This window comes from Sminthopsis crassicaudata, chromosome 5 (genome assembly GCF_048593235.1).
Source record: "Sminthopsis crassicaudata isolate SCR6 chromosome 5, ASM4859323v1, whole genome shotgun sequence".
NCBI classification, from domain to species: domain Eukaryota; kingdom Metazoa; phylum Chordata; class Mammalia; order Dasyuromorphia; family Dasyuridae; genus Sminthopsis; species Sminthopsis crassicaudata.
The window spans coordinates 271,192,358-271,460,869 of NC_133621.1; the positions used below are offsets into that span (position 1 = coordinate 271,192,358).

General features: G+C 35.2%; 1 protein-coding gene and 3 long non-coding RNA genes across 4 annotated transcripts; 1 reads left to right on the forward strand and 3 right to left on the reverse strand.

Moving 5' to 3' along the window:
• Positions 1 to 2,351: 2,351 nt before the first annotated feature.
• On the reverse strand, positions 2,352 to 6,834 carry LOC141543057 (uncharacterized). Its single transcript, XR_012482312.1, has 3 exons — positions 6,197 to 6,834; positions 4,979 to 5,078; positions 2,352 to 2,559 (listed from the first exon to the last, which is right to left on the reverse strand). It is a non-coding gene; the product is annotated as an uncharacterized LOC141543057 (long non-coding RNA).
• A 4,503-nt stretch (positions 6,835 to 11,337) lies between these two features.
• LOC141543990 (uncharacterized) lies at positions 11,338 to 86,046 on the reverse strand. The gene is made up of 15 exons (XM_074269639.1): positions 85,197 to 86,046; positions 79,803 to 79,917; positions 79,470 to 79,640; positions 77,860 to 77,966; positions 52,609 to 52,746; positions 51,566 to 51,681; positions 51,232 to 51,271; positions 45,298 to 45,367; positions 40,962 to 41,022; positions 40,670 to 40,869; positions 39,730 to 39,877; positions 28,727 to 28,882; positions 27,138 to 27,214; positions 11,780 to 11,991; positions 11,338 to 11,371 (listed from the first exon to the last, which is right to left on the reverse strand). The coding sequence occupies exons 1-15, from the start codon at positions 85,421 to 85,423 to the stop codon at positions 11,338 to 11,340; spliced, it is 1,872 nt and encodes a 623-aa protein (XP_074125740.1). The 5' UTR covers positions 85,424 to 86,046.
• LOC141544650 (uncharacterized) lies at positions 14,836 to 22,186 on the forward strand. The gene is made up of 2 exons (XR_012482733.1): positions 14,836 to 15,423; positions 20,367 to 22,186. It is a non-coding gene; the product is annotated as an uncharacterized LOC141544650 (long non-coding RNA).
• Positions 86,047 to 88,176: 2,130 nt separating the features above from the next.
• On the reverse strand, positions 88,177 to 164,955 carry LOC141544654 (uncharacterized). Its single transcript, XR_012482736.1, has 3 exons — positions 164,512 to 164,955; positions 148,064 to 148,117; positions 88,177 to 88,326 (listed from the first exon to the last, which is right to left on the reverse strand). It is a non-coding gene; the product is annotated as an uncharacterized LOC141544654 (long non-coding RNA).
• Positions 164,956 to 268,512: the final 103,557 nt, after the last annotated feature.

Sequence of the window (268,512 nt, forward strand, 5' to 3'; positions counted from 1 at the left end):
CCAATTTGTTACTTCCCTTCTAATCTTGTTTGCATTAGTTCCTAAATCATGGATCCATTTTGATCTTATATTAGTATGTGGTGTTATGTGTGGGTCCATGGCTAGTTTCTGTCATACTAATTTCCAGTTTTCCCAGCAGTTTTTGTCAAGTAATGAATTCTTATCCAAAGTTGGGATCTTTGGGTTTGTCAAACACTAGATAGCTCTTTTTATTCACTATCTTGTCCTGTGAGCCTAGCCTATTCCACTGATCAACTAGTCTATTTCTTAGCCAATAACAAATGGTTTTGGTGACTGCTGCTTTATAATATAGTTCTAGATCAGGTACAGCTAGGCCACCTTCATTTTTTTTTCATTAATTCCCTTGAAATTCCCGGCCTTTTGTTCTTCCATATGAATTATGTCGGTACTTTTTCTAGGTCATTAAAATAATTTCTTGGGAGTCTAATTGGTATTGCACTATTAGTTTAGGGAGTATTGTCAACTTAATTATATTTGCTCAGCCTATCCAAAAACACTTAATGTCTTTCCAATTATTTAAATCTGACTTTATTTTTGTGGCAAGAGTATTGTAATTTTGCTCATACAATTCCTGACTTTCCTTTGGTAGATATATTGCCAAATATTTTATACTATGGACCGTTATTTGGAATGTAATTTCTCTTTGTATCTCTTGCTGTTGGATTGTGTTGGTAATGTATAAAACTGCTGAGGATTTATGTGGATTTATTTTGTATCCTGCAACTTTGCTAAAGTTATGAATTATTTCTAATAGCTTTTTAGCAGTCTTTGGGGTTTTCTAAGTATACCATCATATCATCTGCAAAAAGTGATAGTTTGATTTCCCCATTAAAAAGGTATAATTTTTTAAAAATCTGGAAAAGCAGGAAAGGGCTAGTTATAATGGCCTTTCAGAGGCAAGAAAAGGGATTTTTATTTGATCTTGGAGATGATAGGGTGCCAATACTCCTAGAAGAGGATGAGTAATGACATGGTAACATTTATGCTTGAGGAAAATCACTTTGGCTTCTTTGAAGAATGGATTAGTGTGTGGAAGGTCTTTATTCAGAGAAAGAAAGAGAAAGGCAAGTGCAATAATATAAGCAAGATGCAAAGAATGCCTGCATTGTACTGATGATTGTTATTAGACAGAAATGCACGTTATGAGAGATGCTCAAAAAGCAGAAAATTTGTCATTACCAAAAAGAGAAGATAAGGCTGTTATTAAGGTTGCAGTCCTAGGTGAATCGGAGGGAGGTGCTGTCACTGATTATAGAGACATTCAGAAGAGAAGAGGGCTTAGGGAGAAAAGATAATTCTGTTAAGGCCAAGATGCATATGGCACATCCCATTTGAGATGTCCAAAAAACCTTACTGACGTATGGAAGGGGCTCAAGAGAAAGACTACCACTGAGTATATATCACTGTGGAAACCATTCCTCCACAAGGGTATTAAAGGAACTCATGAGGAGCTGATGAGATAACCAAGAGAAACAGTACCATTTCCAAGGGTGTAAGCTCCTTGACAGCTCAGGCCAGGTCATATTTTTCTCTTATCTGCCCTAAAGTTTCACAAAGTATTCTGCATATAACAGGGCACTAGGACATTTGCAGAGGAATTTGAATATGCAGATATTTATAGCATATCAGAAACAGAAACTACCTTCCTAACTTTATTATACATTACTCCCCTTCTTGCAGTCTACAATCCAGTCAAAGTGTCCTTCTTTTACTTCTACACAGGACAACACAAAACTCTTCTTTCCCAAAGCCACATCTTTGTGAAGCGTGTCTTCTCAGCCTGGAGTGCACTGTTGCTTTTCTAACCTCCCCCTCCATTAGAATTTCTTGTTTCTTTTGAAATTCTTTTGAAATTCTGTTTCCCTACCTTCTTCTACATGAAGTTGCTGCTACTCCTTTCCTTTGAAAACCAGGCCCTGCTTCCTGCTCCAGATTTCTGTGACTTTATTGTGTTTACATTTGTATTTACATCCTATATTCTTGTATGGATTGTAAAATTCCCCGTGGCACTTTATTTTTGTCTTTGAGCCTCAGTGCCCACAACAGTGCTTGGTGCACACAAGATACTTGTTAAATATATGTTGATTAGGGGCAATCTGTGCTTCAAAAATAACATGATGAAATAAGGGTGGAAACCTATTGGAAAGTATTCCAAACAGGAAGATGGATTATACCACATTAAGTTAAAGGGATTCATTGTAGGGCTCATTACATTATTTTAAAGAATTTTCATTTTTCATTTCTTAACCTCAAATTTTCTGTCACAATGTTTCATTGTAAGTGTAATGCTTTCAAACCTTGATTTAAACTTATGCCATCCATACCTGCTTCTATAGAGTTTTCTATCACATTCTGCTTTTCGATTCTTTAACTGGTATTTAGTTTCCATTCTCTCTGACAATTCTTCCCGTAGTCCAATAATCATCTTTTCTAAAAGCTTAACTTTTCTTCTGACTTGGGTCCATTTTGAATTTTTAAATTCTACTGCTGGTTCATATATAGGAAGTACTTTCTTTTTTTCCCAAATGTAATCTGAATCTGTATAGAGAAAAACACAAGTAAAGAAACATATTAGGATTTTAAAATCTGTGGGGCAGTAGGAGAATATTTAGAATGCAGATTCTTTGGCACTGATAAAACAGTCTCCACATATGTATCCTAAGATTATATCAAAATATCATTTTGTCAATAAATTTAAACTGAATTTAAAGTAACCTCCTTTGGGTTATTGTAGACAGCTAAACAGAATCTCTTAGGTTACACATTATTTTATTTAAAAAAAAACACTATTTGAAACCTCAGGATTCCTCTTTATATAAGAAAATATGTGGGAAAATTAAACTTCCTGATGTATACTGTGAATGGCAACAATAAGATGAATAAAATACATTATATAATTAAATTGTAATTTATGATTATGAATTAAAATATGCTAAATTACTTTTAAAATATCATAAATGTGTTTTACCTCAAATAGTTACATGTAAACACTGCTTGTCCTTTAGAAGTTTATAATATAAATCATTCATATACAGTAAAATCCTTCCCTCATTTATTCCTTAGCCAGAGTTCTGGTAACTTTAACCAACATTTAACTGAAACACCAGAAGAAAATTTTTTAAAAATTTAGACCAAATCCAGAATTAGAAAAATGGGTCATATCAAGTTCCAGATTTAACAGACTTGTTTATTGGGTTTTCCATGGCAACATTCAATTCTTCATATGATTCACTGTTCAACAGAACTAAAACAGCAAGGATGTAGGGGAGAACAATGTTGTTCTGGGCTCTGCTTGTAATGTGTACCGAAGTTGACATTGACAGTAGGGGAAATCTAATATGCAATATTTTTTGTCATTTTAAAAATTAATTTTATAATTATAACTTTTTTACAGTACATATGCATAGGTAATTTTTTACAACATTATCCCTTGTACTCCCTTCTGTTCCAAATTTTTCCCCTCCTTCCCTCCACCCCCTCCCCTAGATGGCAGGCATTCCAATACATATTAAATATGTTATAGTATATCCTAGGTACAACATATATATATATATATATATATATATATATATATATATATATATATGTTCAGAACTGAATTTTGTTGTTATTGTTGCAAAGGAAGAATTGGATTCGGAAGGTAAAATAATCTGGGGAGAAAAAGAAAAAAAAATGCTAATAGTTTACAATCATTTCCCAGTGTTCCTTTTCTGTGTGTAGCTGATTCTGTCCATCACTGATCAATTGGAATTGGATTAGCTATTTTCGCTGTTGAAGATATCCACTTCCATGAGATGCAAGATTTAAAGCAAAAGAAGAAACCATCACAGACAAGCTAGAGAACTTGGTGCGATTCACAGTTAATAGGTAGATAAGGCAGAATTTGTACTTAAATATTCATGATAACATGTCTAGTGCAATATCCTGTATGACATGCTGATAGAAGAATTATAAAAACTAGGCAGAAAATCTGTAACATTCTTACGACTTTTGGTCACGTAGAGAAAGATTCTACTATTTTACCCATTGTTTCCATGAACGAGATCACTTTAATCACCTAATGTCAATTTCTTCAATGCTTTTCTATTATCAACAAGGTAAAATTCATATACTGTATGCTGGCATTCAGTATGTATAATAAACATTAAATAATATAGCACATATAGGTTTCAAAATAATTTCTCTGAAATTATCCTGTGAAGTTAGTCTTTTACAGATTAAGAAAATGAAGCTCCAATATTAAGTGATTTGTTTATACACACAAAACTAATCGTCCTACATTCCTAATACCTATCTTTTCATATTTACTTCTTTTTGCTATATACTGTCTTGTAAAACTGGATTTTCAGTGTTATTTTCGTTTCTCCTTGCTCACAGTTTCCATGTTTGAGATTTTCATTCCAGTTCTCCTGGACTCCCACGACCTAATGAATTCATATTCATTTTTAAAACCTTCAGAAAGTTGTTTTTATTCTTGCTAGCTGACATTCTTTCCCACTTTATACCTCACATATAATTATGACTATACTTTTTATTTACTTGTTAGTATATATTATTTGTTTATTTTTCCCATTAGAGTTATTTATGTAAGCTCTTTCTGCCTAGTACATTGCACACTCTCTGAGGACAAGGATTTTGTTTTTCTAAAATTTGTGTATTTGGCACACAGTAGGTACATAATTCTTTTGGCACTGAAACACATAATAACTCCTCTATGAGAACTTCTGTAGCTGAAAAATCATCACCCTGAAGCCAAAATGATCCTTTTTAGCTTGGCAAACTCTGCCAGACATTACACATTAGACGCCAATGCCAGAGCCTCCCAGAGAACACAAAGTTACCTCTACTCTACTATGGGTCAGTGGAATAGAACTCGTGTTATCTTCTTGGATATAAGTGCAGACTTAGTTTCTGTTTAACACCGGTATTCCATTAGAAAATTTAAAACAATTCTTACCCTTGGTATAAATTGAGGGAGGTAAATTAGAATTCACTGTATCTGTTTCAAGTGATTCAGTGATGTCATCAAGAGTATCTGCAGACATCTCTCCTTTATCCTATAGAAGACATAAAGTTAAGGTAATAAGTTTATGTAAAATTATTGTAAAACAAACTTGAAAACGATAGCAATGGCTAACATTTCTATAGTTTTTCTATATGTCTATAGCTTTTCACAGCAGCTATCCTCACAAAAATTTCTTGAGAAAAGCACTACACATAATTATTTTACAAATGAGTAAACAGGCTATAATAGAGGTTAGGTGATTTGTCCATAATTATATAGTTACTGAAGAGCCCAGGAACAGATTCAAATTCAGGTGATCTTGATTATTCACTAAGCCACATCTCTACCTAGAAGCTGATTTAGCAATCTCATGAGGAGTTACACAAATTAGTCACGATATCTGCAACATGCTATAATTGCATTTGCTATTGCTAGTCTCTCCTAATTCCCAGGCTGTCAGAGAAATCTCTGGTAAACATTAATATCAAGCTTAGCTCTTCCTGAAGCCTTCAGAAATCCTCTGTCTGCTATCTCACATGGATGCAGTGGAGGTACAACAGAGCACCCGGGAGTTTATTCAGGCAAGCTTAAGAACTTTACTCACATGGTTTACATCCTACTCTAAGACTTCCTGCACTCTCTTAGCTCCTTCTGCTTGGCAGAGCTCCAGTTGAAAAGGGTTGGGTTCCTCCCCCATTGAGCCTATATCAGATCCCTGAGGTCATAGGCACAGCCAGTCAGAGATGGAGAAACTTCCCATTCCTGATGCAATTTTAGAGTGTTCAGGGTTCCCGCAGAGGCGGGACATGCCACCCAGGAAGGTAGTCCCTATGTAGCCATAGCCATTCATGTCAGGGCATCTCCAGGCCATAGGCCTGGGTTATATCCTAACTGTGCTTGCCTGGCCTCTCTTATGGACCCTTCCAGATATCTCTTACAGATAGCAAATAATCTTCATTTTATCTATGGGGGAAATGAAAGAAAAGCCAGAAATATAATTAGTTTTCTGGCATTCACAATGGACACGTTCACTTAAAGATTGTTTCCAAACATATCCTTTTTATGATTAAATATTCCTGTGCTTCAAAATGCAGAAGAGGGATCCTATTTGTTCATTGAAAATAGTATCATTTTCTAAATTAAGATCTATTTTAGCAGTTTTTACAATACCTTATTATTTTCATTGAATGTTCTCTTGGCATGCCTAAAAGACAAATAATTTACTTTACTATAAATATAAATAAAAGTGTGTCATTGTAATTATTTGATTTTCAATACATTTTTATTTCAAAATCATATGATTTTTCATGTTTCTATTTAATCTTATAGCCATAATTTTTAATAAATGCCTATTTTTGCCTCTTGAAAAGTATTTTTGATGTGCTTTGTAAATTTTTTTTAAAAAATGTTTATATTTTAATTGCTCAAAATCTACTTTTTCACCCTTCTATCGGAACCCTTTACAACTGGGAATAACAAATAATCCATTACAAATATTCATAGTAAAACGACAAATTTTTGCATTGTCTGTGTCCCCCCAAAAAGAAATCTGTCTCCTTCTATACTTTGAATCCCTTAGCTATCTAGGTGAGTAGCACGTTTCATCATTTGTCATCTGAAATTATGGTGGCTCATTATGGTGGCAAGAGTGATGAGTTCCTAATTATTTCAAAATTGTCTTTACCATATTGTTGTCATTATAATATTATTCCATCATATTTCTATACCTCTATTGTTCCTTCTGTCAAAAAGTTTTTAAAAGAAATAAAAAAATTCTGAATTAACATCTGAATGTTTTATTAAAATTTATTATTAAATTTATTAAATTAATTTATTTAAATTGATTTAAAAATTAATAACTAGTTGAGAATACTCTCAAAATAAAGGTGAGTCAGAAAATCTTAACTTGCAATAGAATACTAATGAATTATTTAGTCAATTGTTTGTCCCAAACTGCTTGTCATCAAGATTCTAAAAGGACAAGAATATGAGCAGAAAACTATGACTGTCAGTATAAAATGATTCTTCCAAAAATACTATGCCTAGTACCTTGTACTCTATTCTAAGTTTTATAAAATATTAAGCATGGTAATCAATATAATCATATGTTGGTCATTCAAATTATATGTACCTTGGCTTCTTTTTATTATATTGAAATATAGAGGTCAGATATTAATCTCATTCACCGTTTTGTTTTTCCCAGAGCCTAGCATAAGGCTCTTCACATTTTATGTAACTAATGCTTTTTAAACAAGTTATACCAGGATATTAGTGGACACCTTGTGGAATAAAGCATGTGGAAACTACTCAGAAAACCATGATATTCCCCTCTAGAGAAAGTACTCCTGCTGATAACACTATCCACAAATTCTCTTTAATACTCGAGTATGAAGCTTAAATGTGATTATATAAAATTATAAACTTTAAAGACACAAATGCTGTGAAAAAATGACTGGCTCTTTCTAGATGTTTAAAAAATAACAAGATATGTCCTACAAATTAGAGGGAGAAAACTAAGTTCGAAAGAAGTAAATTATGGTTAAAGTGTAGATGAAGAAAATGGCTTCTCTCTCTTTCCAGTGATTTTAATCAACTGTTGCATTAACAATAATGTAAGTTGAATAGAGTATATACCCAGCCATATCCCCCATCATTGTCCCTATATCTACTGTTAAGTCCAGATAGGGAAGGCTATTGTAATAAAAGCAATAAAAGCAGAATACTCATGCACAAGAAACATAATATATTCATTGGATGAATAATGACAGTTCATGTTTCTATAGCACAAGAAATTTCCTTACAACAATCCCTATTTTACAAATGTGTGTGTGATATGTCCTAGAGTCTACCGCTAACATTGGCCTTGTGGTGCAGTGGAAAGTGAATTGAATCTGGAGTTCAAACCCCAACTCTTCCTCTTTTTCACTGGTATGACTGAGACTAAACCGCTTAGGAGCCTGGACTACATGACCCCTGCACTGCCTTCCAGTTCTCAATCCATGCTAGAACATTAGGAGACTGAAGACTTGAGCCTTAATCTTCTCACTACAAGACTGGGATTATTACTAATGCTTGGGTATGTATGGTGAAGATATACTTTTCATAGACCCATGTCAATTCTGCTGTGCCCTGTCACCACAATGAGTCAATTAAAGTGTATTATCACTGGGGCAGGTTCATAATAACTGAGAAAAGGAGAATTTCAACCACCAAACAGTGGCAAGTAATGTAGCATGAGCATATTTAAGGGAAGTCTGGGCCCTCTAGCTTTGCCAGGAATAATTAGCTTTCCTGTCATTCCTTCAGTGCATGTCCCATACCAAAAGAATACTTAGAAAGAACATTCAACTGGCAGAACAAAGGACATCAGGACAACAGTCTTCTACAATGAGAAAAAGCACACATTGCTAATATTTTTCTATGAGTTTGTCCAGTACTAGTTTACCTTAATGCATAAGGATTTATTTGTCTTATTTAAGGTGCTCTCATCACGACTATGGAGTAGGATACCAGATGAAGAATTGCAGGGAAAAAACAAAAAAAAAAAAAAAAACAAAAACAAGAAGCAAAAACCAACCATAAGTTGATCTTTAAATAATTCTTTATTGAAAACTTCTAAGAAAACAGTGGGAGACATATTTTTTTCTATTTTAAAATATGTGACATTTTACTTCCAGACTAAGTTTCCTTAACTAAGATGCTGATCTTATCATTCCCTAGAACAGAAACTTTTAATGGTCCCCTTCTTTAGTAGTGCATTAAATTGCACTGTGTACCTGTGAAGCTTCTTCATCTTCAGGCGTACAGTCTTAATCCAACAAAGTTTCTCACACTCCTCAAAATACAAGGCCCATTCTAGTCAGATATGTGCTTCTCTAGTCTAGGAATATGTGCTTCTTAACCAACCTTTTCTTCACCTACAATGGTTCCCATTTCCTGCCTATATTTGGGCTAAGAAAACTTCAGCCGCATAAAAGCAGATCCTTGCGATTACACAATTTGTGTGCAAAATATCAGGGAGTTATCAAAGCAGGCTTGATATGTGCCAACAATACCAAAAGAAAGTCTTAATGTGATTGTAGGTGGAATTCTAAGTATTCATAGAATCCAGGAGGAGGGAAGTGATTCTTTCCATATACTATGCCCTGATCAGAACCTGTTTGATGAAGATATTCATTCCTGGGTGATATACTTTAGAAAAGACAATTAGCACTGAGAATATTTCCAGAGGAGAAATCAGGATGGTGAAAAAAATGGCAACTGATGATGTTTGCTGCAGATGTTTACCATAAGTAAGAGAAGAGGAAGAACTGGCATGATGAGAAGTAGTATTTGTGATCAAATGTACAATAAAACATAATGTTTAATTGACCCTCTAAAAGCTAGGACTAGGCACAGATAAACAAATTTGGGATCAACACATGAAAAACAAAGAACACAAAAAGCAACCAACTTCCAAACAACTAAGACTTATTTAAAAAAGGAATGGGCTGCCTAAAGAATTAATGCATTCCTCTGTGTGTGTATGTATGTGTGTGTGTGTGTGTGTGTGTGTGTGTTTGTGTGTGAAAGAGAGACACAGAGACAGAGAGATAGAGAGATTGTGCATTCTAGTTAAAACAGTGAGCAACTAACAATCACAATGGTAGGAAGATTATTCTTTGATTCAACTCGAATGACTTCACAAACTTACCTATTCCTCTGTACATGTAACTTTTAGTAACTTCATTTTCCCACTCTGATAAGGTATCAAAGAAGGAATTTAGTGTGGAAAAGCACATTTTGTAATCATTTTTGACATCAATTTATTCCAGCATCTTATTCACAAATTTCACAGAACTTAAATAGAATGTTCACTTGAAACTTACCCTCTTTTGCTTCCCTTTCCAGCAAACTTCTCCAAAGAATACTAATTTCTCTGGTACTTTACCATTATTTCTCTCTCCAACTGCTAAACATATACCCCAATGAGTTAGTTTTACTCACTGTCAAGAAAAGTTTTAAAAACCAAAATATTCACAGCAACAACTTTTTGTAGTAGCAGATAACTGCAAATAAAGTAGCTGAGGCATCCTTGACTGAAGAATGGCAAAAAAAAAAAATTAGGCTTTCTTGATGTAATAGAACATCATTTCTATGGTGAGAAATAACAATTACATAAGAGGAAGAGAATATTTAGATGAATTAATGCAAAATGAAGTAAGGACAACCAGGACAACAATATAAATTATAACTGCGATAATATAATTATTAAGGACAATAAAATAACCACAACTGAATACTGTGAAATTATAATGTCCAGGTTTGAGATGAGAGGGTGCCACTTCCTATTTATATGTCAAGTGGAGCATTATCAATGTGGAACACTGCATGCAATACTGAGGTAGGGATGAAGAATGTTTCAGTAGATGGCTGAGGAGTGAGATCTTGGGAAAAGAGGCTTATATAAAAGTAAAAGATGACAATTTTTAGAAAAGGAAACTTTCTCTCAATTGTCCATGGCTTTACTGTTTCTCACTAATATGTCTAATATGGTTATGTCCCACTAATCAAAGAACAGTAAATATGTTTCTGTCTGCATGCAACTGAAGTCACAATATGTAAGTACTGCCATTGAGGTAGGGAATGATGCCTTTTTCAGTGACTCTTAAAGAGAATTATAAATTGTTGTCTTCCTGAATTTATGTTTATTTAATTAATTAATTAATTTATTTATTTATTTTTAGTCTTGAAATTAATTGAGCTAGTTAAAGTTATTTTTAAATCTATTAAATTAGTTTTCAAGTTAATACAAGTAAATCTGGGCTTTTAAAAAAACATTCTCTACTTTCTAACTGTCAATCCAGAGCACTTCCACATTCCAACTCTCATCAGTTGGAATTTTAGAGGTGGTCTAGTAAATACAGTCCCAACATGAATTGTGAACCCTCTTTACCATATTCCTGTGTCTCATCTATCACCTTATGGTCCCCTAAGACTTTTCTAGATGGGGCAGCAGGTAGAAGTTATCTACCTTTTGCTCTTCCTCAGCCTGTCCAGAAGGCATATGAGCACTAGAAGGACTTATACAACAAGGACTATGTGAGTACTTCTCTTTACATTTCTGTCAATTCCCTTTTTTTATTCTGCCATCCTGAAAGGACAATACCTTTTCTCTCCTCAGGCTTATCTTACATGGTAGTGGGTGGGTGACTGGATCTTTTTAATGATTTGCATGTCTGCAATTAAAAGTGTGAACCCTTTCTTAAGAATCTAGGTTCTCTGCCTTGGTATCCCCAATGCTTGGCCCATGATAACATTTAAAAATTAATTCATTCTTGAATATTTCTTCTGATGGGAAACTTCCTAATGAGTAAGAGAACACATTTAATTTTTGGAGTAGCTGTAAGATTATTTTCATGTCTCATTGGTACTTATTATTTATACCTCTTCAAAGTTTCCAAACTGAATTGCTTTGCTCCTTGCCACCTGCATATTACATTCTATGCTATTTTTTGGATCTCATCAAAGCCTACCTACCTTCTTTCAATAAACACTAATGTAACAAAAACAATAATAATAATAATAACAATATAGTATAAATATACTTACAGCCATAGAATAATATGCATTCATGTGACCTTAATTTCTTTCTTGGCAAAAAACAAGTGGATGCAGAGTGAATCTGAATCTAGATTTGTAGAGCAAACTGAATATACCATAAATGATAATATTTAATAATAATTCTCCAGTTAAATATGTTGACAAACTTACCTCTTTAAAACATGGTGCACAGGTGTTACATTTTCCTTAGAAGAGATGCTCATTTTTGGTCTTTCTTCCCCAGGAATTTTATTTTCCTCATCTTTACCATTTTGATAGCTCTCCATAGAAAACTGTTTATTAATTTTGCCAGTTGTTGTTCTTTCACTTAACTTATCACCATCTGTTCTCTCCAATATTTCCATTTTCTTTTCCCCTTCCATCTAAAAGGAAAGCTTAGTATCATTCTTACTTTATTGTTGTGTGTCTTTGTGTGTAAATGCATATATGTGTGTGTGCACGCGTGTGTGCATGTGTAAATATGCACACTTTTATACATATATACTTATATGCTTACTTACGTACAAGTACTAGTACAAGGAGCTACCTGAAGAGAAAATTTCCCCTACCAATGTTATCAAAATCTAGAAGACAAGTATTGTCTACATATGTCAGAGATGGGACTTGAACTAGTTCCCTATCAAATATGCCACATTACCTTTAATTTTTCAATTTTATTTTGAAATACATATAATCCTCTATATTATCTTCACTTTTTATTTTGGATATATAATGGTCATGGTTTTATAAATTTTGTTGGAAAGTAGAAACATGGACTCCTATTTCAAAATGACAGCTCAATTACAATCTCATTTTGTTTTCTCATTCTACTTTCAAGATCTCTCAGCTCTCTCCTTTCAAAAGGAGACAGGATTGAAATACAATATCTGATTTATGCTTGCCCTTTTCCACCATGTTCTCATGTTCTCACAATGAAAATATAGATCAAGTTTATTTCCAAACCCATGATGGCTGTTTCCCACTCAATTTCTCATTTCTTATTTCTTACTATCAAGTTCAAAAAGTAAACCAATAAAACAAAGCAAAAAAAAAAAACAAAAAAAAACTTGATTAACAGCATAGGAAATCGATTAAAGTGAGATTTAGATATTGTGACTGCTATATTAAGGAAAATTGATGCTATTCCCTGTGTATTTCCAGAAGCACCATCTTTCAGAAAAGAAAAAAAAATAGGAAAAAATAATATTAGTGTAATGCTATCATTTTGTAGATTTGTACATTAAGTAATCCAATTGACCATTTTGCAAAGTCATTTATATTTCCTGAGCTTCTATTGCCTTGTCCACAATTATTTGTCCACACCCTTTTATAGGAATAGTAATGAAGATCACATGAGATTGCTTTGTAATTTGAGAGTCATTCAAATACTATTCTCATTATTTTTGGACAGGACCTATGAATTCATCAGTATGAGTAACTACAAGTGAGGAAATTCCCTCCATAAATTCAGATCACCCTCTGCTCCAAGTCTCAGTTGCCTGGTAAGGTCGATGGATTTGCCCAGGCTAACATAACTACAAGAAGCACTTAAATCTAACTCTAACTGAATGTGTTTGGGTTTGTATACACTGTGTTATATGTTCAGCTATTATTGTGAAAATATAATGAAAAGACGGACATGTGAAGGTATAGATAAGCCAAGAGACCTTGGCCAGGCAATCTAACATCCCTGAGCCTAACCTTTCCTCATTGATAAGACAATGGTGTTTGATTCAATGACTGCCAATGCTCCTTCTCAAAAATAAAATTCAATGAATTAACAGTGCTAGTACAATAGCATCTAAAGCCAGCCAATTATGCAAATATCTATAGTGAATAAAAATATATTTTGAAAAACTAAATACAAAAAGAGGAGCATTGAACTTGAAAGTAGAAGATCAAAGTTTAAAACTCAATCCTATAATTTATAACTAGTGGGATAAATAGAGAAATAGTATATTAATGCCCTATGAAAACTGATTTTAGATGATTAGCATAATTGTGTTTCATTTTCTTTTGAAATGCAAAAATGTAATGACTTTAGTAAAATCAATAAAGATGAAGTATCAGATTACCATAAAAGTATTATTTGTATCAGGTACCTTTGTTAGAAATTTCCCAAATTTAGCTTATGTTTTCAGTATTTTAAGAAAATAAAAAATGCCCATAGAAAGGAAAAGTCTTTAAAATATCCAATATTACAAGGATTTGCAAAAAAGAGAATCTGAGTTCATTATGTTCCTTTTAGGTCTGTATCCTAATTGTCTTTAGGCTTGTCCTTGTTCTTTTGGTTACCTAGTCTAATATTCCAATTTGTATGTCTGATTTAGACAGTTTCTTGTTTACATGGCAAATACTTTGAAAATTGATGGAGCAATTTAGATAATCAAAATAAAAAGTATAAAAAAGACTTTCTGGATATTTTCCTTAATGCAGTTTTCAATACATGTTGTACAAATACCAAGCATTTGAAGTGAAAAATCAGTTTCACAGGATGAATGTAGAGTGACAGAAGGTGAATCTACCTGTTTTTGTGGTGATATTTTTTCTTTCTCCAAAGTCAGGGATTTTGTTTGCATTATTTCCAACTCAATTGTCAATCTTTGTGTATGTTGGTTTAATTCTGCATCCAGGTAGTTTTTAGACATTTTGTCCCTATATGGAAGGAAGTGTTTCAAACATCTTGGCTCATCTATAGAGTTACTGTCATTGTGATGACTATTCTTGAATAAGGTTTCTTTATGTTTGGTTTTTCTCCTTACATTTTCTTGCAGTCATTTCAGGCTTTTTTCCTGGATGATTAATTTTATATCACCAGAGTGAGTAAAATGCCTTCCTGGAGCACTTGATTGCAGGAAACCTCCTGAATGTGGTCCCAAATTCCCGATACTTCTTGGCAGACTTACAACCATTTCTGTATCAAATGATGTATCTTCCTTCATTTTATTTATAGATATTTTGGAACCGGCTCTTTTTCTATTTTTCGCAACATAAGCAATATCCTCTTCATTTACTTTGCAAGTATGTTCCATTTCTGGCTCATTGTCATTCTTACATTGTAGGGTGCTATTTTGTGAGCACTGAAGAATATTTTCTTGGAAATTCATCTCTAAATTGCATGAAAGAGCATATGGCCGATCTTGTTCCGTTTGCCCTGAAAATGTCTGAAGAACTTTTACCCTTAGAGGGCCTTTACGTTTTACCTTTTCCACAAAATCAATTTGTCAGGAACCTTCCCCAACCTTTCCCCTTGCTCTTCCCCCCTCTTGAACAAACCCAGGTCACCACGGCCCTGAGGCTGATGATTTCTGAGGAATGTCAAGACCACAGTTCCCAGAACTGATATGGAATAGACAAAACTACGTTATTCCACCCCGTCCTTGGGCCCCTAACCGTCTCATAATCTGCACCTGGTAAATGTTACAAAAATATTTGACTCATCTATCATGCTACCCAATCCTTATGCATACATGGCATTGCGGTTTTCTGCCTATAAATTCTGTAACTGTAAGCTAATAAACGAGACATGCTTGACCATTGTTTTGAGTAGCCTCCCCTCTCTCTCTCTCTAGATCCTGTTCCCGGGCTGTCTTAGCCCCCGCAGGCTTTTGCCTTAATCTCGGTCTATGTCCTTTCTTTTTTGACCCACGTTGAAGACCTGCTGGACAGGTCAAACTGGCGCCCAACGTGAAGGCTCAAAAATAGGGACTTTGACCCGACAGAACGCTCCCCCCACCCGTCCGGACCCCCAGAGACGATTTCGCTCCCCCAGGCTGCTGGCGTTACGGAGCTCCGTGAAACGAAAGTAAAAAGAGGTAAGTGTTCGCGTCTGTCGATATCATGGGATCTAAGTTGAGTAAGGAAGAAAATTTTGTTAGAGAGCTTAAAGAAAATTTTAAAGAGAGAGGTATTAAAGTTAAAAAGAAGGAACTTATAAATTTTTTTATCTATATTGATAAAGTTTGCCCCTGGTTTATAATAAACGGTCCTGACATTCATCCAGGAAAATGGCAAAAGGTAGGACAAGACCTAAACGAACTCATTAAAAAAGAAATCCAGGGAGGAGAAAGCGTCCCCCAGAAGGTTTTAACCCTTTGGAAATTAATTAATGACATTGTAGAAGATTCAAACAATAGTGGCAAAATTAGACAATTACTTATAGAAGCAGAGTCTTGCCTGCGTCCTTTGTCTCATGCCGTGTCACATAGCTCTATTCCACCAGAATCTGTCCCTAAAAAGGCTCCCTCTGTGATTATTGAAATGCCCCCCTACCAACCTAAATCCATATATCCGCCCATCTCATCATCCCCCCTGCCCCCTTTGGAGGGTTCCCTCCTGGCCTTTCCTGTTTTTCCCTATAAACAAAACCAGCCAAGAAATAGAAAAGACAGTGAGAGTCTCACTGAAGAGGAAGTCGCTGCTTATGATCCCTGTGGGGTGCATGTCTCACAACATCCTTCGGCCCCTCCTATCCTTAAGAATTCCCTTTCTCACCCCTTTGTTACTCCAGATCTTAGTCTAGTCCAGGAGGATATTACCAAACGCATGTCTGCCTTGCGGAAAACCTTAGATTTACAGAAACAATATCTTGAAATGACAAAGGAATTTTCGGCTTTACAAGCCTCCCTTCAAACCTCCCCCTTGCTCAATCTTGAAAATCTGGCCCCGCCTTCCCAGACTTTAGCCAAACACAACTCTAGCCCTAAAAAGGATCCTAGGAATAACCCTACAAAAGTTAAACAACGTAGCTCCTTTAATTTTCCCGTCATTACTAGAAAGAAAAAAGCCACTCATGGCGCCGATGCGGCGCAAGAGGGGAGTGAGGAGGAAGAAGCAGACAATACTGATGAAGGGACAGATGAAGACGAAAATGAGGAAAAAATAGAAGAAAATGAGGGAGGGACGGATTCTGAGGAAGAAACAGACTTTGTCAAACCCCGATTTAAAAATTTGAAAGATCTTCTTTCAGCTGTTAAAAATTATGGCCCTAATGCTCCCTTTACCTTGTCGGCCTTAGAAGCTGCTAAAAGAGGTGGTCTACTGACCCCTACCGAATGGGTGAAAGTTGCTCAATCGGTATTGACTAAAGGACAGTTCATAAACTGGCAATCTGAATTTGACCACCAGTGTAGGATCATAGAGAAAAGAAACCTTAAAACCAAAAATAAAGATTGGACTTATGAGAAATTAACAGGCAGAGGACCATACGCCCTAGAGAAAAAACAGAAAAAATTTCCTACAGGACTCTTAGAACAAATTGATCACGCTGCCCATAAGGCATGGCGGGCCCTCCCTGTTACTGGCTCTCCTTTTATGCCCTTAAACAGAATCAGCCAGAAAAAGGATGAGGAATATTCTGAATTCATAAGCAGACTTCTAGAGACTGCCGAACGTACTTTAGGGAATGCTGCGGCTGATGACCCTATTATAAAAAGATTAGCTTATGAAAATGCCAATAGTTCATGCCGCGCTGTCCTTAATGGCCAGTGGCAGGATAAATCCCTTAATGAGATGATCAAACTCTGCAGAGATGTTCAGGACACTACTATGAGCAAACTAGAAAAAATGTCTCAAGCAGTATTGGCCCTGCAAGATCCCATGAAAAACATGTCAGAGGCAGTACTCACTATAGGGGCAGCAGTTAATACAGGACAGACTGTTGGGCACCAGAAAACTTGCTTTAAATGTGGCTTGGAAGGACATTTTGCCCGACAATGCCCCTCTAACTTTCAGGGATTTCCTGGCAATACGGCTCAAAATAGACGAGCGCTGCCAGCCTCTGTGTGCCCTAGATGTAAAAAAGGCTATCACTGGGGCAACACTTGCAAATCCACACATGATATTGAAGGAAGACCTCTGCCTCCTCTGCCTCCCCTTCCGGGAAACGGCAGACGGGGCCCCCCCCGGGCCCCTCAAGGACCTGTTCACACAGCCACGGGGCCCCAATTCCTCCCCAGCTCCACAGGGCAACCCCAGGGAGCGCAGGGGTGGACTTGTGTACCTCCACCACCACAGTATTAAAACCTGAGGACGGCCCAAAAGCCTTGCCTACTGGCTCTTTTGGACCTCCGCCACCTGGGTCTTTTTTCCTCATTATAGGCCGTGCCTCATGTACCCTTCAAGGGATAATTATTCACCCCACCTTGGTTGACAATGACTATGAGGGAGAAATTAAGGTCATCGCTTCTTCCCCCCACCGCACTATTACAATTCCCCCGAAACAACGTTTGGCTCAAGCACTGCCACTCCCTTTAGACACTAGCTTCCCAGCTTTCAAAAATAAGAGAGGAATATCTAACCCTGGGTCATCTGACATATATTGGGTACAGTCCTTATCACAAGAGAGGCCCACCTTAAAACTAAAACTACAAGGCAAATCCTTTACGGGACTAATTGACTCAGGGGCTGATGCCACAATCATTTCTGCCTCCCAATGGCCCAACTCTTGGCCCCTGCAACCATCTCTCACACATCTCCAAGGCATAGGACAGACTCAGGAGACTATGGAATCTACACAAATGCTGATATGGGAGGATGCAGAAGGAAACAAGGGCATAGTACGCCCCTTTATAGTTCCTAACCTCCCCATCAACCTTTGGGGTAGAGATATTTTATCTCAAATGGGCATTATCATGTGTAGCCCCAATTCTATTGTCACGGAGCAAATGTTGAGACAAGGATTCCTTCCCAAGCAAGGACTAGGAAAGAATAATCATGGAATTCGGGAACCTATACAGCTGCAACCCCAATCAGATAGTCTAGTTTCAGCCCTCCAAAAGAGAGGCCTGCAAGTTTCACCAGAAAAAGTCCAAACTACCCTCCCCCAACTTTTCCTTGGGTTTGAGCTACATTTTTCTCAAGTAATAACCCAGAAAGCCCAGATACGTACCGCCCATCTTAAGACATTAAATGATTTCCAAAAACTTCTAGGGGATATTAATTGGCTACGTCCCTATCTGAAATTAACTACAGGGGATCTTAAACCCCTCTTTGACATTCTAAAAGGAGACTCGGACCCTTCCTCACCACGCTCCATAACAAAGGAAGGTGAGACTGCCTTACAGAAAGTCAATCAGGCAATATCCACTCAAAAGATTGGATACTATGACCCTGCAAAAAAACTCTGGCTTCTCATTTTTTCCACAACCTTTTCTCCCACCGGTTTGCTATGGCAAGGAATGCCCCTGTTCTGGATCCATAGCTCAGCAACTCCTAATAAAATACTTGCCACTTATCCCATACTTGTATCAGAGATTCTACAAGAAGGAAGGACCCTCTCCATAAAAATTTTTGGGAAAGATCCCGACCATATTGTCTGCCCATACACCAGCACAGAACTGACACAACTCCAACAAAGGAGTGACGCTTGGGCTATTGCCACTATTTCTTATCAAGGGACATTGAACAACCAATACCCTCCAGATAAACTTATTAAGTTCCTTACAGAAAATTCAGTTACCTTTCCACGTATAACCAAGACTAGCCCTATAAAAAAGGCTCATCTAATATTTACTGACGGCTCTTCATCAGGGACAGCTGCAGTCACAATAGACTCAAAACTCACTTCCTTTCACACGCCTTATGCATCTGCTCAACTTGTAGAACTAGCCGCTATACTCTGGGTATTCAGGAATATCCCCGGTCCCATGAACATTTATACTGATAGTGCATACATTGCCAATTCTGTTCCACTGCTTGAAACTGTTCCTTATATCAAGCCCTCTACTAATGCTTCCCCTATGTTTGCTCAATTACAAAATCTGATTCAGGAAAGAAGTCACCCCTTCTTTATTTGCCACATCCGTGCACACACTGACCTTCCTGGTCCCCTGACAGAAGGAAATACGAAAGTAGATCTAGCCACCAAACAAGCTCTCTTAGCTACAAGTGAATTAGCCTCTCCTGTTGACCTAGCCACTGAGGCACACAAGATGCACCACTTAAATGCTCACACCCTACGACTCCTATATAAGATCACAAAAGATCAAGCAAGACAGATAGTTAAACAATGCCCTGGCTGTTTAGTACACTTACCTGAACCACATTTAGGAATCAATCCACGGGGACTGATACCTGGAGAGCTTTGGCAAATGGATGTCACCCATCTTCCATCGCTTGGTAAATTAAAATACATCCATGTGTCCATTGACACTTTCAGTGGGTTCCTTTGCGCCTCCCTTCAAACTGGAGAAGCCACTAAGCATGTTATCAGCCATGTTGTGGCCACCCTGGCTATGGCACCAAAGCCTAAAATTTTTAAAACAGATAACGGCCCTGGATACACCAGCTCCTCATTCAAACAGTTCTGTGCACACATGGGTATTAAACATATCACTGGCATCCCTTATAACCCCCAAGGACAGGGTATAGTGGAAAGAGCACATCAGACTCTAAAGAGAATGATTAATAAACTACAATCAGGCCCTGAATTACTGTACTCACGAGCTGGCAACCAGAAGACCGTCCTTAATCATGCGCTTTTTGTGCTCAACTTCCTAACGTTGGATGATAATGGGAAGTCAGCAGCAGACCGTCTCTGGCACCCCTCTACATCTGATACTTATGCTCAGGTCAAATGGAGAGATCCACTCACCAACAAGTGGTATGGTCCTGACCCTGTTCTAATTTGGGGAAAAGGACACGCATGTGTTTATGACTCCCAGGCCCAGAATGCCAGATGGCTCCCTGAGCGCCTGGTCAAACCCTTTCAACCACCCAGGGGAAAACCCTGAGAAAAGCCCCTTCTGCTTTCTTACAGGTACAGATAGGCCAAGGAGCCTGAGAAGCTTTATTCCCTGACCCCGGACCACCATCCCAACACTCGGCAGCTCCAGAGGCCCAACGCAGGGGTAATGTATTTTTCTCTCCTTCTTATTGCAGCTGTTGTCATCATAATAGCGCTTATTCTCCTTATTAGCTTCTGCTGCTGTTGTCCAAACACATCAATTCCCTGCCCTGCTTAGTATATTAGTTTACCGCTATGCAACTCATTTTTTTTATCCTCCTTCTAGTGACCCCCTCAGCACTACCCTCTCCCTACCAACTACTCAACTATACTTGGGTAGTGCAAAATTCCTGGGGAGACGTGGTATGGAGTACCTCAAAAATCTCCACCTCTGATTGGTGGCCCACTCTATACCCGGACCTTTGTAAATTGCTGCTTTTACTCCGATAAATTAGGCCTTGTAGAAAATAGCTTACAGAAGGTTAGAGATAGCCTAGAAAAAAGAAAGAAAGAGAGGGAACAACAAGAATCCTGGTACCAAAATTGGTTTTCTACCTCTCCTTGGCTTTCCACCCTTCTCCCTAGCCTTCTCGGGCCTATTATAGGTCTCCTTCTACTCATCTCTTTTGGCCCCTGGGCCTTTAATAAACTAACATCTTTTGTAAAAACCCAAGTAGATACAGCAATTAGCAGGAAGAATCACATATACTACCATCGCATACAAGACCAAGAAGAAGGCAAAGCTGAAAACATCGAACCCCTGCATTTTAATGACCACCTCTTGAAGAAATCCAGACTTCGGCGGGCAGCAGAAAGAATTCGAAAACTTTGTCTCTGTTTTCAAAAAACCTGACAATTGTTCACCCTACTATAACTATAATTGTTCACCCTACTATAACTCCCTTATACATGCACAGTTTGCTTTGTAACACCATTTCATATCCCTTCTCCAGAGACATATTGTATCTCTCTGATATTAGGACCTTGTGTTATGCTATCAATTGTATTCCTAAGAATTGTAATTCATGAATTGATACTGCGGGTGCATTGGCACTCGAAACTACTTTTTAATATTCTAAGAGTACTTCATGTATTGCTTTGAGATGATTCTTTGTTTTTGGTTAAGCCTGATGCTTTTAAGAAATCACCCTCCCCTTACCCCTCTTTCCCTGTACCCCTCATGGATCCTGACAATCTGTTCCTTGCCATTTTTATGAAAAACTTTGACCTCTGCAATATGTAACCCGGGTATCTTTGGGAAAGGTTTAAAAATGAGCCACGGCTATAAGACCATTGTGATGCCATGACGGGCAACCTTGAGTGATCGATCTATCCATCTGAGACAGGGGTTGGCGTGGCAATCCCACGGATGGTATGGACAATCCCAATGACCTAAGACAGCGTCCAATGGCCAGCTACCTCCAGGCTGTACTGCGTGAGTGTTAAGACACCTGCACCAGCCATTACACTCCCGGTATTGCTGGAAATGGGTCACGAGGCCTGAGTGCCTCATTATTAAAGAAAAATGGGGGACATGTCAGGAACCTTCCCCAACCTTTCCCCTTGCTCTTCCCCCCTCTTGAACAAACCCAGGTCACCACGGCCCTGAGGCTGATGATTTCTGAGGAATGTCAAGACCACAGTTCCCAGAACTGATATGGAATAGACAAAACTACGTTATTCCACCCCGTCCTTGGGCCCCTAACCGTCTCATAATCTGCACCTGGTAAATGTTACAAAAATATTTGACTCATCTATCATGCTACCCAATCCTTATGCATACATGGCATTGCGGTTTTCTGCCTATAAATTCTGTAACTGTAAGCTAATAAACGAGACATGCTTGACCATTGTTTTGAGTAGCCTCCCCTCTCTCTCTCTCTAGATCCTGTTCCCGGGCTGTCTTAGCCCCCGCAGGCTTTTGCCTTAATCTCGGTCTATGTCCTTTCTTTTTTGACCCACGTTGAAGACCTGCTGGACAGGTCATCAATTAAGTTATTGTTTTTGAATTCCTTTTCCTCCTCAATCCATGTTTTTTGACAACTTTCTTTTGAAGTCGTTTCACTATCAGATTTCCTATTGGATTCTGGTCCTTCAGACCTTATTTCCTTCTTCAAAAATGGAGCACAAAGAGACTGAACTTGTTTTTTAGGTACTGTTTCTTCTGGTATGCAGGTTGTTTCTAAAGTAACTTTATCCTTGGATAATGAAATAAGACAAAGATCAATTTAAAAATAGACAAACCATAGTTAAACTTAATCGTTAGTCCCAAATCGTTGTGTTTCAAATTTCAAAAATATTTAAATTTACCCTAAAAATGAAATTGGAAAGTAAATTTTATCCAAGATATTATCCAAGATATTATATCCAAGGTATTAGGTAAATTATTATGTTTGTGCCATACTATAATTCCTATCAAAATAAAGGAAAATTTCCTATTTCATATCAATCTTTTTTCCTGCTCTAAAAGGACAATTTTTTTTTCCAAAAAAGGTATTTTATTTTTCATTGGTAATTTTACATGATCAAAATTATAATACAGATATGTTTCAAATCTAAAAAACAAGTAAAATATAAAGTTGGGATGGGACAAAAAATTAAACTCATTACTCTTTTAATTCATAAGATTCTTTACTACTTTTATATGTTTCTCTAGTGCTCACTTTTACATTTCTTTAAATCAAAGATCAAAATAAGTGTAAAAATAGCAACTCTAAATTACGACTTAAGTTGGAGAGAAAAATAAATGTGATTTAAAACAACTGTATTTTCTTTTTTTTTAAATTTTTTATTATATATATTTTATAATATTATCCCTTGTATTTATTTTTCCAAATTATCCCCCCTTCCCTCTACTCCCTCCCCCTGATGACAGGCAATCCCATACATTTTTACATATGTTACAATATAACCTAGATACAATAAATTCCATTTTCTTGTTGCACAATAAGCATTAGATTCCGAAGGTACATGTAACCTGGGCAGACAGACATTAGTGCTAACAATTTACATTCACTTCCCAGTATTCCTTCTCTGGGTGTAGTTATTTCTGTCCATCATTGATAACTGGAAGTAAGTTGGATCTTCTTTATGTTGAAGATTTCCACTTCCTTCAGAATACATCCTCATACAATATTGTTGTTGAAGTGTATAGTGATCTTCTGGTTCTGCTCATTTCACTCAGCATTAGTTCATGTAAGTCTCTCGAAGCCTCTCTGTATTCCTGCTGCTGGTCATTTCTTACAGAGCAATAATATTCCATAATCTTCATATACCACAATTTACCCAACCATTCTCCAACTGATGGACCTCCATTCATCTTCCAGTTTCTAGCTACAACAAAAAGAGCTGCCACAAACATTTTGGCACATACATGTCCCTTTCAGCTCTTTAGTATTTCTTTGGGATATAAGCCCAGTAGTAGTACTGCTGGGTCAAAGGGTATGCACAGTAAAATAACTGTATTTTCAAAAAATAGACCTGCATAGATTGTCCCTTTCTGAGTTTGGTTCCAGTCCAAAGTCTCTATACAAATCAGAGAATAGGAATGGGCAAGAGAAGGCCGATGATTTTTGTATATAATTCAGAAAAAGAAATAAGAAATTATTCCGATATATATCTTAAGCACATCAACAGAATTATTGGGTACCAATAGAGTAGGAAGTGATGACTTTAAAATAGTTAAGGAAGACCTGATTCCCTGATCCAGTACAATTTTTCAAATGTTCAGATGAGTTGGGATTATAGTTCCATAATTACATGGAACAAACCACAATTATGATGCATACCTATAGGTATTTTGGAATAAATTATATTTTAAAAATTGTTTACATGACAGAGTCATATTCTATCATTTAATTTTTTTATGGTTGTTCAGTTATCTCTGACTTTTTATGACTCTATTTGAGGTTTTCCTTGCAAAGAGACGTGAATATTTTGCATTTTGTCTTCCAGCTCACTTTACTCATAAGGAAACTAGGGCAAAAAAAGGTTTAAGTAACTTCTTCGCGGTTATATAATTAACAATTATTTGAAATCATATTTGAACCCATGAAGATGAATCTTCATGACTCCAGGCCTGCAACTCTATCCACTATGCCTCTTAGCTGTTTATACCAAAATAACCTACTTTAAATTACCTTGAATATCATTTCCCCAAAATTGGACATTTTAAGCCATGATTTAAATGAGATGGCAACACTTTATTTGCCTGATTTTCACTATATTCTAAATATACAGATCTATCAAGAAAATGAATGCATTACATGTGGACAGGAATCTCATCCACAATAACCCTAACAAGTTGACAGTGAACTTCTAACTACAGACATTCATTATTAGGGTCCATAAAGCCTTCTAAAGCAGTTGTGTTCTTTATTGCTCTTTTCATGATAGAATTCTCTTTATTCTCTTTAATGAAGACAGAGGAAAGAATAGAATCTTTTCATGTCAAAGTAAGGGCTCAATTCAATTCACTGACTTGTTGATGAGTAGGGTACTATTTGGGAAATATTCAGATTGAAGTTCTATAATCAGTTAATGAGGATAAGTTATATGGTATATAATTTTTGATTGTTAAGATATCACATTGGAATGGTCATTTCCATTCTTGTTTCTTGGGCAGAGATATTCACCCAAATGATCAAAATGTGTCGGCCAGAAAGAAATAGGACTGAAGGCCCAGGTTGTGAACTGGAAACTAGTTGTGGAAAGATGCTGTGGGAAGGTAAGGCTGTATGACCTGATTTGTGTTTCCAGCCTCTCTTGTCCCTTGATTGTGCAGGTTGTGCCAACTAAGTGAACATGATCAAAAGACTCGCGATCAGATTCTATCTTACAGAAAGCATCTGAAACATGGGCTTTAGGACTCTTTTAATTTCTGTTAAGGAAGACATTACAGGGAGACTAGAGCATGAGGTATCATGAGACCATCTCGATTGAGATCAAGCTATGCAGTTAGAATTAGCACCATAAGCCCCTCCAGCTAATTAGCACATTGAACTGAAGAATCTCACCTGAAATCTTTGAGTAATTACAGTTTACCAGGGAGTTGCTGTGGGCTTAGGAAAGCTGAATGGTATTGACTCCTGGGAAATACTGGCCCCAGTTATATTTCCCATATTTCCCATAAAAGGATGTAAGGGGGGATAATGAAGAATTGATGTGTTCATTGAAAGAAGTTATACTAGACCCTCCTAAGTTTCCTCTTCAATAAAATTGTCATCACTGCAGAGAATAGAAGACTAGGTTCCAGGAATGTTAAAACCCAGCGTGCCTGGATTTCAACAAGTATTTGAAAACATTTCTCACAAGATCTTTGTTGACTAGGACAAAAATGTGAATTGTAATAAAGAAACATTTAGCCTTTTTCATTGGGCAGATCTAAAGAATACTCATCCCCCTGGAAAGCAACAGATAGCTTCATCCTCAATATTTACTCTGTTCAACATTTTACATTGATAATCAGGATGAAGTGATAGATCAAATACTTATTAGTTGATTGTAAATGGCATGGGATTAGTAAAGGCTACAGATGAAATAAATCACAGAACTGATATTACAATGGATCTTTACAGATTAAAACAAAATCTTTACAATTACAAGAAGAAACATTTCAAAGGGGATAAATTTAAGATACTGGAATAAGACTTTTAAACATCAGCTGCATATGTACACACTGGGGTAAAACAATTTTCCATAGAAATTCTCAGAGAAAGACATAGAATTATTCGCTAATGGGCCATAAGTTTAATGATGAGGTTATCAAAAGGGCTAATGTGATCTTTGCAGCAAAAGTAAGAGAATATTCTTCATGAGACATAACAGGCCTTGATTCTGTCTTCATAATTCCACATTATTATGCTTAGATAGGATAAGGGAAAGTGTAGTCCAGAGGAAGTACAAGAGATCTCAGAAGTCAGCCATGCCATATCACAGGAAGGTCTGCTCAACAAGTGGGGCTGTCTAGTTTATCGAAAATATGATTTAAATGATTCCAGGATAAAAATCACCAAAATATTAGCAATTAGAATGCAGGTCTTGATTACTTCAACTCGATTCTTAAAGTCAGAACCATTAGCCCTTGTTGCACAATATAGAAAGGCAAATTATTGATCAATAGAAGAAAACATCCCACACTATTAGAGCTGTTCAAATATACAGTGGGCTGCTTTATTTGGGTAGTAATTTTTCAGTCACAGAAAGCGATCAACTACTTTTGGGGGATACTATAGACAGGATTGGTTATTTAGGACTAAGATAAAGTACAATAACTTCGATTATTAATACTAAGATATTATTATTATAGCATTTTAATGCCATGCATTAACATTTTTGAGCAATAATAGAATTTAGTATAGTTTTCTAAAATGACATACATTTCTAGATATTGACATTCTGGATTCTTTCCTTGCCATCAGTGACAATAAATTTTAGCTTGTGTATAAGAAAGAAATCAGGACTAAGATGCTCTTTCACACGCATCCAGATCTATGATAATTCTGTTACCACAATTATTTTGTTGAATAAGGCAAAAACAATGAAATAATCAAATCATTTAAATTAGCTTCTTTGTCATTTAAGAAATGTACAAAATGCACTATTTTGGGACTGTTCCTTCACACTGTTATTACATAGCTAGGATTGGAGTTTTCATATTAGTCCCTATAATTCCAAAGAAAATCTTTTCAATAAGACATAAATACATTTAAAATTACACTAACTTTTGAAAATATGCTTCTAGAAAAATTAATATGAAAGGCACTTTTACTAAAATAAAATATCAAAAATATCACTTTTCCATACCTGTTTCTGGTCACTATTACTGAAATCTTCCTGTCCTCCATTGGATAGTCCTTTAAGTTTCAATTCTCCTTTAACATCTAAAGTAATATTTAATTGAAATTTTATTTTATTTAGAATTACTTTTCTTCTATGAATGAAATTCTCCCACCCCCTCCCCATTAACAGTAATGCTAGTTATGACAGATATAATTTTGTCTATTTCAATCTATATTGAGATAAGACATAAAATATAAAAAAATTCAATCTTATTAATTACGAATGGATCTGATTATTTTGCAATTTCAATCTACTGCAGGATTTGAAGTTTCTTGTGAGATGCTGTTTCCCATGAGCAAAGCATAGGAAGCTGTAAAGATTGATTTACATATTTACTTTAGCAAAAATTGTTGCCATTGAAATATAAACTGGAAGAAATTTATGTGTGTATGATCAATTTATTAGTTAGGCTAGAAGTAAAAAACAAATAGAATCAATGGATTTTCTCAATAACCAAAGGACATGAGGCTGGCCTTACTAACCTTAACTGAGTTTACAAGAACTTAACTGAGTAAGTAGGAGAGAACAAAAAATGGAGTCAGGAAGGTGAAGAAAAAAATGAGATAAGTTAGAGAATGGACAACATGACCAACTGGAAACTGTGAAGGAGGGATTAGCAAGAAAGCTTTCCTTCCCATTAGGGACTAAGAAATGTTCATTTTTTGAGATTGCAGAATTGCTTTGGGTTATGAAGATCACAGACCATATGCATCCTTCAAAAGTCATAGATTTACATACACAAAAAAAGAAATATAATTAACTGGATTTCTAAAGTTAATTCATGATAGCACTTTTTGACATAAGTTCAGAGACAAAACCTCAAGACATAATCAGAAAGAGGACAAAATCAAAAAGACAGAACCAAAATGATATTTAACAAAACTGAGAGAAACAAATATAAATGGTAACTGTAAAATCACTGGCAGGACTATCTCATGCAAAAATGGAAATAAAGTAAATGACACCTAATTCTTCCAGTAAGTCTAGAAGCTACTCTGATTAAATCAAGGAAACATAAAACAAGACACATTCCAGGAGTTAATTTGAAATTCATTTTAAGAATTAGTTAACCTAGAAACAGTTTGAATATGACAAAATGGAGAGTGATTCAGTAGTGAAAAGATGAACTTAACAAAAGTTTCAGAAAATTGTATGTGTCAAGGATGCTAGTGATAATAAGTTACAATGACAGAAAAAAAGGAAACAATCATTTATATATAGATTTTATATGGGAATATTCATACCTCAAGATTTTAAACTTTGAAAAAAAAGAGGTAGGAATTAATAATTAAATACAAAGACCATTAAGGCACAATAAAGATACAAATCTAATCTAGTCTCTTTCAGCTTTTGTGGAAATTGCTACACTGATTAAAGGAGAAAATCAGAACATCTTGTAGATTCTGGTCTACTGAGAAGATTAAACACTGACAATCAATTTTGTTATTGCATGATTTTACTATTTATGTTGCTTACTTATTCTAAGAGGATTGGCATGTAACAAATTAAGCAAATAATCTATTTTTAGTAAATCCAGAATATTAAGCCTCTACCTTTCTTTCTTTGTTTGACTTCCACATTTTGTTCAGCAGATTTACATGGCTTCTTAAGGACACCTTTATCAACTCTTCTTTGTTTGACTTCCACATTTTGTTCAACGGATTTACATGGCTTCTTAAGGACACCTTTATCAACTCTTTTGACGCTTCCTAGATTAACATGGGAAGAAATAAATTGCTTAAATAGTCCCATTTCAGAAAAAGAAATAGAACAAGCTATTAATCAACTCCCCAGGAAAAAATCCCCAGGACCAGATGGATTTACATGTGATTTCTACCAAACATTTAAAGAACAATTAGCCCCAATGCTATATAAACTATTTGAAAAAATAGGGAATGAAGGAGTCCTACCAAACTCCTTTTATGACACAGACATGGTACTGATACCAAACCAGGTCGATCGAAAACTGAGAAAGAAAATTATAGACCAATTTCCTTAATGAATATTGATGCTAAAATCTTAAATAAGATATTAGCAAAAAGACTTCAGAAAATCATCCCCAGGATAATACACTATGATCAGGTAGGATTCATACCAGGAATGCAGGGCTGGTTTAATATTAGGAAAACTATGAGTATAATTGACCATATTAATAATCAACTTAATAAGAACCATATGATCATCTCAATAGATGCAGAAAAAGCATTTGACAAAATCCAACATCCATTCCTACTAAAAACTCTTGAGAGTATAGGAATAAATGGATTATTCCTTAGAATAATCAGGAGCATATATTTAAGACCGTCAGTAAACATAATATGCAATAGAAATAAACTGCAACCTGTCCAAGTAAGATCAGGAGTGAAACAAGGTTGCCCAAAATCACCGTTACTATTCAATATAGTACTAGAAACACTAGCCTCGGCAATAAGAGCCGAGAAAGATTCAAGAAATTAGAGTAGGAAATGAGGAAATCAAACTATCACTCTTTGCAGATGACATGATGGTATACTTAGAGAACCCCAAAGACTCTGCTAAAAAGCTATTAGAAATAATTCAGAATTTTAGCAAAGTGGCAAGATACAAAATAAATCCACATAAATCCTCAGCATTCTTATATATCACCAACAAAATGCAACAGCAAGAGATACAAAGAGAAATTCCATTCCAAACAAATGTTGAGAGTATAAAGTATTTGGGAATCCATCTACCAAAGAATAGTCAGGAATTATATGAGAAAAATTAAAAAACACTTGCCACAAAAATAAAGTCAGATTTAAATAATTGGAAAGACATTCAGTGCTCTTGGATAGGCCGAGCGAATATAATAAAGATGACAATACTCCCCAAACTAATCTATTTATTTAGTGCTATACCGATCAGACTCCCAAGAAACTATTTTAATAACCTAGAAAAAATAATTACAAAATTCATATGGAAGAATAAAAGGTCGAGAATTGCAAGGGAACTAATGAAAAAAAAAGTCAGAGGAAGGTGGTCTAAGTGTACCTGATCTAAAGCTATACTATATAGCAGCAGTCACCAAAACCATTTGGTACTGGCTAAGAAATAGAACGGTAGATCAGTGGAACAGATTAGATACAAAGGACAAAAAAGGGTACATCTACAGCAATCTAATCTTTGACAAACCCAAAGATACCAACCTTAGGGACAAAAATTCATTATTCGGAAGAAACTGTTGGGAAAACTGGAAATTAGTATGGCAGAAATTAGATATGGACCCACACTTAACACCATATACCAAGATAAGATCAAAATGGGTCCATGATTTAGGCATAAAGAATGAGATCATAAATAGATTAGAGGAACAGAGGATAATCTACCTCTCAGACTTGTGGAGGAGGAAGGAATTTATGACCAAAGGAGAATTAGAGATCATTATTGATCACAAAATAGAAGATTTTGATTACATCAAACTAAAAAGTTTCTGTACAAACAATACTAATGCAAACAAGATTAGAAGGGAAGTGTTAGGATTACTAAGTGAGAACTGAGGTTTTCTGGACAATTACAAGGTGAGAACTCAGGTTGACTTGATAGAGGGGGCAAGCTCATTGGCTGGGGTGGTTCTTCCCAGAAGCCCTTGCATTATCCCACGCCCATTCTCTGGGAGAATAAAAGAGAGGACTCCCAGAGACAAGAAGAAGACTCTGAATTGCATCAGGCTTGACGGGGCTCTCTGCAGGAAGGGAAGTCACTTCTTTGGACAAGAGTTAACAGCAACTGCCTGGAGACAACGGTTCATTACAGGAAGAAGAATCTGTCTGAGAGATTTGAGTAGACACAGCAGTTCTCTTCCCAGAGAGTAATCCGGCAGCTTCTAGAGACGACAGCTCGTTACAATTGGCGTCCACACGTGGGGCAAGGACATTTGCTTATCCTGACAAGAGGAGCTAGACCAGACCTTCGCAATTTAGCGCCCGAACAGGGACAGACACGGTCCTGATTCCAGTGGAAAAGCTTCTGATCTAGATCTCAGTCTCTCTGACCCAGAACCGTGAGTAACGAGGAAACTTTGTTAAAGATTAAGTGAGCGTGCTAATAGATAAATAAGGAACTTAACTTGTTAAGGGCTAAACCAGGAATCTCTTATAGCTGAAATGGGGCACATGTTAGCTAAATTCAATCCCTGGACCTCAGCCGACTCATCCCCAGCCCCAGAAGTAACCTCAGCTCCACCCCCATTCAGGAGTGGTACTATAGAGAGTATAATCAAGATAATTGAGGAGCAGAGTTTACTTGTAACCTGGGTACAGATTGCTAAACTCTTGGCTGCATTAAGATGCACATCCCCTTGGTTCTTAGAGGAAGAAAAGATAGATGTAGATAAATGGAAGCTAGTGGGATATGAAATGAAAGAATTTCAAGCAAAAAATGGGCCTCGTTCAATTTCTGCAGAAGTATTTTATATCTACAAATAGTTCAATTAGCCTTAAACTATCAAGCAAGTTGTAGGAGAAGGAAAAGTTCTAAAAATGAACAGAGGAGGAAGTGTGAGGAAAAAAAGGAAAGATCAAGATCTTTCCCTAGAGCAAGAGGATTTAAATGAGGAATTATGGTATGATTCTCTTGAAGAAGCTTCAACCCTGCCTAGAGAACAGATTATTGACAGGCCCACATCAACCCCACCTTCAGAGATGGAGGAAGAAAGAGGGGAAGAGGCAGAAACACAAACAGAATTGCCTGTGAAGAAGCCTAAGCCTATGACAAGATTAGAAAAAGCATTGGTTAAAGCTAAGAGAGAAGGACAGGATATAAGTGATTTTATACATGCATATCCTGTGATTGAAAATACTGACTCTGTAGGTAAAAAAAGGAGAAGATATGCACCTTTAGATTTGAATACAATTAAGGATTTGAAAAAAGGTTGTACACTTTATGGGGCTACATCAGCTTATGTCAAAATGTTACTAGATGGTTTGTCTTATGAAGTCCTAACCCCGAATGATTGGAAATCCATAGCAAGGACATGTCTGGAACCTGGAGAAAATTTATTATGGCTTGCGGAATTTCATGAATTATGTAAAATTCAAGTCAGATGCAATTTGGAAATAGGAGTTAACACACAATTCACTTTTGAGCACTTAGCTGGTGAAGGTCAATATGGAGAGAATTCGGAACAGATTAATTATACCATGACAATATATGAACAAATTGCTAAGGCTGCAATAAAAGCTTGGGGTGTCCTCCCTGGACAGAAAGATCGTGGAGAGGCTTTCACTAAAATACAGCAAGGTCCCAATGAACCTTTTGCAGATTTTGTGGGACGTTTGCAAACTGCTGTCAAAAGAACTATTGGAGAAAATTCAGCTACAGAAATAATGACCAGACATCTGGCTAAGGAAAATGCCAATGAGATTTGCAAAAGAATTATATGGGGATTAGACAAAGATACTCCTTTAGAGGAGATCATAAGACGCTGTGCTACAGTGGGAACAAATGCTTTTTACACCCGGACAATGATGAATGTGGAAAGACAGGGTCCCTCCTGGCAAGGGCCTTCTAGAGAAACTCGGCGATGTTTTCAATGTGGAAAAATTGGGCATCTAAGAGCTCAGTGTAGATATGGAGATACAGTGAGAAGACAGGGTGAGAGAAGACCTAAAACTCCATGTCCAAAATGTCACAAGGGCCTCCACTGGGCCTCCGAATGTAGATTGACACAGGGAAATGACAGGTGGGGCCCAGCTTCAGCCCCCCAAGTGGGGCATGATGGCAGCCGAGGTTACATCCAGAGAATTTTAAGACACGATCAATCAGCCAAAAGGCAATCAGATGGAAGAAAGGGATTGAAATTAGGAAAAATAGAGTTGTGTGCAGTAGAGACTACTGAGATACTCCCTGGAGAAGTGAAATCTGTTCCTGTTGAGCCTATGGATCCTTTGCCTCCAGGCACAGTAGGCTTGACCATTTCACCTTCTGAGAGTGCCTACAAAACAGTGTCCATCCATACACTGATGTGGGAGACTGGAGAATGTGTATCTAATATCCCAGTCACTAGCACAGGCAGACAACGTGTGATTTATCAACCAGGAGAAGTAGTAGCATCAGGCTTATTGTTACGGACCCCTAATAAGCAACCTAGTGATAGTCGCCTAGATTTTGACTCCAATGAACAAAATCCAGGAATATATTGGACAGCAGCTGTGACAGCTGACCGACCTATGCTTACTATTTATATAAACGGAATACCATTTGAAGGATTGGTAGACACGGGTGCAGATCATACAGTTATTAGAGGTGCCAATTGGCCCGGTCACTGGCCAAAGATTAAAGCAGACACCTATATGTCTGGGGTGGGAGGATCAATAGCAGCAGAAGTTAGTGCTAGGCCTTTGAGATGGGTATTTGAAGGAGAAACAGGAGCTTTTACTCCTTTTGTGGTTGAAAAAATCCCCATCAATCTGTGGGGAAGAGACATTTTACAGCAGATAGGATTACAAATAAGCACTTCGGCTTTTTAGGCAGGGCTGCTGTTGAAGGCCTACCTGCACTTTCACCAGTTCCTATTCAGTGGAAGACTGATTCACCAGTGTGGGTAGAACAGTGGCCCTTAAGAAGTGATAAAATTCAGGCCTTATTAGACATAGTGCAAGAACAACTTGACCAAGGACACTTGCGGCCTTCTCTAAGTCCTTGGAATTCCCCAGTATTTGTGGTGAAAAAGAAATCTGGAAAATGGAGGATGATAACTGATCTAAGAAGAGTAAATGAACAGATGGAAACTATGGGAACTCTTCAGCCTGGACTTCCATCTCCTACTCAGTTGCCAAGAGAATGGCCTCTATGGGTTATAGACATTAAGGATTGTTTCTATTCTATTCCTCTAGATAAGGAGGATATGAAAAGATTTGCTTTTTCAGTGCCTAGTGTTAATTTGGCTGAGCCTTATAAAAGATATGAATGGACAGTTTTGCCACAGGGAATGAAAAACAGCCCTACTATGTGCCAAATGTATGTTGCAGCTGCTCTTGCTCCAGTAAGAAAAGCCTTTCCAAAAGTAATATTGTTACATTATATGGATGATATTTTGGGATGTGCACCTGAGGAACAAATGTTAGAGGCATGTCTACAAAGGACCATGGAAACATTAAAGTACTACAAACTGCATATAGCTACAGAAAAAATTCAAAGACATGCTCCTTTTCAATATTTAGGATATGAAGTATATCCTAAGACACTCACAGTACAAAAGCTTTCTTTAAGAACAGAGAAGTTGAACACCTTAAATGACTTTCAAAAATTAATAGGAGATATCCAATGGATGCGTCCAGTGTTAGGCTTAACTACCAATCAACTACAACCTCTCTATGACATTTTAAGGGGAGACAGTGCTTTAAATTCACCACGCCAGCTTACAAAAGAAGCACAAAAGGCTTTGAGAGAAGTTGAACTGGCTTTATCCAATGTGGTTGAAAGAGTCACTCAAAAACCCTTGGAAATATCAGTTTTTGCTACAAAAGAGGCACCCACAGCAGTCCTTCATCAAGGAGACAGAGTGATTGAGTGGGTGAACCTCCCAGCACAACCAGAACAAAGCCTTACACCTTACCCAGTGCTTGTGGCTAGGATTTTATTAAAGGCTATTAAGAGAGTAACACAATTATCTGGGATAAGTCCTGAAAAAATATACACATTCTATACTAACGCACAGATTAATGTATGCTGTGAGAACATCCCAGAATGGCAAATTTTATTGGCCACCGCTCCAAATTTTGCACATGGATCTCCATTAAAGATTACCCGGCTACTACATAATTGGCGATGGAATTTTGAAGAAAAGGTTTCTAAGGTTCCTCTTAAAGGACCAACAATCTTTACAGATGCCTCCAAAGAAAATATTTGTGCCATATACTCTCATGATTTAACCATAAAGAGAGTAATCAGGACTCCTTTTCAATCCACTCAACAGAATGAATTATTTGCTATCATGCTAGCTCTCACTTATTACCCAGGAGACGTAAATATAATTACTGATTCAGCCTATTCAGTAGGTGTAGTACAAAGAATTGCCACAGCCCAAATAAAATTTGCAGCCTCCAATATTTATCAGCTCTTTAAGGAACTTCAAGAGCAAGTGAGAAAACATCCAGGCAAGATTTATATTTTGCATGTCCACTCACATAGTGGACTCCCAGGTCCTATTTTTGATGGAAATTCAAAGGCAGATAGCCTTCTAACCATGTTAGCCAGTAGTCCTTTATTTCAGGAAGCACAAGAATCTCATTCTAAATATCATCAGGCTGCTCGAGCTTTACATTTACAATTTGGAATCACAAGAGAGGAAGCTAGGAGCATAGTAAAAAGCTGTACAGCTTGTCTTCCTTTCCACGCTCCTACACTCCCTCCAGGGAAGAATCCTCGTGGTTTGAGACCCAATGAAATCTGGCAAATGGATGTGACCCATTATAAATCTTTTGGTCGTCTATCTTTTATTCATGTCGTGGTAGACACCTTTTCAGGATTCACATTTGCAATGCCAGCAGCAAAAGAGACAGCCCGAATGGTCACTGAATTCCTTATACAGGCTTTTGCAATTATGGGTGTGCCACAAGCAATAAAAACAGACAATGGACCTGCATATACGTCCAAACATTTTACACACTTTTGTGCACAGTATAAGATTTTACATACCACGGGCATACCCTTTAATCCTCAAGGGCAGGCAATAGTAGAGAGAAGAAACAGAGATATTAAGACACTCCTCCAAAAACAAAAGAAAGGGGGAGCCACAGGTAGCCCTAGGGAACTTCTAAATTTAGTTCTCTATACCATTAATTTTCTAATTTTTGACAAAGATGCACTGGCTCCAGCAGACAGGTTTTATAACCCACCAGAAGGGCAGTGTCCAGTGAGAGCATCTCCACTGTCCTTAGATAATCGCCAGGTGATGTGGAGAGATCCAGAAAGTGGTGAATGGAAGGGACCAGATAGGTTAACTGCCTGGGGGAGAGGGTTTGCTTGTATTTCTTCAGCAGGAGAAGGAATCAGATGGGTGCCAACGAGTCATATTCGCCTTGTCCATCAGAGAGAGACAGAAAAAGAGAAAGGCCTCAAAATAAAGGAGAAGATCTAAGAAACATCTGACACTGAAAGAGCATGGATAATAAGAAGACTGTTAAAGAACTTTAAAAACCAGCAGTAATCATTGGACTTCCTCACACAAGATGAGACTAATGGACAATGGACTTATGGACATTTATAAATTTTCAATTTATTATTATGTTATATACTTCTAGCATGTGTTACGTTACTATGTTACTATGTGCTTATGTAATTTATGTAATTATCTGTAATACTTCCCATATTGATGGATTTATGTTTCAAGGTCATGACTGTCCTATGTTCTGAATCAAAAGAAAGGGGGAGATGTTAGGATTACTAAGTGAGAACTGAGGTTTTCTGGACAATTACAAGGTGAGAACTCAGGTTGACTTGATAGAGGGGGCAAGCTCATTGGCTGGGGTGGTTCTTCCCAGAAGCCCTTGCATTATCCCACGCCCATTCTCTGGGAGAATAAAAGAGAGGACTCCCAGAGACAAGAAGAAGACTCTGAATTGCATCAGGCTTGACGGGGCTCTCTGCAGGAAGGGAAGTCACTTCTTTGGACAAGAGTTAACAGCAACTGCCTGGAGACAACGGTTCATTACAGGAAGAAGAATCTGTCTGAGAGATTTGAGTAGACACAGCAGTTCTCTTCCCAGAGAGTAATCCGGCAGCTTCTAGAGACGACAGCTCGTTACAGGGAAGTAACAAATTGGGAAAATAAATTTAAAAGGAAAGGTTCTGACAAAGGTCTCATTTCCAAAATATATAGAGAACTGACCCTGATTTATAGGAAACCAAACCATTCTCCAATTGATAAATGGTCAAGGGATATGAACAGACAATTCTCAGAGGAAGAAATTGAAACTATATCCACTCATATGAAAGAGTGTTCCAAATCACTACTCATCAAAGAAATGCAAATTAAGACAACTCTGAGATACCACTACACACCTGTCAGATTGGCTAAGATGACAGGAACAAATAATGATGAATGTTGGAGGGGATGTGGGAAAACTGGGACACTGATACATTGTTTTTGGAGTTGTGAAAGAATCCAGCCATTCTGGAGAGCAATTTGGAACTATGCTCAAAAAGTTGTCAAACTGTGCATACCCTTTGACCCAGCATTGCTGTTATTGGGATTATATCCCAAAGAAATACTAAAGAGTGGAAAGGGACCTGTATGTGCCAAAATGATTGTGGCAGCTCTTTTTGTTGTTGCTAGAAACTGGAAGTTGAATGGATGTCCATCAATTGGAGAATGGTTGGGTAAATTGTGGTATATGAAGGTTATGGAATATTATTGCTCTGTAAGAAATGACCAGCAGGAGGAATGCAGAGAGGCTTGGAGAGACTTAAATCAACTGTTGCTGAGTGAAATGAGCAGAACCAGAAGATCACTATACACTTCAACAACAATACTGTATGAGGATGTATTTTGATGGAAGTGGAAATCTTCAACATAAAGAAGAGCCAACTCACTTCCAGTTGATCAATGATGGACAGAAATAACTATACCCAGAGAAGGAACACTGGGAAGTGAATGTAAATTGTTAGCACTACTGTCTATGTACCCAGGTTAATTATACCTTCAGAAGCTAATAATTAATGTGCAACAAGAAAATGGTATTTACACACATATATTTTATCTAGGTTATATTGTAACACATGTAAAATGTATGGGATTACTTGCCATCGGGGGGGAGGGAGTGGAGGGAAGGAGGGGATAAGTTGGAAAAATGAATAAAAAAAAAAAAAAAAACGCTGAACTGATAAAAACCACAAGGAGTAGAAGCACAACTTATCAGCTGAAGAGAATCAGGAATTTCACCAGAAAAGGTCGGTTCCAAGTGGAGGAAGAAAAAAGGCCAGCACAGACAGGGTTGGACTTGGTCCTAGCATACTGTGCTGATCAGGCTGGGGAGAACTCAGGAATCAGAGAAGCCACTGAGATAGAGGAATCTGACACAGGCTGTTAATTCTTCTCTGCTTATAAAACAGCAGTTCAGAAGAGAAATCGAGCCACTTTAAAACATAAAGCCAGATTCTAGAACCACCCCAATCCAGAAGTGACCTAAAAGATCTAGGCACTGCTGTGCAGCAGCCTTCTGCTGCCTGGGGCTTTTCCTTGGGGTAGTTAAGATCCTGAAAAGCTGGGACACACCCTGAGGCAGCCTCTAATCCACATAGTGCTGGGCTCAGCCTGAGGCAGTGGAATTCTAGTGGCAGAGGAATTCCCAGAGAAGTGGAACCTTTGAAATAGGGACCCCGGTTTCCGGACAGACACTTCCGGTCTGAGCACAGGGGCTTTTCATGTTAGCTGCTGATATCCATACCCCAAGGGAGCCTTAAACCTCAGGACAGTCAGTAGGCCACACTGCAGGGTCCTTCACTGAGCAATCCTCACAAGGCAGTAGTGCTAATCACCTCTGAGGCATTTCTGGGGGGGGGAGGGGAACTGTCTCCCAGAGCTCTCTCTTAGGCAAGTCACAGGGTTATTGCATTCTACCTCCCATCTGGGAGGAAGCTGGTAAATAAATAAATAAACTTCTTACCCCAAGGGCAGACCCCAACAGATTTTTAACAATGAGTACAAGCTGAAGAGAAGGAATGACACCTTCTACACAGAGAAAGAGCAGAAATATTCTAATATTCTACAACTTGAGTAGTACATTGTATAGTGGATAGAGGACCAGTTTGAACTTAGGCAGCTGTTCTATATATATATATATATATATATATATATATATATATATATATATATATACTACTGTTCTATGCTATTGAACAGTAGTCAATGCACATTACTAAAAATTTATTTCTTATGGATTTCCTAAATTGATGAAATCAGGAGATCTGTCAAAACCATGATTCACTTTTTCTTACAGCACAATTGTCTGATGTACCATAAGCTTGTAGCTGATTTGGAATGTTTATTCCAGTCTATCTTGCACATAGAAAATCAATGAAAAAATGGACTCAAGTTTAGAGAGCAAAAGAGTAACCTTTATCAGGTATTTGCAAGTTCCCTTCAGACACTAACCTTAAACTCTAACCCTTTCGGCATCAATTTAAACCGAATCCCTAATTGGGTTTCTTAAAAAAATTTGAAACTTCCTTTTCTCAGTGAGTCTTTGTCCTTATTTTCTAATTCAGTCATTTCTACCAGTAGCTGCTATTCCAGATTAATTCCAAAAGCTTTCCTTTTCTCTTGTCAGCTCCTCAAAGAGTCTTCACTAGATCGTACTCTTTCCTAAGATTATCTTGTCTCAAGTTCTGGCCCATAACATCTTTAAGAATCCGAACAAATTTCTATTGCTGATATTTTGGTTGTGTGACCATTAGAAAGATCCTGAACTTCTTTGTCTCCAGGCTACCCTCAGACTCTGTGCTATAGATCAGTAGCCAATAGGCATCACTAGAAATTTATTCCTTGTGGATTTCCTAAATTGATGAAATCAGGAGCCCTGTCAAAATAGTAACATACCTTTTCTCCCAGCACCTTTCTCTGATGTAATGTGAGCCTGTAGATCTTTGGGAATATTTGGAGTTTCACCAGCTGATTGTTTACCAGTAAAGTTGTTAACCAATACATCCTTTTTCTTTACTTCCTCCTCTGAATCTGTTGAATCGTCCTACAATTAATGACAATGAAATATAAAATGTCCTCCAAAATTTTTCTTTAGTCTATGGTCTGAATTTATCTATCAAAACAGAACAACTGAATTTTAAAACATAATTAAGGAATAAATGAACTAGATAATCTCTAAGGTTCAATCTACATCGAAATTGTGTACTTATTAGAAAGGTGAAGAGTTTCTTAAACAAAATATTCTGCATTTTTATTTTAAGGGAAATAGCATCGAAGTTTCTTCAAATATCAATTATCACTGGCACAGGAAATTCTGTAGAAATGTTCAGTGTTTGCTCTTCTTAATTTCATTCTAATCATATTTCACAACAAACACAGATTCTGATGATTACTCAAACTCTCTTTTTCCTTCATGTTTTCAAAACTGTCATCTTGACTTTCTTCTTCATCCTTTGCATCTACATATTTTGATTCTTCTTTGTTTTATAGCATCCTAACCATCTTTTATCCCTTTCTCTTTCTTCCTCTTCATCACTTTTTTCTTCCTCTGCTACTTTTTCTTTATAATCTTTTAACTGCCATTCATCTTGCCTGCTTTCTCATTGTTCTTCTTTCTGAGAGTTGTATTGTATTGTATTGTCATGTATTGTCTGGACTCATCAATGTTTTATCTTCAATATATAAAATTCCCTGAATTTTCTTGTGATGTGACTTTTGAGGATTTGCATTTCCAGAATCCTTCCCATTTCCATGAAGTGGCTGTGAGCATCGGATAAAAGGATAGAGGGCAAACACACATGATAAGAATGTTAAGAACCAGAGCAAATATAATTACATTAAGAAGGTCCAGAAGAGTAGACTTCATAAGGGAAGATTTTGAAAAGTAAGCAGGAGGGGTATGGACAGGATGAGAGCAGCCCTGGGCTTGGGATGAAGATTTAGGAAAAGAATCTGTTTTCTCTTCTTCATCACTCGATTCATTGTTCCCAAGGAAAGGTGTAACTTCTGTATAGTTGATGCTAGTCTGTTCTTCTCCTACATAAAAACAAATAAAAGAGTACATGAAGAAATCTATCATTTCAAGGCAAGCAATACTAATATGAGTGGAAATTTTTCAAGAAGCTTACTGATATTTCTTATTTGCTGAGTAGCATTCAAAATTTTACTCAAGTTCAATTTTGGTTGTTTCTGCCAAAAAAAAAATGATGAGAACAATGACTATCAATACTAACATTTAATAGTTCACATTTCTTTGAGACCTGTTATTGTGATAAATTTAATCTGATCGTTATATAGAAATAAACTCTTCTGGACTATTTTGTTCACCAAAAAAATTGATCCACTAACATTGTATATATTACAAAATTGAAAATACATTTTAGAAATTTATTCTTAATATAAATCATTGCTGATAAGGAATTTTATTTTAGTATTGTGTTTTAGATTGTTTATATGTTTTGGAACAGTAAAAATTAGTCTGAGTTACTTCTTTCCTGAAAATTAAAAGAGAACTAGGGAAATGTTGATGTCAGACTCCCTTTTGCTAGGCCTGCCTATTGGGTTAACTCATTCTGCTTGACACATTCAGCAGGAAAAAATCAAAGGTTTCTGACAGTAAGAGGCCACTAAATTGAAAAATACAGGCTATAAGAACTTTAGTCACAGGATCCTGAATGCCTTCATTACATCAATTGCATTGTTTGAATTTTTTTGCCCTCAATGTATGCAGTTGAAAGAAGTGCATACTCTAAAAATTTTCTGGGTCCAGAAAAAGCTGTGAAGATGCCCGTTAATGATGGATATTTTATTATTTGCTGTTCATTGCTTTTACATCAATGTCAAAAATCAAGCATTATAGACACCTGATTTAAAAAAAAATCCACTTAAAACAAATGTCTTTTACTTTGTAGGTGCATGTCAAACACTTAACAAAATGTTAAGGAAGTGATCCACCTGTCAGACAATTAGTACAAAGATTAGGAGCTAAACTGGGTGAGAAATGGTATGATCAGCCATCTCCAGTGGAAGTTACAAACTTTGGTAACACTCCTCTTTCCCATATGTTCAATGAATAGTTTGAGCTTGAAGGTTACACAAAAACTGAAGATTGGCTGTACCTGATATATATATATATATATATATATATATATATATATATATATATATAAATCTAATATAATACATCAAAATGATGAAATGACTGAATAAAAACAGCATTGACTTCCTGAAAAATGTTCCAATTTCCCAACAGTCAGAGACGTGTAAAAATCAGCACAAGTTTATTATTTCAACTAGAAGGTTCAACATTACAAATAGGGAGGATTCTGGAAGGATAGGTTGGTAAATTTTATTTTTATTTTCTTTAGATTTTCCCATAAATAGAACAAACTTGTGCCTTGGGGTGAACAGAGACTAGTGAAAATCTAGAAAGCTTGGGACAGAACAGGGATCCTCCTGATACAACCCAAAAAGATCTGAAAAGACCTCAGCCTGGGAATTAACCTGTCTCAAGTGCCAATACCTCTGGGCTAACTCTACAAAAGCATCAAATGGAGACATGTCAGCTACCTGGGTGTGGCTGAAGCCTCAGAAGAAATCACAGAGACTTTCACCTTCAAGACTGTCAACTTAAGGTTGAGTCTGGGAAGACCGAATAACACTTGCCTGAATGGGAATGCCAGGCCCAGCTCTGCTGCTGACCCAGGTGAGAAGGAACCAGCACTAGCTAAGTGCAGAAGCAGTAGGACAGATATGCTGCTAGCTGTGGGCACTTGCAGGAGGGTGGAGCTCTTGGTTTGGCATTCCTGATCAAAGTGGAGAACTCAAAGGAAGCTTGAGGCACCATCCCTCCACCCAAAGATTAGAGATGCTTACACTAATACCTCTTAAAATTTTTTTTGAACTGGCAAAGATGAAACCCTGCCACTGAAACATAGAATAAAAACAGGAAAGATCTGGATTCATCTTCAAAGGTGGACACTTAAGTCACAAAAGTTTACCCCAAAGAATAACATGAAATAGCTCCTTGCCCAGAATTTATAGAACTCAAAACAGAATTTAAAAATCAAATGAGAAACATGATGAAAAATAAATAACCATCCAAGAAAAACAAGATTATGAATAAAAAAGTTATCAACCAGAAAAGAGGTACAGAGTCTCAAAGATGAAAATAATTCTTTGAAAATAAGAACTGGGCAAGCCAATTAAGCTATGAGAGACCAAGATATAACAAAACAGATTATAAAGAATGAGAAAATAGAACAGAATGTTGAACATACCTTAAGAAAAAATGATAGCTCTTGAGATCAGATAAAGAAAAAAAATTTTTGCAAGAAACATGAAAAAAAATTCAAGTATGCTGATGCTATAGTTAGAATTGCACAAGATTTATCAGTTGTTACAGTAAAAAAAAACACAACTCCTGGAATCATATCTATCTACCCAAAATCAAAAGACCTGAGCAACCTAAGGACAGCAAAATTATCTGTAATTTTTGAATGAGAAAAAAATGGATATTTAATTAAATTGTAGATTTTCAGGACTTTCCATCAACCAAACCTGAATTAAAAAAAAATAGCCAATATCAAAGATCACCATTAAAATACTCAACTTGGACAAATTGTTGAAATGATCAATAAATTATTTTTCTTTATTATGGCAAATGGCATACTATATGTTTAATATTCACAAGAATAAAAGAGCTCAAAAGAAAGATTGCAGAGTTAAGGTAAAAATAGTAATCCTGTTATACAAAAGTAGTGCAGAAGAAGAATGGATTCAATATATATATATGATATAATCCCTACAAAATCTAATCCAAAAGAAATAATGGGGAGGGATAGGTGCATAGGGAAACAAAGGGTTAAGGAATTAGAAAAGGGAAGGACCCTTGGGCAAGTTAGCCAGCAAAATTTATTTAAAGAGTCAGCAGGGATAGGAAAGATATGTGACTGTGTGTATGTATGTATGTATATATCTACCTATGTATACAAGATACATATGTATCTTTTCTTAATTGTAGTTTACATGAGAGTAATGGGGGAGGAAGATTAAAAAGGGAAAAAAAGAAAAAAGTAAATTAGGTATGCAGTAGAGAACCAAGGAACAATTTACAAGGAAGTAAAGAAAAAATGGACATCATGAATATAATTTCCTCTACAAATATATATATATATATATATATATATATATATATATATATATATATATATATATATACTTTCTTGATCTAGTAATTTATGTTTTAGATTTTGAATCCTCCCCGATGATCTGCTGGGTACATGACTATGTTCTCTTTTGTTTTGCTGTATTTTGTTTTTTTTTTTTATTTCTTTTCTGTTTTCTTTTTTTCTTAATTTGATTTTTCAAATAAAATGTATTTTAAAAATAAAATGCCACAGAAAAATAAAAGAAAAGTACAAATAATGGGAAATACATACTACCAATATGTAACACCAATATACTACAAATAGAACTGCACATTGGTCAAGATGGTTTAGAGAACAACATAATAGAGTCATAAAATTGATCATATATTCTGACTCCATTGTTATGGAATTCTAATACTGAGAACACAGGAAGGAAAAATAGGATCTAGGTATACAAAAATATTCATAGCTGTTCTAGCCATATTTAACAAGAAAAAAAATGGAAGCAATTTATACAACCAACATTTGGAGAAAAGCAATATTATGGAATAGCTCATAGACTGGGAACTAGAAGGGATCTAAAGTATCATTTAGAATACAAAACAAAACAAAAAAACAAACTATCATATATATTTAAGAGTGGCAGTCATGGTACATGAAGCCTGATCCTCTGTTCCAAATCTAATACACTTTTCAGTGCACAGATAAATACAAAGGTACAAGGGAATACTTATCAGAACTACTTATCAGAATGTTTGGTGCTTCCCCCCATTCTGTCATTGTTCTTGATCCCAATTTATTAGAATGTCTGGTGCTCCCCCGACCCTGTCAGAACCAGATTGATTAGTCCATTCACGCTCTCAGTGCTCTGACTCTGCCCCTGCTTTAGTGTACCCTGATAGCTGGGAGCCATGGACATATACATACTTCATGGGAAACACACATTAGCTGCTGACTGCTTTGAGACATCAGCCCTGGGAGAAACATGCCCCCAGCACAATTTATTTTCAAATAAAATATTAAAAACTCTCCAATCTCTATCTTGCCTCAGGTTCTCTGGCATTACACATCTCGTTTTTCAGAAAGCACACACATACACCAACAAAACAAAAATTAAAAGAAAGCTTGACACAAGACTAAAACTTATTTGCTTTTACCTTATTTGAGGTAAAATCTCAATCTATTAAAGTTCATTTGGGTCTTTAATGTGTTAAACACTAAAGAGATTATATTTACTATATAGTTTTTAACAAATCAAAGCACCCTCCAAACTGAAATTTAAAAGTAGGAAAAAAATTCAATAAAGAAATCTTACCTCCTTTTCAGAACTAATTTTGTCATCCACACTTGGCCAGCAATCATCAGCTCCTGGTTTTTCAGGGAGTCTTTTAAAAAGAAACCAAAAATTAGTAGTTTTATTCCCAGAAGACAATCAACAAGGAAGGTCTCTTAGGTGTTTGTTACAAGGTGCTTTACCACCAAATGACACATTACAAAGAATGACTTAATATTTCAATCATTCCTATTCCAAGACTCATTTTTGCCAAGAAGATATCAGTGTAGAGGCTATCAGTGGATATTTCCTCCAGGATAATCTCTTCCTATTTTTACACTTCTCTAAAGTTGACAAATGAACATAAAGGGTCATTATACATCACAGAATCAAAACCCTACAATCTATTTGTAATAGGTCCCTGTTTACTGTGCCTTTGTTATTAGCTTCTGACAAACATTTTCACCGAGTTATTTTTTCTTAAAGTTACCCTCCCCAAGTTTCAACCCTACATATGAGTTGTATCTGTTGCTGTTCAATAATTTCAGTGGTGTCTTGACTCTTTGTGACCCCATTTGGCATTTTATTGGCAAAGGTACCAAAGAGGTTTGTCCTTTCTTTTCCCAGCATTGTTTCATAGATGAGGAAACTGAGGCAAACAGGATTAATTGCCTTGCCCTGGAGTCACAAACTAATAAGTATCTGATCCAGATTAGAACTCATAAAGATGAGTCTTGTGAATTCCAAGGCCAGGACTCTACTTACTGCTTTCCCTTTTTGCCCTTTAGATACATGAATTGCTCATACATTCCAGGCTCAGAAATGTATTTAATATAAGGGCAACCATTCCTAGGTATAATATAATCATTGATGAACCTGGTGTAATCTATGATAGAATATCAACCATTTGTATAATAAATTAAGACATATGCTTTTTGGTTTGGAATGTCCATTTCCTACCCACCACTAATCCAAGTGCACCATTTTCTTCAGGACCTAATCGAAGACATCTCCTTACAGAAGATTTCTATGAACCATTGAATCCGAAAAATCAATTCAGTAAAAAATTTACCTGGTTCTTTATATGCACATGCAATAAAATTATTAGTCTATCTTCCTTGCTAGAAATATTTGGTACATTTGCTGTGGTAATCTGCTTTCAGGGAATTTCAACTCTACATTTATCAATTTATTTGGGAAGGGGGGGCAGGAGAGTTGGGTTCAGAATTCAAGAGACTGGGGTATATATGACTTGTGATGGCTTGATGCAGGGAACTTCCAGAGAGGAAATAATGCAGATTGGCAACTGTTGTTTGTCAGAGAGTTGCTGGGAACACTTGCTGAGGGAAATTGAACCCAGTTTTTCTTTACTCCCAGATTCGCTCCCTTGCCCAGCAAACCCAAGGTCTTTCTCTTTTCAGTTCCTTAGGATCTGTTACTATCAAGACAGTTTTCTTTTTATAATTCTAATCCTTTATAGACACCCCCAATTTCCTTTTTCTTCTCCTTAACCTTGCCAACTGACTTTCCATATTTGATTTTGTTTTTGTTTTTTTTTTTTAAAACATCCTCCTTTTCAGCTGAAATCCATCTCCAACCCCTCCTCATAGCCTTCACGTTATCCTCTTATGTCCTCCTCTGTCTTTTCAAATCCTTCTCCTTGGGCACACTTTCTTTACTTCCTTTAGATAGAATCTTCAGCTCGAGTCACTTCAATTTTTCAAGGTCTCCTGAATTTCTTTATTATTATCTTTCAATTTTATCTTTTTTTCTAAATTCTCAAGACTAAAAAATTATATTTACATTTCCTTCTCCTTAAATTTAGATCTAAAAGAATTCATTCTGTCCCCATTCATAGGAATAATGTAAATAATGCAACAAGTCTGTCAACCATAATCCCATACCATAGAAGATCTGTTTCCTGGGACTGTTTTATCAGCATATCTAAGACTAACTCAATCATCTCATTAAGGATCCTGCAACTACAAATAGACACAATCTACATAAGAGTTTGTTTTTACTAAGTCCCTCTCTGTCCTCTCCCAACTTCTCCCTAATTGCCTCCTTACTCTCTAGATCAACATGCTACTTCCCTCACCCACTTTCTTCTAACTTTAAAAAGCTAAATCACTGGAAGCATCTTGCTCATTCATACATGATTTAACCCATGAGTTTCTCATATTTATAAAGGCCATCCTTTGTGGTTGTGATAAATCTCTCTGGTGAATTGATTACACTACAAATTGCTCTTTCAACTGATGCCTGGGTACTTCATATATCTGATATTTCTTTTTTATACAAGTAGAAAAAAAAGTATCAAATATTCAGCTTTTCTGCATGACAGTATTCTTCCCACTGACCTTCTGACACAATCACTCCCTTTTTTGCCTCTTGTATTTTCTCTTTTTGATTTATTTTTTTCAAAAACTTCTAGGAATAATCCATTCTACTTGATCATCTAGAACTAGAAAGGCTTTTCTCCTTAAACTTCTTCTCTATTAAGACTTCTATATAAATCTTGTAACTGGAATCAACAAAGAGAATAGAATCTGTGGGTCACTGAAAAATAACATTCTATACTGTGGGAAAATGAGGTCCCTAACAACTAATGCTTTGCCACATCAGCTTCTAGGAATTTCAGAGATTTTTTAAAGACTATCCACTTCTCAAAATGCAATGCCAGATTCCCCACGTCTCTAATTGGGAACAATTGCCAAAGGTTCAACTATTGTTGTCCATGAGGGGTCCCAGCAGAAACCATTCACCAGAATGGCCCCTCTTCTTTTTTATTACTTCTCTCCTTGCTGAGAAATTTCCAATTCCATTTATTGTCTTGACTTAGGACCTTGGTCCCAGTGACATTCCCTCCCCATGTTGATAACTCCTTTCCCTGAGCACTTGGATAAATTACCACAAGTATAAGATGATACCTATTTGCACTGCAGATGTGCCTAAAAAAGCTTATGAGAAATGCATCTCAGGTGATTAATACATAGTACAGCCATATAAAAGAACATAGCTGGTTCATTCTTCATCCAAATAGAATTATTTTTAATAGCTATATTGGGATATTGTGGCTAGGAATTAGATATGGGATAAAAATGTAATGGATTCAAGTTCTTCATCACATACTAATTTTGTAAACCCAAGCCAGTACCTTAATCCTTCAGTGTTCCCAAACAAAATTCTTAATACAGTTGCCAATCCAATAGATAAATCAGCACACACAAAAGTGGTGGGAGTCTGGTGTTCAGTCCCAGCACAGCCTAGACCAGCAGAGTCCAGCCCCTGTCAGCACAATTGATCAACTAGAGCTTCATTGGGGCGGGACACAACTAACAGCTCCAGGGTTGAAAAGAGTGCCTGGGGTCAGATTCCTATCAAGATTTTTGAAAACAGCTGCACAAAATTGTTGAAGTATGGGAGGATGCATCCTCCATCCTGGAGACAAAGCTCTACTTTAACAAACTGTCAAAAGCCTAGCAATAGATTAGGAAGATGAGCAGAAAATAAGAGTTTCTGACATCTGAAAGTTATAATGGTGACAAGGAGGATCAAAACACACCAGAAGATGATAAAGTCAAAGCTCCTACATCCAAAGCTCAAAGAAAAGTAGCAATTGGATTCAGGCCATGGAAGAGCTCAAAAGGGACTTTGAAAATCAAGGAAGAGAGATAGAGGAAAAATTAGGGCAAGAATTGAGAGAGTGCAAAAGGAAATACAAAAATCTAATGAGGAAAAGAATGCATTAAAAAGCAAAACTGGTCAACTAGAGGGAGGAGGTAAAATCTCACTGAAGACAACAATTCCTTAAAAAAACAGAATTGAGCAAATGGAAGCACATGGACTTTATGAGGCATCAAGATGCCATGAAACAAAACCAAAAAAAAGTGAAATAACTTATTGGACAAACAACTGACCTGGAAAATAGATTCAGGAGAGAGGATTTGTAAAGTATTAGTCTAAGCTGAAAGTCATGATCAAAAAAAGATCCTGGAATCATATTTCAAGAAATTATCAAGGAAAACTGTCCTGATATTCTAGAAGCTGAAGGTAAAATAAAAATTGAAAGAATCAACTGATGACCTCCTGAAAAAAGATTCCAAAATAAAACTCCCATGAATATTACAGCCAAATTCTAGAACTCCCAGGTCAAGGAGAAAATATTGCAAGCATCCTGAAAGAAACAATTCAAGATTAGTGAAGCCACACTCAGAACACACATTTTAGCAGCTTCTACTTTAAAAGCACTGGAGGGCTTATAATGATATGCTGGAGACCAATAAAGCTAGGATAGCAACCAAGAATCACCTACCCAGCAAAACTGAGTATAATCCTTCAGAGGAAGAAGCCATTCAAGCAAGATTTTCACACTTTTGTGATAAGACCAGAGCTGAAAGGAAAATGTGATTTTCAAATACAGAACTCTGCAGAAGCATAAGGAGATAATCAGGAAAGTGAAATCATAAAGGACTTGAGGTTCATCTGTTTATATTCCTACATGGGAGGAATAATACTTGTAAACTCATTAGAACATTTTCTTTTTTATGGAAGTTAAAAGGAGTATATCTAAATAGAAGGCCCAGGTATGAGTTGAATCTGGAGGGATAATATCTTTTTAAAAATTAATGAACTTAAGAGATGAAAGGGGAATGTACTGACTAAAGTGGAATGGTGAAAAAGTATCTGCCATTTAAAAAAAAAGAGGAAAAACTTTTATAATAAAGTACATGAGGGGAAGGAGAGGGTGAGTGAGTGCACCTTTCTCTAATCAGATTGTCTCAAATAGAAGTAACATACATACTCAATAGGGGTATAAAATCTATCTTACCCTGCAAGAAAACAGCAGCAGAATGAGATGTGGGCAGAGGCAGGAGAGAGATAAAAAAACGAGGGCATTTTAGGGGAGAAATGGTCAGTAGCAAAACACTTTTGAAAAGGAAGAGGATGAAAAGAGAGAGAGAATAAATGGGTGAAAATACAATTAGCAATAGTAATTGTAAAAAACAAATTCCAAGCAAGAATCTCTGATAGAATATTATGTTTTCTGAAAAATGATGAGTAGGATACTCTCAGGAAAAAAAAAAGAATTGAAAAGTTTTCTATGAAGAAAGTGAAATGTACTACATACAAAGAAATAGCTCTGTTCTGGAATAAATAGATGTAAATGACTTTGTTATTCTCAGAAGTAGAATATTCCCCATGCACTCTAAAGAACTTATGAAGAAAAATCCCATCCATAACGAGAGAAGGAACTGATGGTGTCTGAATATGGATCAAGGCATTCTCTATTACTCTATATCTTTATTTTTTTCTTAATTTTTATTGAGGGTTTTTATTTTCATTAGGGTGGAAGATCTATGCTTTCTTTCATAACTTGACTTTTATGGAAAAGTTTTGCATAATTTTACATGTGGTTACTTAATTGTGTGTGGGCGTAAAGGAGAGAATTAGAACTCAAAAAATCTTAAAAACAAATATAAAAAAGTTTTGAATGTAACTGGGGAAAATATTTAAGAAATTAAAGGAAAAAATAAAAAAACAAGCAGGCACGTGTGCATGCACACATGTATATATATATATATATATATATATATATATATATATATATATATATATATATATATATATATATATATATATATATATATATATATATATATATATATATATATATATATATATATATATATATATATATATAGTGTACATACATACATGTGTATGTTTATTAGTGTGTTTTGCAAATTTTTTAGTACTATATATTTATACACGTAACATATATACATATTACCTATTAGATGTGTAGTAAACCTCATTTTTTGAAAGATAATGAAGATAAAATATGGGAATTGGTTAAATTGAAGATACACCTTTTGGGGACATGAGAGTCTGCTTTGCTTTGGATTGAAAAACCTGTTGAAGATGGATCATGAGGATTAACTAAAAGAAATGTTAACTTGCTGTAAAACCTACCTTTGTATAGAGGCTTCTGAAGAATTTTCTTCTGATATAACTAAAATACAATAAAAACTTAAATATTAAAACATGAAATTAATATGAAAAGCATAATTTTAGAGCATTTCTACAAAATTTTTTGAGCAATGACAATATGATTTAAACAGAACACAAACACTGTTTTTGTCATTTCAGGGTAGTAGGTGGGTAGGTAGGTAATTAGGTAACCAAAAATAAATCAGTGCTATGCTTTTAAAATATAAAATGGAAATAGAAAAAATAGAGAACATATGAATTTTAAAATTGTTCTACATTATTTTTAATATTATTTATTTGGATCAATAAATTCTACCTTTTTTATCCATGGAAGGGGTACCCAAAACAAATCCGGTATTGGAAGCCTTCTCTAAATTGCTGGCTTGGAGAGGAGGGAGTATATATTGTTCAATTTGTTTGTGATAAATATGTCTAAAATAAAAGATAAAATATAATAAGTCTATAGAAATCAAGATAAAATTATATATGACAAGTGTATGTATATTTCAAATCAGATCACCAAATTTTTATTGTTTTAACAAAGTCTGAAGAACAAAATTAATCATTCACACTAGATGCAATAAACATCTTCAGAATCAGTATTATAGTCATTAATTAATCAGTATTAGGTCATTACATCTAATGTCTCTATTTTATCAATTAAATAACTCCATTCTATAAAGATTACTCTTGTCTAAGGTCACACAGAGGGTGAGAGGCATGATCTCTCCCCAGATCTCCTGACTCCAAATTGAGGATCCATTTATGATCCTTTTTAGTTAGCACTCATGTGAAGGCATCCAAGACATAACGTGATTTTACCTAAAACTAACTTTAGGTCTCGTACAATTAAGAGAGGTAAGCAAGAAATTAAAATAGAAACAAACACAAACAAACAAAAAACCCTACAGTTTCTATAAATGTGCATTATTATTAAATGATATAACTTTTGTGAAGATGTATATAAAACATTGGACATCCTTAAAAAACTACAAAAATGGCAGCTATTTTCATTATTACCTCTGAAAATTCTAATCTGATACTGTGACTCTACCTTGTATCCTTTCTCTTACTTATTCCCTCCTGAACTTTGATAACTTAAATTTGCCATTTGATCAATTTCTTCTTAGTACCCTTAAATATGAAACAGGTAGAGGTCTGTCTGCTAGAGGCTGCCCGTTTTCCTGGGGCTATGCTGAAGCATGCGGCAGTTCTCAAGAACTGGAGTTCGCCAGGGTATTTTCCAGACAATTATTATAATATGCAACTATGAAAGCCAGATTCACTCTCAATTTTATGGAGGAAAAATTCTTTTAGATGCAGTTATATAAAGACAATTAGAATTATGTTAGCTCTTACTGAGGATAATTATAGATCCTAGCATATGTCTCAGCTGTCCGTCCCAATTGATCTTTGATAGTGAGATCAGCATTATGTTGAAGAAGAACACTGACCATTTCTGTGAATTCCGAACTGAGGGCAAGCATAAGGGTTGTTCTAAAATAACAAAGAAACAATTTGCCTTTAAAAATTCAATAATACCATTTAACCATTTTTGGATATGCTTCAATAGAAAGATTTCATATTCTTCAGTAATAATACACATGTGGAACATAAACAGGAGTACTTTGATTGTTCAAGCACAACATTATGAGTAGCACTGAAAACTAGAAAAAAAGAGCTTTTTTGGTCCCCTTTCAATTTTAGTAGAGATTGTCAAATTTAAGGGTACATAATAGAAAAAAAGCTATGTCAACATTTCTAGTGTGAAACACTTAAGGATTTTCAGGCGGTTTATTGGCCTTAGAAGTAAAGTGGAGGCTCTTTGAAAATGATTAGAAATAATCTCCAAAGTTCCAACACATTGTAGAGATGTCTATTGGTTGTGTAAAGTGAAACCATCACAAGCTATTTTGTGTCTTAACAAACTTTCTGAAAGTCTCTGAACTTGACCACTACATAGAATTCCCAATCCCTCTATTTTTGTCTGCCTGCATTTTGGATTTCCTTCACAGGCTAATTGTACTCTATTTCAAAGTCCGATTTTTTTTTTTGTACAGCAAAACAACTGTTTAGACATGTATACATATATTGAGTTTAATTTATACTCTAATATATTTAACATATATTGGTCAACCTGCCATCTTGAGCGGGGGCAGAAGGAGGGGAAAAATGAGAACAAAAGGTTTGGCAATTGTCATGTTGTAAAATAACCCATGTATATATCTTATAAATAAAAAACTATTTAAAAAAACTATCAGATGGTAAATAACATTTTCCTATGATTTTCAGATTTGGAAAATTAAAGAAGAGAGAATTGTGTATTGAATTTGCAAAGGCATTAATTGTATTTTTAGAAGCTTAAAGGGCATGTTTTATTGATTTTCTCCTTTATAATATGGAATAAGGTTTAATTATTGTTAGTCTAAAGGTTAAATGCTTCATTGCCAATAAATAAAATATTTTTTAAAAAAGATATTTATTTTGAACCATTTAGTTTTTTATCCCATAGAAATGTTAACTCTCTTTAAACCTATATTCTCTGATTCTAACTCTCTAATATCACACCTAATAGAGCACCAAAGGGAATTAAGAAGTCTATTTGTGTGGGAATTAAAGAATGATTTGAGTTATTGAAATAATGGAATCATAAACTGGTTATCAGTAGTTAATGTTATCATATATCTATAAAGATATATGATAACATTTTTCAACAAGTTAACATTCAGTCAAGATAATCAAGATAGCAGAGTAAACAGTAAATCACTTTTAACTCTCCCATATTCACCTCCACAAAACATGATACAATACAAATCCTATAACAGTAGAAACATCAGTCTGTGAGACCAAGAATAAAGGAAGATTGGCAGGAAAGGTCTCACTTGAATCAAAGGGAAGTGCAGTCCAGAACAGGAAGCATCCCAGCAAACCAGGAGTGAGCCCCACCTCAGCAAACCAGCAGTAGATCTTTAGAGTACCAGCTCACTGATCCAACATCTGGGTTCACCATATACTTTGGCACAGTCAGGGTAACAGGCAAATTACAGCTATGAGAACTGCCACATGCTTCAGCATAGCCCCAGGCAAATTGGCAACCTCCAGAAGCCAGACCTCCATGTGCTTCAATGTAGCCCTGGGCAAGCAGGTAGACCCAAACCTATAGGTACCTAAGCAAACAGGCAGCCACCAGTGGTCCCTGGAAAAATGCAGAAACACTTCAACAGCCTCAGCAGATGGCAGATGCAAACACTAGGACACTGGCTCAGTACCCAGATCCCTAAAGCCTCCAACAGTATCCAGCCACCCTACCCCATCCTACAGAAAAAGGGGAAGTGGTTTCAAGCACAGAAAGGACTCCTAGGTGAGCTCAGAAGGGAACTCAGGAAAAGTAGAAGAAAAAAATCAGGAAAAAAAAAATTAACTTTTCTTTGGGGTTTTGCCTATGCATGTTTTGACTTTGCTATCCTTTTCTGAGTTTATATCTTGATCTTTTCCCCACAATAACTTTCTATGCTCAGATTCTTTTTGTGATCTTTTTTGCTCATCTTTTGGCACTGCTGCAATTCTCATAGCATACTTGGTACTGGCTGAGGCTATAAGTGGTGGTGTCTGGTGTGTACTCAGGTCCCTGAAGGGCTTCTGCATCCTCAGTCCCATACACCAAAAGATGTGGTGATCCAGTCACTGGCAGCTGCCTGTTGTTTAGGCACTTGAAGATCTGGGATCTACTTTACCTGGGGGCTGCCCTGAAAGGAGGAGTGGCCTCTGGAGACTGCCTGTTTATCTGGGGCTACACTGTAACACTTCTCAAAGCTACAGTCTCTCTGTTCCCCTGACCATACTGAGGTATTTGGGGGGTCCTAGTGTTGCCATTTGCCCATACCACCATACAGGTGCTCAGGTTCTACCTATGGCTGCTGAGCTAGGGCTTGCTACTGCCTTATTTGCTGCCTTGGACTGTCCTCTCTTTTTCTCTCACATATTTCCTGCTGATCTGCCAAGTTTCTTGGACTCACAGATTGCTTCTTCCCATCTTTTTGATGATTATACTGTACCCAGATTGGTTTCGGAGGCAAATATGGGAGAGTTACAATGATTTCCTGCTTATTCCTCTAGCTGGACTCCCAGAGTCATTCAAGATTATTAAACGTAGTCTTTTCAGATCCCAATGCAGTAAGATTAAATTCAACAAAGGGCAGTAGAAACAGAGATTAAAAATTTATTGAAAACTAAATAATCAAATCCTAAATTATAAGTGGGTCAAAGAACAAATCCTCCGAATCAATGCTAGATCAAGCTTCTGAATGGAATCTGGAGCAACAGAACCCACAAACATTCAGAGTGTAATAATTTTCCAATTTAAGATATCTTGGAAGGTCTTCAGCAAAGATCTGGCTCAATTGGGCAGGGGGTAAATGACCCAGTGTTGGCTACTCTTTTCTTGTTCAAAAGGCCAGTTTATCAGCAAACCATATGTGAAACCTTCAACACAACTACAATAAATAAATAAATAAACAGACAAACAAAGAAATGACAAATGGGACTTAGCCAGGCTCACTCAGCCCAATGATTTTTTTTTTCAGCCCAATATTTAAATCTGCAGTATCACTGGCCCCAGCAGAATCAGTGAGAGGCCCTTGTTCCCTTGCAAAAAAGAAGATTGGGACAATCCTCTCTGTTCTGTACTTTTAAAAAGGAGCAAAAAGTAACAAGATGTCTGACCATAGAAAGCTACTATAGAAATAGGGAAAATCAGAATACATAACCAGGAGAGGCAACATGCCTTCAGGTAAAGCTCAAAGGGGTATGTGAACTGATCTCAAGAACTCAATATCAAAAAGCTTTTTATCAAGAGTTGGAAATGAATCTTAAAGGAAAAATGGAAGAAAAATAGGGAAAATAAGTGAGAGCTATGCAGGAGAAAAGCTATGTAAGAGAAAAGTTGGGAAAAGGCAACAGGCTGGAAAAGAAAGCACAGAAAATGACTGAAGAAAACAAATCCTTAAAAAATGAAATTGGAAAAATGGAAAAATATATGGAATAAAACAATTTCTTAAAAAATAAAATTGGCAAAATGGAAAACGAAAATAATTCTTAAAAACAAACAAACCAAAAAACTGTTGAAATGGGAAAAAAATCCACTGGACAAAAATCCCTTTTCAAAGTACAACTGGTCAAATATAAAAGGAATGCTAACTGAAGAAAATAAGTCAATAAAAATTAGAATTGGTCAAACAGAAGTGAATGACTCATTGAGATATCAGGAATCAGTCAAATAAAAGCAAAAATAAAAAGAATAAAATAAAGAAAAATAGAAGAAAAATTAAAATGCCTCATTTGAAAAAAGTTCCAGCAAAGTCAATCTAAAAATTATTGGACTACCTGAAAGACATGATAAAAAAAAAAAGAGTCTGGATAACCTTTCAAAAAAATCATTGAGGAAAACTGCTCTTATATCCTAGAACCAGAGGGTAAAATGACTCATTGAAAGAATCGATGGATCACTTCCTGAAAGAGACCCCCAATATAAAAACTGAAAGGAATATTGTAGCTAATTTCTAGAATTAAACTAATTTCTAAAGTTATCAGATCAAAGAGAAAATATTATAACCAGTCAGAATTAAACAATTCAATTATACTGAAGCCATAGTCAGGTTAATACAAGATTTAGCAGCCAATCACTTCTTGGAAGAGATCCCAAAATGAAAACTCATAGGAATATTAAAGTAAAATTCTGCAACTCTCAAATCAAGGAGAAAATATTGCAAACCTGCAGGAAGAAACAATTCGGTTAGAGTGTAGCCACAGTCAGGATAATCCAAGATTTAGCAGCTTCTACATTAAAAGGCTAGAGTGTTTGGAATGTTATTCTAGAGAGCAATGGAGCTGGGTAGGATTGCAACCACAAATCACGAATCCAGCAAAAGTGAGTATAATCCTTCAGGGGAAAAGGTCATCATACAATGAAATAGAGGATTATCAAACATTTGTAATGAAAAGACCAGAGCTGAATAGAAAATTTGATTTTCAAATACAGGCTTTTTGCAAACATAAGGAGGTGAGGACTTCCGGCCAAGAAGGCAGCACAGAGGCAGACAGCTGCTTGAGCTCTGCGTTTTCTCTCAGAACTTACTTCATGACAAGCCTAAGAATTAATTATTGACTGGAAAAGAAACTCACAAGTAATCACCAACAGAAGACATCCTTGAAATTCGCCAGAAAAGGTCTGTGATTGCTCTGGGGAAGGGACAAACAAGCTAGGTGCAGACTGAGGGCAAGCAGTGAGAGCCAGCCAGGCAGCTCACACAGCTCAGACCAGAGGGAGGATGGGTACGATCTCTCCCGTTTCTGAGAAAAAGACTTTTACCCCAGTGTGAATGTTCCATCTTGGCAGCAAGCCAGGAGCAGCAGAGAAGTTGTAAACACCGGAGGTAAAGAATAAAACCCCCATAAACCTAGCTTCTCTAAACCCGGCCACCCCCAAACCCCACCCAGAGTGACTCAGCGCCTTCTTAGAGCCTCAGAGCCCAGATGCAGCACAGCCATCACTGTCCATCTAGTGCCTCGCTGCTGACTCCCGCAGTCTGTAACTACTATTAGGCTTCAGGTGAAGCCAATAAAGCAAGGGTAGCCATCCTCATCTCAGAGCAAGCAAAAACAAAAATTGATCTAATTAAAAGAGATAAGGAAGGGCATTATATCCTGCTAAAGAGTAGTATAGATAATGAAGCAGTATCAGTATTAAACATATGCTCACCAAATGGTGCAACATCTAAATTCTTAAAAGAGAAATTAAGAGAGCTGCAAGGAGAAATAGACAACTATAATAGTGGGAGATTTCAACCTTGCACTCTCAGAATTAGATAAATCAAACAACAAAATGAATAAGAAAGAAGTCAAAGAGGTAAATAGAATACTAGAAAAGTTTGATATGATAGATCTTTGGCAAAAGCTAAATGGAGACAGAAAGGAGTACACTTTCTTCTCAGCAGTTCATGGAACCTATATAAAAATTGATCATATACTAGGACATAAAAACCTCAAAATCAAATGAGTAAGAAATAGTAAATGCATCCTCTTCAGACCACAATGCAATTAAAATTACATTTAATAAAAAGCCAGGGGAAAATAGACCAAAAAATAATTGGAAACTAATAATCTTATACTAAAGACCGATTGGGTAAAACAGCAGATCATAGACATAATTAATAACTTCACCCAAGAAAATGACAATAATGAGACATCATAACAAAATGTGTGGGATACAGCCAAAGCAGTAAAAAGGTGAAGTTTTATATCTCTAGAGGCCTACTTGCATAAAATAGAAAAATAGAAGGTCAATGAATTGAGTTTACAACTAAAAATGCTAGAAAAGGAACAAATTTAAAAACCCCAGACAAACACGAAACTTGAAATTCTAAAAATAGAAAGTGAGATTAATGAAATTGAAAGTAAAAAAAAAAAAAAAACAAAAAACAAAAAACAAAAAAAAACACTATTGAATTAATTAATATAAGAGTTGTTTCTATGAAAAAAACCAACAAAATAGACAAACACTTAGTGAATATGATTTAAAAAAGGAAAGAGGAAAAGCAAATTGTAAGTCTTAAAAATGAAAAGGGAGGGGAAGCAGAGCCAAGATGCCAGAGAAGATACACGTGATTTTGTGACCTCCCTTTTTCCCTCAATACCAGTTAGTTAAATCAGCCTCAAAAATAACGCTGGACTGATAGAAACCACAAGGACTGGAAGCACGACTTACCAGCTGAAGAGAATCTGGAGTTTCAATAGAAAAGGTCAGTTCCCAGGGGAGGAAGAAAAAAGGCCAGCACAGACAGGGTGAGGTACTAGCTCACTGCACCGATTTGGGCTCAGGAGAACTCAGGGATCAGAGAAGCCACTGAGTTAGAAGAATCTGGCACAGCCTGTTAGCTCTTTTCTGCTTATAAAACAGCAGCTCAGAAGAGAAATCAAGGCACTTTAAAATATAAAGCCAGATACTAGAACCACCCCAATCCAGAAGTGACTCAACAGATCTCAGCACTGCAGGTGTGGCTAACTTGGCTTGGGCTGTCCGGGGCTTCACCTGGGAGTAGTTAAGAGCTTTAAAAGCAGGGACACACCACAAGGCAACATCTAATTCACATAGTGCCTGGCTCACCTGGAGGCTGTGGAAGTCAGCCACTGAAGTCCCAGAGAAGAGGAACCTTTGAAATAGGTACTGGAGTTTCTGGGCAGACAACTTCCAGTTTGAGCGCAGGGGCTTTTTCACATCAGCTGCTGACATCCACACCCCAGGGGACGCATTGGCTGGGCTTTGTGTCACCTTTACTGTTCAGTCTTAAACCTCAGGGAAGTCTCTGGGACACACAGCAGGGGGTCCTTCACTGGGAAACCCTCATAGTGCAGAAACAGCAGTACTAATCTCCTGAGGCGCTTCCAGGGAGGGGGAGGGAAACTCTGTCCCAGAGCTCTCAGGAGCCTGGCATCCATCCAGTCTGGGAGGAAGCTGGTAAAGAAATAAATAAATAAATTCTTACCCAAAGGACAGACCCCAAAAGATTTTTTAGATATGAGTAAAAAGCAAAAAAGAAGTATTGATTCCTTCTACACAGAGAAAGAGTGGGTATCCAACCCCAAGGAAGTTAAGAGAAGAGAGTCTGCAGATAACAGCCTAAAGGGGAATGATACCTGCCCCCATCACATAACTCTCTCCTAAAAGAGAAAATTAAAATTTTAAGAGAGTTTGAAGAAAAATGGGGAAAGGAAAGAGAAGTTATGATAAAGAATAACAACGTTCTGAAATTTGAGTTGGAAAAAATAAAGGATTCACAGGAGATTCAGGGAAACAAAATTTGTGAATTAGAAAAGGTTAAAAAATCACAGGAAGGTAGGATTTCTGAATTGGAAAAGATAAAAAATTCTCAAGAAAGGATTTCTGAATTGGAAAAGATAAAAAAGTCTCAAGAAAATAGGATTTCTGAATTGGAAAAAGAAAATAATTCTATAAAAAAATTATGGAAATGGAAAAAAAAATTCAATAGAGCAAAATAATTCATTTAAAAACTAAATTTGGCATCTACGAAAAGAACTAAAAACTGTGAATGAAGAAAATAACTCCTTAAAAATCAGGATGGAACAAATAGACATGAATGATTCATTGAGAACCCAAGAATCAGTCAAACAAAACAAAACAAAACAAAAAAAATTAAAAGCTGGAGAATAACATCAAATACTTACTGGGAAAATCTATAGAAATGGAAAATACATCTAGGAGAGATAATCTGAGGATCATTGGACTTCCCAAAAACTATGACCAAAAAGAGAGCCTAGATTCTATTTTACAAGAAAGCATCAAAGAGAACTGTCCAGAGATAATAGAAACAGAAGGGAAAATAGGCATGGAAAGAATTCATCAAACACCTTCTGAAAAAGACCCTTAAAAAAAAATTCCACAGAATATTGTGGCTAAGCCGCAGAATTAGCACACAAAGGAAAGACTATTGCAAGCATCTAGAAAAAATCAATTCATATATCAAGGGGCCACAATAAGGGTCACTCAAGATCTGGCTGCCTCCACATTAAAAGATCGAAGGGCCTGGAACCTGATATTCAGAAAGTCAAAAGATCAAGGATTGCAACCAAGAATAAACTACCCAGCTAAGTTTAGCATTTTCTTCCATGGAAGAAGATGGTCATTCAAGCAAATAGAGGAATTCCATATGTTTCTAAGAAAAAAAAACAGACAAACAAAAAATTTGATCTACATCCACAAGACTGAAGAGAAACAGGAAAAGGTACACAGAACCCTTGAGAACTGTATCTCTGTTGTGGATATATAGAAAGTCCACATAGATAATTTGATTTTACTGATGTTAAAAAAAGGGGGGAGTAGTAACGGGAAGGGGGTAGTATAAGAAAAAGGGGAAGGAGTGATAAAAAGTAGGAAACTACATCCCAGGAAGAGGCATAGAAAATATACCATATCTGAGGGAATTTAGAGAGGGGGAGGAACATTGCATGAATATTACTCTCATCAGAAGAGTCTCAAAGAGTAAATAATTGACATATTTGTTTTTCAGAGAATTCTCTCTCACCTCATTAAAAGGGGGGAGAGGAAAAGGGAAAAGGAAAAGGGGAATAAGGGAAAGGACTTGGAAGGAGGGGAAGGGATACAAAAAAAAAGGGAGGGCTGCGTGGCACAAGTGGGGTCTACAAATTAAATATAAGGGAAGGGGTTCAGGGGGGTCAAGGGAAAAAGCATAATCTGGAGATAATATGATGGCAGGAAATACAGAATTAGTCATTTTAACTATAAATGTGAATGGGATGAACGCTCCCATCAAACTGAGATGGATAGCAGACTGGATCAAAAGTCAGAACCCTACAATATGTTGTTTACAGGAAACACACTTAAAGTAGGCAGATACATGCAGAGTAAAGGTAAAAAGTTGGAGCAGAATCTATTATGCTTCAGGTAAAGCCAAAAAAGCAGGGGTAGCCATCCTTATCTCAGATCAAGCAAAAGCAGAAATTGATCTAATTAAAAGCGATAAGGATGGAAACTATATCCTGCTAAAAGGTAGCTTAAACATTGAAGCCATATCAATACTAAACATATATGCACAAAGTGGTATAGCATCTAAATTTCTAAAGGAAAAGTTAAGAGAATTGCAAGAATAAATGGACAGTAAAACTATAATAATGGGACATCTAAACCTCGCACTCCCAGATTTAGACAAATCACTCACAGATGTAGACAAATCAAACCACAAAACAAATAAGAAAGATATTTAAAAAGTAAATAGAACATTAGAAAAACTAGGTATGATAGACCTTTGGAGAAAACTGAATGGCGATAGAAAGGAATATACTTTCTTCTCAGCAGTTCATGGATCCTATACAAAAATTGACCATATATTCGGACATAAAGATCTCAAAATTAAATGTAGGAAGGCAGAAATAATAAATGCCTTCTTCTCAGATTACAATGCAATAAAAGCTACATTCAGTAAGAAGTTAGGGGTAAAAAGACCAAAAAGTAATTGGAAATTGAATAATTTCATCTTATAGAATGACTGGGTAAAACAGCAAATTATAGAAACAATTAATAATTTCACATAAGATAATGACAATGATGAGACATCATACCAAAATCTGTGGGATGCAGCTAAAGCGGTAATAAGGGGGAATTTTATATCTTTAGAGGCTTATTTGAAAGAGAAAGAGAAAGATTTGAAAGAGAAGATTAACAAATTGGGCCTGAAACTTAAAAACCTAGAAAAAGACCAAATTAAACCCCCCCAACCAAAAATCAAACTTGAAATACAAAAATTAAAAGGAGAAATCAATAATATTGAAAGTAAAAAAAAAAAAAACAAACAAACTATTGACTTAATAAATAAAACCAAGAGTTGGTTTTATGAAAAAGCCAATAAAATAGATAAAACTTTGGTAAATCTGATCAGAAAAAGGAAAGAGGAAAATCAAACTGTTAGTCTTACAAATGAAAAGGGGGATCTTTCCACCAATGAAGAGGAAATTAGAGAAATAATAAGGAATTACTTTGCCCAACTTTATGCCAATAAATTTGATAACTTAAGTGAAAAGGATGACTTCCTCCTAAAATATATGCTTCCTAGATTAACAGAGGAGGAGGTAAATTGCTTAAATAGTCCCATTTCAGAAAAAAGAAATAGAACAAGCTATTAATCAACTCCCCAGGAAAAAATCCCCAGACCAGATGGATTTACATGTGAGTTCTACCAAACATTTAAAGAACAATTAGCCCCAATGATTTATAAACTATTTGAAAAAATAGGGGATGAAGGAGTCCTACCAAACTCCTTTTATGACACAGACATGGTACTGATACCTAAACCAGATCGATCGAAAACTGAGAAAGAAAACTACAGACCAATATACATTGATGCTAAAATCTTAAAGAAGATATTAGCAAAAAGACTTCAGAAAATCATCCCCAGGATAATACACTATGATCAAGTAGGATTTATAAGAGGAATGCAGGGCTGGCTTAATATTAGGAAAACTATTAGTATAATTTACCATATTAATAATCAAATTAATAAAAACCACATGATCATCTCAATAGATGCAGAAAAATCATTTGATAAAATCCAACATCCATTCCTACTAAAAATGCTTGAGAGTATAGGAATAAATGGACTATTCCTTAGAATAATCAGGAGCATATATTTAAGACCGTCAGTAAACACAATATGCAATGGAGTCAAACTGGAACCATTCCCAGTAAGATCAGGAGTGAAACAAGGTTGCCCACTATCACCATTACTATTCAATATAATACTAGAAATGCTAGCCTCGGCAATAAGAGCCGAGAAAGAGATTCAAGGAATTAGAGTAGGAAATGAGGAAATCAAACTATCACTCTTTGCAGATGACATGATGGTATACTTAGAGAACCCCAAAGACTCTGCTAAAAAGCTACTAGAAATAATTCAAAATTTCAGCAAAGTGGGAGGATACAAAATAAATCCACATAAATCCTCAGCATTTTTATATATCACCAACAAAATGCAACAGCAAGAGATACAAAGAGGAATTCCATTCCAAACAAATGTTAAGAGTATAAAATATTTGGGAATATATCTACCAAAGAAAAGTCAGGAATTATATGAGCAAAATTACGAAACACTTGCCACAAAAATAAAGTCATATTTAAATAATTGGAAAGATATTCAGTGCTCTTGGATAGGAAGATGACAATACTCCCCAAACTCATCTATTTATTTAGTGCTATACCAATCAGACTCCCAAGAAACTATTTTAATGACCTAGAAAAAATAACAACAAAATTCATATGGGAGAATAAAAAGTCGAGAATTGCAATTGAAGTAATGAAAAAAAAGTCAGATGAAGGTGGTCAAAGTGTAAGTGATCTAAAGCTACATTATATAACAGCAGTTACCAAAACCATTTGGTATTGGCTAAGAAATAGACCGGTAGATCAGTGGAACAGATTAGATACAAAGGACAAAAAAGGGTACATCTATAGCAATCTAGTCTTTGACAAACCCAAAGATACCAACATTAGGGATAAAAATTCATTATTTGGAAAAAACTGTTGGGAAAACTGGAAATTAGTATGGCAGAAATTAGATATGGATCCACACTTAACACCAAATACCAAGATAATATCAAAATGGGTCCATGACTTAGACATAAATAATGAGATCATACATAGATTAGAGGAACAGAGGATAGTCTACCTCTCAGACTTGTGGAGGAGGAAGGAATTGATGACCAGAGGAGAACTAGAGATCATTATTGATCACAAAATAGAAGATTTTGTTTACATCAAACTAAAAAGTTTCTGTACAAACAATACTAATGCAAACACGATTAGAAGGGAAGTAACAAATTGGGAAAATATTTTTAAAGTTAAAGGTTCTGATAAAGGTCTCATTTCCAATATATATAGAGAACTGACTCTAATTTATAAGAAATAAAGCCATTCTCCAATTGATAAATGGTCAAAGATATGAACAGACAATTCTCAGATGATGAAATTGAAATTATATCCACTCATATGAAAGAGGGTTCCAAATCACTACTGATCAGAAAAATGCAAATTAAGACAACTCTCAGTTACCACTACACACCTGTCCGATTGGCTAAGATGACAGGAACAAATAATGATGAATGTTGGAGGGGATGTGGGAAAACTGGGACACTGATGCATTGTTGGTGGAGTTATGAAAGAATCCAACCATTCTGGAGTACAATCTGGAATTATGCCCAAAAAATTATCAAACTTTGCATACCCTTTCATCCAGCATTGCTGCTATTGGGCTTATATCCCAAAGAAATACTGAGGAAGGGAAAGGAACCTTTATGTGCCAAAATGTTTGTGGCAGCTCCTTTCATAGTGGCTAGAAACTGGAAGATAAATGGATGTCCATCAATTGGAGAATGGTTGGGTAAATTATAGTATATGAAGGTTATGGAATATTATTGCTCTGTAAAAAAAAATGACCAGCAGGAGGAATACAGAGAGGCTTGGAGAGACTTACATGAATGATGCTGAGTGAAATGAATAGAACCCGAAGATCGCTGTATGTTGTATGAAGATGTATTCTGATGGAAGTGGATATCTTCAACATAAAGAAGATCCAACTCACTTCCAGTTGATCAATGATGGACAGAAACAACTACACCCAGAGAAGGAACACTGGGAATTGAATGTAAACTGTTAGCACTACTGTCTATCTACCCAGGTTACTTATACCTTCAGAATCTAATACTTAATATGCAACAAGAAAATGGTATTTACACACATATGTTGTATCTAGGTTATACTGTAACATATGTAAAATATTTGAGACTGCCTGTCATCAAGGGGAGGGAGTAGACAGAGGGAGGGGATAATTTGGAAAAATGAATACAAGGGATAATGTTTAAAAAAATACTTATGCATATATACTGTCAAAAAACTATAAATAAATAAAATTTAAAAAAAATGAAAAGGGAGAACTCACCACTAATGAAGAGGAAATTAGAACAATAGGTAGGAGCTACTTTGCTCAACTTTATGCCAATAAATTCGATAACATAAATGAAATGGAAGAATACCTTCACAAATATAGCTTGCCCAGATTAAGAGAGGAAGAAGTAAATAGTCTAAATAGTCCCATTTCAGAAAAAGAAACAGAACAAGCTATTAACCAACTCCCTAAGTAAAAGTTCCCAGGACCACATGGATTTACATGTGAATTCTACCAAGCAATTAAAGAACAACGAATTCCAATGCTATATAAACTATTTGAAAAAATAAGGATTGAAGGAGTCCTACCAAATTCCTTTTATGACACAGACAAGGTAATGATACCTGAACCAAGTAGGCTGAAAACAGAGAAAGAAAATTATAGGCCAATCTCCCTAATGAATATTGATGATAAAATCTTAAATAAAATATTAGCAAAAAGACTACAGAAAATCGTCCCCAGGATAATACACTATGACCAAGTGGGATTTATACCAGGAATATAAGGTTGGTTCAATATTAGGAAAATTATTAGCATAATTGACCATATCAATAACCAAAATAACAAAAATATGATCATCTCAATAGATGCAGAAAAAGCATTTGATAAAATCCAACATCCATTCCTCCTAAAAATACTGGAGAGTTTAGGAATAAATGGACCATTCCTTAAACTAGTAAGGAACATATATTTAAAACCGTCAGTAAACATTATATGTAATGGCGATAAGCTGGAACCTTTCCCAGTAAGATCAGGAGTGAAACAAGGTTGCCCACTATCACCATTACTATTCAATATAGAACTAGAAACTCTAGCTTCAGCAATAAGAGCCGAGAAAGACCTTCAAGGATTTAGAGTAGGTATTGAGGAAATCAAACTATCACTCTTTACAGATGACATGATGGTATACTTAGAGAACCCCAAAGATTCTGCTAAAAATCTATTAGAAATAATTCAGAACTTTAGCAAAATTGCAGGATACAAAATAAATCCACATAACTCCTCAGCATTTTTATACATTACCAATGCAATCCAACAACAATAGATACAAAGAGAAATTCCATTCAAAATAACGGTCGATAGTATAAAATATTTGGGAATATATCTACCAAAGGAAAGTCAGGAATTATATGAGCAAAATTACAAAACACTTGCCACAAAAATAAAATCAGATTTAAATAATTGGAAAGACATTAAGTGCTCTTGGATAGACCAAGCGAATATAATCAAGATGACAATACTCCCTACACTAATCTATTTATTTAGTGCTATACTAATCAGACTCCCAAGAAACTATTTTAATCACCTAGAAAAAATAACAACAAAATTCATATGGAAGAACAAAAGGTCGAGAACTTCAAGGGAAGTAATGAAAAAAAAAATCAAATGATGATGGCCTAGTTGTACCTGATCTAAAACTAATATTATAAAGCAGCACCCACCAAAATCATTTGGTATTGGCTAAGAAATAAACTAGTTGATCAGTGAATTAGGTTAGGTTCACGGGGCAAGATAGGGAATAAAAATAGCAATCTCGTGTTTGACAAACCCAAAGATCCCAACTTTTGGGACAAGAATTCATTATTTGACAAAAACTGTTGGGAAAACTGGAAATTAGTATGGCAGAAACAAGTCATGAACCCACATTTAAAGGCCACATACTAAGATAAGATCAAAATGGGTCCATGATTTAGGCATAAAGAATGAGATCATAAATAAATTAGAGGAACATAGGATAGTTTACCTCTCAGACTCGTGGAGGAGGAAGGAATTTGTGAGCAAAGGAGAACTAGTGATCATTATTGATCACAAAATAGAAAATTTTGATTACATCAAATTAAAAAGCTTTTGTACAAACAAAAGCTTATGCAAACAAGATTAGAAGCAAAGTAACATATTGGGAAAACATTTTTACAGTTAAAGTACTGATAAAGGCCTCATCTCCAAAATATACAGAGAATTGACTCTTAATTTATAAGAAATCAAGCCATTCTCCAATTGATAAATGGTCAAAGGATATGAACAGACAATTTTCAGATGATGAAATTGAAACTATTCCCACTCATATGAAAGTGTTCCAAATCACTATTGATCAGAGAAATGCAAATTAAGACAACTCTCAGATACCACTACACACCTGTCCGATTGGCTAAGATGACAGGAATAAATAATGATGAGTGTTGAAGGGGATGTGGGAAAACTGGGTCACTGATGCATTGTTGGTGGAGTTGTGAAAGAATCCAACCATTCTGGAGTACAATCTGGAATTATGCCCAAAAAGTTATCAAACTGTGCAGACCCTTTGATCCAGCATTGCTGCTATTGGGCTTATATCCCAAAGAAATACTGAGGAGGGGAATGGAACCTTTATGTGCCAAAATGTTTGTGGCAGCCCTTTTTGTAGTAGCTAGAAATGGGGAAATGAATGGATGCCTATCAATTGGAGAATAGTGGGGTAAATTATGGTATATGAATGTTATAGACTATTATTGTTCTGTAAGAAATGACCAACAGGATCAATATAGAGAGGCTTGAAGAGAATTACATCAACTGATGCTGTGCAAAATGAGCAGAACTAGGAGATCATTACACAGTTCAACAAGGATACTGTATGAGGATGTATTCTAATGGAAGTGGATATCTTCAACATAGACAAGAGATAATATCATTCCAATTGATCAATGATGGACAGAATCAGCTACACCCAGGAAAGGAACACTGGGAAATGAGTGTAAACTGTTAGCATTTTTTGTTTTTCTCTCCGTTATTTTTACCTTCCCAATCCAATTCTTCCTTTGCAACAACAACAACAACAACAAAAATTGGTTCTGCACATATATATTTTTTACCTAGGATATACTATAACATATTAAATATGGATGGGAATGCCTGCCATCTAGGGGAGGGGGTGGAGGGAAGGAGGAGAAAAATTTGGAACAGAAGGGAGTACAAGGGATAATGTTGTAAAAAGTTACCTATGCATATGTACTGTCTAAAAATGTTTTAATTATAAAATTAATTTTTTAAAATGAGAAAAAATAAACATAAGGAGGTAACAAGGAAAATGATATCATAAGGCCTATCTGCTTACATTCCTAGAACGTTCTCATTATTAAGAAGGTAAGAGGAGTATATGTAAACAAAGGACACAAGTTTAAGTTGAATACAAAGGGATAAAATTTAAAAAAAATAATGAAATTGGGGCAGCCAGGTGGCACAGTGGATAGAGCATCAGCCCTGAAGTCAGGAGAACCTGATTTCAAATGTGGTCTCAGACACTTAACACTTCCTAGCTGTGTGACCCTGTGTAATGTTCTGTTGTCTCCAGAGACTGCTGATTGCTATCTGGGAGGAGATCTGCTGTCTCAACTCAATCTCTCAGCTGCCAACTCTGACCTAGAGTAGAGACTCTTCTTTCCTCCAGAGAGCCACCCCAGATCTAGCCCAGACAAGACTCTCAATCTCTTGAGTGATGCCTTCTTTTATCCTCCAAGAGAATGGGCATGGGATAATGCAAGGGCTTCTGGGAAAAATACTTCAACCAATGAACTTGCTCCTCCTAAGCATGCAAGCTCCTCCCCAGGAGTTCAAAGGGGTAAAACTCCCCCCAAAGGCCAGAACTAGAGAATTGTTAAATACCGATTTAGCACCTACTAAGAACCTAATATCTCATTATCTCATTAGCACTTAGTAAGAACCTAACCACCCTGGGCAAGTCACTTAATCCAGATTGCCTCAAAAAATAATAATAATAATAATGAAGTTGGGGCTAGGTGGCACTGTGCATAGAGCACCAGCCCTGAAGTCAGGAGGACCTGAATTCAAATCTGGTCTCAGACACTTAACACTTCCTGGCTGTGTGACCCTGGGCAAGTCAACACTTAATTCCAATTGCCTCAACAGCAAAAAAAAAAAAAAAAAAAAAAGTAAAGAAAGGAAAAAAAAAAAAAAGAAAGAAATTTAGTGGTGAGAGGGATCTACTGGGTAAAAGGGAAAAGAAGTAGAATTGTGAAAATTATCTATCAAAAAAAAAAGAGTCAAGGAAAAAAAAAAACTTATAGTGAAGGTTGTAGAGGACTGGAACTCTGGAGAAGTATACTTGAAATAAGCTGTCAACTCAGAGGAAAAGATGAGATGATGGTTCTCCAGTTCACATATATACATAGTATGGTGATGTAATGATTCTCTAAGTTGACACACAATTAGTATCCTGTAATGATCTAATTACAATAAGGCATATAAGGGCTAAGGAGGACTGAAAGACAGACAGTCTTTGACCAGCCTACTGATGGCTTTCTTGCCTTTTGCACTAAGGTCAAGACTGGGCTAGAATAAAGAAATCTAGTCTCTATTCTTGACCATTCTAGTGGTGTCTATCCTGCTGAGACCAAGACCCTTCTGGAGGACCTCCAGAAAGCTAGCCTGCACATTACAAATGGGAAGAAGGGGACGAGACTATGAGAATGTGAATCTTAACTCTTTTAATAATAATAATATGTATTGAATAATATATAGTCAATAAAATATGTAGAAACATATCTTATTCTGCAGGGAAATAGGAGGGAAATGGGGGTGAAGTGAAAAGAAAAAGGCATATTGGGGGAGGTCCCAGAACCAAAACTCTTTTGAGGAGAGAGAGGGTGAAAGGAGGGAGAGAATAAATTGGGAGGGAGGAGGGGGAATTATAGTTAGCAATAGTAATTGCAAAAAGAATTTCAAAGCAAGTTTCTCTGATAAGTCATCATTTCTCAAACATGAAGAGAAATGAATTAAATTTATAAAAGTTAAATCATTCACCAATTGATAAATGATCAAAATATATGATCTGCAACTGAAGAGCTACAATTTCATGCATATCCTTCGACCTAACACTACCACTACTTGGCATGAATACCAAAAAAGTTTAGGAAAAAAAAGAAAGGAAAAATGTCCTTTACATATAAAATATATTCACAGCAACTCTCAGGGCAAAAAAGCTTGGGAAATTAGGAGATGCCTATCAATTGGATAATGGATCAATAAACTGAAGTGTGTGTTTACTTTGGAATATTATCGTTCTTTGGGAAATGTTGAGTAGAATGTTTTCAGAAAAAAAGAAAACAACAAAACAAAACTCAGAAAATCCTCCACAAACACAAGCAAAGTGAAATGGATTGGATACAAAGTAATAGCAGTGTTTTGCAATGACCAGATGTAAATGGCTTTGCTATTCTCCATAGTATAATCATCCACAACTACTCTGAAGGACTTATGAAGAAAGTACCCATCCTTACCCACAGAAGGAACTGATTGTGTCTGAACTCAGATTAAAACATTCTCTATTTCTCTGTTTTTTTTTATTTAATTTTTCTTGAGTGTTTTTCCTTTCATTAGATTTGGACATCTATGTTTATTTTTCTAGAACTTGACTTTTATGGAAATGGTTTGCCTAGCTTCACAAGTGGTTTCTTAATTGTGGGAGGAAATAAGGGGAAAGTATCTAGAACTAAAAAATTGTAAAAACAAATGTAAAAAACCTTTTTGAACATAGTTGGTAAACATAATAATAAAATAAGACAGACAAAATAAAAATGATGAAATTATGAGGTGATAGATGAATGCACTAGGAGAAAAGGAAAGAGAACAGTGGAATGGTGTAATTATCTGCCATAAAAAGAGAGGCAATAAAAAGGTTCTATACTAGTGTGGAAAAGGAGAGGAGAGGGGAAGTAAATGAACCTCATTCTCATTAGAACTGGTTCAAAAAGAAAATAATGTACAATATACAGGTATAGAAATATCTTCTTTTAAAGGAAAATAGGACAGTAATGGAATATTGGAAGAAGAAGGAGGTGATAAATGAAGAGAGCATATTGGGGTAGGGTTTGGTCAATAATAAAACATTTTTTGTGGAGTGTTAGTGTGAAAGGAGAGAGAATAGAACAAGGGGGAATATGATTACAATGGTAATTATAAACAGAATTTTGGAGCAAGTTTCACTGATAACGCCTTATTTCTCAAACATAGAGGAAACTGAGTAATTTTTTTTTAAAAAATAATGAGTTATGGCCCAAATGATAAATGATCAGAAGATATGATCTATGCCCAAAGAGCTAGAAATTCAGGTATATCCTTTGACCTAATAATACCACTACTAACTTTAAATATGAAAAGAGATTTTTTAAAGTAAACACAACTATAAGTACAAAAATATTTGTAAAAGTTCTCTTCTCAGGGCAAAAAAAAAAAAAAAATGGAAATCGAGGAGAAGCCCACCAATTGGGAAATGGCTGAATAATATGGCATATGATTGCCATGGGATATTATTCTTTGTTAAATGTTAAGCTCAGAAAAAAAATACTGGAAAGTCATCCATGAATTCAAGCAAAGTGACATATACTGTGTACTAATTAATAGCAATGGTTTGAGATGACCAACTTTGAATGACTTTGCTACTCTAAGCAATAAAATATTTTATGACTATTCTGAAGGACTGATTTAAGAAACTGTGTCTGAATACAGAATGAACCATACTTTCTCTTCCCTCTCCTTTTCAATCTTTTTCTCCTTCTTCCTCTCCATCTCTCTGCCTCCTTCCCTTCCTCTTCGCCTTCTTCATGCCTCCATCCTTCCCTGTCTTGTCTCTCTCCTTCCCTCTATTACTTCCTTTCTCTCTCTCCTTCCCTCTGTCCCTACCTATACTTCAAGCTTTCTTCTTCTTCTTTTTTTTTTTTATGATGGGACATCTATGTTTTCTTTCTCAATGTGACTTCTATGGAAATGTTTTGCATAACTTCACTTGTGGTTTCTTAATCGGAGCTGTGGACAGGCACAAGAGAAAGAATATGGAACTCAAAACTTTTAAAAACAAATGTTAAAATACATTTTAAATTTAACTGGGAAATAATAAGAAACAAATAAAATTTTAGAAGAGATTATAGGAATTTATCACAAGAATAATACAAAATGACCAAATGATATTTATACCAGGAATACAAAGATGTCTTAATATCAGAAAATTTATCAGCATTGATTGACTATATTAATAAGCACACTAACAGAAATCATATGATTATCTCAATAGACAAAATAAAACACCCATTCCTATTACAAACAACAACAGCAACAAGAGAGCATAGGAATAAATTGAGTTTTTCATAAAATGATAAATATCACCTATCTAAAGCCATCATCAAGCATTATATTCAATGGAGATAAGATAGAAACATTCCCAATAAAATTAGGGTTAAAACAAGGTTGCCCCTTATAACCACTGCTATTTAATATTGTACTAGAAATGTTAGCTTTATCAGCAAAAGAAAAAAAAAAGAAATTGAAGAATTTAAAGTAGGTAATGAGAAAACAAAACTATCCCTCTTTGCAGTGATATGGAATATTTAGAGAAACAACTAAAATACTAGAATGAATTAACAACTTTAGCAAAGTTGTAGGACATAAAAGAGAATGACAATAATGAGATAACATACCAAAATGTATGAGATGCAGCCAAAATAGTAGTTAGGGTAAAATCTGCTTCTCTAAATTCTTATTTCAGTGAAATAGAAAAAGAATAGATCAATGAACTGGGTATGAAACTCAAAACAAATACAAAACAAAACAAAACAAAACAAAAAAAAAAACCTAATAAGAGAATAAATTTTTAAAATCCTCAACTGAGTACCAAATTAGAATTCCTCACAACCAAATATGAGATTCAAAATATTTAAAGTAAACAAAAAAATTAAGAAAAGTATTAGACTAGTAAATAAATCTACTAGCTGTTTTAATGAAAAATCAATGAAATAAGCCATTGGTTAATGTGTTTTTAAAAAATGGTGAAAACCATGTGTCCACTGTCAAAAAGAAAATGAATGAAATTATCACCAATGAAGAAATAAAAACAATCATTAGGTTAAAAATTGTCCAATTCTATGCCAATAAATCTCACCATATAAGGAAAAATCAATGAATATTTAGGAAAATATCAATTACCTAGATTAATAATAGATCGGGAAAATGGGATGCTTGCTTAAATAACTATATCTTAAAAAAAAGTAATTGAGAAAGTCATTAAGGAAAAAAAAAGTCCCTGTGCCAAATGGGTTCACTTGGGAATTCTAATCAACATTCAAAGAAAACTTAATTCTAATACTATATAAATTATTTGGGAAAATAGGCAAAGAAAGAGTTCTACTATTCCTTTTCTGGCACCAATTTGACACCATACCTAAATCAGAAAGACCTAGACAGAGAAAGGAAATTATAGACTAATTTCCCAAAGGAATATCAATGGAAAAAAATTCTTACTCAACAGCAATGATTTTGCAGCAATGTATCACAAGGATTATAAACTATGGCCAGATCGACTTTAGACCAGAAATGCAAGACTGGATTAATATCAGGTAAACTGTCAATAGAGTTGTCTATATCAATAACAAAAGCAATAGAAACCATATGATTATCTCAAAAGATGCTTTAAAAAGCTTTTGATAAAATACAGCACCTATTCCTATAACAAGCACTAGAGAGTAAAAAGAAAAGCAACATTTTATATTCCTTAAAATGATAAGCAGTATTTATCTAACAATATCAGCAAGCATTATATGTAATGGAGATAATCTAGAAGACTTCCCAGTAAAATCAGGAGTGAAGCAAGGATGTCAATTGTCATGATTATTTTTTGACATAATACTAAAAATGTTAGCTATAGTAACAAAAGTAGAAAAAGAAATAGAATAAATTAAAATAGGCAATGAGAAACAAAATGATCACTCTTTCAGATGATATATAATGGTATACTGAAAGTATCCTAAATCAACTAAATATTGAACTATAATAATTAACAACTTTAGTAAAGTTGTAGTCCAACCCACATAAATCATTTCCATTTCTTTATATGACCAACAGGGCCCATAATCAAGAGGCAGGAAGAAAAACTCCATGCAAAATAGGTATAAACAAAATAAAATTCTTGGGAGTCTACTGCCAAAACAAACCCAGGAACTGTCTGAATACAATTATAAAATTCTTTTGACAAAAATAAGATATAAACAATAATATAAAAAATGATCATTTTACCTACATTAATTTATTTACTCAGTGTCATGGAACAAACTATCAAAAATCATTAGATAGAGCTAGAAAATCATAAAACAAAAACAAAATTCACTTCCTTGAAGAAAACATCAAGAATATCAAGGGCATTAATGAAAAGAGAATATAAAAGAAGATAGTCTAGCAATACCAGATCTCAAACTACATTATCAAGCAGCAATCATCAAAATTTTCTGGTACTGTCCATAAAAGAGTAGCGGAAAAGTGGAACAGAGAATAGTCAATGATCATAGCAACCTAGTGTTTGATAAACCCAAAGACCCTACCCCTTGGGTTAAGAATTACTCACTATTTGACAAAAATTGCTGCAAAAACTAGAAAACAATAGGACCCAAACTAGGTATAGACCAACATTTCACATTGTATACTAAGATAAGGTCAAAGCATGACTTAAACAAGAAGCATGATATCATAAGCAAACGCTTTTATAAAAACAAAAATTTTTATACAACCAAAATTAGAATGAAAGCTGGGAAATAACTTATGTAACAAGTATTTATGATATAGGCCTCATTTCCCAAATATATAAAGGACTATGTCAAATTTATAAGAATACAAACCACTCCCCAGTTAATAAATGAGCAAGAATTTTTCAGATGAAGAAACCCAATTTCTCTAAAAGTTTAGAAAGAAGTCAAACAAGTCTGAAGTATCTCACAACCATTATATTAACTAATACTATAAGAAAGGAAAAAGTTATAAGTTGAAGAATATGTAAGAAAATTGGGACACTAGTGCATTGTTGGTGGAGTTGTGAACTGATCCAACTATGCTGGAGAGTGATTTGAACTATCTGCAACAGGCAAGTAAACCTCGAAGAACAGATATATTAGGTCTGTATTCTCATGAGATTATAAAAAAGGGAAAAGGACCTCCATAACAAAAATATTTATAGTAGTCCTTTTTGTGTTCACCAAATATTGAACATTGAAGGAATGCCCAGCAATTAGAGAAATGTGAAACAAATTCTCTCTTTAATGGTTTTTCATTTCTTTGTGAAGCAACACATCTTCATCTATATTCCTCCTCATTTTTTTTTAACAAATTGTGTTGTATTCTAAGCTCGAGTTAATATAATGGCTCTCTTGTTGGGAGAGATGTCATTTCCCAACTGATGCAATTTCTGGGCTATTTTGCCTCTTTTATTGGAACAATGGTTTAGTATTTGCTTGATTTTCTCATTGGGAAGAGTTGATAGCATTTTTAATTACAGCAGATTACATTTCTCTATTTCTTCTTTATGCTTTCTTCTCATTTGTATTTGTACTTTTAATTCCGGCCAGTCTATGATCTGAATGACCATAATCAACTAATTCTGAAATCATTCCAACAATAGTAACCAATCATTTTTATTTATTAGGATAACATCAGTTTTGTGATTGGGATTGGTCTGTCATTGGGTTTTGTTTTGGATTTTTTTGGTGATATCCAAAAATTTTCTTTCATGCAATGTTAAAAGAACACAAGATTTGATAACACATTCCACTAAAGGGATATTTTGGCTTTTGCCACTGCTATGTAGGATGCTTTGCACAAAGTCCAAAAAGAATAGATTGTATATGCCAGAAATATTTCCAAATGCTCCTATTTGGGGATGACATTTTCCTAATTGCAGCAAGCTTTTTGATGTGGAAAAGACCCACATATATGGTGACATAGAATCCATATTGAAAAACTACATGAAAAGTAAGAATTTTCCAGATTCCATGTAGTTTAATGGGCAGCCCCATTTAATTTAGTTGTTTTACCTATATCTTTGTACATGTGTTTATACATATAGACATATACAAGCAAAAAGTCTGCATGGGCATTGAAAAACAACAATGAACTGGTTTCAAAATTATTGGGAAAACAAAATCCAGTAGGATCTCATTTGAGAAACCATACAGCATTTCTCTAATGCTCACACTGCCACAAAAGCTCATTTTATAAACATCAGTATTCTTTCAGGAATGATATTTGGCCACAGTAAATTTTACAAAATACTTAACAGAAACACATGATTTCAGAAGAATCAAAATTTAGATAATCCCCAAAATCCATGGACATATGTATGGAGAGTACAAGTAGGTGATTTTGATGAGTCTGATGTAGTAAGTGATGTCACAAACATACAAGAATAGAAAAAGAGGTGGCCTAATCTTGAATTGAAAACAAAAGCTTGCACTGGTCCTCAAATATTAAAAGAACGAAGGGAAGAATTCAGGGAGTTTCCTAGGTTCTTAATGACAAAAGTCCTGTAGGATGAGATTGGATGGAAGGATTAAAATTTGAATCTGTGGCATGAGTATTCACAATGTATAAGATAAAGGGTCCATCAAAATATGTCATCATATCATTCTATTTATTTATTTGCATTTAACAATGTGCATATTCTTAAGAGAAAATTGAAACAAGAAGCAGCAGGAAAATACAAGGTATAATCCTCATGGGTTACATTAAACTTACTTCATAAAGAGAATCAACTGAATTATGAGAGTTCAAAACTTCTATGGAATAATCTTAACTAATTTAAACTCAATAAAGAAAACTGCAAATAATAATCACCAATAAATAATAGTTAGTATGCCCACATGAACTGAACTGTTTTTTCTCTTGCAGAGTCATAAATAGGGATTTTTTTCCCTTTTCATAGATGATGCTCCATGCTATAATCCCCATGCAAATGATTTTAAGATTATTTCATAAAGAGAATCAGCTGAATTATGAGAGTTCAAAAGTTCTATGGAATAATCGTAGCTGATTTAAAATCAATAAAGAAAACTGCAAATAGTAAACAATGGTTAGTATGCCCAAATAAACTTGTTTTTCCTTCTTGCATTCATAAATATAAGGATATTTTCTTTTCATACCTGATGTTGACATTTTTCAATGCTTTGCAATGATATTCAATTTCAATTATTGTTGTTCACTAAGTGTTCCATTATTTAAGTTGTTTTTATTCCTCAAAAAACATTGGGGTTTCATGTCTTTTAAGCTTTAATTATCATACCTCTGAAAGATATCCAAGGCATTCACATTTGCTCCATTCTTTAACAGAAAATCTGCCATATCACACTTATTTGCTCTAACTGCAAAAAAAAGTGGTGTAAGGCCTTCCTGCAAAGTTAGAATAAAGATATCGTTATATTAAGTAAGCATTCTATATTTATTTCAGCTCAATTTATGACATTTTGCAAATATTTTGTGAATTTGCTAATGACATGTTCAGAAAATATGGTACAATGGAACACTCCAGTGAGAAGACTAGAGCATTAATCTTGCTTCTGTTAGTTAATCCCTATGTGACCATAAAGCAAATTATTTCATCTGTCTGGGCTGTAAGTTTCCTTATATGTAAAATGATAGAGTAAAAGTAGATATCAAATCACAAAACAGAAATTCAAATTTTCTAAGAGAATCTTTCATATTATTTCATGAGTATCTTCTCTCTTTTTTCATTTCATAAGCAATTATTGTCCAAATGGAGCCAAACTTATTTCATCGGAACTCTACTAAGGTAAAGTTATATGCTGGCTGAGATTAACGTTGAAAACTACTTGTTTTTACCCATTCTCCTGAGGTGTACAACAGACTCAACAACAAGAAATTTAAAAAATTAAAAACCAGTCTTGTTTTGAGAGGGCTAAACCTGAAACAAAGTCATTCACCTAGCATTTTCCCTTTCTTATCAACCCTCCTAATATATTTATTGTTTTTTTTTTCTCTTTCAAGTGACAATGACTAAGAATTAGGTCTTAGCAAATCAGGAATCATTCAGCAGTTCTAAAAAAGAAAATGTGTAGTCATTAGGATAAAGAAAGCATGTACTTAAGAATTTTTCCTGTAAAAACTCTGTCTGTGTAGCTATATCTAGTAGGAACAAACTTCAAAAGGTTTTTCCTAAAAGCCTTATGGCATTTCCTCATGACAAAGTCACATTGTAAAGGTCTATATGTAGAAAACAATACAGGTAATATCTGCTAGAACTAATGCATTCTGAGAAGCAGACCTAATAGACCATGCGAAGAAGATTCTGGAGAGACAGATTTGATGGAACAGCTAGCTGGCATCAAAGTTAGTAAGACCTAGATTTAGGGCCTGCAGCTGACACATGTACTGAGTGGGAGACCATGTAGTACCTCCAGGACTCTCCCTAACACTGGGTTTCTTAATTTTTTCTTTGTCATGAACCACTTTTCAGAATCATGTTTTTAAATGTCCAAAATAGATACAAAACAACAAAACCAATTACATTGAAATAACTATAAACTTATTGTAGCATTTTCAAAGTTAATGGATCCCAGTTGAAAAATCCATATTCTAAAGATTAAATCATAAAGCAATCCATGGTCTAAATCAGTAGAGGGAATTTCCTTCTTAGGAGTTCCACTGTGAATGAAATCTCTCCAGTGTAATATGTGCTCCCTGACTTCCTCACCCCTCCATCCTACATTAGAAATTCTGAAGACTAATGAACTTCAGAATTATGACAGAATGATTTTAAATTATTTTCATTAAAGAAATACTTCCATAAATAAATGAATTATAAAATGTGTACATTGGATACTATGATTTTTTAGATGATAATCTACTTTATTTTACAAGATTGTTAGTTTCCACCTTGTTTTTTGCTTCAATATCAGCTTTATAGCGAAGCAGTTTTGCTGCGATGTCTATGTTCTGAAAATACGCAACATAATGAAGAGCATTGTTGTTGTTGTCTCCAATATTAGGGTCTGCACCATGTTCAAGCAAGATAGTTGCACACTCCTCCTGCTGACATTGGATTGCCTGTCAATAGTATACAAAGAAATAATACTGTAAGATAAAATTTAGTATATTCAAGCAACATTGGTGATATTTAAATGAGCTATGTACTAATAGTTCATTTTCTTAATCAAAAACAGAAATCCAAATTCATTTCATTGAACAGCATGGTTAACTAATGCATACCTTCATTAAGGGTGTTCGACGATCTTGATCCAACAAATCCAGTTCACATTTTCTTTCTACTAATAGGGACACAACATCTAAATGTCCAGTAACACAGGCCAAATGAAGACATGTTCTACAGAAATGAAAGAGCAATGTGATTCTTTGATATTATACTGCAGCAATAAATATTGCAATATTGTTAGGATAATTTTTAATATACCATGCATTATTATTTTTATGCCTAAACTGTAAATCATTTCCAAAATAAATGGCCACTTATCTCATATAAATAAATACAAAATGTGGGTTAACTCTCATTGCTGGATGTGATACACAAAATTGCTAGAGCAGGAGAAATATATCTAGCAGATCGATGTAGATTTCACTACAGATTATCAAGGGAACTTTGCTCAGGTTCTGATCTGGGTTGCTTCACCTCTCCTGAGGTAACTTGCTGGCCCATTGTACTTTGCAATTAACCATTCTAATATCAAATAGAGCAGAGATCCTATAGGCATGGCCCACTGCAACCCAGAACTCATGAATTCCAGAGATCTGCCAGCCTTGGCCTCCCTGTAACTGGGATTATAGGTGAGCTTCACTGTGCCTGGTGGTTAAGTCTAATAACTTTTATCACAAAGATATTTGTCCACAATTACAAAATATTTAATGAAGCAGCTGCCTCATAAAAATCCCTTATACATTTACATATTGTATCTTTGTACAAGCACATGTGCATGTGTGTGCACTGTCTACAAACACGCACTGAAATGCAGCTCTAGGTGGCCATAGGCTATTCCAGCAGGGTAAACATTTTAGCAGTTCAGCCATGGAGGATAGGATTTGAAGTAAGGGTCTGGTATGTCTGCTGTCCATGGCCCAATCGAACTAAGGTCATAAAGGTATTACCAGGTTGCTCAAAGGAGGATGAATGTTTTCATTGATGGTGTATTTGTTAAATACATGTCAGTCTCTGTCTAGTCATTTTAATCCTGTTCCACTTTTGTCTCCTCATGTTGAGTTTTCTTGGTAAAGATACTGGAGTAGTTTGCCATTTCATTCTCCAGCTCATTTGACAGATGATGAAACTGAGACAAACAAGACTGAGAGATTTGCCCAGAGCCACACAGCTAGTATCTGACACCAGATTTGAACTCCACAAAGATGAGTCTGACCCCAAGCCCAGCATTCTATCCATTGAAAACCACCTGCTCCTAGCTAATATCTACACCAAGTTGTAAAGAGGTTGTGTTATGTATTGGTGGAGGAAATATTCATAACAATAAATTCATGTATTACTGATGTAATGAATATTCATATAAATATTCATATAGGTATATTTTGTTTTTTTCTTGTTTTTTTCAGAACTCTCCTTTTGCCTTTTCCTTCTGGCCTTCTTCCAGTGTCTGAGTTAGAGGGGAAGAGAATTTTTCCTCCCCCTTCTTGGATGTACCTTAATAAAGAGGAAAGCTAGCATCTCTTATGTGTCTACTATGACTCAGAGACTGTGCTCCGCATTTTACCAATATTACCTCATTTGAGCTTTGGGAAGTAGGCCTTATCATCCTCATACTTGAGGAAATTGAAGAAACTGAGAAATAATTTTGCTCAGGGTCCAACAACAAGAAAGTACATAAGGTTCAATATAATTCAGGTCTTTCTGGGTCATTAGTAAGAATACAAATTAGTGATTAAATTAGTAAACAAAACAGAAAAACAACCCATAAGACTTTTATGTCTCTTACAAAAGTTAACTGCTAATGTTTTTAAAAATTCAATTAGAAAAAGAGGAGATGAAATGAAGCCTTTGATTATTGAGATTATGAAGGGAACTTTATAGAAACTGAAATTTGTTCATTCAGTTCACGCTACTAATTCTTTCTTAATCCAGGCATACTCCTTGTTTATCAGCTATGATATAAACATAGGCTTTTTTTATTCAGGAAAGAAGACAAGATAAAAGAATGATATTTCTGGGAAGGAACTGGCAGAAAGGAAAAAGGAATTTTTTAAAAGGTGTTTGTCTATATTTGTGAAATATTTGTGAAATTACTTAAGCAGGAAACTGAGTTATGAGTAGTGAAAGGAAGGAAGCAAAGCGGCATAAAATTCTCAAAATACAAGAAAAGAGGGTGAAAAAGAAAGTAAACCATCATGCTGAGTGAAACCAGGATGGGAGGGCAACTTGGTTTCTGTGCATTTTAGGGGAGAATATATCCATAAAAGTAGAGGGGAGACGGGAAGAATCTGAGACCATTTTCAATGAATTCACAAGTTCCATATTCACTTACAAATTCCATATTCACCTTTTTGAGTATGTCTCTACATCAAGTATACTCTAACTTAAAACTGGTGGTGGATAATTAAATAGTGACATTCTGTTTAGACTCAATAACCAAGAGTTCTCTGATCATATTTAAAAGTATCTCAACCTTGAAAAAGGGACTAACATTTTCTTTGAACTGACATACTGCTTAGGTATAGGATTTTCATTTTTCTTTAGTTTTAGAAAAAAAAAAATATTTTAAAGCAAGAGTTACTTCCAATCATTTGCATTTATGTTTATTTTTGTATTTTAACAAATATATATTATATGTGTTTATATTAAATACAATACCCCATATTTTCAAGAAATTAGGATTGTTGGGTTGTAGGGGGAATACTTGTGGAAATTATTTAAAGAAAAATAAAGTGAAGACATGACAAGCCTTTGAATATATGTCATAGATATAAAAACTTTGAGCAAGTTCTAGGTTGAGTTCTATTTTCTATGACAACTAGAGTCTCTTCTGCTCTATACAGCATGCAGCCAATTGGCCCATTGTAACCGGTAGTTTGGTTGAGAGAGTAAGCATGGAGTGAGCAGATACTGTCCACTGTAGCACAAAACACACCCACTTCCTGACTCCAGTCATTTTTACCATGAAATTCTCTTCTCTTGCCTTCATCTCTTGCCCTAGCCTGGCTAAAATACTAACTTCTAAAAGAAGCTTTTCCCAACCCCCCTTAAAACTGATGTCATTGATCATTCCTAGTTTATCCTGTATGGAGAATCATGTTTGTACTTTTATGTTTTCATGTTATCTGCTTTATTGAAACGTGAGTGCTCTGACAGCAGGGTTTGTCTTTGACAATTGTGTGTATTCCAAAATCTTAGCAAAGTGTAAGTTACGTAGTAAACATTTAATAAATTTTTGTCCACTGTCCTTTCCCCACTCATAGCACTCCATCTTCTGACACTAAGTAACTTTACTTGCTGTCCCCATGACTGGAATGTTCCACACTTCCACCTCCTGATTTCAGCAAAAGTCTTGCCTTCTATCAGGAGGCTTTAGTTATCTCCTTTAAAATTAATGCTGTCCCTCTGTGAGAATACTCCCATTTCTGCTTGTATGTATCTAGTTTATACATAGTGATTTGCACCCATGTGTTATCTTCAACAACATACAGGTTAGACATACTCCTTAGACATACTCACTTCACTCAACTTCATTTCATATGATCTACTTCACCTATCCCAGCCGACCATCTACAAATTCAGCACTGCCATGCTTTCAAATCCCGTTTCTCTCATCTGATCACAATCTGTTGTCATTCTGTCTATTCCTTTGCTTTGCAAAATTAAATTCTGTTTTTCATCCAGACCATGATTTCTAATCCAAGGCCATCACTCCCGAACTAGCTACATTCTTCTCCTTTCTTCATCTTGACTCTTTGGAGAACAATGCAATATGGCTGTTCAACCCTCCACTGACTTCCCTTATGGCTGTTCAACTCTCCATTGCCTTCCTTTAAATCTATTGCTCATGTATCATATTGCCAACACTGTCCTTCTAAGCCTCAGGCTTCCTGTGTATGTCTTCAAATAAGGCTGGAGAAAATCATGCAACTGTGCTTACTAGGGCCACTATAAATTTATGTTACGTGACCTCAATTGAGCTCTCACTGATCCAAGGCAATCCTTTGATATTATACTTCCCTAAACAATTCATTATGCCACATACCATGGCAGGTCTTTTGAAAATTTTTCAATTCTTCTCAAACCTCCCATGGTACACTCTTCTGCACTTTTTGAGCTAAAAATCTTGGCTCATATTTACTGAGCAAAATTTGAGGCCATTCCCTGAAATCTCTTTTACCCTTCTCATCTATTTCATCTATAAATACCTCCTACCAATATTTTCCCTTCACCTCACATGAAGTAGCAGCCCTTTTCCTTGCCAATGAAAATGTTTCTACAAATACAAGAGATAGCATTCTATCTTACCTATCATGCGTCTACTCACTTATCTTCAATCTTTCACTACATTCTGGCTATTTCCCTGCTTGCCTCCAAACTTACCCATGTCTTCTCCCCCAATCACCAAAGAAACTTTACTTGATCAATCCATCCCCACTATCATACCACGCCTCTATCTTTTGTAGCTAAACGCCATGAGAGGAATCTCTACAAGAGGTATCTCCAATTCCTCTCCTGTCATTTTCTGTTGATACTCATGTTCTTTCTTCTAATGGATCTCTTAGTTGCCAAATCCAATTGTCTTTTCTCCATTCTCCTTCTTTTTGACCCTCCTTTAAAACTACATCCTTTCTCTTGCTATTCCCTTCTCTCTAGGTTTTGTAACACTAGTCTCTCCTGGTTCCTCTGTTTCTCAGGCTGCCTTGCTCATTAAATCCCTTACCTGACTGAGCTCCTACAATGTAGGAACAATCCCTGTTCCCCAATCCTTTGTATCTGTTGCTATTAACCCTGTGCCTGATATATAGAGTAGATCTTAAAAGCAGTTTTCTGCCTTTAAATTTTTACTCTTCACATATCTTGTCCAAATTGGGGCAGCTAAGTGGCACAATAATGTGTTCTGGGTTTTGAATCAGGAAGACATCTACCCGAGTTCAAATTTGATGTCAGATACTTACAGTTGTGTGATCCTAAGCAGGTTACTGAACTCTGGTTGCCGCAATTTCCTTATCTGTCAAAATGAGCTTTAGAAGGAAATGGTAAAACATTCCAGTAACTTTACCAAGAAAATCCCTCAAATATCCTCATGGATACTGTGACACAGTCCTTTTAAAGCATGTCAATATTTCAGCAGAGTATTAGCTCTCACGTTGTACTGATTTAAGAATATGCCAGTTGTACCCGGGTTAAAAGCCAAAGGAAGGAGTTTCCAGTTCACTGAAAATGGACAGGCAGGAGGGAGGAGGCATCACCAGTTTTTGTGACTCGTTATCCAATCTCTAGGAGTCAAAGCCTGACTTTAACCCTGTCTCAGGTACTCAGGTGTTTTGATTTCGAGGAGGTTAATTGGGGCAGGGGACAAACATTCAGGGGGAGGGATGGGGGTAGGATGTCTGAGGTTCCGTCGGTGGGGGCTTTCGCTTCTCTCCCCCTCTCCCAAGCTTTGCTCTTACCGCTTCTTTTTATCCTGATCGTTTACACTGTTTTTTCCTAACAGCAGCCGATACTGCACTTTTGCCACTTTGCCTGCCAAGGCAGCTTTGTGAATCTTCCGGAGGTCCTTGCTCTGGATCATGTATCCTGGGATGTAGAGGGATTTTTGGAACCCAAAGAACATCGGCAGCTTGATGGAGGGACCAGGTGGAAACTGCTTTTTCTTGCCGAAATGAAAAAGCTTCATTTTGGAAGCAGGCTTCAGGGCCGGGAGGGAGTTCTCCCTCCCGGCCCCTCAGCCTGATACGAGGAGGAATTAAAGGAGAAATTGAAGGGTGAGTTAAAGGGAAAGATAAAGCAGAAATTAAAGAGAAAAAATAAAGGGGGAATTAAAGGGAAAAATAAAGGGAGAATTAAAGGGAAAAAATAAAGGGAAAAATAAAGGGAGAATTAAAGGGAAAAATAAAGGAGGAATTAAAGGGAAAAATAAAGAGAGAATTAAAGGGAAAAATAAAGGAGGAATTAAAGGGAAAAATAAAGGGTGAGTTAAAGGGAAAAATAAAGGGCGAATTAAAGGGAAAAATAAGAAATTAAAGGGAAAAATAAAGTGGGAATTAAAGGGGAAAAATAAAGGGGGAATTAAAAGGTAAAAATAAAGGGGGGATTAAAGAACTAAAAGGGGAAATGTCAATAACCCAAGCCAGAGGTTTAGAAACCTGTGAGCCCGCAACAGTAAGAAACAATTCAGCCCTAGAGCCGACTGCAACTCTGGCAATGGCAGGAGGGGAACTGAACTGCGCGTGCTTTTATCAGGTCCGCAGCTCACGCGGATGCGATACAGGATCAAAACACAGCACTGGTGAGTGCGTGAGTGCGGATCCGTTAGCTCTCACCTTGGAGAGTCGAGATCGAGATCGCGAGGGTGGATGAGCTTTAGGTCTCGCGGTCGAATCTCGGGAGCTGCTCTGTTGCTTACTTTCGTAATCATGGGCAAAGCACTTCCTCTTGGAGTTTCGGTTTATATTTTAAAATGAAATCCTAATGCTAGATGAGATCCAGATTGGGTTTTTAAAGGTGTTACTTTCTAGGAGGTTCACTGATGAATTCAGAGACAAGAAATACGGATATGATAGAAAAGAGTAAGAAAACATGGCTATTTTCAAATATTCTACGGGGATACTTTCATTCTCTGTATTACTTTATATCCCAGTGTTGCACGCTTCCACTAGGAGAGATCATCAAAGTCTGCTTTGTTTTTAAGTCACATTATTGTGGAGTAGAAGGTATCAGTATTTTGTTGCTACTTTCTACTGACTTGGGTTCAACCTCCAATCTGTAAGGACATTTCTGCAACTTTCCCGATCCTGCTTTTCCCTGCTACCTTTCTCTATTCCATTCATGATGTGAAATGTATTCTTTGCATCACCAACTCACATTGATTTCTTTCAGCTCCAAATTCACTGAACCTAAGAATACAGAAACAATGTATATCCACTCCAATGACCCTCACTCCCAACACGCTCCCCCAACTGTTCCTGTTGCCAATTTTGGTTCTCCTTGGTCTTCTTTGTTTCCCCCTCCCTTCCTCCCTCCTCATCAGTATTCTCTTGTCCCCTTTTTCTTTCCCTTACCCCTTTTTCATTTTCCTTTTTTTTTTCTTTTCTTCTTTTCCTTCTCCTAGTTCCCCTTCCCCTTCCCCTAATACTCTAATAATTTTCCCTTGCTTTTCCAACAAATCCAAATGTCAGTTCACCTTGTAGGTCTTTTGGTTTCAGTAGGGATTGTCTGTGATCCAGTTTGTAAATCTGGTGGTCAACATGTTGGTTATACTTGTGACATCGCAAGATCTAATCAAGAGATACATTCTCTCCATTGTTTGTTCCTTACCTGATGATATCCTGTAGAACTTCTATAACATTCTCTAACATTTAGCACCACAATATATTTTGAAGAGATTTGGACAATGGTTTGGCTAATTCAAAGCCCCACTGAGCAAGTAATAACTCCATCATCATATATGTATTATACTGTGCATATATTGTGGACAGCAAATTGGTCATCATTGATATATTTATTTGAAAAAGCATGTACTTCTTGGAAAGAAGGCCAATGTGTATATGAAGAATAAACAAGTAAATCTAGTTTGTCAATACTCAAATACAGAGACAAATCATTAAAATTTAATGACCTATAGGTATTTGGCTGAAACCCAGTATGAAATCTGTGGCAGTTGAAACACATTTTCATGAACTTTTAATGAATACAGATGAAAATAAACTAGATAAAAAATGGACAAATCATTCCTCTTACAATTATTGGTGATATGAATAGCTCCCAAATACCTAATATCTTTGTGGTTTATATACTTTTATCTCTGTTTTTGCTGCAAATTTACAACAAACAGTTGTACTTAAAATACTTTAAGTATTATCATTCCTGGCTAGGGAACACAGCTAATAAATGAAAAGGACTAGATTTGAACTCTGTTGTATAGATGGCAGATTTATTAAAGCCATTCTTTTGAAGTTTCTCCCTGGTTTTCCTACTTATGGGACACATTTGTATTATATGCCCTTTTCTCCAGTTGTTTTTGAGAAAATATAGATTATGTCTCCATCTGATTGAATCTATTTTTGTTAAGTCTTCCCATTGTTTCTGGAGGCAGAGCTTAGTTTGATTCCAATTTTTTCAAATACTGAAGCTTATGAATTGTTCACATGCATCAATTGGATTTGCTAGACTACATGGTTGAATATGGCTAGAACCAATGGCCATATTTGACCTACATATAACTTCAAATAGTGTAAAAATGCGGACCAACTTCAGAGAAGTCATTATTTGTACTATTTAAGAGTTATCTGTATACCAATAGTACTGGCTGAAGAATCCTCTGTCCCCCTCCTTAAATGTTCTTTTTCCTTTGTGTTGTCCAATCATAAGGACTCCTCAAAAGATTCATGGGAAAGTAGAGTAAGGGAATTGTGAAAGATTTATCTTTTCCAAAGTCATTAGGTGGGACTGAGTCCAAACCTCAAAATGGATGAGCCCAGGTGATCTTGTAAATTTCAGAAGGTCATGAGACTCTGGAAGGCCACTAGATCTGTGGCTCTAGTGTTTACTGGAGTGGACAGTTGTGGTGGTAGCAGCAGGCTGGAAGAAAAAGAAGAATTAGCATTTAAGAAAAAGGAGACACTGGAAAAAAAGATCTGCATTGGAAATACACACACACACACACACACACACACATACACAGCGTTTGCTTGAACCTTGTTAATGAAAAAGGTGAACTCATTAATTTGAACAATTGTTGAACTGAGTTATGTGTGAAGACTTACTTTAAGCCTCCTGAAAGATAGTTATAATTTACAACTTGGCTTACAAATGAATTTACAAGTCCTATTTAAATTGTTCTTTTAATGCACACTCGAGTTCCCTTATGCTCATCCTTGTTTTCTAGGGGGGAAGAAAATAAATTATCCTATTATCTAAGGCATGGAATAGCAGTTTTAATTTCTTTCCATGGAGGAAAATTTAGATTCTCCAAAGTAACACTTGTGTAAACACTAGCTATTTTCCCTTTGAAGCAGGGTAACAGTGAGGAGAAGGGAGAGGGAGAAGCCAATGCATGTTCTAAAGGCTTCCAATTTTATTGCTTTTTCCTGCTATTTCAATGTCAGACTTTTCCCAAAATTGAATCTTGGGAAAAGGGTGAAGGCAGGTGAAAGGGAAAAAAAATAGTGAAGGTTCAGATTCTTTGTGGCTTTTGCCAAGGGGCATGTAGCTAACCATTTCAATTGATGTGGGGATGTTAGCACAATTTTGGAACCTTTGCATTTGTAGGGCTCAGTGGATTGAGTCCAAGACAGGGAGTGAGAAAGATCATAATTGTTTACTATGTATATGACAATAGACAAGACGCTTACCTTCAGTTTGCCTCAGTTTCCTCATCTGTAAAATGTGGAGAATAATAGCAACTACCTCCCAGCATTGCTGTGAGGATCAAATGAGCTAATATTCACAAAGTGCTTAGCACAGAACCTGGCATGTAGCACTATGTTAGTCATGATGATGATGATGATGATGATGATGATGATGATGATAATTATTAGAGAAGATGTTCCTTAGAGGATTCTTGTGAAGTTGTGGGAGGCTTTCTATATACCGTCGAGTGCAGACTTCATTAGCTAGATTTCTGGTAGGTCCTCTAGATTTCCTTTGACTTTTTTGGGTATTTCCTCTAGCACTAACCTTAAGAATATTGTAAGGTGCCAGAAGTAATGGATATTATCCTTTATTTTCAAAAAGATCATAATTGTTTACTATGTATATGACAACAGACAAGACGCTTACCTTCAGTTTGCCTCAGTTTCCTCAACTGTAAAATGTGGAGAATAATAGCAACTACCTCCCAGCATTGCTGTGAGGATCAAATGAGCTAATATTCACAAAGTGCTTAGCGCAGAATCTGGCATGTAGCACTATGTTAGTCATGATGATGATGATGATGATGATGATAATTATTAGAGAAGATGTTCCTTAGAGGATTCTTGTGAAGTTGTGGGAGGCTTTCTATATACCGTCGAGTGCAGACTTCATTAGCTAGATTTCTGGTAGGTCCTCTAGATTTCCTTTGACTTTTTTGGGTATTTCCTCTAGCACTAACCTTAAGAATATTGTAAGGTGCCAGAAGTAATGGATATCATCCTTTATTTTCAAAGAAGACTAAAATGACATTACTGTCTTCACGTCAGCTTAGCATATCCAACTGTGGCTGATGAGACCAATACAACCTTGGAATCCTGTGCCACAGGCCAGACACAAATAATCCTCATGAACATTTGAGGTGGCTTCTCTGGGGCTAATTCAATCCTGTTTTGCTCATAGAGCACATTTTTCTGATGTGAGTACACCATGCTAAGTGGTACTATGCCAGTGTCTCCCATGACGTGCAATTAATTCTAAAGGTCTTGAGAGTATCTCTGTATTGCTTTTTCTGGCCACCTTGTGAGTGCTTATCCTGTTCCCCAATAAAAAATATTTTGGCAAGTGTCCATAAGGCATTCAAAACAATGTGGTCAGCTCAAAAGAGTTGTACTCTCTCTAGTAGTTTGGATGATTGGCAGGTTAGTTCAAGAAAGGCCCTCAGTGTCTAATATTTTATGCTATTTGATAGGAGCCTCAAATTCTTCTTAAGACTATTCTAATGGAAGTAATTCCATTTTTTGGCATGGTGCTGATATACTGTTCAACTTTCACAGACATACAGCAACAAGGCAAGCACAACAGCTCTGTAGCCCTTCGGTTTGATTGTCAGTCTAATATGTCTTATCTGCCAAGCTTTCCCTCAGAGCCTCTCAAACAGTGAGCTAGCTCTGGCAAAGAATGTTCCAATTCCATAATCAATGGCAAGATAAGAGAATTTATCCACAGCATTCAAAGCTTCTCTATTTGCTGGAACAATGTTTCCACATATGGATGATGTGGTGCTGGCTGATGGAGCAACTATGAATTAGAGAATCGATCCATACTTGGTTGCATCTCAGTTTCACAGACTATACTGAGTGCACAATTATCTGCAACAAAATAGAAACAAATGTTTATACCAAAATGGTTGTAATTACAGTAGCAGTTGTGAGCTATTGCTGAGGGAATCGTTTTCATGGGGAGAGGAGGAGAGATGGAAACTATGAAGGAAGTGGCCCTACCCAAATCAAAATCAGAGACTCTCCAGGTAAAAAGCAAAAAGATATTATGATCTCATAAGAAATGGGAAATCCCAACAGATTTTTCAACCAACACCTTTACTGCCTGCTGTGCTAGACCTTATGCTGAGTGAATAGAGAGTATCATTGACTGATTGGGCTTCTGTGGAGCCAGGAGAAATTAGCAAAGTTCATTTTCTCTTAGGCAGAATAGTAACAAGTTTAGGGAAACTAGTTTTATACTCAGTACCACTATTAATATTTCTCATGGATTTGAATTCTTGTTCCTATTGCCATCTCTCCAGACAGAGAATGGTTTGTAGTCTGGAGATGTTTAACAGAATGACTCTCTTGCTTTGATTTTGTAAAGCTATTGTCCAGTGCTTTATCCACTGAGAGCAAAAGGGTGAATGGGCTTCAAGAAAAAGTTGTATTCTTCTCTGTTTTGGCCACTTTAAAGTTAATTTTCAAGGAGAAGAATGTCTTAGAAATAAAATCTGGGGAAAAAATTAATACAAAGAAAGAAGTGATAATAGCAAGTCTAGAAAGGAACAAAAAATCTGAAGACTTATCAATTGGTACAAGATAAAGTGAACAGAACCAGGAAAGCAATTTATACAACAGCAAAATGTTTTGTTTTGTTTTTTTAATCTTCATTTTATTTTGTTTTTCTGTTAACAAGCATTAATTTTCTTTCCCTCCCAGGACTTTCCCCTTTTGAAAGAAAAACAAAAGCAGAAACAAAACCAAGGTATTAAACATGAATACTCAAACCAAACTCATCCCCACATTGTCCCTGCCCATAAATGTATCTATTTTTTTTTTGTGGTGATAAAAATTTGCAATAAAGGAAAACTGAAGCCCATGATTTTAATCTTAAGCATGTTCAATTTGTTATCAAAACTAATATTGCCAATGAAGAATGATCAATGGCTTCTCAGTAGCCAAAGAAATTGATCAAACATTCAGAGTAGTTATTTATGCAAATGATTACATAGGGTGCAATGATGCAAATTAAATTAAAACTGTGATTCTTTTAAAGCAGGGTTGTATGGTGGACTTAAATGTTATTAAACCATGCTGACTTGCAAGATCCCAATCTAAGGATTTATAACAATGGGGAAAATTGAGTTGAACCACATCCTTTGGAAAGTCCCATACCAGATACCACTTGACAACAGAGACACCCAAATTATTAGGCAAATTATCTCCTCACCAGATTGATTCATCTATCACTTGTTTTCCTTATTTCCCTCCCTCCCAATGTACAACGCAACTTTCATCAAAGCAGATTATGATTATGCTTTATTTATATATCATTGTTCAGCTGTCATCCAATTGATGAATACATTGATATCTTTGACCTCCTGTTTCCCCCGCGGGGCCCCCCCCCCCGCCAAAAAAAAGCGTTTCTTATTTTCATTTTTATATTCGTGGGTCCTTTTTCTCATTTTCCATCTCTTTCACATATAGGCTTAATGTGTCACTAAGTGAAAGGTATTCATGATTTAAGTATATACATACACAAAGTATACTTTGGGGCATAAGTCTGAAATTGCTCTGCATAATTTCTATACTAGCTCACAATTCAGCCAACAATACATTAATATAAGTAATTCTACATTTTCTCCTCCAGAATTTTTTTCTTTTTTATCTTTTCCCATTTAGTAGTTATAAGCTATGACATCAGACATATTCCAGTTTTTCATTTATCTAATTACTAATGACACAGGACATTTTCTATATGGCTATAACTTGTTTTTTTTTTTTTCTCCATGGAAATTTATGTCATATATTTTTCTTTTTAAAAACAAATATGATACTTTAATGTTTATTGAGCATTTTATGTTCTTATGATTATGCACATGCATTCATTTTATTTTATTATTTTTATGAACTGCTGCCAAAGCAGTGCCTACAGGAAAAAAAATATTTCTTTTTAATTTTTTAAATTAAGACTTCTTTTATTTATAAAACATATGCATGAGTAATTTTTCAACAGGGAGCCTTGCAAAGCCTTCTGTACCAAATCATCCCCTCCTTCCACCCATCCCCTCCCCTAGATAGCATGTATTCTAAAACATGTTAATACGTTAAAATATAAGTTAAATTCAATATATTTATACAGTTATCTTGTTGAACAAGAAAAATCAGAACAAAAAGGAAAAAAATACTAGGAAAGTAATCAAAATGCAAGCAAACAACATATGCATTCATTTTACATAAATTTCTATGTGCATTTTGTTGGGAGAAAAAAAAAACCAGAAAAAAACGAGAAAATCATGAGAAAAAAACAGAAGACAGAAACAAGGTGAAAATAGTATATGTTAGTCCACATTTAGTCTCTATAGTTCTTTCTTTAGATGTGGATGCCATTTTCTATCCAAACTATACTGAGATTACCTTGGATCTGTGAATTCCTGAGAAGAACCAAGTCTATTATAGTTAATCATGGAATAATTTTATTGCTATGTGCAGTGATTTTCTGGTTTTCTTTGATTTACTCAGCATTAGTTCATGTAAATCTTTCCAGATTTTTAATAAACAAGCCTGGGCAGCATTTTTTAAAGAACAATAATATGCAATCACTTCTATATAGCAAAAGTTATTAAGCTAGATATCTACTCTTTTTTTCCCCCAATACTTTATTACCACAAAAAGAGCTATTATAAACATCTTAAGCATCTAGGTAATTTGTATTCTTTTGTGATTTTTTTTTTTTGAGACACAAACCCAGTAATGGCTCTGTTCAATCAAAGATTATGCACAATTTGAATGTCTTTTGGACATAGTTCCAAATTGCTCTCCAGAATGGTAATATCAAATCACAACTCCACCATCAATGCATTAGTGTACCTATTTACCCATAGCCCTTCTAATCTTTATCATCATATTTTTCTGTAATCTTAGCCAATCAGATAGGAATAAGATGGTACCTCAGGATGGTTTTAATTTGCATTTCTCCAATCAATAGATATTTAGAACATTTTCCATAAGTCTATATTTGGATTTAAATTCTTCATATACCAATTGTCTGCGCATATATTTTGACTATTGTTCAATAGGTGAATAGCTTGCATACTTATGATTTGAGTCAATTCTCTATATATTTTATAAATGAGGCCTTGAACAGAAAAACTGGATGTAAAAATTATTTCCCAGCTTTCTACTTCTCTTATAACCTTGGCTGCACAGCTTCTATTAATAAGTTTTTTAATTTAATGTCAAAAATTATCTACTTTACATTTTATAATGTTCTTTGCATCTTATTTGGTCATGAAATTTCCCTTTTCCAAATGAATTAATGGTAAATTATCTCTTGCTCTCCTGATTTGCTTTTAACTATCAAGCCTTATGCTTAATTCATGCACCCATTTTGATCAACATAGGATCAAGAAGTGCGATGTTGAGTTTTTGGCATACTATATTCCAGTTTTTTTTCAGCAATTTGGACAAAGAGTAAGTTCTTATTCCAGAAGCTAGAGTCTTACAGGGGTGGAGCTAAGATGACAGAGAGGACACACATTTCTTTCTGACCTTCTCTCACAACCCTCAGACTAATTCACAAATCCAGCTTCTGAATTAGTTCTGGATAGCAGAATCCACAAATATTGGGAGTGCAACAAATTACCAGCAGAAGATAATTTCAAAGATAACCAGAAAAGGTCAGTTTCAATCCCACACAGAGGTAAGTGGGCCAATTGCAAGCAGGTGGAACACAGACACCAGGGCAGAGAGCACAGATGGGGGTGGTGCAGACTCTGTGCTGCAGAAAATCTACAGGAAGGGATCTACAGCAGTGTTAGCCACTCTGCCCTGGTTGCAAGCTAGTAGATCAGCAGAAAAGTTAGAAAACATCCAACACAAACACAAAAAGGTAAATAGTAAATCTTAAAACTCCAGAATCTCATGGGACCTGGCCATGCCCACCCAGCACTGGGAGTGAGTCAGCACAGTCTCAGTGCAGCTGCAGCTGTTGCTGCTTGTAGAGAAAGCTTGGAAAACCTCACCTGCCCTAAAAACAAACATTATTTTTAAAAATGAGTTTAAAAAGCAGAGAACTCTCGCTATAGACAGTGAAAGAGAAGAACAGATTTCAAATCTTGAGAAGACTAAAAGCAGATCATCTCCAGATGAAGCCTGACATAAATTGGTCGCCATCACACAAGCCTCTCCTAAAGGAAAAGAAAAAGTATCTTTAAAAAGAGCTGGAAGCAAAATAGGAAGGGAAATGAAAACTTGGCAAGAGGATTTGGAAAAAGCTTATAATTCATTAAAAAAATAGATTTAATAAAATAGACAAACTCCCAGAAAAACAGAATTTGTGAAATGGAAAAAAAAATCCCATAAACAAAACAACTCATTTAAAAATTCAATTGAAAAAATACAAAAAGTAGGGGGGAAAAGTAAACGAAGAAAATAATTCATTAAAAATAAATTCAGAACTGAGCAAATGGAAATGAATGACTGAATGGACTATCAAGAATCAGTCAAGTAAAACAAAAACAAAAAAAATGTAAAAAACCTTGGGAAAACGATTGATCTGGAAAATAGGTCTAAGGATTATTGGGCTTCTGGAAAACCATGATTTAAAAAAAAGAGCCTAGACACTTTTTCAGGAAATCATCAAAGAGAATTGCCCAGATGTCATAGTTATCAAAAGGTAAAGTAACCATTGAAAGAATTCACCAAATACCTCCTGAGACTCCAAAATTAAAATTCCAAGGAATACTGTAGCTAAATTTCAGAACAATCAGACCAAGGGAAAATATATTACAAGCAGCCAGAAAGAAACAATTCAAATGCCAAGGAGCCACAATAAGGATTACTTAGGATCTAGCAGCTTCCACCTTAAAAGAGTGAAGGACTTGGAATATCATATTCTGAAGGGGAAAGTAACTTGGAATGCAGCCAAGAATAAATTACCCTACCAAGCTGAGCATTTTCTTTCAGGGAAGAAGATGAACATTAAATAAAACAGTTGAATTCCATTTATTTCTCATGAAAAGACCAGAGCTGAACAGCAAATCTGACTTCCAAATATAGAACTCAAGAGAAACATAAAAAGGTAAAAAGACAAGAACTCTTGAGAACTGTATTTCTGTTATGGATAGACATAGTGTTGTATAATTTGATTTTACTGTTATAAAAATAGAGGTGGAAAGGTGATTGTACTACAAAAACACGGAAATGAGGGAAATCATACCTTCATAAGTGGCAAAGAAGATTGAGTTTTCCCGTTTAAGAAAATAGCACCTTCCTATAGCCATAGACTATTGTGTCTTGTATACCCAACCTATTCTATTGCTCTACCAGTCTATTTCTCAAGCAGTATCAAATACTTTTGATGACTGCTCCTTTTATAATAGAGTTTTAGGTTTGGTATTGGTAGACTACCATCCTTTGAATTTTTTCCCATTAATTCTCTTAATATCCTTGAATTTTCTGTTTCCAGATTCATTTTGTCATGCCTTATAAAATAATTTTTAGGCAGTTTGATTTGTATGGCCATAAAGTGAATTAATTTAGACATAATTGTCATTTTTATTATGTTAACTTGGCCTAACAAAGAGCAACTTTCTTTGTGTGAAAAGTGTTTGGAAATTGTGTTCTTATAGACACCCAGGAAATTTATTTTCTCTAAAGTCATTTTAAATGGAATTTATCTATCTCTTGTTACTCAGCATTTTTGCCAACATGTAGAAATATTGATGATTTATTTCAGCTTATTTTGTATCCTACAACTTTGCTAAAGTTATTTCAAGTCATTTTTGGTGGATTATCTAAGTAGACCATCATTTCAAGTGCAAAAAGTGATGAGTTTCTTTCTTCATTGCCTATTCTAATTCCTTCTAGTTCTGTTTTCTTATTGCTAGAGGCTACATTTCTAGTACAAAATTGAATGTAATAAATGGGATCTTTGTTTCATCACTGATGCAATCGGGAATGCATGCACCTTTTTACATTAGAAACAATACTTGCTAATAGTTTAAGAAAGAAGATGCTTATAATTTTAAGAAAAAATTCCATTTATTCATATAGCCTGAAGTGATTTTAATATTAATGGATGCTGTATTTTGTCAAAAGTTTTTTTCTGCATCTATTGAAATTATATGATTTCTGTTACCTTTCTTACTGATATGGTCAATTATGGCAATAATTTTCTTTATATTAAACCAGCTCTGCAGTCTAGGCATAATTCATATTTGGTCACAGTGTATTGTCCTGTTAATAAATTGTTGTAATGTTTTTGGTTACATTTTGGTGACAAATTATATGTATATATAGATTATATATATATATATAATATCTATATATACATATATATTATATATATACATATTATATATACACATATATTATATATATATACATATATATGTGTATATATATGTATATATATACACATATATATATATACATATATATTTGTTTTGGCTTGTCTTGTGTCTTGGTTTAGGTATCAGCACCATATTTTTGTATAAAAGGAAGTTGGAGTTGTTTTATGAATGATTGGTGTAATTGATTTGTAAATGCATCTGGGCCTCGGGAATTTTTTTTTCCTTAGGGAATTAACTGATGGCTTGTTCAATACCTCTTTTAAAAACAGGAATATTTAATGCTGCTTCTTTTGTTAATGTGGGCACTTAATATTTTTGTTAATATTCAACCATTTCAATTTGTCAGATTTATTAGACAAAATAGATCCTAATTAGTGCTTTAATTTCTTCTTCAATAGTAAGTTAAAACTTTTCATTTTTCATGGTAGTAATTTTTTTTCTTTTTCTAATTAAATTAACCAAAATTTATGTATTTGGTTGACTTTTTCATAAAACCAATTATTAATTTTATTAACTAGTTTAATAATTAGTTCAATTGTTTTATTCCTTTCAATTTTATTCATCTCTTCTTTGATTTTCAGTACTTCTAATTTGGTATTTGATTTTTTTTAAATTATTCTTTTCTCAGCTCTTCTACTTCCATGATTCTCTTTCTCAATTTTATTCATGCAAGCATTTATAAATATAAAATTTCCCCTAAGAACTATTTGACTATCTCACAATATTATGTAATTGTCTCATTGTCATTCTCTTGAATGAAATTTTTGTTTCATTCATTCATTCTTTAGGATTAGTTAATTTGTAATTATTTTTAGTCTATCTTTCCCTGGACCTTTACTGAATTTAATTTTTATTGATTTTATCAGAAGAGGATGTATTTACTATTTCTACCTTTTTGCATTTCTTTATGAGATTTTTTGGTGCTATAGAACATCTTATCAAGACTTTTTTCCCCTTTATTAGGTCTGTTTTAGCTTTTTGCTAAAACTGGATGCAGATGGCATTTTCTGTCCAGAGACTATTGGAATTGCTTTGGATCACTGAACCTCTGAGAAGAACCAAGTCTTTCATAGTTGATAATTGTGAATTCTTGCTGTTACTTTATAAAACTTATTTCTGGTTCTTCTGGTTTGGCTCAGCATCAGTTCATGTAAATTTTTTCAGGCCTTTCGAAAATCACCTTATTCCTCATTTTTTACGCAACAATAATATTCCATTATCTTCATATGCCACAATTTGTTCAGCCATTCCCCAACTAGTGGGTAGATACTCATCTTTCATTTCTTTGCTATTACAAAAAGATATATCACAAACTTTTAAAAAATATAAATGCGGGTCATTTTCCTTCTTTTATGATTTTCTTAGGATACAGACCCAATAATGGCACTGTTGGGTAAAATATATGCAAGTTTAATAGTCCTTTAGTTCCAGATCGCTCTCCAGAATGATTGGATCATTTCAACATTCCACCACCAACAGTTTTTCCACAAACCCTCCAACATATATCATTATCTTTTCCTGTCATCTCAAGTCAATCTGAGAGGTTTGAGATGGCATTTCAGAGTTGTTTTAATGTGCATTTCTCTAATCAATAATCATTTAGAGCATTTTAATATGAATTTAGATGAATTTAATTTCTTTTTTTTACATTTTGTTTTTTTAATTAAAGCTTTTTTATTTTTTTTATTATTATTGTAGCTTTTTATTGACAAAACATATGCATGGGTAATTTTTCAACAGTGACCCTTGCAAAAACTTCTGTTCCAACTTTTTCCCTCCTTTCTACCCCCTCCCCTAAATGGCAGGTAATCCTATACATTAGTTAAAGATGTTAAAGTATATGTTAAATTCAATGTATACATATGTATACATATTTATACAGTTATTTTGTTGCACAAGAAAAATCGGATTTAGAAAGAAGGTAAAAATAACCTGTGTTTTTTCGCTGGGTGTAGCTGGTTCTGTTCATTGCTGATCAACTGGAACTGATCTGGATCATCTCATTGCCAAAGATAGCCACTTCCATCAGAACTGATCCTCGTATCGTTGAAATGTATAATGATCTCCTTGTTTTGCTCATTTCACTTAGCATCAGTTCCTGTCTCTCCAAGAGATGGCTTTAATTTCATCATCTCTTCATATCCTTTGACCATTCATAAATTGAAGAATGACTTCTATTCTTATAAATTTGACACAGTTCTTTATATCATTTAGAAATAAGTCTTTTATCAGAAACACTGGCTGTGAGATTTCCCCAACTTTGTAATTTTCTTTTAATCTTGTTTCTGTTGGTTTTGTTTGTGCTGAAACAATATAATGTAATGTAATCAAAATGGTCTATTTTGCATTTCATAAGGTTCTCTAGTTCTCTACTTTTAAATTCCTCCTTTCTTCAAAGATTTCATAGGCAAACTATCCCTTGAGCTTCTAATGTGTCTATGGTATCGATCTTTATGCCCAAATCATGTACCCATTTTCACTTCTAAGCCACCATTCTTTGTCTTTTTTTCATTAATTCACTTGATATTCTTCCCCTTTTGTTTAGGTGATTTTTAAAAAAAAATTCTAGCTCTACAGAATAAATTTGGCAGTTTTATTGGTATAACACTTAACAGAAAGATCAATTTTAGGTAGAATTTTCATTTTTCTCATAATAGCTTGGCCTAACTATGAACAATTGATATTTTCCCAATTGTTTAGACTTTACTTCATTTGTGTATGAAGTGTTATGTAATTGTGTTCATATAGTTCCTGGGTTTGTCTTGACAGAAAGACACCCAAATATTTTATTTGGTCTACAGTTATTTTAAATCAAATTTCTATTTATTGCTACTGGACTTTGTCAGTGATATTTAGAAATAATGATTTGTATGGGTTCATTTTATATCCTGCAACTTTGCTAAACTATTAACTTTTCAAGTAGGTATTAGGCAATTTTCTAATATTCTCTAAATATATGATCATTTCATCTTCAAAGAGTGATAGTTTTATCCCCTCATTGCTTATAGGAATTATCCTTTCATTTATTTTTCTTTTCTTAGTTAAAGTCAATATTTTTAGTACAATGCCAAATAAAAGTGATGATAATAGGCATCCTTATTTTGTCCCTGATCTTATTGGGAATATGTCCAGCTTCACTCCATTACAAATGAAACATCCTGTGGGTTTTAGATACTGCATATTATTTTAAGAAAAAATTTATTCCACGCTCTCATGTTTTTAATAGAAATAGGTGTTGTCCTTTATCAGAAGATTTGTTGGCATCTGTTGAGATTATCATATGATTTCTCTTAGTTTTGTTATTGATATTTTTGATTATGGCAATAGTTTTGTTGATTATGGCAATAGTTTTCCTGATACTGAACCATCCCTGCATTCCTGCTATAAATCCCACTTGGTCCTAATGGTTATCCTGCTGATATGTTGCTGTAAACTCATTAATTTATTTAAAATGTTTTATTCATTAGGGAGATTGGTCTGCAATTGTCTCTCTCTGTTTTGGCTCTTCCTGATTTAGATTATCAGTTCCATATTTGTATCATAGAAGGAATTTAGCAGGAATCCTTCTTTGCCTGTTTTTTCCAAACAGTTTATTTAGTATTAAAATTTTTCTTTAAATGTTTGGTAGAATTCATCTGTAAATCCATATGAACCTGAAGATTTTTTTTTCTTAGGGAGTTCATTGATAGCTTGTTCAATTTCTTTTTTTCTAAAAGGAGACTATAATAATAATTAATTTCCTCTTCTATTAATCTGGAAAATTTATAGTTTTTGTAAATATTCATCCATGTCAGTTAAATTGTCAGGTTTTCTGGCATAAAGGTGAGCAAAATAGCTCCTTTATTTTTGGTCTGTTCACCCTTTTCATTTGTGATTAAAAAAAAAAAACCCTATCACTATTTTTCTGATCAATTTAACCAAATGTTTTATTCATTTTATTATTTTTTTCCATAAAACCAGCTCTTACAATAGTTTTCTTAATTTCAATTAAGCTCTTTGCATTCCAGAATATCTAATTTGGTATTTAATTGGGACTTTTAAATGTTGTGCCTTTTTTAGTTGCATGCCCAATTACACTGAAATTTACTCATTGCCATGACAGGACACAGTAGGATTGGCATTGCTCTATGAAAAGTAGTTTTTACCATATATGTCCAAGCATTAGTAATAATCCCAGTCTTAGAGTGAGAAGATTTAAGGTTCAAGTCTCCAGTCTCCTACTGTTATAGCGCAGATTGAGAACTGGAAGGCACTGCAGGGGCCCAGGCCTAAGCCTCTAATATGTCTGTAAGAGATGTGTTAATTTTCATAAAGTTGCTAAATCACCTTCTAGGTAGGGATGTGGCTTAGTGAATAGTCAAGACCACCTGAATTTGAATCTGTTCTTGGGCTCTTGGCTAACTGTCCAAATGATCTAGACAAATCACCTAACCTCTTTTATAGCTTGTTTACTCATTTGCAAAATAATTATGAGTAGTGCTTTTCTCACAAAATTTTTGTGAGCAGGTTGTGAGATAATGTATGACAGATAACTGCTATGAAAACGTAACATGCTACATAAATATTAGCCATTGTTATTTTATGATAATTTTACATAAACTTACTACTTTACTTTTATGTATTTTGTAGGACAAAGGAAAGATAGCAGTAGATACTCTTGATGGCCTCACTCAGTCACCTGAGACACACAGAGAGGATTGTAATTTACCTTCCTCAAATTATACTAAGGGTAGGAATAGTTTTAAATTTTCTAATGGAATACCAGTGTTAAACAGAAATGGAATCTGTATTAATATGCAAGAAAACAACACAAGTTCTATTCCATTGACCCATAGTATAATAGAGGTGACTTTGTGTTCTCTTGGAGGCTCTGGCATTGGTGTCTAATATCTGACAGGCTTTACCAAGCTAAAAAGGATGATTTTGGCTTCAGGGTGATGATTTTTCAGCTACAGAAGTTCTCAAAGATGAGTTACTACTTGTTTCAATGAAAAAAGAATTACATACCTATTGTGTGCCAAATACACAAACTTTAGATTAGAGAAAGTCCTTGTTCTCAGAGAGTCCTTGTTCTCTGCTAGGGAGATAGAGCCTACACAGATAACTTAACACAGATAATAGGAAAAAATAGATACTTAACAGTTTAATATTTATTTATTTAACAGTATTAACAATTTTAAGTATTTATTGTTTAACAGTTTATATTTACTTGGGATTGTATTATTTAAGTCATATTGCTATGTGAGGTATAAAATGGAAAAGAAAATAAATTATCAAGATTTTAAAAAAATTTATGAAGGTAGCATTTATGCTGTGTTTTAAAGGATGGACATGAATTCATTAGGTCACGGAAGTCCAAGAGGACTGGAATGAAAATGTCAAAGATGGAAATTGTGAGCAAAGAGGCAGGAAAATGACGGTGAAAAATCAAGTTTTACTGGACATAATATAGCAAAAATAAGTAAATATTAAAAGATAAGTTATTAAAATTGTAGGAGGACTAGCTTTGTATGTATAACCAAATCACTTAATCTTGAGTTCATTTTCTTAATCTGTAAAAGACTTACTTCACAGGATAATTTTGGGGAAATTATATTGTAAACCTAAATGTTCTACATTACTTAATGTGTATTATACATATTGAATTCAAGCATAAGGTGTATGAATTTTACTTTGTTTATAATAGAAAAGCACTGAAGAGACTGACATGATTAGGTGATTAAAGCGATCTCTTTCATGGAAAGAATAAGTAAAATAGTAGAATCTTTCTCTAAGTGACCAAAAATATTAACAATCTCACCAAATTTCTGCCTACTTTTTATAATTCTTCTATCAATCAGCATGGCATATATGATAGTGAACTAGACATGATGCCATAAATACTTAAGTGCAAATTCTGCCTTATCTACCCACTAACTGTGATTCTCAAAGAGTCGTCTAATTTCTCTGTGCCTGCTTGTGGCTTCTTTTGCTTTAAATCTTGCATCTTAGATATTCTTTACTGTCATATTCACTACCAAATATAATCAGTTCCTTTAACAACCCTGTTCTCCCTACATCCTTGCTGCTTCAATTCTGTTGAATATTGAAACATATAGAGAATTGAAAGTTGCCAAGGAAAACCCAATAACCAAATCTGTTAAATTTGTAACTTGATCAGGTATACTTTTCTAGTTCTGAGTTAGGTCTAAATTTAGCTATTGTTCCTTCTGCAGAATAATGTACCTGGGTTTTGTAACAGTTATTTTCCTAATGCACAGATGTTTTTGTTTTTTGTTTTTTGTTTTTGTTGTTGTTGTTGTTGTTGTTGTTGTTTTTTTTTTCTTACTTTGTTGTGGCATTTCTGTTATCTTTTGGTTTAAGGTACCAGAAATCTGGCTAATGATTAAATGAGGAAGGATATTGCTGTGTATGAATAATTTATAGTATAAATCTCTAAAAGACAAGCATTATTTCCATGTAACTATTTGAGGTTAAACACATTTATACTTTTAAAGTAATTTACCATATTTGTAATTTATAGATATAAATTATAAATTAAATATATAACATATTAATCTTATTGTTCCCATTCACAGTATACATGTTTACTTTTCACTTATTTTTCTTATATTAAAAGGACTTCTAAGGTTTCAAATAGTGGTATTTAATAGCTTTTTTTAAAATAAAGTAAGGTGTAACATAGAGATTCTCTTTAGTGGTCTACACTAACCCAAAATAGGTTTTTTAAAATCTATTGAGAAAATGACCTTTTGGTATAATCTTAGAGTCTATTTTATCAGAGCCAAAGGATCTGAATTCTAAATATACTGCTACTGCTGCACAGATTTAAACTCCTAATGTGTTTCTTTACCTTTGGGAAAATAAAGTATTTCTGACATATAAACTATCAGTACAATTTAAACATTCACAATGAACATGATTCAAAAGAGAATTTAAGCATTTGGTAAAGATAGTTATTGGACTACTGGACAAATTCTCAGAAAGGAGGAAAACCAGTTAAAGAATCAAAAAGCAGAATGTGATTGAGAACTCTATGAAGGCAGAAATAATTTCTAATTAGTGCCCATTCTTATTTCATCTTATTTTTGAAGCACAGATAGTCTTTAATTGACATATTTATCAAGTGCCTTGTATGAGATTATCATTGTTGTTGGGTACTGAAGCTCTAAAATAGTGTTATCAGGAAGTTTATATTCTGAATGAGAATACAGGATGTAAATACAAAAGTAAATACAATAATGTCATGGAAATGTTGAGCACTAAATGAGGCATGGTTTTCAGGGGAAAACAGTAGCAGCAACTTCATAAGATACTGAAGCAGAATTTCAAAGAAACAAGAAATTCTAATGGAGGGGAGGTTAGGAAAGCAGCAGTGCAGTCCAGGCTGAGAAGACAACCAACACTAGGAGGTGGCTTTAGGAAATAGATTTCTCTGTTGTCCTGTGTAGAAGCAAAAGTAGGACAACTTGATTAGATTGTAGACTGCAAGGAGGTGAATAATGTATAATAAGGTCAGAAAGGTAGTTTCTGTTGCTGATATGCCGTAAATATCAGCTTTCTTCCAAATCCTCAGTAAATGTCCTAGTTCCCTGCTATACACAAAATACTTTGTGAAACTTTAGGGCAGATAAGAGAAGAATGTGACATGGCCTGAGCTGTTATAGAGCTTACACCCTTGGAAATGATACTGTTTTTCTTGGTGATCTCATCGGCTGCTCATGACTTACATTAATACCCTTGTGGAGGAAAGATTTCCACAGTGATATATACTCAGCCCTAGAGAGACACTAGAGCTCCTTCCATATGTCACAAATGTTTTGGTTATTCATTTTTTTTAAATTATTATAGAATTTATCTATTTACAAGATATATGCAAGGTAATTTTTCAGTATTGACAATTGCAAAACCTTTTGTTCCAACTTTTCCTCTCCTTCACCCCACCCCTTCCCCCAGATGGCATCTTGACCAATATATGTTAAATATGTTAAAGTATAAGTTAAATACAATGTGTGCATACATGTCCAAGCAGTTATTTTGCTTTATAAAAAGAATTGGACTTTGAAATAGTGTACAATTAGCCTGTGAAGGAAATAAAAAATGCAGGCAGACAAAAATAGAGGGACTGGGAATTCTATGTAATGGTTCATAGTCATTTCCCAGAGTTCTTTCATTGGGTGTAGCTGGTTCAATTCATTACTGCTCTATTGGAACTGATTTGGTTCATCTCATTGTTGAAGAGGGCCATCTACATCAGAATTGATCATCATATAGTATTGTTGTTGAAATATATAATGATCTCCTGGTCCTGCTCATTTCACTCAGCATCAGTTCATTTAAGTCTCTCCAGGCCTCTCTGAAATCATCCTATTGGTCATTTCCATAATATTCATATACCACAATTTATTCACTCATTCTCCAATTCATGGGCATCCACTTAATTTCCAGTTTCTGGCCTCTACAAAGAGGGCTGCCACAAACATTCTTGCTCATACAGGTCCCTTTCTCTTCTTTAAAATCTCTTTGGTATCCCAAAGCTCAGTAATAACATTGCCAAATCAAAGGGTATGTACAGTTTGATAACTTTTTGAGCATAGTTCCAAATTGCTCTCCAGAGTGGCTGGATGTGTTCACAAATACCAACAATGTGTCAGTGTCCCAGTTTTCCCACATCCCCTCCAACATTGTGTATTATCTTTCCCTATCATTCTAACCAATCTGACAGGTGTGTAGTGGTATCTCAGAGTTGTCTTAATTTGCATTTTTCTGATTAATAATGACTTGGAGCATCTTTTCATATGAGTAGAAATAATTTCAATTTCCTCATCTGAGAATTGTCCATTTATCAATTGGAGAATGGTTTGATTTCTTATAAATTAAGAGTAAATTCCCTATATACTTTTGAAATGAGGCCTTTATTAGAAACTTTGACTGCAAAAATGTTTTCCCAGTTTATTGCTTCCCTTTGAATCTTATCTGCATTAGTTTTGTTTGTACAAATTTTTTTCAATTTGATATAATTAAAATTTTCTATTTTGTGATCAATAATGATCTCTAGTTCTTCTTTGGTAATAAATTCCTTCCTCTTCCACAGGTCTTAGAGGTAAACTATCCAATGATCTTTTAATTTATTTATAGTCTCATTCTTTATTCCTAGGTCATGAAACCATTTTGACCTTATCTTGGTGTATGGTGTTAAGTGTGGGTCAATGCCTAGTTTCTGCCATACTAATTTCCAATTTTCCCAATAATTTTTGTCAAACAGTGAGTTCTTATCCCAAAAGCTGAGGTCATTGAGTCTGTCAAATACTATTATAAGAAATTGACTACTTGATCAGCAAAATAGGTTAGGTTCAAAGGACATTGTCTTGTCCTTTGAACCTAACCTATTTTGCTGATCAAGTAGTCTATTTCTTAACCAACACCAAATGGTTTTGGTTACCACTGCTTTAAAATATAATTTTAGATCTCGTACATGTAGCTTGGACACCTTCATCTGATTTATTTTTGATATAATTGCATTGAAGTTCATGAACTTTTGTTTTTCCATATGGACTTAATTTTTTTCTAGGTCATTAAAATAGTTTTTTGGGAGTCTGATTGGGATAGTGCTAAATAAATGGATTAGTCTAGGTAGTAATGTCATCTTCATTATATTTGCTTGCCCTATCCAAAGGCATTTAATTGTTAATTATTTAAATTTAAAATTTAAATATTTTTCCAATTGGTTAGATCCGACATTGTTTGTTTGGAATATGTTTTGTAGTTTTGCTCATATAGTTTCTGATTTTCCCTTGGCAGATAAGATTTCTAAATATTTAATACTTTCGATAGTTACTTTAAATGGAATTTGTTATTCTAAAGTATTGGATTTTGTTAGTGATATATAAGAATGCTGATGATGGTTTATTTTGTATCCTGCAACTTTGATAAAGGTGTGGATTATTTCTAATACCTTTAGATATTCTACTAGAATCTAGGGTTCTCTAAGTATACCATCATATCATCTGCAAAGAGTAATTTGGTTTCCTCATTACCTATTCTAATTGCTTTAATCTCTTTCTAGACTCATTACCAAAGCTAGCATTTCTAATACAATATTGAATAGTAATGGTGATAGTGCACAACCTTGTTTCCATCCTGATCTTATTGAGAATGGTTCCAGTTTATCTCCATTAAATATGATGCTTACTGATGGTTTTCAACAGATACTACTGATTATTTTAAATAAAAGTCCATTTCTTCCTATACTCTTAAGTGTTTTTTAATAGGAATGGATGTTGGATTTTATCGAATGCTTTTTCTGCATCTATTGAGATGATCATATAGTTTTTGTTAATGTGGTTATTAATATGGTCAATTAATACTTTTTCTAATATTCAACCAGCACTGTATGCCTGGTATAAATCCTACTTGATCATGGTGTATTATTCTGGGGATGATTTTCTGTACTCTTTTTACTGATATCTTATTCAAGATTTTAGCTTCAATATTCATTAGGGAGATTTGTCTATAATTTTCATTCTCTGTTTTCAACCTACCTTTTTTAGGCATCAGTACCATGTCTGTGTCATAAATGGAATTTGGTAGGACTCCTTCATTCCCTAATTTTTTTCAAATAGTTTATATAGCACTGAGGCTAATTTTTCTTTAAATGTTTGGTAGAATTCACAAGTAAATCCATCTGGTCCTGGGAATTTTTTCTTAGGGAGTTGATTAATAGCTTATTCTATTTCTTTTTCTGAAATGGGGCTATTTAAGCAATTACTTCCTCCTCTGTTAATCTGGGAAGCCTATATTTTTTGAAGTAGTCATCCATTTCACTTAGGTTATCAAATTTATTGGCATAAAGTTGGGCAAAGTAACTCATTATTACTCCAAGTTTCTCTACATTAGTGGAAAGTTCTTTTTCATTTTTAAGAATAACAATTTGATTTTTCTCTTTCCTTTTTCTAATCAGATTTATCAATGGTTTATCTATTTCATTGGATTTTTCATAAAACCAACTCTTCATTTTATTTATTAGTTCAATAGTTTTTTATTTATTTTTTTACTTTCAATATTATCAATTTTTCCTTTTAATTTTAGAATTTCAAATTTGGTATTTAATTGTGGGTTTTTAAATTTGGTCTTTTTCTAGCTTTTTAAATTGCAAGCCCAATTCATTGATATTCTCTTTCTCTATTTTATTCAAGTAATCCTCTAAAGTTATAAAATTTCCTTTTATTACCACTTGGGTGCATTCCACAATTTTTTTTTGCATGATTATCTCATTGTTGTCATCATCTTGAGCGAAATTATTAATTGTGTCTATAGTTTGCTGTTTCGCCCAATCATTCTTTAAGATGAGATCATTTAGTATTCATTTACATTTTGGTCTATTTACACCTAACTTTTTGTTGAATGTGGTTTTTATTGCTTTGTGATCTGAAAAGAAAGCATTTATTATTTCTGCCTTCCTGCATTTAATTTTGAGGTCTTTATGTCCTAATATATAGTCAATTTTTTATAGGTTCCATGAATTGCTGAGAAGAAAGTATACTCCTTTCTGTCACTGTTTAGTTTTCTCCAAACATCTATCATACCGAATTTTTCTAATATTCTATTTACCTCTTTCTTTGTTTTGTGGTTTGACTTATCTGATTCTGAGAGTGGAAGGTTGAGTTCTCCCACTATTATAGTTTTGCTATCTATTTCTTCTTCCAACTCTCTTAACTTCTCCTTTAGGGAGTTAGATGCTATACCACTTGGTGCATATATATTTAGTATTGATATGGCTTCATTGTCTATGTTATCCTTTAGCAAGATATACTTCCCTTCCTTATCTCTTTTAATTAGATCAATTTTTGCTTTTACTTGATATAAGGATGGCTACTGCTGCTTTTTTTTTTTTACTTAACCTGAAGCATAATAGATTCTGCTCCAGCCTTTTATCTTTACTCTGTATAAATCTTCTTGCTTTAAATGTGTTTCCTGTAAACAACATATTTTAGGGTTTTGATTTTTGATCCAGTCTGCAATCCACCTCTGCTTAATGGAGAGTTCATCCCATTCACATTTATGGCTAAAATGACTAATTCTGTATTTCCTGCTATCTTATTATCCCCAGAGTATACGTATACTTTTATTTTTCTTGCCCCCCACCCTTATGCCCTTTCCCAGTATTAAACTTATCAGCCCCACTTGCATCACACAGATCTCCCTCTTTAGGATCACTTCCTCCCCACTTTGAATCCTTTCCCCTGTCTTGTACCCTTCCCTTATTACTCATTTCCTTATCTGAGGGAACTTAGTGAGGGGGAGAATCATTGTGTGAATCTTACTCTCATCAGAAGAGGCTCAAAGAGTAAATAATTAACATATTTGTTTTTCAGAGAATTTTCTCTCACCTCATTAAAAGGGGGGAGAGGAAAAGGGGAAAGGAAAAGGAGAATAAGTGAAGGGACTTGGAGGGAGGGGGGAGGGATCCTAAAAAAAAAAAAAGAGGGAGGGTTGCGCGTCACAAGGGGGGTCTGTAAATTAAATATCGGGGAGGGGGATCAAGGGGGTCAAGGGAAAAAAAGTATAATCTGGGGATAATACGATGGCAGGAAACACAGAATTAGTAATTTTAACTGTAAATATAAATGGGATGAACGATCCCATCAAACGGAGACGGATAGCAGATTGGATCAAAAAGCAGAACCCTACAATATGTTGTCTACAGGAAACACACTTAAAGCAGGGAGATACATACAGAGTAAAGGTAAAAGGTTGGAACAGAGCCTATTATGCTTCAGGTAAAGCCAAAAAAGCAGGGGTAGCTATCCTTATCTCAGATCAAGCAAAAGCAGAAGTAGATCTCGTTAAAAAAGATAAGGAAGGAAACTATATCCTGCTGAAAGGTAGCATAAATAATGAAGCCATATCAATACTAAACATATATGCACCAAGTGGTATAGCATCTAACTTTCTAAAGGAAAAGTTAAGAGAACTACAAGAAGAAATAGACAGTAAAACTATGATAGTGGGAGATCTCAACCTTGCACTCTCAGATTTAGACAAATCAAACCACAAAACAAACAAGAAAGAAATTAAAAAAGTAAATAGAACATTAGAAAAACTAGGTATGATAGACCTTTGGAGAAAACTGAATGGCAATAGGAAGGAATATACTTTCTTCTCAGCAGTTCATGGATCCTATACAAAAATTGACCATATATTAGGACATAAAGATCTCAAAATTAAATGTAGGAAGGCAGAAATAATAAATGCCTTCTTCTCAGATCACAATGCAATAAAAGCTACATTCAGTAAAAAGTTAGGGGTAAATAGACCAAAAAGTAATTGGAAACTGAATAATCTCATCTTAAAGAATGACTGGGTGAAAGAGCAAATTATAGAAACAATTAACAATTTCACCCAAGATAATGATAATGATGAGACATCATATCAAAATCTTTGGGATGCAGCTAAAGCAGTAATAAGGGGAAATTTTATATCTTTAGAGGCTTATTTGAAGAAAATTGAGAAAGAGAAGATTAACGAATAATGGCTAACTTATTGGGGAGCTCTATAATATACAATAATAATTTGTACACATCATGCATAATCTCTCTTGACTTTCCTATGGAAGTATTTGAGAATGTCCTACTGAAAATATAAAGGATAGGGAGAAATCAATCATTCCATATGGTTCTAATGCAACAGTATTAAAGGAGTATTTACTAATTATAATTATTTTATTTTCTCATTCATCATTGAAATTTATGAAAACATTGCCTCAATACCTCAATCATGGAGGGTTGTGAAATATTGAATATAATAAGTGAAAAATAGAAACAATATAACACATCTCTAATGAAACTTAGTCACCTTAGTTTTCATTTCAAATTCTGATTACCACTCCAGAGAATTGTCTTTTTCAGTATGAATAGTATAGGCAGGATTCTTGATTCCTCAGACACCTCCATTTAGCATGCAGTCTGCATCTTCAAACTTTAAAATACTGGTAAAAGCAGACTGTAAGCAGATGCTTTGACTAGTATTGGACTTGAAATACTGATATCAAAGAATCTTGATGGATTTGGCTCTTTTCAACAACATGAAGTTATTCAGACTAATTCCAGTTTTCTTGTGATGGAGAGAGCCATCTGCATCCCAAAAGAGCACTGTGGGGAATGAATGTAAATCTCAACATATTATTACTTTTTTTTTTTTTTGTTATTGTTGTTTGCTTGTATGTCTTTCTCTTTTTTCTTACAAAGCATGATATCTATGGAAATATGTACAGAACAATTGTACAAATTTAACATCAAAGTACTTAAAATAGATTGGATTACTGTCTAGGGGAATGGGTGGGGGAAGAGAAGGGAGAAAAAAATGTCAAAAACAAGGTTTTGCATGGATAAGTGTTACACTATCTTTGCATGTATTGTGAAAATAAAAATGTATTTAAAAATGCAGTACAATAGGAAAAATATTAAATAAAAAAGATTTCTTAAAATTAAAATGAAAGTATCTTTCACAAAGTTCCCTGCAAAATTTCCTCTTGACTACTTTTTAATAATTTTTCAAGACTATATAAAATAATTATTTGCAATTATTTTTTTCCAAGTGCAATACTAAACTATAGATTGGAAAATAAAAACAAGTCAGAGAAAAACTACAGACAGAAATGTATTACCCTTCTTGTGCAAGTTCTGCTCCACTTGATCAGGATCATCAGACATCAAAACTAAACCTTCAGCACGAATGAAATGGCTTCTTTGAAAGGACCAACCAATAGATAAGATTGACATCCTGTGAATTCAGCTTTCTAAAGCTGAAGATGAGATCTACCAACTACTTGATTCCCTTAACATTACCACAGGAAAAACACAGAGAGAATTTAAAGCAACCCAACAATGAATTAAATGAACTCAAAAATGAAAATCATATAGAAAAGATAAAAATTAAATGGATCATTTCTCATAAAAGAGTCCATGCAAGAAGGATTAACCCAAATGCAGAGGGAAACCATTTAAAGATGCCCAAAACAAAGCCCATCTTCAAAGGAGTGATATTGAATGGTGTCAAGATACATTTTAAGGACAGTTCCATTATCCTTTATGCTGGGGGAAATAAAAAAGATTGTAAATATAAAGTCGATTGATAAAAGATAAGTATTGATTTAAGAGAGCAACTACATAAATTTGAGAATGAGAAGGCAAAAAGAAAGATGTCTATAAACAATACTGTCTGATAAATATTTAACATTTTGAAATGCAATTTAAAGCTATTTTGATCAAAATAAATTAGGAATTTGAATTTTCAGCAGGTTTCTGTTATTAGTTACTTTCAATGTAAAAATTCTGACATTCAAAAAAGAATGAGGAAGCATTCATGAAGAAAATCAACCCATTATACGTTTTTTTAGACAAGATGACCCATTTTGATTAAAAATATTGTGTAGGTAGCCCATGAAAATTTAAATGCATAGTATTTTGGTTAATGAATGTAGATGGAGTTAAGAATTTGTAAATAAATATTGTTCAATGTGTAGTTCTAATAATTTGCCTAGTATTACATGAAATGCTTTAGTGGAATAAATCATTAGAAATGCTGAAACAAGATAAATCCTGAAACAATATGCTAGGCATAATATAACAATTCAAATTACTCATCCAAACTGAGATGATGTAGGACATTATAGTTACCCTTTTCATAACTACTGAAACATGTTTATCAATCTGACTAGTTTTAATTCAATCAAATGTAAACTGATTTTGGAAATATTAAACAATTGATCATATTTTAATGAAATCATAAAGGTTATTAACTACTTTTATTTAAATTTTAGGACAATAATTCTCTTCAAAGAGATGGTGATTATGCATTAAGAATGAGTTTTGGTTGTGTGGTAGTAAGGCCATTTTTTTTTTTAAATGTGCTTTTGATTCCTTACTACATACTATTTATGCCAGTATTTTTTTTCGGTTCTTACTACTAATACTTACATAATGTACAGAATTGCAGTTTCTGGCATCAGTGTCTTTTATTTAATGAAATTTGTTAGTTTATTTTTTTTTTTACTGTCTAATAGCAGGTCTCATTTTCTGTGTTGCTTTTCACTTTTACAGTGAGCGGAAGAAGACCAACTATTGCAATATGTAGCAATTTCAGGTGAAAAAATTAGATTTTTATATTTAGTCTTTATGATCAGGTGTGTGAATCTATTAGTTTCTTAGTGGAATTTACTGTTTTTGTAGTAATTTGGTAAATTTTGCCAATTGTCTTTAGACAATGTTACATTGCCTTTTAACTTGTTTAATCCTTTTGAAAGATTACTAGACTTTAGTTGATTTTTACAAGTTAATGTTATCTTAGATAAAATTTTAAATGCTTTTTTTTTACTTTTTAACTAACTTACTATTAATCAAAAATGCAATAACTTTCTTTACATTTTAGTGAACATACCCAGAATTTTATATAAGAATATTAATACATATGCACATATATGATTATATTTGTGTAGATGGTGGTCTTCCTACTCAGAGAATGAAATGAAATTATTTCCCTTTTTTAGTGACCTTGCCCCATACTATATATCCATAACTGGAAGAGCTACCATATTTTCTATAATTTTCCTTATTTTCTGTCCATTAATTGGAACACTGTAACCAGTAGTATAATTTAATCCCCTTTCATAATAAGGATCTACTCTGAAGACTTAACAAGGACAGCAACCCCTCTATTCACACACACACACCCCCCTTTTTTTTTTTTCTCTCAAAAATTCAGATCAATCCCTTCAAGTAATTTTACGAGGCCTGACAAGCCTACCAGTGCATATTATCATGCTCCAGGGGAAACTATGAGAGGAAATAAAATTCATCGTTTTCTTATATATCCTTATTCATATAAGGGCAAATGATGCAAAGCACTTTTTTCTGAAAAATAGAAGGTTAAAAACCCTCATGTTTCTATCAGATATAAGAAACTATATATTCTATCCTCCACTATTCCCCCATTTTCTATGTGAATTGTACATAAAAAGCTTTATCTCTTAAATGGCTTTCTTGCTATTATAATTCTGAAGATGGGATGAGGAAATCAAACTGAAATTAATGTTTTAATGGAAGAGGTGTAGTATAGGGAAAAGAACTTTGCATTAACTTTGGCCCTAAGAACTAAGTTCCAATCCTTTTCTCGATGACTTCTTTTATGATTTAACTTATTTTCTTTGAGTCTTACTTTCTTCAACTGCAAAGTGAGGTAGTTGCATTAAACAGTTCCTAAGACTTTTTCCGGTTCTAAATTCATGATAATCATAAATATGTTCATGTCATGCTAGTAAGCTATATATGAAATCATTTATATCAATTAACTATGAAAATATATTTATTTCATATAAGCCAATTCTGATATATGAAATTAGTAGTAAAATTTTTACACACATATTTCTATCAGGATACAATAGGAAAGCTTCAACAAGAACTTGCAGATTCGCAAAAAGAACAATCCATGACTTTACAAGAGGTTCTGTCACCTTATCAAACAGTTTTGTAAATGACCCAAAAACTATAGGAGAAAGAATTTCAAACTAAAAATAAAGTATGTATGCAAAAATATCACTAATTTCTCATTAATGAAAAGTTTTCACAATAATACTTTTTTTCACCTATGTTTTCTGATAATTGTGACTGTCATTTAAACTGACAGAACAAGACCTCTACCATCTACCATTTGTACCCATTAGGTTAGATCAGCTAGTACTTAATGTAGTCCTCTTCTTCCCAACATGAAAAAAATACCCATTGCAAAATTTCTAAGTTAGCACCTCTGTTGAAGACGCAATTGCCAATTAGATAAATTTAATAACATATATTTTAGATAATTGCATAAATATAATTCGTCAAAAATCTACATCGCAAAGTTACTTTTCCAAAGATTACTTTTCTTTGAAACATGTATTTGTACTTTAGAGGGAAGTTTTATTATGTAGCTTTATAATCAACAAGCATTTTACGCAAGATATCTCTGGTATAGTGTGTTGTTTTGGAATTAAGAAAATTAAGTTCAATCATTCTTTATAATTTACTTGCTAGAAGACCCCAAGAAACTTTCTTAAAGCTATTTACTTCAGACAACTCTTTAGGGTTTCTATTCTAGATGATTTGATCTACACTAATGAAGTGTCTTGTACTACATTTTAGTGCATTTTACTTATGTAATGTTGGGTGTATATGCCTATCTAAAATAATAAAAGTGGATTGAATATAGTCACATTTAGAGTATAATTATTCCTAACTTTGTCTATGCAATGGGCTACTACTTGATGGATTAGTACATATTTTGTGAAATTTTAATATGCATGTACACGCCTCACTAATTCAGAGTTAAGGAAAATATTGTGATTTAATTTTTTAAGATGAAAAATTTGAAACATTTTGTTTAGAATTTTTGTAGCTGCCAAAATGTCAAGAAAAGAATAAGCAGAAATTGCAATATGTTAAGGAGAAGGAAAATTATATACAAAAGTTAGAGTTAAAGCATTTTTATAATTTAGTGTTATGACTAGTTGTAGAGCAAATCAAAATGATAAATTATCAAAATGTATTTAATAGAACATGATGCAAATCTACTTTTTCCAATGGAAAAGAGGAATGATCTACTAAATAATAATAAATAATAAATATTTAATAAACACTAATAAATACTAAATAATAATAACTTACTTAAGTATAACTTATTTTGAGATGAATAAATACATTGTACTCATCACTAGGAATGTAAATATCAAAAGTGTTTTGGGCTTCAAGCAGAACTTACCTCCTTTAAAGTGACTCATACTTTGATCCTAAGACTTCCAGAGATGAAAAATAAATTGGATGAAATGTTCCAAAAACTATTGGTGTTCATGTTGGCACTTTATTCAAGACTTGCACTTTGACCATAATGAAATCATTGGCATAATTTCAAAGGATAAGAGAGGGAAGGACTGATATACTTAGATTTTCATTTCATTCCACCAGTAAATGGGTTAAATAATTCCAGTACAGTATTCCCCAAATGGGAAGGAAAGATTTTCCTCATGCTGAAAGAATAACAAATAAGTGAATACTGTTGTTTTTTTAAAAGATACTAGAATTTGACATTACTGAAACATTCTGATAGCTTACATCACTAAAGTTAGGGGAAAGACTTAAAGACCTTTTGAAAAATATAAATGCTTAAATGAGAAAACACTTGCAAATTTGTGCTATGTTGTTAACTAGTAGTAGTACTATACATGTGAATTCTGAAACTCCTTGTCAGGAAATGTTAAAATGCTCTTTTTACCAGTTAAGACAACTTTGATGGGCCCAGACTGCCTTACTTAGTACCTACGATGGAAGTCTCCCAGTTTGGTAAAACCCTGATGGGAATTATGTTTTCCCAGAATATCTTTAAGATAGGCTCAATATTTCAATATATAACTTTTTATCTTCCCAACTCTTCTGTGCCATTTCTCTTCCTCTCCTAAGAAACACCAAATTTATATTTACTCTCTAAAAGGTATGCTTATTGTCCAGATCCGCTCATAGGAGAACTACTGGTGCCAGCCCTGTGTCCTGATTCAAAGACAAGGAGTGAAAAAGTGGGACTCAGCAGAGTTTAATCTATTCAGAATTACACCAGGGTTAATATACCTAAATTTTCCTAATCAGTTACAAATGCCTAAGTATTCGGTTAGATTATTAGTACATCTATATTTGAACAATATTCAAAACATCATACACAAAAGTATTCAGATAGTAGGTGAGATAATAGAATGTCTGGCAGATGTCCTCCACATTAGCAGTCTGTAATCAATCATGCCTTCCTCCAAAGATCCTTGGGACTAGTAATCATCAAGGTTAGTCATGTCCCCCAACTTCTCAGAAGTCCTGCCATTTGTAAAAGGGATGGAGAAGCTGAGTCAGATGTGATTGGCAAAGTTCTCCAAGGGCAAAAGGGCCATGTACCTTTTCCAGGGATCCCTTTACATTCCGTGGTCCTCACAATTATAATTTTTGCTAAGTCCTTTTTAGGACTAAGCCAGCTGTGAGGTATGCTCTCACTCCCCCATCACATCTTCCTTTTAATGATGTCTTTCTCCTGACTCTGGTTAGACTGCTAAACTCCTCTATGGATTTAGCCTGCCATTCAATGTCAATGTCCTACTGATAGCTTCTGGCATATTTCTGTAATGGTTCCTTCCAAATACCTTTCTTTGCTAACTCTACTGCTCTCCTGAATCTATTTCTTTTTACCCCTTCTGGTACCTATTTTACATCTTCATTCTGTCTGTAAATTCTTCTCATTAATAAAGGTATGTGTAGAGGACCACAGATAGCGGGAAACTCTGGGAAAGGTTTACTTGAAGCAAGGATACTCACAGGAGGGTGTTTACTCAGTGTGACTGATGAGATAATGGATCTCTGGTTCAATATATTTATGTGATGTATTGATATAATTAGTCTAGTTAGCATATACTTAAGTGTGATATGGTGAGGTAATGGTTCTATATTTGGCACATGCCCAGTGTGTTGCAGTGATGTAATTGTACTAAGGTATTTAAGGCCTGAGAGGACTTGAAATAGACTCAAGACTCCATCCTTGACCATTTTCATGGTATCTCTCCTGTCTTCATCACTTCTCTTCTCCACCTAAGAACACGGCCTATCCAGAGATCCTCCAGAAAGCTAGTTCACTCATTGCAGGTATGTTTTGGCAAAGAGAATGTCTTTATGAATTTTCATATGTATCTTAGATTTTGTATTTAAAAGTAGGAGTGGCTACTCTCACCTCATCATTTCTTTAAACAATGACAAGTGACTAGAAACGTTTTATTTTACTGTCATTAATTTGCTGTCCTGCAGTTTTCATCAATATTTATCAAATAGAATTGACATCTTAACATGTATTGAATTTGGGCGCTTTAGAACTCAATAATGTCAATGTTTATGTGTCACATATTTCAGTCAGTCCTCCAATCCCTGGGGTTGAAGGAAAACAGGTAGCTATCCTGCTAAGCTTATTGGTTTGTTGAGCCTCATGGGGAGCATGAGAAGGGCACTTTCATGTAGTATATTCCCTGGGTACGATTACCAGAATTTTGTAGATGAGAAACACATTATTTTCTCTGGTTCTGCAATTGCACATATCACCTTGGTGACATTGTAATTAATCTAAATTTATTTGTTTTTTCAGTCAAGGCTATTACCTTAGAATCTTCTTAGAATGATAAAAAGGAATCACATTTCTTTGCAAATTCCTTTTAAGATCTATTGTTGCTTTAGGCCTAACATAATTTAAGAAGGATTTGTTGATATTCAGTGAATTTGCTTGGTATCTACTCACTGTAGTAAGAACTGGACAGAAAAGATGTATAAGAAAGAAAGAATAAAGTGGTAAATGTGGATTATTCAAGCTTTATAAAAGCTAGTAATGTAATTTTTGTGCTTTCTTCTTTCAATCTTACCTTTGTTTTAAATGTCTTAATGTGCTTCAATAATCATTTTAGGAAAAATTTTATAGCTGTAAGATAAGGATAATGATGTGTTTTCTTGAAACTTACAATTAAAAACAATTTAATCTTAATTTTAAGTTAGTATTTAACTTGAAAGATTTTTACTTCTATACTTTGCTAAACTGATACTTTATAGAAATATGCTGAAGGGCTTAAGCAAAAACTGGATGCAATATCTTCAAGAAATAGCCATGAATGAAGTTTTCAAGAAGAAGGTATGAAAAACTTGAAACAGAAATATGTCAGACCAGATTTTAAGCATCATTTAGAAATACCTAAATACAGTCAAGTAGAACAATATGACCACATATTAAAGATCAAGGGAAGGAAGGAAGAGACTGAAGAATTAAAAAGTCAATCCATTCTTAAAGGTTAATTTATCATTTTTATATTTTTAAAATATTTCCATGTAAATATAGCTTAATGATTTTTCCCTCTTGTGTAAATCCAGAATCTTTTTTTCTTAGAATTTTCCCCCTCTACCTTCTAGTCTCCATAAGCTTGATATCATTATTAAAAAAAAGAATAGTATATATTGCCTACTGATGTGAATTCTGAAAATAGATTATTCTCTTCCCTTGTCAGGAAATGTTAAATTACACATCCTGGATACTTTGTTTCCCATGTAGTTTTATAACCATAGTTAAGGCAACAACAATGTGCTCAGATTACTCTAATTTAAGATAGCAATAGGAGCACAATCTATCCTAGATTGTCTTTGCTACTATGTTCAAGGCATTCTCCATACATCAGTATCACCTTGTTCCTGCCTTTATTTTCCCTTTTCCCCTGAGATGGTGTGAACCTGAATCCTTTCCTGAACTAAACCACAAGTGAGGTACTCTCTACCTCATAGCCATCTTTCCTTTATTGGTTCCTTCCTCCTGCTTAATTGTGATTGCTAATAAGAAACTAATCTTTCCCTTTGTTAATTAATGTAATAAATAGCATAACCTTGGAAACTATGATAAATATCTAGTCATGATTATTCCATGTAATGAAACAAATTTTTATTTTCATATAATAAATTTTACAACTCTTTTCTCTCCCAAATCTAATTCTATTTATCACTCCAGGTGCCTATTTTACACCTTTGAAATCATAAGCAAAAATAACCATATATAGTATCAAGTTTTTTTTTAATAATTGGTATAATATTAAAAATAGAGGGAGTTGTTTTAACTTTTGTTTGTTTTTCAACCAAAATTTTAATTGGAAGAAAACATTTTGAAAGCTTTTGGAGGTATTTTTTTCCAAAAGTATATTTTATGTTTTTATCTAAGGAGACCAAGTTCAAGGACAAGAACTAGTGAATCCAATAGAAATGGAGCTTTTTTTTCCAGTTCAGATGTAATTCAACTGATCTTGTTCATGACTCCTTTCAAAGTGAGAATCTATTTTTAGGAATTTAGAATTGCTCTTTGAATCAATGACTGAAATTAAAATGAAGGCTAACCGAATATGGCAACAAAAGTTTTATAATTTTCAGGATAGAGTCAAGGATTTTTATTAACTTTGTTCTTGGTTTCCCATTTGGTTTAGATTCAAGAACTGAATTCTGTGAAAGAAAAATCTTATATATCAAGAGCTTAAGGCAGAACTAAAGAGATACAAAAAATAATTTTCTCAAAAATACAGGTACACCTAAACACAGACTGGAAGAAAAAAGTATATAAATTTAGATTGCTTTTGAAGATTTCCATTTGGAATATAACAGAGCTTTAATAATCACATTTATGACCTTAATGGGAAATGTGGTTTAATTGTGAAGTAATATATACATATACATATACATATATATACATGTATATATACATGTATATATATATATATATATATATATATATATATATATATATATATATATATATATATATATATATATATGTATGTATAAAATGTCAACTAAGTACAGTCAGAGGACCTGGATTCAAATCTTTTCTCTGATGCTTGCAATTGTATGACCTTGGACAAATCACTGAATCTCCTGGTGCCTTTGTTTATATATGTTTAAAATCAGGATGTTTGATTATGGGGCTTTTAAGATGCCTTTTTAGTCCTCAATCCAATGAAAATGATCCAATGAAATTATTAATTTTTAATTGTGTTTCATTTATATGCCTTATTATTTCTTTTCACTATTTGAGGCAGCTCTTCCAGGAAGAAGTTAGAAAATTGTAAATTAGAAAAACATTATGATTTCACCAAATGACAAGAATAAAAATTTTATAGTATTTTGGGAAATGTATTAACAGGATCATAGCAATATATGAGACATTGTAACTACTCTTGTCCCAATAGTGAGAGAACATCTTGGTGATATTGGTGGTTTTATGGACTGTATCCATTTGAGAGCCTGAGGACTTGTTTTTTTTTAAACCCTGAGTGATTTGGATGCTACCTGATACCCTCGAAACCTAGTAATTTCACACAAATTTATAGAAAAGTGTTTTTAGTGGTGTCTTTAAAATTAGATTACTATAGAAATCTAGGATTTGCAAGTATCTTTTGTGGGGTGTTTTTTGGTTTGTTTTGTTTAGGCTTGGTTTGGTTTTGGTTTGTTTTTTGAGTTTCCCCAGGACTTTCTGGAAAACAAAAACAAAACCAAAAACAAACAAATTTTTCTTCACTTAATTTCTTTATACTATTTGTTAGGAAAAGACCTTAATGGAAATAATTATGTAAAAAAAATGTATATCATATACTTTTATTGTTTTAAGAGTGAAGAAACTATTCAGGGACAAATCATAGTTATGATAGTATTAACAAAAAAAAAAATCACCAACCAATAACAAAAATTGTTAGCCATTTATGTGCTTTGAAATGTTCACAGAACTAATGAGAGAGTACCTATTGCAGACTAATGAATGAAAAACTGAAACAGTAAAATTTCAATTAGATTTCCTACAAATCCCTTTCTGGAGCCAATGAATAACAAATTTCTTGATACTTCTATGGTGGTTCTTAGAAGAAATTCAATATATTTTATTGGAAAAACAGTCTTCAGAAAATTATAGGGAAGCCTGCTTTTCAAGGGTTTGTCATTTTGATTTTTTTCTTTCTCTTTATATTAAAGAAATAATGTGAAATACTCAATTTAGTGAAATTTGATGCTTATTTATTTTTGTGATTTATTTTTTAAAAAGATGATTTTTCTATTCATAATGCTTTAAATTTTTGTTTTTTGTTAAAGTTTAAAGGCTATGGTTTAAAGTTTTTTTTTTAATCCACAAGTATTAGTCATTTTACTTCATGATAATTTAAAAGTGAAAAGGTATGTAGTAAACATTTCTTAATGTTCTTTTTGACTTTGTAACTTGTAACACGTTAGTCAAAAATTTGATTGTATTTAAAGTATCCTCCATATTAATGCTTTCTTTTCTTTTCTTTTCTTTTTTTCTTTTTTTTGGGTGGGGGCATAATCATTGTTTATTCCAATGATACAAAGCTGATGGGAACAAAACTCCTGTAGTTTACACAATTAAAAAATGAGGAAGAATGGACTTGGGAAAACCAATTTGATATTTTTTTCAATGGTTCCATAATTTAGTATCTTCAAATCATTTTCTTTTCTTTATACATATTTATTGACTTATGATAGCTTATTGAATGTAATTTTGTTTTCATTTAATACCAGTGCCATTTAATTAAACACACTTGTGTATGTACCTAACTTTATCATATTCCTTGTGTCTTTATTTCTTCATGGATTTTTAAAATGCTATCCCCTTCTTGTTGGTATTTGCCAAAAAAGGATTACTGCAAGGGCACAACACACACACACACACACACACACACACACACACACACACACACACACATACACACAGAGAGAAATGCATATACATATATGTGTATTGTAAGAAAAATATTAATTTTTCATTTTGGCTCTTATATGTTAAATTTCCTATTGAATTCAGGTTTGTTTGAGATAAAATCCTGAAAATATTAGTTTGGATGATACAAAGGAACTAGGGAAGGAAGCAGAGAAATAAAATGATTGTGAGACTCAGTGATGAAAAATGAGTAAGAAAAAACAAGGCAAAGAGTGAAGAGTGAGGATCACAGGAAATCCTAGAGTGCTGTCTCAAAGGCCTGGAAGGGCAGAAGAGTTAAATATATTTGAATAGTCTAAGGTATAGGAATTGTATTTAATAGTATTGTGTGTGTGTGTGTGTGTGTGTGTGTGTGTGTGTGTGTGTGTGTGCAAAAGAGTGAAAGTGAGCAGTAAAGATGAGAGAGGAATAATATTAGTTTAATAAAGACTATATTCTTTCAAAAAAGGAATAATTCAAATAAGTTGTTGAATGTAACAATTATTATATGGAATATAAATGATTGAAATCTAGTTTAAAGATAAAGAAGTTATCAAATGGATTAAAAATACTACTCATCAAGATTTTGCTCACAGGAAGTATACCTAAAACAAAAAGTTATTAAAAAATTAATATATAAACCTCTTTGGAACCACTTCCAAATAGTGAAATAACCAAAGGATTTGAGTTTTTTTAGAAACTAAAGGAAGATTTGAATCAGGTCTTCCCATGTCTGCATTCTCAATAACTTAATCATTCTCTCTCTCATAATCTGACTTAATACCTTACAATTGTTAAGTCCAATAAAATTACTTTTTTTGGATGTGTTGAATACAGAGGCCTGCATAAAAATGTCAGTGGCATAAATACGTAGCAAATATAATACATGCATACAAGTCAAGAAGAAAAAACACAGGTTTTATGCCATACTTTGTAACGTTTGGGATATGAACCAAGCCTACCTATTAACTTGTCCTTTAAAATTCAGAGATTTATTTTGAAAAAAATATCTGCTTCATAACAAATTGTTCAGGAACAACATAGCTTGCCAGCTTATAGCATAGTCCCAGACACTTTGTAAAGACAATTCATCAAAAATTTTTGTCACAGGAAACATAAGTGGACTTCCTGGGAAGCAGGAAGAAAGGAATGACAGGCAATTGACTAAAACTCCAGAGCTAAAAAAACAACTACAATCTGCTTACAAGACTACCTGAGGCAGATAAGAGCTTAGAAAGTATTGTCCCAAGTCAAGACTGTGTGGCACAATCCAATAACCTTGCCTAGGACTGCACAGCACCTCCCATAGATTGGGGATAGAACAATTAGGGCAAGTCATCTTCCTAGAATTTCAACTGTTACCATCATTAGGTATAAAAACAATTCATAAGGCCTAGAAATACTGATAATAATAATAGAGATTGGAGTATGGTAGGCTTCCAAACATGGTATTAGAAATTCAATAGTGTAAGATGATAGGTGAATTTTGGGGGCATTGCATCTCCATGTTTGGCTGCAAAACTGGAAGAGGATGCCCCTTTGGAAAAAAAAAATACTCACAAAGAGTGAAGACTGCACACAGTTCACCCATATGTGGGCACTATAAGCTGAGATGGGACACCCTCTTTCTCTCTTTTTACCCTGTGGCTCTGACAAATGGCTAGAGTGTTTCTCCTCTGTTTTATTTGGCCTTATCTGTTTTCATGGCAGAAGTGATCGAATCCCCAAAGGAGTTAGGATTTTAAACCATAAGAAATATGGGATATTAAAGCCAGCCAGCTAGCCCAACAGAAAAGTCAGAAAAGTCCAAAAAACCACATGCCTCGTGCTCAAATCAAATGTGGAGTTTATATTTGGACTTGGAATTGTGCCTTGTAAGAAATTATGTAAATGATGAACCTAATCTTCTTCCCTTTGCAATGGTCTGAGGGGGTATAAAAGAAAGACGAGTCTACCCACATGTTCTGGAGTAAATGTGTATATTTTTTGTTATAATTTTGAAGTAAATATTTCTTTGTAAAAATTGATCCAAATAATTATAACCAAATCAAATGAAGTACAGGAAACTTGTCTATACAATGGAGGGAATACCATCTGTGGGGATCAAAGCAATTTTCAAAGAATCTGGAAACCCCCTACAAATCTTCTTTTATTCATTTTATAACTATAATTTATTTTTTACAGTACATAGGCATGGGTAATTAATATTTTTTACACGATTATTCCTTCTATACACTTTTCTAAATTTTCCCCTCCCTCCCTCTACTCCCTTCCCTAGATGACGGGCTATCCCATACTTGTTAAATGTGTTACAATATATCCTTAATACAATATATGTGTGCAAAACCAAATTTCTTGTTGCTCAGTAAGAATTGGATTCTGAAGGTATAAGTAACCTGTGTAGAAATAAAATAGTGCAAACGTTTTACATTCAATTCCCACTATTCCTTCTCTGGGTGTAGCAGTTTCTGTCCATCATTGATCAACTGGAAGTGAGTTGGATCTACTTTATCTTGAAGATATCCACTTCCAACAGAATACATCTTCATACAGTATTGTTGTTGAAGTGTATAGTGATCTTCTGATTCTGCTCATTTCACTCAGCATCATTCATGTAAGTCTGTCCAAACCTCTCTGTATTCATCCTGCTGGCCATTTCTTACAGAGGAATAATATTCTATAACATTTAACATTCAACATTCATATTTTACCCAGAGAGATACATACAGAGTAAAGGTAAAAGGTTGGAGCAGAATCTATTATGCTTCAGGTAAAGCCAAAAAAGCAGGCTTTGCCCTCCTTATCTCAGCAAGCAAAAGCAGAAGCTAATCTAATTAAAAGAGATAAGGAAGGAAACTATATCCTGCTAAAAGGTAGCATAAACAATGAAGACATACCAATACTAAACATATATGCACCAAGTAGTATAGCATCTAACTTTCTAAAGGAAAAGTTAAGAGAGTTGCAAGAAGAAATAGCCAGTAAAACTATAATAGTGGGAGATCTCAAACTGGCACTCTAAGATTTAGACAAATCAAACCACAAAACAAATAAGAAAGAAATTAAAAAAGTGAATAGAACATGAGAAAAACTAGATATGATAGACCTTTGGAGAAAACTGAATGGTGATAGAAAGGAATATACTTTCTTCTCAGCAATTCATGGAACCTATACAAAAATTGACCATATGTTAGGACATAAAGATCTCAAAATTAAATACAGGAAGGCAGAAAGAGTAAATGCCTTCTTCTCAGATCACAATGCAATAAAAACTACATTCAGCAAAAAGTTAGGGGTAAATAGAACAAAAAGTAATTGGAAAATGAACAATCTCATCTTAAAGAATGACTGGGTGAAACAGCAAATTATAGAAACAATTAATAATTTTACCCAAGATAATGACAACGATGAGACATCATACCAAAATTTGTGGGATGCAGCTAAAGTGGTAATTCAGGGAAATTTTATATATCTAGAGGCTTATTTGAACAAAATAGAGAAAGAGAAGATTAATGAATTGGGCCTGCAACTTAAAAAACTGGAGAAAGACCAAATTAAAACCCTCAAACAAAAATCAAAATTGAAATACAAAAATTAAAAGGAGAAATCAATAATATTGAAAGTAAAAAAAATTATTGAATTAATAAATAAAACCAAGAGTTGGTTTTATGAAAAAGCCAATAAAATAAATAAACCTTTGGTAAATCTAATCAGAAAAAGGAAAGAGGAAAATCAAATTGTTAGTCTTACAAATGAAAAGGGGGATCTTTCCACCAATGAAGAGGAAATTAGAGAAATAATAAGGAATTACTTTGCCTAACTTTATGCCAATAAATTTGATAACTTAAGTGAAATGGATGACTTCCTCTAAAAATATAGGCTTCCTAGATTAACGGAGGAGGAGATAAATTACTTAAATAGTCCCATTTCAGAAAAAGAAATAGAACAAGCTATTAATCAACTCCCCAGTTAAAAATCCCCAGGACCAGATGGATTTACATGTGATTTCTACCAAACATTTAAAGAGCAATTAGCCCCAATGTTATATAAACTATTTGAAAAAATAGGGGATGAAGGAGTCCTACCAAACTCCTTTTATGACACAGACATGGTACTGATACCTAAACCAGGTAAATTGAAAACTGAGAAAGAAAACTATAGACTAATTTCCTTAATGAATATTGATGCTAAAATCTTAAATAAGATATTAGCAAAAAGAATTCAGAAAATCATCCCCAGGATAATACACTATGATCAAGTAGGAATTATACCAGGAATGCAGGGCTGGCTTAATATTAGGAAAACTATTAGTATAATTGACCATATTAATAATCAAATTAATAAAAACAACATGATCATTTCAGTGGATGCAGAAAAAGCATTTGACAAAATCCAACATCCATTCCTACTAAAAATGCTTGAGAGTATAGGAATAAATGGACTATTCCTTAGAATAATCGGGAACATATATTTACGACCATCTGTAAGCATAATATGCAATGGAGTTAAACTGGAACCTTTCCCAGTAAGATCAGGATTGAAACAAGGTTGCCCACTATCACCATTACTATTCAATATAGTACTAGAAATGCTAGCCTCGGCAATAAGAGCCGAGAAAGAGATTCAAGGAATTAGAGTAGGAAATGAGGAAATCAAACTATCACTCTTTGCAGATGACATGATGGTATACTTAGAGAACCCCAAAGACTCTGCTAAAAAGCTATTAGAAATAATTCAGAATTTTACCAAAGTGGCAGGATACAAAATAAATCCACATAAATCCTCAGCAATATTATATATCACCAACAAAATGCAACAGCAAGAGATACAAAGAGGAATTCCATTCCAAATAAATGTTAAGAGTATAAAATATTTGGGAATATATCTACCAAAGAAAAGTCAGGAATTATATGAGCAAAATTACGAAACACTTGCCACAAAAATAAAGTCAGATTTAAATAATTGGAAAGACATTCAATGCTCTTGGATAGGCCGATCAAATATAATAAAGATGACAATACTCCCCAAACTAATCTATTTATTTGATGCTATACCAACCAGACTCCCAAGAAACTATTTTAATGACCTAGAAAAAATAACAACAAAATTCATATGGAAGAATAAAAGGTCGAGAATTGCAAGGGAACTAATGAAAAAAGTCAGATGAAGGTGGTCTAGGTGTACCTGATCTAAAGGTATATTATATAACAGCAGTCACCAAAACCATTTGGTATTGGCTAAAAAATAGACCAGTCGATCAGTGGAACAGATTAGATACAAAGGACAAAAAAGGGTACATCTATAGCAATCTAGTCCTTGACAAACCCAAAGATACCAACATTAGGGATAAAAATTCCTTATTTGAAAAAAAAAAAAAAAACTTGGGCAAACTGTAAATTAGTATGGCAGAAATTAGATATGGATCCACACTTAACACCATATACCAAGATAAGATCAAAATGGGTCCATGATTTAGGCATAAAGAGTGAGATAATAAATAGATTAGAGGAATAGAGGATAGTCTACCTCTCAGACCTGTGGAGGAGGAAGGAATTTATGACCAGAGGAGAACTAGAGATCATTATTGATCACAAAAGAGATCACAAAAAACCTAAAAAGTTTCTGTACAAACAATACTAATGCAAACAAGGTTAGAAGGGAAGTAACAAATTGGGAAACTATTTTTACAGTTAAAGGTTCTGATAAAGGTCTCATTTCCAAAATATATAGAGAACTGACCCTAATTTATAAGAAATCAAACCATTATCCAATTGATTAATGGTCAAAGGATATGAACAGACAACTCTCAGATGAAGAAATTGAAATTATATCCACTCATATGGAAGAGTGTTCCAAATCACTACTGATCAGAGAAATGCAAATTAAGACAACTCTGAGATACCACTACACTCCTGTCAGATTGGCTAAGATGACAGGAACAAATAATGATGAATATTGGAGGGGATGTGGGAAAACTGGGACACTAATACATTGTTGGTGGAGTTTTGAAAGAATCTAACCATTCTGGAGAGCAATTTGGAATTATGCCCAAAAATTTATCAAAATGTGCATACCCTTTGACCCAGCAGTGCTGCTATTGGGCTTATATCCCAAAGAAATACTAAAGAGGGGAAAGGCACCTTTATGTGCCAAAATGTTTGTGGCAGCTCTTTTTCGTAGTGGCTAGAAACTGATAAATGAATGGATGTCCGTCAGTTGGAGAATGGTTGGGTAAATTATGGTATATGAATGTTATAGAATATTATTGCTCTGTAAGAAATGACCAGCAGGATGAATACAGAGAGGTTTGGACAGACTTACATGAATGATGCTGAGTGAAATGAATAGAACCCGAAGATCGCTGTACACTTCAATGCTGTATGAAGATGTATTCTGATGGAATTTGATATCTTCAACATAAAGAAGATCCAACTCACTTCCAGTTGATCAATGATGGACAGAAACAACTACAGCCAGAGAAGGAACACTGGGAAGTGAATGTAAATTGTTAGCACTACTGTCTATCTACCTAGGTTACTTATACCTTCGGAATCTAATACTTAACACGCAATAAGAAAATTGGATTTACACACATATATTGTATCTAGGTTATACTGTAACACATGTAAAATGTATGGGATTTCCTGTCATCTAGGGGAGGGAGTAGAAGGAGGGAGGCGATAATTTGGAAAAATGAGTACAAGGGATAATGTTATAAAAAAAATATTACTCATTCATATATACTGTCAAAAAATTTATAACTATAAAAAAAGAATAAAGGGAGATTGGTCTATAGTTTTCTTTCTCTGTTTTCAACCTACCTTGTTTAGGTATCAGTATTATTTCTGTGTCATAAAGGGAGTTTGGTAGGACTCCTTCATCCCCTATTTTTTCAAATAGTTTATATACCATTGGGGCTAATTGTTCTTTAAATGTTTAGTAGAATTCACATGTAAATCCATCTGGTCCTGGGGATTTTTAACTGGGGAGTTGATTAATAGCTTGTTCTATTTCTTTTTCTGAAATGGGACTATTTAAGCAATTTATTTCCTCCTCTGTTAATCTAGCAAGCCTGTATTTTGGAGTAGTCATCCATTTCACTTCAGTTATCAAATTTATTGGCATAAAGTTGGGCAAAGTAACTCATTATTTTTCAAATTCCCTCTTCATTTGTGGAAAGATCCTCCTTTTCATTTTTATGATGAACAATTTGATTTTCCTCTTTCCTTTTTCTGATCAGATTTACCAAAGTTTTATCTATTTTATTGGCTTTTTCTTAAAACCAACTCTTAGATGTCGAATTGAGTTTTGAAATGAATTATTTTGCTTTGTGGAATTTTTTTTCTCTTTAACTATTTTTTTTAGTGAGTTATTTTCTTTTTCCAATTCACAAATCCTACAAATTTTTATCTTTTCCAATTCAGAAATCCTACTTTCCCGTGATTTTTTAACCTTTTCCAATTCACAAATTTTATTCCCATGCACTTCCTGTGATTTCTTTATCTTTTCCAACTCAAATTTCAGGATATTGTTGCTCTCTATCATAGCTTTTCTTTCCTTTCCCCAGTCTCCTAATTCTCTTAATGTTTTAATAGTCTCTTCTAGGAGAGAGTTAAGTGATGGGGGGCAGGTATTGTTCCCCTTTAGGGTATTATCTGGAGACTGTCTGCTGTTAGCTTTCTTGGGGTTGGATACCCGCTCTTACTCTGTATAGAAGGTGTCAATCATTCTCTTCAATTTCTTACTCATTGTTAAAACTCTGTGGGGTCTTCCCTTTGGGTAGGAAATTTACTAGCTTCCTTGTAGAACAGAAATAGCATGGATTACAGCAATTTTGTGCCCAGGCTAAGAGAGAGCTCTGGGGGAGATTTTCCCCCTGCCCTCCCCCTCTGGAAATGACTCTGAGGTGGTTAACATGGCTGTGCTTTGAGGAGTGCCCAGTGAAGAGCCCTGCTGTATGGCCTAGCGGCTGCCCTGAGGCTAGAAACTGAATAGTGAAATAGTCACAACCCCAGGCCAAAGCCTGGGAAGGGTCTGTGGATATTAGCAGCTGACCAGCAACACAGACCGGAAGTTTCTGCTGGGGAAGCAGTGTCATTGCTGCAGGAGTTTCACTGCTGTGATAGTTCTGCTCCCTCAGGCTGAGCCCCGAACTGTGTAGATTAGAGGCTGCCCCGCTGTGCAAGTTCTCAACTGCCTCAAGGAGAAGCATATGGCGCACAGCTTTGCCAGATCAGTGTTGGTCACTTCTGGTATGGGGTTTGGGCCTTTTTTTGTTTGTTTGTTTGTTTTTTTAAGTTGCTTTCATTTCTCTTCTGATCTGCTATTTTACAAGCACAGTAGAGCTATTAGCCTAGGCTAGAGACTTCTGTCTCAGTATCTATTCTAACCCCATAAGTTTTCCCAGCCCGTTTGGCACAATGTGCTAGCCTTTAGTCTAACACTCTCTGTGCTGGTCCTTTTTTTTTTTTTTTCCTCTCCTCTGGACCAACCTTTTCTGACAAAACTCCAGATTCTCTTCGGCTGGTAAGTTGTGCTTTTAATCTTTGTGATTTTTTTATCCAGCATTATTTTGGAGGCTGAGTTAGCTAATTGGTATTGAGTGTAGTAGGGAGCTTAGAAATTCACGTGTATATTCTCTGCCATCTTGGCTCCGATCTTCTTACAAATCTTCTTAAGAGTAATAGAAAACTCTAGGGGAGGGCTAAAATGAAAGACATTTTGTTTGCAAGCAGTGGACATCAGGATAACTAGTGTTACAAGTCTATAAAATCAGCCTACTTAAGATCAGGAAGTAGATTCACTAAGTATCCTAAGAGAAAGAGGAGTAATAGTAACACCTGCGTGCTAGGGAACATAGCCACAAGAGTGCTAGAGAACAGAATAACAAGAGTCTGCATTAATTTTGTGACCTTTCATTGTGTACCTTGCACACAATTCCTCATTTGTGTAAGCAAAAATTCTGTGCAAAAACAAGTCTTGTTCAAATCTGGCCCTTGTGGTCTGTGGTCTGTGATCTGTGGCTTTTGGTCAGCACTCTCTTGGGAATGGATGTTGAGGCCTCAGGTGTATGTTCTGCTTGGCTGACTACACATCCGGGATATACCCTGTAGACACATCAGGACAGGCATTGATCACATACCAAATCGAGATAGCTCCCACCGTCTCAGGAGTTGGGCTCCTGGATACAATAAGCTATACACATACTTGTTGCTGGGGCACGTTGGCAAGGGCAGATGAAAGGGGTATAAGAACAGGACAGCAGAGGGAAAGAGAGGAGAGGAAGGAGAGGTAAGATAATGTAACCACTCAATAAAGCTTCTCTAAATGCATAAATGGTGTCTGTCTACTCTGTAATATCCGGAAACATCCAAAGTTTGTAGAGGCGACAATAACTGTGGGTAAGTGCTCAGACCACTGGTGTCAGCAGTTCTGCACTAGCTGAGGACCCCAACACATTTGGTTAGAAGTTGGTAAACAAAGTGTCTACTTTGAATGTAATTATGTATTTGATATATCCCAAGTGATTCTTAAGGTACTGAAAATCTTAGCTCCAGAAAATAATGGAGCAAATAATGGAGCACAAAGATGCTAAGACCCAGGATCACAGAGATTTTAGAAATTGTTACTAAATCTCTAATGAGATCACAGATTTTGAAAGACTGTCCTGAAGGATAAAGAATCCTTAGGGCCAATGGCAAAGCAATCAATCTAATCTTACCTTGTTTATTCATTCTCATATCCAGTCATAATGAACTTTGTTTTTTCTCCCCAAGTGTTCTATTGCATCCCCTGAACTTACCCTCTCTGCTGATGAACAGCAGAGTTTTTTTTTTTTTCGCTGAAAAAAACAAAAAAAACAAAAAACAAAAAAAACAGGTTATTCACTAAAAGTTTCCTTTTCTCCTATTTTTATCTCACATAACTCAGATATCTTCCACTCTCTCCTTTTCTATTTTGGGTCAAAAGGCAAGTCCATCTCCTTAACAAGAGCTATCACTTTACAATGATCTACTTGATCTACTTTTCTTCTTCAAAAGATTTCATCCTCTATCATGTATCATTTCCACTATTTCCAAATCTATATTCCCTTTTTGCAAACATCGCTATGTTACCCCATCTTTTAAAAGCCCTCATTGATCAGATTACTTCTAAAGCTGTCACCTTTTTAAAGCCCTTTCTCAAGTTATGGAAAAAGCCATCTATGCTCATCAGCTCTGCTTCTTCTCTTCTCAATCTCAGGTTAAGCCCCTCTAACCTGACTTCAAATTATTCAATTTATTTCTTATTCAATGTAACTGCTCCTCCAAAGTTACTAGGAATCTCAAAATTACCAAATTAACTGACCTCTTAGACATTACCTATAACCCTCCCAATTATTTTGTCTACAATTACTTTAAATGAAATTTATCTCTTGATGCTGTAATTAGTCAGTAATATATAGAAATGCTGATGGTTTGTGCAGGTTTATTTTATACACTGCAACTTTGTAAAACTGTTATTTCAAGGAAGTTTTTGGATAATTTTCTAGTATTCTAGTATATCATGTCATCTGCAAGGATTTGTAGTCTCCTTATTGCCTATTCTAATTCCTTTCATTTTTCTTTTCTTACTGCTAAAGCCAATATTTCTAGTGCAATACTGAATCATAATGGTGATAAGAGGCATTCTTGTTTCCCCACTGATCTTATTGGGAATGTGTCCAGGTTCTCTCCATTGCAAATGATGCTGTCTGTTGGTTTTAGATAGATAATGCTTATATTTTCAAAAAAATTCCCTTTATCCCGATTCTCTGTTTTTAGTAGGAATAGGTACTGTATTTTGTCAAAAGCTTTTAATGTATCTACTGAAATTATCATATGATTTCTGTTGCTTTTGTTATTGATATGATGGAATATAGCTATAGTTTTCCTGATATTGAATCAGGCCTGCATTCCTGGTATAAATCCCACTTACTCATAATGTATTATCCTGCTGTGAGGATTGAAAATCCTATCCAAAAATGACTTCTCAGAGACCTCTCAAAGTAAAAAGCAGAAGTTATTTAACAAATTCTCATGAGAATGAGCAATTCCACCGTGAGTAGGGAAAGAAAGCAAGCTCAAGGTAGAAAGGCTAAAGGACTAAGGGAACATATACAGTTTTTATAGGATTAATTGCAAAAGGATTACATCATGGGTTTGGGGAACATTAAGAGATAGGTGCCCCCCTCCTTCCCCACCAGTTAATTGAATGTCATCATATATCTCAAAAACTAAACAATTAGTAGCCTAAATAAACATCGATAGCCTGGACAGACATAAATGTCATAAAAAAATCTAAGCAATTAGTAGCCTAAACATTGAATTTAACATTGCTGTAAGTTCTTCACAATATCCTTACTTCATACTTGCTCCCCACAGCTCCCCACTCCTAATATGTAAGTGATTTTTATCACATGCTCTATTAAGAACTTACACATTGCTCAAAGTCAGTTAACAAGCTCATACATTGTTTATCAAGTTCACTATCAGATTTATCCCCTTCCAACACTCTCCAGCCTCTTTTCTGGAGAATCATCATTTTAACAGCATCCTCTGGATGCAATAATTTTGAAAGAGATCGGTGGACTATTTTGGTTATTAGTGTAATCATACAGGGTAAACATAATGGTAACAATATAATACCAGTGATAGCAATTAGTCCATACCATAAAAGTTGTTTTCACCAGCTACCATCAAATCAAGACCACCAGCTATTAGAACTTTGGATACAGCGAATTACTGATCCATCATAACAAGTTATACTAGTTTGATTCCATCTATTCACATACCTACTGTAGTCTATGATAGCTCCCTTCTCTGACCTGCAAGTAAATGTCCATGTACACTTACTTTCTCCCATCCATGGCCCTGTACCAGTCTGATGTAGGCAATATCTCCCTAAACTGTACTAGTCAGGGTCCAGTGATGCTTTTACTACACAGCTCTCGAGGTCCCAGTACAAAGGGTGTACCCACATAAAAGCATATATGCATATACAAGGCACAGTCTCCAACCCTTTGGGTTTGGTTCATACCCAATTCTCCTTACTAGTATATAATACCCCTAATTCCTAACAATACAGTTCAATAAATTGTAATATCTAGTACAAACAAGAAAAGTTCCAAGACAGTTCCCCAAATGAGACAAGTCAAAAAGATTTTACATGCACAATTAATCAGTCTTTGCTCAGCTGCACTTTTAATGTTCCTGGATCAGTCTCTACTGCTCACTTCTTTAGCAAATCCATGGGACCTTTGACTCAAATGTGATGTGCCCAACCTATCTTTTTGGTGCGTGTTGCTGTATCTGAAGTCAACAGGATCTGGAACGGTCCTTTCCAGCTCAGGGTCAGCTTGTCCTCCTTCCATGTCTGAACCAGGACCCTGGTCTCCAAGCTGGAACTTATGCACTGTGAATCCTAAGGGAGGAGTCTGAACAATAAGCCCTTTTAGGTGTAAAGTTTTTAGATGTTGCAATAAAGACATGACATATTTTCCTAAAAACAAATCCTTGGTCTCAAACATTGCATCCAAGGAGGAATTTTGAATCCCTTTTAGATAAGGGTGACCATACAATAACTCATAAGGTGATAATCCCACATCCCTTCGGGGTTTTGTTCTAATTCTTAATAAGGCAAGGGGAAGGTACCTGGTCCAGGGCAATTGTGTCTCTAACTCCAATTTAGTCAGTTGCTGTTTAATTTCCTTATCCATCCTTTCCACTTTACCTGATGAGGGAAGATGCCATGGGGTATATAAGTCCCATGATTGGGCCACAGATTGGAGGATCTTAGCCATGAAATGTGTGCCTTGGTCTGAATCTACCTGCTCCACCATCCTATACCCCGGAATGATATGCTCAAGGAGTAGTTTTACAAACTGCTGAGGCAGTTGCCCATGTAAGGGGAAAGGCCTCCACCCATGAGGTCAGATGGTCCACTACGACCAGCAGATATCTGAGACACCCCACTGATGGCAGCTTGGTAAAGTCCACCTGTATGCTTTTGGAAAGGCCTGATACTAGGGGGCCTTCCTCCTTTTTGGACTTGTCATTGGGCCGCCCTATTCATACTCTGACAAACAGGACACCCACTGACCAATTGCCTGCTATTATGTACAAACCAGTGCCACAAACTTAGCACTATATCACACAGGCCTTGGAAACCCCAATGACTGCCCTGATGTAAATGTTCGGAGTACATGTCTCATACCTGCTGTGATCGGTACCTCTCTGCCGTCAGGGAGGAGCCAGTGCCCTCTTTATCCTCCTGAGCGCCAAGGCTTTGGGTTTCCTGCTTCCCTTCTGCGATAAAGGAAGGTGGAAGCATTGGAGGCAGAAATGCCAGAATTAGCACCATCATCTCCTCTGTACTTACAGATTCCTCTTCTCCAGACCGTTTTGCCTCCTCATCTGCAAAGCAGTTTCTCCTTAGCTCAAATGAATGTCCTCCTTGGTGCCCCTGCACATGAATCACTGCAATATTCTTAGGCAACATAAGATTAGTCAAAATTTCAGTGACCAATGCCCTGTGTGCCAATCCCTTTCCTTTACTGTTTCCATTCTTTCCCTCAAGTAATTTTAGGATCTAATTTCTTTTTTCCCTTCATTCATACAATGACCTAAATATTTTACCTCACATTTCACAAATTACAATGTTTCTTAAGAAATTCTCAGATCCTGTGCTCTTAAATAACTTAACAAACTGATAGTAACTTGGACAAGGCCACTCTTTTTCTTCCCTGCCACAAGAAGATCATCTACATATTGTAAGACTTTTAACAATAAGAAATTAATTCCAGAATGATCACACAATTCTTACATACTCAAGTGGATGTTCCATAAATTGAATATTATATCAATCATTTTGCTTTTTTTAAATACCAAATACACAGAAAAATCATAAACTACATATTGTCCATAACAAAAACATTTTCAAAAGGACAAAGGCAAAAACTACTATCCTTGGAGTCCCTCTAAATAATTGACATCAATATAGTGAATTAAAACTCTATTTTCACAGAAAAGAATCTGAAAAGTTTTTAAAAACATCAATTAAACTCTTTTTTTAAATAGCCCTTTCAGATTATATATCACATTTTTGATCGTATTCATTAAACACAAAGCCATTATGTATTTTACAAACAAATATTCACTCAATTAACATGTTGTATGAGTAACCAGATCAGTTTGCTTTCTTCAGCCAAAAATGGCTGCAGCTTTCCACTGCTGTTCTCCTCCTGCAAAAATACATCCCGTCTCACAGTCATCTCTCCAGGACTAACTTTCCAACAAGTTCCTTCTTTTCCCCACTGATTTCTTCTTGAAATCATTTGCTCCCACTAATCAATCTTCTTAAATCACCTTCCTTCTCCTGTCCCATCTCTGTCTCTCTCCTCCCAATGCTTACTTACTTAAACCTTCTTCGACATACTTTAAACACTTCCAAACTAATAACTCTTCTGACTAGATGCTTCATTTAAACTATTAATTACTTTTGTAAATCAATCTCTTTTGTCCCTTTTCTTTAATCACCTTTTTTTTTTAATTTAAACTTCAAGATTCATAACCCATAATGATAACAAATTACCCAATGTTTCAGAAGCAAACCAAATAGTTTTTCTTTTCTTTCTTTTTTTTTCTTCTGCCTTCTTCTGCTTCAAGGCCACTAGTAGGAAGCTTCCCAGGTAGTATTAAGCAGATAAGATTGTATTGCCATTACTCCTCTTTAGCGGACTTTGAAAATCTGCTTTTCAGAGAAAACTCTCCCACCAGTTTAAAATAGCCAAGTTCCATTTACTTACAAATTAGTACATCAGATTAAAAAGATTTAAAATCATGAACAAATTTTCAAATAATCAATTTCCAAACTTCTTAACATTATTCTTACAACTTAACAGGGCTTTTAAATCAGCCAAACAGACTAGGGGCTTTTCCCAGGACCCCTGCCCCTGGAGAGAATGTTTCACCTTGAACATTCTTCCCTCCCAGAATCCAAACGGAGTTTCTCTAAACTTCCAAGCCCATTTAGTGCATCTCTCTGCCTTCCCAGAGAATGCCTAGATATTGCATGATTTAAGACCAATGCATTCTGAGCCACTCTGAAAGAATTACTACTCTGACTGAATCCCAACTCCCAGCAATTCAGCCTGCTATTTTATTTCTCTAAGCCTGCAAGACAGAGGCTGAACACTTTATCTCTTATGAACTTGCTAACTTTTAACACGGGATAAAAACAATACAAAGCACAAACATACATACACAGACACAAGTAGAGCTCTTATTTTCATCTTTTACAATTCTTTTAATACCTAGCTACCGTCCTGACAAATTCTTTTGACTGCTTCTATCCCATTTTCCCAACTTGGTCTCAAACCAAATTGTCAGCAAAGACCAATTGTCTTGCTGCAGTGGTCACTCCAGAGAGAATCATCTTAGGAAATCCTTCCCTTGGGGTCAGAGAAACAGTCCGAACAAAGCAATTTTGAGGAGGGCTAATCCCTCGGGTCTCCCTTGACCCAGCCAATAGACCCCCAGATTTCTAAGCTCACCTGGAGAAACACGTGTTTGCTTAGACCACCACCGGCTCCTCAGGACTCTATTTCTCCTTTTTATCTTCAATTCTGCTTTTCACTGAGTATCTCCGCCTCCGGTCTTTTGTCAGAGAGGGAGGGAGGCTACACACTCAGAGCCAGAGAACACGGGAAAAAAACTATCCATGGGCACGCCTATCTCCGTTTGGGATGTGCAGCCATCTCCCCCAAAGACTCATCCCGGACTGAGCCCCCAAACTGTGACGGATAGAAAATCCTATCCAAAAATGACTTTTCAGAGACCTCTCAAAGTAAAAAGCAGAAAAGTTGTTTATTTAACAAATTCTCATGAGAATGAGCAATTCCACCATGAGGAGGGAAAGAAAGCAAGCTCACGGTAGAAGGGCTAAAGGACTAAGGGAATATATACAGTTTTCATAGGATTAATTGCAAAAGGATTACATCATGGGTTTGGGGAACATCAAGAGATAGGTGCCCCCCTCCTTCCCCACCAGTTAATTGAATGTCATCATATATCTCAAAAACTAAACAATTAGTAGCCTAAATAAACATTGATAGCCTGGACAGACATAAATGTCATTAAAAAATCTAAGCAATTAGTAGCCTAAACATTGAACATACCTATGCAGGTCACAGAGACCTAGAGAAGATAGAATACAGAAAAGGAATTTAACATTGCTGTAAGTTCTTCACCATTTCCTTACTTCATACTTGCTCCCCACACTGATGAAGTTTTGCTATAATCTCTTTGCTAATATTTTATTTAAGATATTATATTCACTAGGGAGATCAATGTGTAATTTTCTGTTTTGACTCATCCTAGTTTAGCTTATTATTTCCATATTTGTGTCACTGAAGGAATTTGACAGAACTTCTTAGCCTTTTTTCCCAAAAAGTTTACACAGTATTGGAATTAATTGTTCTTTAAATATTTGGTAGAATTTACTTGGGAATCCATCTAACTGTGGAAGTTTTTTTAATTTTTTTTTTAGGGAGATCATTGATGCCTTGTTCAATTTCTTTATCTAAAATAGGACTATTTAAGTTACTTAATTTCTCTACTGTTAAATTGAGCAATGTATACTGTTGTTGTAATATTCATCTATTTCTGTTAAGATATCCAGAGTTGCTGGCATACATTTGGGTAAAATAGTTCCTAATTATTCCTTTAATATCTTTTTCATTGGTGGTAAGTTTATTCTTTTCATTTTTGATGCTGATAATTTGATTTTCTTCTTTCCTTTTTTTCTAATCAAATTCACCAAAGGTTCACCCATTTTGTTCATTTGTTTTCTTAAAACCAACTTAGTTTCATTAATTCAATAGTTTTCTTTAAATTTTATTATTCCTTCTTTTGAATTTCAGAATTTCTAATTTGGTATTTAAAGGGACGTTTTTAATTTGTTCTTTTGCTAGCTTTTTTTTTAGTTACATGCCCAATCCATTGATCCCTTTCTCTATTTTATTCATGTTAACTGTGTGTATATACACACACACACATATATGTGTGTATATATATATATATATATACACATATATATATGTATATATACATACATATATACATACACACATATACATATACATACATATATATGCATATATGTGTGTGTTATAATGTAGGTATATATATAACATTTCCCCTAAGAACTGCTTTGGCTGCATCCCATAGGTTTTGGTACATTTTCTCATTGTCATTCTCTTGGAATAAATTATGGATTCTGTCTGTGAATTGTTGTTTGACACACTATTTAGAATTAGATTATTTACTTTCCAATTGGATTTTTAGTCTATCTTTTCCTGACCTTTTATTGAATATAATTTTTATTGCCTCATGGTCTGAAAAGGAAGCATGTATCATTTCTGCCTTTCTGCATTTGATTGTGAGCTTTTTTTCCCCCCATGGTCAATTTTTGTGTAGGTGCTATATATTGCCAAGAAAAAGATCTATTCCTTTATGTCCCTATTCAGTTTTCTCCAGAGGTCTATCATATCTAGGTTTTCTAAGATTCTTCCCTCATTAACTTCCCTGATTTGTTTTATTTTGTGATTAGCTTTGTCTGATTCAGTGAGGGGAAGGTTAAGGTCCCCCAGTAGAATCGTTTTTTAGTTTATTTTTGTAACTGGCTTAATATCTTCTCTAAGAAATTGAATGTTCTAGAATTTTATGCATATAGATTTAAAATTATTCCTACTTCATTGTTTATGGTATCGTTTAACAAGGTGTACTTTCCTTCTTCATCTCTTTTAAATAAATTCCTATTTATTTTTGCTTTATCTGAAATCAGGATGATTACTCCAGTTTTATTACTCCAGTTGAAGCATAATAAATTTTGCTCCATTTTACTCTGTAGCTCTGTGTCAAATGTGTTTCTTGTAAACAACACATTGTAGGATTCTGTTTTTTAATCTACTCAGCTATTCACTTACATTTTATGGCAGAGTTCATCCCATTCACAGTTAGAGTTATGATTATCAGCTCAGTATTTCCTCCATCCTATTTTTCCTTGTATATACTTTTGTTCTCTTTTTCCATATGTACTAGTGTTTTATGAATCCACCCCACCCCCTACCTGCCCTCCCTTCTATCAAGTCCCTCTTTTCCCTTTCGCCTTTCTCCTCCTATTTCTTTAGGGGTAATATCGATTTCTATATTCAACTCAATGACTAAGTTATTCCCTCTTTGAACCAAAACTGATTAAATACACTCTTAGAATATGCTAAACCCCCCCCTGTTTCCTTTGAATGTTTATAGGTCTTTTGTGCATCTTCATGTAATCTAATTTGTCACATTTTACCTAGTCCTCTTCTCCCAGTAATCCTTTTCCTACCCCTTAATGTATTCTTTCTTTTAATATCATCACATCAGAGTCCATTCAAAAGTACACCTTCTGTTCCCTCACCTCTGCTTCAATAATATATGTAGCACTCAAGAGTTACAAATATCACTTTCCTATGTAGGGATAAAATTTAAATGTATTTTTCCCTGTTTACCTTTCTAGGTTTCTTTTGAGTCCTATGTTTGAATTTTAAATACTGTTAATTCTGCTTTTTTCAATAAAAATTATTTCACTAGGAAGTCTATTCTTTGAAGAACTTTCACCTACCCTCAAAGATAATACTCAGACTCACTGAGTAATTAATTCTTCCTTGTAGCCCCAGGTTCTTTGTCTTCTGGAATATGGTATTTCGGGCCTCAGATCTTTTACTGTATATACTGCTAAATCCTGGATGATCCTGATTGTAGCTCTTTCCTACTTGAATTACATTTGTCTGGCATCTTGCAGTATTTTTCCTTGGGATTATACTTCTGGCATCCTTGGGGTGTTCCTTGTGGGATCTCTTTCCATATTGATGGATTCTTTAATAACTATTCTCCCCATTTCTAGAATATCAGGACAGTTTTCTTTGATAATGCTGTCCATGAATGCTCTTTTCAATCATGGCCTTCTAGTCTCTTTGCAGATATTTTACATTTTCTTTCATTTTTTCATTCCTTTTAGTTTGATTGATTCCTGAAATCGTTACCTTCCATTTGCCCCATTCTAATTTTTACTTTGTGATTTTCTTCACCTTTTGCATCCCTTTTTTTCCCGTTTGGTTAGTTCTACTTTCCAGTATTTTTTTTCTTTTTTCTTTTTTCTTTTCTTTTTTTCCTTTGGACAATTATATTTTTAAAGGAATTCCCTTTTACAAACTGTTGAACTCCCTTTGTATCTCTCATTCTTTATCATTCTTTATTTTGCCTCTCTATCTTTTTGATGAGCAAGAAGAAGAAGTCTCTTTGGCCTTGAGCCCAATTCATACCATTCTTTTCATTTCCTCTATGGCTATTTTGTCCCTTGTTTCAGTTGTTGCTTTGCTCTTCCCTATCATCATAGTAGCTTTCTATGGTCAAGATTCTTTTATGTTTCTTGTTTATTTTCTTTCCTTTTTTTGCATTTCCACACTCTCTTTCTCTTTCTCTCTCTCTCTCTCTTCTCTCTCTCCTCTCTCCTCTCTCTCTCTCTCTCTCTCTCTCTCTCTCTCTCTCTCTCTCTCTCTCTCTCTCTCTCTCTCTCTCTTGTTTTTTTTAAACTTATATGGTTGAGCTTTTCTCCTAAAGGAGGCACTGTTTCAAGCTTCCTGGGTTTGAGCACAAGAACACTCTGTATTTGCAGGAGGTAGCTTTTTCTTTCTCTCTTTAAGAAAAGCATGATTTCCCATAATTTCTCTTCTTAGCTGGGACTGAGGGTTACTCCACTGGTATCCTTAACCAGGACTGAGTGTCTCAGTTGCTGATCTGTTGAAATTAATACTCCCTCACTGTGTTTTCCAGACTCTGTCTAAGCTGGACTGAACATCCTTTTCACTCCAGTGAAACTGACCTTTCTTTAGTTTTTCTAATCTATCCTGACTGGAGAGTAGTTTCATTTGATTAGACTCTGTTCAGAGACTTGGTTTCATGTGGCTTCTGGACCAGATTTCCAGCTTCACTCTGCCATTGTGGCTCAGGATTATGTTTCATCTAAAATTTGTTTATTTGGTTTATAATAGGTACTTTTTTTAAATTAATAAATTTTTATTATATATATATATATATATATATATATTTATAATATTATCCCTTGTATTCAATTTTTCCAAATTATCCCCCCCTCCCTCTATTCCCTCCCCTCGATGACATGCAATCCCATACATTTTACATGTGTTACAATATAGTCTAGATACAATACATGTGTGTGAATATCATTTTCTTGTTGCACAATAAACATTAGATTCCGAAGGTACATGCAACCTGGGCAGACAGATATTAGTGCTATCAATTTACATTCACTTCCCAGTGTTTCTTCTCTGGGTGTAGCTACCTCTGTCCATCATTGATCAACTGGAAGTGAGTTGGCTTTTCTTTATGTTGAAGATTTCCACTTCCATCAGAATACATCCTCATAAAGTATTGTTGTTGAAGTGTATAGTGATCTTCTGGTTCTGCTCATTTCACTCAGCATCAGTTGATGGAAGTCTCTCCAGGCCTCTCTGTATTCCTCCTGCTGGTCATTTCTTACAGAGCAATAATATTCCATAACCTTAATATACCATAATTTACCCAACCATTCTCCAAAAGATGGACATCCATTCATCTTCCAGTTTCTAGCTACAACAAAAAGAGCTGCCCCAAACATTTTGGCACATATATGTCTCTTTCCGCTCTTTAGTATTTCTTTGGGATATAAGCCCAGTAGTAGCGCTGCTGGGTCAAAGGGTATGCACAGTTTGATAACTTTTTGGGCATAATTCCAGATTGCTCTCCAGAATGGCTGGATTCTTTCGCAATTCCACCAGCAATGTATTAGTGTCCCAGTTTCCCCACATCCCCTCCAACATTCATCGTTATTTGTTCCTGTCATCTTAGCCAATCTGACAGGTGTGTAGTGGTATCTCAGAGTTGTCTCAATTTGCATTTCTCTGATCAGTAGTGATTTGTAACACTCTTTCATGTGAGTGGATATAGTTTCAATTTCTTCCTCTGAGAATTGTCTGTTCATATCCTTTGACCATTTATCAATTGGAGAATGGTTCGGTTTCTTATAAATTAGGGTCAGTTCTCTATATATTTTGGAAATGAGACCTTTGTCAGAACCTTTGTTTTTAAAAATATTTTCCCAATTTGTTACTTCCCTTCTAATCTTGTTTGCATTAGTATTGTTTGTACAGAAACTTTTTAGTTTGATGTAATCAAAATCTTCTATTTTGTGATCAATAATGATCTCTAATTCTCCTCTGGTCATAAATTCCTTCCTCCTCCACAGGTCTGAGAGGTAGACTATTCCCTGTTCCTCTAATCTATTTATGATCTCATTCTTTATGCCTAAATCATGGACCCATTTTGATCTTATCTTGGTATATGGTGTTAAGTGTGGATCCATATCTAATTTCTGCCATATTAATTTCCAGTTTTCCCAACAGTTTTTTCCGAATAATGAATTTTTATCCCTAATGTTGGTATCTTTGGGTTTGTCAAAGATTGGATTGCTATAGATGTACCCTTTTTTGTCCTTTGTATCTAATCTGTTCCACTGATCTACCAGTCTATTTCTTAGCCAATACCAAATGGTTTTGGTGACTGCTGCTATATAATATAGCTTTAGATCAGGTACACTTAGACCACCTTCCTCTGAGTTTTTTTTTTTTTTCATTAGTTCCCTTGCAATTCTCAACCTTTTATTCTTCCATATGAATTTTGTTGTTATTTTTTCTAGGCCATTGAAATAGTTTCTTGGGAGTCTGATTGGTATAGCACTAAATAAATAGATTAGTTTGGGGAGTATTGTCATCTTTATTATATTCGCTCGGCCTATCCAAGAGCACTGAATGTCTTTCCAATTATTTAAATCTGATTTTATTTTTGTGGCAAGTGTTTTGTAATTTTGCTCATATAATTCCTGACTTTCCTTTGGTAGATATATTCCCAAATATTTTATACTATCGACCGTTATTTTGAATGGAATTTCTCTTTGTATCTCTTGCTGTTGCATTTTGTTAGTGATATATAAAAATGCCGAGGATTTATGTGGATTTATTTTGTATCCTGCCACATTGCTGAAATTTTGAATTATTTCTAGTAGCTTTTTAGAGAGTCTTTGGGGTTCTCTAAGTATACCATCATGTCATCTGCAAAAAGTGATAGTTTGATTTCCTCATTTCCTACTCTAATTCCTTGAATCTCTTTCTCGGCTCTTATTGCTGAGGATAGCGTTTCTAGTACTATATTGAATAGTAATGGTGATAGTGGGCAACTTTGTTTCACTCCTGATCTTACTGGGAAAGGTTGCAGTTTATTTCTATTGCATATTATGCTTACTGAAGGTCCTAAATATATGCTCCTGATTATTCTAAGGAATAGTCCATTTATTCCTATACTCTCAAGAGTTTTTAGTAGGAATGGATGTTGGATTTTGTCAAATGCTTTTTCTGCATCTATTGAGATGATCATATGGTTCTTATTAATTTGATTATTAATATGGTCAATTATATTAATAATTTTCCTAATATTAAACCAGCCCTGCATTCCTGGAATAAATCCTACTTGATCATAGTGTATTATCCTGGAGATGATTTTCTGTAGTCTTTTTGCTAATATCTTATTTAAGATTTTAGCATCAATATTCATTAAGGAGATTGGTCTATAATTTTCTTTCTCAGTTTTCGATCTACATGGTTTAGGTATCAGTACCATGTCTGTGTCATAAAAGGAGTTTGGTAGGACTCCTTCATCCCCTATTTTTTCAAATAGTTTATATAGCATTGGAGTTAGTTGTTCTTTAAATGTTTGGTAGAATTCACATGTGAATCCATCTGGCCCTGGGGATTTTTTCCTGGGGAGTTGATTAATAGCTTGTTCTATTTCTTTTTCTGAAATGGGACTATTTAAGCAATTTATCTCCTCCTCTATTAATCTAGGGAGCCTATATTTTTGGAGGAAGTCATCCATTTCACTTAAGTTATCAAATTTATTGCAATGAAGTTGGGCAAAATAACTCATTATTTCTCTAATTTCCTCTTCATTGGTGGAAAGATCCCCCTTTTCATTTGTAAGACTATCAATTCGATTTTCCTCTTTCTTTTTTTTTGATCAAATTTACCAAAGGTTTATATATTTTATTGGCTTTTTCATAAAACCAACTCTTGGTTTTATTCATTAATTCAATAGTTTTTTTTTACTTTCAATATTATTGATTTCTCCTTTTAATTTTTGTATTTCAAATTTAATTTTTGGTTGGGGGTTTATAATTTGGTCTTTTCTAGCCTTTTAAGTTGTAAGCCCAATTCGTTAATCTTCTCTTTCTCTATTTTCTTCAAATAAGCCTCTAAAGATATAAAATTTCCCCTTATTACTGCTTTAGCTGCATCCCAAAGATTTTGGTATGATGTCTCATCATTGTGATTATCTTGGGTGAAATTGTTAATTGTTTCTATAATTTGCTCTTTCACCCAGTCATTCTTTAAGATGAGATTATTCAGTTTCCAATTACTTTTTGGTCTATTTACCCCTAACTTTTTACTGAATGTAGCTTTTATTGCATTGTGGTCTGAGAAGAAGGCATTTACTATTTCTGCCTTCCTACATTTAATTTTGAGATCTTTGTGTCCTAATATATGGTCTATTTTTGTATAGGATCCATGAACTGCTGAGAAGAAAGTATATTCCTTTCTATTGCCATTCAGTTTTCTCCAAAGGTCTATCATACCTAGTTTTTCTAATGTTCTATTTACTTTTTCAATTTCTTTCTTGTTTGTTTTGTGGTTTGATTTGTCTAAATCTGAGAGTGCAAGGTTGAGATCTCCCACTATTATAGTTTTACTGTCTATTTCTTCTTGCAACTCTCTTAACTTTTCCTTTAGAAAGTTAGATGCTATACCACTTGGTGCATATATGTTTAGTATTGATATGGCTTCATTATTTATGCTACCTTTCAGCAGGATATAGTTTCCTTCCTTATCTTTTTTAACGAGATCTACTTCTGCTTTTGCTTGATCTGAGATAAGGATAGCTACCCCTGCTTTTTTCGCTTTACCTGAAGCATAATAGGCTCTGTTCCAACCTTTTACCTTTACTCTGTATGTATCTCCCTGCTTTAAGTGTGTTTCCTTTTAGACAACATAGTGTAGGGTTCTGATTTTTGATCCAATCTGCTATCCGTCTCCATTTGATGGGATCGTTCATCCCATTTACATTTACAGTTAAAATTACTAATTCTGTATTTCCTGCCATCATATTATCCCCAGATTATGCTTTTTCTCTTGACCCCCCTGATCCCCCTCCCCGATATTTAATTTACAGACCCCCCTTGTGACGTGCAACCCTCCCATTTTTTTTAGTATCCCTCCCCCCTCCCTCCAAGTCCCTTCACTTATTCTCCTTTGTCTTTTACCTTTTCCTATCCCCCCTTTTAATGAGGTGAGAGAAAATTCTCTGAAAAACAAATATGTTAATTATTTACTCTTTGAACCTCTCCTGATGAGAGTAAGATTCACACAATGATTCTCCCCCTCACTAAGTTCCCTCAGATAAGGTGTATTTTCTATGCCTCTTCCTGGGATGTAGTTTCCCTCTTTTTATCATCCCTTCCCCTTTTTCTGAAACAACCTCCTTCCCTTTACTACACCCCCCCTTTTTTTCTTTTATATCAGTAAAATCAAATTATCCTTGAGTACTTTTTATATACCTACAACAGAGTTACAGTTCTCAAGGGTTCTGTGTACCTTTTTCTGTTTCTCTTCAGTCTTGTGGATGTAGATCAAATTTTTTGTTTGAGTCTGGTTTTTTTCTTAGAAACATATAGAATTCCTCTATTTCACTGAATGACCATCTTCTTCCATGGAAAAAGATGCTAAACTTAGCTGGGTAGTTCATTCTTGGTTGCAGTCCTTGATCTTTTGCCTTACGGAATATCAGGTTCCAGGCCCTTCTATCTTTTAATGTGGAGGCAGCCAGATCTTGAGTGACCCTTATTGTGGCACATTGGTATTTAAATTGTTTTTGTCTTGCAGGATTTTCTCCTTTGTGTGGTAATTCTGCAGCTTAGCCACAATATTCCTTGGTGTTCTTTTTTTAGGGTCTATAATAGGTACTTTTTAATGCATTGAAACAAATAGTATATCATCCTTGAGAAATTCTATGACTGAAAATCATCAGCCTGAATCAAACATAAGCTTGGTGAAATTTGCCGGAGATTAGACTCAATTATCAAGGCCTCCAAGAACCCAAAATCACTTCTCTTCTACTATGGGTCAATGGAATAGAACTTAAGTGATAAATTCTTTGATATAAACACATCTTTGGGTTCTGTTTAATGCTGGCATTGTGTTAGAAAAAATTTTTTAAAAAAATATTCTTACATTAAATCAACATAATATAATATTCTTATAGTTTGAGGAAGCCACATCATAATCCTAAGTACCTGTGTCAGATGATTGAGTTCCTCCAGAGCATCTGCACTCATCTGTACTTTTTTCTATAAGATACAAAAATATTGTAGAATAATAAACTTAATGTAAAATGTAAAATTACTGTAAAATGACAAAGTTAAAAATAACAACAATGCTTAACATTTAGCACTTTAAACTTTTTACAACACTTTCTATATATTATCTCATGGCACCATATCCTTTTCCATGGTTTTAGTAAATCACATAAAATACAGAATATAAAAGTAATAAATCTTATCTATCATTGGTAATAAGCACTTATTTTTGCATCTTGAAAAGTTTTTTTTTAATTAAACTTTTATCTTTTTTTTAATTTTTCTTATCAGCATTTTGTACAGTTGCTGTGGTCATCTACTTTCAGGAGTTTCAGCTCCAGATTTATACATTCACATGGGGTGAAAAGGGAAGGTGGGAGCCATAATTAAAGTAGGATGAAGTATATAAATTGTGATTGTCTGTTACAGAGAACTTCCAGAGAGGAAATAATGCAAGATAGGCAAGTAGTACATGTCACAGAGTTGCTTGACAGACATTCAAGAATTTGTTGACTTCTTGGAGGTCACAAATCAATTATGTGACAATGGGGAAACTTGAACCATGTCCTACTGCTTCTCTTCAAATCTTTCTCCTTGGACTCATGTTATTTTCCTCTTTTTGATGGATAGTCTTTCTCCTTCAGCTCAATCATGTAACATCAGTTTTTTAAGGGTTCCTGAATTTCTTTCCTATTAACGTTCAAACTTTTGACCTTTTTTTCAAAATTCATCAGAATTTAGGTTTCCAATTTATCTTCACAAGTCATTTTCTTCTCCTTTAATTCAGATCCTTCTCCTGCTCTTCTTTTCTTATACTATCATAAAAGAGCTCATCCTGTCTCCATTATCAGGAATAATGTAAATGCTGAAACAAGTCCATCCAGTTCCTATTAACAAGCATAATCTTATACAAAAAGATGTCAATTTCCTGTAGGAGCCTTTCCTTCCCTATTCTCTCAGACTTTAAAAATCCATGTCCCTGAAAGCACCCTGTTTAATCATATTTAATTTAACCCATGTGCTCTTTCACTTTAATGACATCCTTTGGGGATGGGGTAAATGTCTCATGTGAATTTGTCACATTAGAAATCACTCTCATCTGGTATTTGGCTCCTTCATTTATTTGATTCTCCATCATGTTTTGGACAAAAATAGGAAGAAATGTTCCCAATATTAATCTTCTTTGTATCATGTGATTCTTCTCACCAGCCTTCTCACACACTAACTCCTTGTGTGTTAGGATTCTTACAAGGTGCTAAGTCACTGGAATGGATATAATTATCTCTTTTAGCATGGCATTTAACAATTCTCTAGTTCAGAGTTCACACCTTTCACACTTTAAAGAGAGCATACTTTTAAGGAGCTCTCACAAGCCCAGGGAGTACCTACAATCCCATTCTCTGGGAGGATATAATGAGCCAGGATTCAGGGAAAAGGAGTCAAGATTTCATTCCCACTTAGACATTCGTGCTGGCTGGTGACATTCTGACAAGAGCTCATCGGGAACCAAAGAGAGAGGAAGGCCTATAGAAAGCTAGCTAAGCCCCAAGTGAAGGAGACAAGGCTTGAAGGAGAAAATGAAGGATCTGGAGATAAGATTTGGAAAGAGACAGTAAAGGACTTTAACTCCTGCCTGCATTTTGGGATTATTGAACTGAACTGAAGCCAAGGCTGCCTCCAGAAGCTCCCCAAGAAATCTGCCCCAAGAAAACGATCTACAATTTAGAGAAAAGGGAACATTACACTTTGGTGCCCGAATGTGGGACAGACATGATCCTGATTCCAGTGGAAAAGCCTTCAAGTCAGATTTCGGTGGAAAAATCTCTCTGGCCCAGAAATAAGAGTGAGTAACAAGGAAACTGTGTAAAGGAGCTAAAGTAGAATTTCAGTGAAATGGGGCAAATTTTTATAAAACAGACTTCTGTTTCTGTTCAAGGAAAATGTTTAGAGAGCATTGTCAAGGTTATGAAAAGCCAATTTCAATTATTTATATATATTATAATAATTATAATTTTATAATTTTGGATTATAATGTTGGAGATCACTGAACTTTTAAAAACTGTGCAGGTCATATGTCCTTGTTTTTCTATGGGAAAAGAATGGGATCTTGACGAGTGGGAATTAGTACGAGAGGAACTAGGTGAACACTACAATTCCAAACTAAATTTAATTTCCAAAGATACACTTTTTGTATGTACAGTTTAATCCAAGTGGCTTTTAAAAGTGTTAAACTAAAGAAAAGGAAGAAAAAAAAAACAGGAGGGGGAGGGCCCAACTAAACTAGGTGAAAAGGATGAATCAGGTAACAATGGAGTTAAGTACAATTCTGAGCAACAGGAGCATTTCCCATCTCCTCCTACCTCAATTAACCCTTCATGGGTGGAGGAAGGAGGAGGAGGGGAAGAGGCAGTGATACAAACAGAATGGCCTGTGAAGCAGCCTATGGCAAGATTAGAAAAAGCATTGGTTAAGGCTAAGAGAAAAGTACAAAATGTAAGTGATTTTATAGATGCATACCCTGTGATTGAAGAGCTTGACTCTTCAGGTCAAAAAAGGAGAAGATATACTCCTTTGATTTGGATAAAATTAAGGATTTGAAAAAAGGTTGCACTCTTTATGGGGCTACATCATCTTATGTTAAGATGTTACTAGATAGTTTGGCTTATGAAATCCTAACCCCAAATGATTGGAAACCCATAGCAAGGACATGTTTAGAACCTGGACAAAACTTGTTGTGGCTTTTGGAGTATCATGAATTATGCAGGATTCAAGTCAGACATAATAGGGAAACAGGAGTTAATACACAATTCACTTTTGACCATCTAGCTGGTGAAGGCCAGTATGGAGAAATTCAAAACATATTAATTACCAGTTTATGAGCAGATCGCCATGGCTGAAACAAAAGCTTAGGGTTCCCTCCCCAGACAAAAAAGATAGAAGGGAAGCCTTGAAAAAAATAGAGCAAAGTCCCAATGAAACTTTTGCGGATTTTGTGGGACATCTGCAAACTGCTGTCACAAGAACTATTGGAGAGGATGCAACTATGAAAATAATGACTAGACATTTGCCTATGGAAAATGCCAATGAGGTTTACAAGAGAATTACATGTGGACTACACAAAGATCCTCCTTTAGAGGAGATCATAAGATGCTGTACTACAGTGAGCACCAATGCTTATTATACTCAGACAATGATGAACATGGAAAGACAGGGTCCCTCTTGACAAAGGACTTCTAGACAAACCCATCGATGTTTTCAATGGGGAAAAGTTGGACATCTAAGAGCTCAATGTAGCTATAGAGACAGAGTGAGAAAACTGGCTGAGAGAAGACCTAAAACTCCATGTCAAAAATGCCACAAGAACTCCCACTGGGCCTCAGAATGTGGATTGACCCAGGGAAATAAATGAGAGAAGGACCTCAATCAAAAGACAGGTGGGGCATGATGGCAGCTGAGGTGATACCTCAGTCTTTAGAAGATCAGGACTCTGATGTGATCAACCAACAGAAAAGTAATCACATGGAAGAAAGGGATTACCTGATCAGTCAGCCACAATGCAATCAGATAGCAGAAATGGATTGCAATTGAGGAGAATACAGGTTTTTTAAACCAACAGGGCAATGGCTGTGCTGCATCTGGTCTCTGAGACTCTGAGGCTCTAAGAATCTGCTGAAACAATCTGGGGGTGGGGAGTGGGGAGGGTGGCCAGGTCCCCAGAGACCCTAGCTTTTCTGGATTATACTCTTTACCTCCTGTGTTTATAGCTTCTCTGCTGATCCTGGCTTGCTGCCAAGACCAAATATCCACAGTGTGGTAAAGGTCTTGCCACAGAAAAGGCAGCGATCACATCCCTCCCCCCTCCAGTCTGTTCAGTGTGAGCTGCCTGCCACACTTTTGCTGCCTGCCCTCAGTCTGTGCCTATCTAGCCTTCCCCACCCCCAAGCAAAAACAGATCTTTTTTGGTGAATTTCAAGGATGTTTTCTCTTGGTAATTATTTGTGGCTTTTTTTTTCCAATCAAGCACTAATTCCAAGGGTTGTCATGAAATAAATTCTGAGAGCAAAGACAGAGATTAAATACATGTGTGTCCTCTCCAACACCTTGACCGGAAGTTCCAGAAGGAACCTTCTTTAAAATATTACATATCTGCCAGTGATTTGTTTATAATAACCATTTTATTAGCAGAGTGCTTCACAATGACAAAGCATGATCTCTCCAGCAGCTATCATAAACGGAAGGAACTGACATAGCATAATTAATCTTGGAATTTCATGTAGGTAGATTGAGAAAGAACACATTTGTTTCACCTTTTTCAACATAGTCCTCACAGATGTAATGTTTGGAAATATAGTACATGCATTAAGAAGGACCATTTGGTAAATCAGAAGATCCAGAGACTGATTTGTTTAGTATGACATATTCCTATCTCATTTCCTTAGGCATGTGGTCACACAATAATGTATCTTGTATATATACATAAAATCACAAGAAGAAAAAAGTTGATGAGCTGCAAACTAGTATATTTTCTGTTTCCAAGACTTCATTGGGGGGTAGGGGAGGGCGGAGCCAAGATGGCAGAGAAGGCACATGCAACTTTCTAAGCTCTTCCTCTCATGCCTTCATGATCAATTATTAAATCCAGCCTCAAAAATAGTGCTTGACTGGTAAAATTCATGAAGATTAGAAGTACAACAATTTACCATCCAAAGGTAATCTGGAAGATCGCCAGAACAGATTTGTCCTGAGTGGCTAGAACAGATCATCACAAACAGGGAGATAGGAGAGGCTACTGTCCAAAGTGGACCAGGGACGGAGGTAGCTTCTGTGGCTAGAAAAGTTATAGAGACAACTCTGCTATAGGCTGCCTGCTCTACCTTGATTGCAAAGCAGTAAAGCAAAAGAGAAATTAAAGCCCAAGATAGAAGATACTCTAAAAACACCAGAACCTAACAAGACCTGCCTATACCCACCAAAATCTGGAAGTGACTTAGCACACACCACAGCACAGCTTTGCAGCTTCATTCTGCAGCATGGGGCAGTCACAAATCTGCACGGAAGAGGGGCGTAGTCCGGGGCACTCTCTAATCTGCACCGTGGGGGGGCTCAGCCTGAGGCAATAGAACTTCTGCATCATGACTGTGCTTCCTTGGGCAGAGCTACTTCCATTGCTGGTGCAGGACTATTTGCTAGGCAACTGCTAATACCCACAGCCCCAAAGCAGGCTTTGGTTTGGGGCAGTGACACTTTCACTGCTCAGCCTCTAGACCCAGGGCAGTCGCTAATCCGAACAGTGGGGTTCTTCATTGAACACTTCTGAAAAAGACCCTAAAATAAAAACTCCAAGGAATATTGTGGCCACATTTCAGAACTATCAAACTAAGGAAAAATATTATAAGCAGCCAGGAAAAAAAAACAATTCAAATACCGAGGTGCTACAATAAGTGTCACTCAAGATCTGGCTGCCTGATATTCCAAAAGGCAAAAGAACTTGGAATGTAGCCAAGAATAATAAACTACCCAGCTAAGCTGAGATTTTTCTCCCATGGAAAAGAACATGGAATTTAATGAAACAGATGAATTCCATTTGTTTCTAAGAAAAAAAAAAAAAAAAAAAACAGACCTAAGCAAAAAAATTTGATCTCCAAACATCGGACACAAGAGAAGCATAAAAACATAAAAGGAACTCATGAAAACTGTTCTTCTGTGGTGGATATACAAAAAGACCACATGTATAATTAGATTTTACTGATATAACATAAAAAAGGGAAGTAGAAATGTAAAGTGGATAGTGTACTACATCCCACAAAGAGGCAAAGAAACCTATCATATCTGAGGGAATTTTAGAGGGAAGAGGAACATAAAAAACAAACATAAAAACATAAAAAAAATGTTCCTCCTCCTCTCTAAATTACCTTTTTATTTGCCAGATATATGCATGAGTAATTTTACAGCATTGACAATTGCCAAACTTTTTGTTCCAATGTTTCCCCTCCTTTTCCCCACTCCCTACCCAAGATGGCAGGTTGACCAATATGTTAAAGTATAAATTAAATACAATATATGTATACATATCCAAACAGTTATTTTGCTGTATAAAAAGAATCGGACTTTGAAATAGTGTATAATTAGCTTGTAAAGGCAAACAAAAATAAAGGATTGGGAATTCTATTTAGTTGTTCATAGTCATCTCCAGAAGCTCTTTCACCGGGTGTAGCTGGTTCAATTCCATTACTGTGTTATTGGAACTGATTTGGTTCATCTCATTGTTTAAGATGACTGCATCCATCAGAATTGATTATCATATAGTATTGTTCTTGAAGTATATAATGGTCTCTTGTTCCTGCTCATTTCACTAAGCCTCAGTTCATGTAAGTCTCTCCAGGCTGTTCTGAAATCATCCTGTTAGTTATTTCTTATAAAACAATACTATTCTATAATATTTATATACCACAATTTATTCAGCCATTCTCCAATAGATGGGCATTCACTCAGTTTCCAGTTTCTGGCCTTTAGATTTGAATAAAATTAAAGATTTGAAAAAAGGTTGTACCCGTTATGGGTCTACATCAGCTTATATTCAAATGTTATTAGATGGTTTGTCTTATGAAGTCCTAACCCAGAATGATTGGGAATCCATAGCAAGAACATGTCTAGAACCTGGACAAAACTTATTGTGGCTTGCAGAGTTTCATGAATTATGTAAGATCCAAGTCAGACACAATTTGGAAACAGGAGTTGACACACAATTCACTTTTGAGCACTGCTTGGGGGAGAGGGTTTGCCTGTATTTCTTCCGATGGAGAAGGAATCAGATGGGTGCCCATGAGTCTTATTCGTCTTGTCTATCAGAGAGAGATAGAAAAAGAGAAAGACCTCAAAACAAAGGAGAAAAGCTAAGAAACATCTGACACTGAAAGAGCATGGCTGATAAGAAGACTGTTAAAGAACTTTAAAAACTTGCAGGAATTTTTGGATTTCTGGCACATGAACTAATGGACAATGGACTTATGGAAATGTATAAATTCTCAATTTATGATTATTTGATCACGCTATTTGTTACATCACTTCTAGCATGTGTTATGTTACTATGTGTTTATGTAATTTATGTAATTATGTGTAAAACCTCCCATATTGATGAATTTATGTTTCAAGTTCATGACCACCCTATGTTCCAAATCAAAAGAAAGGGGGAGATGTTAGGTTCTTACTAAGTGCTAAGTTGGTTCTTAACAATTCTCTAGCTCAGAATTCACACCTTTAGTTCAAACCTTTAAGGGAGTTTTCACTTTTGAAAGGAATGCTTTAAAGAAGCAAGTTCATTGGTTGAAGTAGTTGCCACAAGCCCCTGCAGTTCCCACAAGCCCATTCTCTGGGAGGATTAAAAAGAGGCAACATTGAGTCTGAACAACAGTCTGGATTGAGTCAAAGAAAAGATGTCCCGTGCATTCACAAGTCCAGCAATCCCACACTTTTGGAGGGGAAGGCTCCAGAAGCCTCGCAAGAAACCTGCTCACAGAGGAAAAGATTATAAAAAAAAGAAACCTCCTCCCAGAGAAGGATTATAATCTACAGACATCAGAACTTTACATTTTGTTGCCCACAACATGGGACAAAGACTTTTGCTTATCCTTACTAGGACTGATTCTGAGCCTTTCAGAGGAGGTAGCCTGGACTTGACAGACTGTTACAAACATTCTTGCACATACAAGTCTCTTTCCTTTCTTTAAAAGCTCTTTGGGATATAAGCCCAGTAGTAACATTACTGGATCAAAGATTACTGGATTCATAACTTTTTGAGCACATTGGGGAGGAAGTAAATTGCTTAAATAGTCCTACTTCATAAAAAGAAATAGAACAAGCTATTAATCAACTCCCTAAGAAAAAATCCCCAAGACCAGATGGAGTTATATAAGAATTCTACTAACTATTTAAAGAAAAATTAACTCCAATGTTATATAAACTATTTGAAAAAATAGGGATTGAAGGAGTCCTACTAAATTCCTTTTATGACACAGACATGGTTCTGATACTTAAACCAGGTAGGTTGAAAACAGAAAGAAAATTATAGACCAATCCCCCTAATGAATATTGATGGTAAAATCTTAAATAAAATATTAGCAAAAAGACTACAGAAAATCATCCCCAATATAATACATCATGATCAAGTAGGAATTATACCAGGAATATAGTTCAATATTAGAAAAACTATTAGTATAATTGGCTACATCAATGACCAAATTAACAAAAACCATATGATCATCTCAATAGATGCAGAAAAAGCATTTGATAAAATCCAACATCCATTCCCAATAAAAACACTTAAGAGTATAGGAATAAATGTTTTTTTTCCCTTAAATTAATCAGTAGCATCTATTGAAAATGATCAATAAGCATCAAATGTAATGGGGATAAACTGGAACCATCCCAATAAGATCAGGAGTGAAACAAGGTTGTCCACTATCACCATTACTATTCAATATTGTATTAGAAATGCCAGCTTTGGCAATAACAGCTGGGAAAGAGATTAAAGGAATAAGAGTAGGTAATGAGGAAACCAAAATTATCAGTCTTTGCTGACGAATGATGGTACACTTAGAGAACCCCAGAGATTCTACTAAAAGGCTATTAGAAATAATCCACACCTTTCGCAAAGTTGCAGGATACAAAATAAACCCACATAAATCATTAGCATTCTTATATATCACTAACAAAATTCAACAGTTAGGGTTACAAAGAGAAATTCCATTTAAAGAAACTACTGATAGTATAAAATATTTAGGAATCTATCTGCTAAGGGAAAATCAGAAACTATATGAGCAAAACTACAAAACACTTCCCAGACAAATAACGTCAGATCTAAGAATTGGAAAAAAATATTAAATGCCCTTGGATAGGGCGAGCAAATACAAGAAAGATGATAATATTACCTAATCTATTTATTTAGCACTATTACCAATCAGACTGGAAAAAAAAACTGTTTCATGAAATAGAAAATATAACAAGAAAGTTTATATGGAAAAACAAAAGGTCAAAAATTTCAAAGGAATTAATGAAAAAAAAAAATAAATGAAGTTGGCCTATCTACTTGTACCAAATCTAAAATTATATTATAAAGCAATGGTTACCAAAAATATTTGGTATTGGCAAAGAATAGTTGATCAGTTGAATAGGTTAGGTTCAAAGGATAAAACAGCCAACAACTTTAATAATGTAGCATTTGCCAAACACAAAGACCCCAGCTTTTGGGATAAGAAATCACTATTTGACAAAAATTGCTGGGAAAATTGGAAATTAGTATGGCAGAAAATAGCACACACTTACCACCATACACCAAGATAAGGTTGAAATGGGTTCATGACCTAGGCATAAAGAATGAGACTATAAATACATTAGAGGATCATGGGATGGTTTACTTCTCAGACATGTGGAAAAGGAAGGAATTTATGATCAAAGATCACAAAATAGAAAAGGTTGATTATATCAAATTGAAAAGTTTTTGGAGGAACAAAACTAATGCAGTCAAGATTAGAAGGGAAGGAATAAACTGGGAAAACATTTTTATCATCAAAGGTTCTGATAAAGACCTCATTTCCAAAATATAGAAAGAATTGACTCTAATTTATAAGAAATCAAAAGATATGAACAGACAATTCTCAGGTGAAGAAATTGAAACTATTTCTAGCTACATGAAAAGATGGTCCAAGTCATTGTTAATCCGAGAAATGCAAATTAAGACAACTCTAAGATACCACTACACACCTGTCAGATTGGCTAGAATGTTGGAGGGGATGTGGGAAAACTGGGACATTGATACATTATTGGTGGAATTGTGAATACATCCAGCCATTCTGGAGAGCAATTTGGAATTATGCTGAAAAAGTTATTAAACGGTGCATACTCTTTGATACAGTAATATTACTACTGGGCTTATATCCCAAAGAGATTTTAAAGAAGGGAAAAGGACATGCATGTGTAAGAATGTTTGTGGCAGCCCTCTTTGTATTGGCCAGAAACTGGAAACTAAGTAGATGTCTATCAATTGGAGAATGGCTGAATAAATTGTGGTATATGAATGTTATGGAATATTACTGTTCTGTAAGAAATGACCAACATAATGAATACAGAGAGCATGGGAGAGACTTACATGAACTGATGCTGAGTGAAATGAGCAGAACCAGGAGATCATTATACACTTCAACAACAATACTGTATGAGGATGTATTCTGATGGAAGTAGAGATTCTTGACAAAGAGATCTAATTCAGTTCCAATTGATCAATGAGGAACAGAATCAACTACACCCAGAGAAGAGACACTGGGAAATGAGTGTAAATTGTTTACATTTTTGTTTTTCTTCCCAGGTTATTTTTACCTTCTGAATCCAATTTTTCCTGTGCAACAAGAAATTCGGTTCTGCACATATGTATTGTGTCTAGGATATACTATAACATATCTAACATATATAAAACTGCCTGCCATCTAGGGGAAGGGGTGGAGGGAAGGAAGGAAAAAATCGGAACAGAAGTGAGTGCAAGGGATAATATTGTGAAAAAAATGACATGCATATGTACTGTCAAAAAAACCTGATAATTATAAAATAAGATAAAAAAGATTAAAAGAAAAAGAAAAGATTAAACTTACCCCCACTTATCTCTGCTACTTCAGTTATGGGTACTCTAGTTAGTCTGAGGTGAAGTTTACTTTGCCTTCCCTCTCCCCTGCCTTTTTAAAGGTGGAGTGGGGGAAAGGGCAACCATGTGGGATCCCCCCTTTCTTCTCCATTAAACGTGTTCTATCAGCTTTCTGCAGAGGCTTGGCTTTGGCAAATGATTTCAAGAGATAGGCCCACTTTTATCTATAGTTTGGTAGGCCTATTTCTAAAAATGTAAAAGATATTTTAAAGAATCTTTCAGATTCTTTTATGTGGAATTGGGTATTCTGAATAAGTTTAATTAATTGTATCCTGATGTTATTCCCATCCTTTAAAGGGCTTTTGAAAATAATAGATTTTCCCTGTCCTGTTGAAAATGTTTCTGTTAAATATGAAAGATAACTTGTGAACTTACTGAAACAAATTTATTACTGTTATCAATATGAGGTTATGGTACTTGTAAAAGTTTAATAGTTTTAAGAATCTCTTGGATTCTTTTATGTGGTATTAGAACTGTATAGCATATTCTAAGTTTTAATTGATTGTATGGGGTCATCCTGAGGTCATTTAAAGAGCCTCTGAAAATATTTTTTTTGTCCTTTTGAAAAAGTTTCGGTTATGGACAATATGCAATTTGGGATATTTATCTATGTATTGGGTATTTTTAAAAGCAAACTGATCTGTATGTATAATGTTCACTTGTGGAAACACCTTAGAAATGAAAAAAGTGAACTTATTGAGACAAATTCTTACTGTTATAAATATAAGGTTATGGTAAATCCCTGTTTAGGATTTCTCTGAAACTTTAGTTAATGGGATTTGTTATTGGAAGTAAAATTCCTTGGGCTTATAGTTAATGTTATTTGGGAGTTTTAAAGCTCCACCCTGTAACAGTTAGTGGGACAATTAACTTTAATAAATTAAAGCTATTTTATCCTGTTTTGCTGAGAGTTAAGTTTTAACTGCTTTTGGTTATAGTTATATCCCTGCATTCTCTTCCTGTAACTAATTTCTAAAATCAGAGTAATGGTCAATAAGAAACTGTTAATTCAATTCAATTATGTCATACCTTGCTATTTCCAACCTGGCTATATGTCATACCTTGCTGTTTTCCACCTGGTTATATGAATTCATTATATCCTAAATACTTGGCAAATGAGTATTTACATTTAACCTGGTCATCTTATCCATTATTGAATATTTATATCTGTGGATATTCAGGTTTTTTTAAAGGTTTCTAAATAATGAGAGGACAGTGAGCACAGTGAGACCTAACTGCTATTTATTTATGAGGTGTATAGTTGACAGCCATTTGCCTGTCCTGTGAAGAAAACCTATTAAGCTGCTGACCAAATCATACTGGTCTCTTCACATTTTGTATCAGTCTTTTCTAGCCTTTATTTGTTAGATTTGTGTTTTTTGTTCCAGATTTCGGTCAAATTACAGGTATTGATTTGTTTCTGGAACCGAGATCAGCTTTGATTGCCAGCATTCCAAGCCATACTACATGTATCCTCTGCATGGACTGACAATCTCCTGCCAGGGCCCATCCTGAAGCAGGTTTTTTTTTCCTTTACCAAAAATAGTTTATTGCACAAAATTAGGAATTCCTATATACACTTAAACCTTTTTTAATTAATATGCTGTATGAGATAATCATTCATTGTACATGGTGTCACATTTTCCTCAAATTATTCCACCAAAAAAGAGCCCCAACCTCATGAACAAATGTGTATGCATGAATAATTTTTTTGCTTGCATATGAATCTTATTTTGATTAGCTAATGAATATCTGATTAGATAACTGAAAACCATTCATAATACTACAGCCTCCCTGTATTACTATCTTTGGGTCCCTATTGTGGGACCATAGTTGAGGTGAGACCATGGTATATAACACAGTGCTTCTGATAACTCCACTCACAAACCTGCCTTGGATAAGGAATGCAAGAAACCCTTGGGTCTATACCCATTTTTCTGCCAAATGAGTTCTGGTTAAAGTGAGGCTCCAGGGCATCTCTTTTTTAAAAACCAGATGGTTTCTTTCCATGATATCTATGCAAGACATTTTTTTTAGCACTCAAAGTGTCCACACATACCCACGCCAGCTCTATAGGTCTATCATTTGAATCGCTAATTCTTATTCAAGGAAACTTCACCTGTACAGCAAATGGGTACTGTCAGTGAAACAACATGGCAAGCTTCACGAAGCACTGGCCAACCATACCGCTCAACATACACCTTAGGCCACCTCTCTTGGAGACCTTTTTAATTTGGACCTAATCTGTACCAACTATAGTAATAGCCACTTTTGCATCCTACAACATGATAAAAATCAGCTGTCACATTCTCCAGAGGGAAGAAAAGTTTCATGAATCTATAAGATCCACAGTATTTCTTGGAGATGTTGTATACCAAAGAAGGTATAATGACAACAAGGTTGCACAAAAGATCTGGGAATAAACTGCAGGACTCAGTACCGATTCCACTGAGTATGAACTTTCCCTTCTGCACCAGATCCAGATACCGCATTCATTACAGACATTGACAAGAAAGCTGGGAGTGGAGTCTCTGCTTTATAAAAGAATCGTCCCTGCTCTTTTTCCACTTGTGGACTCACAAGTCAATTTTGAAACTATGGTTCCGAACAAAGAGTGGATGACAGAGACCTTTCTTCACTAGACTCTGGCTGGGGGAGGTAGGACAGTGAGACGGCAACAGGAAGCAGAGTCCCTCCCAGCAAAGAGACCCCCACATAACTCCAAAGTAGGCAACTTGGAGATTGTCTCCCAGGTTATGGAGGCACCAGTTTTCCTCTGTAAAGTGAATTCTTGGAGAAGCATAATGTCAGGGGACATTGAGAGACCTCAGACGTATTTCCCCAGCCTGGAACATCCCAGGTACTGGGGAAGAAAGGGAAAGGGGGTCAAGGGCTAACGTTCAGCAGCTGTAAAGGTAGGAAACAGAGGGAGCCAAGCACAATCCTGAGCTCCAGCCCCCTCCCCACTCCAGCAGCAGGCCCTGAGCCCAGAGAATCGTGTTCAGAGTGAAAACACTCCCCTCTGTGAATTCTCCTGGAGCCAAAAGGGAGGGAACCGGCTGGGACTTTGGGAGGAGCATAGAGTCAAGTAAATTACCATATTTCTTAGGGTGGGAGTGGGAATGAGAAAAGAATGAATGTGAGGAGTAACCAAGAGCAGAAAAAGGGAAAATGCCTCTGTTGGGAAGGATGATTTTCCAGTCTGGCAGTAAGGATGACCCTTGCACAAATGACAATTCTTTAGAAATGCACTTGATGGGAGCATTTTTTTAAACATTACTAAGTGTATTTAACTTTAATGTTATTTTAACCTTATCAACTAACAATAGGGTATTTTTATTTCCTCTTGAAACACAGTTCAAGAGGCAGTTTTAAGAACACAAGACATGGCTGAAGAATCACATCCTGTTTTCTCCACGAGAGTAATTAAGCTTCTGTCATATATAGCATAAACATGAGCACAGCTGGATTGATCAGTAACACTGAATAACATCATTTTCCTGAAGCAGTTTTGAAAGAAGCTTCATCCTGTACCCCTGATGGACTGATATGGGGGAATTTAGGCACCCTAATTGGGTCATCTGTTACTGTGTGTTTAAAGTTGGGGATGGATTTGTTAAAACTGTATAACTATTGCTATATGTTTAAGGGGTTTTTAGAAAACTTACTGTACTAGTTTGTTATGTATAGGAATTTTGATTCACTCTTGGGATTTATATATGGAATGGTTATTTGATAATTCCTTTCCTTGAGAAAAAAAGGGAGGCAGAAACTGGTTAGCAAATTGGGGAAACATGTATTTTTCTTAGGTACTTCTGCCCTGCCCCCTATCTCATTAGTTCAGATTGAGAAATTATTTAAACAGTCCTTTTCATTTTTACTCCTTGCTAAAAATTACTGGACTATGATTTGCTGGTTTTATTTTAACTTTGAAATCCCTTATTCTGCTGGAATTGTCCTGGTAGACCCAGTTTTGGGGATTATTTTTCAGAAACAACCAGAAATCAGACACCTGTTTTGGGACTGGCCATCTCTCTGATCTGTTTCTCCACTCCTGTTACCCCAGTTCCTTAATTAACATTTTGGCCTCAGGCCTAAGCTAATAGTTTGGGGTTGCCTTCCTTGGTCTAACTGCATAATTTACTCAGACATCTGGATCCTAGTAGCAGCTCCTGTTCTATCAAGAGGGGACTAGTAGAGCTACTCCAAGTCCCACTTTTCCCCCTTTTGGGGTCGCTCACAGACTTGGGGTGCCCCTCTTAGGATGGGCAGCAGGACTGTCTTGAGCACTGCTATTCCAAATATAAGCAGAGGCTGAGTTAAGTGCACAAATGATCACAGACTTAACTCACAGTGAACTGTCTATCTCAAAGTGTATTCTCTGGCTGGCATGCTCCTCAACTGCAGGTGATCTGCTATTTCTGCAACAGGGAGGCTGTTATGAGGAATGCTATTTTTATGCTAATAGATCTGGGGTTATCCGGGAGAGACTTGTTCAGGTAATTAAGTCCTTGCATTTTTCTAGTTTTATTTTGGTTTGTTTGCTTTACATAGGCTTGGTCAAAGTTATGGTGCTAAGACCTTCTAGAGGAAGGTAATTCAAAGATTTGACTAGTCAGAAGAGAGAGAGTGTGGAATGTTATGCCACAGTTCTCTTTTGTTGTCCTGACTCAGTTTTCCTAATTGTTTTGCCTCAGTTTATAGTTGTTCTGCTCAATCCCCTAAAACCACCCCTCCCTCTTAATCAGAATATTTGATAAGGATAAAAGATTTTATATTTTAGAATATCAGAATGCCTCTCCCCATCCCAAGCTATCCGAATATCAGATACAATCTTATCAAGATGCCTCTCCCCATCTCCAGGGTGCCTCCCCCCATTATGTCATCCCCATCTCCAGTGGCTCATCCCACTCTGTCAGAGTCTCATTCCAGCTCCCAGCTGCCTAACTCTGTCCTGCCTCAGTCTACCCCCGGAGTCTGAGCCACCTCACTATATGTCAGTGAGAACTCACATTACTTGCTGTATTCTTGGAGACAATAGTCGCACTCAGCCCTGGGACCAAATCATGGATTCCTTTGGCCCCAGTAAATCTCTCCCTTCTAAATAAATTATTAAATACTCTCTCATCTCTATCTCAGTTTCTCCAACATTACACCACTTCAGCTTATAAGCATCTGGTTTATACTTGTTTTTCAACATTACTTTTTACTCCCTGAAAACCCCTCACTTTACATTTCCTCAACTTCCTCATTTTATACAGCCTTGAATAGTGATTCAATGCCCTTTGTTGCCTTTGCCCACATACACATGCTGCTAAATAAAGGTAGAGAAAATCATGCAACTGTGCTTACTAGGACCACTACAAATTTGGACTCTCATTGATACAAGACTATTCTTTTATATCTCCCTCATTTACTTTGCCACTTACCACAGAAGCTCTTCAAAACCATTTCATCCCTCCTCAAACCTTCCATGATTCATTTTGAACTTTCTCAACTAAAAATCTTGGTCTCAGGGACAATTGGAAGGCGAAGAAGATAAAGCACCTGCCCTGGAATTAGGAGGATTTAAGTTCAAATTTGGCTTCAGACCCTTAACACTTCCTTGTTGTGTTACCCTAGGCAAGTCACTTAACTCCAAATGCCAGCCAAAAAAGCCAAAACAAAACAAAGCCAAACAAAAACAGATACTTACAGTTGTGTGAGGCTGGGCAGGTCACTTAAGCCAGTTTACCTCAATTTCCTCTTTTGTGAAAATGAACTTAAGGAAACACAAAGCATTCCACTGACTTTGCCAATTAAATTCTCTTCAAACAGTCGTTTTAGACTGTTCTGTTTTTCAGCAAAACAGAATAGTGTTTGCTCCCATGTTGCCACTGATTTGAGCAGTCAGTTGGGCCCCAGCTAAAAGTAGAAAGGAGTTTCCCGTTCATTAAAAATGAATAGGCAGGAGGGAGAAGTGATGCCAGCTTTCAGGACTTGCTATCTAATGTCCAGGAGGCAAAGTCTGACCCTGATCCTGATGCTGAGGGGAATGATTTTCCAAGGGTTAGCTCAGGCCTGGGGGTCAAGGATTTAAAGATGGGGGTGCCTTAGCTTCCTCCTGTGAGGACCTTCCCTTCTCCGCCCCCTCCCCCAAACTTTCTTCCTACGTCATCATTTTTTATAGATCATTCACGTTGTGCTTTCCGAGCAGCAGCAGCTGCTGCTCTTTCGCCATGTCCCCATCGAGTCAGCTTTTACTTCCCGAGATTCTTTTCCTGGATCAGGTATCCTGCCCTGGAGTCGGTCTCCGAGGCTTCTAAGTAACTCCGCAGGGCCGGAGAAGTAAACTGCCCTTTCTTGTCCAAGTTGAAAATCTTCATCCTGGAGGCCGGCTTCAAGACCAGACATGAGACGTCCCGGGGGCAGTCCTCTCCTGGGCCTTCAGCCTACTCGGAAGGGGAATTGAAGCGGAAAATGTCTATAACCAGCAGACGGAGGTTTAGAGATCTGTGAGGCCCCAGCAGTTATAACCGATTCCGCCCGATTGTAACCCTGGCAACAGCATGAGGGGAACTGAACTGCACGTGCTTTTGTCGGGTCCCTGGCTCCCGCGAATGCTGGAGGCAAGTCATACACTGATGAGTGCGCAAGTGCTGGCTCCGTTTGACTTTCAGTGCCAGCGGTCCAAAGCTCCAGATCACGAGATTGGGTGAGCTCCAGGACTTTTGTTCACATCTCGGGACCCGCTCTGTTGCTTACCTTTGTGATGTGGGAAAAGTATTTCCTCTCCGAGACTCCATTTCTTCTTTTGTAAACTGAAGATATTCTAATGTAAAGTAGAAACTAGAAACATTTTGATTTATTTTGGATTTAATCCCCAATCCGTAAAGAAAATTCTGCCAACTGAAACAGTACAGGCTATTACCCATCTGCCTTTGTTCTTCACCAGCCTCCCACCAAGTTTTTGTTTTTTGTTTTGTTTTGGTTTGATTTGTTTGTTTGGTTTGGTTTGGTTTGTTTTAGTTTGTTTTGTTTTGTTTTGGTTTGTTTGTTTTGGTTTGGTTTGTTTGTTTTGGTTTGGTTTGTTTGTTTTGTTTTGTTTGTTTGGTTTGGTTTGGTTTGGTTTGGTTTAGTTTGTTTGTTTGGTTTGGTTTGTTTTGTTTTGGTTTGTTTGTTTTGGTTTGGTTTGGTTTGGTTTGGTTTGGTTTGGTTTGTTTGGTTTGGTTTGGTTTGGTTTGGTTTGTTTTGGTTGGTTTGGTTTGGTTTGGTTTGGTTTGGTTTGGTGTAGTTTGGTTTGGTTTGTTTTGGTTGGTTTGTTTGGTTTGGTTTGGTTTGGTTTGTTTGGTTTGGTTTGGTTTGGTTTGTTTTGGTTGGTTTGGTTGGTTTGGTCTAGTTTGGTTTGTTTTGGTGTAGTTTGGTTTGGTTTGTTTTGGTTGGTTTGTTTGGTTTGGTTTGTTTCTTGGTTTGGTTTGCTTTGGTTTGGTTTGGTTTGGTTTGGTTTGGTTTGGTTTGGTTTGGTTTGGTTTGGTTTGGTTTGTTTGGTTTGGTTTGTTTTTTCTCCTCTCCTGCTTCTCATTCATTCATCACAAGCTCATATGATTTCTTATTTCAGTTCCAGGACCATTGAACTTTAGAATACAGAAATGTATATGCATCCTGATGACCCACTGCTACAACTGCTGCTAGTTTACCCTCCTCATCTTTACCTTCCTCCTTATCTTTTCTGTCCCCCTTTTTCCCTCTTTTCCTCCTCCCTTCTGTTTCTTCTCCATTCCTCCCGTTTACCCCCCTCTTCTTTTTTCTTTTCTTCTAACTTCTGCTCCCTCTTTTGATTGCTCCTGCATTTCCTTCTCCTATCCCTTCTTTCCTTTCCCCTCACCTTCTTTTTCCCTCTTTTCCTCCTTTTGTCCAAATAACCAAAATGTAAGCTGATTCTGTACGGTTTTTGGTCTCAGTCTGTATGTTGTTGGGTATTTTTGTGACATGACTTGTCAATACCTCCGCAAGGGATAGATGTTCTATATTATATCTGCCATGCCTAATGATATCCTGTAAAACTTCAATACTCTATCTAAATGGCATGAGATGTTATGTAATACATTTCATTATCTACCACCTAAGATTCAAATACAAGTTCTAAAGGCCTAATACTTGGGCTTCTTGATCTAATAGCTTGAATATATTTAGCTTTTATGTGTCTTATGGAGCAAATAATATTATACACAGTATTATATATACATATATCCATTATTATATACATATTATATTTGTATAATTTGTGGAGAGTTGATGAATTGTATACTTTTAGAAATACTTGAATTTGAAATATACTTATTAGGAAGAGGATCAGTGTATATAAAGAATAAGTAAATTAAATTTGATAATATTTCATCTATTGAAGCAAATCATTATTTAAAACCTCATGGCTTAGTTACAGATATTTGGATTAGCCAAAGGTGACCTTGTAAGTCTTAAAAGTTCATGAGGTCCTAGAAGGCCACTAAAGCTGTATGTTGTAGGGTTTAGTGAAGTAGTCAATAATGCCAAAAGCAACTGGCTGGATCAAAAGGAAGAATTCACCCCTTTCCCTTCCTTCTTGCCTCCCTCTTCCCCCCTCCCCTCCTCTCTCTCTCTCTCTCTCTCTCTCTCTCTCTCTCTCTCTCTCTCTCTCTCTCTCTCTCTCTCTCTCTCTCTCTCTCTCTCTGTGTCACACTCATAAACAAAACAATGGTTGACTGCAGCTTGCTAATGAAAAATATGAAACTGCTAATTAGATAAATTGTCTAACTGAATTATTTGTCAAGACTTCCTCTTGATCTCCTTGCAGATTAACTTCTGACAAATCGTATTTGTTATTCCTAAAAGTCCTATTAGTTATTCTTAAAAGTTATTTTTTTAAACATACACTATAATTCACTTATGCTAATCATTGCTTTCTACATGGGAAGAAGCAATTTGTCCTAAAATCCAATGTATGGGGTAACATTTTTATTTTCTCTTTTTTGTGAAAATTGTAGTAAAGCAAAAGTGAGTGGGAATTGATAGGTGTTTTAATAGCTAACAAATTTTATTGCTTGATCCTGCTATTTGAAAGTTAGGCTTTACTCAGAACTGAACCATGGGAAAGGGTGGTAGGTAAAGGAAAAAAAAATTGTGGAGCTTGAATATCTTTGTAGTTTCAGCCAAGGGGAAAGAAGCTAGCCATTGCACTTAATGTGGGGACTTTGACATTATTTTTGAATCCTTTACATTAATAACTTTATTTTCAAAATGTTTGCAAAGATATTTGTCAACATTCACCCTTGCAAAACCTTGTGTTTCAGATTTTTCAACCTTCCTTCCCTAGACAACAAGCAATCCAATATATGTTGAACATATACACTTCATATATATATGTCCATATTTATCATGCTCCACAAGAAAAATCAAATCAAAAAGGGAAAACCCTGAAAGAATAAAAGAAAATGAAAAAAAACATAATGAAAGTACTATGCTGTGATCCACATTCAGTCCACAGAGTCTTTCTGGATGTAAATGCCTCTCTTCCTCACAAGTCTATTGGAAATGGCCTGAATCACCTCATTGTGGAAAAGAGTCACATTCATCACAGTTGGTTATCACATAATCTTTTGTTGCTGTGTATAATGTTCCTTTTTTAAAAAATATTTTTATTTTCAAAATATATGTACAGATCATTTGACAGTGTTGACCCTTGCATAGCCTTCTGTTTCAGATTTTCTCCTCTTTCCCCCCCCATCCCTTCCCCTAGATGACAAGCAATTCAGTATATTTTAAACATGTTAAATCCAATATGTATAAATACATTTATACAATTGTCTTGGTGCACAAGAGAAATCAGATAAAAAAAAATAAAGTAAATGTGCAGGAAAACAAAATGCAAGTGAACCACAACAAAAAGAGTGAAAATGGTATGTTGTAATCCACATTCAGTTCCTACAGTCCTCTCTCTGGGTGTAGATGGCTCTCTTCATTAGAAGATCATTGGAACTGGCATCAGTCATCTAGTTTTTGGAAAGAGTCATCATAATTGATTATCGTATAACATTGATGTTGTCATGTACAATGATCTCCTAGTTCTGCTCATTTCATTTAGCATCAGTTCATGTAAATCTCTCCAGGCCTTTCTAAAATCATTCTCTCTCTTGATCATTTCTTTTAGAACAATAATATTCCATAGCATTCATATACCATAACATAGTCAACCATTCTCCAACTGATGGGCATCCACCCAATTCCCAGTTTATTGTCACTACAAAAAGGGCTGCCACAAAAATTTTTGCACATGTAGTTCCCTTTCCTATAAAATCTCTTTGGGATATAGGCCCAATAGAAACACTGCTGGGTCAAAAGGTATGCACAGTTTGATAACTTATTGAACATAGTTCCAAATTGCTCTCCAGAATGGCTGGATCTGTTCACAACTCCACCAACATTATATTAATGTCCCAGTGTTCCCACATTCCCTCCAACATTCATTCTTGTCTTTTCCTGTCATCTAGTAATATTACTTGCACAGGAAATGTTATTAATGACTGTGTATTAACAATGTCAGTCACTAATTAGCCACATTCTTCAATTGTACTACCTTTCTGTCTTATAGAATAACTTATTCTTCCTTGATAAATTTCACAGAAATCCCATGACCAATGAGATTATTATTATTTTTAATGTCATTTTCTTTTTATTAGCAGTGTTAAAAAAAAACTAGTAGATAAAGGGAATATTATTGACAAAATTTGCCTAAGTTTTGACAAAGTCTTTGATAATTCTATCTTCATAAAAATAATTGTTTAGCTCAAATTTGTCAGTGTACTACAGAGGTTTGAGAATTGGTTGAAAGAACAGACCTACATTATAGTCATTAATAGTTAAATGATAACTTTTAATGTATATATATGTATATATATATATTGAAGCTATTTATTTTCAAAACATAAACAATGATAATTTTTCATCATTGATTCTTGCAAAACCTTGTGTTCCAATTTCTCCCCCTTCCCCCATTTCCTCTCCTAAATGGCAAGTAATCTAATATATATTAAATCTGTTAAAATATGTATGTAAATCTAATATAGGGATACATATTTATACAATTATCTTGATGCACAGAAAAATCAGATCAAAAAGGGAAAAAAAGTAAAAAGAAAATGAAATACAAGCAAACAACAACAAAAAGAGTGAAAATACTATTGTGTGATCCACATTAAGTTCACAGTCTTCTCTCTAAATATAGATGGCTCTCTTCATTACAAGAGCTGACCTGAATCATCTCATTATTGAGAGGAGCCACATCCGTCAGAACTGATCATTGTATAATTTTGTTGTTCCTGTGTACAATGATCTCTTTGCTCTGCTTATTTAGCATCAGTTCATATAAATCTCTCCAGGACTCTCTGAAATTATCCTTCTGATTGTTTCTTATAGAACAATATTTCATAACATTCATGTACTGTAACTTATTCAGCCATTCTCCAACTGATGGGAATCCATTCAGTTTGCAGTTTCTTGCCACTACAAAAGAGGCTGCCACAAACTTTTTTGCACATGTGGGTCTCTTTCCCTCCTTCAAGATCTCTTTGTAATATAAGCGCAGTAGAAATATTTCTGTATCAACATTATGCACAGCTTCATAACCCTTTCTTTTATATATATATAACTTTTTTATTAATTTCTATAACTATAACATTTTCTTTGACAGTACATATGCATAGTAAATTTTTTTACAACATTATCCCTTGTACTCCCTTCTGTTCCAAGTTTTTCCCCTCCTTCCCTCCACCCCCTCCCCTAGATGGCAGGCATTCCCATACATGTTAAATATCTTATAGTATATCCTAGGTATAATATATACGTGAAGAACCAAATTTTGTTGTTGTTGTTGTTGCAAAGGAATAATTGGTTTGGCAAGGTAAAAATAATCTGGGAAGAAAAACAAAACAAAACAAAACAAAACAAAACAAAACAAACAAACAAAAAACAAAACAGAACAAAAACAAAACAATGCTCAGAATTTACACTCATTTCCCAGTGTTCCTTTTCTGGGTGTAGCTGATTCTGTCTATCATTGATCAATTGGAACTGGATTAGCTCTTCTCTATGTTGAAGATATCCACTTCCATCGGAATACATCCTCATACAGTATCATTGTTGAAATGTATAATGATCCCCTAGTTCTACTCGTTTCACTCAGCATCAGTTGATATACGTCTCTCCAAGCCTCTCTGTATAACTCCAGATGGTCATTTCTTACAGAACAATAATATTCTATAACATTCATATACCATAATTTACCCAACCATTCTCCAATTGATGGACATCCATTCATTTTCCAGTTTCTAGCCACTATAAAAAGGGCTGCCACAAACATTTTGGCACATACAGGTCTCTTTCCCTTCTTTAGTATTTCCTTGGGATATAAGCCCAGTAGTGGCACTGCTGGGTGAAAGGGTATGCACATTTTGATAACTTTTGGGGCATAATTCCAGATTGCTCTCCAGAATGGTTGGATTCTTTCACAACTCCACCAACAATGCATCAGCGTCCCAGTTTTCCCACAGCCCCTCCAACATTCATTGTTATTTGTTTCTGTCATCTTAGCCAATCTGACAGGTGTGTAATGATATCTCAGAGTTATCTTAATTTGCATTTCTCTGATCAATAGTGATTTGGAACACTTTCATATGAGTGGAAATAGTTTTAATTTCATCATCTGAAAATTGTTCATATCCTTTGACCATTTATCACTTGGAGAATGGCTTGATTTCTTATAAATTAAAGTCAATTCTCTGTATATTTTGGAGATGAGGCCTTTATCAGAACCTTTAACTGTAAAAATGTTTTCCCAATTTGTTACTGCCCTTCTAATCTTGTTTGCATTAGTTTTGTTTGTGCAGAAACTTTTTAATTTGGTGTAATCAAATTTTTCTATTTTGTGATCAATAATAGTCTCTAGTTCTCCCTTGGACACAAACTCCTTCCTCCTCCACAAGTCTGAGAGGTAAACCATCCCATGTTCCTCCAATTTATTTATGATTTCGTTCTTTATGCCTAAATCTTGGACCCATTTTGATCTTATCTTAGTAGTTGGTGTTAAAAACGGGTCCATGCCTAGTTTCTGCCATACTAATTTCCAGTTTTCCCAGCAGTTTTTGTCAAATAATGAATTCTTATCCCAAAATTTGAGATCTTTGCGTTTATCAAACACTAGATAGCTATTTTTATTCGCTATCTTGCCCTGTGAACCTAACCTATGCCACTGATCAACTAGTCTATTTCTTAGCCAATATCAAATGGTTTTGGTGACTGTTGCTTTATAATACAGTTCTAGATCAGGTACAGCTAGACCACCTTCACTTAATTTTTTTTTCATTACTTCCCTTGAAATTCTCAACCTTTTGTTGTTCCATATGGATTCTGTTGTTATTTTTTCTAGGTCATTAAAATAGTTTCTTGGGAGTTTGATTGGTATAGCACTAAATAAATAGATTAGTTTAGGAAGTATTGTCATCTTAATTATATTCGCTAGGCCTATCCAAAAGCACTGAATGTCTTTCCAATTATTTAAATCTGACTTTATTTTTGTGGCAAGTGTTTTGTAATTTTGCTCATATAATTCCTGACTTTCCTTTGGTAGATATATTCCCAAATATTTTATACTATTGACAGTTATTTTGAATGGAATTTCTCTTTGTATCTCTTGCTGTTGGATTGTGTTGGTAATGTATAAAAATGCTGAGGAGTTATGTGGATTTATTTTGTATCCTGCAACTTTGCTAAAATTCTGAATTATTTCTAATAGCTTTTTAGCAGAGTCTTTGGGGTTCTCTAAGTATACCGTCATGCCATCTTGATAACCCTTTCAACGTAGTTCCAAATTGCTCTACAGAATGATTGGATCTGTTCACGATTCCACCAATAATGTATTAGTGTTCCAGTTTTCCCACATTCCCTCCAAAATCTGTAAGGCAATTATTGAGATAATTATTATCTAAGTTGGATTAGGGATTTTAAAATACTGTTTATAATTTTTATGTATGGTTAAAATATTTATTTTATTTTTAAATTATTATTTATAAATATTTTTGACAGTTTATATGCATGAGTAATTTTTTTTATAACATTATCCTTTGTAATCATTTTTCCAAATTATCCCCTCTCTCCCTCTACTCCCTCCCCTAGATGACAGGCAATCCCATACATTTTACATGTGTTACAATATAACCTAGATACCATATATGTGTGTAAATCCAATTTTCTTGTTGCACATTAAGTATTAGTTTCCGAAGGCGTAAGTAACCTGGATAGATAGACAGTAGTGCTAACAATTTACATTCACTTCCCAGTGTTCCTTCTCTGGGTGTAGTTGTTGCTGTCTGTATGGTTAAAATATAATAGTAGTTATTGATGAATAGAATTTCATTTTTTCCTCTTTAAATGCTTGTCACAACAAATTTATGTATATAGCTAGGAATATACTACTTTATAAAGTAATAAAATAAGGAAAAGGGAGGATCAGTTGTGAACTGACTAATAGTGCTAATTTATTTATTGGAAAAGGACATTTTTAGGCACTAGTAAGATATATTAAAAATGCAATACTTTCTTGTGCATTGTGTTTTCATTTCTTCTATAAGGAAAGGTTTGCATAACTCAGCTGTTTCTGACATATATTGTAATGCCTGGTAGTTAAAAGTACATGAACTATTTCCTGTAATCATCTAAACTTTCTGCTTCTTACTTTCATCATCATGTCATCATATTCCTCCCATGGTAATGGATTAGTTGTTTTGAAAAAAAATCTTATTAATGTGAGATGAATTTATTGTTACAGGCCCAGGTCATTTAGATTTCAAATGATCCAAGTAGCAGAATAAAATGTTAGGAGTTAATGTTAGGAAAAAATGTTCTCTCTTCTAATGTTTAAGTGCCTGAATAAGGAAATTGCAGTTTTCTAAGGTTCATATTGGAGTTCAGCATGTATAAAAATATCTACTGAAAATCTAGAAACATATTCTTTACCTGCTTCTTTGTACTATGGTCCCATTAACTCCTATGACTTTTTCTCTGTCATTAGTATGTGTGAAGAGAAAGCTGTATGACTACTACAAAATTTTGAAAACATTTAAAACTCATTTCCCAAGCTTGAATAAATGATTTACACAGAGTCTATAAAAGGCGGACAAAAAAAAAGAAAGAAAAAAAAAAGAATGAGAACTCTGTTCTCCTGCTGTTTTATTGTTCTTTCTATCTATCTATCTATCTATCTATCTATCTATCTATCTATCTATCTATCCATCTATCTACCTATCTATCAGTTTTGATCAGTTGATCTGTGGTTGTGAGTGTGCACACATTACATTTACAGGAGACTCGCGTGTGTGTGTGTGTGTGTGTGTGTGTGTGTGTGTGTGTGTGTGTAGAGAGAGAGAGTTTGTTTTTTTCAGATTTAAAAATTAGAAATGAACAAATTTGTTAAATATAATATATATTTATAATTTTTATTTTATTTACTTAATAGTTCCCCAATAATATTGAGTATACTTTTTTTTACATTTGTTTTTAAAATTTTTGAGTTCTAGATTTTTTCCCTTATCCCCACCCATAATTAAGAAATCATAGATAAAAGTCCTCAAGAAAAAGTAAAGAAAAGAGAGATAGAGAGAGAGAAACAGAGAATGATTCAATTTGTATTAAGAAACAATCAGTTTCTTCTCTGGGACTGGATAGGATTTTTCATCATAAGTCCTTCAGTGTAGCTGGGGATGATTTTACTACTAGAAGAGCAAAGTAATGGACAATTGGTCATTACAGAACATTGCTGTTACTTTGTATGCAGTACATTTCATTTTGCTTCAGTTCATGAAGGACTTTCCTGATTTTTTTTCCTCTGAGAGCATACTGTTCATCTTTTCCCATAGAAAAAACAATATCACCTCAATAACATATACCACAGTTTCTTAAGCCATTCCCTAATTGATAGGCATCCCCCCAGTTTTCTTTTTTTTTTCCCTGAGAAGAGAGATGCTATGAATATATTGTGTACTTATATCCCATTTCCCATTTTTTAAAATCTCTTTTGATATTCATTCCTAGAAGTGGTATTGTTAGGTCAAAGGATATGCATAAATGTATGGCATTTGTGTGCAGATCATATATTTTGATCATTTACCTATAGGGGCATGGATCCTACTTTTTATAAATTTGACTCAGTTCCCTCTATATTTGAGAAATGAGGGCTAATCAGAGAAACTTGCTTGGAAATTCTTTTTACAATTATTATTGCTAACTCTTCTTCTCCAATTTATTCTTTCCTTTCACCCTGTCCCTCCTCAAAAGTATTTTCATATTGACCACTGCTTCCCCTGATATGCCCTCTTTTGTACAACCTTCCCCGCATTTCCCATTCTTCTCCTATTTTCCTGCAAGGTAAGATAGATTTCTATACCCCATGAGTATGTATGTTTTTAACCCTTTTAGCCAATTATGATGACAGTAAGGTTCACTTATTCACTCCTCTTTTTCTCCCTCTCCCCCTCCAATATAAAAGATTTCTCTTGTCTCTTTTTTTATGACAGATAATTTTCACCATTCCACTTCTCCCTTTTCCTTCCTCCCAGGACATTCCTCTCAAAATCCTTAACTTCATAATTTTTTAAAAAAGATACTATCCTTTCATATTCAATTTGTACTTACACAGAGGTGGCATAGTGAAGCAAGTAACAGTTCCAGCTTTCCCAATTTCCCTTAAAAACCCCATGAAACCAAGCCTCTGACCAGAGTCTGATGGAATGAAACCACGTTCCAGTTAGAGATAAATTGGAAAAACTTATAAAAAGCCAACCTTAATGGGATGAAAAAGGGTTCAGCTCAGCTCAGACAGACTCTGAGAAAACAGATGAGATGATCTTAATCACAGCCAATTTGCAAATAAGAGCTTTGGTCTTGGCTCAGTAGAGGAGCATATCAGTGAGGCAACCTCCAGTCCCAGACCAGAAGGCAAATTCAGGGTGTTTTCTGAAAAGAGCTACACCTTACACACTCACCAGTGCTCAAAGCCAAGCCTCAGCACTGTCCAGAAAGCTTGGGACAGCATCCCTTACCATAGGAGCAGAACTTGATTATAAAAGTAAAAAAAAAAAAAAAAAAAAGGAAAAAGTGAGCAAGAAACAGAAAAGAACCTTGACCATTGAAAGCTACTATGGTGATAGACAAGACCAAAGCAACAACTTGGGTGAGGATGAAGAAATCTCAAAGACTGATATGAATTGGTCTTAAACCCAAAGAGGCTTCTCGGAAGTACTCATGAAAGACTGTACAAAGGAAATAAGAGAGATAGACCACAAAATGAGAAAAGAAATGAGAGGAAGGCATGAGAGAGTCAACAGCTTAGAAAAGGAAGGAAATTCCTTAAAAATATAATTAAATGCAAATACCTACTGGAGAAAACACCACCTTATAAAGTATAACTAACAAAATGGAAAAAGAGATACAAAAGCTAACTGAAGAAAATCATACATTAAAAACTAGTATGTGGCAAATGGAAGCTATTGAAGAATCAGTCAAAAAAAATTAAAGACAAATTAAAGAAAATGTGAAATGCATCATTTAAAAAAAAGCCAGCCTGGAAAATAGACCTAAAAGAGACCTTTAAAATTTCAAGAAATCCTCAAGGAAAGCAGCCTTAATATTGAAGAAACAGAGGGGAAAATGCTCATTGAAAGAATCATTCAATCAACAGCTTCAAAAAGAGACCCCACAAGGAATACCCCACTTAACTTACAAAACTCCAATACTATAATTTCAAGAAAAGTACTTCAAACTGCCAGGCAAAAAATAATCCAGATATCATAGAGCAACAATCAGGATTAATCAGGATCAAGCAGTTTCTACACTAAAGGATCAAAAAGCCTGGAAAACCATACCAGAGAAGGCAAAGTATCTGGGGTTACAATGAAGAATTAACTATCCAGAGAGACTGAGCATCATCTTTCAAGGGAGAGGATGGATTTTCAATGGATTAAGAGATTTTCAGTCATTTCTATTGAACTAAATAGAACTAAACAGAAAATTTAACCTTAAACACAGAACTCAAGAAAATCAAAAAGGTAAACAGGGGAAATATATGTTATTTCAAGGTTAAACTGTTTAAATCTCTAGATGGAAAAATGATGTCTGTAACTCTTGGCAACTATTTGTTACTGGGGAAGAAAAAGGGGGAATCACATGGATGGAGGGTATGATTGTGGATGGACTCTTGATATGATGATATCAAAGATAAAGACATTAAGGGGTGAACAATGTTCTGTACTGAAAGAAGAGGAAAGGGGAGGTAAAATGGGATAAATGAGATCGCATGAAGAGTACAAAATACCTATTACATTAGAGCGAAAAAAGAAGGGATGTGAAAAGTGTCTGAAGCTTGATCTCAGAAATTTTGGCTCTAAGAGATAATAACTTAATCATTCAATTGGGAATAGAAATCTACCTAACCCTACAAAGAAGTAGGAGGAGAAAGAGGACAGAAAAAGGTAGGGCTGAAAAACTGAGGGAAAAAAGAGAAGGGAAGTAATAAAAAATAAGGTCTGGTCAGGGTGGGTTAAAAAATACTACTAAGAAGAGGAAGAATGGTGATAGAAGATAAGGTAATGGGTAAGGTGTGTCAAAAACACTACTAAAGATTGTGGAAAGAGAAAATGAAAGTATATGCAATGGAGAAAATAGAATGGAAGAAAATACAGAGCTGGTAATCATAACTGTGAATGTGAGTGGGGTTGAACTCTCCCATAAAATGGAAAATGAAAAGGTATCTACCACAACATGGATAAATGACAGATGACCAAAAGATTTATAATGGGTCACATCCATTTGCCAAATTTCATTTGGCCTCAAATCACAAGGGTTCTTCCCTGGAGGGGGTGTAGGAGCCTGGAAAGGAAGGCAAGCTGTACAGGCTTTTACTATGCTCTTAGCTTCTTTCGTTATCTCAAATTGCAAATGTAATGCTTGAGCAGCCTGATTATGTGTAGAATTAAATTTTGGGGTTTCTTGAAATAAAGGAGTATTGACCATCATAATCTGCCTTTCAATTACCATCAAAAATAGGACCTGGAATTCCACTATGAGAGTGGACATGAAAGATATAAATCTTATCTGGATGCTTTCTCACTTGCTCTTGAAGTTCCTGATATATATTAGATCTGATATATATTAGAGGCTACACATTTTATACCTACTGAATAGACTGAATCAGATATTATATTAATATCTCCTGCATAATAAGAAAGAGCTAGAATGATTGCATATATAAAATTCATTCTGCTGAGTGGACTGAAAAGGAGTTCTGACTATTCTCTTTATACTTGTCACGAGAATATACAGCACAAATATTATGTTTGGATGCATCTGTAAAGATAGTTGATCCTTTAAGAGGAATTTTAGAAACCTTTTCTTCAAGAATCCATCTCCAGTTATGTAATAGTCTGGTTATCTTTAATGGAGACCCGTGTGTAAAATGTGGAGCTGTGGCCAATAAAATTTGGCACTCTGGGATGGTTTCACAGCATACATTAATTGTTGCAGTAAGTATAAAAGGTGTATATCTTGTCAGGTCTTATCCCAGATAATTATACTGCTCACTTAATGGCCTTTAATAAAATTCTGGCTACAAGTACTGGGTCAGGAGTAAGGCTTTGTTCTGGTTGTGCCGGGAAGTTCACCTACTCTATCACTATCTCCTTGATGGACTGCTGTGGGTGCTTCTTTTGTAGCAAAAACTGATATTTCCAAGGTTTTTTGAGTGGCTCAGCCACATTTAGATGGCCAGTTCAAGTTCTCTCAAAGCCTCTTGAGCTTCTTTTTTATGGTGGCATGGTGGGTTTAAAGCACTACCTTCTCTTAAAATGTCATATAAGTGTTGATAGTAATTGATAGGTAATTAAGCCTAACACTGGATGTATCCATTGGATATCACCTATCAGTTTCTGAAAGTAATTTAAGGTGTTTAGCTTCTCTGTTCTTAAGGAAAATTTTTGTACTGTAAGCACTTTAGGATATACTTCATATCCTAAATATTGAAAAGGAGTGTGTATGTATCTTCAAACTTTTTCTGGAGCTATATATATATATATATATATATATATATATATATATATATATATATATATATATATATATATATATATATATATATATATATATAATTTGTACTTCCTTAGTGTTTTTATGGTCTTTTGTAGGTATGCTTCTAACATTTGCTCCTCAGGTGCTTATCTCAATCCGTGTAATGTAATAACATTACTTTTGGAAATGCTTGACAGTAAGAGCAGCAGCAACATACATTTGACACATAGTAGGGCAATTTTTCATTCCCTGTTGCAAAACTGTCCATTCATATCTTTTATAAAGCTTAGCTAAGTTAACAGTGGGCACTGAAAAGGCAAACCTTAGAAATTTTTTCTTCAAAAATCCACTGGCAATTATGTAATAACTAGGTTATTGTTAATGGAGACATATGTGTAAAATTTGGAGCTGTGGCCAGTAAAATTTTCCAGTCTGAGATGGTTTCACAGCATATATTAATGTATGCATTGGTATAATTGTGCATTGAATAAAGCCAGTTCAACTTCTCTCAAAGCCTCTTGAGCTTCTTTTGTAAGCTGGTGTGATGGGCTTAAAGCACTGTCTCCCCTTAAAATGTCATACAATTGTTGCAAATGATAGGTAGTCAAGCCTAACACTGGACACATCCATTGGATGTCTCTATCAATTTCTGAAAGTCATTTAAGGTGTTTAGCTTCTCTGTTCTTAAGGAAAGTAAATACCTTAGGGTATACTTCATATTCTAAATATTGAAAAGTAGCATGTCTTTGAATTTTTTTCTGGAGCTATATGCAATTTGTAGTTCCTTGGTCTTTTATAGTCTTTTGCAGACATGCTTCTAACATTTGCTCCTCAGGTGCACATCACAATATAACATCCATGTAATATAATAATAAGAGCAGCAGCCTCATACATTTGACACATAGTAAAGCTTTTTCATTCCCTGTGGCAAAACTGTCCATTCCCATCTTTTATAAGGCTCAGCTTAGTTTACACTGGGCACTGAAAAGACAAATCTTTTCATATCCTCCTTATCTAGAGGCATAGAATAGAAACAATCCTTAATGTCTCTAACCCAAAGAGGACATTCTCTAGGCAATTGAGTAGGAGATGGAAGGCCCGGCTGAAGAATTCTCATAGTTTCTAATGTACATTTACTTTTCTTAAATCAGTCAACATCTTCCATTTTTCAGATTTATTTCTTGCAACAAATACAGGGGAGTTCCAAGGACTTAGAGAAGGTTATAAGTGTTCTTGTTCAAGTTGTTCCTGTACTGTATCTAATAAGGCCTGCATTTTATTGCTAGCTAAGGAGCACTGTTCTAAGCACACTGGTGTAGTAGTTTTCCATTGAATAAGAACAGGTGAAAGTGTTGGCAGGCCTTCAACAGCAACCCTGCCTAAAAACCCCAAAGTACTCATTTTAATTCTAACTGTTGTAAGATGTCTCTTCTTCACAAATTGATGGGGGATTTTTCAAATTTAAAAGAAGAAAAATTCCTGTTTCATCTTCAAATATCCATCTCAAAGGGTAGCACTAACTTCAGCTGCTATTGTTCCTCCAACACCAGACATATTAATTTTTGGCTAATTGGGACCTCTAATGACTATGCAATCTGCGCCTGTGTCTACCAACCCTTCTAATGGTATGCCATTTATAAATAATGAGCTGTTTAGAGTTAAAATCTGGGCATCTATCTCCAGATTGCCTATTAGGAGTCTGTATCAGTAAACCTGATGCTACTACTTCTCCTGGTTGATAAATCATACATTGTCTACCTGTATTAGTGACTGGGATATTATCTACACATTCCCCAGTTTCCCACATCAATGTATGGATGGATACTAAGTACTCTCGGGAGTCAAGCTTACTGTGCCTGGAGGCAAGAGATCCATAGGCTGGGGAGGAACAGATTTCACCTCTCCAGGGGATATCTCAGTAGTGCCAGCTTGTGTACAACTCTATTCTCTCCATTTGTAATCCCTTTCTCCCATCAGATAGCTTCTTGGTCTTGGTCATGTCTAAGTACTGAAATTTTAAAGACACTCTTGGTGTAGCATCGGCTGCCAGCATGCCCCAAGTGTTTTTTGCCTTGGGACTGGGAGCTGGCCCTTCATCTCATTTCCCTGAATCAATCTACATTCTGATGCCCAGTGGAAGCTTTTGTTGCATTTTGGACATGGGGTTTGGGGTCTTGTTCTCTCACCCTGTCTTCTCTGTCTTTATGTCAACATTGAGTTTTCAGATGTCCTACTTTACCACATTGAAAGCATTGACGATCTCTTTGGAAGTCCCTTGCCAAAAGGGACCCTGTCTTCCCATGTTGGGATCTTGGGAAGTCTGCATCATAGCCTGGCTATAAAAGGTGTTTGTGCCAACTGTAGCACTGTGTCTTATGATCTCCTCTAAAGGAGCATCCTTGTGTATTCCTAGTATAATCCTTCTACACACTTCATTGGCATTTTCTTTAACAAGTTGACTTACCAAAGTGTCTGTTACTGTATTTTCACCATTAGTTCATATGACAGCTGTCTGCAAACGTCCCACAAAATCAGCAAAGGGTTCATTTGATCCTTGTACAATTTTTGTGAAGGCCTTGCCTTTGTTACTTTTATTGGGGAGAGAAGTCCATGCTTTGATAGCAGCAGCAGCAATTTGCTCAAATGCTGCTTTGGAGTAATTAATCTGTACTGAAGCTTCTGCATAAGAACCTACACCTGTTAGTAGGTCACAGGTGATTGAAGTATTAACTCCACTTTGACTATTTTGTTGGGCTTGTATCCCATAGAGCTCACTAAATTCAGAAAGCCACAACAAGTTTTGACCAGGTTCTAAACATATCCTTTCCAGTCCCTAGTCCTAATATAATTCTTCTACAAACTTCATTAGCATTTTCTTTAGCAAGTTGTCTTATCAAAATTTCTGTTGCTGCATTTTCACCAACAGTTTGTATGACAGCTGTCTGCAGATGTCCAATGAACTCAGCAAAGGGTTTATTTGGACCTTGCTCTATTTTCATGAAGGCTTCCTCCCTATCTTGCCTTCCTGGGAAGGTGCCCCAGGTTTGATAGCAGCAGAAGCAATTTACTCATATGATGCTATGGAGTAATTTATCTGTGCTGAAGCATTTGCATAAGGATCTACACAGGTATATTAACTCCAGTTTGCCTATTTCTTAGGCTTGTATCCTACAGAGTTCACTATACTCAGAAAGACAGACAAGTTTTGTCCAGGTTCTAAACATGTCCTTGCTATAGACTTCCAATCACTAGGGATTAAAATTTCATGAACCAAATTATCTGATAACATCTTAACAAAAGATGATGTAGACCCATAAAGATTTGTGCAAGCCTTTTTCAGATCTTTGATAATTTCTAGATTGAAAGGAGTATATCTTCCTGAAGAGTTAAGCTGTTATCAGAGGATAAGTTTCTGTTCTTAAATCAGCTGTATTCTGCCTTTCCTCTTTGGCTTTAAGTATGTCTTTTGCAATGGAGTCATGGGGAGGGGGTTTCTGGGGGGGAGGTGCTGGTGGTATCACTGCTCTTCCCACTCCTCCTCCTCCCTGAAGTTGATGGGGGAGGGTCAAGAGCCTGCTCCAGTGTAGGAGCTGTCAGAGTGACAATCAGAGTCAGTTGGTCACTCTACATTATACATAGCTATTTCTGTTCTCTTTGTCCACTGAATGCTTCTCTCTCTTTCCAATACTCCTTCTATAATATTTTTTTCATGTTCAGGTATTACTTATAGGTTCTATGAGTAGTACTCGGACTTCATGCAATTTCTTCTCTATTATGCATCTGATCATAGACTCTATTCCAGCTCCCAAGACCCATCCCCTATTTCTTCACCTCCTAGATACCATTATTCTTTCTTTCTTTTTTTTTTAACAGAAAACCCACTATCTACATAATATAATCTTACTTTCACATTGTCCTGATGGAATACTGACTTTTATGTTTTGAAATTTGGATACATGTAGAAGTCGTGCAGCTCTTTCCAGGACACTTCCAGGGGCATACAGCCCACTGATGAAAACACTCCAGAATGTTTTCTGATGATAAATTATTATTTCCAAATAATTAGAAATTAAGTGTTCTTCAGATAATAAAATATTTTCATAACATTTTCTTCAAAAAGGAAAACAACCTCATGCTTACATTTTGCAAGTTTACTCTTTTTTTTTCTTTACAGAGAGGTAACTCTGGTAAACATAGTGTTGCAGCCAGGAGTATACAATTTTCTCTACAGAAATGGCTAAACTTGTAAGTAATGATAAAATTATAACTCAGGGTATTATCCTTATAATTATCATGATTATATTACATAATATATATTAAATAATACTTTTCAAAATGCTTTCTTAAAATATTTCAAAATAGTATTATACTGAATAAGAAATAACAGTGACTTCCCACACTATCTCTTTTACAAAAAATAATTTATGTTCCTATTATAGGTTCTCTGTCATAGTACAGTGTTTACATTACTTGTAAGCATCCATACTTTATTCTGCCTATCTTCTTTTTTTTTTAAATTAAAGCTTTTTATTTTCAAAACATATACATGAACAATTTTTTTTAAATTTTTTATTATATATATATATATATATATATATATATATATATATATATATATATATATATATATATATATATATTTTTATAATATTATCCCTTGTATTCATTTTTCCAAATTATCCCCCCCTCCCTCTATTCCCTCCCCCCGATGACAGGCAATCCCATACATTTTACATGTGTTACAATATAGTCTAGGTACAATACATGTGTGTAAATATCATTTTCTTGTTGCACAATAAACATTAGAATCCGAACGTACATGCAACCTGGGCAGACAAATATTAGTGCTAACAATTTACATTCACTTCCCAGTGTTTCTTCTCTGGGTGTAGCTACCTCTGTCCATCATTGATCAACTGGAAGTGAGTTGGATCTTCTTTATGTTGAAGATTTCCACTTCCATCAGAATACATCCTCATACAGTATTGTTGTTGAAGTGTACAGCGATCTTCTGGTTCTGCTCATTTCACTCAGCATCAGTTGGTTTAAGTCTCTCCAGGCCTCTCTGTATTCCTCCTGCTGGTCATTTCTTACAGAGCAATAATATTCCATAACCTTCATATACCACAATTTACCCAACCATTCTCCAACTGATGGACATCCATTCATCTTCCAGTTTCTAGCTACAACAAAAAGAGCTGCCACAAACATATTGGCACATACAGGTCCCTTTCCCCTCCTCAGTATTTCTTTGGGATATAAGCCCAATAGCAGCAATGCTGAATCAAAGGGTATGCACAGTTTGATAACTTTTGGGGCATAATTCCAGATTGCTCTCCAGAATGGCTGGATTCTTTCGCAACTCCACCAGCAATGTATTAGTGTCCCAGTTTCCCCACATCCCCTCCAACATTCATCATTATTTGTTCCTGTCATCTTAGCCAATCTGACAGGTGTGTAGTGGTATCTCAGAGTGGTCTTAATTTGCATTTCTCTGATCAGTAGTGATTTGGAACACTCTTTCATGTGAGTGGATATAGTTTCAATTTCTTCCTCTGAGAATTGTCTGTTCATATCCTTTGACCATTTATCAATTGGAGAATGGTTCGGTTTCTTATAAATTAGGGTCAGTTCTCTATATATTTTGGAAATGAGACCTTTGTCAGAACCTTTGTTTTTAAAAATATTTTCCCAATTTGTTACTTCCCTTCTAATCTTGTTTGCATTAGTATTATTTGTACAGAAACTTTTTAGTTTGATGTAATCAAAATCTTCTATTTTGTGATCAATAATGATCTCTAGTTCTCCTCTGGTCATAAATTCCTTCCTCCTCCACAAGTCTGAGAGGTAGATTATCCTCTGTTCCTCTAATCTATTTATGATCTCCCTTTTTATGCCTAAATCATGGACCCATTTTGATCTTATCTTGGTATATGGTGTTAAGTGTGGATCCATATCTAATTTCTGCCATACTAATTTCGAGTTTTCCCAACAGTTTTTTCCAAATAATGAATTTTTATCCCTAATGTTGGTATCTTTGGGTTTGTCAAAGATTAGGTTGCTATATATGTATCCTTTTTTGTCCTTTGTATCTAATCTATTCCACTGATCTACCAGTCTATTTCTTAGCCAATACCAAATGGTTTTGGTGACTGCTGCTATATAATATAGCTTTAGATAAGGTACACTTAGACCACCTTCCTCTGAGTTTTTTTTTTCATTAGTTCCCTTGCAATTCTCGACCTTTTATTCTTCCATATGAATTTTGTTGTTATTTTTTCTAGGTCATTGAAATAGTTTCTTGGGAGTCTGATTGGTATAGCACTAAATAAATAGATTAGTTTGGGGAGTATTGTCATCTTTATTATATTCGCTCGGCCTATCCAAGAGCACTGAATGTCTTTCCAATTATTTAAATCTGATTTTATTTTTGTGGCAAGTGTTTTGTAATTTTTCTCATATAATTCCTGACTTTTCTTTGGTAGATGGATTCCCAAATACTTTATACTCTCAACATTTGTTGGGAATGGAATTTCTCTTTGTATCTCTTGCTGTTGCATTTTGTTAGTGATATATAAAAATGCTGAGGATTTATGTGGATTTATTTTGTATCCTGCCACTTTGCTGAAATTTTGAATTATTTCTAGTAGCTTTTTAGCAGAGTCTTTGGGGTTCTCTAAGTATACCATCATGTCATCTGCAAAAAGTGATAGTTTAATTTCCTCATTTCCTACTCTAATTCCTTGAATCTCTTACTCGGCTCTTATTGCCGATGCTAGCGTTTCTAGTACTATATTGAATAGTAATGGTGATAGTTGCCTATCTTCTTTCTTGGAAGATTTTCCTCCTTCCTCTTTCATGAAGTCTTTGCTGATTAATAATACATTTTGCAATTTCCCTTTGAATTGGATTCAATCGAGGTGTATACAATTTGAATAGAGAAAATTGATGTACATACTGGGGCAAAATGTTTTCATAGAATGTCTCCTGAGACAATCTACATGTATCTGTTATTGTGCCATAATTTTAATATGATGTGCCTTCCAAAAGGGTAAAAGAATGACAGCACCCTTACTGAGACATAACAGGTCTCTAGCCTATATTGGTATATCATTATGTTTAAATAGGATAATGGAAACGTGCAATTCAGAGGAAATAAGAGACCATAGAGGTAATTTATGATTCATATCACAGATTGAACTGCTAAGCAAATGGGAGTATCTGGTTTATAAGAAAGATCATATAAGAAAGAAAGATAATAGTTATCAACTAATTAGGGGCTTAAAATGTGGGGCAAGAGCTTGATTTGTTCTACTTCACTCTTTAAGTCAGAATCATTACCTCAGACTATAAATTGTAGAAAGGTAAATTACTAAATAAGAAAATATCTCCAACTATTAGAACCATTCAAATAAAAACTTGGCCACTTTACTTTTGAATCACAAAAAGTTTTCAAATAAATTTGGGAGAGACTACAGATAAGATTTGTGAAGTGGGATAAAAATAATTTAGATTAACATTGATCATCAATACTAAGATTTTATTATTAGGCATGCTTTGATACCATATAGTAACATTTATATGCAGTGATATTTTTCTAAAATAACAACTATTTCTGGACATTGAAATTTTAGATTATTATTTTACTATTTGTTAATAAAATTTATACTGCCTTTAAGAAAGAAGACAGGACAAAGACACTCCTTCACATGAATCTAGATCCCTAATAATTCTGTTATTACAATAATTTTGCCTACTAAGGGGAAAATAATTATATAATCAAGTAACTTATGTTAGCTTTTTTATCCTATTACAAAGGTGTAAAAATGCCAGCATGAACACTCTCAAGGGACTCCTCTATACTATGTTAATACCCAAGAGGAATTGCTTTCTGCAAAGAAAATTTCATCTTCACAAATAAGACAAAAGATGCATTTCTTTTTTTTAGTTAATTTTATAATTATAACATTTTTTGACAATACATATGCATGTGTAATTTTTTTTTACAACATTATCCCTTGTCCTCACTTCTGTTCCGAGTTTTTCCCCTCCTTCTCTCCACCCTCTCCCCTAGATGGCAGGCATTCCCATACATATTAAATAGCTTATAGTATATCCTAGGTACAATATATATGTGCAGAACCGAATTTTGTTGTTGTTGCAAAGGAATAATTCGATTGGCAAGGTAAAAATAATCTGAGAAGAAAAACAAAAAAAAAAAATGCTCACAGTTTACACTAATTTCCCAGTGTACCTTTTCTGGATGTAGCTGATTCTGTCCATCATTGATCAATTGGAATTGGATTAGCTCTTCTCTATGTTGAAGATATCCACTCCCATCAGAATACAGCCTCATACAGTATCATTGTTGAAGTGTATAATGATCTCGTAGTTCTGCTCGTTTCACTCAGCATCAGCTGATGTAAGTCTCTCCAAGCTTCTCTGTATTCCTCATTGGTCATTTCTTACAGAATAATAATATTCCATAACATTCATAATTTACCCAACCATTCTCCAATTGATGGACATCCATTCATTTTCCAGATTTTAGCCACTACAAAAAGGGCTGCCAGAAATATTTTGGCACATACATGTCCCTTTCCCTTCTTTAGTATTTCCTTGGGATATAAGCCCAGTAGTAGCACTGCTGGGTCAAAGGGTATGCACATTTTGATAACTTTTTCGGCATAATTGCAGATTGCTCTCCAGAATGTTTGGGTTCTTTGACAACTCCACCAACAATGCATCAGTGTCCCAGTTTTCCCACAGCCCCTCCAACATTCATCATTATTTGTTCCTGTCATCTTAGCCAATCTGACAGGTTTGTAGTGGTATCTCAGAGTTGTTTTAATTTGCATTTCTTTGAAGAATAGTGATTTGGAATACCCTTTCATATGAGTAAAAATAGTTTTAATTTCATCATTTGAAATTGTCTGTTCATATCCCTTGACCATTTATCACTTGGAGAATGGCTTGATTTCTTATAAATTAAAGTCAATTCTCTGTATATTTTGGAGATGAGGGCTTTATCAGAACCTTTAACTGTAAAAATGTTTTCCCAATTTGTTACTTCCCTTCTAATCTTGTTTGCATTAATTTTGTTTGTGCAAAACCTTTTTAATTTGATGTAATCAGCATTTTCTATTTTGTGATCAATAATGATCTCTAGTTTTCCTTTGGACACAAATTCCTTCCACCTCCACAAGTCTGAGAGGTAAACTATCCTTTGTTCCTCTAATTTATTTATAATCTCATTTTTTAATGCCTAAATCTTGGACCCATTTTGATCTTATCTTAGTAGTTGGTGTTAAAAACGGGTCCATGCCTAGTTTCTGCCATACTAATTTCCAGTTTTCCCAGCACTTTTTGTCAAAAAATAAATTCTTATCCCAAAAGTTGGGATCTTAGGGTTTGTCAAACACTAGATTGCGATTTTTAATCACTATCTTGCCCAGTGAACCTAACGTATTCCACTGATCAAGTAGTCTGTTTCTTAGTCAATACCAAATGGTTTGGGTGACTGTTGCTTTATAATATAGTTATAGATCGGGTATACCACCTTCATTTATTTTTTTTTTCATTAATTCCCTTGAAATTCTCGACCTTTTATCCTTCTATATGAACTTTGTTGTTATTTTTCCTAGGTCACTAAAATAGTTTCTTGGGAGTTTGATTGGTATAGCACTAAATACATAGATTAGTTTGGGGAGTATTGTCATCTTTATTCTATTAGCTCGGCCTATCCACGAGCACTGGATGTCTTTCCAATTATTTAAATCTGACTTTATTTTTGTGGCAAGTGCCTTGTAATTTTGTTCATAAAATTCCTGACTTTTCTTTGGTAGATGGATTCCCAAATATTGTATGCTCATGACATTTGTTTGGAATGGAATTTCTCTTTGTTATCTCTTGCTGTTGCAATTTATTGGTGATGTATAAAAATGCTGAGGGTTTATGTGGATTTATTTTGTACCCACAAACTTTGGTAAAGTTGTGAATTATTTGTAATAACTTTTTATTAGAATATCTGGGGTTTTCTAAGTATGCCATCATATCATCTGCAAAGAGTGACAGTTTGATTTCCTTATTACCTACTCTTATTCCTTTAATCTCTTTCTCAACTCTTATTGCCGAGGCTAGCATTTCTAATACAATATTGAATAGTAATGGTGATAGTGCACAAACTTGTTTCACTCCTGATCTTAATGAGAAAGATTCCAGTTTATTTCCATTACCTATTATGCTTATTGATGGTCTTAAATATATGCTCCTGACTATTCTAAGGAAAAGTCCATTTATTCCTATACTCTCAAGTGTTTTTAGTAGGAATGGATGTTGTATTTTATCAAATTATTTTTCTGCATCTATGGAGATGATCATATGTTTTCTATTAATTTGATTATTAATTTGGTCAATTATACTCATAGTTTTCCTAATATTAAACCAGCCCTGCATTCCTGGTATAACTCCTACTTGATCATAGTATATTATCCTGGGGGTGATTTTCTGAAGTCTTTTTGCTAATATTTTATTTAAGATTTTAGCATCAATATTCATTAAGGAAATTGATCTATAGTTTTCTTTCTCAGTTTTCAATCAGTACTATGTCTGTGTCATAAAAGGAGTTTGGTAGGATTCCTTCATTCCCTATTTTTTCAAATAGTTTATGTAACATTGGGGCTAATTGTTCTTTAAATGTTTGGTATAATTCACATGTAAATCCATCTGGTCCTGGGGATTTTTTCCTGGGAAGTTGATTAATAGCTTGTTCTATTTCTTTTTCTGAAATGGGACTATTTATGCAATTTATCTCTTCCTCTGTTAATCTAGGAAGCCTATATTTTTGGAGGTAGTCATCCATTTCACTTAAGTTATCTAATTTATTGGCAAAAAGTTGGGCAGAATAACTCCTTATTATTTCTCTAATTTCCTCTTCATCTGTAGAAAGATCCCCTTTCATTTGTAAGATTAACAATTTGATTTTCCTCTTTTGTTTTTCTGATCAGATTTACCAAAGGTTGATCTATTTTATTGGCTTTTTCATAAAATCAACTCTTGGTTTTATTTACTGATTCAATAGTTTTTTTTTTTTTTTTTTACGTTCAATATTATTGATTTCTCCTTTTAATTTTAATATTTCAAGTTTAGTTTTTGGTTGGGGTTTTTAATTGGTTTTTTTCTAGCTTTTTAAGTTGTAGGCCCAATTCATTAAACTTCTCTTTCTCTATTTTGTTCAAATAAGCCTCTAGAAATATACAATTTCCTTTAATTACCACTTTAGCTGCAACCCACAAATTTTGGTATGATGTCTCATCGTTGTCATTATCTTGGGTAAAATTGTTTCTATAATTTGCTGTTTCACCCAGTCATTCTTTAAGATGATATTGTTCAGTTCCCAATTACTTTTTGTTCTATTTACCCCTAACTTCTTATTGAATGTAGTTTTTATTGCATTGTGATCTGAGAAGTAGGCATTTACTATTTTTGCCTTCCTGAATTTAATTTTGAGATCTTTATGTTCTAATATATGGTCAATTTTTGTATAGGCTCCATGAACTGCTGAGAAGAAAGTATACTCCTTTCTATCACCATTCAGTTTTCTCCAAAGGTCTATCATCTCTAGTTTTTCTAATGTTCTATTTACCTTTTTAATTTCTTTATTTGTTTTGTGGTTTGATTTGTCTAATTCTGAGAGTGCACGGTTGAGATCTCCCACTATTATAGTTTTGCTGTCTATTTCTTCTTGCAACTCTCTTAACATTTCCTTTAGGAAGTTAGATGCTATACCACTTGGTGCATATATGTTTAGTATTGATATGGCTTCATTGTCTATGCTACCTTTTAGCAGGATATAGTTTCCTTTCTTATCTCTTTTAATTAGATCAATTTCTGCTTTTGCTTGATCTGAGACAAGGAGGGCAAAGCCTGCTTTTTTGGCTTTACCTGAAGCATAATATATTCTGCTCCAACCTTTTACCTTTACTCTGTATGTATCTCTCTGCTTTAAGTGTGTTTCCTGTAAACAACATATTGTAGGGTTCTGACTTTTGATCCAGTCTGCTATCCGCCTTCGTTTAATGGGAGAGTTCATCCCATTCACATTTTCAGTTAAAATTAGTAATTCTGTATTTCCTGCCATCATATTATCCCCAGATTATGCTTTTTTTCCCTTGACTCCCCTGAACCTCTTCCCCAATATTTACTTTAGAGACCCCACTTGTGACTCACAGCCCTCCCTTTTTAGTATCCCTCCCCCCTCCTTTTAAGTCCCTTCCCTTTCTTGTACCCTTCCCTTATTACCCTTTTCCTATTCCATTTTCCTCTCCCCCCTTTTAATGAGGTGAGAGAGGATTCTCTGAAAAACAAATATGTCAATTATTTACTTTTTGAGCCTACTCTGATGAAAGTAAGATTCACACAATGTTTCTCCCCCTCTCTAAATTCCCTCAAATGTGGTATATTTTTCTATGCCTCTTCCTGGGATGTAGTTTCCCTCTTTTTATCTTTCCTTCCCCTTTTTCTTATACTATTCCCTTCCCTTTACTACTTCCCTTTTTTTTTAATATTATATCAGTAAAATCAAAATATCCATGCAGACTTTCCATATATCCACAACAGAGACACAGTTCTCAAAATTTCTTTTTACCTTTTTCTGCTTCTCTTCAATCTTGTGCATGCAGATCAAATTTTTTTTAAGTCTGATTTTTTTCTTAGAAACAAATGGAATTTCTCTGTTTCATTAAATGTCCATCTTCTTCCATGGAAGGAAATGCTGAACTTGATGTCCATCTTCTTCCATGGAAGGAAATGCTGAACTTGGGGGTAGTTTATTCTTGGTTGCAATCCTTGTTCTTTTGCCTTTCGGAATATCAGGTTCCAGGCCCTTCAATCCTTTATTGTGGAGGCAGCCAGATCTTGCATGAACCTTATTGTGGCCCCTTGATATTTGAATTGTTTTTTCCTCGCTACTTGCAATATTTTTTCCTTAGTATGGTAGGTCTGCAGCTTAGCCACAATATTCCATGGAGTTCTTTTTGTAGGTCTTTTTCAAAAAGTGTTTGATGAATTCTTGCAATGCCTATTGTCCATTCTGTTTCTATTATTTCTGGACAGTTTTCTTTGATAATTTCCTGTAAAATATAATCAAGCCTCTTTTTTGATCATAGTTTTCGGGAAGTCCAATGATCTTCAGATTATCTCTCCTAGATCTATTTTCCAGGTCTATAGATTTTCCCAGTAAGTATTTGATGTTACTCTCCAGCTTTTCACTTTTTTTTGTTTTGTTTGACTGATTCTTGGTTTCTCAATGAATCATTCATTTCTATTTGTTCAATCCTGATTTTTAATGAGTTATTTTCTTCATTCACATTTTTAGTTCTTTTTGTATATTCCAATTGAGTTTTTAAATGAATTATTTTGCTCTGTTGAATTTTTTTCCATTTTGCTAAATGTTTTTTAGTGAGTTATTTTCTCTTTCCAATTCAGAAATCCTACTTTCTTGAAACATTTTTATCTTTTCCAATTCAGAAATCCTACTTTCCTGTGATTTTTTAACATTTTCTAATTTATAAATTTTGTTTCCGTATACCTCCTGTGAATTCTTTTTTTTTTTTCCAACTCAAATTTCAGGACTTTGTTATTCTCTATCATATTTTCTCTTTCCTTTCCCCATTTTTCTTCAAACTCTCTTTACTTTTTAATAGTCTCTTCTAGGAGAGACTAATGTGATGGGGGTCAGGTATAATTCCCCTTTAGAGTATTATCGGCAGACACTCTATTGTTAGCTTCTTTGGGGTTGGACACCCGCTCTTTCTCTGTGTAGAAAGTATCCATCATTCTCTTCCACTTCTTACTCATTGTTAAAAATCTAATGGGGTCTGCCCTTGGGGGGTGGGGTGGGTAGAATGCAACAACCCTGTGCCTGAGGTGAGAGAGAGAGAGCTCTGGGAGAGAGTTTCCCCCTCCCCAGAAATGCCTCAGAAGTGTTTAGCACGGCTGCACTGTGAGGAGTGCCCAGGGAAGGACCCTGTTGTGTGGCCTAGCGACTGCCCTGAGGATTAAGGCTGAATAGTGAGACCGTCACAAACCCCAGCCAATGCCTCCCTTGGGGCCACAGATATCAGCAGCTGACATGAAAAGCCCCTGGGCTCAAACTGGAAATGTCTGCCCAGAAACTGCAGTCCATACTACAAAGGTTCCGCTCCTCTGGGAGTTCAGCTTTTCTGGGAGTTCTGCTGCTGCTAGAATTCCATTGCCTTAGGCTGATCCCCCCACTATGTGGACTAGAGGCTGCCTAGGGCTTTGTCTAGATGCTAAGGCTCTCAACTACCCCAAGGAGTAGCCCCAGGCAGCAGAAGGCGTCTGAACAGTCTGCACAGCCATGAGGAGCTCTATTAGGTCACTTCTGGATTGGGGTGGATTTAGGATCTCGCTCTATATTGTAAAGTAGCTTGACTTCTCTTCTGAATTGCTATTTTATAAGCAGAGAAGAGCTTACAGCCTGTGTCAGATTCCTCTATCTCAGTGGCTTCTCTGATCCCAGGGTTCTCCCCAGCCTGATCAGCACCCAGTTCCACCCTTTCTGTGCTGGCCTCTTTTTTCTTTTTTTTTTTCCCCTCCCCTTGAAACCGACCTTTTCTGTTGAAATTCCAGATTCTCTTCAGCTGGTAAGTTGTGCTTCTAATCCTTGTGGTTTTTATCACTCCAGCGTTAATTTTGAGGCTGATTTAATTAATTGGTAATGAGGGAAGAAGGGAGCTTACAAATTCATGTGTATCTTCTCCGCCATCTTGGCTCCGCCCCTGACCCTCTCTTTCTCTATTTTATCCAAGTAGGCCTCTAGAGATATAAAACTTCCCCTTATTACTGCTTTGGCTGTATCCCACACATTTTGGTATAATGACTCATTATTGTCATTTTCTTGGGTGAAGTTATTATTTATGTCTATGATTTGCTGTTTTACCCAGTCATTCTTTAGTATAAGATTATTTAATTTCCAATTATTTTTTTGGTCTATTTTCCCCTAGCTTTTTATTAAATGTAATTTTGATTGCATTGTGGTCTGAAAAGGATGCATTTACTATTTCTGCCTTACTGCATTTGATTTTGAGGTTTTTATGCCCTAGTATATGATCAATTTTTGTATAGGTTCCATGAACTGCTGAGAAGAAAGTATATTCCTTTCTGTCTCCATTTAGCTTTCGCCAAAGATCTATCATATCAAACTTTTCTAGTATTCTATTTACCTCTTTGACTTCTTTCTTATTTAATTTGTGGTTTGATTTATCTAATTCTGAGAGTGCAAGGTTGAGATCTCCCACTATTATAGTTTTGCTATCTATTTCCTCTTGCAGCTCTCTTAATTTCTCTTTTAAGAATTTAGATGCTGCACCACTTGGTGCATATATGTTTAATATTGATACTGCTTCATTATTGATGCTGCCCTCTAACAGGATATAATGCCCTTCCTTATCTCTTTTAATTAGATCAATTTTTGTTTTTGCTTGATCTGAGATGAGGATGGATACTCCTGCTTTTTTGGTTTTGCCTGAAGCATAATAGATTCTGCTCCACCCTTTTACTTTTAGTTTGAATGTCTCAACCAGTTTCAGGTGTGTTTCCTGTAAACAACATATAGTAGGATTCTGACTTTTAATGCAGTCTGCTAACTGCTTCCTCTTTATGAGGCAGTTTGCCCCATTCACATTTATGGTTTGAAGGACTAATTCTATATTGCTTGCCATCCTATTAACCCCTGCTTATGCTTTTCCCCTTTCCTTCCCTCTTACCCCCCTACCCAGTATTAAACTGGTGAACACCACTTGCTTTTCACAGCCCTCCCTTTTTAGGATCCCTCCCCCATCTTAAAGTTCCTCCCCTTATTTTACCCCTTTTCCTCGAAATTTCTGTATTCCCTTCCCCTTAGCTTACTCCTTCCCTTTCACTTTTCAATGAAGTGGAAGAAGTTTCACCATAAATCGAATATGTCTATTGATACACACTGTGTTCATCTCCCTCCTTTCTTTCTCTCAGATACAATAGGTTACCTTTGCCTCTTCATGAGATGTAGTACCACCACTTTACTCTTTTTTATGATATAATTTCCTTTCCACCTCTAGTTTCTAAGACAAATTGTACATATGTTCTTTACATATTTTTTTGGCAGAAGTATAGATCTCAAGATTTCTTTTTACCTTTTTAGAAATCTCTTGAGTTCTGTATTTGAAGATCAAACCTCTTATGTAGTTCTGATTTTTTCATCAAGAATAGATGGAATTCATTTATTTTGTTAAATGTCCATCTTCTTCCTTGGAAAACAATGCTCATTTTTGCTGGGTAAGTTATTCTTGGCTGCATACCAAGTTCCTTAGCCTTTCAGAATATCATGTTCCAGGCCCTTCATTCTTTTAATGTGGATGCTGCTAGATCCTGGGTTATCCTTATTGTGGCTCCTCCATGTCTGAAATGATTTTTTCTAGCAGCTTCTAATATTTTTTCCTTTGTCTACTGGTTTTTGAACTTGGCCACTATATTTCTTGGTGGTTTGATTTTAGAGTCCCTTTCAGTAGGTGATCGGTGAATTTTTTCAATGTCTATTTTACCCTCTGTTTCCAAAACATCTGGACAGTTCTCTTTGATAATTTCCTTGAAAATAGTATCCAATCTCTTTTTTTCCTCACATTTTTCAGAGAGTCCGATTATTCTCAAATTGTCTGTCCTGGATCTGTTTTCCAGGTCTGTTGTCTTTCTAATAAGGTACTTGACATTCTTTTCGATTGTTTCATTTCTCTGGTTTTGCTTGACTACTTCTTGGTTTCTCCTTGAGTCATTCATTTCTACTTGTTCTAGTCTAATTTTCAATGATGTATTTACTTCACTCACTTTTATTATATCTTTTTGTAATTGCCCAATTATGTTTTTAAGTGAGTTTTATTCTTCTATGGACTTTTTTTCCATTGCATCCATTTTATTTTTTAGAGAGCTGATTTCTTTATCCAGCTCACTAATCCTGTTTTCCTTGGAGTTGTTTGCCTTTTCCAGCTCACTAATCCTGTTTTCCTTGGAGTTGTTTACCTTTTCTAATTCACTAATCCTGTTTTCCTTGGAGTTGTTTACCTTTTCCAATTCACTAATTTTGTTTCTCAATGATTTGATCTCTTTATCCACTCTGGATAACTTCTCCAGACTCTCTTTCCAAGCTTCCCTTTCCTTTTCCAATTTCTCTTCTAGCTCTTTTGAGAGCTTTTTTTGATTTCCTCTATGAGATTCTTTTGTATTAAGGAGCAGATCACATCCCCCTTAGGGGGTTCCTCTGGGGAGAGTCTGTTTTTAGTCTCCTCAGTATTTGAAGTCTGCTCTCTCTCCATACAGAAGATGTCAATAGTTAGAGCCCTTTTGAATGTTTTGTTCATTTTGTCAAGAGCAGAATCAAAGAAAACAAATTGACAAGAGAAACAATTGGTCTGTTTTTGGGGGGATGGGGCTGGATGGTGTTAATGGGCTTCCTCTACAGACTGGGGGTAGGGCAGCAGAGAGCCACTAACAGGGCAGCGATGGCTGTGCTGAGTCTGGGCTCTGAGAACTCCAGGTGGGGGTTGGGGGTGGCTAGGTTCCGAGAGACGCTAGCTTTCTGGGGTTTTAATCTTCACCTCCGGTGTTTACACCCTCTCTGCTGCTCCTAGCTTGCTGCCAAGAGGAATAGCCACACTGGGGTAAAAGTCTTTTTGCAGAAATGTCAGAGATCGTACCCCTCCCTCCTCAGGTCTGAGCTGTGTGAGCTGCCTGTCTTGCTCTGGCTTGCCTGCCCTCAGTCTTTGCCCAGTCTGTTCGACCCTCCCCCAAGCAAACACAGACCTTCTATGGAGAATTTCATGGATTTCTTCTGTTGATGATTATTTGTGGGTTTCTTTTCCCGTCAAGCATTAATTCCGAGGCTTGTCATGAAGTAAGTCCTGAGAGAAAACACGGAGCTCAAGCAGCTGTCTGCCTCCATGCCGCCATCTTGGCCAGAACAATGGACCTTTTCAATAATCAAAAACAAACATCTGGTGATTACTGGCCTTAATATCATTTTGGGAAATAAAGAAGAAAAGAGTTGGAAAAGTGGGTAAAACACTGAGATAGCTTAGAAAGTGGATAACATCATGAGGATAGGAACAACACAATAGACTGATAGTTGAACATACAAGGTTAGTAACACGCACTTCTTTCTGTTTTGTGTCTAAGAAATATTCATTTTTTGAATCGTTCTCCAAGGTCAGAGATATTGGACTCGACTTGTTTGGATTACAAGCCAATTAGAACCAAATTATTTCTTTGTGTTTTGAAGATCATAGACCATATGTATCCTTCAAGGGCAATAGATTTCCATACACAAGAATAGAAACATAATTAACAAGAGAATTGGATTTCCAAACTTAATTTATGAGTTGACATATGAATTTTTGAAATAAGTTTAGAGACAAAAAATCATGACATAAGCAGAAATAGCAGAAATAGGATAAAATCAAATTGTAAAAGACAGAATGAAACCTATATTTAAAAACACAGAGAACATCATATGGATGGTAACTGTGAAACTGAAATTTCAAATCAAATTCCAAATCCTAAAGCTATCATTCCAAGGCATCCACTGACACTCTTTTTTTATAGAAAATAATCCATGCCTTTTATTAGTAAACCTCTGAAATAGCTAAATCTCAAGATTTGCATAGTTTGCAACCATCCTTAGTATCTTCTCTGTCTCTGTGTGTTTCCCCTCTTCCTTTCTGTCAGTCTAAACATGACCTTATCATTATATTCTAATTGTTACCTTTTCATTAAGTCTTTCCTGATTCAACACAACTAACTCTTCCATTTACCTTTGTACTAGCCTTAGCTCTTGTGTATAGAATTTACACAGAAATTTACTAAGAGTTGTTCATAACATCAACTTATATAGATGCCTTTGTCCTGTCCCCTAATTTATGAGCTGATCATGTAGTAGGGAATTAGGTTTCTATTTGTCCAAAGTGTGTTACTTTACTACAATATATCTTAATACTAGAACAGCATAATATACTATGATACTTGTTCATTGAATGACAGACTGAGAGGCACTTTGAAATTGATAAGGTGATAAGGAGTAGAGTAGAAAGCATGAAGTCCTGAAAGTTAGGACCATTGAATCATCTTCTTAACTCCTCACTAAACTAGTAAGTGAATACATAAATAAGTTAGCTGACTTCTCTGGGGTGGGCCTTCCCCACATCTTAAATGGGTAGTTGTACTAGATTTCTGAAATCCCTTCCAACTCTAAAATTCACATTCTAATTCCACCCAAGCAATTGCAGAGATTAGTAAATCAGAAATCTAAAATGTAATTAAAAGTAACAATCAAGATTGCAGTTTCAAAATAACTTAATAGAAAATACTTCTGAATCCCAAGGTGACTCTGTATCTTCTTCCTCTTCCAATTATAATGTTGATAATTATGGCAATAAAATGTAGGTAAATATTCATATTAATAACTGAAATATATCTTAGTGAGAAAATGAAAGCTGTTCAAATATGTCTACTCAGAATTGCTTCAGGAAAAAGTAAATGAAAATGAATGGAGACAAAAATTCCAGAACAAAAATAAGATTAAGAGAGGAACAAACATTTGAATTTAGGAATTATGGACAAAGGAGGGTCTTTCAAAGAAAAAACAAAAACAACAACAGAAGTTAGGGACTCAGTGGTAATTTTACGTGAGGATATGGAATATTTTTTTTTAAACATCCTTAACATTTAATAGTATATAAAGGCATTTTACCAAAAGAAAAGTTTGTAGCATATTCTACAACTTGAGTCTAAGCATGAGTGCAAGCACTGCCTAAAGACAGTGGATACTTGGTCAGTTTGGCATTAGGAAGCCCTGTGTTCAATTTCCATTGCTGATATTTTGGTTTTATGACCATAGGCAAGACACTGAACTTCTTAGCCCCTCGGCTTCTTTGGAAGACTCTATGCTGCAGTACAGTAGCCAGTGGGAATCACTAGAAATTTATTCCTTGTGGATTTCCTAAAATGATGAAATCAGGAGCCCTGTCAAAACAATAACTTACCTTTTCTGGCAGCATATTTCTCAGATGGACTGTGAGCCTGTTGCTTATTGGGAATATTTGGAGTTTCAGAAGTTGTTTCTTTACTTTGTTGTCAATTAACATGTCATTTTTCTTTTCTTCCACCTCTGAATCTTTTGGATATTCCTATAATTAATAAGAATGACATGTACAATATCTTCCAATTTTTTACTTTCATATATGGCTTACATAAATAACATGAAACTCCTACCACTCTCTACTTGCCAGAAGGTAAAGAAACTAACAATCAAATCATGCAAAGAATTAGACGTTTTCAATTAGACATTTGGTTTATAGAAAACCTCTTCTTCATAACAAAAAGTAAGAATTTACCAGAGCACATAGGCTGATAAATATTTTAATTATTACTTCAACAAATTCAAATACTAGGAATGGAAAAAATAATAGGATACACAGTTGTTATCCTTAAGTGACAATAATGTAGAAGGTAAGATAAAATACCCTCTGACTGGAGGGAAGAGCCATGAATTTCAAAGGAGGGGACTCAGAATAGACAGATTTGTCATTTCTGACTTTACTGCACTCTTTGGGACTTCTCTGACTTTTCCACCATGTTGCAGCAATATGTGGATTCCATGAACCCCCAATTTCTTGGTTTCCTTTCATGTTATTTGTTGTTTATATATTTTGCTTTTTGTTTTTCTATCCATTGAATACTGCTTCTTACATAGTAGCTACTTTTTCATTGTTTACTAAGCTACAAGTATGGGAGAATGAAGAATCTGTGAGATGTTTTACGGAATTGCAAAGAATTTTGAGAGTTTAAAAGGAACAATGAAAGCTTTATCTACATGCTATTGTTTGATGTGAGTTTTGAAATAGTTAGAATTTCAGATGGAAAAAAAATGACTCAGGAAGATATTCCAAACACAGTGAACAATATAAGGAAAGGTACTGAAGGAGATAAAAATAAGGAAGTATTCAGAAAATCGTTTACCTGAAATAGAGATGCATGAAAAGGAAATAGATTTAACTGAATTAATAACTTATTATTCATATAAATTTATTCATTCATTTTATTTAGTATTATGTATTGATAAGTAAAAATTAGTATTTACAAATAGTAAAGTCAGTTTTTATCTGACTTTTTCAATAGTTATAAAAAATACATTTTTTTGTGGATACCTTAGATTCCAATTAAATTATACAGTACCAGATGGCAGGACCTGAGTCTTCTTTGTTTATGAATGCTATATAACAAAATACTTTGCATATTAGATTTTATGAAGGTGTTATTGAACTGGATTACTAAAAGATGAGAGGCATTCATATGTAATGGAGAAATAGGAAATTATATTTTAAAATCTAAGGTTACCATTCCTTTTTCCCACTTTTATATGAGGTCACAACATAATGTGTACTAATAAAATTTACTGCATGTAACAGAAATTAAAGTTTTAGAAATCAGATATATTTTTATAAAAAGGTTAGGGCACAGAATTACAATAAGGTTATTATTCATATTCTGATTTAAATTCCTCTCTTATATGTTAATTATACCTTAGCAGGGGTTCTCAAACTATGGCCCAAAGCTATATGTGGGCCCTGAGGATGTTTATGGGGCAGCCGGGTTATGGCAAATGGGCTGAGGGGCCGAGACAGAGTGTGAATTTTTGTTTTTAGTATAGTCTGGCCCTCCAACTGTCTGAGGGACAGTGAACTGGCCCCTTATTTAAAAAGTTTGAGGACCACTGCCTTAAAGAATTAATGTCTATTTGAAGAACAAAGATAGGTGAGCTTAAAATTGGTGAGAAATAAATAGGAAATTTCTTTTGAAATAACATCTTTTGACTATAATGTACCTTAGCTGCAGGTAATCTTTGATAATGATCACAAAAAGCTTTCCTAAAATATGCTTCAATATATTATTAAATTGCCTAAGGAAAGACTTGATGCAAATCAAATTCCAAATCCTAAAAGCTATAATCCAGGGTGTCCATTCACACTCTTTTTATGAAAAATAATTTATGCCTTCTATTAGTGGCCCTCTGTAACAGCTAAACCTCAACATTTGCATTTCTTGCAAGCCCCATTACTATCCTCTCTCTCTGCATGTTTTCCTGCTTCCTCTCTGTCAATCCAAACATGATCCTATCATTATGCCCTAATTATTACCTCTTTCATAAAGTCTTTTCTGATTGAACACAACCAACTCTGCCGTTTACCTTTGTGCTGGCCTCAGCAGTTATATAGAAGTTATACAGAAATTTATTAAGCATTGGCCTTAACATCAACTTATATTGGGCCCTTTGTCCTTTCCCTTAATTTATAAGTAAGCTGATCATGTAGTAGGGAAGCAGGCTTTTGTTTGTACAAAGTATATTACTTTACTGGAATATATCTTAATACTTAGAACAGAATAAAGTGCTATGATACTTGTTTGCTGAATGACTAACTGAAAGGCAATTTGAAACTGATAAGGTGTTAAGGAATAGAGTGGAAAGGTAAGGCCATTGAATTTTCCTCCTGGCTCTTCACTAAACTAGTAGTGAGAACATAAGCGGTCTTCTCTGGGATGCACCTTCCCCACATCTTAAATGGGTAGTTGTACTAGATTATTTCTGAAAGCTCTTCCAGCTCTAAAGTTCACATTCTAATTTGACCTATGTGATTGAAGTAATTAGAAAATAAGTAAATCTAAAATGTAATTTAAAAGTAACAATATCAAGATTGAAGTTTCAAAATAACTTAATAGAAAATACTTCTGAATCCCAAGGTGACTCTATATCTTCTCCCTCTTCCAATCCTTATGTTGATACCATGGCAATAAAATATGAATAAATACAGTAATAATGGGAACATTTGCTAGTGAGAATATGAAAACTGTTCAAATATATCTATTTTGAATTGTTTTGGGAAAAATTAATTGAACATGATAGGAGATAAAAAATTCCAGGAGAGAAAATCAGATAAAGAGTGTACATTTGCATTTAGGGAATATGTACTTTGTACAGCTCTATGTTATAGAACAGTAGCTAATAGGCATCATTAAAAATGTATTCCTTATTCCCAAATTGATGAAATCAGGTTCTCTGTCAAAATAGTAACTTACCTTTTTTCACAGCACATTTCTCTGATGCATTGTGAACTTGTAGCTGATTGGGAATATTTTGAGTTTCATGAGCTGATTTTTTTTTTTTTTTTACCAGTAATGTTGTCAACCAATACCTATTTTTTTTCCTTCTCTGAGTCTTTTGAATCTTCCTATAATTAATAAGAACGAAATGTACAGTGTCCTCCAAATTTTCTCTCAAATATATGGCTAGCACAAACAATGTGATCCTATCTACCATATTGCACTTGTCAGAAGGGGATGGACCTACCAATCAGAGAAATGTAAAAATCAACATGAGTTTATTATATCCACTAAAAGGTCCAAAATTACAAATAGGGAGGATTCTGGGAAAATGGAAGAGAAGGTTGATACATTTTAAATTCTCCAGATTTTCCCTATAAATAGAACAAATTTGTGCCTCAGGGTGAACAAAGACTGATGATAAATCAAGGAGACTTGGGGTAGAACAGGGATCCTCCTGATACAACCAGAGAAGATCTGAAATACTTTGGTCTGGAGGTTAACTTGTGTGAAGTGCCAACACCTCTGGGCTAACTCTACAGAAACATAAGTCAAGACCCTTCAGCCTGAGTATGGCTGGAACCTGAGTAAGAACTACAGAGACTTTCATCTTCAGGACTGATTGTCATAGGGTTTGGATTCTGGGAAGACCAAATGAAATGTGGTTATTTGGGAATGCCAGGTCAAGTTGTGCTGCTGGCCCTGGATGAGGATTGCAAAAGCAGTAGGACAGTTATGCTGCTGGCACAGGTGGGCACTGGTAGGAAGGTGGAGCTCTTGGTATGGTGGATCAGAGTGGAGAGCTCAAAATTTGAGGCACAATCCTTCCACCCAATATTAGAGATGCTTATATTGATACTTCTTATTTTAAAAATGAACCAGCAAAGAAGGAACCCCACCATTAAAACATATTATAGTAACAGGAAAGGCCAGGATTCATCTTTAAAGGAGTGTAATTTACTAAGAAAAGTATTGCCCCGCCTAAAAAAAAGCTACGCCAAAGAGTAATGTAAAATAACTCCCTGCCCAGAACTCAAAAAAGAAGTTAAAAATCAAATGATAGAGTTTGAGGAAAAATAAAACCATCCAAGAAAAACAATGATTTTGAAAACAAAATTAACGAATGAGGAAAGATGGTACACAGTCTCAGAGTTGAAAATAATTTTTTTGAAAGTTAGAATTGGAGAGAAATGCAAATTAAGACAACTCTGAGATACCACTACACACCTGTCAGATTGGCTAAGATGACAGGAACAAATAATGATGAATGTTGGAGGGGATGTGGGAAAACTGGGACACTAATACATTGTTGGTGTAGTTGTGAAAGAATCCAACCATTCTGGAGAGCAATTTGGAACTATGCCCAAAAAGTTATCAACTGTGCATACACTTTGATCCAGCATTGCTGCTATTGGGCTTATATCCCAAAGAAATACTGAGGAGGGGAAAGGAACCTGTATGTGCCAAAATATTTGTGGCAGCTCTTTTTGTAGTGGCTAGAAACTGGAAAATGAATGGATGTCCATCAATTGGAGAATGGTTGGGTAAATTATGGCATATGAAGGTTATGGAATAGTATTGCTGTGTAAGAAATGACCAGCAGGAGGAATACAAAGAGGCATGGAGAGACTTACATCAACTGATGCTGAGTGAAATGAATAGAACCAGAAGATCGCTGTACACATCAATGTTGTACGAAGATGTATTCTGATGGAAGTGGATATCTTCAACATAAAGAAGATCCAACTCACTTCCAGTTGATCAATGATGGACAGAAACAACTACACCCAGAGAAGGAACACTGGGAAGTGAATGTAAATTGTTAGCACTACTGTCTATCTACACAGGTTACTTACACCTTCAGAATCTAATACTTAATGTGCAACAAGAAAATGGGATTTACACACATATATTGTATCTAGGTTATATGGTAACACATGTAAAATGTATGGGATTGTAGAGGGAGGGAGGGGATAATTTGGAAAAATGAATACAAGGGATAATGTTATTTTTAAAAAGTACTCATGCATATATACTGTCAAAAAATTTATAAATAAAAAAAAGAAAGTTAGAATTGGGCAAGCCAGCAAAGTTATGAGAGACTAATAAGTAACAAAACAGATTATAAATAATGAGAAAATAGAATAAGATGTAAAGCATCCCTTAGGAAAAATGATAGAAGTAGAAATCAGATATCTCTCTCTCTCTCTCTCTCTCTCTCTCTCTCTCTCTCTCTCTCTATATATATATATATATATATATATATATATATATATATATATATTTAATAATCATTGGATTGCTAGAATGTTGTGACGAGAAAGACAACCTTGACCCAATAAGCAGGAACCAATCCAAGAAAATTGTCCTGAAGTGACAGAAGAGGAAGGGAAAGTAGAAATAGAAAACAACAACAAAAAAAAAAAATTCACTGGTCACCACCTGAAAGAGGTTCTCTGTGGAAAACACACATTATTGCCAATTGTTAAAATCTCCAGATCAAAGAGAAAATTTTGCAAGAAACAAGGGGAAAAAATCAAATATGTTGGAGCTACAATTATAATTGTACAAGATTCATCAATATTTACAGTAAAAGACCACAATTCCTGAACCATATCTAACCAAAAGCAAAAGACCCAATACCTGAGACCAGCAAAATTATCTGCAATTTTGAATGAGAAAAAAATGGACAATTAATGAACTTGCAGATTTCAAAGATCTATCAATCAATCCTGAATTTCACAGAAAATTTAACATACAAGAACCTATATAAAATATCACCATGAAGGAATTATACATGTCTATAAGTCCTAGAAAGAGAGTATATGAATAACAATCACACACATTCCTCCTTTAGCAGACAAGAGATAGTCCAAAACCAATCTATTGTCCATTACTTTATGTGTCAGGGAATCCAACAATTCCTGCAGATTTTGAAATCCCGCAGCATTCTTATTGACAATTTTTGTTGTGCATTGGCAAATGTAGTAAGAGATGGAACTATCTATGTTCCTTGGGTGGTCTTCATTTCAAGGGTCTTTTCTTTTTCTGTCTCTCTTCTCAAGGTAAATATGGCTTGTTGGTATCCATCTGATTCCTTCTCTATCTGTAGAGATATAAGCAAAAACCTCTCCCCTAAGCAGTTAACCTATCTGGTCCCTTCCATTCACCACTTTCTAGATGTCTAAGCAGGTGATTATTTAAAGATAGTGGAACTGCTCGCTCTAGACACTGTCCTTCTGGTGGGTTATAAAAACTATCTGCATCTTCATCAAAAATTTAAAAAAAATTAATAATATAAAGAGTTCAATTTAAAAGTTCTCTAGGGCTACCTGTGGCTCCCACTTTTTTTTTTTGGTTTTTGGAGGAGCAGCTTGATGTCTCTGATTCTCCTCTCTACTATTGCCTGTCCTTGAGGATTAAAAGGTATTCCAGTGGTGTGTAAAACCTGAGAGTTTGCACAAAAGTGTGCAAAATGTTTAGAAGTATGTGCAAGTCCATTATCTCTCTGTATTGCTTGTGGCACACCTATTAATTGCAAAAGCTTGTATAAGGAATTCAATGATCACTTGGGCTGTCTCTTTTGCTGCTGATATCACAAAAGTAAATCCTGAAAAGATGTCTACTACAACATGGATAAAAGACAGACAACTGAAAGATTTATAATGAGTCACATCCATTGCTGAATTTCACTGGGTCTCAAACCATCAGGTTTCTTCCCTGTAGGGAGCATAGGAGCATGGAATGGAAGGAAAGCTGTACAGATTTTTACTATGCTACTAGGTTCCTCTTTGGTTATCCCAAATTGCAAATGTAAAGCTCGAGCAGCTTGATATTTAGAATGAGATTTTTGGGATACATGAAATAAAGTAGTATTGGTATCATGGTTAGAAGGTGATCTGCCTTTGAATTTCCATAAAAAATAGGACCTGGACATCCACTATGAGAGTGGACATGCAAGATATAAATCTTACCTGGATGTATTCTCATTTGCTCTTGAAGATCCTTAAAGAGCAGATATATATTAGAAGATACAAATTTTATTTGGGCTGTGGCAATTCTTTGTACAACACCTAATGAAAAGGCTAAATCAGATATATTTACATCTCTTGGATAATAAGACTTAGCATAATTGCATACAATTCATTCTGCCGAATGGACTAAAAGGAAGTATGGACTACTCTCTTTATAATTGTCATGCGAGTATACAGCACAAATATTATGTTTGTATGCATCTGTAAAGAGGACCCTCAGAAACCTTCAAGAATCCATCTTGGCAGGTTATTGTTAATGGAGATCTGTGTGTAAAATTTGGAACTGTGGCCAATAAATTTGCCATCTTCCATTCCAGATTTTTTTTACAACAAATACAGGGGAAATTCAAGGACTTAGAGAAGGTTGTCAGTGACCTTGATCAAGTTGCTCTTATACTATATCTAATAAGAGCTGAATCTTAGCACTTGCCACTGTATAATATCCACATTGGTGTATAAGTTTTCCATTGAAAAGAAATAGGTGAGAGTGTTGGCAGGCTTTAACAGCAGCCTTACCTAAAAAGCCGAAGTACTCATTTGTAATCCTAACTGTTGTAATATGGCTCTTCCCCACAGATTGGTGGGGATTTTTCTTTTTCTTTTTTTTTTTAATAATTTTTTTATTAATTTTTATAATTATAACATTTTTTGACAGTACATATGCATGGGTAATTTTTTTACAACATTAACCCTTGTCCTCCCTTCTGTTCTGAGTTTTTCCCCTCCTTCCCTCCACTCCTTCTCCTAGATGGCAGGCATTCCCACACATATTAAATAGCTTATAGTATATCCTAGGTACAATATATATGTGCAGAACTGAATTTTGTTATTGTTGTTGTTGCAAAGGAATAATTGGATTGGCAAGGTAAAAATAATCTGGGAAGAAAAACAAAAAAAATTCTCACAGTTTACACTCATTTCACAGTATTCCTTTTCTTGATGTAGCTGATTCGGTCCATCATTGATCAATTGGAATTGGATTAGCTCTTCTCTATGTTAAAGATATCCACTTCCATCAGAATACATCCTCATACAGTATCATTGTTGAAGTGTATAATGATCTCCTAGTTCTGCTCATTTCACTCAGCATCAGTTGATGTAAGTCTCTCCAAGCTTTTCTGTATTCCTCATTGGCCATTTCTTACAGAGCAATAATATTCCATAACATTCATATACCATAATTTACTCAACCATTCTCCAATTGATGGACATCCATTCATTTTCCAGATTCTAGCCACTACAAAAAGGGCTGCCACAAACATTTTGGCACATACAGGTCCCTTTCCCTTCTTTAGTATTTCCTTGGGATATAAGCCCATTAGTAGCACTGCTGGGTCAAAGGGTATGCACATTTTGATAACTTTTTGGGCATAATTCCAGATTGCTCTCCAGAATGCTTGGATTCTTTGACAACTCCACCAACAATGCATCAGTGTTCCAGTTTCCCACAGCCCCTCCAACATTCATCATTATTTGTTCCTGTCATCTTAGCTAATCTGACAGGTGTATAATGATATCTCAGAGTTGTCTTAATTTGCATTTCTCTGATCAATAGTGATTTGGAACACTCTTTTATATGAGTGGAAATAGTTTTAATTTCATCATCTGAAAATTGTCTGTTCATATCGTTTGACCATTTATCAATTGGAGAATGGCTTGATTTCTTATAAATTAAAGTCAATTCTCTGTATATTTTGGAGATGAGGACTTTATCAGAACCTTTAACTGTAAAAATGTTTTCCCAATTTGTTACTTCCCTTCTAATCTTGTTTGCATTTGTTTTGTTTGTGCAGAAACTTTTTAATTTTGGTGTAATCAAAATTTTTTATTTTGTGATCAATAATGGTCTCTAGTTCTCCTTTGGACACAATTCCTTCCTCCTCCATAAGTCTGAGAGGTAAACTATCCTCTGTTCCTCTAATTTATTTATGATTTCGTTCTTTATGCCTAAATATTGGAAATCTTGGACCCATTTTGATCTTATCTTATTATGTGGTGTTAAATGTGAGTCCATGCCTAGTTTCTGCATTGGTGGGTATTTTTTCAACTATAAAAGGAGTAAAAACTACTGTTTCATCTTCAAATGTCCATCTCAAAGGGGTAGCATTAATTTCAGCTGCTATTGATCCTATTACACCAGACATATAGATGTGTGCCTTAATATTTGGCCAATGACTGGGCTAATTGGCACCTCTAATGACTGTATGTTCTGCACCCATGTCTAACAACCATTCCAGTGGTTATGCCATTTACATTGATAATGGGCATAGGTTGGCCAGCTGTAATAGCTGCAGTCCAGAATATTCCTGAATTCTGTTTTTGGGAGTCAAAATCTGGGCAAATATCACCATATTGCCTGTTATCAGTGAACTTTGTGCTTCTTCTCCTGGTTGATAAGTCACCTGTATTACTGACTGGGATGTTAACTACACATTCCCCAACATTCCCCAGTTTCCCACATCAGTTTATGAAAAGACATCTGTTGTGAAATGGTCAAGCTTATTATGCCTGAAGGCAAATGATGCATAGATTAAACAGGGACAGTTTTTCTCTTTTTAGGGGATATCTCAGTAGTCCCAGCTGCATACAACTCTATTCTCCTTAATTGTAAACCCTTTCTCCCATCAGATTGCTACTTGGCTCATTGCTCATGTAATCCTTTTCTCCCTTTCTCATCTGATTGATCATGTTGGGGTATTGAACTTCTAAAGATTCTCTGGATGTAACAGCAGCTGCCATCATGCCCCAGGTGTTTTTTTGCCTGGGGCCCTGGAGCTGGGCCATGCTTCCTGTTTCCCTGAGTCATTCTACATTCTGATGCTCAATGGAAGTCTCTGTTGCATTTTGGACATAGGGTTTTGGTTCTTGTTCTCCCACTCTATCTTCTCATTCCAGCTCTATGCCACCAGTGAGCTTTCAAATGCCCTCCTTTGCCACACTGAAAGCATTGCCGAGTCTCTCTGCAAGTCCCTTGCCAATCTTCCTATGTTTAAATCTTGAGAAGTCTGTATCATAGCCTGGGTGTAAAAGGTATTTGTGCCCACTGTTGTACAGCATCTTATGATCTCATCTAAAGAGGAACATCCTTGTGTAGTCCTAGTATAATTCTTCTATAAACTTCATTAGCATTAACTTTAGCAAGTTTTCATTTTCACTAATATTTTTTCATTTTCACTAACAGTTCATATGACAGCTGTCTGCAGATGTCCCACAAAATCAGTAAAGGGTTCATTTGGACCTTGTGCTGTTTTCATGAAGGCTTCCCTTCTATCTTGCCTTGCTGGGAGGGTCTCCCATGCTATAATAGAAGTAGCAACAATTTGCTCATATGCTGCTATAGGGTAATTAATCTGCACAAAAGTGTATGCATAAAGACATAGACCTGCTAGTTGATCAAAGATGACTGGCATATTAACTCTAGATTGCCTATTTTGTTGGGCCTGTATTCTATAAGAGTTCACTATACTCCAAAAGCCAGAACAAGTTTTATTCCTTGCTATAGATTTCCAGTCACCAGGGGTGAAAATTTCAAAAGCCAAATTCTCTAATAACATCTTAAAATAAGATGATATAGACCTATAAGGAGTGCAAGACTTTTTCAGATATTTGATAATTTCTAGATTAAAAAGAGTGCATCTTCTTTTTTCTTGACCTGAAGAATTAAACTCTTCAATCAAAGGATGCATTTCTATTCTCAAATTAGATGTATCCTGTCCTTCCCCTTGAAATTTAATTAACACCTTTTGTAATCATGTCATAGGGGGTAGACAAAATTTCTGTATATTTAGTGCTGGTGGTTTCACTGCCCTTCCCACTCCCCTTCCTCCTTCCACCCATGAAGGGGAAATTGAGGGGGGAGAGTTGAAAGATGGGAAATTCCCTAAGGGTGCCTGCTCAAGTGTAGACAGAGGTGAAACTGAACTAGCATGGTACTTGATCTGGTCTAATTGGCTATACCCTCCAGCTACATTGTTAGCCTCATTCTCCCTCTTCTTCTTTATCCTCACACTTCCTTGTCTGACTGTGCTTATCAGCATAGTACTCAAGATCCAACTCTCCATACTTCAGCTGCTTTCTTAGTACCCTCCCCTCTCCTGATCTTTCTTCTTTTTCCTTATTTTAAAACTTATGTAACTCCTTAAAGCCAATTGTATTATATTGTTTGTATAGAATGCTTCTTCAGGAATTGGATCAGGATCATTATTTTCATAATATTAAAGTAGTTGTTCTCCTACTACTTTCCACTTCTCTTGTTCTAATCCTTCTTCCTTAGAAAACCAAGGAGATGTATACTTTAATATTTCTAAGAGCCCAATGATCTGCTTCCAAGTTACAATCAAACCTTAAGTTTTTTTTTTTAATTAACTCAACTATGCATGCTACATGCTTCCCTTAGAGTGGGGAAGGCTCTTAGTATTTGCTCCATTTCAGCTGAAAAACAAAAGTGACTAGTTTAGCCCTTACCAAAGTTTCCTGCTTGTCTATTTTTATACTCACCCCGTTTTCCTGGTCACAAGGACTACTCTACTGACCTTATAATCTTGTCAGTTGAGCTGCTGAGTATGGGTTCTTAGTCCATGTTGAGCTCCAGAGTGTAACGTCCAGGCTAGCTCTCTGGAAGACCTCAGGATCAGCCTTGTTCTTTAGGTGGAGAAGTGAAGGAGGCAGGAGAGAAGCTACCACTTGGCTGGAAATGGAGTCTGAACTCTAGAATCTAGAACCTGAAGTTTTCCCTGATTGAAAGCTGAGAGCCAAGAGAGCTCCATAATCCTCAGTCCTTAAGTTCTTCAGTATGATTTCCTCCATACACCACATTGAGCATGCCCAGCCATAAGGGCCATGTTGTGATTCAAGTATACCTTTTCAGAGTTCAAGCCCTCTACAGGTTTTTATTTTCATTAGGGTGAGAGATCTATGTTTTCTTTTGTGGTGTCTTAATTTAATTTGCATGTGAAATTATGCAAAACAATGAGGATAAGGGAGAGAATTAGAACTCAGAAATCGTCAAAACAAATGTAAAGTTTTGAAATTAAAAAAAGAAAATGATAAGCACACACACATGCATGTATATACAAATGTGTGTTATTTGCATATTGTTTTTGTATTGTATATATGCACCAACGTGTATTTGTACATATATGTGTGTGTATATATAAATATACATGCATATACACACATGCATATTTGGTGTTTAGTAAACCAATTTTTTTGAAAGATAATGAAGCAAAAAAAAAAGAAAGAATCAATGTGATAGTGGGAATTGGTTAAATTGAAGATATGTCTTTTAGGGGCATGAGAGTCTGCTTTGCCTTGGAGTGAAAAACCTCTTGAAGACTAGACCATGAGCATTAATTAAAAGAAATGTTAACCCGCTATGAAGCCTACCTACCTGCTTATAGACTCTTCTGTAGAACTTTTTTTGGCTACTGTAAAAAAAATTAATACAATCAAAACTAAAATCTTAATATCCTTCATTAATATGAAAAGCATATTTTAAAGCATTGCTACAATGATTTTTTTTAACAATGATAATGTGATTCAATAGAAAGAAGTGGGTAGAAAGAGATGGCCTTAAAGTATTGGATATCTGTTAGTGATTTGGTTACATTAACTTTGCATGAGCAGGCTGCTTCACACTGACAGCTTATCTCTAGCAGATATTGTGGAAGGAACAAGAAGGAACAAGCTTCCATAAGATGATTCATTTGGATTTTTTTTTTATGCAAGTAGATTAAGACCACATTTGTTCAAGCCTGAATTTTTGAGTATTGCCACATTCAGTATGACATCACATGTCTTGTTTGGTGTATTCTGTATATCAGGGCAAATTCAGAGAATGTTCTGTTTAATATGACATTACATTTTTAGCTTTTCTCCATGGGCAAGTGGTCCAAAACAATGTACCTTGTCTAGATCTCTACAATCCCTAAAAGGGGCTGATGAGTTGCAAACCAATATAATTTCTCTTTTCAAGCTTTCCTGTGGAGAGAAGCTAAAAACAAAATTAAAATTTATGATGTATAATGCAATCTATTATTTCTTCTTACCTTCTCCAGCAAAACATATTCAAATGGGCAGTGAAATAAGCATTTTTTTTCTTTCAACCATCACATTAGTACAAGGGAAGGAAATAAAAGTTAACGATTTGCTGATTTCACTGGGTATATTATTTTATTATTTGATTTATAACCATTCTCCAAAATTTACTTTCTCCAAAGATGCTGCCAGATTTTTTTTGGACTACTTATATTTAACTAGATTTCATTTGTAAGAGAATCATAGTGGTAAAAATTATCTCCACTAATAAGGCAGGCAATTTATCTGCAAATTATATTATAAATAAATTAATAACTTGAGGCACTGAGAGTTAAGCAGGATGTGCAGAATCAATCAGCTAGTATATATTAGAAATAGGTTTTAAACCCATGATTTCTTACTGTAAAGGCCAGATCTTCAGTTTTTTCCAACTGGTTAGGACCTACAAGAGTATTCATTGTATCTACTCAAGCTAAAAATTTAGAGTTCCTAATGTATTTTGGAATTATGTAATAATCTTCTCTTAATTATAATCATTTTCTGTGAGCAGGTTTCTTGGGGAGCTTCTGGAGGCAGCCTTTGTTTCAGTTCAATTCAATAAACCCAAATGCAGCCAAGAGTTAAAGTCCAGATCCTTTACTTTCTCTTTCCAAATCTTATCTCCTTCACTTGGGGCTCAGCTAGTTTTCTGGAGGCCTTCTGAATCTTGCATTCAGTGTTCTCCTGCCACCCCTTCTCTTTCTTCCTTCTTTCTGCCCTACTTGTGAATCTCCTCGACTTGTGAATCCTGGCTCTGAATCTCCCAAAGTCCCCAGCCAGCACACAGGTGGAAGTTGGAATGAATCTTGACTCCTCCTCCCAGGCTTGTGGGTTTCTAACTTGTGAATCTCCCAGAAGTCCAAGAGTGTGCTTGTCCTTTAGAGGGTTTGTGAACTCCTCCTTATATATGCTCTCTAAAGGTGTGAATGTGTGAACTAATGTGTGAACTGTTTTTAAAGGTATGAACTACTCCTTTAAAGGTGTGAACTGAATACACAAGCATTAGTACCTTGTTTCAAGTTCTGGCGAATAACAGAATTAGGTTTCAGTATAGAGCATAATACATATTGAGTACCTAGTACTGATTTTGTAAGTAACAAATTTGACTCTTACATTCTTCCTCCCCATTTAAACATAAGTAAGTTAAAAATGTTATGCCATATTTTGTAGGATAAAAGGGTATACCTACATACTTTCCCAAAGGGTGGAGAATCAGAAAAAGTCAGCTCAATTCATATAGAACATGCTTTTCCTTACCTTTGTTCAGGAAATATTATTTTTTAAAAGGATAAAAGTTATAAACCCTTCAAAGCTGGTGGCGCATTGTGTCTAGCCTTATTTCAAACCCCAAACATGATTCCAGGAGGCAGTCTTAAGTTAGGTGGCAAAGTAAAATTTATAGAATAAAGCAAAGTAGAAAAATCATACTCTGTGGGCTTGTAACAGTTTCTTGTGAGACAGGATCTCAAGAAGCTTAAGTTCCATGGTTTAGAATCACATTTTTTAAATTAGAATGTATTCAATTGGTACTATAGAATGATTGAAGCAAAATTTTTGTATAGTTGGCAATTACAAGGACACATTGACAACTGAATCAAGATCAGAGTAAGTGGAAGGTTGATATTCCTTCCCTTAATCACATAAGTAATTAAAATGAATTGGATACATAGGCATACAAAAATTATACAGGCTGCAAAACTATCTTATTAGTTTATCTTTTTATGTATAACAGAGTGTATTTATAACAGGAATATGATAATTAATGAATGGAATATCAATGAATAGAATTAAGTCAAATCAATGATGAATAATTAAAAAAAAAAAACTACCACCACAAAATAGTTTTAACAATAGGAATTTCAAACAAAAATCTTTATATTTTAGGTAAAAAGTTAAAACAAGATTTTTTTTTTCAAAAAAATTCTAGAAATGCTAAACTGATTCATTTATTACAATTTTTAATCATTGTTAATAAACTGTTTAAGCTTCTCAACTTCAAAAACTGTACACAACTTTCTACTGGCATTCCAGAGAGAAAATATCAACATGGATCCTGTCCTTTTTTGTTCTATGTAATATTTATGCTAAACAAAAAGTCAGACAACATCCCAAATAAAATTTAAACTAGAGCAAAACCTTGACTAGTTTAATTATTATTTGAACAAACATGTTAATTTGGTTATTTCACATATGTTTCCCTGAAATTTTTGTTCCTAATTTCTGCACTGGAGTTTCCTGCATTTTTGTATCCCTCTAGGAATAGACAGAAATGGGATACAATATGAAACAATGAACTCAGGAAAAAAAATGTGAAGACAAGCAACTCTATCCTAAAAGGAATGTAGGAATTTTTTATACAATCTATTTCATTTACTAAAGCATATTTAGAGCTAATTATTAAAATACTAATTATTAAAGTACATTTACTAAAAGAACATTATTAAAACCTTAATGAGACAGAATCAACTGATTTCCCCTTACTAACTGTGCTTAACTTCCTCATTTCCAAAGTTTATATGCCATTCTGCCAATTAGGATTTCTCTTCAAAAACACATAACTATCAGCCATTCAATTAAACCATTACTTATATGGTTCTCTTTATTTACTTCCAATCTTGTTCCTTATCTAATAGCACAATACTAAAAACACAGCAAAGTCAATAAATGCTGTTGTATAAAATCATTACATCTGACTACAAAAAGAGCAGGCAAAAAGTGAAAAGCAATTCACCCTTCCAATACAAGTACAATGACCTCCCCCCCTCCCATGACCATGGGGATATGAAATATTGTTAAATTTAAGAGAATTTATCTTTGCTAGGAACAAAATAAGTTTTTTTTTTCATCTTGTATGTTTTCCCATTCCATAAAGAATAAATTGTTGTTTTACATGAAATACATGTAAATAATGAGTTGAAATATATATGTATGTATATATATATGTATAAATATATATATTATATAAATTACCAATTATCAAAAAACTAAAATAAATAGTATTTCACTCTAAAAGTACATTCAATAAAATTTAATTTCTAGAGGATTTATAACATCTATCATCATTTTTATAAGTTATCAGGTATATAAATTATCATTATCATATGGAGATATACATACATGCACACATATATGAAACTGAAATTGATAGAAAGCAACTTTTTTGAGAATATCATTTAGAATCTATAAATAAAATCAATTTAACCAATACAATTAAATGTTGTTCATTTTGGCTATGAACTTTGAGGATAATTGGAGAACATTTTATTTTATTGTCTTCTCCACCCCTCAAAATATGACATTACTTTAAAATGCCTTGAATACCCAGAATCAGTTTTGCAAGCATGTCATATTCATTGAAGAACTGCACATTTCATTGTGTGGGCAGAAAATACATAGATTTTATTCCCATTAATCTCTTTTAAAATGATGTTTCAAATACACATAAATATTAAACTTTAAAACCATCATTTAATGAGCGATCACTGTCTATCAAATTAAACATGATTTCATAGAAGCATACAATTTAGAACTAAATGACTCAGAAGTTGTCTAAAAGAATTTCTTTGCCTTAGAGATAATAACATTAAAGACTAAATGATATTCCTAAGGAACTCCAGGATGTCCTGACTACAAAGCTAGCTTTTTTACCACTGCAAAATGATGTCCCTTAAATCAAACCAACCAAACCAAAACAAACCCCAGAAGTATGAAAAGTACATATCTTTTCCCAAGACTGAAGGAAAACTACCGTATTTAATAGTAAATTTTCACAAATGATGGCATTGGATGGGATTGCCGATAAGTAATTTCCATTCCAAATTTTTGAGTCTGTATTCTGATCATTTTTCATTAAAGGTAAAACATTACTTAAAAAAAATTTCTAGAAATGCCCCTTAATGGATAAATTTCAAAGCTTATAAGTTCAAAAGTAATGTGAACAAAATAATTTGAAAACATTAAAATACTATTTTAATGTGAGTTATTCCTGTTATACATCAGAGAGAATAAAATACAGAAGAATTAAGAATTAAGCAACTACATATAGCTACATTTTGTTAATTTCCAAAAATTTCAGAATATTTGAACTTTCATTTTATGGCTTATGTTCTTTTTCTTTCTTCCTTCCTCTTTTCTTCTCTCTCTCTCTCTCTCTCTCTCTCTCTCTCTCTCTCTCTCTCTATTTAGCAATAAAATACTACAATAGCAAAGCTTAAGTTAGAAAGGTACTCAGAGGCCATCTACTCCAACCTTATTATTTTAGAGGACAAAACTGTAGGTGAGAAATGCCAAATCATTTGTCCATAAAGGGAATATGAGGGGTGGGATTTGAACCCAGGAGGTCTGACTTGAATCTGTTTGAATCTGTATTCTTGTTACCATATTTTTTCAAGTTCTCTTAATTAAAAATGCTAAGATTAATAGAATATTTCCCAAGTGCTAGGCACATAGAACTCTATCTTCAGTCTTACCCAAAACAGACTAGTGAAAGAAAGTACTGGTCATGTAGGTCTGAGTATGACTTTAGCAGTGATATTTATGACCAAAGGGTTTTACAAATTATGAATCTCATTAAAAGATTTTCAGGCAATTATGGAGCCAAGTTAAGAAATGCTTGAAATGATAAAATGCACAATGAAAGGTGGGTTTTTTTTTGTTTGCTTTTTTAATGCTATAAGCTAGTATTTATGTGGTATAAAATGTTTTCCAAAGAGGCAAAAAACAATGAGCACTACCATACTTACCTACCCATATTATTCATGATATGAATGGAAAAATAATTCAAATGAAAGATATTGAAATTTTAATTAACAGAGAAATATAATGTTTTAGAATTCAAAAAAAAAACCCAAAAGAAAACATATTCAAAAAGGTGAAAAACCTATTTGTGGTAGAGCCAGGACTAGAGCATAGGGTCCTAGTTGCCTTCTCTTATCTACATTATGCACTGTCTCAGTTGAAAAGAATATTTTTTATTTGTTGGCATTTGTTATTCAGTGGCTCATAGTATTAGACATGGTGACTTACAGAGGAAGTATGAAATTACACAATTAAAATTATGGTTGTGCACAAAAGGAAACAGTATCTGTTTTCAGAGAGCAGAGAAAGAAAAAGAACTTTTGGAATTAAATGTTATGGGCAAATTGTGTTTTTTTTAAATTAATTTATTTATTAATTTCATAATTATAATTTTTTTGACAGTACATATGCATGAGTAATTTTTTATAACATTATCCCTTGTATTCATTTTTCCAAATTTTCCCCTCCCTCCCTCTACTCCTTCCCCTAGATGACAGGCAATCCCATATATTTTACATGTGTTACAGTATAACGTAGATACAATATATATATGTGTAAATCCAATTTTCTTGTTGCACGTTAAGAATTGGATTCCGGGGGGCGGAGCCAAGATGGCGGAGAAGAAACACACGACACAGTGAACGTCCTCACTCCCTCACAACCAATTAGATAAATTAAGTCTCAAAATTAGCTCAGGACTGATAGATACCACAAGGACTGGAAGCACGACTTACCAGCTGAAGAGAATCTGGAGTTTCAACAGGAAAGGTCAGTTCTCAGGGGAGGAATAAGAAAGACCAGCACAGACGGTGGGGTAGGGGCACACTGCGCCCATTGCGCTGGGAAGGGCTCTGGGATCAGAGAAGCCACTGAGGTAAAGGAATCTGGCACAGGCTGTTAGCTCTTCTCTGCTAATTATTTAGCAGTTCAGAAGAGAAAGCCAAAATATTTTAAAACTCAGATTAGATTTTCCCCGGACCCTGGGGGTGACTCAACAGACTCGGCACCAGGGGGTGTGGCCTCAGCTACCACCTGAGAATAGTTAAGAGATTGACAAGTGGGTGGATACGGCCCAAGGCAACACACACTGCCTAGCTTAGCTGGAGGGAGTGGAACTCAGCTCCAGGAAGTCCCAGAGAAGCAGAACCTTTGAACTAGGGACTGCGGTTTCTGGCAGACACTTCCAGTTTGAGTGCAGGGGCTTCTTACGTCACCTGCTGCAGACATCCACTCCCCACCCGGACACATAGGCTGGGCTTCGTGCTGTCTTCACTATTCTACGCCCTCGAAGCACAGCAGTGCTAATCATCTCTGAGGCACTCCCAGGGAGGGGGTGGGGAACTCTCTCCCAGACCTCTCTCTTAGCTCGGGCGCAGGGGCCGTTGCATCCATCCGGTCTGGGAGGAAGCTGGTAAAGAAGTAAATAATTTCCTACCCCAGAGACAGACCCCAAAAGATTTTTTTAAGTATGAGTAAAAAAGCTAGAAAAACCATAGATTCCTTCTATACAGAGAAAGAGCGGGTAACCAACCCCGAGGAAGTTGATAGCAGAGAATCAACAGACAACAACCTAAAGGGGAACGATTCCTGCCCCCCATCACATAACTCTCTCCTAGAAGAAGCTCTTAAAAAATTGAGGGAGATTGAAGAAAAATGGGGAAAAGAAAGGGAAGTTATGATAGAGAATAACAACGTCCTGAAATTGGAGTTGGAAAAAATAAAGAATTCACAGAAGATGCAGGGAAACAAAATTAGTGAATTAGAAAAGGTTAAAAAAACACAGGAAAGTAGGATTTCTGAATTGGAAAAGATAAAAAAGTCTCAAGAAAATAGAATTTCTGAATTGGAAAAAGAAAATAATTCTCAAAAAAAAAAATTAGGTAAATGGAAAAAAACTCAATAGAGCAAAATAATTCATTTAAAAACGAAATTGGGCATTTATAAAAAGAACTAAAAACTGTGAAAGAAGAAAATAACTGCTTAAAAGTCAGGATGGAACAAATAGAAATGAATGATTCACAGAGAACCCAAGAATCAGTCAAACAAAACAAAAAAAAAATGAGAAGCTGGAGAACAACGTCAAATACTTACTGGGAAAATCTATAGACCTGGAAAATAGATCTAGGAGAGATAATCTGCGGATTATTGGACTTCCAGAAAACTATGACCAAAAAAAGAGCCTAGATTCTATTTTACAGGAAATTATCAAAGAGAACTGTCCAGAGATAATAGAAACAGAAGGGAAAGTAGATGTGGAAAGAATTCATCGAACTCCTTCTGAAATAGACCCTAAAAAAAGAACACCACGGAATATTGTGGCTAAGCTGCAGAATTACCACACAAAGGAGAAAATCCTGCAAGCAGCTAGAAAAAAACAATTTAAATACCAAGGTGCCACAATAAGGGTCACCCAAGATCTGGCTGCCTCCACATTAAAAGACAGAAGGGCCTGGAACCTGATATTCCGAAAGGCAAAAGATCAAGGACTGCAACCAAGAATGAACTACCCAGCTAAGTTTAGCATCTTTTTCCATGGAAGAAGATGGTCATTCAATGAAACAGAGGAATTCTATATGTTTCTAAGAAAAAAACCAGACTTAAACAAAAAATTTGATCTACATCCACAAGACTGAAGAGAAACAGAAAAAGGTACACAGAACCCTTGAGAACTGTAACTCTGTTGTGGGTATATAAAAAATACTCAAGGATAATTTGAGTTTACTGATATAAAAGAAAAAAAGGGGGGTGTGGTAAAGGGAAGGAGGTCGGTTCAGAAAAAGGGGAAGGAGTGATAAAAAGAGGGAAACTACATCCCAGGAAGAGACATAGAAAATACACCATATCTGAGGGAACTTAGTGAGGGGGAGAATCATTGTGTGAATCTTACTCCCATCAGAAGAGGCTCAAAGAGTAAATAATTAACATATTTGTTTTTCAGAGAATTTTCTCTCACCTCATTAAAAGGGGGGAGAGGAAAAGGGGAAAGGAAAAGGAGAATAAGTGAAGGGACTTGGAGGGAGGGGGGAGGGATCCTAAAAAAAAAAAAAAAAAAAAAGAGGGAGGGTTGCGCGTCACAAGGGGGGTCTGTAAATTAAATATCGGGGAGGGGGATCAGGGGGGTCAAGGAAAAAAAGTATAATCTGGGGATAATACGATGGCAGGAAACACAGAATTAGTAATTTTAACTGTAAATGTAAATGGGATGAACGATCCCATCAAACGGAGACGGATAGCAGATTGGATCAAAAAGCAGAACCCTACAATATGTTGTCTACAGGAAACACACTTAAAGCAGGGAGATACATACAGAGTAAAGGTAAAAGGTTGGAACAGAGCCTATTATGCTTCAGGTAAAGCCAAAAAAGCAGGGGTAGCTATCCTTATCTCAGATCAAGCAAAAGCAGAAGTAGATCTCGTTAAAAAAGATAAGGAAGGAAACTATATCCTGCTGAAAGGTAGCATAAATAATGAAGCCATATCAATACTAAACATATATGCACCAAGTGGTATAGCATCTAACTTTCTAAAGGAAAAGTTAAGAGAACTGCAAGAAGAAATAGACAGTAAAACTATAATAGTGGGAGATCTCAACCTTGCACTCTCAGATTTAGACAAATCAAACCACAAAACAAACAAGAAAGAAATTTAAAAAGTAAATAGAACATTAGAAAAACTAGGTATGATAGACCTTTGGAGAAAACTGAATGGCAATAGGAAGGAATATACTTTCTTCTCAGCAGTTCATGGATCCTATACAAAAATTGACCATATATTAGGACATAAAGATCTCAAAATTAAATGTAGGAAGGCAGAAATAATAAATGCCTTCTTCTCAGATCACAATGCAATAAAAGCTACATTCAGTAAAAAGTTAGGGGTAAATAGACCAAAAAGTAATTGGAAACTGAATAATCTCATCTTAAAGAATGACTGGGTGAAAGAGCAAATTATAGAAACAATTAACAATTTCACCCAAGATAATGATAATGATGAGACATCATATCAAAATCTTTGGGATGCAGCTAAAGCAGTAATAAGGGGAAATTTTATATCTTTAGAGGCTTATTTGAAGAAAATTGAGAAAGAGAAGATTAACGAATTGGGCTTACAACTTAAAAGGCTAGAAAAAGACCAAATTATAAACCCCCAACCAAAAATTAAACTCGAAATACAAAAATTAAAAGGAGAAATCAATAAAATCGAAAGTAAAAAAACTATTGAATTAATAAATAAAACCAAGAGTTGGTTTTATGAAAAAGCCAATAAAATAGATAAACCTTTGGTAAATTTGATCAAAAAAAAGAAAGAGGAAAATCAAATTGATAGTCTTACAAATGAAAAGGGGGATCTCTCCACCAATGAAGAGGAAATTAGAGAAATAATAAGGAGTTACTTTGCCCAACTTTATGCCAATAAATTTGATAACTTAAGTGAAATGGATGACTTTCTCCAAAAATATAGGCTCCCTAGATTAACAGAGGAGGAGATAAATTGCTTAAATAGTCCCATTTCAGAAAAAGAAATAGAGCAAGCTATTAATCAACTCCCCAGGAAAAAATCCCCAGGGCCAGATGGATTCACATGTGAATTCTACCAAACATTTAAAGAACAATTAGCCCCAATGTTATATAAATTATTTGAAAAAGTAGGGGATGAAGGAGTCCTACCAAACTCCTTTTATGACACAGACATGGTACTGATACCTAAACCTGGTAGATCGAAAACTGAGAAAGAAAATTATAGACCAATCTCCTTAATGAATATTGATGCTAAAATCTTAAATAAGATATTAGCAAAAAGACTTCAGAAAATCATCTCCAAGATAATACACTATGATCAAGTAGGATTTATTCCAGGAATGCAGGGCTGGTTTAATATTAGGAAAACTATTAATATAATTGACCATATTAATAATCAAATTAATAAGAACCATATGATCATCTCAATAGATGCAGAAAAAGCATTTGACAAAATCCAACATCCATTCCTACTAAAAACTCTTGAGAGTATAGGAATAAATGGATTATTCCTTAGAATAATCAGTTGTATATATTTAAGACCGTCAGTAAGCATAATATGCAATAGAAATAAACTGCAACCTTTCCCAGTAAGATCAGGAGTGAAACAAGGTTGCCCACTATCACCATTACTATTCAATATAGTACTAGAAACGCTAGCCTCAGCAATAAGAGCCGAGAAAGAGATTCAAGGAATTAGAGTAGGAAATGAGGAAATTAAACTATCACTTTTTGCAGATGACATGATGGTATACTTAGAGAACCCCAAAGACTCTGCTAAAAAGCTACTAGAAATAATTCAAAATTTCAGCAAAGTGGCAGGATACAAAATAAATCCACATAAATCCTCGGCATTTTTATATATCACTAACAAAATGCAACAGCAAGAGATACAAAGAGAAATTCCATTCCAAACAAATGTTGAGAGTATAAAATATTTGGGAATCCATCTACCAAAGAAAAGTCAGGAATTATATGAGAAAAATTACAAAACACTTGCCACAAAAATAAAATCAGATTTAAATAATTGGAAAGACATTCAGTGCTCTTGGATAGGCCGAGCGAATATAATAAAGATGACAATACTCCCCAAACTAATCTATTTATTTAGTGCTATACCAATCAGACTCCCAAGAAACTATTTTAATGACCTCGAAAAAATAACAACAAAATTCATATGGAAGAATAAAAGGTCAAGAATTGCAAGGGAACTAATGAAAAAAAACTCAGAGGAAGGTGGTCTAAGTGTACCTGATCTAAAGCTATATTATATAGCAGCAGTCACCAAAACCATTTGGTATTGGCTACGAAATAGACCGGTAGATCAGTGGAACAGATTAGATACAAAGGACAAAAAAGGGTACATCTATAGCAATCTAATCTTTGACAAACCCAAAGATTCCAACATTAGGGATAAAAATTCATTATTCGGAAAAAACTGTTGGGAAAACTGGAAATTAGTATGACAGAAATTAGATATGGGTCCACACTTAACACCAAATACCAAGATAAGATCAAAATGGGTCCATGATTTAGGCATAAAGAGGGAGATAATAAATAGATTAGAGGAACAGAGGATAATCTACCTCTCAGACTTGTGGAGGAGGAAGGAATTTATGACCAGAGGAGAACTAGAGATCATTATTGATCACAAAATAGAAGATTTTGATTACATCAAACTAAAAAGTTTCTGTACAAATAATACTAATGCAAACAAGATTAGAAGGGAAGTAACAAATTGGGAAAATATTTTTAAAAACAAAGGTTCTGACAAAGGTCTCATTTCCAAAATATATAGAGAACTGACCATAATTTATAAGAAACCGAACCATTCTCCAATTGATAAATGGTCAAAGGATATGAACAGACAATTCTCAGAGGAAGAAATTGAAACTATATCGACTCACATGAAAGAGTGTTCCAAATCACTACTGATCAGAGAAATGCAAATTAAGACCACTCTGAGATACCACTACACACCTGTCAGATTGGCTAAGATGACAGGAACAAATAATGACAAATGTTGGAGGGGATGTGGGGAAAATGGGACACTAATACATTGCTGGTGGAGTTGTGAAAGAATCCAGCCATTCTGGAGAGCAATCTGGAATTATGCCCAAAAAGTTATCAAACTGTGCATACCCTTTGACCCAGCAGCGCTACTACTGGGATTATATCCCAAAGAAATACTAAAGAGCGGAAAGAGACGTATATGTGCCAAAATGTTTGTGGCAGCTCTTTTTGTTGTAGCTAGAAACTGGAAGATGAATGGATGTCCATCAGTTGGAGAATGGTTGGGTAAATTGTGGTATATGAAGGTTATGGAATATTATTGCTCGGTAAGAAATGACCAGCAGGGGCGGAGCCAAGATGGCGGAGAAGAAACACACAACTCAGTGAACGTCCTCACTCCCTCACAACCAATTAGATAAATTAAGTCTCAAAATTAGATCAGGATTGATAGATACCACAAGGACTGGAAGCACGACTTACCAGCTGAAGAGAATCTGGAGTTTCAACAGGAAAGGTCAGTTCTCAGGGGAGGAATAAGAAAGACCAGCACAGACGGTGGGGTAGGGGCACACTGCGCCCATTGCGCTGGGAGGGGCTCTGGGATCAGAGAAGCCACTGAGGTAAAGGAATCTGGCACAGGCTGTTAGCTCTTCTCTGCTAATTATTTAGCAGTTCAGAAGAGAAAGCCAAAATATTTTAAAACTCAGATTAGATTTCCCCCCCCCCCACCCTGGGGCAGACTCGGCACCAGGGGGTGTGGCCTCAGCTACCTCCTGAGAATAGTTAAGAGACTGACAAGTGGGTGGATACGGCCCAAGGCAACACACACGGCCTAGCTTAGCTGGAGGGAGTGGAACTCAGCTCCAGGAAGTCCCAGAGAAGCGGAACCTTTGAACTAGGGACCGCGGTTTCTGGCAGACACTTCCAGTTTGAGCGCAGGGGCTTCTCACGTCACCTGCTGCAGACGTCCACTCCCCACCCGGACACATAGGCCGAGCTTCTTGCTGTCTTCACTATTCTACGCCCTCAAAGCACAGCAGTGCTAATCACCTCTGAGGCACTTCCAGGGAGGGGGTGGGGAACTCTCTCCCAGAGCTCTCTCTTAGCGCGGGCGCAGGGGCCGCTGCATCCATCCGGTCTGGGAGGAAGCTGGTAAAGAAGTAAATAATTTCCTACCCCAGGGACAGACCCCAAAACATTTTTTAAGTATGAGCAAAAAAGCTAGAAAAACTATAGATTCCTTCTATACAGAGAAAGAGCGGGTACCCAACCCCGAGGAAGTTAACAGCAAAGATTCAGAAGATAACAACCTAAAGGGGAACGATTCCTGCCCCCCATCACATAACTCTCTCCTAGAAGAAGCTCTTAAGAAATTGAGGGAGATTGAAGAAAAATGGGGCAAGGAAAGGGAAGTTATGATAGAAAATAACAACGTCCTGAAATTGGAGTTGGAAAAAATAAAGAATTCACAGGAGATGCAGGGAAACAAAATTAGTGAATTAGAAAAGGTTAAAAAAACACAGGAAAGTAGGATTTCTGAATTGGAAAAGATAAAAAAGTCTCAAGAAAATAGAATTTCTGAATTGGAAAAAGAAAATAATTCTCAAAAAAAAAAATTAGGGAAATGGAAAAAAATTCAATAGAGCAAAATAATTCATTTAAAAACGAAATTGGGCATTTACAAAAAGAACTAAAAACTGTGAAAGAAGAAAATAACTCCTTAAAAGTCAGGATGGAACAAATAGAAATGAATGATTCACAGAGAACCCAAGAATCAGTCAAACAAAACAAAAAAAAATGAGAAGCTGGAGAACAACGTCAAATACTTACTGGGAAAATCTATAGACCTGGAAAATAGATCTAGGAGAGATAATCTGCGGATTATTGGACTTCCAGAAAACTATGACCAAAAAAAGAGCCTAGATTCTATTTTACAGGAAATTATCAAAGAGAACTGTCCAGAGATAATAGAAACAGAAGGGAAAGTAGATGTGGAAAGAATTCATCGAACTCCTTCTGAAATAGACCCTAAAAAAAGAACACCACGGAATATTGTGGCTAAGCTGCAGAATTACCACACAAAGGAGAAAATCCTGCAAGCAGCTAGAAAAAAACAATTTAAATACCAAGGTGCCACAATAAGGGTCACCCAAGATCTGGCTGCCTCCACATTAAAAGATAGAAGGGCCTGGAACCTGATATTCCGTAAGGCAAAAGATCAAGGACTGCAACCAAGAATGAACTACCCAGCTAAGTTTAGCATCTTTTTCCACGGAAGAAGATGGTCATTCAATGAAACAGAGGAATTCTATATGTTTCTAAGAAAAAAACCAGACTTAAACAAAAAATTTGATCTACATCCACAAGACTGAAGAGAAACAGAAAAAGGTACACAGAACCCTTGAGAACTGTAACTCTGTTGTGGGTATATAAAAAATACTCAAGGATAATTTGAGTTTACTGATATAAAAGAAAAAAAGGGGGGTGTAGTAAAGGGAAGGAGGTCGGTTCAGAAAAAGGGGAAGGAGTGATAAAAAGAGGGAAACTACATCCCAGGAAGAGACATAGAAAATACACCATATCTGAGGGAACTTAGTGAGGGGGAGAATCATTGTGTGAATCTTACTCTCATCAGAAGAGGCTCAAAGAGTAAATAATTAACATATTTGTTTTTCAGAGAATTTTCTCTCACCTCATTAAAAGGGGGGAGAGGAAAAGGGAAAAGGAAAAGGGGAATAAGTGAAGGGACTTGGAGGGAAGGGGGAGGGATCCTAAAAAAAAAAAAAGAGGGAGGGTTGCGCGTCACAAGGGGGGTCTGTAAATTAAATATCGGGGAGGGGGATCAGGGGGGTCAAGGGAAAAAAGCATAATCTGGGGATAATACGATGGCAGGAAATACAGAATTAGTAATTTTAACTGTAAATGTAAATGGGATGAACGATCCCATCAAACGGAGACGGATAGTAGATTGGATCAAAAAGCAGAACCCTACAATATGTTGCCTACAGGAAACACACTTAAAGCAGGGAGATACATACAGAGTAAAGGTAAAAGGTTGGAACAGAGCCTATTATGCTTCAGGTAAAGCCAAAAAAGCAGGGGTAGCTATCCTTATCTCAGATCAAGCAAAAGCAGAAGTAGATCTCGTTAAAAAAGATAAGGAAGGAAACTATATCCTGCTGAAAGGTAGCATAAATAATGAAGCCATATCAATACTAAACATATATGCACCAAGTGGTATAGCATCTAACTTTCTAAAGGAAAAGTTAAGAGAACTGCAAGAAGAAATAGACAGTAAAACTATAATAGTGGGAGATCTCAACCTTGCACTCTCAGATTTAGACAAATCAAACCACAAAACAAACAAGAAAGAAATTTAAAAAATAAATAGAACATTAGAAAAACTAGGTATGATAGACCTTTGGAGAAAACTGAATGGCAATAGGAAGGAATATACTTTCTTCTCAGCAGTTCATGGATCCTATACAAAAATTGACCATATACTAGGACATAAAGATCTCAAAATTAAATGTAGGAAGGCAGAAATAATAAATGCCTTCTTCTCAGATCACAATGCAATAAAAGCTACATTCAGTAAAAAGTTAGGGGTAAATAGACCAAAAAGTAATTGGAAACTGAATAATCTCATCTTAAAGAAGGACTGGGTGAAAGAGCAAATTATAGAAACAATTAACAATTTCACCCAAGATAATGATAATGATGAGACATCATATCAAAATCTTTGGGATGCAGCTAAAGCGGTAATAAGGGGAAATTTTATATCTTTAGAGGCTTATTTGAAGAAAATTGAGAAAGAGAAGATTAACGAATTGGGCTTACAACTTAAAAGGCTAGAAAAAGACCAAATTATAAACCCCCAACCAAAAATTAAACTCGAAATACAAAAATTAAAAGGAGAAATCAATAAAATTGAAAGTAAAAAAACTATTGAATTAATAAATAAAACCAAGAGTTGGTTTTATGAAAAAGCCAATAAAATAGATAAACCTTTGGTAAATTTGATCAAAAAAAAGAAAGAGGAAAATCAAATTGATAGTCTTACAAATGAAAAGGGGGATCTTTCCACCAATGAAGAGGAAATTAGAGAAATAATAAGGAGTTACTTTGCCCAACTTTATGCCAATAAATTTGATAACTTAAGTGAAATGGATGACTTCCTCCAAAAATATAGGCTCCCTAGATTAACAGAGGAGGAGATAAATTGCTTAAATAGTCCCATTTCAGAAAAAGAAATAGAACAAGCTATTAATCAACTCCCCAGGAAAAAATCCCCAGGGCCAGATGGATTCACATGTGAATTCTACCAAACATTTAAAGAACAATTAGCCCCAATGTTATATAAATTATTTGAAAAAATAGGGGATGAAGGAGTCCTACCAAATTCCTTTTATGACACAGACATGGTACTGATACCTAAACCTGGTAGATCGAAAACTGAGAAAGAAAATTATAGACCAATCTCCTTAATGAATATTGATGCTAAAATCTTAAATAAGATATTAGCAAAAAGACTTCAGAAAATCATCTCCAAGATAATACACTATGATCAAGTAGGATTTATTCCAGGAATGCAGGGCTGGTTTAATATTAGGAAAACTATTAATATAATTGACCATATTAATAATCAAATTAATAAGAACCATATGATCATCTCAATAGATGCAGAAAAAGCATTTGACAAAATCCAACATCCATTCCTACTAAAAACTCTTGAGAGTATAGGAATAAACGGATTATTCCTTAGAATAATCAGGAGTATATATTTAAGACCGTCAGTAAGCATAATATGCAATAGAAATAAACTGCAACCTTTTTCAGTAAGATCAGGAGTGAAACAAGGTTGCCCACTATCACCATTACTATTCAATATAGTACTAGAAACGCTAGCCTCGGCAATAAGAGCCGAGAAAGAGATTCAAGGAATTAGAGTAGGAAATGAGGAAATTAAACTATCACTTTTTGCAGATGACATGATGGTATACTTAGAGAACCCCAAAGACTCTGCTAAAAAGCTACTAGAAATAATTCAAAATTTCAGCAAAGTGGCAGGATACAAAATAAATCCACATAAATCCTCGGCATTTTTATATATCACTAACAAAATGCAACAGCAAGAGATACAAAGAGAAATTCCATTCCAAACAAATGTTGAGAGTATAAAATATTTGGGAATCCATCTACCAAAGAAAAGTCAGGAATTATATGAGAAAAATTACAAAACACTTGCCACAAAAATAAAATCAGATTTAAATAATTGGAAAGACATTCAGTGCTCTTGGATAGGCCGAGCGAATATAATAAAGATGACAATACTCCCCAAACTAATCTATTTATTTAGTGCTATACCAATCAGACTCCCAAGAAACTATTTTAATGACCTCGAAAAAATAACAACAAAATTCATATGGAAGAATAAAAGGTCAAGAATTGCAAGGGAACTAATGAAAAAAAACTCAGAGGAAGGTGGTCTAAGTGTACCTGATCTAAAGCTATATTATATAGCAGCAGTCACCAAAACCATTTGGTATTGGCTACGAAATAGACCGGTAGATCAGTGGAACAGATTAGATACAAAGGACAAAAAAGGGTACATCTATAGCAATCTAATCTTTGACAAACCCAAAGATTCCAACATTAGGGATAAAAATTCATTATTCGGAAAAAACTGTTGGGAAAACTGGAAATTAGTATGGCAGAAATTAGATATGGATCCACACTTAACACCATATACCAAGATAAGATCAAAATGGGTCCATGATTTAGGCATAAAGAGGGAGATAATAGATTAGAGGAACAGAGGATAATCTACCTCTCAGACTTGTGGAGGAGGAAGGAATTTATGACCAGAGGAGAACTAGAGATCATTATTGATCACAAAATAGAAGATTTTGATTACATCAAACTAAAAAGTTTCTGTACAAATAATACTAATGCAAACAAGATTAGAAGGGAAGTAACAAATTGGGAAAATATTTTTAAAAACAAAGGTTCTGACAAAGGTCTCATTTCCAAAATATATAGAGAACTGACCATAATTTATAAGAAACCAAACCATTCTCCAATTGATAAATGGTCAAAGGATATGAACAGACAATTCTCAGAGGAAGAAATTGAAACTATATCCACTCACATGAAAGAGTGTTCCAAATCACTACTGATCAGAGAAATGCAAATTAAGACCACTCTGAGATACCACTACACACCTGTCAGATTGGCTAAGATGACAGGAACAAATAATGACAAATGTTGGAGGGGATGTGGGGAAATTGGGACACTAATGCATTGCTGGTGGAGTTGTGAAAGAATCCAGCCATTCTGGAGAGCAATCTGGAATTATGCCCAAAAAGTTATCAAACTGTGCATACCCTTTGACCCAGCAGCGCTACTACTGGGATTATATCCCAAAGAAATACTAAAGAGCGGAAAGAGACATATATGTGCCAAAATGTTTGTGGCAGCTCTTTTTGTTGTAGCTAGAAACTGGAAGATGAATGGATGTCCATCAGTTGGAGAATGGTTGGGTAAATTGTGGTATATGAAAGTTATGGAATATTATTGCTCAGTAAGAAATGACCAGCAGGAGGAATACAGAGAGGGTTGGAGAGACTTAAATCAACTGATGCTGAGTGAAATGAGCAGAACCAGAAGATCACTGTATACTTCAACAATGATACTGTATGAGGATGTATTCTGATGGAAGTGGAAATCTTCAACATAAAGAAGATCCAACTCACTTCCAGTTGATCAATGATGGACAGAGGTAGATACACCCAGAGAAGAAACACTGGGAGGGGAATGTAAATTGTTAGCACTAATATCTGTCTGCCCAGGTTGCATATACCTTCGGATTCTAATGTTTATTGTGCAACAAGAAAATGATATTCACACACATGTATTTTACTTAGACTATATTGTAACACATGTAAAATGTATGGTATTGCCTGTCGTCGGGGGGAGGGAATAAGGGAGGGGGGGTAATTTGGAAAAATGAATACAAGGGATAATATTATAAAATATATATATATATATATAATAAAAAAAAATTAAATAAAAATAAAAAAAAATAAAAAATAAAAAAAAAAAAAAAAAAAAAAAAAAAAAAAAAAAAGAAATGACCAGCAGGAGGAATATAGAGAGGCCTGGAGAGACTTAAATCAACTGATGCTGAGTGAAATGAGCAGAACCAGAAGATCACTGTACACTTCAACAACAATACTGTATGGGGATGTATTCTGATGGAAGTGGAAATCTTCAATATAAAGAAGATCCAACTCACTTCCAGTTGATCAATGATGGACAGGGGTAGCTGCACCCAGAGAAGAAACACTGGGAGGGGAATGAAAATTGTTAGCACTAATATCTGTCTGCCCAGGTTGCATGTACCTTCGGATTCTAATGTTTATTGTGCAACAAGAAAATGATATTCGCACACATGTATTGTACCTAGACTATATTGTAACACATGTAAAATGTATGGTATTGCCTGTCGTCGGGGGGAGGGAATAGAGGGAGGGGGGTTAATTTGGAAAAATGAATACAAGGGATAATATTATAATATATATATATATATATATATATATATATATATATATATATATATATATATATATATATATATATATATAATAAAAAAAAAAAAAAAAAAAAAAAAAAAAAAAAAAGAATTGGATTCCGAAGGTATAAGTAACCTGGGTAGAAAGACAGTAGTGCTAACACGTTACATTCAATTCCCTGTGTTCCTTCTCTAGGTGTAGTTGTTTCTGTCCATCATTGATCAACTGGAAGTGAGTTGGATCTTTTTTATGTTAAAGATATCCACTTCCATCAGAATATATCTTCATACAGTATTGTTGGTGAAGTGTATAGTGATCTTCTGGTTCTCCTCATTTCATTCAGCATCAGTTCATGTGAGTCTCTCCAAACCTCTCTGTATTCATCCTGCCGGTCATTTCTTACAGAACAATAATATTCTATAACCTTCATATGCCATAATTTACCCAACCATTCTCAATTCATGGACATCCATTCATTTTCTTGTTTCTAGCCACTACAAAAAGAGCTGCCACAAACATTTTGGCACATACAGGTCCCTTTCCCCTCTTTAGTATTTCTTTGGGATATAAGCCCAGTAGTAGCACTGCTGGATCAAAGGGTATGCACAGTTCAGTAAAGAAGTTGTAAAACATCCAACACAAATGTGGAAGACGAAGAGTAAACCCCCAATGGCCGGAGTCTCACAGGACCTGGCCGCACACACACACAGTACTGGGCATGATCCCAGAGCAGTGGTTACCACTTCCGGGTGTCTGTAGAGGAAGCTCACTATCTCCTTACCCTAAAAGCAGATCCCACTTTAAAAAAAAATGAGTAAAAAGGCAAAGGGAGCTCTAACTATAGACAGCTTTTATAGTGAAAGAGAACAGATTTCATACCCCAAGGATACCAAAAGCAGATTGTCTCCAGATGAAGTAGCAAAGGGGGATATATGCTAGTCCCCACCACACAAGGCTCTCCTAGAAGAAATTAAGATGGATCTTAAAAGACAGCTAGAAGAAGAATGAGGAAAGAAAAGCAAGACTCTGCAAGAGAGATTAGAAAAGGCATACAACTCCATAAAAGATAGATTTGATAAAGTGGAAAAAAGGGAAAAAGCAACTCTGAAATGTGAAATGAAAAAGGTAAAGAACTCACCCCCCCCCAAAAAAAAAAAAAGAAAACCAGAATTTGTGAATTGAAAAAAAAATAACTCCTTTAAAAAGTGTGAAATGGAAAAATATATATATATTCTGTACAACATGACAACTCATTTAGAAACTCAATTGGACAAATACAAAAAAGAAATTAAAAAAATGAAGAAAAATAATTCATTAAAAATCAAATCTGAACAAATGGAAGTGAATGACTTCATAAGTCATCAAGAATCAGTCAAGCAAAATTAAAAAAAAAATAGAAAAATAGAAAAAAATGCAAAATACCTACTTGAGAAAACAACAGACCTGGAAAATAGATCTAGGAGAGATAAGCTAAGGATTATGACTCTCTGAAAATTATGTTTAAAAAAAGAGTCTAGATACTATGTATAAGGAAGTCATCAAATAGAACTGCTTGGATGTCATAGTATCAGAAGGTAAAACAACCATTGAAAGAATATATCCAACACCTCTTGAAAAAGACCCCAAGGAATATTGTTTCTAAATTTCAGAATTATGAGACCAAGGAAAAAATTTTACAAGCAGCCATAAAAATAAATAAATAAATAAATACATACATACATACATATATACATACATACAAAAATAAATAATTCAAATACTGAGGAACCACAATAAGAATTAACTCAGGATCTAACAGCATCCACATTAAAGGATCAAAGGGCCTGGAGATATTCCAAAAGGCAAAGGAACTTGGAATGCAGCCAAGAATAAACTACCCAACTAAACTAGCATTTTCTTCCAGGGAAGAAGATGGGGTATTTAATGAAACAGGTGAATTCTTTTTATTCATAATGAAAAAAACAGCTAAACAAAACAAAACAAAACAAAAAATTGACCTCCAAACATAGGACTCAAGAGAAATGTAAAAAGGAAAAAAAGAACTCTTGAGAATTATATTTTTGTTATGAGTATACATAGAGAGTGCATGTATAATTTGAGTTTACTGTTATAATATAAAAAAGGAACTAGAGGTGGCAAGGGGATTGTACCAGAAAAAGGTTAAATTAGAGGTAAAAATAGGGATATTAAATCTCACAAAGAAGCAAAGGAAACATTGTATTTGTGGGAAAAAGAGAGGGTGATTCACACATTTTGTGAATCTTAACTTTCATCAGATTTGGCTCAAAGAGAAAATATTAGGCATATTTGGTATACAGAGAACCTTCTCTCACTTCATGGAAACCTGGGAAGGGAAAAGTGAAAAGGAAAGGGGATAGGTTAAATAAAAGGGAATACAGAAATAGTAGGAGGAAGGTATATGAAAGGGGGAAAGCTGCCTGAGGCAAGTAGTGCTCATAAGTTAAATACTGAGGAAGGGGGTAAGGAGGAAGGAAAGAGAAAATTATAATTTGGAAATAAGATAGCAGGAAATACGGAATTAGGGTTTTTGTTTGTTTGTTTGTTTGTTTTTAATAATAGTTTTTATTTACCAGATATATGCATGGGTAAATTTTACAACATTGACAATTGCCAAACCTCTTGTTCCAATTTTTCCCCTCCTTCCTCCCTACCCAGATGGCAGGTTGACCAATACATGTTAAATATGATAGAGTATAAATTAAATACAATACATGTATACATGACCAAACAGTTGTTTTGCTGCACAAAAAGAATCGGACTTTGAAATAGTGTACAATTAACCTGTAAAGGAAATCCAAACTGCAGGCAGACAAAATTAGAGGGATTGGAAATTCTATGTACTGCTTCATAATCATCTCCCAGAGTTCCTTTGCTGGGTGCAGCTGGTTCAGTACATTACTTCTCTATTGGAACTGATTTGCTTCATCTCATTGTTGAAAATGGCCACATTCATCAGAATTGAACATCATATAGTATTGTTGTTGAAGCATACGCCGATTTCCCGGTTCTGCTCATTTCACTCAGCATCAGTCCATGTAAGTCTCTCCAGGCCTCTCTGAAATCATCCTGTTGGTCATTTCTTACAGAACAATAATATTCCATAACATTTATATACCACAATTTATTCAGCCAATCTCCAATTGATGGGCATCCACGTAGTTTCCAGTTTCTGGCTACACAAAGAGGGCTGCCACAAACATTCTTGCACATACAGGTCCCTTTCACTTCTTTGGGATACACACCCAGTAGCAACACTGCTGGGTCAAAGGGTATGCACAGTTTGATAATTTTTTGAGCATAGTTCCAAATTGCACTCCAGAAAGACTGGATCCACCAACAATGTATCAGTGTCCCTGTTTTCCCACATCCCTTCCAACATTCTGCATTACCTTTACCTGTCATTCTAGCCAATCTGACAGGTGTGTAATGATTTCTCAGAGTTGTCTTAATTAAAGATTAAAAATGATTTGGAGCATCTTTTCATATGACTAGAAATAGTTTCAATGTCTTTATCCGAGAATTGTTTGTTCATATCCTTTAACCATTTATCAATTGAAGATTGGCTTGATTTCTTATATATTAGAGTCAATTCTCTATATTTTAGAAATGAGGACTTTATCTGAACCTTTGACTGTAAAAATGTTTTTTGCAGTTTATTGTTTCCCTTCTAATCTTATCTGCATTAGTTTTGTTTGTACAACACTTTTTCAATTTGATATAATCAACGTTTTCTATTTTGTGATCAATAATGATTTCTAGTTCTTCTTTGGACATAAATTCATTCCTTTTCCACAGCTCTGAGAGGTAAACTATCCTATGTTCCTCTAATTTATTTATAATCTCATTCTTTAGAATTAGTAGTTTTAACCATAATTGTGAATGGGGTGAACTCTCCCATAAAGCAAAAGCAGATAGTAGACTGGATTAAAAGTCAGAATCCTACAATATGTTGTTGACAGGAAACACATTTAAAACAGGGCCATACATATTGAGTAAAGGTAAAAGACTGGAGAATAATCTGTTATGGTTCAGGTGAAATCAAAAAAGCAGGGATAACCATCCAGATCTCAGATCAAGAAAAATCAATAATTGATCTAATTAAAAGAGATAAGGAAGGGCACGATATCTTGCTAAAGGGCAGCATAGATAATGAAGCAATATCAATACTAAACAAATATGCACTAAGTAGAATAGCATCTAAATTCCTAAAAGAGAAGTTACAGCTGTAAGAAGAAATAGACAGCAAAACTATAACAATGAGAGATCTCAACCTTGCACTATCAGAAATAGATATAACAAAGCACAAAATAAATAAGAAGTTAAAGAGGTAAATACAATACTAGTAAAGTTAGGTATTTTAGATCTTTGGAGAAAACTAAATGGAGACAGAAAAGAGAACACTTTCTTTCCAGCAGTTCATGGAACCCATACAAAAATTGACCATACATTAGGACATAAAGACCTCAAAATCAAATGCAGAAAGGCAGAAATGTTAAAGGTTCTCAAAACTTTTTGGTATTGGCTAAGAAATAGACTAGTTGATCAGTGGAATAGGTTAGATTGAAAGGACAAAATAGTCCATAACTTTAATAATTTAGTGTTTGACAAACCCAAAGACCTCTGCTTTTGGGATAAGAACTCACTGTTTGACAAAAACTGCTGGGAAAATTGGAAATTAGTATGGCAGAAACTAGGCATTGCTCCATATTTAATAACATACAGCTAGATAAGGTCAAAATGGATTCATGACCTAAGCATAAAGAATGAGATTATAAATAAATTAGAAGAATATAGTATAGTTTACCTCTCAGATCTGTGGAAGAGGAAGACATTTATGACCAAATAAGAGCTAGAGATCATTATTGATCACAAAATAGAAAATTTTGATTATATCAAATTGAAATATTTTGTACAAGCAAAATAATGCAGACAAGATTAGAAGGGAAGCAATAAACTGGGAAAACATTATTCCAGTCACAAATTCTGATAAAGGCCTCATTTCCAAAATATATAGAGAATGATTCTAATTTATAAGAATTCAAGCCCTTCTCCAGTTCATAAATGGTCAAAGGATATAAATAGACAAAGAAATTGAAACTAATTGTAGCCATATGAAAAGATGCTCCAAGTCATTATCAGAGAAATGAAAATTAAAACAATGTAGAGATACCACTACATACCTGTCAGATTGGCTAAGATGACAGGGAAAGGTGATGGTGAATGTTGGAGAGGATGAGGGAAAACTGGGACACTGATACATTGTTAGTGGAATTGTGAATACATCTAGCCATCCTGGAGAGCAATTTAGAACTATGCTCAAAAAGTTATCAACTGTGCATACCCTTTGATCCAGCAGTGTTACTACTGAGATTATATCCCAAAAAGATCTTAAAAAGGGGAAGGGGACTTGTATCTGCAAGAATATTTGTAACAGCCCTTTTTGTAGTGGCTAGAAACTGAAAATTGAGTGGATGCCCATCAATTGGAGAATGGCTGAATAAATTATGGTATATGAATTTTAAAAAATATCATTATTCTGTTAGAAATGACCAGCAGGATGATTTCAGAAAGGCCTGGAGAGACTTATATGAACTAAAGCTGCGTGAAATGAGAAGTACCAGGAGATCATTATATACTTCAACAACAATATTATATGATAGTCATTTTTTGTTAATCTATTTTATTTCTTTTTTTTTAATAGTTTTTATTTACCAGATGTATGCATAGGTAATTTTACAACACTGACAATTGCCAAAACTTTTGTTCTAATTTTTCCCCTCCCCCCCAACACAGATGGCAGGTTGACCAATACATGTTAAATATGTTAAAGCATAAATTAAATACAATATATGTATACATGTCCAAACAGTTGTTTTGCTTACAAAAAGAATTGGACTTTGAAATAGTGTACAATTAGCCTGTGAAGGAAATCAAAATGCAGGCAGACAAAAATATCAGGATTGGGAATTCTATGTAGTGGTTCATAGTCATCTCCCAGAGTTCTTTCACTGGGTGTAGCTGGTTCAGTTCATTACTGCTCTATTGGATTTGTTCATCTCATTTTTGAAGATGGCCACATCCATCAGAATTGATTATCATATAGTATTGTTGTTGAAGTATATAATGATCTCTTGGTTCTGCTCATTTCACTCAGCATTAGTTCATGTAAGTCTCTCTAGGCCTTTCTGAAATATGATGATCAATTTTGATGGATGTGGCTCTCTTCAACAATGAGATAAACCAAATCAGTTCCAATTATTCAGTAATGAATAGAACCAGTTACTTCCAGTGAAAAGAACTCTGGGAAATGAGAGTGAATCACTACATATTATTCTTAATTCTTTTATTTTTGTCCACCTCCATTTTTTATTTCTTTCACAAGTTAATTGAACATTATTTCCAAGTCTGATTCTTCTTGTGCAGCAAAATAACTGTATGGATATGTGTATATACAACATATATATTTAACATATTAACATATACTTTAATATATATTCCATGTATTGGTTCACCTGCCATCTGGGTGAGGGGGTTGGGGAAGGAGGGGAAAATTTGGAATAAAAGGTTTTGCAAATATCACTGCTGAAAAATTACCCATGTATTTATCTATAAATAAATAGCTATAATAAAAGAGGAAAAATAGTTGAGATAAAAAGTAAAAAAGGAAAATTATTAGCATAATTTTCTATATCAATAAAAAAATTAACAAAAACCATAACATTTCAATAGATACAGAAAAACATTTGATAAAATGCAACATCCATTCCTATTAAAAGCACTAGCGAGTATAGAAATAAATAAGACTTTTCCTCAAAATAGTCAGTAGCAACTATTTAAAACTATCAATAAGCATCATGTGTATAATAGGGATAAACTGGAACCATTCCCAGTAAGATCAGGACTGGAATGAGGTTGCCCACTATCATCATTACTATTCAATATTGCATTAGAAATGCTAGCTTCGGCAATAAGAGATGAAAAAGAGAGTAATGGAATTAGAGTAGGTAATGAGGAAACACAATCATCACTCTTTGCAGATGATATGGTGGTATATTTAGAGAACCCCAAAGAATCTACTAAAAGGTGATAATAAATAAAGGAGATAATCCAAAACTTTAGCAAAGTTGCAGGATACAAAATAAATACACAGAAATCCTCAGAATTTTTATGCATCACTAACAAAATTCAATAGCAAGAGATACAAAAAGAAATTCTATTTAAAATAACTGTTGATACTATAAAATATTTGGGAATCTATCTGCCAAGTGAAAGTCAGGAACTGTATAAGCAAAATTACAAAACTCTTTCCACACAAATAAAGTCAGATCTAAACAATTGGAAAAATGTTAAGTACTCTTGGATGGTCCGAGCAAATATAATAAAGATGACAATACTACCTAAATGAATCTGTTTATTTAGTGCTTTATCAATCAAAGTCCCAAAAACTATTTTACTGAGCAAGAAAAAATAAGAAAATTCATCTGGAAAGACAAAAGGTCAAGAATTTCAAGGGAACTAATGGAAAAAAAATCAAATGAAATTGTACCAGATTTACAACTACTTATAAAGCAGCTTCATCAAAACTATTTGGTATTGGCTAAGAAATAGAATAGTTGATCAGTGGAATAGTGTTAAGAAACAAATCAATTGTTCAACAGCCTCCACAGCTGTGACTCATAAAGTCTGAAAGAGTTGCAGGGCAGCCTTTGTTGACACAGGTGTGGTGGATTGGGATTGAGAAAAATTGGAGGCAGAGGGAAGAGGAGAGAGGTGAGACAATGCATTGGCCTCTTAATCAGAGATTTTCCAACCATTCTGGATAGCAGTTTGGAACTATGCTCAAAAAGTAACCAAACTGAAAAAATAGGACCAGGAGATTATTATACATGCTAACAAGAAGATCTTATGATGATCAACTATGATGGATGTGATTCTCTTCAGCAATGATATGATTCAAACCAGTTCCAATTGTTGAGTAATGCAGAGAATCAGCTACACTCAGAGAGAGGAACTGAGTGTACACCACAATATAGCATATTCACTCTTTCTGTTATTGTTTGCTTGCAGTTTTGTTTTCCTTCTCAGGTTTTTTCTTTCTTTCTAGATTCGATTTTTCTTTTGCAACAAGATAACTATATACATATGTATACATATAATGGATTTAACATATATTTTAACATGTTTAACATATATTGGACTACCTGCCATCTAGAGGAGAGGTTGGGGGGAGGGAGAAGAAAAGTTGGAACAGAAAGTTTTGCAAGGGTCAATGGTGAAAAAATTACCCCTCCATATGTTTTGTAAATAAAAAAGCTATTTATTTATTTATTTAGTTAGTTTTTATTCATTTTTCCAAATTATCCCCTCCCGTCTTCTACTCCCTCCCCCCGATGGCAGGTAATCCCATACATTTTACATGTGTTACAATATAACCTAGATACAATATATGTGTGTAAATAACATTCTCTTGTTGCACATTAATTATTAGCTTCTGAAGGTATAAGTAACCTGGGTAGATAGAAAGTAGTGCTAACAATTTACATTTGCTTCCCAGTGTTCCTTCTCTGGGTATAGTTATTTCTGTCCATCATTGATCAACTGGAAGTGAGTTGGATCTTCTTCATGTTGAACATTTCCAATTCCATCAGAATACATCCTCATACAGTATTGTTGTTGAAGTGTATAGTAATCTTCTGGTTCTGCTCATTTCACTCAGCAACAGTTGATTTAAGTCTCTCCAAGCCTCTCTGTATTCCTCCTGCTGGTCATTTCTTACAGAGCAATAATATTCCATAACCTTCATATACCACAATTTACCCAACCATTCTCCAATTGATGGACATCCATTCAACTTCCAGTTTCTAGCTACAACAAAAAGAGCTGCCACAAACATTTTGGCACATACAGGTCCCTTTCCACTCTTTAGTATTTCTTTGGGATATAATCCCAATAACAGCAATGCTGGGTCAAAGGGTATGCACAGTTTGACAACTTTTTGAGCATAGTTCCAAATTGCTCTCCAGAATGGCTGGATTCTTTCACAACTCCACCAACAATGTATCAGTGTCCCAGTTTTCCCACATCCCCTCCAACATTCATCATTATTTGTTCCTGTCATTTTAGCCAATCTGACAGGTGTGTAGTGGTATCTCAGAGTTGTCTTAATTTGCATTTCTCTGATCAATAGTGATTTGGAACACTCTTTCATATGAGTGGAAATAGTTTCAATTTCATCATCTGAGAATTGTCTGTTCATATCCCTTGACCATTTATCAATTGGAGAATGGTTTGGTTTCCTATAAATCAGGGTCAGTTCTCTATATATTTTGGAAATGAGACCTTTGTCAGAACCTTTCCTTTTAAAAATATTTTCCCAATTTGTTACTTCCCTTCTAATCTTGTTTGCATTAGTATTATTTGTACAGAAACTTTTTAGTTTGATGTAATCAAAATCTTCTATTTTGTGATCAATAATGATCTCTAGTTCTCCTCTGGTCATAAATTCCTTCCTCCTCCACAGGTCTGATAGGTAGACTATTCTCTGTTCCTCTAATCTATTTATGATCTCATTCTTTATGCCTAAATCATGGACCCATTTTGATCTTATCTTGGTATATGGTGTTAAGTGTGGGTCCATATCTAATTTCTGCCATACTAATTTCCAGTTTTCCCAACAGTTTCTTCCGAATAATGAATTTTTGTCCCTAATGTTGGTATCTTTGGGTTTGTCAAAGATTAGATTGCTATAGATGTACCCTTTTTTGTCCTTTGTATCTAATCTATTCCACTGATCTACCGGTCTATTTCTTAGCCGGTACCAAATGGTTTTGGTGACTGCTGCTATATAATATAGCTTTAGATCAGGTACACTTAGACCACCTTCCTCTGACTTTTTTTTTTCATTAGTTCCCTTGCAATTCTTGACCTTTTATTCTTCCATATGAATTTTGTTGTTATTTTTTCTAGGTCAATAAAATAGTTTCTTGGGAGTCTGATTGGTATAGCACTAAATAAATAGATTAGTTTGGGGAGTACTGTCATCTTTATTATATTTGCTCGGCCGTTCCAAGAGCACTGAATGTCTTTCCAATTATTTAAATCTGACTTTATTTTTGTGGCAAGTGTTTTGTAATTTTTCTCATATAATTCCTGACTATTCTTTGGTAGATGGATTCCCAAATACTTAATTTCTCTTTGTATCTCTTGCTGTTGCATTTTGTTGGTGATGTATAAGAATGCTGAGGATTTATGTGGATTTATTTTGTATCCTGTTACTTTGGTAAAATTCTGAATTATTTCTAATAGCTTTTTAGCAGAGTCTTTGGGGTTCTCTAAGTATACCATCATGTCATCTGCAAAGAGTGATAGTTTGATTTCCTCATTTCCTACTCTAATTCCTTGAATCTCTTTCTCGGCTCTTATTGGCGAGGCTAGCGTTTCTAGTACTATATTGAATAGTAATGGTGATAGTGGGCAATCTTGTTTCACTCCTGATCTTACTGGGAAAGGTTGCAGTTTATTTCTATTGCATATTATGCTTACTGACGGTCTTAAATATATGCTCCTGATTATTCTAAGGAATAATCAATTTATTCCTATACTCTCAAGAGTTTTTAGTAGGAATGGATGTTGGATTTTGTCAAATGCTTTTTCTGCATCTATTGAGATGATCATACGGTTCTTATTAATTTGATTATTAATATGGTCAATTATACTAATAATTTTCCTAATATTAAACCAGCCCTGCATTCCTGGAATAAATCCTACTTGATCATAGTGTATTATCCTGGAGATGATTTTCTGAAGTTTTTTTGCTAATATCTTATTTAAGATTTTAGCATCAATATTCATTAAGGAAATTGGTGTATAATTTTCTTTCTCAGTTTTCAATTTACCTGGTTTAGGTATCAGTACCATGTCTGTGTCATAAAAGGAGTTTGGTAGGATTCCTTCATTCCCTATTTTTTCAAATAGTTTATATAGCATTGGGACTAATTGTTCTTTAAATGTTTGGTAGAATTCACATGTAAATCCATCTGGTCCTGGGGATTTTTTCCTGGGGAGTTGATTAATAGCTTGTTCTATTTCTTTTTCTGAAATGGGACTATTTAAGCAATTTATTTCCTCCTCTGTTAATCTAGGAAGCCTATATTTTTGGAGGAAGTCATCCATTTCTCTTAAGTTATCAAATTTATTGGCATAAAGTTGGGCAAAGTAACTCCTTATTATTTCTCTAATTTCCTCTTTATTGGTGGAAAGATCGCCCTTTTCATTTGTAAGACTAACAATTTGATTTTCCTCTTTCTTTTTGCTGATCAGATTTACCAAAGGTTTATCTATTTTATTGGCTTTTTCATAAAACCAACTCTTGGTTTTATTTATTAATTCAATAGTTTTTTTTTACTTTCAATATTATTGATTTCTCCTTTTAATTTTTGTATTTCAAGTTTAATTTTTGGTTGGGGGTTTATAATTTGGTCTTTTTCTAGCCTTTTAAGTTGTAAGCCCAATTCGTTAATCTTCTCTTTCTCTATTTTCTTCAAATAAGCCTCTAAAGATATAAAATTTCCGTTTATTACTGCTTTAGCTGCATCCCAAAGATTTTGGTATGATGTCTCATCATTGTCATTATCTTGGGTGAAATTATTATTTGTTTCTATAATTTGCTCTTTCACCCAGTCATTCTTTAAGATGAGATTATTCAGTTTCCAATTACTTTTTGGTCTATTTACCCCTAACTTTTTTCTGAATGTAGCTTTTATTGCATTGTGGTCTGAGAAGAAGGCATTTATTATTTCTGCCTTCCTACATTTAATTTTGAGATCTTTATTTAATATATGGTCAATTTTTGTATAGTATCCATGAACTGCTGAGCAGAAAGTATATTCCTTTCTATTACCATTCAGTTTTCTCCAAAGGTGTATCATACCGAGTTTTTCTAATGTTCTATTTACTTTTTTAATTTCTTTCTTGTTTGTTTTGTGGTTTGATTTGTCTAAATCTGAGAGTGCAAGGTTGAGATCTCCCATTATTATAGTTTTACTGTCTATTTCTTCTTGCAACTCTCTTAACTTTTCCTTTAGAAAGTTAGATGCTATACCACTTGGTGCATATATGTTTAGTATTGATATGGCTTCATTATTTAGGCTACCTTTCAGCAGGATATAGTTTCCTTCCTTATCTTTTTTAACGAGATGTACTTCTGCTTTTGCTTGATCTGAGATAAGGATAGCTACCCCTGCTTTTTTGACTTTACCTGAAGCATAATAGATTCTGCTCCAACCTTTTCCTTAACTCTATATGTATCTCCCTGCTTTAACTTTGTTTCCTGTAAACAACATATTGTAGGGTTCTGATTTTTGATCCAGTCTGCTATCCGTCTCCGTTTGATGGGAGCGTTCATCCCATTTACATTTACAGTTAAAATTACTAATTCTGTATTTCCTGCCATCATATTATCCCCAGATTATGCTTTTTCCCTTGACCCCCCTTAACCCCTTCCCCAATATTTAATTTATAGACCCCCCTTGTGACACACAGCCTTCACCTTTTTTTTAGTATCCCTCCCCCCTCCCTCCATGTCCCTTCCCTTATTCTCTTTTTCCTTTTCCCTTTTCCTCTCCCCCCTTTTAATGAGGTGAGAGAAAATTTTCTGAAAAACAAATATGACAATTATTTACTCTTTGAGCCTCTTCTGATGAGAGTAAGATTTACACAGTGATTCTCCCCCTCACTAAGTTCCCTCAGATATGGTGTATTTTCTATGCCTCTTCCTGGGATGTAGTTTCTCTCTTTTTATCACACCCTCCCTTTTTTTCTGATACTACCCCCTTCCCTTTACTACACCCCCTCCTTTTTTTTTTCTTTTATATCAGTAAAATCGAATTATCCATGCATACTTTCTATATACCCACAACAGAGATATAGTTCTCAAGGGTTCTGTGTACCTTTTTCTGTTTCTCTTCAGTCTTGTGGATGTAGATCAAATTTTTTTGTTTAAGTCTGGTTTTTTTCTTAGAAACATATGGAATTCCTCTCTTTCATTGAATGACCATTTTCTTCCATGGAAAAAGATGCTAAACTTAGCTGGGTAGTTTATTCTTGGTTGCAATTCTTGATCTTTTGCCTTTCTGAATATCAGGTTCCAGGCCCTTCTGTCTTTTAATGTGGAGGCAGCCAGATCTTGTGTGACCCTTATTGTGGCACCTTAGTATTTAAATTGTTTTTTTCTAGCTGCTTGCAGGATTTTCTCCTTTGTGTGGTAATTCTGCAGCTTAGCCACAATATTCCGTGGTGTTCTTTTTTTAGGGTCTATTTCAGAAGGAGTTTGATGAATTCTTTCAACATCTACTTTCCCCTCTGTTTCTATTATCTCTTGACAGTTCTCTTTGATAATTTCCTGTAAAATAGAATCTAGGCTCTTTTTTTGGTCGTAGTTTTCGGGAAGTCCAATGATCCGCAGATTATCTCTCCTAGATCTATTTTCCAGGTCTATAGATTTTCCCAGTAAGTATTTGACGTGGTTCTCCAACTTCTCATTTTTTTGTTTTGTTTCACTGATTCTTGGGTTCTCTGTGAATCATTCATTTCTATTTGTTCCATCCTGACTTTTAAGGAGTTATTTTCTTCTTTCACAGTTTTTAGTTCTTTTTGTAAATGCCCAATTTCGTTTTTAAATGAATTATTTTGCTCTATTGAATTTTTTTCCATTTCCCTAATTTTTTTTTTTTGAGAATTATTTTCTTTTTCCAATTCAGAAATCCTAATTTCTTGGGACATTTTTATCTTCTCCAATTCAGAAATCCTACTTTCCTGTGATTTTTTAACCTTTTCTAATTCACTAATTTTGTTTCCCTGCATCTCCTGTGAATTCTTTATTTTTTCCAACTCCAATTTCAGAACGTTGTTATTCTCTATCATAGCTTCCCTTTCCTTTCCCCATTTTTCTTCAAATTCTCTTACCTTTTTAATAGTCTCTTCCAGGAGAGAGTTATGTGATGGGGGGCAGGAATCGTTCCCCTTTAGGTTGTTATCTGCTGACTCTCTGCTGTTAACTTCCTTGGGGTTGGATACCCGTTCTTTCTCTGTGTAGAAAGAATCTATGGTTTTTTTGGGGCTTCTTGCTCGCACTTAAAAAATCTTTTGGGGTCTGTCCATGGGGTAGGAAATTATTTATTTATTTCTTTACCAGCTTCCTTCTAGACTTGATGGATGCAGGGGCCCCTGCACCTGAGCTAAGAGAGAGCTCTGGGAGAGAGTTTCCCACCCCCTCCCTGGAAGTGCCCCAGAGGTGATCAGCACTGCTGTGCCCTGAGAGCGCTGTGTTTTAGTGGCTTCCCTGAGGTTGAGACTGAACAGTAAAGGCGACTCAAAGCCTAGCCTATGCATCCCGGTGGGGCGTGGATGTCTGCAGCAGGTGACGGGAAAAGCCCCTGCACTCAAACTGGGAAGTGTCTGCCAGGAACCGCGGTCCCTAGTTCAAAGGTTCCCCTTCTCTGGGACTTCCATTCCACAGCCTCCAGCCAGCCGAGCCAGGCACTATGAGTTACTGCCCCGCCCACTCTTCAATCTCTTAACTACCCAGAGGTGAAAGCCTGGATTGCCTATGTCGGCCACACCTCCGGTGCCGAGATCTGCTGAGTCGCCCCTGGGATCCAGGAAGATCCAATCTAGTTTTAAATTTTAAAGTGGCTTATATTTCTCCTCTGAACTGCTGTTTTATAAGCAGAGAAGATCTAACAGCCTGTGCCAGATTCTTTTATTTCAGTGGATTCTCTGATCCCAGAGCCCTCCCCAGAGCGACCGGCGCAGTGTGCCACTTCCCCACAGTCTGAGCTGGCCTCTCTTCTTCCTCCCCTGGGAGCTGACCTTTCCTGCTGAAACTCCAGATTCTCTTCAGCTGGTAATTCGTTCTTACAATCCTTGTGCGCATTCTATCAGTCCAACGCTATTTCTGAAGCTGATTAAATCTAGTTGGTTGTGAGGGAAGAAAGGAGGTTACACAGTGGCGTGTATCTTCTCCGCCATCTTGGCTCCGCCCCCAATAAAAAGCTATTTAAAAAAAACAGAAACAACTCTTTAAAAAATAGCATTCAAGAAATGAAAAAAAAAACATATTGAAGAAAACAATTTCCTAAAAAATAAAATGGACACAAAGTGGAAAAAGAAAACAATTCTTTAAAAAATAGTCAGTTAAAATGAAAAACAAAACAAAACAAAACAAAACAAACAACAAAAAAGAAAAAAAGAAAAGAAAAAAAAACCTTCACTAAACTCACAGAAATATTTTAGTCAAAATCTGCAACTTCCAGGTCAAGGAGAAATTATTGCAAACATAGAGGAAGAAACAATTCAGTTATAGTACAGCCATAGTCAGGATAGCCCAAGATTTAGCAGCTTCTACATTAAAGGACCAGAAGGCATGACATAATATTACTGAAAACAATGGAGCCACATAGCTTTGAAACCAAGAACACCTGCCCAGCAAAACTAAGTATAATCTTTCATAAAATGAAATAAAAGATTATCAGACATTTGCTTATGAAAAGACCAAAGCTGAGTGGAAAATCTGATTTTCAAATATGGCACTCTGTAGAAGCATAAAGAGGAAATCAGGAAAGTGATATCAGGAAAGTGATATCATAAGGTCTGTTTGCCTTCCTAGAATTTTCTCATTATTATGACTGTTACCTGAAGTATATATAAACAAAGGACACAAATGTGAGTTGAATATAAAGGAATAATATTTTTTTAAATAATGAAATTAAAAGGTAAGAGAAATGTACTGGGGGAAAGTATAAAGAAGTGGAATGGTGCAAATTATCTGTCATTAAAAAAGGGTTATAATGTTTACAATGAAGGGGCAGAAAGGACGGGGGAACAGTATAAGCTCTCTTCAGAATTGGCCCAAAGAAAGAAAAAAAAAAACATACTCAATAAGAGTATGTAAAAGAGTGATACTCAATAAGAGTATTAGCAATATATTATCCTGCAGGGATATGTCTCATTCTGTTTTTTAATTTAATTTTTCTTGAGGGTTTACTTTCATTGGGTTAGGATATCGATGTTTATTTTTCCAGAACTTGACTGTTATGGAAATAATTTGCTTAACTTCACAAATGGTTTCTTAATTGTGGGAGGAAATAAGGGAAAGAATCTCAAACTCAAAAATTGTAAAAACAAATGTAAGAATTTTTTTAATGTATCTGGGGAAAATAAAACAAAGCAGAAAAAATGATTGATTTATGGAATAAGGAATGTTCTGGGAGAAAAGGAAAGCGAAAAGTGGAATAGTATAGATTATTGGCCATAAAAAGGAGACAAAAATGTTTGAAGGAGAAGTAAATGAACCTTACTCTCATTAAAACTGGTTCAAAAATGGAAATAATGTGCACATTATATAAGGGTATAGAAATAATATATTACTCTGCAGGAAAATAGGAGGGAAATGAGATATGGGAAGAGGAAAGAGTGATAAATGAAGGGAGCATATTGGGGGAAGTTTGATCAATAGCAAAACATTTTTGTGGAGTATTTGGATGAAAGGAGAGAGAATAAAATAAGGGAGAGAATATGGTTAGTGCAGTAATTGTAAACAGAGGTTTGTAACAAATTTCAATGATAATGCCTCAATTCTCTCTCTCTCTCTCTCTCTCTCTCTCTCTCTCTCTCTCTCTCTCTCTCTCTCTCTCTCTCTCTCTCTCTCTCTTTTTTTAGGCTGGGGTTAAGTGACTTGCCCAGGGTCACACAGCTAGGAAGTGTTAAGTGTCTGACACCAGATTTGAACTCGGGTCCTCCTAAATTCAAGGTTGGTGCTCTATCCACTGCACTACCCAACTGCCCCAATATTGCCTCAATTCTCAAACATAGAGGGAACTGAGTCAATTTTTAAACAATAAGAGTTATGCCCCAAATGATAAATGATCAAAAGAGATGATCTATGCCCAAAGAGCTATAAATTCATGCACATCCTTTGACCTAACAATACCGCTACTAGCTTTAAATACCAAAATAAATTTTTTTTAAAGCAAAAGGACCTATAACTACAAAAAATATTTGCAGGAGCTCTCTTGTCAGAGAATAATTGGAAATCAAAAAGAAGCTCACCAATTGGAGAATGGCTGAATAAATTATGGTATGTGATTGTCATGAAATATTATTCTTTGTAAAATGTTGGATTGTAAAGGGCTGAAACTCTGAGCAGATGCACCTGGACAACAGAGCACTTAAAGCTAATTAACATTTGGAGAATACTCTACTAGTATATGCTTGGATAATGGTCCTGCCCACTATACTGTGCTGGCTTGATCTGTTGGTGTATACAGAGAATTGTAAGAGGCATTGGAGGGTGGAGTAAGACAAGTGGGAGTTACTTTTTGGTGGTGGAAAGAGAGAAAGGAGTTGCAGAGATTCCTGTGTCCATTCCTCTCATTTAGACCAAAAATAAAAACTAAGGATTTTTGCTTATCCTGACTCCAAGCTGATTCTAAAGTATCCAGGGTGCTAACTCCGTCCTCACATTGGACTAAGAAAAAACTGAAAAAAGCTTTCCATGAATTCAAGCAAAGTGACGTGAAGTGCATACAAATGAATAGCAACAGGTTGATATGACCAAATGATCCAAATCATTATTGGTCTGAGAAATGCAAATTAAGACAACTCTGAGATACCACTACATACCTCTCAAATTGGCTAAGATGACAGGAAAAAGTAATGACAAATGTTGGAGGGAATGTGGGAAAACTGGGACACCGATACATTGTTGGTGGAATTGTGAACGAATTGAACCATTCTGGAAAGCAGTTTGGAAGTATGCTGAAAAAGTTATCTAACTGAAATAAGTAGAACCAGGAGAGCATTATCCTTGGCAACAAGAAGATTATATGATGATCAACTATGATGGTTGTGGTTCTCTTTAGCAATGAGATGATTCAAACCAGTTCTAATTATTGAGTAATGAAGGGAATCAGCTACACCCAGAGAGAGGAACTGAATGTGCACTACAATATAGCATATTCACTCTTTCTGTTATTGTTTGCTTGCATTTTTGTTTACCTCTTTTTTTCCCTCTTCCTCTCCATCTCTCTGTCTCCCTCCCTCCCTGCCTGCTCTCTTCTTCCCCCTCTCTCTCCCTGTTTTTTCCTTTCACCTTCCCTCTCTGTCCTTCCCTGTCTTTCTCTTTCACCTTCTCTTTTTTAATTTTATTTTTCTTGAAGGCTTTTTGTATGATGGAAGATATATGCTTTGTTTCTCAATGTGACTTTTATAAAAACATATTGCATAACTTCACATGTGATTTCGTAAAGGGAGCTGTAGATAGAAACAAGGGAGAGAATCTGGAACTCAAAACTTTAAAAAACAAAAATTAAAAAATGTTTTAAATGTAACTGGGGAGTAATTATAAATAAATGAAATTTTAAAAAGAGAGATTATAGGAGCTTATCACCAGGATAATACAAAATAGCCAAGTGGTATTTTACCAAAATTACAAAACTGACTCAATATCAGAGAAACTATCAGCATAATTGGCTATATCAACAGCCAAACTAACAGAAATTATGATTATCTCAATAGACACAGAAAAATGCATTTGACAAAATACAACATCCATTCCTATTAAAAACAAAAACAACAATAGAGCATAGAAATAAATCAGGTTTTCCTTAAAATGATAAATACCATCTATCTAAAACCATTGTCAAGTATTATGTACAATGGGAATAAGGTAGAAGCATTCCCAATAAGATTAGAGGTGAAATGAAGTTGCCCCTTTTCACTACTACTATTTAATCTTGTACTAGAAATGTTAGCTTTAGCAATAAGAGAAAAAAAAAGTTGAAGGAATTAAAGTAGGTAATGAGAAAAGAAAACTAGCACTTTTTGCAGATGAAATGGCATATTTAGAGAATCAACTAAAAATACTAGGAAGAATCAACAGCTTTAGCAAAATTGTAGCATATAAAATAAATCCACATAAAAGAGAATGATATGAATGAGATAACATGCCAAAATGTATGAGATGCAGCCAAAATAATATTAAGGGTAAAATTAGCTTGCCTAAATTCTTATATAAGTAAAATATAAGAAGAACAGATCAATGAGTGAGGCATGAAACTAAAAACAAATACGAAATATACAAAAAACAAAACAAAAAATACCTAGTAAGATAATGAATTTGAAAATCCCCAACTGGGTAACAAATTGGAAATCCTCACAATCAAATGTGAATTTCAACATATTTAAAGTAAACAAAAACATATAAGGAGAGTATTCGACTAACAAATAAGTCTAATAGCTGCTTTAATAAAAAATCAATGAAATAAGCCATTAGTTAATTTGATTTTAAATATGGTGAAAACTAAATGTCCACTATCAAAAAACAAGAGTGAAATTACCACCAATGAAGAAATTAAAACAATCATCAGGAAATATTTTGCCTAATCTCTGCCAGTAAATCTCACCATATAAGGAAAATCAATGAATATTTAGGAAAATATAAATTACCCACATTAATAAATCAGGGAATAGGATGCCTAATTAAATAACTGCATCTTAGAAGAAGAAATTTAACAAGCCATTATTGAACTCCTTAAAAAAATAATCCACAATGCCAGGGTTCACTCTGGAATTCTAATAAACATTCAAAGAAAACTTAATTCTAATACTATATAAATTAATTGGGAAAATAGGCAAAGAAACAGTTCTACTATTCGTTTTATGGAACAAGTATGGTACTATTCCTAAATACTAGGAAGACCTAGAGAGAGAAAGAAAATGACTATTTTCCCAAAGGAATATTGATGCAAAAATTTCAACTCAAATGAGAACAAGGAGATTGCAGCAATGTATCACAAGTATCACTGTGGCCAGGTTTAGTTTATACCAGGAATGCAAGATTGGATCAATATTATGGAAAATATCAATAGAATTGTCTATATCAAAAACAAAAGCAACAGAAATCATATGGTTATATCAAAAGATGCTTTAAAAAGTTTTTGATAAAAAACAGCACCCATTCCTATTAAAAGCATTAGAGAGAATAAAAAAGACGACATTCTTTAAAATTATAATCAGTATCTATCTAAAAACACCAACAAACAATACCTGTATTCCCTTCCCCTTAGCTTACTCCTTCACTTTTCCCTTTTTCCCTCCCACTTTTCAATGAAGTGGAAGATGTTTCATCATAAATCGAATATGTCTATTGATACACACTATGTTCATCTCCCTCCTTTCTTTCTCTCAGATATAATAGGTTACCTTTGCCTCTTCATGAGATGTAGTACCACCACTTTATCCTTTTTTATGATATAATTTCCTTTCCACCTCTAGTTTCTAGGACCAATTATACATATGTTCTTTATATATCTTTATGGCAGAAATATAGTTTTCAAGATTTCTTTTTACCTTTTTAGAAATCTCTTAAGTTCTGTAATTGAAGATCAATCTTTTTGTGTAGATATGGTTTTTTCATCAAGAATAGATGGAATTCATTTATTTCGTTAAATGTCCATCTTCTTCCCTGGAAAACGATGCTCATTTTTGCAGGGTAAGTTATTCTTGGCTGCATACCAAGTTCCTTAGCCTTTCAGAATGTCATATTCCAGGCCCTTCGCTCCTTTAATGTGGATGATGCTAGATCCTGGGTTATCCTTATTGTGGCTTCTCCATGTCTGAAATGATTTTTTCTAGCACTTCCAATATTTTATTTTTTTCCTTTGTCTGCTGGTTCTTGAACTTGGCCACTATATTTCTTGGTGTTTTGATTTTAGGGTCCCTTTCAGTAGGTGATTGGTGAATTTTTTTAATGTCTATTTTACCCTCTGTTTCTAAAACATCTGGGCAAGTTCTCTTTGATAATTTCCTGGAAAATGGTGTCCAGGCTCTTTTTTTTCCTCGTATTTTTCAGGGAGTTCAATTATTCTCAAATTGTCTCTCCTAGATCTACTTTCCAGGTCTGTTGTCTTCCCAGTAAAGTACTTTACATTATTTTCCATTGTTTCATTTTTCTGGATTTGCTTGACTGCTTCTTGGTTTCTCCTTGACTCATTCAATTCTACTTGTTCGATTCTGATTTTCAATGATTTTCTTCACTCACTTTCTTTATATCTTTTTGTAATTGTCCAATTGAGGTTTTAAATGAGTTTTTTTCTTCTATGGAATTTTTTTTCCATTTGATCAATTTTATTTTTTAGAGATTTATTTTCTTTTTTCCAACCCATTAATCCTGTTTTCCTTGGAGTTGTTTACCTTTTCCAATTCACTAATTTTGTTTCTCAATGATTTGATTTCTGTATCCACTCTGTCTTTAAATGTGTGGGATGACTTCTCTAGACTCTCTTGCCAAGCTTCCCTTTCCTTTTCCCATTTCTCTTCTAGCTCTCTTGTGAGAGCCTTTTTGATTTCCTCTATGAGAGTTTTGTGTATTGAAGAGCAGATCATATCCCCCTTTTGGGGATTCTTCTGGAGACAGTCTGCTTTTAGTCTCCTCAGGGTTTGAAGTCTGCTTTCTATCCATACCGAAGCTGTCAAGTATTAGAGCCCTTTTAAAATTTTTGTTCATTTTGTCAGAGCAGAATCAAAGAAAACAAATTAATAAGGAAAACAACTGATCTGCTTTTTTTGGGGAGGATGGGGCTGGATGGTGTTACTGGGCTTTCGCTACAGACTGCAGGAGACAGCATCGAAGCACTAACAGGACAGCAATGGCTGTGCTGCATCTGGGCTCTGAGACTCTGAGGCTCTAAGAACAAGTTGAGCCACTCAAGGTGGGGGTGGAGGTGGCCAGGTCCCAAGAGATGCTAGGGGTTTTATTCTTTACCTCCTGTGTTCACACCTTCCCTGTGTATCCTGGCTTGCTGCCAAGACAGAATATCCACACTGGGGTAAAGGTCATTCCACTGAAACAGCAGAGATCGCATCCATCCCCCCTCTGGTCTGAGCAGTGTGAGCTGCCTGCCTCGCTCTCACTACTTGCCCTCAGCCTTCGCCCAGTCTGTTTGTCCCCTCCCCTAAGCAAACACAGACCTTTTCTGGTAAATTTCAAGGATGTCTTCTGTTGGCAATTATTTGTGTGTGTTTTTTTTTCCCCATTAAATATTAATTCTGAGGCTTGTCATGCAATAAATTTTGTGAGAAAACATGGAGCTCAAGCATCTGTGTGCCTCCTTTCCACCATCTTGGCCAGAAGTCCAACAAACAATATCTGTAATGGAGATAATCTCAAAGACTTCCCAGTAAAATCAGAGGTGAAGCCAGGATGTCCATTGTCACCACTATTTTTTGACATAGTACTAAAAATGTTATAACAATAAAAGAAAAATAGAAGACATTAGAACAGGCAATAAGGAAACAAAATGATCACTCTTTGAAGATTATGCATAATTGGATACTTAGAGAAACCTAAATCAACTAAAACTATATTGTAGTAGAGGGCTGAAACTCTAAAAAGGTATGCTTGAATCAGAAAACAGAGCACTTAATTACCTATTCGATGTGAGACAATGACTCTATTAGCATATGTTTCCATAAATGGCTTTTCTCACTATTGAGTACTTGCGGTTTGGTATTGAGATAATCATAAGCAAGGATTGGAGGTTTGAGGGACAGAGGTCAGTGTCACTTTGCAGCAGGAGAGGAAGAGAGAGGCTGGTCCAGGAACCTCATGGCAGGTTGTCTGTCTCCTTCACTTCTCCCCCTGAAAGCCAAGGACTTTAATTTATCCTGACTCTGGTTGGCCCCAAGGCCCTCCAAGGAACTAGCCTGTACTTCACACTATATGAAATAACAACTTTAGTAAAGTTGAAGATAAATCCACATTTGCATTTCTTTATATGATCAACAAAGTTCAAAAGCAAGAGGTAGAAAGAAAAATTCGGGAAGTCTCCTGCCAAAACAAATTCATGAACTGTCTGAATACAATTACAAAACACTTTTGACAAAAAAAAAATTGGCAGTTTTTATCCATGATCGATTGATATTATTGCTTGCATGGATATTGCACAACAATAATGAACTGGTCTCAGCATTATTGGGAAAAGAAGATCCAATAGGATCTCATTTGAGAAACTACACAGCACTTTTCTAATAATTACACTGCCACAAAAGCTTATAAACACCAATATTTTTCAGGAGTGATATTTGGCCACAGTAGATTTTTAAAAATCCAAAACAGAAACACATGATCTCTTACAAATCAAAATTGTAGAGAAACCCCAAAATCCATGGACATATATATGGTGAATATACATAGGTGATTTTGATGACTTTGATGCAGTAAAGTATGGCAAAGACAAAAATGAATAGAAAAAGAGGAAGGCTAATCTCGTATTGCAAATGAAAGCTTGCACTGGTTCTCAAGTATTGAAAGAAGCAAGGGAACAATTCAATGTGTTTTCCTGGATCCTTTATGACAAAAGTCCTGTGGGCTGAGATTGGATGGAAGGATTAATATCTGAATCAGTGGCAAGAGTATTCATCATGATAAGCTCAAGGATCCATATAAGTATTTTATCATATCATTCCTTTATTTGCATTTATCAATGTGCATATTCTTAAGGGAAATTGAAACATGGAACAGAAAATACATGCTACAATCCTTATTAAGATTATTTCATAAAGAGAATCAACTGAATTATGAAAGTTCAAAACTTCTATGGGATAATCTTAACTAATTCAAAATCAATAAAAAAAAAACAACCTGCAAATCGTAATCACCAATACACAATGGTTAATATGCCCACATGAGCTGTTTTTTCTCTTGCAGAGTCATAAATAGGGATTTTTTTTTCTTTTCATACCTGATGTGTGTTGACATTTTTCACCCCTTTTCAATGATGTTCAGATTCAATTATTGTTGTTCACTAAGTGTTCCATGATTTAAATTGTTTTTATTGCTTTTTTTTCTTTTAAAGTTTTAATTACTGTACTTTTTATAGTCATCCAAGGCATTAACATTTGCTCCATTCTTTAGGAGAAATTGTGCCATTTCACAATTCTTTGCTCTAATTGCAAAAAAAAAAAAAAAGTGGTGTAAGTCCTTCCTGCAAAGTCACAATAAAGATATTGTTATATTAAGTAAGCATTTTATATTTAATTTAATTCAACTTATGACATTTTATAAACATCTTGTGAATTTGCTAATGAAGTGGTAAGAAAGCATGGCACAATGAAACATTGGAGAAGACTAGAGCATAAATCTTATTTCTGTTAGTTAATTTCTATGTGATCAGAAAGCAAATTATTTCAGCTCTCTGGACCATAAGTTTCCTTACATGTAAAATGATAGAATGAAACTAGATATCTTTTGGATTCTTTCTAGTTATTAATATGTATTCATAATTTGTAAGAGACCAATTCCTATTATTTGATGAGTATATTTCCTTTCTTGCCATATTATTGTCCAGATGCAGACAAACTTATTTCCTCAAAACTCTATTAAGATAAAGGCTATATCCTGGCTGGCTTTGAAGTTGACTATTTTTACCCATTCTCCTCAGATGCAAACAAACTCAACAGCAACACCACCAACAGCAGCAGCAAATAAAACACTTTAAAAAAATATTGCCCTGAGCAAGTTAAACTTGGAAAAAAATGATTTACCTAGCACTTTCCCTCTTTTACCAACCTTCCTAATATATTCTTTGTTTTTTTCTCTCCCAAGTGGCAATGACTAAGAATTAAGACTTTACTGAAAAAAATCAGGAATCATTCAGACTAGAAAAAGAAATTTTTAGTCATTAGGATAAAGAAAACATATATTTAATTTTTTCCTGTGAAAATTCTGTCTCTGTGTAGTTAAGACTCAGTAGGAACAAATTTCAAAAGGTTTTTCCTAAAAAATCATGACATTTCTTCATGACAAATTGACATTGCTAAGTTCTATATAGAAAAGCATTGTAGATAATATCTGCTAATACTAGTTTATCATTCTGGGGAGCAGACCTAATATATCAAGCAGAGAAGATTCTGGAGAGATGGATGTGATAGAATAGTCAGCTAACTAGTAACAAAGTCAGTGAGACCTAGATTCAGGGCCTTCAGCTGACACACACATGCTGACTGGGTGACCCAGCAGCACTCCAGGACTCTCCCTAACATTGGATTTCTTAACATTTTGTTTGTCATGCACTCCTTTTCAGAATAATATTTTTAAATACCTAAAATACATAGAAAACAAACAAAACCAATTACATTGAAATAAGCATAAACATAATGTAGTTTTTTTTTTTTTTTTTATTTAAGTTAATGAATCTCAGTTGAATCCACACTCTAAGATTAAAACATAGAGCAAGCCCTGAGCTAAATCAATAGAGGGAATTTCCTTCTTAGGAATTCCACTGTGAATGAAATCTCTTCCAGTGTCATGTGTACTCTCCCTGACTTCCTCACCCCTCCATCCTACATTAGAAAATTTCAAAGACTAATGAACTTTGATTACAGGATAATTTTAAATTATTTTCACTAAAGAAATGCTTCCAATTAAAAAATATGTACATTGGACACTATGATTTTTTTAGCTGATAATCGACTTTATTATACAAGATTGTTAGTTTCTACCTTGTTTTTTGCTTCAATATCAGCTTTATATTGAAGCAGTTTTGCTGCCATGTCTATGCCCTGAAAAAAAGGCAACATAGTGAAGAGCATTGTTACTGCCATCCCTAAGATTAGGATTTGCACCATGTTCAAGCAAGATAGTAGCACACTCCTCCTGCTCACACTGTATTGCCTGTCAGTATAATATATCCAAAGAAATAATAACATAATGTAAAGTTGAGTATATTCAAAAATTATTAGTGTTATATATATAAGTTACTAATTTTTGATTTTCTTAAAGGCAGAAATCTAATTCCTTTTCAATGAACAGCATGGTTAACTAATGCATACCTTCATTAAAGGTGTTTGACTGTCTCTGTCCAACAAATCCAGTTCACATTTTCTCTCTACTAAGAGAGACACAACATCTGGATGTCCATTAGCACAGGCCAGATGAAGAGATGTTCTATAGAAATGAGAGAGCAATGTGATTGTTTGATAATATACTACAGCAATCAATATTGTGCCATTGTTAACTTAATTAAATTAATAATGTATTATTCTTATGCCTAAATTGTAAATCATTTCTAAAGTAAATGGCCACTAATGTCACCCAAATAAATACAAAATATGCATTAACTCTCATAGCTGGACAAAAAATCGCTAGAGCAGGAAAAATATATCTAGCAAATAGATGTAGATTTCACTACAGAATAGCAGGGGAACTTTGCTCAGGTTCTGACCTGGGCTGCTTCACCTCATGAGTTCAAGAGATCTGCTAGCCTCAGCCTCCCTGTAACTGGGATTATAGGTGGACTTCACCATGCCTGGTGGTTAAGTCTATATTTTTTTCCATTAAGATATCCATCCGCAACTACAAAATATTTAGTGAAGCAGCTGCCTCATCAAAATCCCTTACATATTTACACATTGGATCTTTATACTAGCACATGCACACATGTGTGCATTCTCTACCAATACTTACTGAAATGCACCATTGTACAGTTGAAATGGCTCTAGGTTGCCACAGGCTATTCCAGCAGGGTAAACATTTTGGCAGTTCTGCCATGGTGGGAAGGGTTTGTAGTAAGGGCCTGGTTTGTCTGTTGTCTGCAGACCAACCTAACTCAGGTCATAAAGATTGGTCAAAGGAGGATGGATTTTTTATGGATGATATATTTCAAAGTACATCTTTGTTGTTTAGTCATCTCAGTCCTGTTTGACTTTATGTCTCCTCATGTTGAGTTTTCTTGCTAAAGATACTGGAATAGTTTGCCATTTCCTTCTCCCAGCTCATTTTACATATGAGGAAACTGAGGCAAACGAGATTGAGAGTCTTGCCCAGAGCCACACAGCTAGTATCTGATACCAGACTTGAGCTCCACAAAGATAAGTCTTCCTGACTCCAAGCCCAGCATTCTATTCATTGAAAACCTCCTGCTCATAGCTGACCTTCTACACCAAGTTGTAAAGAGGTTGTGTTATGTGTTGGTGGAGGAAATATCCATAACAACAAAATCATGCATTACTGAAGTAATGAATGTTCATATAAATTTTCATATAGATATATTTTAATTTTTTCTTGTTTTTCAGAACTCCCTTTTTGCCTTTTCCTTCTGGCCTTCTCTCAGAGCGTCTAAGGTAATCAGAAGGGAAGAGATTTCTTCCTCCCCCATCCTCCCAGCTGCAATGGTGACATGCTTGGATGTATCTTGATAAGAAGGAAAACTAACATCTATTATGTGTCTACTATGTTCCAGAGACTATGTTCAGCATTTTTCAAATACTTTATCATTTGATCTTTGGGAAGTAGGTATTATTATCATCCTCATGCTTGAGGACACTGAAGAAGCTGATAAACAAATTTGCTCAGGGTCCCATAACTAGAAAGTATATATAAATCCAGGTCTTTCTAGTAATTAGTATTTAGCAATAGTACGAACTAGTTCTTAAATCAGTAATCAAACAAAACAGAAAAAATAACACATAAGACATTTGCATCTCTTAAAAAGTTAACTGCTAATGATTTTCAAGCTTATTTAGAAAAGGGAGAGATGAAGCCTTTTATTATTGAGAATATGAAGGGAACTTTTAAAAAAATTGAAATTTTTAAAAAAAATTATTAATTCAGTTTACACTACAAATTTTAACTTTCTTAATCCAGATGTACTCCTTGTTTTACTCAGAAAAGGGATAAGCAAAATTAAAGGAAGACAAGATAAAATGATATTCCAGGGAAGGAGTTGGCAGAAAGGATAATGGAATTATAAAAAGGTGTTTTTATTTGTGAAATTGCTTAAGTAGGAAACTAAGTAATGAGTAGTGAAAGAAAGGAAGTAAAGCAGCAAAAAAATTCTCATAATAGAGGAAAAGAGGGTGAAAAAGAAAGATGCTTGGTAAACAGTCATGCTGAGTGGCACCGTGATGGGAGGGCAATTTGGTTGCTGTGCATTTTCAGGGGAGAATATAACCATGAAATACAGGGGAAAAGGGAAGACTCTGAGTCAGTTTTCAATGAATTCATAAGCAGCTGATGGTTAGAAATTCAATGTTCATCATTTTGAGGATGTCTCCAGATTAAGTATAGTCAAAACTTCAAACTGGTGGATAATTAAATAGTGACATTCTGTTTAGGCTCATTTGGCAGTGGTTCTCTGACCACTATTGAACAAATTTAAAAGTATCTCAACCTTGAAAAAGGGATTAACATTTTCTTTGAATTGTTATACTGTGTGGCTAAAGGATGTTCATTTTTCTTTAGTTTTAGAAAAAAAAAAACATATTAAGCCAAGAGTTACTTATAATAATTTCCATGAACATTACTGTATTTAAATAAAATTTAATAACCACATCAAAAAAGTATGCATGATAATTATTTTATCTATCTATTAATATATTCTGAAAGTAATTCAACTACAAATCAGTATATCCATTAGAAGAAAATAAGTAAGGATAGTCAGCCAATTATTAAGTCAGTCATTTCAGGGAGCCAATACCTCTGTTGCTTTAGCCTATGGGGATATTCTCACTTATCCACACTTACTTGTGGCTTTGTAAATGTTAAGCCAGGCACACTGATGTACGGCTGTGCATGCACAAGTACCATGCCAGTACCTTTAGGATACTTGGCTTTTAGGATAAGGGAAAATATTAAGAAAAAAAATCAAAATATAGCCTGTCATTTTTAATTTTTCAAGCTAATGAATAAGTGATATTGGAAATGACATGAAAAAATAAGTTTAAATCAGGACAAGACTTTATTGTTTCTAAGAATGCATTTAATTACTTGCATATTTTCACCAATTAAGAAGCAATATAAAATACAATTTGGACAAGTGAATAATGTACTTTGAACCATCAAGTTTCTAGAAAGGACTCCACAAATTTTCAGTATTTAATAAACAACAAAGTCCTTTGAAAAATACATAAGAAATTTAATTTACCTATGTATGATTTTTGTGATTCGTGGTTAAAGATTCTCTTGCATACATTGTTTCATAAAATCAAGAGTGGTAGCACAGTATGGTGGACAGAAAACTATCCTGGAAGTTTGCAAGACCTACTAGGTGTTATATTTTACATACACTTCCTATATAGGACCTGTGCAGATCAGTTAACCTCTCACTGACCAATACAATTTTCTAAATTCAAAGTTGCAGAAAAGATACTGTCAAGGGAATTCCCTTTTATCAGTAAAACTACTTAAACAGTCCTCATCCCATGAGACACTCTAACATACACTTTTCATTGGAAAGCTATATGAGGTATGCTGAGAGAGTAATAAAGCTGTTTCTATAAACTACACATGAAAAAAGTCTCCTTACATTAGTCATAACTTAAAGCCATTATATTTCTTCAGCATACAGGTTATCACTCCCTCAAACATACTCACTTCATAGTTGCTCAACTTCCACATTTCATATGATCTACTTCATCTTATCTCAGCCAGATAAAGACAGACCTTTGACCACCCACAAATGCAGCACTGCTGTCCTTTCAAATCCTGTTTCTTTTATCTGATCACAATCTATTGTCAGTCCATGTCTTCCTTTGCTTTGCAAACTTGAATTCTGTTTTTCAGCCAGACCATGATTTCTAATCCAAGGCCATCACCCCTGCATTAGCTATACTCTTCTCCTTTCTTTATCTTGACTCCTTGGTGAACCATTCAATGTGGCTGTTCAACTCTCCCTTGTCTTCCTTTAAATCTATTGCTCATGTATTATATTGCCAACAATGTTCTTCTAGGGCTCGATCTTTCTATGAAGATGTCAAATAAGGCTGGAAAAAAAATCATGCACCTGTGCTTACTAGGGCCACTGAAAATTTGTCCCATGAGCTCAATTGGGTTCTCCAAGGCAATCCTTTCATATTATACTTCCCTAAATAATTCATTATGCCATTTACCACAATAGCTCTTCCAAACCTTTTCATCTCAAACCTTTCATAGTACACACACACTCTGCTGCATCTTTTCAGCTAAAAATCTTGGCTTATATTTACTGGGGAAAAACAAAACAAAACAGGTCATTCCCCGAAATCTCCCCCTTTTGCCCTCCTCACCTAATTCATCTGGAAATGCCTCATATGAATATTTTTCCTTCACCTATCTCATTTGAAGAGGTAGCCCTTTCCTTGCCAATGAATTATTCCTCTTCTCACTTATCTCACTCTTTCACTATATCCTATTTCCCTGCTTGCCTACAAACATGCCCTTGTCTTCTCCCCCAATCCTCAAAGAAATTGCCTTTGATCTATCCATCCCTACTATCATTCCACATCTCTCCTGTCTTTTGTAGCTAAATGCCATGAGAGAGGTGTCTCCATTTCCTCTCCTCTCATTTTCTTTTAACACTCACGCTTTCTTCTAAATTCTTCACATGTTAATGGATCTCTTAATTGCCAAATCTAATCGTCTTTTCTCAATTCTCTTTTTGCCTCTCTGAAGCCTTTCAAACTGTAGCCTTTTTCTCCTTGATATTCCCTTCTCCCTAGGTATTGTGATATTCCCTCCTCTCTAGTTTTTTAATACTACTCTGTCTCCTGGTTCCCAAACATCCTTTCCTCTGCTTCAGAGGCTGCCTTTTTGATTAGCTCCCTTACCTGACTGACCTCCTAGAATGGAGGGGCAATCCATGCTCCCCCATTCCTTTGTATCTGTTGCTGTGAGCCTTGTGCCTGATATACAGAATAGATCTTAATAAAAGCAGCAGTTTTCTGCCTTGAAATTTTTACTCTTCACATATTGCATCCATCTTGGGGCATTTAAGTGGCACAATGAATAAGAGTTCTGGGTTTGGAGTCAGGAAGACATCTTCCTGAGTTCAAATCTGATGTCAAATACTTACAGTTGCGTGATCCTGGGCAGGTTATTTAACCCTGATTGCCTCAATGTCCTGATCTGTCAAAATGAGCTGCAAGAAGGAAATGGCAAACCATTCCAGTAGCTTTGCCAAGAAAATCCCTCACATATCCTTATGGACAGTCACAGTCGTTTTGGACCTGTCAACATTTCAGCAGAAAAGATTAGTATTTTTTCCCATGTTACTATGATTAAAAATATGCCAGTTGGACCCTGGCTAAAGGCAAAGGAAGGAGTTTCCAATTCATTAAACATGGACAGGCCGGAGGGAGGAGGTGGCCCAGCTTCTGGGACTTGCTATCCAATCTCTAGAGAAGCAAAGTGCTGAGGAGGTTTGATTTCCAGGGGGTTAATTGGGGGGGGGGGTGGCACGGACTCAAGTGGAGGGATGGGGGGCATATCTTAGCTTCCTCGGGTGGGATCTTCTCCTTCTCTCCCCTCCCCCAACCTTTGCTCTTACCGTTTCTCTCTATCCGGATCATTTACATTGTTTTTTCCCGAACAGCAACAGATGCTGCACTGTGGCCACATCCCCTAACAAGGCAGCTTTGTGGATCTTCCGAAGGTCCTTGCTCTGGATCACGTATCCTGGGTCGTAGCTGGACGTTTGGACCCCAAAGAAAATCGGCAGCTTGATGGAGGGGCCAGGTGGGAATTGCTCTTTCTGGCCGAAATCAGACATCATCTTCATGCTGGAAGCAGGCTTCAGGGCGGGGAGGGAGAACCCACGGGGGAGTTCTCTCCCGGCCCCTCAGCCTGCTCCGAGGGGGGATTAAAGGGGAATTTGAAGGGGGAATTAAAATGGGAATTAAAGGGGAAAGAAAAGGGAGAAATAACCCGAGGACAGAAGTTTAGAGACCGCTGAGGCCGCAGCAGTTAGAACCGATTTGCCTCTAGAGAGCAACCCTGGCAACCACAAGAGGGGACCTGAACAGCCCGTGCCTTTGTCGGCTCCTGGCTCACGGGGATGCGATAGTCAAGTCACGCACTGGTGAGTGCTCGGGTGCTGGGTCCCTTAACTCTCAGCTCGAGGAATCCAGAGCTCGAGGCGCTCGAGGGTGGGTGAGCTCCTGGTCTCCCATTCGAATCTCGGCACCTGCTCTGTTGCTTACTTTTGTATTAGGCAAAACTCGTCCTCTCTGAGCGTCGGTTTCTTCTGTAAAATCAGATTCTACTCGGTAATCTGCCAAGTCTCTTGCAAGCCTTTAACAATTCTGTGAAGCTAAAGGCGGAGCCAGCCTGAAAAGGACCCTAGAGGCCCGGATGGACAAATGCAGTCTAGGTGTCTCTTCTGATTCTTCCTTCCCTTCTCCCTCCCCTTCCACCTTCCTTCCATTCTACTGCCTTCTAGTGTGTCGGGGAAGGATTTGTACGGGACGATGGACCCCTGGTCTCAACCAGGCAGCTCTGGGTTCAAGCCCATTCTCTACATAATTTTCCTTAATGCTGCTATAATTAATGGGGGGGGGGTCAGAAGGGAGGAGAGGGATTTCAGCAGTTCAATAGAAAAAGATGTACCACTTTTACTTGACAGATGTAAACATACCCAGAGACTTTAGAGGGCATCTAGAGGGTAATAGACCCATTCAACTCTGGGCTGAGATCCTGTCCAGAATATTGTGTTTTTCAAAATGTTACATTCTAGAAGGGGCACTGATGAATCCAAAGACAAGAGAGAGGGATACAGAAGACTAAGGGAAGGTATGACTATTTTAAAATATCCTACAGGAATTCTTTGATTCTCTGTATTAGTTTATATCATAATGTGGCACACTTCTGTTAGGAAAGATTATTAAAGTCAGCTTTGTTTTTAAGTCACATATAATGTGGAGTAGAAAATAACAGCATTTTGTTGCTACTTTCTACTGACTTGGTTCAACCCCCAATCGATAAGAACATTTCTGCAAAGGGAAATAATGCAGGTTATTATCTAACTACTAGTCTTGCCCTTTACCCCTCCTGCTTTTCCCTGCCGCCTCTCATGTTCCATTCAAGATGTGAAATGTATCCTCTGCACCACCAGCTCACCTTGAATTGTTCAGCTCCAGATTCACTGAACCTGAGAATACAGAAATAATGCATAGCCACCCTACTGACCCTCACTACCCCACTATCAACCCCGATGCTGTTGTTATTGCTGCTGCTGCTGCTGCTGCTGCTGCTGCTGCTGCTGCTGCTGCTGGTTGTGGTTCTTCTTGGCCTTTCTTGTCTTCCCCCTTCCTCCTTCCTTATCTCCATTCCTTTGTCCCCTTCTTATTTCCCCTACCCCTTACTTTTTCGTTTTCCTTTTTCTTCCTCTGAAATGGAAAGACATGAGATAGACAGCTCTGACCAGATTATTCAATTTAAAGCATCATTTATTAGCCGGCCGGTGACTGGCCCCACTAGAGAGGCTAGTAGAGATCAGCCCCGAACCTTTACTGAGGTACACTTTTAAGCCCATTTGCCACATCCGGGTACAGCCTTGGGGTTACACAGTTTCTCGTTTACATTACACTTCCCCAATGTAAACGAGAGTGGACGAGAGTGTCAGCATGTTTTGCAATGTTGTGACTTGTTACAGACACCTACTTCTCGGAAAGTCTAGGGTCTCATGAACAGGGGGATAGGCCCTAGTCTGAACATAGCACTTCCCTTAATTTAATTTAAGCAACATTTTCCTATAACCTCAAGGCCCCTTTACCCAGGGATGAGAGGGCCAGTCTTTTGCCCATTTCACCTCCTTCCTTCCTTCCTTTCTTCCTTCTTTCCTTCCTTCCTTCCTTTCTTCCTTCCTTCCTTCCTTCCTTCCTTCCTTCCTTCCTTCCTTCCTTCCTTCCTTCCTTCCTTCCTTCCTTCCTTCCTTCCTTCCTATCTTCCTTCCTTCCTTCCTTCCTTCCTTCCTTCCTTCCTTCCTATCTTCCTTCCTTCCTTCCTATCTTCCTTCCTTCCTATCTTCCTTCCTTCCTATCTTCCTTCCTTCCTTCCTTCCTTCCTTCCTTCCTTCCTTCCTTCCTTCTTTCCTTCCTTCCTTCCTTCCTATCTTCCTTCCTTCCTTCCTTCTTTCCTTCCTTCCTTCCTTCCTATCTTCCTTCCTTCCTATCTTCCTATCTTCCTTCCTTCCTTTCTTCCTATCTTCCTTCCTTCCTTCCTTCCTTCCTTCCTTCCTTCCTTCCTTCCTTCCTTCCTTCCTTCCTTCCTATCTTCCTTCCTTCCTGTCTTCCTTCCTTCCTTCCTTCCTTCTTCCCTTCCTTCCTTCCTTCCTTCCTTCCTTCCTTCCTTCCTTCCTTCCTTTCCTTTGTTCTTTCTTCTACTTCTTCTAGTCCCCCTTTCCCTTCCCCTAATCCTTCTTTTCCTCCCCTGCATTGCTTTTCCCTCTCCTCCTTTCCAACAAATCAAAATGTCAGTTCATCTTGTAAGTCTTTTGGTCTTGATAAGAATTATTTGTGATCCAATTTGTAAATCCAGTGGTCAACATGTTGGTTATACTTGTGACATGTCTCATCAATATCTATTCAAGGGATAGATTCTCTCCATATTTTATGCCTTACTTGATGATATCCTGTAGAACTTCAATAATGTCTCTAAATTGCATATCATGTTCTATAATATTTTCTAACATTTAGCACTGATATGTTTTGAAAAGATCTGGACAATGGTTTGGCTAGTTCAAAGCCCCATTGAGCAAGTAACAGACTCCATCATCCTATATGTATTTTAGTGCGTATGGGTTATAAACAGAAAATTGCTCATGGATTAAAAATTATTTGAAAATATATATATACTTCTTATTGGGGAAAAGACCAATGTATATGAAGAATAAACAAGTAAATCTAATTTGTTAATACTCAAAGAGACAAATCATTAACATTTAATGACTTACAGATACTTGGCTGTAATCTAATATGAAATTTGTGGAAGGTGAAAAGCATTTTCTTGAATTTTTTATAAATACAGATGAACATAAACTAGATGAAAATGGACAATAATTCCTCTTACACTTATTGGTAATCCTAATAACTCTCACATACCTAATATTTTATGATTCATACAGCACTTTATTTCTCTCTATTTTTGATGAACATTTATAAGAAATAGTTGTACTTAAAATAGTTTAAGTACTGTTATCATTCCTGGCTAGGGACACAGTTGATAAATGAAAAGGACAAGATTTGAACCCAGTTCTATTTATGACAGATTTAACAAAGCCATTCTTTTGAAGTTTCTCCTTGAATTTCCTACTTATGGCACACATTTGCATTGTGTGCCCTTCTCTCCAGCTGTTTCTGAGAAGATTATGAAAGATTATGTAGATTATGCCTTCATTTGATTGAGTCTATATATGTAAAGTCTTCCCATTGTTTCTCCAGACAGAGCAAAGTTTGGTTCCAATTAATGCAAATACTGAATCTTGTGAATTGGTCACATACATCAGTTGAATTTGCACTAAGTGATTGGATTGGATTAATACCAATACCAATAAGTTTAACTTCAAATAGTGTGATTATGTGGGCCAATTTTAGAGAAGTCATTATTTGAACTAATTAAGAGTTATCTCTATATCCACAGTACTAGCTGAAGAACCAATAGAGAGGTTCAATACCCTGTCCCTCTAAACAAATGTTCTTTTTTCCATATGGTTTCTGAACGTGAGGCCTCTTCAAAAAGATTCATGGGAAAGTAGAGTGAGGAAACTGTGGAAAATTTATCTTTTCCAAAGTCACTAGGTCACTGAGTCAAAACCTTAAGATGGATGAGCCCAGATCATCTTGTACATTTCAGAAGGTCATGAGGCCCTAGAAGGCTACTAAATCTGTGGCTGCTGTGTTTACTGATGGTCAATTGTAGTGGTAGCAGCAGGCTAGAACAAAAGGAAGAATTGACATTTGAGAAAGAGGAGCCACTGGAAAAAGAAACACACACACACACACACACACACACACAATATTTGATTGATCCTTGTTAATTTGAACAATTTTCAAACTGAATTATGGATGAAGACTTGCATGAAGCCACCTGGAAAATAACTCCACTTACAACTTGGTTACAAATGGAATTACAAGTCGTATTCAAAGTGTTCTTTAAATGCACACTTTAATTCCCCTATGCTCATCATTGTTTTCTATATGGAAAGAAAATACATTGTTCCTATTACCTAAGTCATGGGATAGCATTTTTAATTTCTTTCCATTAGAGAAGACCTAGATTCCCAAAACAAAACTGATGTAAATAGCCATTTTACCTCTGAAGCAGGGTGACAGTGAGGAGAAGGGGTGGCCGGGAGGAAACAATGAATTTTCTAACCGTTTCCAATTTCATTGCTTTTTTCTGCTGTTTGAATGTCAGGCTTCTCCCAAAATTCAACCTTGGGTAAAGAATGAAGGTAGGTTAAAAACAAAAGTTAATGGAGGTTGAGGTAGTTTGTGGCTTTTGCCAAGAGGCATGTAGCTAAACATTGCACTTGATGTGAGAACTTCAGCATACTTTTGAATCCCTTTGTATTTATAGGACTCAGTGCATTGAGTGCAAGACAGGGAGTGAGAGCAACCTCCAATACTTACTACATATATGATCCTGGACAAGACATTTACCTTCTGCTTGCCTCAGTTTCCTTATCTGTAAAATGGGAAGAATAATAGCAACCACATCCCAAGCATTGCTATGAGGATCAAATCAGATATCATTCACAAAGTGCTTAGCACAAGACCTGACATGTAATAAGCACTATGTAAATGTTAATCATGATGATGATGATGGTGATGATGATGATGATGATGATGATGATGATGATGATGATGATAATTATTGGAGGGATGCTCCATAGAGAATTCTTGTGAATTTGATGGGAGGCTTACCATATAGAGTCAAGCACAGGCTCCATTGGCTAGATTTCTGGTTGGTCCTCTAGATTTCCTTTGACTTTCTTTGGTATTTGTTTTCTCTAGCACTGACCTTGAGAATATTTTAAAGTGATAGAGATAATGGGTATTGTACTTCGTTTTCAAAGAGGACCAAAATGACATTACTGTCTTCATGTCAAGTTAGCATGTTCAGCTGTAGCTCATCAGACCAATATGACCATGGAATCCTGTGACAAAGGGTTAGACCCAAATAGTCCTTATGAACATTTGGGGTGGTTTTCTCTAACTGTGTTCATCTTCTGCTTCTTTTGAGCTAATTCAATCCTATTTTGCTCATAGAGCACACAGTGCTGGATGATGCTATGCAAATATCTCCTTTGTCATGCAATTAAATCTAAAGTTTTTAGGAGAAATCTTGAGTGTGTCTCTGTTTTGCTTTTTCTGACCACCTTGTGAGTGCTTACTCTGTATGAGTTTTCCATAAAATAGTCTTTTTGGCAAGTGTCTGTAAGGCATTCAAAATAATGTGATCTTGGCTCCACAGAGCTACACTCTCTGCAGAAGTTTGGGTGTTTGGTAGTTTACTTTGAGAAAGTAAATA

What these genes read in the sequence shown, in the direction of transcription:
- LOC141543990 (XM_074269639.1), bottom strand. Translation starts at nt 85,423, where the DNA reads ATGAAGCTTTTTCATTTCGGCAAGAAAAAGCAGTTTCCACCTGGTCCC. An exon ending in GATCAGGATAAAAAGAAGCG is followed by an intron (nt 79,918 to 85,196) that starts GTAAGAGCAAAG and finishes TCATTTCTGTAG; the next exon opens with AACATGTCTTCATTTGGCCT. An exon ending in GTCGAACACCCTTAATGAAG is followed by an intron (nt 79,641 to 79,802) that starts GTATGCATTAGT and finishes TACTATTGACAG; the next exon opens with GCAATCCAATGTCAGCAGGA.